Source organism: Amblyomma maculatum, chromosome 2, assembly GCF_055883805.1.
Source record: "Amblyomma maculatum isolate TAMU_Amacu chromosome 2, ASM5588380v1, whole genome shotgun sequence".
Lineage (NCBI taxonomy): Eukaryota > Metazoa > Arthropoda > Arachnida > Ixodida > Ixodidae > Amblyomma > Amblyomma maculatum.
Genome location: NC_139345.1, coordinates 209,360,475 through 209,648,832, shown reverse-complemented (window position 1 = coordinate 209,648,832; position 288,358 = coordinate 209,360,475). Strand labels below are relative to the sequence as shown.

The 288,358-nt window shown below is 46.6% G+C and overlaps 2 protein-coding genes across 2 annotated transcripts in view; one reads left to right on the top strand and one right to left on the bottom strand.

The window, feature by feature from the left end:
- The window catches only part of LOC146201201 (uncharacterized), a 126,284-nt gene extending 21,349 nt beyond the window's left edge, over positions 1–104,935 (top strand). Inside the window, exons 2-3 of the mRNA XM_084593003.1 lie at positions 101,752–101,838; positions 102,781–104,935. Coding sequence (XP_084449129.1) covers positions 101,752–101,838; positions 102,781–104,127 — 1,434 coding nt within the window. The 3' untranslated portion in view covers positions 104,128–104,935. The remainder of the gene's footprint in view (positions 1–101,751; positions 101,839–102,780) is intronic.
- Positions 104,936–155,516: 50,581 nt separating this feature from the next.
- On the bottom strand, positions 155,517–276,442 carry LOC146201200 (uncharacterized). Its single transcript, XM_084592501.1, has 8 exons — positions 276,249–276,442; positions 260,446–260,619; positions 259,774–259,965; positions 217,524–217,800; positions 159,593–159,729; positions 158,881–159,131; positions 158,288–158,506; positions 155,517–155,805 (listed from the first exon to the last, which is right to left on the bottom strand). Exons 1-8 carry the CDS (start codon positions 276,440–276,442, stop codon positions 155,537–155,539), a joined length of 1,713 nt encoding a protein of 570 aa, XP_084448627.1. The 3' UTR covers positions 155,517–155,536.
- Positions 276,443–288,358: the final 11,916 nt, after the last annotated feature.

Below are 288,358 nucleotides of genomic sequence, written 5' to 3'. Positions count from 1 at the left end.
GCAGGAAAATTACGGAAAGTAATAAATTACAGGAACTTATAACACTTAAAGTTTTTGTGTGAGCCCGTCCCGTCTTTCTTCTCTCTCAGCTGTACCTTCTTTTTGGCTGGCTTCCGCTGTGAAAAACTGCCAACTCGCACAGCACGTAGTGACAAGGGATGATTTGCTGTCTTTGAAATGACGTTTCGCAAGCGTAAACTTGACCTAATGCGCATTCGACGGGATGGCAGGCTCTCTCGCATCCGAGGCACGCATTCCCGCCCACTTGCAAACGCTGGCTGAAGGGCGCCCATCTGCTGAAGCACGGGTTCCTCCGCTGCGGTCGCGTTTCGATGGAGGCGAAACACAAAAGGCGCGATGCGATAGCGCATCGAAGAAGACCAGGCAGCCCAGATTATTATGGGGCCCTTCGCTAGGGCATCTCTTTCTCCCTGCATCCTTTCACTCGATCTGTAATTGCTTGCCTCACGGTGCGGCCAAAGAGCCCGCGCCGGAGTTCCTTTCCTGGAAATCAATATTCGGAAAGTGCAATCGTAGTGAAGTTACGGCGGCAACCTTTACGCATTTTAGTGCTCTGCTTTTTATTGGCGCTATGGCTCGTTATATAAGGCAGTTGTGAATGATTGTATTGGAGAAGTGGTGAATGGTGAATGCTTCGTTCAGGCTCGCAATATCAGCCGTGCGGATAATTTAGTGCTGTAAATTATTACGACGAATATCGGTCTTTAACGGGCCCAGTGCAACGTCGGCACACTGCCGCGAGGGACCGCCACCTCTGAAAAGAGGATAAGCATTCCGTCAAAACTTAACGAATTTCCACCAACGGCGTTACAAGAGAGCGTGATAATGTTTAAAGCTCACTCCCGCCCCGTACACTTTTGATCGGGACTGTACGTATGCCGCCGGTTCATATCCTTCTCCCATGCTTGCCTGCTGCTTGATTTCCAGATGAATGCTACCTGTCTCGCTTTGTATCGCCAAGAACAGTTGTGATGCGATATTCGGAAAAACTGACAGCACGTACAGTGGCGAGTATGAATGAAAATGAAAACATTGAATGAAAAGGGGGTTCGGAGATGTCAAAAGTCTCAGAATGACAAGGCATGAATGATTAGGCTACTTCAAAAATATGAAATGTGATAGGTCAATCAAAATTTAAAAAAAAAGTGAAAACTCGCACAAAAGGGGGCTCAAGTGCCAAAATGGCCATAATGAAAAGCCAATTCTTGATGATGCTAATTTCGGGAATTTAGAGCATTTAATTGAATATTTTTTTCATTCATTTCGTGCTGCAGTGAATTTGAGTTATTGGATCGCCACCGAGAGTTTTGAGGGTAGAGCGTCCATTTTCCCTCCCTTTCTTCCTGGACGGTGGCGCAGTGGCTAAGATTCCCGACTACTGTGCTGGAGTACCCGGCTTCTCTCTCGACCGCGAGCGGCTGCGTTTATATGGAGGCGAAACGGGAAGGCGTCCACGTGAATTTCAGTGTCCGTTAAAGACCCCCGAGTGGTCGAAATTTCCGGAGTCCACTACGGCATCTCTCATAGCCGGAGTCGCTTTGGGTTGTGAAATATTACAAGTCGGACCAATCCGAGCAAACCTATTTATGTGCTCTTCTTACCGAGGGAAGGATACTGGCCAATATTATTTTGAAAATAAAGCAAAAAACAAAGACGTAACCATGTTAGCAGCTTATTGGTGGAACTGGTGAGATATCCACTAGAACAGTGTGCAATAAAACATGAGAGATGTGGAATCACACCTAGATTTAAATTTGAACCCACTAAAAAGCCAGGCGAATAGAATAAGTTGTTGGGCTCACCAGCTAGTGCCGGCTTTCGGTACACATTCTTTTAATCAATGTCTTACAATTAAAGACAACTGAATTAACATGCAGCCGTGGCCTCGGTCCATTGCATTACTATTGCACTCAAGTGGTGAAGTATAGTTTTTATGATTGTCTAATATGTACATTAAATGCCTGAAAATATGCTCTCCGCTCAGCCTACTAAGCCTGCGATGATTAACCTTTGTAGGCGCTGAGCAGCCAATGCAACTCGGCTGCTGTACCTAAGGGCACGGATTGAAATTCCGGCCACGCTGGCCGCATTACTTTGGAGGCCATATGTAAAGACGCCCGTGTGATGTGAGATGTAAGCGCGCACGAAAGAAATGTAAGTGGCTAAGGCTGATTGGGCGCCGTTTCCTATAGCTTCCGTTATACCATACATGCTGCATTGCCGCTTTAAATTGCTACAATCATGTTTACTGCTGGTCCCTCCAATAAATGTCACAGCTTGGCATCGTAGTCTTGAAGCGCAACAATCACAACAAAAAGAAACAGAAACAGAGAAAGACGATGATCAATTAACGTTTTATCAGCCTCTCTATCTCGCTGTATTACTTCTACAATTTTAGTAGAGTTTCAGTCGCGCAGTTATCCTGAATTGTGCACTTCTTAGCTCGTTTGTTACAAGCCCTGCTGCAGTATTGTTGTCCCAGAAGCCGCATTCGCCGATTTCGCCGATTATCGGCAGGTAGTAGTTGGCACAGAGCACTGGAAGACAAATTTAACTATAATAAAGCACCTTTTGCTCGCTAGCGGTTTTCAGACAAGCGGCGCAGGAAAGACATTGTCGCTGTCTTCATTGAACTTCCATCATTCACAAGACAGCTCTGCGTTGCGTCAGTGCCGTGTCTTCTTTTTAGAGCTTAGTACATCTCCTGAGGGGCGTAAAGAGTCCCCAAATACTTATAGCGCGCTACACCTGTGATCCCCGATTTCGCCTGTACATGGCTGAATAATATTGTTACGGCGGAGGCTTGACGTCGGAGCACTGCCAGGTGAAGGCAGGGAGCTCAGCTGGTCAACAGCGGCGCGAGAATCTTTCCCCAGCGTGCTTTTCCTTTTATTCTGTTATGTTTTTGCACTTCAGGATTGCTACATTTCTGGACAGTCGAAGCCCCCCCCGTGCGGGGTAGTCACGGCTTCATCCGGCCGACATGGGCGACCTCGATTATAGCGGAGCGACCACCACTTGCTGTGCAAAGCGGAAATTATTTAACGTGAATAACTACCCTCCGATATTAACTTCGCCAGTTTTTTCGGAAGGGCTGGCGAAAACTTCATATCTGAATTAATTGTTTTTCTCAAAAGCAAGGGCTAACCACTGAATAACAGTTTGGTTTCAGGAAAGGGCATTCCCCAGAAAATGCTTTGCCTACTTAAAAAGACATTATCCTGAAAGGTGACAAAAGAAATTAATCACATTGAGAATCTGTGTAAACATCAGTAAAGCTTTGGTCATGTAAATCAGAATGTATTGATAGACAAATTAGAAAAAGATGGTTTTCGTGGTATATGCACCCAATTTATTCGGTCACATTTTTCTTCACGCACACAATTCCTTGACATTAATCCCCAGAAATCACTCATAAGGCATATACATAGCGGTATGCCACAAGGCCGCAATCTGCGTCCAGTACTATTTATTATTTTACATAAATGATTTGGTATTGATAATTTGTCCACATTTGTTATGTACGCTATGATTGTATCATGCTTTTTTATTGAAAAGATTTGAACACAATATTACGACACACAAGTTTGATCTGTTTCGGGCTACAGCAGTGGGCTCAGAAAAAAACTTAGTGTTAAATGATTTCAAAACAAAATGTGCTCTTTTCTTGCGCCAAGTACCCCTGTGGAGTATGATGACAGTATCTCCATTGGTCCTTATGTAATTAATAGAGAAAATCTGTCTAAAACAATTGAAGATTTTCTCTCAACATATGCTTTGTAACCACCATTTGGATCATCTCTGCTCAAAAGCAAGAAAAATAGTAGGCATGCTTGATATAATCGCAAACTTTTCCCTGCCAGTGTTAATAAATTATATATAATTGTTTCATACCTGCTCACTTGTTGTACACTGGTGTGGGAAAACAGTGGCTCTCAAAACATAAACAAATTGATATTGTTACAGGAGAAAGCAGCGCGGGAAATAGGAAATGTTTCACGAATTTTACACACCGAAAGCCATTTCAAGAAAAACATGAAAAAACTTTTCAAGAGTATGCAGCACTGCAGAAGGGAACGAAGCATGAACGCACCTGATTCGTATTTAGTCTGGTAAAGCTAACTTGTCCACCATTGCTTTCATTACCATCTTTTTTATTACAAGATTGTCTTAAGATCATTTTGTAAGGGAGAGGATATTACTGGGTGTCCAGGTGACAGATATACGTATTCAATACAGAATGAGTATTTAGGACAAAAATTTATTTGATACGTGATACGTAATTATGAAAAGAATGATGTATTAAAAATCCAATAGAAACATGATATTACAAAAATTCGTATATATTCCCACTAAGCGATAGTATAGTAAAATATGCCCATTGAATAGTGCAATATATAGGCAAACTAAGGAAGAAGTGAGAATAAATTTTGTTCTTACAGGCAGAAGAATGGCCGGTTAGTCAAAAAATTTCAGTGTCTTTGAAAACATGTTTTCTGAGAGAGAGAGAAGAGAGAGCGAGAGACAGGAGGGAGAGATAAACTAGAGGAAAGGCGAGGAGGTTAACTAAGTGATGCCCAGTAGTCTACCCTACAGGTAAGGAAGGGAGCAAACGAAGAAAATGGAAAGGAAGAGCGGCAGTGAACTCATTCTCTCACGTGTCTATGATCGATACAGAAGGTACACACTTGAAGTCTGTAATAGACGATTCAACCCCCAGTACATTAAAAACGTCAAGTGCGCCGTCATCGGTTTCCTTTGTGATGAATGTTTTGCCAAAGGCCCCAGAATCTGCTTCTCTAAGAAAAAAAGAGTCAAGGCGATGGAGTGCGGCAGCCAGGATGGCACGCTCACGCTCAAACCGAGGGCAGTCACAAAGTATGTGCCCAATCGTTTCGTCACGCATACACTGCTCACACGTTGGGGAGTTTGCCATTGCGATGAGATGGCTTGTAAACGCCATTCCCAGACACAAGCGGCGCAACAGCCTAGCATCACAGCGGGGGAGGCCTAAGGGTATTTGCAGTAGAAGCAATGGGTTAAATTGGTGCAAACGGAATGTCCAGATCCCAGGGCTAGACCAAGACTGTATGGCCACGTTTCGGGGCAAGCAGTCAAAGGCGCCTTGCAGCTTCGGTGCTTGTCAATGGTAATAGGGCCATGTTTTCGGAGAGTGTTCCATTGTTCTATGGTGTCAGAATAAATGATTGATTACGAGCATTCTCCGAGTTGTGTGAACGGTCTGTGCTAAAGGAATTAGGAAAGCGGTGACACCGATTCTAAAGGAGCACTTCACTTAACGGGTTTTCACTGACTAGTGCGAATTTAAAGCATATTTGTGCATGACATGAACACACAAAAGGCTGAGGTGATTCCATAATATTAGCAGTGACCAAATACATAAACTGGGATGTGAATAGCCGTATACCAACCAGTTTTGAATGGTTTCGAAGTCTTGGTGAGGGATTGGTTTTATTTGGAGTATCCTTGCGCAGCACGAGCTCATATTTTGTACGCAATATGCCTGCTCATTGCAAGGGACAAAACAGGTTATGTTCAACATGAAGCCATGAGATCTAGAAACACGAGAACTAACTGCGTAATGTGTTGAACCCGGTTAGGTTTTTCCTTATACCGATACTGAGTTACCTGTGTAGATTACTGTAGAGAAAGGCTATACAGTTTAGGTTGTAGCGAAATTGAATGCTCGAGCGCTTGCGTGAGATGCGCACGAATTTACGTTTCGAAGTATTAAGCTGCTAGAGCCAGACTAAATAGGAATTGTTTATTTGATTATGGTTATCAAGTGGTGTTTTGTGATCACTGCTACATATTATGCAGCCATTGACTCTATAATCGTCTGCAAAGTTGGTGATAGATGTTTAAATCCCGACCGGCAGGTCACTAAGAAGAGAGAGAGAGAAAACAAATTGAACAGAAAGACAGGGAGGTTAACCAGGCGATCCCCAGTATAGCTACCCTACATGTGGGGAGGGGCAAATGGAAAATTAGGAAAAATAACGGAGTGGGAAATGAACTTTGGGAGAACCCGACAATTAGACAAGTCGTTTCAGATGCGTGGTTGGCTGTGGCGGTGAACTGTGAGCAGATAGGCACCAGCAGGTTAAGAAGGAGTCTCAAGCGAGATACGCGGAAGTTTAAACGTGAAACCCGCCTAACGAACGCAATAGAAGGCTTATAAAAATCTAAGTAATGGTAATGGCTTGTAATTAACCAAGCAATTTAACGTGAAAACTGATTGTAAGTTAAAAAAAAAACAAGAAACTTGAAGCCAGGAGTGAGCAGTTAAAGCTAAGGAGCACACCGATGGGTTTTCATCCATCCAGGTTCGGCTACAGTCCGACTGTTTCCCATCCAGGTTCGGCTAGAGTCCGACTGTTTTGCATCATTATGCCTCCGAAAGCTACCTGTATCAGCTGCAACAGAGGCCGGTAGGAGTGAGTGGCGCGGCCAGCGCAGCGCTTGCGTTGTAGCACGGTTGTTGCTCAGCTGGTCCATCAAACCGTTCAAGGTTGAACGATGCTGCTCTTGGGAAACGCGTTTTCCGCAGAGCATTAAAGTGTAGCTATTTTACGCTTTAAAAGCTTCTATCAAGGAGAAAGGCAGACTGGAAAACCGGTGCGACCGCGTCTCTGCGGGAGCCCCTGCAAACGCCAAGGACGCCGGACAGCGGTCAGCGGCGGACGGTCGCTGCCGGCCGTCTCTGGACGATGCGGAAGTGCAGGATGCACTTCGTAATGCTATCCCCCCTTCCCCGATCCTCTTACCCGTCGTGAGCGAAGGAAAACCGTGTCTTTCTCGACTGTTAAGTTGTTACGTGATAGCGGGCCCCGCGTCGCAGAAAAGACGACGTCGACGCCGTCGTGATTGTAACGCAAAAATTAGCAGGAAAAATATAAATAAAAAACGTTTTACAGACCAACCAGAATCGAACTCGGTTACATGCACGTTATTTCGTGTCAAAATTCTGACCCAATGATTCTTGGCACAGCCGTTCAGGGTTGCGCCAAACCATATCGCTTGCCATTTAGCATTCATTCACCGTAGTAAAGTTGGTGGCTATAGTTTGCGATAGCAGTTTCAACTGCGGACATATGCACGTTCAACTGCATGCTGTTAATTTTAAGTCTAGGTGTCCATCGAGAAGTGAAGCACATAGAAAGAAATGGCAGAATGAAAAGGCGGTGTTAAAGGAATTATAGCGTCGACTCGTAAGCGAAGCGTGAGCGTCCCGCTATTTTTTTTTTTCACATATGTGCAATGGTTCAAGTTATTATTTCGCGATAACAGACTCACGAACGATAGTGAATACCTCTATAACTCACAGAAAAAATATTTGCGTAGCGCAGCTCTTGAAACGAGCTGGTGATTTTTTTCGGCTTCTCTCCGCCCTTTGCAAGCCCTGCGGGTCAGTCAGCTGTTGCAGGGACTCCCCAGACCGCTCGATCTCTGGACCAAGACTAACTATTCTTCACCTTGGAACAAGCTCCAAAGAACTAAGTGCTTCATTCATTGGACAACCTTGTGGTCATGGTCTGTTGCGTGGTAATGAGTGATTACTGCGTTACACCCCAGGATGTTCCTTAAAAAGCACTGAGTTGCCTATATTTCGAATAGTGTTATTTTAATCTATGCATTTCCGACGTACTGCTTGTACATGAGTGCACACCTGCGAAAAAAAGAAGATTCTCAGTGCAATTCATCCTCTTGCAATATGAAGAAATAGTACACCACGCTAAATTCTACTATGCTTACACTTCGGAACGGCAGCAGTAACGTATTTGATGCAGGGTAAAGCCGAGGCCATCTAATGAGAAAGGCGTGGTGAATGAAACAGCTTGAATACGTATATTCTTCTAGGGTTTTATTACTTTACAAATCATTAAATACTTTTATGTTAATGGTGACATATAGCTTTTTTAATTTTCTGTTTTTGCATGCGACGTGCCCTAGCTAAATATCCAAAGAATTTGAATAATGTGCAGTGCTGTACGGCCTAATCAACGATTATGCTTACAAAGCTGATGCTCGGTAAAGATTAATCGTCATACGTTTAAACATTGGCATCAAGAATAAATTATCACTGCAGAAGTGGAAGCTCATCTTGAACGACAAGCACTGTAGAGTAGGCATTAACATATTTTCATTGGTTTTGTATTTACTGACCTTAGATCCAAGTTACAAAAAACAAACAACAACAAAAAAAAACAGCGGTAATATCCGTTTGTTTTACGACGACGCCTGAGCAAATACGATTATTTCTTTTTCTGGAGCGCTTCCCCGAATATTCTCTTTGCGTTCAAAAGACATCCTCCTGTTGATCTTGCCATTATCTACGAGGGCGTGTCGTTTAGTACAAAGTTAGTGATTCATTCTGTATGCGTGCACAAGGCAGACGTGAATTCATTGCACCTATCGGCTCTTTTCCGCTCGGCCAAAGATCACAACGCTTTTTCGTCTTTGGGGGTGTTCCTTTGCATCTGCATAGTCACTTCAACGATGAGATCTGGAGCAATGGCATGACATTAAGTAACATCGTAAAGAAACTGCGGCTTTTGGTCCCACCCCGCTCCTCCTGAGAAATCAGTCTTAAGGATGCAGGGACACAGTTAAGGAAGGTAGCGGACGCAAACGTAGGCTGATTTTTATTCGGCAGCACGCACGCATTGCTTCATTTAGGTGCAAAAGAATTCCCTGTTGCAGGTTCGGAAGCCTTACGTAGATAACTGCTGGCCGTGTTGTGCGCTCATATCGTCCGTCGTTATCATGATGACTGCTTTGCAACCACAATGGTTTCGAGTGAGGCGGGAGCAGGAAACTGTGAATACTTCACTAAAGGCAGCATGTAGAAGTGGCATTTTTGCCCGGTTTCGCGTGCTAAACCTCCGGGCTTTTCTTTTTTTTTTTTTGACAAGGCACAATCACGTCCGGCGTATGACTTGCAAGTTTACATCTGGTTACTATCTAGTTGCAGATGAGGAACAAAAAAAAATGGAGGACGCTTAAGCTTCGCATTTAAGAGGGCAATGCAATAGCTTTTAAGCCTCAATGATTTGGAGACGATGGATGGATGTATAAGGCTTTGAATCGGGCGGCGGATCGCCCCATCTGTTGCGGCAGCGCTGAATACGGTCGAAGGAATTTTCCAGTGACCGTCGCATCGCAGGTAAGCAAAGTGAAAATGTCCTTTGCTACTGGCTTAACTATAATTTACATAATTATTTTATTTCTATTGACGAACCTGAGCATTAGGTGCCAGCCATAAGGCAATGCTTACATTAGGTTTACTTTTATTCGTAGAGATGCAATACGGTTCTGTGGCGGAGTTATCTCGTGCTGTCCTCGCACTGAGAAGGAACCGTGTTCGACTCTGCAGGATTCAGAAAAATTTTATTTCCTTGCTTTATTCTATTTTCGCGTCACAACCACAACTTCGGCCCCGGCTTTTCTGCTACACGGGGTCCTTAAAGTGACTATGAAATGCCTAAAACGAGATAAAGCAAATCGGTCGAGAGATAGTTACTCCCTAACAAGCCAATTCATCACAATAATATTTCAGCTAGCGTCATTACTCCGTAGATACCGGCGATTAAAAATAGCGTTTCTCGTCTCCCCTTCACCTCAAGACTACGAGACACCAGAAAAAAACAAAGAAAACAGCTCGGGAACTCTGCCCCGCCCATGAAACGTCATCGGATGACGCTCTGTTCGCAGACTTCCGGTTGTCGCGCCCGTTTTCCCGAGCGACCGAGCGTCGTCAACGCATTCATCGGTCTCTGCCTTTCCCTTCCAGTCTGCGCTTGCATAGCTTTCAACGTTATCCCGTGTCTTAATATTAACAATAAGTGGTTCACAGGAAGGGAAAGGCGCTGTCTCTGTCATACTTGTTTCTGTGGGCATCTGAACCGTGCCGTAAGGGAAAGGAGGAAGGTGGGAGAGAAAGTGGAGAGAGAGAAATAGGAGCCGTAGTGGAGGGCTACGGAGTAATTTCAACCACCTGGGATCTTTAACGTGCGCTGACATCTTGCGTCTTCTTGGGTGCTGGTTCTTACAGTTTCTTGACCTCTCGGAATTGTGTGCGACGGCAGCCCGTACTACCCGGTCGTTCGCGAGTGTATGCCTTCAGGTGTGCATGCCTGCAGGTGTGCAAGCTGCTGTCGACCCCGGCGTCGGCCGTGGAGAAGAACAAATTAGAATGCTCTCCTGGCTAGTACGGCTTTCTAAATGACCCCTTTCTTCTCTCGCAATCCGGTCAGTCTCCCGCGTGTCCAACTTTGCTACCAACGGCCGCCGGTCACCTCGCGGAGTTGATGGGTGGTGGTAAGAACATTTATTGGTTATACAAGGGCCAGGAGGTATATTTGGATCAGCCCATAAGGGACCGGTCCTTACAAGCACTAGGTGGAGGTCACTAGTTTGGGACCCCAGGGGAGGTTGCCGCCGCCCGGGCGCGTCCGAATAAGGCTTGTTGGGCCTGTAATTGGTGGCAGTCGAGCAGGATCGCCTCCCAGTCCTCCCGGGTTGGGTTGGGGATGGGGGGAATAGCCGGGTTGAAAGGGCAGGCCCACACCATGTGATAGATGTCAGAAGACACCGCTCCACAGTTTGGGCAGTTGCCACTAAAGAAGTTGTCAAAATATTTTAGGGCTGCAGGGCAATGCAATGTATTGGTGAAAAGGCGGAGAAGGAGCCACTCATCCGCCTTTTTGAGACCTTTACATGGGCTGGGGTAAAGGCGATGACAATTTTGATAGTACGTCGTGATATCTTTAAAGGTGTAGACTAAATTAAAATTGGGTTCCTTTTTGGATGGGGAGGATAAAACAGCCCGGTGAGAGAGCGCGCGGGCGGCTGTGTATTCTGCCTCGTTTCCTGCCAAATCCTGGTGAGCAGGGGTCTAATAAGGTAAGAGTGTGCGGGGTCCGTACCCCTTAAATAAATTGAGTAGATTTTATAGGCTAGGAAGGGAGTCCAGCCTTGTCTGACGTTCCGACAGTCTCCTCGCGAGTCGGTAATTATGTATTTTGAATCGAAGTGTGAGGCCGCGAGAGCAATCGACACCGTGTGTTGTACTGTGCGCTCTGAAGGTGCGACCGTTAACCGTTTTGCTGTTGTGAATTACAGCGGCCGTGTACCATCCCCGGTGGTGAGGTCCGGAGGCGTCCACGTAGTATACACCTGTTCTGTTGCCATAATGTCGGGCTAGGGCTTACGCATGTGCCAGGCGCCGACCATTATGATCTTTGTGTGTCATATTGGCTGGATGAGATCGCACACAGAAAGCGCGTCTCCACAGTTCTGGGATGTGAAACCTATCTTCCTTGAGAGTGGAGTGTTCGATACGGCGTCAAACAAGAAGGCGATAAACGCGTGTACTGTTTTTTAAGGTGTGCTTCCCGGAGCCCCCGGAAAGTATTCACCACCCCAAGGGCCATAAGACGGCTGTTTGAATTAGTGATGGGGAGGTCCAGGGCACGCTTAATGAATTTGCGAAGGATGACCTCAAGGGCATCCTTCTCTTGTTTACGTAGGTGGAGATAAGGTGTCGAATAGAGAATCCGACTCGTCACGAAGGTGTTTGCCAGCCGTAAGGCATCCTTACTTCGTAACCACTCGTGTTTGTTTGAAACCCGGTGGACCATGCGGCTTACCTGGTCCTCCACCTTACGGAGTTTGGCCAATGTAGTGTCTGACCGTCTGTGTTTGTGGATGTAGAGTCCGAGTACCGGTATCTCGTCAGCTTCGTGTATGGGACCACTGTCTAGAGAAAGAGTGGTTTGAGTTGTAAACTTTGGCGAGCGGCGGAGGTGCACAAATTCCGATTTTTGTGGGGAACACTGAAGACCGCAGCGGCGGGCGTAGTGGTCTACTATCGTCGCCGCTGTTTGCAGGCTGGTTTCAGTGTACCCGATGCTGTCATGCGTCACCGACAGGGTGTTGTCATCGGCATGCAGGGCGTGCTGCACACCAGTAACACCATCGAGCTGTGCGGGCAGGTGCATCATAGCCAGATGCGATGGATGCTGGCAGACGAGCTTGCGAGTTGCATGCGTGCAAGCATGCCGTCGTCGTTTTTAGCCAGAACACGCGCTTTCATGATGGTCAGCGAGAGGCCTCTTTTGTGGTGCATAACGATTGGAATGCACACATCTAAGAACTCTGATGTACACTTATCATCGGCTTGAGCACAAACGGATCATTTCAAGACAGACTAAATTTTAATATCCAACGGATAAGGTGATCTACCCACCCCCTGACACGCAGGTCAGGGGGCGGGTGCCGCTTCCTCAGATGCAGGCTGGGAGGTCTTGGGTCCCAGCAGCCTCTTCAGTCAGTTGGACGAGCAGGAGCTGGAGCTCAGGGTCCGAGCTGCGCAACAGTGTCTCCCAGGTTTCTCTACTGCCTGTATTGTGCATCCCCCTTGGGGAATACGGGCTTTCCCATATTATGTGGTCGAGGGTCCCTCTCGCCCCACAAAGATCCCACTTATCCCTCCTGGCCTTAGGGAACATGTGGTTCGCCATAACCGGGTGCGGATGTGTATAAGTTTGCAGTCGCCTCCACGCGACTGCTTGTCTGCTGTTTAATTTCGGGTCTGGCGGGGTACCAGTCTACGATCCAATCTATATTGCTGCGTGATCTCCTCATATTTTAGCAAGCGCTCTCCGCTCCCTCGGTCATCAAGGGGCCCTGTAGCGGCTCGGCGGTAGTGATCTCGAGCCAGCTTGTGGGCCGCCGCGTTGCCGGGGACGGCTTCGTGCGCAGGAGTCCAAATTATTTGTATTTTCCTATCCAACTTTTTCTGACCTAGGATTCTGGCTGCTAAGGGCGAGATCCTGCCCTTGCTAAAATAGTGTATGGCAGTTTTGCTTTCCCTGATTACAAATTTCGCTTCCGTTCCGACGCAAGTTAACGCGATCGCAGTTTTCTTGGCTATTTCTATGCTCCGCCCGCGCAAAGTGGCAGCTGTAACGGGATTTCTCCGGCCATTGACGACCGCTGCCACCGTGAAACTGCCACCACCTCCTGCCGCGTTTACATAGGCCACCGAAATTTCGCCGAATCTTATTTCTCATGCTTCGACTAGTTGTTTCCTCCTGCAGTCATAATTGGGGAAGAACTGAAGAGCTGCTTGCTTGGCAAATTCTTGCGGTGAAAGACGCAGGGCTATTCGAATACTCTCGGCGTAGTCTTTAACTGAGGGTTTTCGTTCCATTGAATGAAACACACGCCATAGGTGGCGGTTTCCGATCGGAGTACTTATGTGAGAACACCAGTCTGTCCAACGTTTGTGTAGAAGGTGCTTAGAATACCGACGGGTTTTAGCGGTTAGTTTATGAAGTTCTGCTATGGCAATATTATTGGACGGTTGCTGACTGACGTATACGTCCATTTGCTTGCGCCGTGCCCAGAGGTTAAGAAGGTGAAGGTCTGGGTTTGGTTGGTCTTCATTGATGGTTGAAGACACGGTGTGCTGATTTAGAACTTGCATGAAAGTAGAAAGTGCCGAATCAGGAGTTATTGAGATGAGGCGAGCATCTATATGTAGAGTATCCCAAGAAGTAATGTGAATTTTGCGGCTAATTTTACGTAGTGTGCTTGAGGTAAAATTGATTAGAATGGGAGAGTGGTCACTGCCCCAGGTGTCTGGTTCGCTATTCCAGCGAGGATTCCCAGGACCTAGCCACCACGTAAGGTCCGGAGTCGACGCCGGTGCACGCGGGCGGGTACATTTTGTCAAACTGTTGAGAAGTGTAAACGACTGGTCAAAAAATGTGTCGTAAATTTGACGTCCACGCTTAGAGTCTTGTATATAACCCCAGGCTGTGTGCGGTCCATTGAAATCTCTTCCAACAAGTATGGGTACACCTGGGTATGAGGTGCATAGATGTGTGAGCCATCCAAAGTTGAGTACAGTAGATATCGGTCGTGCGTAAAATGATACTAATATAACTGGAGTACGTCGGGGCTTAGTAATAATGGCGGTCACTTCTTGACGGGTATTGCACCAACGGGATAGGTCTATTGGAGAATGAGGAGTGGATGAATGAACATATATTGCCGCTTTACCGGGAGCAAGACCACTGCGGCGGTAGGGTATCGAGGGGCAGTGATATATGCAGTAACCAGATAGAGGTGGAATAGCGTTATGCTCTTGTAAAAGGAAAGCCCATGCATTAAGTTTTCCTTCTTGAATACGGAGCTTCAATTCAGGTAGTTTGTTAGTGAGGCCCCTACAGTTCCATTGCATTATAAGGGAATTATGGTTAGTGGCCATTAGTTTGCAGAACAGATGCTATCATTTCAGGCAGTTTCTGCAGCAGTATAATCAGTGATGTCATTGAAGTTGTAGCTGCAGATTTTTGAGGTTGGGCATAATTTGACTCAAAATGACTGTACTCATTACAGCAATGATGTACATGACGTGTAGGCTCAACAGGCGATTGGTGCGAAAGTTGAAGTAAGATTAACCGACGTTTGCAAAGGTGATCAAGCTGTTGGCAAACTTTGGCAATCTCTTCATCTATGACAGAAATATTGTTAGACATAAGGGAACTAATTGGTGGAAATTCATCTTCTGTTTGACGAAGAGTACGGGAACTGTGCTTCGAAACAGATGCATAAGATGAGCGGATTTGAGAGGGCGGAGGTAAATATGTTGGCGTCAAGTCGGTACCATCCTCCTCTGTGTGGTTTGATAGAGCAGCAAAACGGTTTGAAATCTTGACTGCATCAAAAGTAGGCTTATGTACTACACGACGTTTCTTGCGAGGGCACTTGGGATACGTAATGTCATGATCGTTTGTTTTACAGAACGGACACGTGAAGGAGGGGAGGCCGTCCGCTGATTGTTTTGGTAAAGTGTCCTCGGATGCAGGGCATACTTTTTTGATGTGGCCTTGTCGTAGGCATCGGTAGCAAAACACTGGGGCAGGCCGGAAAGGCTTCGGTTGAACGACCAGCCCGTTGTAGAACAAATGAGTAGGGAGTTCTAAAGGACCCTTCAAAAGTAGAAGAAATGTGCCTCGGTTACCTAGTTGGCGGGCATTTAGCACAGAGTGCGTGTCTGATAAAAGATCCGCCATAACCTCATTTGGAGGTGCCTTAGGATCCAGGTTATAAATGACACATCTTTGCAAGCCAGGTCCAGATGCTAGGTATGCGTGCACAGGTACATATTGAGAGTCACTGATATATATTTTATCAATATGACAAATTTTCTCAGCATCGCCATCGGAGGCTACTTGCACTGTGATTGAATTAGAGGGACGGTGGTAAATAAATTCTCGGTAGCCTGTTGTACCCAGTGCGCGGTCAATAAGCTGTTGCACTGATCTTGAAGAAAATGACGTTATGTCATATTGAAATGTAGGCTTAATATGTACTCGGAAGGAGCAGTCTGCGTCAGGGAGCCCGTATTTCGATGGGGTTCTTGACGAATTATGATCGTCTGAAGAAGGTTTTACCTTCTTTGCAGCTGGTTCTGTTGAATCGGAAAGAGACCGCATAGGAATGGTCACAGGAGTAGGCAAGCTGTTGGAAGCTGAAGTCGGTTGATCCCCTGAAGCTGGACGCGGCGACTTTAGTAGCGATGAAGTAGGTGCTGAGTTGCTTAAGAAACATCCTTGAGGTGGAAGGTTAGGCGAAGCAGTAGAGGTGGTGACAACTGCATGCGATCTTTCCATGTCATAGTTATTGTTCATGTCCGTTGGACAAGTTGAGATAGGCCTGGGCACCTGACGAAGTGAACGTTGGCATTGTGATGGGTGCACTGGAGGGTCGTCTTGAGGCTTTCTGAAGCTCCTGGGATCTTTAGGCAGCGTTAACAGCTGACATTATAGGCGGCGAAGTGAACACAGCTCAAAAAGAAAAAAAAATTGCCAATCGGTAGAGACAGGGCGACGGCCCAATTTCATCTTCATCGTCGTTTTCTTCTAGCCGGTTCTGTACGCCAGGTACACAAAGCCAGCGGCAAGCAAAACAGGTGCCACAAGGCAAAGGTCGAACGGGCGCGCACAATTCTTCTTACTCTTCCTTCTTCCCTCCTCCGTGCTCTGCTAGAGACCAAGTCCATAACAATATAATGCTTGCCGTCTTCCACTGTTGTGGGAGCTCGACTTTTTCCCAACGTTCCTGCATATACTCCGTTAGATACCTAATGGAGTCATCGTCTAGGTTCCTGAGAAGTTTGTTCGTTACCCCTTCAGGGCCGGGTGCCGACTTCGTTTTAAGTCTTACAATCTCCGCCGCTTCTGTGATGCGCTCCAGCACCTCGTTAGGGGCTCCACCATAGTCAGGAAGTGGGGTTCGTGAAGTTTCCCCAACGTACGTCTCAGTTATTTTGGTCATGAAATCATCATCGTTCCCTTCGAACGCGTGCCTCGCTTTTGCCAATCTTATAGCAGATTGCGTCTTCGAGTTGTCGGAGTCCAACAAGTGCCGGAGGAAGTTCCGCGTCTTGGAGAGGTTCATGCTCTCCTCCATTTCGTCACACTTGCTGTCCCAATTTCGTTCCTATAATTTGAAAGTATATAAACCTCTTTTTCTTTATTATGTCGCGCAGTACTTCTTCTAAGGTTGCGGTTCCATTTCCGCTTTTTGAGACGACGCTCCATGCTCTGCTTAGGTTCCCACATATCTAGAAGACGGCTGTCCGCAATCTCGGGACGTTATCCCTTCGAGCAATTTTTTTTGCCTCTCTTTAGCACCGTCGCCCATTCCTCGATGCTTCTGATGTGCTCGAGTTCCTGAGCCCTCCTGATATCTCTAAATTCATCCCGCCCAACGACGGCCGACGCGCGAGTCCGGCGTGTTTTAAGGCTTTCGTTTACTGTGGAGACAATTATGTAGTGGTCGCTACCAAAATTTTGATCCGAATTATGTCGTTCTAGACCATTTACGTTTTTCGAGGATGTCAGGTCTGGAAATGTATCCTTACTGACGCTATTGCCCTCCCGTGTTGGACTCTCGTGGTCCGTGTGCAGAGTGAGCCACAGGTCATGCGTATGCTCCCACAGCTGTCTGCCTTTTGGGCACTGGTGCTGATACCTCCACTCCTGGTGATGTGCATTAAAGTCCCCCACTATCAACAGTGGCTGGTTGCTTGAAAATTTTAGGGCCTTGCAAAGAAGAGCTCTGAGCCTCACCTTCCTTTGCCTGGGTGAGCTGTATGAGTTTAGAATGAATAGACTAGGGTCTTTCTGTTTTCAGGTTAAAACTTTTACAAACACGTTCTCAATCTCTCTTGAGTCTATATCGTGTTCAATGGATGCAATATTTCTTTTTATGAGCGTTGTAACCGATGATTTCTGCCTCCTGCCACTATGAAATGTCTGATAGCCCGACAAGTTTGCGCCCCTCCACCCCCACCCCCGTGTCCTGAAGAGCACTTGCCAATGGAGTGTCATATAATAGCGGTAGGGACCGCGGTGGCGTAGCGGTAGAACATCCGCCTCACATGCAAGAGGACCGGGGTTCAAATCCCGGCGCCGCGCAATTCTCCACCGGATGACAAAAAAAAAATCCGCGTGTCGATGGAATTGCATAAACAGGTTTGGGGTGCGACCTGATGCCGGTGAACACCTCCGGCAACACACTTCCTCACCAGAACAGGCGTTGGCCACTCTGGAACAGTAATTGGCCGTAACCTCCTATGATAAGCTCCATAAAACCCCGGCCCTCAGTCACCAGCGGCTGCGGAACAACTGACCACGGCGGCGGTCAGACCTGTGACGCAGCAGGGGGTGCTAAGAAAGCCTGGCTCCGCTGGACAGGCCGCCATTGGAAACTGACCCTGGCAACGTTTAATGCTAGAACCCTAGCTAGTGAAGCTAGTTTAGCAGTGCTGTTAGAGGAACTAGAGGGCATGAAATGGGATATCATAGGGCTTAGTGAGGTTAGGAGGCCGAATGAGGCATATATTGTACTGAAGGATAGGCATGTACTGTGTTATCGAGGTTTACCAGAGAGGCGACCACTAGGAGTAGGTTTCCTTGTCAATAAGTATATAGCGGGTAATATAGATGAATTCTATAATATTAACGAGAGGGTGGCAGGCATCGCAATTAGGCTTAAGAAACGGTATAAACTGAAGATTGTACAGGCCTATGCACCTACATGTAGTTATGATAACCAGGCAGTTGAAAGCTTCTATGAAGATGTAGAATCTGGAATGCGAAAAGTAAAGACGCAGTATACTGTACTAATGGGCGACTTCAATGCCAAGGTAGGGAAAAAACAGGCAGGAGACAAGGCAGTAGGTGACTATGGCATTGGTTCTAGGAATAGCAGGGGGGAGTTACTAGTTGAGTTTGCAGAGCGCAATAACTTACGAACCATGAATACCTTCTTCAGCAAACGGAAGAACCGGAAATGGACATGGAAAAGTCCTAACGGAGAGACTAAAAATGAAATCAACTTCATAATGTGTTCAACCCCCGCCATTATGCAAGATGTAGAGGTAATCGGGTAAGTGCGATGCAGTGACCACAGGATGGTGAGGTCCCGAATTAGCCTAAATCTGAAGAAGGAACGCAACAGATTAGTAAGAAAGAAACCCATCAAAGAATTAGTGGTGAGGGGGAGGGCAGAAGAGTTCAGGATCTCGCTACAGAATAGGTATTCAGCTCTAACTGAGGATGGCGACATCACCCTAGAGGCAAGGAACAATAATTTCACACATATCATTACTGAGTGCGCGGTAGAAGTAGGCGGTAGGATAGTTAGAGAGGATACCGGTAAGCTGTCTAAGGAGACGAAAGATTTGACAAGAACAATGAAAACAAGACAGGACTCCATGCAGCTACTAGCCATGCACCATGCACCAACCAGCCAAATACATGCACCAAATAGCCTGCAAGAATGTTCTGGCAGATTCCAAAACGCCGTCCGCTGTGGCTTCGATGCCAAATAAACAAGGCCCAGCGACGACCAGGAAACAACCCATGACCTGAGTGCCCTCTGCCGCAGCGCTCACGGGTGGCATCTTTGCGGTAACCTAGCGGCATAAGTGCACTTAACCGGTACGAATTTGTGTACCTTCGCGATGCAGCTGAGGGCATACCTTTTTTGATGCCCGTTACATTTAATTATCAGTACGCCGCCCATATGATCGATGCTGGAAAGACGAGGCGGGGGCAAAGCACGCTGTTGATGCACTGTCGGTCGGTGTAAGAAGGTTGATGCCGCCTATTTTATCGGCTGTTCTTGAGATATGATCTGAAACAGAAATGTGGACCAGCTCGTGCGCTTTTCGAACTCAGGTGCTGACGCGCACTTTCAGTCAAACCGTGAACCAAAACACCAAGCTCAGGGGTTCACGCATGCAGCATTCAAGCAGATGACGTTCGCAGCTACAGGAAGTGTTTCTGTGACGTAGTGCCCGTTGCGGCTGCAGCCAATGGCAGCCTGTCACTCTCTGTAGTTATATGTTCTCACGGCAGAGTAGTTACAAATCTTAGCGCCACGCGAGAACCGAGCAGGCCGGTAATTTAAAAAAACGCAGTTCATAAAAATTAATAATAAATCTCTGCTTTTATTTCAAGGAGTTCGGGGCGAATGCTCAGAAGCATTCGTTCTACAGATTCGAAACGATTATCAGTGGCCTTTCTAGCCATAGTCCCTTTAACGCTATTGTGTTAAAGAGGCGATACAGAGAAGACCTTCTCTAGCGATTTCTTTCTCCCATGAATGCCACGTATCGTTGAATTTGCGCGCACTAGTAGATAGATGAGGCAAGGATGAGCAGGAAGCAAACAAAAGGTATGGCTATTGGTACTACAAATGCGGTTGGGATAGTCAGGTTCGCGTGCCAGAGGACATTCACGCGAATACAATGTGAGACCAGGGATGGGAACAGCACCAGTGAACACCCCCCCCCCCCTTTAATGTCTCTTCTTTCTCTTCTCTCTCAAGTGACATTCACGCTATGTTCTTCGTAACATGCAGCACCAACAAGGACGGCAGTGTGCTTCTTTTACCACACAACTTCCACGAGGCACACTATCTCTCTCGCAGCTTCCCAAGTTTCAATAGATATCATAAACCGTCAAAGTCGAAAATTAAAAAAAGAAGAGATTGTTTCGCAGTATTCGTTACTATACTTCTCTGCAGCGCCCTGCATCGCATTTCATTATGAGTGTGTTGTTCGACAATCGGGTGGCTACCTCGCCTGTTCAGCCGTTCAACGCCACTAGAGAGTGTGGAAAAAAATCTCCAAAACTTGGGCATTGTGTGTCTCTCGGAACCTTTTGTGATGCTGCAGCTTCCGCTCCCCAGTGTATTGTAGGCAAATTTTAATTTTAGTGCGTTTATTTATTTTTGCACAGCTTGGTAATTTGAAGTATTAGACGAGGAGTGAGCATGAAGTAAGGCTGTAATTGTCACGGATGACTTTAAATAGCTGTCTAGTATTGGCGATGATAATTCGTATGGGCGAGCTGGGAATAAACAGGTTCAGGATGGCTGCACTGATATAAATGAGAGGCGGAAGGTTTCATAGAGAAAAAGAGGCGCTAGTAGAGGCCTATCCACTATGACCCGACGACCAAGCTGAGGTAATATTTTTGTCCCACTGGTTGGAAAAATGTAGATGAAAATGATCAATTTAATGCACAACTTCGATAGGATTCGATTTCCTTACTAACCTGGCTTCACGAAGATCATATATAGAAAGTAAACTGTCTAGTTTGGGTCTCCCATGTGCCATGTTAGCAAGACGTTTAACAGCAACTTTCGAATGGCCTCCGATGATTACCAAGGTGGCTTTCCTATGGCTGCCGCTTACATCGTTTTTTTTTTTCTCTTCTTGCAAACATGTCTAGGTATATCGTAGCCTGCCTGCTAAAGAGACAGCACCACTGCCCGGAAGTGCTCGGGCGAACAATAGCTTGCACCGCGGGACATTTCGTTTTTCATGACTGATTCTGGCATATTTGAGCGACCCCGCAGCCACGTCTCTAGAATGCTGGGGACAAATGCAGCCACACGTGGACATAATATATACAGGGAGTTTCAAGGACGTTGACTACATATTTTTTTAAACAGGTTTGATGGCAGCTTCTTGGCACATTTGTACCGGTGCAGCCGGACAACGCAAAGCAGAGGAAACGTTATCTGGGCAACTGGCTACATATAATTTATGACAACTAACTTTTGTAGCAAAAGCTACACTGCGGTAGATTTTCAAGACCTCGGGTGGCCGCACCTACGCAGTGAAGAGCCGTAACTACGGTCTTCTCATAAAACATTTAGCCTGCCATGATATTTCAATTCACGTTACCCCTATGCCATGGTCAGGAGCTGCCAACTCGGGTCGCTCCTTTCATATGGGAGGGTGATATCAGAATCAGCCTGCCAGAACAGTTTGCATTTTCGTTACCCCTACGACACGCAGGCATGTCCATACGGCTTGGATGAAGCTTGAGTTTATATGTGAGCTGGTAGCTTATACGCTCTCACGTCATACCCTTAAAGGATGAGATTGTCTCCAATAATGTAGCACCTTACACTGATAGGGACGATAGGGTAATAATCTAGCAGGCAAAACAAGCTTCCGCCGTTGCTTTCGCAATTTAAATAGGGGTAGCCAGAGCTAAATTCCAGCTAAATGTTTTAATTCCTCTAAAAAAGGAAATCAAGAATTGAATTGAACTATTTAGGTTGGACATGTGGATTAAATTAGAAATTTGTAGGTAACCATTAGTAAAATATATATTCGTTTAATAATTCAAACACGGCATTACACTATGCTCAGAAAGTTTCGCCTGTCACACTACCAAACATGCGTGCTTTCGAAACACCTGTGCTCTGAGCTCCGCTGTTGCCACGTCACCTTCTCCGTACAGCGTGGGGAGCAAGAAGCGCTGGTGGGGAATAGAATTGGCCATTATTTCACGGGACGGTGCTTAGAGGGCGGGGTTTACAAAATCCCGCCCTTTTTTGGGGGCAAGCTAGCCAAATATAGTTGAATCACTGGCTACAGGGCATTCGCATTTTGAAATATCTAGGAACTGGTGTGGTTTTTACTCACGCCGGATGCGATATGGTCTTAGAGAGAGCGGCATATTACGAACGAATTCACAGCACTCATAAGCACATATAAAGCACGTTAAAAAAATACCTATACAGGCGACATGGCGCAGAACAGTGGAATTATTAAAAAAAGTTAGGGCGACGTTCTAGAGTCTTAGCAGAACTGAAATATGTATGACTGCAGAATATTCCTTTCGGGCGCAGTTATGGGGAGAAAGTGCGTTTAAATGCGTTTGTTTGGGCGAAAACTGGTGCTATTGAATGCTCCTGCGTGTGCCTTGTACTCCTCGTGTAAACGGTTCTGACACAGTTTGATAAGTTTCCATTTATTCTTTGCTGCAAGACAGTGATTGCGAAAGACAAGTCGACTAACTTTGTACGACAATAAAAAAGTGTGCGTATATATGCTGTTTCATAAGGATGGATGGTCAATCTTGTCATCTATATTGACCATGAATGAATTTCTGTACATGCTCAAGCTGAAGGAGATCTTTTTTATTAGGCGTGTCACATAACTATAACTGCATATTCAATTCCAGCCCTCACACAATCGTTATGCTGGATGCGTGGTGAGCCACAATTTTCAAAGTTCAGCAGAAGAAACAGCAGAAACAGCAGATTATCGGATAAAAATAAAGACGGCAAGAAAATTTTAAAACATGCATCCCTGCAACAGTGCTCCCTGCTAGACCACCCGCGTACTACTGTGCTGTCGGTGCAGACGGTCACCCGCCGCGACAGAGCCGGCCCAGCTCATTGTCTGCCCACTTGCAGCCCTCCTCCTCCAGAACAATCAGCCACCCCGCGGGGCCCCCCTGGGAAAGGTCGCAGTGGTGGACGCAGCAATTAAGACGCGCAGGTCGCACCGCGGGCGTTAATCTCCGCGAAAAAGCCCGTGATGAGCCTCGGGCAGCCCTGGCTGTTCCCAAGCATTCCGTAGGCAACACAAGTGTGCGAGACGGGAACACCACTACGGTGACGACGGGTGGGAAAGAAGCCTTCTCGGCCGTGGCCTCGCAGTGACGGCGCCGCGCATTTCATGGGGCAGTGCCTTCTCTCTCTGCGGCGCACATTGTTGCTACACTTCCACAAATTCCCTAAGTCGAACAACTCAGGCTTAAAATACGCAGAAATAAAAACTAGAAAGAGCTCATACTCACTCTTTACACCTCTATTTGTTCGGCACTGATGCGACCATGTGCACAGTGAGTGAACCCCGTCCATTACTCGCCAATGATTATGCGCTCAGTTTACAAATGGGCAGCAAATCATCTACATGATCAGAAAGCGCTTTAATATTAATATTTATTAAGACTTAATAATATTTAACAGCAGTGTCAGCCTAAAATCAACATGAACGTAGATTAATGCAATTAAAGAGGACGCAGTCCCGAGTGTGCATATTATACAATCCAAAGTAGCATGAAATAGAAAAAAAAGTCCTTAAAACCTAGTCCTGCTACTCTTCTCACACGGTTTTGAACTGCAGTACACTTTCAGAAGATTTATAGACCGATATTCAAAACAAGACTTAAGTTTTTACGCCACTTAACAAGGGAAGAGGAGGAAAAGGACGTAATAATATAACAAAACGAACAGCGAATTTCTATTTTGGTAAGTAACGGAATAACTGATTTTCATATTGCACTATTTTGTCTTCATGTAAAAATGCCTTACACAATAAATTTGATTCATGTATTGTTCTAGAGGAAAACGTATTTAAAGGAGTCAGTTAGGGGCATCATGGTTCCCTGATCTTTGAGAAAAGTTACTGCTTGAAAGCCGCACTGTTTCAGGGTGGTGCTTCTTCTCAGATTTAAATGAGTTTTGCTCAAAAGTTGAAAGGAATTCAGTCTGGGAACATTTGCATGTTTTGAAGGTGATGGTATGTTAACTTCAGGAAACAGTTAAGTCAGTGAATCCGTAAATTTCTATCCAGACAAGGAACCTATAGTCTCCCTTCTCTCAATTTTGCCATGTCGTGAACTTGGTTTCAGCGTGGCGTTTATATTTCAGTGTCGGATCAACTACTGTGGAATAAGTAGTCAGATTAGCTTTCGTACGGAAACACTTCAGTTTCATTCTCTTGAAGCACATTTTAGAGCACAGCTCTTCGGCGCCCGTTCATGCGTTGCGCGCCGTCACTGTCAGCGTTGTTTCTTGTAACCAGCTCCATAAATAAATTATATATATATATATATATATATATATATAGGGGGAAGTGAGGGTACTCGTTATACTACATGAAGGAGAGAAGCCAACAGTCGGCGAGGCCAAGGAAAGCGTTGGGGATGATACTTTATGTCTTTTTTTTAATGTTTACTTGGATAAGCGTGGCGCTGAGGGGGTGGCGCTGGTGAACACTCTCAAGGTTCGTACACAGACAACATAAATACCCAAGCAAGTAGCAGGGGGGGGACAGCGGCCGATGTAGCTCAGTTGGAAGAGCACCGGACGCGTTATTCGGAGGTCGTGGGTTCGGTTCCCACCATCGGCACGTTGTTTTTTCTTCTACTTTGTGTTTAATTATCTTTCCCCTAAACAGATTACATTACTGATTTCTGTGATTATCCAAGTAAACATTAAAAAAAAGACATAAAGTATCATCCCCACCGCTTTCCTTGGCCTCGCTGACTGTTGGCTTCTTTCCTTCATATATATATATATATATATATATATAAATTCTTTCGCTACCGGGAATCGGACCTCTATCCCTTGGATCCCCAGCCGAGCGCTTTAACGAACTGTCCCACGCCCGGGATTCTTTTTGTGAGGCATGGCATTTATTACACGCAGATATGTACAGAAAGGGCTACGAACACAGACTACAAAGTACTCAGCCGTTGCTGAGCTGCACAACAGAAAACACAACTAAACGGCAGGCAACGATAAACACCGTGTCACCAGCAGAAACCAGTCAGGTTTAAAGTCCTTTTCTTCATAGATGTCCTTCAGTTGCGGCATCATTTCGCTAAAATGGATTCTAGGTGGAACAACAGGTTCAGTGTTGCGATCAAACATTCGTGTCTTCCACAAGCTATGAAGTCCAATAAGGAACATCATGTCATGTCGGTCGTAATCAGACTGTGCAACAGCAAGATACCGCACACTGTACGGAATTAGAACAAAGTCTTTCTTTAGAGTTCTTTGCAGCACGTCCTAAAAGAGAATTGCGTCTTTGCAATTAATGAACCAGTGCTCAATTGTTTCAGGCACATCACACAGGCGGCCATTTACAGAGGATAGAAAAATATTTTTCCTATAGAGCCATGTGTTAACAGGTAGAGCTTTGGTGTGTAATTTAAAGAAAAATGCTTTCGTGCAAGGAGAAATCGACATTTTGGGCAACCTCTTTAGTACATCATGACCCTTAAGACCAAAGAATAAAATAACGATACAATGGTAACTGAAAAAGCACTGTTATCAATTCTTCGTATAGACTCTTGGCGCGGAACAAAATGTAGGTACTCACTCGGGAACTGTACTGACAAAACCGTAACGAAGCATAAACTTCCTCGTGAAATGCGAAACGCACGCCATTGTTCTCGTCTACCGTGAGGTTCATAGTAGCGATGACATTGATGCTGCAATTAGTGATAATGACAACGATGACATTAGCAATGGTAATGAAGGTGCATTTAGTCGATAATGATATTGAGAGCAAACGTGATGCACTGCGTGCACAAGCAACGCTTAGGCTTTCGCATTTATGCTATGTAGATTCCTTAGTTCTCTCGGAAAATCAGTGCACAGCGCTTTAGCGCCCGTTCCTGCATTTCGCGGCGTTGTCGTACCGTTGTCGTACCGTTGTCGTCGTTGTCGTTTGGTGTTAGCCAAAAAAGAATTGGTACCATATAGATACAGCGTCAAGGAAAGATGTGCACGACTTTGTTGGCGCTGTAAAAAGAACTAGTAGTAACTAGTAACGTAATCGTCGGCGTCGCCGTTGTCCCTCGTAACTAGCTCTAGCCAAAACCGAATGATACCATAGGATAGAGCGTCAAGGAAACGTGTGCAAGAGACAAAATGGTTGATGTGGTTTCATTACGTAATTAATTAGAGCCAATAACAATAATAAATGGTTCACAGAAAACGAAAGGCACAATGTCTGTCACACCGGTTAGGTGGACACCTTAACAGTGCCGTAAAGGAATGGAGGACGATGGGAGTGAAAGCGGAAAGAGTGAAAGGGGTGTCTAGTGGGAGTAACGTCGTTCACCTGGTGGTCTTGGCTGGTTGGTTGCACAACTTTTATTTTCATCGGAAATGGGCGTCCTCTTCCCCGCCCCCGGCACGCGTGCCGGGGAAGACGGGGAGTCGTACGCCCGCGGATTAGAGGCTGGCAGCTAGCCCTTGGCTTGTTGCGGCCTCTTCCGCCAGATAGACGGTGTGGTGCTGGATCGCAGGGTCCGGGCTTCGCAGCAGGGTATCCCAGGCTACTCTACATGCAATATTTTGTCCTATCCCTGGACATTGTGAGCCCTCCCAAATTATGTGGTAGAGGGTCCCTCTCGCCCCACAGTGTTTGCAAAGATCATTGTCCCTAAGGTATGGTAGCGCGTGAAACGCCCAGACCAGGCTCAGGAAGGTATTAGTTTGTAGCCGCCTCCACGCGACAGCTTCTCTATTATTTAGGCTAACATCTGGCGGGGGTACCAGTCTAAGTCCCAATTTATAATGGTCGATGATTTCCCCATAATTTTGCAGACGCTCGTCGTATGCCTAGTGTTCGGGGGGCTCGACGGCTACCCGGAATTAGAGAGCTCGGGCTAGCTCGTGAGCCACCTTGTTACCAGGGACGGCAGCGTGAGCAGGTGTCCAAATTAACTAATTTTTCCTATTCAGCGTTCTTTGGGATAGGATTTTGGCCGCCTCCGGCGATATCCTCCCCTTTCCAAAATTTTGAATTGCAGTTTTGCTGTCGGTAATTATGGACTTGGCTTCCGTTCCTGCGCAAGCTAGAGCATTCGCACCTTCCTCAGCAGTCTCTATGTTGCGGCCTCTGATGGCTGCCGCGGATACCGGCGCCCCTCGGCCATCGACTACCGAAGCTACCGCCGCACCTGTTCTGCCACTTGCCGCATCGACCTGGGGGTCTTCAACATGCGCTGACATCGCACAGCACACGGACGCCTCTTAATTTCGCCACCATTGAAATCTAGTTAGAGCCTGTTAAGTGGTGTACAGGAATGGAAAGGCCGACTCACTCGCGGAACAGGAACTAATTGGTATGGGATATGTATGCAAAACAAAAAGTCTGTAATTGTACATACACGTCTTCCTACAATTATTTGCCTCAATCCCTCAAAAGGTGAAGGTGCTGAGGTGCCGTTATCAAATTTGGCGTTAGGAAGGAACTTAATCGTCGGCAAAATTTTTGTTTATCTCTTGAGCACAATTCATTAACATCTATCCCCCACTTTATCTTAGAAAATAGTGACACCTGATTACTAGACCGTTTTATCATGGGCGCTGCCGGATGGATGGATGGATGGAATGGGATGGAATATAGGAGCGCCCCTTTGAAACGGGGTGGTAGCAGTAGCTATCATGCTCGATGGATGGATGGAATGGATGGAATATAGGAGCGTCCCCTTTGAAACGGGGTGGTAGCAGTAGCTATCATGCTCGATGGATGGATGGAATGGATGGAATATAGGAGCGTCCCCTTTGAAACGGGGTGGTAGCAGTAGCTATCATGCTCATTTTTCTCCATATATCTTAATTATTGATTTAGAATGGTTATCTAAACCATCATTCTATTTATTAAAGTTTGCTCCTACATTACTAACATTATGTCACTTCTCTGCTTTTAAGCCACCAATCTTCCAGCCGTTTTTTGCTAGTTTCCACCGCCGGTTTATTCACCCGGCTATTGTTATCTCTAAACTCCAGAGCTTCAGGAACAGTGATTGCGCCTGCATCAACTTCCGGATGGATACCATTGCATTCGAGTATAATATGGTCAATTGTTTCACTGGAGTTTCCACATACAGCACATGCGTCATCTTCATTGTTAAATTTCTTTTTGTAGCTGCGTGTTCTAAGGCACCCTGATCTAGCTTCAAAAAGTAGGGCACTGCCTCTTGAGTTATCGAAGAAATCTTCCTTCCTGATCTGCATTTTCCACTTTCGGTATAGTTCCACACTCAGTTTTTTTTCCATCGAATTTATCCAATTTTTACCTTCTGTGTTTTTCACCTGTTGCTTATTGCTCTTTATTTCTCCGTCCTTGTTACTGGCATACTTACTAGTTAGTTTCCTAGTTCTTTTCCTCCATTGTGAGTCAACGCTTTTTAGGTACAGGTATTTAAATACCTTAGCTGCCCATCTGTTACTGTCCAATTTCCTCAGGCGTTCCTCATATAATATTTTACTCTGAGCTTCCCGTACTTCGAAAGATGTCCAGCCTATATCTCCCTGTACCGCCTCATTTGTAGTTTTGCCGTGGGCACCTAGTGCTAATCGTCCAACGGATCTCTGATTTGTTTCTAATGTCAACTGTACCTCTGATTTTAGGCACAAAACCGCATTTCCTAACGTAAGTCCGGGCCCCATCAGTTCAGTTCAGGCGTTCAGTCGTGTCCGACTCTTCGTGACCCTATGGACCATGTCACGCCACGCTTTCCGGTCTCTCACTATCTTCTTAACATCACATAGCTTCATCTGCAATGCCTCGAGAATGCCATCTAACCATCGCGTTCGCTGCCTACCCCTTCTCCGGCGACCCTCAACCTTTCCCAACATCAAATCTTTCTCCAGCGACTCCTCTCTTCTCATCAGATGACCAAAGTAGCTGAGCTTTAACTTTAGAATTTGACCCTCCAATGAGCAGTCAGGGTTTATGGTCGACAATATCGACTGATTTGATCTTCTGGCAGTCCAAGGAACTCTTAAGAGTCTTCGCCAGCACCACAATTCAAACGCGTCAATTCTTCGGCGGTCAGCCTTTTTCACAGTCCAACTCTCGCATCCATACATCACAACTGGAAAGACCACAGCACGGGTTATACGGATCTTGGTTGGCAGACTAATGTCTCTGCTCTTTACTAGGCGGTCAAGGCTAACCATTGCTCTCTTTCCCAGAAGCAGGCGTCTCCTAATTTCATGGCTGCAGTCTCCTTCCGAGGTAATCTTGGCGCCCAAGAACAGAAAATCTGTCACAGCTTCCACTTCTTGTCCATCGATGCTCCAGGACTTGATAGGGCAAGACGCCATGATCTTCGTCTTTTTAATGTTCAGTTTAAGCCCAAACGTCTCACTCTCTTCTTGTACGCGCATCAGAAGTCTCTTGAGTTCCACTTCACTTTCTGCCATTAAAGTGGTATCATCCGCATATCTAAGGTTGTTGATACGTTTTCCAGCAATCTTCACTCCAGCTGAAGACTCGTCCGGACCGGCCTTCCTCATGATGCACTCTGCATATAGGTTAAATAGGCAGGGCGACAGTATGCAGCCTTGCCTCACCCCTTTCTCAATCGGAAACCATTCAGTAAGACCATGCCCAGTTCTGACTGTGGCCTCTTGCCCTTCATAAAGGTTCCTGAGGAGACAGATGAGGTGAATTGGAACTCCCATCTCTTGGAGAGCTTGCCACAATCTGCTGTGATCTACGCAGTCAAACGCTTTCGCATAATCAATAAAGCAGAAGTAAATGGGTTTCTGGAACTCTCTTGCTTTTTCCATGATCCAGCGGGCCCCATAATTCCTTTCCAAATACCCTCCCAATACCTCATACCTATTGTATCCCCACAATGCCTTATGCTTCATTATCCCGGCATTCCTTCACCCTTTGGCCTTAAGTGATTGCTCATGCTTTCCAATGTATGCCAATCCTTCGTTTACCCATACCCCCAAATATTTATATTCTGCTACTCTAGGTATTTCAAGGCCTTGTATTTTAAGACCCTGATCAGTTGAGCCATTGAAAATCATCAGACCCGACTTAACTGCGCTGAAACTGAAGCCTAGAGCGTCCCCTTCGTCTCCGCAATACTTAACTAGAGTTTGCAATTCGTCCAGACTCTCAGCTAGCAGCACAATATCGTCTGCATACATCAAACCGGGGAGGCGCTGCTCTACCGCCTTTCCACCTAATCTATATGACAGGTTAAAACCTAGATTACTGGCTTGTATCCTCCGTTCCAGGTTTATCATATAAAGCATGAACAGCACCGGTGATAGAGGACAGCCTTGTCTTAATCCTTTGCATACTTTGACATCCTCCGTACTTCTTATCCCTTCCCACGTAATTTCAACTTTGTTATCCCGGTATATTTCCTGTAGGAACTCTATCATCTCATAACCGATATACCTTCTTCTTTTAATATGTTCCACAGGAGCTCCCTGCTTACGTTGTCGTACGCCCCGTTTATGTCCAGGAAGGCCAAATACAAAGGTCTATTTTCCACTCTAGATATTTCGATGCATTGGGTAAGCACGAACAGGCTATCATCTAAGCGCCTACCATTTCTAAAGCCGTTCTGAAGTTCTCCGAGTATCTTGTTACTTTCAACCCATGCTTGCACCTTTAATTTCACCGCCTGCATGGCTAACCTGTACATTACAGATGTTATGGTAATCGGCCTGTAGGATCATTTTGTGTATGGGGCGCCATCTAGCGGCCGAGTTGTGAACAACCGCCATGCTGGTATGTGGGGTCCCATCCGCGGAACAGGCGACAAGTAGCGGAAATCGGCATTTTGGACCTTTCGCGTGCACATTTTTGCTTTTTGAAAGTACCTAGCTGAAAGAAAAATAGGTTTTCAGTAGCAGCGAAGCCATTCGGTCATAAATGACAAAAAATTATGCTCCTGATCAGGTCGGCTGGAGGCTACAAGCCTGACTACAATTAGTGTGTAACTTTTATGTGGCACAGAGAGGCGGCGGCTATCCCCGCGTCCCCACATACCAGACAGGAGTAGCCGCGGAGCGCGTTCCGGTTCGAGGCTATTTTCCTCCTCGCCGCGAAAACGGTCTATACCTAGAGCATGTTATATTTCGCCCATGTATACAACCAAGAAATATATATATATATATATATATATATATATATATATATATATATATATATATATATATATATATATATATATATATATTTGCGTTTTCTCACTCTGATGTGCAAATTTTTGTTCAAATAATTCAGGTTTTCGATTTTGTCTACTTGTAGTTACTAGCATATAACACCGGATCTGCTGTTGGCTTGTTTTACTGCTTTCGACGCAATCGAGTAAATAGAACAACAAGCAAATCCCAAGTCTATACAATGAGAGAGAACTAAGGCTGCAATGAGCTTTTGGCGTAAGATGAAAACAACGTGGGATTTAGCACAGACCACGTAGCGACACATGCCACACCATGCCTCATTTTCGCCGATCACTCGAACTAAAAGAGCTCTGTTGGTACGGCAACTTTTTATGCACGAAACATTTAGATATTTCTAGCAACTGGCATTTATTAAACCCATACTGCTTAAAAGTATCATGCACAGCTTATTCTTTGGGGTAGCATGAGGAAGCTTTCGTCCTAAACGATTTTTATTGCTTCCGATGCTTATTTACATTCTCAATCTACTTTGATAAACACCCTACGAAGTCAAACGCAAGCGCCTTGCACACTGGTCGTCACTCTGAAGTGATGGCGAAAGATGTACTTCAATAACAAATGTCTTATAAATAACTGCAAAGACTGACACTATCGACGACATCTTGGCACGCGGCGAATCTGGTAAGTTAGATGCCGTTGCAAAATCTCGTTGGCAACACTTAAAATTCAAGAATTCTCGTTTCTTACAGCTTTAAATTGTTGTGGATCTTAGATACTGCCGAACACAATATGAAATGATCAGCAAAGATTTTTTTAATCGACTCTAGGTAATTATACTGCTTAAAAAATCAAGCAAAATATTCATTCCACAGCCGCTTCAATTCCTGTCAGGGGATTAAATAGCCCCAGAATGTTCAACGAAGGCTGCGCCTATATCAAACCAATGCCAAGCGATATTCGGAAGCATGAATCCACTTGCAATGACTGAAAGTGCATTACCGGATACTTTGCTCGAACTTTATTCTCGCGATCATTGAAGAAACGTCACAAGAGTGTTTCGGGCCTGTACACCGCTACAGTGACACAGCGCAAAATATCAAGCTCTGTGCTGCACCAGATGTTTTCTTTAAGACAATGTTCTGTAGCTTGAAATTTGTTTTTTCTTTTTCTGTTAAAATAAGCACCACGTCCTACCACGTGAAACGCGATTTCTCCGAATCCCGGCATACACTTTGGTGCTATTTCGCAGTGGCTAATTTCACATCATGACTCTCAGTCGCAATGTGCCATATCCGGTGAACTACATTTAGTAGCCTTTATTGACGCCAACTTTATTTCTGTTGTCCTAAGCTGTCACAGTGCTGGGCTGTAGGTTTGAAGCGGCCGCTTTATACCTTGACGAAACAGGCTTTTCGGTCGTCCCAGAACAGGGCATCTTTCAAATGCTTATCGTGCCTGAGCCGAACTTCCGAGCTTTTGTTCTGGCCTTATCGCACAGCTTTTTGTACTTTTGTAGAGTAGCTTCAGAATGATTGCGTTTGCCACCACTTTGGTTTCAGGTAATTTCTGGTAAATTAATCCGCTTGCTGTAGTAGAAAATAATGTGAGTCGACTACTGCTATTGACACATGAGTAGCACAGCTACTCCGTTTGGCCGATCAATTCGTTCTCCCGCAGTAAATTAATTGACATGAAGGAAAATTATATTTTGGCCTGACAATTTTTTTTTAATTCGATGTTATCAGATGTTCAGAAGCAATCAATTTTTCTCTTTGGGGGTGCTTCTGGGCTTCGCACTCTGTTACACGAGGGGCTCAGACCACTAGCGTAGCCGGCTGTGGCCCATATAATAACCTTTTTAATGCTAGTGCATTAAGATCTGCCCTCCTCTATATTTTCATCATCTCTACGGCACGGAATGACGCGAACCAAGAAGTAAGACAGTCATTGGCGCTTTTTCTTATATGTTCATTTTTCAGACTCTGAAACCGAGGCTTCATACGCCGATGGTTACTGTTTACTATTATGCCAGTATTACTGCAAGCGCATTGGAAGGATCATGATCACTGGATACTCTACCTTTTAACGCGCTCTCTTCCTAATATATGCATGAGTTGCAGTGATTTAGCTAACTGTTTGGAGTATTTGTAATGCAGGAAGAATATTTTGGCAACCTTCCAACTCTATCACTTTGTCGTAAACTGCTTGTACTACTGACTCTAGTTATTTTTCATTTCTGTGCATATTCTTAGAGTGTTCTCGCTTGTATTTCACGTCTTGTTCGTATTTTTCCAGTTGTTTAGATTGTAAAATCTGAATTTCTTTAACTTCCTCGAGACTTTCCATCAGCCCATTGCGCATTTGATGATATGACTAGAGCTCAAAGCCAAAGGTTTAGCGTTGTATTTCCGGGATAACCTCAACAACAATCAAATGCACTCCAACATTATATATCGATCTATGCTACGGGATATAGCAGTAAAAGGATGAACCTGTCATCACTCCCAAAATATTCTCGAGACGTAACAGTCTGTAGCAACAGGACAACAAAGTGTTCGGATGCCTTAATTCTTCAGACATTACCGTAAGCAACAGCAGGTTCGATGTCAACCCAGCATAATTAGGTGCAGCTGTTCATTATCATTGTCTGAGCGCCCGCTACTGCAAACGCGCTCAGGTCAGTTCCAGGTGACAGCTTTCTTGACAGAGGCTTCCTAGATGCCAGCCTAGTGCTGCCTCTAAACTCAATTGCACTGAACTTTAGTACGCTTAAGAACGGGATAGAGGAAGTCGCTACTAGCCCCGCAAGACACACGTGAAAACGGTTAATTGCAATGCCGACAGTATACACAACGTTGATTTTCGACCGCTTTCAGAAAAGGATGCCATGCAGGCCTCATTCGACCAAGAACGGCTCTGCCACCGCGTTGCGGGATCATCGGAAAATGTTGTTTTTCCTAGGACATGAGATGGTTGCTGCTCCACGCGAACGTGGCTTCTACCAGTGGGCTCGCACTGACAGTGAAAATAATAGTGTGGTACCCTGGGAGAATTCGCGTCGAGCAACAGCGCGGATCGCGTTTCACCGTGCCGCGTTACAAAGATGGAGTCTCGGAATGATACGGAAAATTGCGTTTTTAGTGGTCGAAAATGTTCGCGCTATAGAGTCGTCTCGGCCAAAGTTATTTAGATCGAAGCACGATCTCCGGCTTTTTCCTGTTGTAAGCGTGACTGACGGTGTGAACGGCGCCGACTGAAGCGCGTCGGCGGGAGACGCATGTCTTCTGGGTGAACCGGAGGGCATCGAAAGTGAAACGGCGCCACAAGACGATTGGGCGAAACAAACGCTCCTCGTAGAAATTTCACTCACGATGAAATACGAGAAACGACAAGGCCATGCGTGCACGATCTAAGCAATATTGTCATTTGCACCAATTTTAAAGCTTTGTTCCGGTACCGATTTGTACCGATTCAAAGCAAACTGCGATGTCCCGCGTCTCGGAAGCGAGGTAGTGAAAGCTGTATCCGATATTATCGCACCTTTGTTGTCGCATATATGCAGCCAAATGCTCCTAGAAGGCAAGTTTCCAAAGAAATTAAAAAATCCGAGAGTTTGCGTGATACATAAGACAGGAAGCTATAACGATCCTAATAATTATCGCCCAATTTCCGTTCTGCCTGTCTTCGCGAAAAATGCCGAACAAGTTATTAACACCCGCCTAATTTCGTACCGCGCTAAGACCGGAGCTATTGCCAAAGAATAGTTTGGATTCCAGAAGGACAAATCTACAAAAAAAGCTTTACTTCTCATAAAAGACAAAATAATCTATAACATCGAAAACAGAATGTTTACACTTGGGCTAATTTAGACTTTAAAAAGCCTTCGACTCAGTCTGTCACGAAATTTTACTACGCAAACTAGAATTCCAAGTGGTACGAGGCTCAGCCCTCATCTTGAGAGCTGCTTGTCATCCAGATTGCGATTTAGAATGATCAATGACATACCTTCCAGCTACGGCCTTATACGCACTGGTGTGCCACGGCTCAATACTTGGTCCCATTCTATTGCTAGTTCACATAAATGATATTGTTAATATCCCTCGTTGCTCCGAAAGAGTTTTATACGTCGACTACACAAATATTTTATTTACTGACGCCAGTCTACAAGCTACAGAGAGTAAAGCAAATATCTGGTTAGAAAATCTCTCATTATGGCTCCGGGCCAATAGGTCAGAATTAAAAATCACGAAGTCCGAAATATCAAGTCCTGGAGCATCAATGAACAAGAAGTGGAAGCTGTGACAGATTTTCACTTCTTGGGCTCCAAGATTACCTAGGAAGGAGACTGCAGCCATGAAATTAGGAGACGCCTGCTTCTGGAAAAGAGAGCAATGGTTAGCCTTGACCGCCTAGTAAAGAGCAGAGACATTAGTCTGCCAACCAAGGTCCGTATAACACGTGCTATGGTCTTCCAGTTGTGATGTATGGATGCGAGAGTTGGACTGTGAAAAAGGCTGACCGCCGAAGAATTGACGCGTTTGAATTGTGGTGCTGGCGAAGACTCTTGAGAGTTCTTTGGACTGCCAGAAGATCAAATCATTCGATATTGTCGACCATAGTATTGTACTGTACAAGTACAATGCACTGCGTACTAAAAGTACGTCTCTTTCTTTGTGCCAACGATGATTTTTTTTTTCCTCACATCTTGTTTGATGTATTGTACTCCGCCGCCGTCAATGCTGCTCTGTAAGAGGAAGCCAGGACCTCTCAAGCTGTTTATACAGCTTTTTCCCTGGCTGTCCTCGCAACACCAGTTGCGGAAATAAACCTTCAACCTTCATAAACCCTGACTGCTTATTGGAGGGTCAAATTCTAAATTTAAAGCTCAGCTACTTTGGTCATCTGATGAGAAGAGAGGAGTCACTGGAGAAAGATTTGATGTTGGGAAAGGTTGAGGGTCGCCGGAGAAGGGGTAGGCAGCGAACGCGATGGTTAGATGGCATCCTTGAGGCACTGCAGATGAAGTTATGTGATGTTGGGAAGATAGTGAGAGACCGGAGGGCGTGGCGTGACATGGTCCATAGGGTCACGAAGAGTCGGACACGACTGAACGACTGAACTGAACTGAAAAATCACGAAGGCGAATTATGTAATATTCAGAGCTAAAAATAGTCATAGTAGATGAGCCAGCCATACTATACAATGCAAACGTTATACAGCGTGTACAGACAATAAATGTTCTTGGAGTTATATTTAAATGAATACGTGATTTAGGTTGACCATATTAATCAAGCAAGAAAAAAGATTTCGCTATCTGTGGGCCTTCTAAACAAATTTAGGCTTCTATTACCAATGTGGCTAAAAACACAACTTTATTTCAGTCTAATTCAATCGCATCTTCGCTATTGTCTGCTGGGCGATACAACACAGGCTAATTTAAATTCTTTGTTTCTGCTACAGAAAAAGGCCATTAGAGCAAATGCTAACCAAGCTTATTTAGAAAGCACGGACCAATGTTGGAACAGCTTAGGGCTGTTAAACATTTTTCAGTTAAAAACTCTTCGGCTAGCGCTTGAAACGTATAACACCTCAAAATCCATATCCCCTTCGGCATATAGAAATAAGAGCACCAAAAGCAAGAACGAATTATGGGTTTAAAACGATTACATATCAAATGACTTCCCTTTTAAATGAAAACAGAAATATCCATGACATCTTGTACTAATGTAAAAGTAAAAAAATCTACAAGAGAAACGTGATTGCACTGCTGACTTCATGATGCTTTGGTACACCCTGTGATATACTGTGCATTCATATCAGTGAACATGATGCTTTTTTCTTTCTTTCCCTTCATAACTTCCTATATTTCATCATTGCTTCTTTTCAAGAAATCTTAATTTACTGTAACATGCACTGTACAGCTTTTCACTCTTGTATTTTCATCATATTGCTCTACCAGCAGTCGTGGCGTGTGATGGTTTCATGTTGTTGTTGTGGTTGTTTTCTTATTTATTCAGAACGCCTTAGATTCAGGTATCGTTACTTTTTAAATGATTTTTGTTTCATGTGCTTGTGGAAACTGATGTCATGATGACCGCTACGCACATTGTATTTGCTTGTTTTGTATACATGTGCCAAATGCAATTTGGTTCCCCCAGGGAGGAAGGCCTACGTCAGGCGTCGTGCCTTTTGGCCTCTCTCCTGAAGTGTATATAAAAATGCACTTCAAAGAAAAAAAAATAAATAAAAATAAATAAATGAGCGACCATTGTGAATGAGGTTCTCAGGCATGAATAAAAGTGTACTTAATCGTACTTCAAGTAACAGACATTGCTCACCGTATTCTTGAAGGACGCGAAGTAGAGAGAGCAGAGCTTGCGGAAAAATTGAGCAAAGTATTTAAGGAAGCTGTAATGCAAAATGGTCCACCTAAATTCATTAAACATAATATAAATGTAAAATCAAATTCCTAGGCCATTTTCGCAGATCCTGCCGTCAAGTAGTGGTAGTAGTAGTAGTAGTAATAATAATAATAATAATAATAATAATAATAATAATAATAATAATAATAATAATAATAATAATAATAATAATAATAATAATAATAATAATAACATAATAATAATTGGTTCACCGGAAAAGAAAGGCGCAGTATATGTCGCACTTTCTCTGTGAAAACCTGGGCCGCGCCGAAGGGAAAGGAGGAATGTGGGGGTGAAAGGGGAAAGAGAAAAAGGGTGTCGTAGTGGAGGGCTCCGGAGCAATTTCAACCACCTGGAGGTCTTTAACGTGCATTGACATCGCACAGCACACGGGCGCCACTTCATTTCGCCTCCATCGAAACGCAGGTACAGTAGTCGGGCGTCTTACGAATACATGACTGCGGCGGGGCAAGTTTACATATTTTGCCTCTTTAAACAACACCAGAGCTTTTGATATAGATACCATTCAACTTACACTTCAGTTCAGTTCAGTTCAGTCGTTCAGTCGTGTCCGACTCTTCGTGACCCTATGGATCATATCACGCCACACTTTCCGGTCTCTCACTATCTTCCTAACATCACATAACTTCATCTGCAGCGCCTCGAGGATGCTAACCATCGCGTTCGCTGCCTACCCCTTCTCCGGTGACCCTCAACCTTTCCCAACATCAAATCTTTCTCCAGCAACTCCTCTCTTCTCATCAGATGACCAAAGTAGCTGAGCTTTAACTTTAGAGTTTGACCGTCCAATGAGCAGTCAGGGTTTATGGTCGACAATATCGACTGATTTGATCTTCTGGCAGTCCAAGGAACTCTCAAGAGTCTCCGCCAGCACCACAATTCAAACGCGTCAATTCGTCGGCGGTCAGCCTTCGAAGTCCAACTCTCGCTTCCATACATTTATAAAATACGCATTCATACATTTATAAAATAATTATTCCATTGCATAGCCAACCTCGTCGTACAATTTATTACCTGGCGTAACCCACTGATCGATATCCCAAATTAATTCAAGTATGAATGGTTATTGTTGGCCATAAAAAGAGGAGACAAGAATGATATTTCCGTCTACCACCCAATGCCAATCTTACGGGCCTTCTGTAAAGAATTTGATAACACAAAAGACTGTGGAACTTCTGCTTGAAATAGAAACTTATTTTTCCTGCACAGCATTGTTTTATCAATGGCAATTCAACAGGAGCCGCCTTATTAATGCAACAATAAATTATACTAGATGCCGTTGTGAATCGCGAAGTCTGCATTGGAGCCTTCGCAGACTTTTTGAAAGACTTTGGTCATGCTGTTTTATCGCAGCAGCTTCAACTATATATGTGGTGACCCTGGTTGAACACTAAGATTGAGAATTTCACCTCTGATATAGTTTCCAACAAGACAAAGGTGGGTCCCATCTCTATTCACTTCAATGATCCACTGAAATGCGTAAACAATGGCATAAAATTAAATTACTGTACTATTTTCGTGTACCCAAAGACAAAAATAAAGTTTGCAGTATAGTTTTGCCTCTTTAAACAACAGCAGAACTTGTGACAAATAAAATTAAATTTGCACCTAAAATATAATTGATCAATTGCATAGCTCCCACCCTCACCCTTATTCATAACCTTGCGTTATCCACTGATTCATATCGGAAATTAACGTAAGTAGCAAAGGTCATTGCTATTTAAAAAAAAGACAAGAATGACAAATCTCATGTTCCGCAGCTGCTAAAAAATACGAGTGTTCATAGGAAAATAAGCCAAGCAGTGACACTGGTGCAAGCTTCAACTGAATCCTGAATTTTCCATCTGACACGCTAGTCTGGCTGCTGATTAGCATCAAATGAGGAAAGTTTAACAATTTGTGTTCAAGGTCGCATATTAAGGCCACTACTCTTATACTGTTTGTATTGACGAAGTAATATTTCACGATATGTCACGTATGGAGATAATATAGGCCTATTATTTAAGGTCACCTTCTTGGAAGTCCGTCTTCAGATTATCATAGAGGCATTGAACTGTTTAAAACACTAAGAGTGGGCCGAGCCAGTTTAAAACTGTTGGTGTGGTACAAGGTACCGTGTTAGGGCCTCTTCTCGTTATACTGTTTCTTAACGATAAAATGATAATTCACGAAATTAGACCAACATATGTCAGGTATGGAAATGATATAGGCCTATTGTTTAGGGCCACCTTCTTTGAAGTCTGTCTTCCGATTATTAATGAGGCATTAAACTGCCTCAAACTCCAAGAGTGGGCCAGGCCAGTTTAAAACTATGAAGTGCAAACAATATAGAAAACCTAAAGCAGCTAGGTTTAGTGCTAAAAAATACAACTATCCAGAACTTCGACATAGCAATCGGAAACTCTAAACTAGAATGCACGAACATAATAAAAACGTTTTACAGAAGCATATGAGCTAGGATAATCAGGCGGAATCTGCTGTATCTCATTTATCAAAGTGCGTTAGCATTCTTTCTGAATTTCGGTATTTTCTCCCTACCTCAATCAAGTTAAATCTGTGTAACGCTCTTATTTAATGCATTTAAATTACTGTTATTCTGATGCAGGGTGCCACAACGGAAACAAATCTAAGTGATATCTGCATGTTAGAAAGAAGAGAACTTTGTTTGATAGGAAATATTGATTATCATGCCATTGTCAGTTACCTGTTTTCACGTTATAATATCATTTCCGTTAATAACAACTGTGAATACTGTTTAGCGACCAGGTGTAAAAAAGCTCTGCTATGTAGTCAGCGAGGGTTTCTAGACCTAATTGACCTCACGCAACTACTCGCGCTTATGATTTCCAAAATGCAGAAAAATAGTTCATCCCCTTTTTTCGCATCAAATGTTGTAAGCAGATGCACCGTTTTAGTATTCCAAAATTTGTGAATCACCTGCTATTACTAAACATAGATCATTAAAAAAGTACGCAGATAGACATTCGCTCCATATTAACGTCTTAACACTGGTGTTAAATATGTCAATGTAAAGGACGTGAATGTATGCAAGTATGCATATGATGTATTTGTGTAAACGTGTTACCAAAATGTAATTTAGTTTTCTGAACCATGCATTTCTTGCCCTATGCCACGTAAAAGGGGGCCCTCGAGTGATTATTAGTCCCTTTTATCTGGACCTACCCACATTAACCGCTGGCGAAGATAGAAGAGCATGAAAAGGCATGAAACTCATTCCAAGCTTTATTCTTAAAGCGTTAAGATGATTGTGCTTTCTCGCGCCGGAAACACATCGAATAATCTCTAGGCGCTCGATCAGCTGCGTATTATCGGACAAGCCATTTGGGCTGTCGGAGGCACTGCTCCGTGTGCTACATTTGTTTACAAATACAATCGTTCAAACTACACAGCCTGAGCAGTTTTGCGTTCAAGGCAACAGCTTCTCCTGCAGCTTGATAAGAGAAGAACGAATGAGTCATGTGGTTATATTTGCAAAGATGGGGTGAGTGTGTCTGTATTGCTAGATCTTGAGTTTTAAAACACGAGCTTCGAAACCGGACAGCAATTTGACACGGTTTTCTTAAGAGTACTATCACGCTGTTAATGAACCGGTGCCATTCTTAAATGCACCGAGAAAAGGTAAAATATTGTATGATATATATTGACTGAGTTTCATATATGTCTGTGGATGAGGCTGCCGCTCGCCAACACCAAATGGCGGTTTTTCCCACACCCTGTTATCGCGGGCCATTTGAAAACATGTCTCCTTTGAAACGACGTTACCATATTGCAGGTGGTGTTCTGGGGTGCATGCGCGCCATTTCTCCATATTAGTAGACTGAAATTCTTTTAAAAACCATTTCTACCGGCCATAAACTCGGCTGCAAAGCCCGCAAGATAGAGGGTGGCAACTTCTACCATGCAGCTTGTTTCGAAGGACATTGAACTATATTCCATACATGTCATGAATTCCCCCTCATTTGGTCCACAAACCAGTGCGTCGTGGTTTGGTTTCAGAGAATGCTACTGGACACTGAATGCCGCCCATGAAGGCTCCGTATTAACCCGCCATTGTGAGGCTTTTCAACGAGCATTAACATCCCCATGGATTATATATGTCCTACACCAGTACTACACCCTCGTGTTGCGCGCTAGTGGTGCGACCAGGACACGTGAAATACATTTTACTCCGCGAAAAAAGCACGTGCGATTCGTTGCTGGTGTGCGGTGATGCGACTCCACTAAAGCTTTATTTTAAAACAGCGTTAGAACATGGACAGATAGAGACAAACACGTTATTGCAATTTGTGTTTGTCTGATTCTCTATGTCGGCGTTCTGGCGCTGTTTTAAAATAATGTTCAAGAAACTCTGCAGAAGTCATAGCGAAATTGCGCTGAAAAATACGGCACACAAAAGAGAAGGACACGAAGCTCTGGACGAGCGCGCGTCCTGTTTTGTAACGCAATTTTGACATGGCTTCTGAAGACGTTCACCAATTAACCCGACAACAGCTCTTGTTCAAGCAAATTGCCCAATACGCCACTCCACTAAAGGCATTCTTTTGAACTGCATGATGTTTCCGGTTATTAGTTCGTTAAGCGCTTACTTTGTATTATATATAATAAAGCTTTGCTAAAAGTTGATATAATTATAAATCTTATGGTGCGCAGCTGCCAGAAAATAGGAGTGTGCATAACAGAATTTGTAAAGAAATGGCACTCGTACCAACTTCCGAACCATCCTGTATTTTTAGTCTGACACGCTAGCCTGGCTGCTGATTAACCTAAAACGGGATGAGTTTAGGAATTTCTGTAATCAGATGGTTTCCCCAGCATACTTTCTTAGATAACTAGTAACGCCTCCTATCTCTCTGGAATGCTGAACAATACTCTAATGTTTGATTATACATATTCACTGGCAATTTCAGCTACATCTTGTTTGCGCTCCTTCTAGTTTGTTTGATGCTGTTTTTATGCATCTGTTCACTCTTTTCTATATTGCAAGACATACGAATGTCCATCGTCTTGCCGATTCCTACAAGTAAGAGCTACAAGTACACCTTCAAGCTGTTTCATAGATATCAGAGCTCCTTTTTTTGTTTCAGCGGGAAATAAGTTAATTTATTGAGTGATACGTTGATTGACACATTGATTAATCAATTAATCAATGCGTAATGTGTGAATGATTGATTCCGTTAGTCAGGCAAGTGTAGCCCAATTTCAGGTCTACGTCCGAAACTGTTATCTGGTTTCATTTCTACTTGACACAGAAGGTGAATCAGGAACTCTGAATGCAGTTGCACTGTGACAAATTTAGGGGGCGCTACACTTATTAACAGCAGCAAGAAACCACCCAGATAAGAAAACGATGGCGGCCAGGAGTGTCGCCGGTCGATACGTGGATACGCCGGCTGAAGCGGCACAAGTCTGCATGTTCCGCGCCTTCAATTGAGAGGCGGCCACGGGCGTCAGCTCCTCTATTGGCCCGACTGTAAAGAGTCGGCCTTGGCGGGACGCTCTCTCCTCCGTTTGTTGAAGAGCTGCTCCGGCTACGTCGGCGGCAGCGGTCATTAGCTGCGCGCCTTTTTGTCTCGCGCGTCCTCTATATGTGTACGTCCAGGCGACCTTGCTGACGCTTCTTCCTCTCCGCGTTTGTTTCCAGCCCCGGACAAAAACCGAACGGGGAGGCGCGTGTGCACAGTCGAGACCGAAGCATGCGCAAGCGCAAAATGAGCGCCGGAGAACATATTCTATCACGATTACCTCACTCAAAAAAGAGGGGTTTGCAAGGGCTCCGCGGAAGACTTGATTGACCCCATTCCAAGCACGCCGAGAATTCATGTACCTCCTCTTGTGCGGAGACTACACAATTGACCGATTTCGCCATCGCGCCACTGCACACGATGGGGGCGGAGAACCTCCGTGCGGGCGGTGAGGCTAGAAGAGCACATGTCACTGGCAGGATTTCTTAAACGAATGAAGCTCTTTTATGCTTGCATACGAATAAAAGCCTCCTGACATTGGAAAATTTGTTCAAAGGAAAGGAAAGGGATTGTGCGTAAGGGTGTTTTCTCTCGCCTTGGTTGGAAAACGTGATTTTTTTGTGCTATTCAGTTTTGACAGGTAAAACAGGGTTTGTGAATCTTTTCAGTGCTTGCACCAAAGCCAGCGGTCACGACAGTTTCGCCGGCCAATTGTCGTCGCATATCTTATTGCTTTTTATTTTCGCATATGTTCGCACAGAGAAAATTCACCGAGGACTGTACTTCTTTTCACAAAATATCTGCCGCACTGCGAAAAGCAGAGGAGCCCTATCAATTGTTCTCCTAAGTGCCTGTCACCCCTGCGCACTGCAATAGAGAATTGTGCTCCTACTGCTGCACCCAATTTGGGGGGCGAGAGGGGCGTAGCTACGGGCACGATTGCCTATTTGAGTGCGCGCGATCCTGGTTGGACCGGGGTGCCTCTGCCTTTCGCAGTGCTACAAATATCTTGTGAAACGAAGTATAGTACTGCCGGTCTTGTTGTAGGTGGCGGTGATGTTAACGAACACTCTGAATTTGGCGTACAATACTTATCGGATGCCGGTCCGTGTGTGCCATTGAGTAGAATGAAAAATTTCCCTTCACTGACCCAGCAACCTATTGACACAAAAAAACAAAAACACCATCGTCACCACTGTTCTCCGCCACACGTCTCGAATGTTGGAGTACGCATTTCGAGACGTACAGTCCATTGAATAATTCCGCCTCCTAATCGCAATTATTGTATCCCGCTCGTTAAAGAACTGTGAGTGCATTGAACACCGTTATTGCGGGTACTTTACAACTGCAACGTTTACGCACAGACGCGAGGAAAAAATTACGGGCACACTTAAGCTCCGCCGTTTAGGTTATGACGCAATAGCGTTTGACACAAGCGGACAAAGTTTTTAACTTTTTAATTCTTTATTTTCTTTTTTTTTCTCCCCTGCACTGTGGTGCAGTGGTTACGGAGCTCTACCGCTGCGCCCAAGGATGCAGAATCGAATCCTGCCGCGACGACTGCTTTTTGATGGAGGCAAACAGTAAGGCGCCCATGCGCTATGCGATGTCAGTGTACGTTAACGAATCCCTGGCGGTTGAAATTTCTGGAGCCCTCCACTACGGCGTGACTCATAGCGTACGTCGCTTAGGGACGCGAATCCCCACGAAGCAAACCAAATCATTCATCATTTTGATTTTCAAGTTTTTTTTTTTTTATACGCTCATACTTAGAATCAGCAAGCATTGACTTTCCATTCTGATCTATTTGAAGCTATTGAACGCATTTTTTTCTTTTTTGAGTTATTTAAATGAATAAATTGATCAGTTAGACGCTGTAATTTTTTTACTTAGCATGTTCAAGCATTGGCTTTTCATTCATAGCTTTGACATTTTTGAGTCGCCTATTTCCAAATTTTTTTATTTCTTTAATATTAATCGAATAATTCCAATGATTTCCTTAACTCCTCAAAGCCTATCGCACACCAGTCAATTATCAGTCACTAGAGCCACAAATCACCGGGCAACGTGTTTTTTGCGTAGCCCCCGATGACCTGTGTAGGCTTAACACAGTGCACGTTGCCGAGCCATATCGGGACGCAGGCAAACTTCTGCGGTCAAATAATATTTCATTCGTTCCAAAGAAAAAAAGAATAGCGCCCCAGAGACGTTATGTGGGAACTACCAGAAAAGTTGACCTTAGTCATATTCTGAACACTTCACTAGCCAGCCTTGTTTGCATTTGCGGACTGTAATAAATTCCAACCTAGCCTGTTTTTACCACCATTTTTTTGCAAATAACGCCAGTGTCCGCTTCTTCCACAAATAATGGAAGAATTACATGATGCGGGGAGCCGATGGCGGGTACTGCTGGTTGACATACTGCGTGGAAATCACCTCCATTTTGTGCCTTTCGCTTCGTATCGTAACCTATTAGCGTGGCTCCTCAACTAACGACTAAGCCAACGCCCCTAAAGAATAACGGGCAGACTTGGTGGTGGAGAAGTTTTGTTCCGTGCATGTTCGTAGCAGTTTCAGGTCAAAGTATTTGGGAGCAGTTTCGTCGGCACCTCTTGCACGTTTATTAAGACGCGAGTCGAGTGTCAGGAGGCCAAGAATAGCCGACGCTGATTTTTCGTCGCGTCAGCCCCATATGAATTGCATAAAGGGCAACCTAAAATAATTTCTGAGAATGTTTCAGCAGGCACGATCAGAACTACCACAACTGCATGCACACTCTATCAGTTCGCGGTCACTAAATTATTTTCGCTACTTTGCTTTCGCTCCTACCGAGCGGCCCTCCATTCATGCGCGTGAAGTCAGACGGGTCCCGAGCTTTGGGCGCCGCCACAACAGGGCGCTGCAGGTTAGACCAGAAGTTTGCCCAAGGAATTTGAATCAGGTGGCGTCTGAAATAATCTTGTCGTGGGGCCATCAAGCGTGGATGATAAGCTTCAATGACCTTTTCCAAGTCGGAAAAATTACATAATCGTGTCAAAAACACGACAAAATATTATTCACTTCTATCGTAAGGTCGAATTTTGCTCACTTCTTTAGTAGTTCTCAGTTTTTTTTTTGTGTGTGTGGTATATTTTAAAACTCAAAAAATTCTGATACAGAGATTTCTACTGTCACAACAAGTCGCTGATAAAAAATCCACACAGGCATTATGTTTCGAAAAAAAATCTTTCTCTAGATTTTTTTTCGACTATGTTCTTAGTGCAAAACATAAAAACATTGTTACGAATAAGGGGATGCTTTCGAAAAGAGAATGCCCGTGCACGCTTCCTTAGGGGCTGTGTAAATAGATGAGTGTGGGTGAGACCTACACGAGCCTTGCCTCGTCGCTGCTGCACGTGTGCGATATGCTCCGGCAAGCCGGTGATATGATCGCACTGATCAAATGTGACTTGCTCGGAAATAGGTTACAATTAGCAGAACGCAAGCATCCTGGAAATAGAAATGCGGTGATATCTATTTTATTTCATCGGGGCTTTATTATACAAAAAAAAATTGCTAAATTTATATTAAACATATAACTGGAGATTATACGTACCCACGAATGCAACGAAAATGAGCCATATCCAGCTGTTGTGCTGATAAAAAAATCATAATGTTACTGGTCCTTAAACTTAATCAAGTGCACTGAAACAAGAGCTCTGAGACAGCTACGGTATGTACTAAAAACACAAATCAGGCCGTCGTATGTTCGAACCCAGTTTGGCAAAGGCTGAAGTTCCAGGGGTCTCTGCGGCGCGAACATTTTCTGACTTGAACGGTATTGCGAGGGAGGTTTCCCCGTGCTGTTTTCTGTTCACTGCCTTGAGCAGCATTTTTTTTTTTTTTTATATCGCGTGTTGCTTCTTGTTGTCCGTGGACTGGTTTTCTTTGTCGTCTGTACGTTCTGTATCACCCCTCCCGACATAGGCCAAATATTCGGAGTGTACAAATATGCTTAAAGTTAGAGCGTTCGAAAGCGATGCCTTGGGTAGCGCCCACGCCGGCAGCCGTGCGGCCTCAGAGCAACGGTCGCTCCCCTCTCGTCTTGTTGCGTGACGACTGATCTTGAGGGAGCCGCAGGCACGTGGTGCGCATGAACCCCTTGGTCGCCGGACGCACGTTTCCGCGATGCGTGATCTAGGCCTGCAGAATCACACGCCAGGCGACTGCGAATCTGCGTGCGCATTGTTCACGCTCCGCGGGCGAATTTGACGAGGCGCCCGCGTACTTGGGGTGCCCGCTGTCACGCGAGGCGGGGGGCTGGAGCCACAGAGAAATCGCAGGCAGCCGAAGCTGGTCTAGTTATGTATACACACTGCGCACTTCACGGGGCTGAAAGACACTATTGAGTTACCTCATCGTGAGGTGCTCACCTTCGAAATGGTGAATGATCCCTACGGCTTCTGCCAGTGTTGTTGGGAGCCAGTTTGGACAAATTCAACAACGTTGAGATTAGCCCTGATAGCTTTGTCTCTCAGCGTAAGTGTATCCATGAAGAACTTAGCAAATAAAATGAAACGGTGTGGAATGTCAAACAAAACGGTGATTGGGAACAGTAGCCGGCCTAAAATTATTTTGAGCAGCCGGCGCGCGCACGTGAATTGTTCGGCGTTGCCGACGTCTGCTTTCCGATTTTATGAAACTTTCTGGCCTCCACGAAACTTTTTGGTGAAATATTTGCATGCTTTTAGAAACTATTCTTACATAATGCATACGTGCTACCTCAGCGCTGTAGTTTCACTGTGTTGTAAAATGTGGCATTCCACCCTTGTTCCACCCAAACCGATACCTTGCAGTACGGGCTAGTTTTTTTTTTCTCTGGCACGAGTCCTATACTGCGCGGCAGCTGCGTCTGCTGAAAGAAAATACTAAGGGGGAGGCCCAAAATATTGAGTGTTCGCAAAAGCAATGACGAGTGGCTGAGCGAAGGGGCGATTGTCAGAAAGCTTCTCAGCAAGTATTGTCCTCAAAGGGACGGATAATACAGAAACGCAGCCCCCCAAACGCATTGCAAGACAAGCTGCTCAAGCCCATGACAACACATTTATTACACCGTAAATCGTCACTTCTGATACAACCTAAACAAATTTGGTTTTCGCCTCTCATGCGCGGAAACAGAAATCAGTTACCGCATCATGAAATGTAGCCAGGCCAGATGGTACGTGCTTTTTACCTACACATCATTTTCTGCGCCTTCTTGACTGCATCCCATCACCCGGCGCGCTTTTTGCTAAGATCAAAAATAGGATATATATACATTGGTATGTGGTGACAAGCTAAGAGGACAGCCCAACATGGCGATAGGGTGAAGGATGATTTAATGGTTGGCCTAGCGCGAGGCCTTCTCTCGCGCCACTGCCTATCTTCTTCATAACACTTCCCGGGGCCACCGAGCGATCGTCGCTTGAAGTTGATGGTGACGTGACGGTGAGGATGTTCAAGGACAGACAGGAGTGAATGACTTGCTTGCTACCCAGATGTCTGACGGTGAGGATGTTCAAGGACAGACAGGAGTGAATGACTTGCTTGCTACCCAGATGTCTGATGCGTGGCTGGTCCGCCTCCCCTGGAGCTTTTCAACGATCCGTCACCAGAGTCCATGGGACCGATGGCTCGACGTCTCGTCAGGCGGCTTGGGCGGGGGTTGCGTGTTGGTGTCCATCGATTCCTTCGGGTAATTCGGGTCTTTCGGGTCCTTCGTCTCGGTTCTGGTTGGTCTGTCTGTTCTCCTTTTCTTCAGGTCCGGGCTGTGTCTGGGCGGTGGTAGTTGTTCCAGTCAGGCTGGAAGGGCTGGGGCGAAGCTGCTCGGCGATCTCCCAAGGCCCTCGGTCGATGGTCCCGTCTTACAGATGGCGTCGATGCTCCAAGGTGAGGATGGGGATGACGTATGCCGCACCTCCAACCAAAATGTTACGTGGTGACAAGCGAACAGGACTGCACAACGTGGCGATAGGGTGAAGAATGATTTTAATGGTTGGCCTAGAGCGAGGGCTCCTCTCGCACCACTGCCTATCTTCTTCTGCGCAAAAAAAAAAGAAAAAAAAAAAATATATATATATATATATATATATATATATATATATATATATATATATATATATATATATATATATATATATATATATTACAACATGATATATAGCACAAGGTGATCCACGGCACGGCATATCCGTATATATACCGGGTGTCCCAGCTAACTTGAACTAAGGGTTACAAAATAATATATTTGAGGTAGGTCAATGAAACCAATTGCATACAACTGTCAGCCTGTTTAAGCACTACAGGCAATTTTTTGTTTTGCATTTACATAATTAGCTAATTATGTTAATTTCTCCAATTTATTAAATATTGACTTTAGACCAAAAATGTGAATTGGAAAGTTGTAGAGCACCTTCCGAAACCCCCATTCCATTAATTGCGATAAAGAAAGTCTCACGTCTATTTTTTTTTCCGGGCTCAGAAGAAAGCCCGCGAAATACAAATAATACCACGTGACTAGCGCATTTTTGCGCCGCGATTGTGGTGTGGTGACAGAATTCGTTGTACTGAGACGTTCCACGCATGACGTTATCTTGGGTGTTGACATTTTGCGCGAGGGTGGTGCGACTTTAGACTTTAGACTTCTGAACGTTTCAGAAGAGGCTGTTCGACTACCTTCTAGTTTGACAGTTGCGAGATTTGAGATTTATGTTACTCATACCGTTGGAGTTATTTCCGATTGCAGAGGAGCCGCGAAAGACAAGTCTGAATATTGTGCTGAGTTTGAGGGCATGGTAAACAAATCGCTCCCATCTAGTGAACGTCATCAAGGAGCTCTCGCCCAAAGGAAGATGTGCTGCTGCCTGCGATGACGGCGACGTTTCTCCCCGTGAAGTCATCTGAATCTTTCATGGGTAAAGATTCAATAGTCGTCGAGCCAGATGTCTCGAATGGAGCGAAAAAAGAATATTTTGGTTCCCCGCTCCGGTCGCGGAGGCGGAGGATGGTCGCGCATACCTCTGGGCTCTGAACGTTTCAGAAGAGGCTGTTCGACTACCTTCTAGTTTGACAGTTGCGATATTTGAGAATTATGTGACTCATACCGTTGGAATTATTTCCGATTGCAGAGGAGCCGCGAAAGACAAGTCTGAATATTGTGCTGAGTTTGAGGGCATGGTAAACAAATCGCTCCCATCTAGTGAACGTCGTATTCTGCAAGACATTTTGACAACTCTTGCTCAAGTGTTCGACTTTGCCTCAAACGGTTCGGGTAGCCATTTCCCAGCTTCTCGGCTACAGCACAAAATTAACACAGGAAACGCACCCCCTATTCGTCAAAAACTTTACACAGTCTCCCCGGCAGAGCGCATGATAATGCAAGAACAGGTGGACGAAAAGCTGCAGAAAAGAATCATCCGAGAATCGTCTAGTCCGTGGGCCGCACCTGTGATCCTAGTGCGAAAAAAAGACAATTCTTGGCGATTGTGTGTAAACTACCGTCGTTTGAATGCGGTAACAAAGAAAGACGTATACCCGTTAGCTCGCATTGATGACGCTGTCGACTGTCTGCATTCGGCCTCATACTTCTCCTTTGTTAATTTTCGATCTGGCTATTGGCAAACGCCTCTATATACACCCGACCGTGAGAAGGCTGCTTTTGTAACACCAGATGGTTTATACGAATTTAATGTAATGCCCTTTAGATTATGCAACGCTCCCGCGACATTCGAGAGGTTTATGGACAGTATCCTTCGTGGTCACAAATGGGAAATATGCATGTGCTACCTTGATGATGTTATCATTTTTGGAAAGACCTTTCAAGAGCACAATAAAAGGCTCCATAATGTTCTTGAATGCATTGGCAAAGTGGGCCTCATTTTGAATTCGAAGAAGTGCCATTTTAGGGAGCGACAAGCTTTAGTTCTTGGGTTCCTCGTCAACGAGGATGGTATCAGGCCGGATCCACAGAAGATTGCTGCAGTACGCGACTTCGAAACTCCACGCACCCTGAAAAGTCTTCTTTCTTGAGCTTTCTTGGCCTCTCTTATTTTGGTCGCTTCATTGCTGGTTTTGCACAACTTGCCCACCCCCTTACTTCTCTACTGCACACGGGTTTACAATTTGTGTGGACCCCAGAATGCGAATCCTCTTTCAACCTGCTCAAGTCTTCTCTAACTTCAGCACCACTGCTGCGCCACTTCGACCCTTCTGCTGTGACGGAGGTTCACACTGACGCCAGTGGCGTCGGTCTTGGGGCGGTGCTTGTACAGCTGCATAGTGGGGCTGAGCCCGTTGTTGCATATGCCAGCCGTACGGTGACAAAATGTGAACGGAACTACAGAGTTATCGAATTGGAGTGCCTCGCAGTTGTGTTCGCTGTGCACAAGTTCCGACCATACCTAGGACGCTACTTCACAATAATTACTGACCACCATTAGCTATGCTGGCTAATCGGACTTCGCGATCCATCTGGTCGCCCGGCGCGCTGGGCATTGCGCCTACAAGAATACAAATTTGGTCTCGCGTACAAGAGTGGACGACATCACAGTGATGCAGACTGCTTGTCACGGCACCCATTGCCGACTTCCGTTAACGATGAAGGCGGCTTCGACGGGTGTTTTGCCTCAATTGCGTTGACGTTTCCTAGTATGGCGACATTTAGGCGAGAACAACGAAACGACCGGTCACTGCAGCCTCTTATACAAGAGGCAGAAGAAAGAGCCGAGTCAACGCAGTTTACTATCAAAGATGGTGTTTTGTTCAAGAAGAACTACTCAGTTGACGGTGCTGTCCTCCTTTTGGTCGTCCCAAAAAGTCTCCGTGCACAAGGTTTGCATGCCATGCGCGATTATATTACTTCTGGACATCTAGGCTTCTGTCGTACCCTGCACCAAATTCGCTAGCGTTTTTATTGGCCACAAATTTATAAGACCACCAAGCAATACGTTGCGACATGTGAACAATGCCAACGACGTAAGGCACGCACCACCACGATGGCCGGACCTTTACAACCCGTCAAACCACCTACCTCACCTTTCGAAAAGATTGGAATTGACCTGCTCGGTCCATTTCTAAAGACGGTAGAGGGCTGCCGCTGGGTTATCGTCTGCGTTGACTATCTTACCAGATACGCAGAGACCGCTGCTCTCGCTACCGCAAAGGCTGCTGATGTTTCGTCGTTTCTTTTGCATTCCGTTCTTTTTCGTCATGGCGCACCCCGTGTCGTCGAAAAAATGCCCCGACATTGTGGTTCACACTACCGACACTCGACACCGTATCATCCGCTGACCAACAGTTTCACCGAGCGCACCAATCGCTCCTTGACAACCATGCTGTCCATGTACGTCTCGTCTGACCATCGCAACTGGGATGCATTGCTACCGTATGGGACGTACGCTTATAACACTGCAAATCATGAAGTTACCGGCAATTCTCCATTCTATTTACTCTATGCAAGAACTCCCCACGTTTTCCTAGATACCATCTTCCCATTTTCTCCCAACGACGATGCGTCTGTTTCCCAGATATTATGCCGTGCCGAAGAAGCCCGTCGTATAGCCCGCTTACGCACACTGGCTTCTCAAAGCCGCTCGAAAGAACACTACGATCTGCATCATCGTGCAGTTGCTTAATGCCCTGGAGACTACGTCTGGCTTTGGACGCCCATTCGCAAGCGAGGATTATATGAGAAGTTCCTCTGCAAGTACGATGGTTCCTTCGTCGTGTTGGACCAACTGAATGACGTGAATTACGTCATCGCCAAAGTCACGACGGATAACCGCCGATCCCGCAAGACGCAAGTTGTTCACGTGGCTCGTCTGAAGCGCTGCCATATTTGATCTGCCTAATTTTCTCGAGGACGAGAATCGTTTGCCCGTGGGAAATTGTTACGCCGCGTAGCGGCGCAATGAGAAGCAGCAGAAGACTGATCCGGGTTTCTGAGCCGTGTGCGTTCGTCCTTCATACGACTTTCACCTGTATTAAAACCATTTAATCCGTTACAGTATATATATGTATAGCTTAAGCTTCGCTTAAAGAGGAAGAAGACTAAAATGTAAATTAGGAAGTCTAGTTAATTCGCAGAAAAATATCTCGTATCGCATTTTTTCTCAAGCTGTACCATAATCTCATGCCGTGGATCACCTTATCTTTCGACATTTTTTTGTATTCTATCATACCGGCCATCGCAGCAAATTTGGTATCGATTCAAGAAACATTAAATATTTTTTTCAGTCATTCTTGCCGCGCCCTTGACGGGACTCGAATCCCCTCCCCGCAGAAATTTCCGGCATTAATAATACCGAGGTGTTCCGCTAAGCTATTAATATAAAAGTGTACTATGCTGAGGCGTTAATTCGATTTGTCTCTCTGCTGTATTTTAACAGTTTGATGTCGTGTTTTTATCAATCCCCATTTGCAATACCTCCGTGCGTGGAGGTAGGTGAATAGATATATAATAGATAGCAATCAAACCCGTTATGATCCTTGTATCCTGAGTCACACACGCTAACCATGTGCAATGCAGGGACGTTTGCACGGCTAGGTTAAAGCGCGGCTTCGAGTGTAGTAGTAGCCCATGGCTGTGTGTATGCGATAACAGAATCACAAATTGAGAGATTTACCGATTCGCAACATTTGCGCACGTTATCGTAAATCCGCAAGAGGAGCCACAAGCGGCAGCTGTTCACATTGCCGCGTCATACTTTAAACACAAAAATTAACGGTACCCACTTTAAAAAATTAAGACATTTCATTTTCGTCTTAACAACTTAGCGCGATAACCGTCCGCATTTGTCTGCAGGGATGATTTTGTCTTCGAGCGAACCTGACTAAAAATTAATTAAATTACAAAGGTAGAATATTTGAGACGAGCGTTAGTTCTAATTTGCATTAAATGTCCCAATTTAGTAAACAAACGTAGGGATAACGAGGGGCTTGTTACAAAATATATAGAAAGAGAACTACTACTGACAAAAAGGAAAGCATTGTTTTCTTTTTGATTAAATGCGAAGTAATAATCATTCGGTGAGATAACTGGTTGAAAGTATAAGAAAACAACCACGTGCCGGCTGTGCAACCAGACCCATGGATTCTTAATTTGATATTCGGCGTCCGCTATCGATCGAGATACAGCGACTGCCTTTTCAACCTTGCAGTTTGGTAGGTATTTGTTTCGCGTGCAACCTATCCTTGAGGGTGTTCATTAGCGTCACCATCGTCAAATTCCACTGGTGGCTCGCGGTAGTTCCTCTATTTTTATTATTATGTCCATGATTACGCTGCAATTTCATATTGATGAACAAACAAGGAAGAAAAAATCGGTGCAAATTTTCTCGGTGCCAGCGGTTGTTGACTCCCTATGTTAGATGTCATGCTCTATATCCATTCTGCATCAGCTCACCTCGCTATCAAGGTTTCCGTATTGGACGACATAGAATAATTGAGAGCGCCATGGCATCGTGCCTGCAATGCAAGCATGACAACGGGCACACAAGAAAGAGCGCAGCGCACCACTATTGCCAACACTTAGCCGAATGATACTCTCTGCTTGTTTCCAGCGCTGCACATAAGGTGTGACACAGGACGGTAATGAAATCGCGGTTTCAATCATCTACCTATCGAACCGCTATCGAACTTCACACATCTCGATAGTGAGGCGCTTGTATCCGATCTCCCGCGACTTCTTGTATTACGACCAATTATTTAGCTTCCATAGAAGTGGAACCCCTAAAGGTAAATTGTAAAAAATATGAAAAACATGGATGAAGAGTACGGTACATGACCTACAAGAAGTGGGTGATGGAAAGCAGCAGCGGAGAAAATGTCACCATGAATTTGAATCGAGCTAGGGCAGCTGAATTAAGCCATCAACTCCTGAAGCCATTCACGGTAGCGAGCTTGAAAGGACAAAATGCAGTGCCAAATAAACGACACGCGACATTGAAGGATGGCTTTAAGCCAGGTACCCGAAGCGAAAAAAAATTTTCGCTGACATCATAGCGCTCTGAAAGTAGTACAATTCCTAGTTAGGAGAGTTGTGCCAACAGACTCTGAAAGAGTGTTTGCAAAAACGCGTTATGGGGTTCTGGGTGTATTAGGTCGACCACGGATATGTATTGGGCGCAACAAATATATAAGATATATTTTAGGTCGGGTAAAAAGAATGCCTGCATTTGGCGAGTTGAATTGCCTGCGGGAGGTTTACGTCCGCCACAAAGAGATCTTCGTGGTAATGTGGTGAAGAGGGAGAGTAGACGAGAGAATAGTTGAAAGGGAACGGGGAGCAGCAATATTCTAGCGTGGAATGTTCAGCCCTTTGTGTTTTACCACAGACATGACGTCATGGTTGTCCCAAACACCTGTAGAGACGACTAGCATCCTTAAGTTGTTTGGCTAATCGGGGCTGGAAGAAACGGGCAGATCTGCACACCACCTCTGGAATCACACCTCAGGTCACATAGAGAATAAATATGGCCCGGCTGCTTTCATGCCTTTTACTGAGATAATATGAAATAGCACAGAGGTAAGCAAGACAGGATGCACTCCAGAGCTCTCGGCCGTGTTTCTGCTCTCTTTGTGCGTTGGTAATGTAGCTTGGATTTGCTGAAAATGCGATGCAACGGATATGCGACTGAGACGTGGGGGACTCGACCAAAGCCGTGGAAATAAGCCCGTTGGCGGAAATGGGCGCCACTTTGCGCTGAGTTTTGGCGCGTCGCTCGTTTTTGTGCCAGCATCGCGAGAAGGCCGAGACGGAGTGACCAGGAAAATGCAGTCGGTGGAGAAGCTACGGTGGCTGCTTTGAGCTGCACTTCTTGAGACCACCCGGGCACAAGCGAATTCGAGTCGAGAGAAGAGCGTGCGAAATGATATTAGCCAGAACATGGATGTGCCGCGCAGGCCGCGCAGGCCGCGCCGGGCCAGAGTGGAACGGTGCCGCTGCGGCAGCTCCAGCACCGGAAGGGTGTGCAGCGGTACTGGGAGGTGCTGTGAGGTACAACGTCTTAAGCTGATCTAAAAACGTTTTTGCGGAAGTTGCTCTCCTCTCGTGTAGTTTTGTTCTCAAAACTGCATAAAGAACTCTGTGACAGTTGCTATACGAAATCCCACCCGTGTTTTTTCCGACGCGTTTTTCTCAATTCTGGGTTACGACAATGCGTTTCGATCTGTATACGTTATTGCCTAAGAAAACTGATTGAGTGGTTCTATTCTGAAGAGTACAAATGGATTCGCGTTGAGTAGATCCGTCCGATATCTCGTTGCGTATATTCGGTACAATGTGCGACCGCATGCAATGCTCGTAATTTAATATTCTCCAAGATGTTTGCTTGTCTATACGCGAAATTATATATGCATCGCACTGAACGTTTTTTTTTTCTTCGAGCTGGAATACGCTCTCGTCCCGCTCATATCCTTTCCTTCATATCCTACCCCCCCCCCCCCCCCCTCATTTGAAGTTTCTTGAGAACAGAACTCTTGCTGGTTCTGTACTCAGGAAACTTAAAGCCACATACAATATTAACAACGTCAGCCATATTCTCCTTTATTCAATGTGCCCTAATGAATTCTTCCGCTTACTCTCCCTGTTTGTCCTGACGCAACGCATCATACTCTTCAGAAAAAAAAAGTATAATATCGCAGGAGCTCTGACACCTCTCCAATTGCAAAAGGAAACTTTGCTTCTCGACTTTTTTTTTTATCTCTGCCCATCACCCCATATAGAACCGCCTCCAAGAAAAACATGTAAAGCAGAATTTGGAACAGCGGAATCTACAGTTTGGACCTGCCATTCGCAGCAGGCTTTTATTGCTATGACCGGTTATTACTCACTGAAAATATATCGAAGCTATTTTAGATGTACAAACACCCGTGTTTAACTCAGGAGCCAACTAATTGAATTTACTTATTCACATGCCTGTGTCTACGTCTGAATGATATGCAAGAGCACTTAAAATATCTGCGACAATCAGAAGCACGTCCGTTCACATTTTTTGCATCTTAAAGAAAGGAAGAACATGCCTGTGATGGAAATATACCAAGCCGTGTCAGAGAACACGGTGCACTTCATTCATGACGAATCCATCAGCAAATCGTAAAGAACACCACAACGTTGTTTTCTGAGACGCTATGTGCCGCTAACATTAGACTGTTATCGCAGCACTGATGCTACACCTATTCAAAACATAAAAGCCATTCTTGAATGCACATACACCATTACTATGGCAACCAGCTGCGTCGTTCCACAGGTGTGGGCTTGCTGCAGAGAGGATGAGGCGGATGATAGCGGCATCCCAGCAGACACGCGTGCCAGTGTGGAGATGAGGAGAAGGGTAGTTTCCGCACTGCGTATGCGCGCACCACCACGGAAAGCTGATCGTTTGGAGCAGGAAAGCGTCTGCCAGCATCGCATGCGCAGGAGATGAAAGTGGATTCTGCTTAGAACGACGGTGAACTTTGATGCGTTCAACGCAACGCTGGTTGTGTTCGATGCAAAGCTCGGTCGCCCACAGTCAAAGCTTTCGCTCCGCGTTCGATTCAACAGCGTTGAACTCCTCTATTTTTTTTTTACCGCGACATCAGGGCTTCAGTTCAAATGTTGGCCTTCGAGTCAAGTTTAGCCTCCAACGTGCCCATTATTAGCTCCCTTCAGACAGAAAGTACCATGTCTGGCTTCGGGATATCCTGGTAAAGGACACTAAGGACGAGCTCATATTCGCCTCCCGTGTAAACAGATTACCGCGTTCTAACAACACATAATCTACAATGACCCAACAAACCAATATGGAGGGTTTAAAAGCTATGAAGTGCATGCGCGGCTGATCACCAGTCAGTTTTTGCCTGCACGCAGATCCCCGAGGCAAAGCTGCATTCGCATCAGTGGTCACAGGGCTGGGATGCAGCGAGCCCCAAAGGTGTGCCAGAGCACATTGCTGAATGAAATATTCGCTGGTACTAATGCGCTTTTGCTTTAAGACAATGATCGCCATATCCACAAGGAGGCAGGGAAACTATTCTTACTGAGAACAAACGAAGTTGTGTCGAGTCTTTGGATATGCACCGATGCCTGATACGTGTACGCTTCAGAGATTTAAACACTGTTGTAATGCAAAACAGGAGAGGAACAGAGAACGAGGGGAGGCGCACACAGCTCTAACTTTCAACAGCATTACCGTGAAAATGAAAATCTATATATACACTCCACATCTGCCTGATATCACCAGACATAGGTTGCACCATCGAGACCGAAGTTAGGCAAATTGTTCTTTGGAAAGATTGATAGGTGGTGGTCTAACACAGGCACTTCAAAATTTATCTATCTTTTCTGCGGCAATTACTTCCCGCGCGCGCTTATCCTTGTTCTTACCGATTAGGACAGTCTTTTCATAGAAAGATGAACGTCCTTCGCAATTCTGCAATTGTTGCAACACAACCGAGCAATCCATCTTATTCATTTTAGCTCTTTGAACTGTGATTGCGGTCTCGAAAGCGGTCATTTACATACCGCCAATTTGCCCTACATACTGTTTATCACAAGAAATGGGAATCTGGTACACCACACCTCATTTACATTCCACAAAGAGAAATTTGTTTAAGATTCCCCTTTCGTGTGGTGAAAAATGGTAATAAAAAATACATTTTTCTAGCAATACCGTATTTACTCACACATTGGATGATATGTTATATTCTTCTAATCATGGTTTCCAGGACTGGGAAACGGGAAAAAAGATTTCCAAATGCCGGATAGGCTATCGAGTCGGAGATCCGAACCGCCAACGCTAAAGTAAGGCACCCGGCAGAGTTTGTTGCATACCTGACCTCCAGTGGCATCGCGAGACATTCGTCGCTGAAAAGATAGCCCAGCACGAGGCCGGCACTTCGTCCCAATGAACGCGCCAGGAGAGCGCCTTTACGTTATGAAATTCTTTCGATAATGGCGCGACAGATATCCATGAGTCACGACTCGCCGCGCGGATGAGAATGAGGAAAATCTTGTTTTAATGACCTCTGTGCTTATCGTCATTTGAAGAGAATATTTCGCTAGGCTCCTTTGTGAAAGACTAGTTCGACTGATTTCTGAAATTCCTGAAGACAGTTCTTTACGCGGTGGCATCGCTAGTGTCGTTATGAGTTTCTCTAAATACATTTAATGTCTGGTTATCGACTGGCGCCGACCGTGACTAAAATCATTGTTGACTGCAATATTTGAAAGACACGAATATTTATATATATATATATATATATATATATATATATATATATATATATATATATACGGGGCTTTATGGCTCAAACTAACTTTGGCTATGATGCACCCTAACTAAAATACAGGTCCTTCTACGCGCGAGGGAACACGGTACTATATCGGAGCCGTAAACTGAAGCAGTTTTTCAAAGAACCAAATTTTAAGCCATCTGCAACAATTAACGTGATACGCGATAGCGTATGCATCGCGTTCTTGTAGAAAGCCCCCGCTGCCGTAGACGGTGGTCATAAAAAATCCCGAAACTCCTCCGCTCCCCGAGAGAGATATCGCTGTTCCCAGCCGCACACGGGTGCAGCATGACTGAAATAATTAAGTTCACAGGACAAGCGTCTCCGACCGCAAGCATTTCCTTGCCGTCAGGGGAAGAATGTAAATAATGTATGCATTTGAAAGGAAAAAAAGTCGGTTAAGATAGGATAATTCTACAAAAGAGAAGCGACCTGCCGAAGAATCGTCAAAAACACGAAAAGACTGTGCCAGGGTGATGTGCTCGGTGTTATCTGCTCCGACCTTGTCATGCATTTTTATTTCTTCGCGCCATGTGCACGGGCCAAAGCACCCCACATGGCAACCCCCACTAATGCTGCGAGCTGGCAGAAAGCCGCGCTGCACCCACGCGGCGGCGCGCACCGGCGATTCTCCCAAGGGGAGGCGTTCGCGCCGGTAGGCCGAGATGTTCCCCGCCCGGGGGCCGACAGAGCAATAGCGGAAGCTGCGCCTCCACGCGGCTACGTGTGCACAGTCGCCCTCGCTTAGGGAGGGATTCCATCGTGCGTGTGAAAGTCGCTTAGCGGGTGTTTTTCATAGAAGTGCAGATCAATAAATTAAAAAAAAAAAGATTGTCGCCATTCAGGTTCGAATCCAGGTCCTCTGCACGCCAGACGAGCACGCAACACAAGGATGCAGGATCAAATCCTGACCGCGGCGGCCACTTTTCGATGCAGATGTAAGCAAGGTCCCCGTGTGCTGTGCGATGTCAGTGCACGTTAAAGAACCCCAGGTAGTCGAAATTCCCGGAGTCTTCCACTACAGCACCTCTCCTGGCCTGAGTCGCTTTAGGACGCTAAACCCCATAAGCAAAACCAAACCAAACCATTCACGATCTATATTTGCTCGTATGCCAGCAAGTGCAGACGTAGAAGGGCATCGTCGATGGTGCTTGCACTAAACATAAAGAAACGGCAGTTGTTTCAGACACAAACTTTCAGCTGCAGGCTTGTATAAGCTGAAATCTCTAACGAGCGGCTCCGCGCTTTTGCATCATTTCTTCACTAAGCACTTTGCAAACATCGCGGTTCTTCGGTCTTTCTGCGGCATGTAGGTGAGTATATATGCTCTAATATTTCGTGATCACAAGATGAACACTTCCATTGTCTCCGAATTTCAGAAAAAAATAGGTATTCATCAGAAGACCTACCTTGCTTGCCCCACAACAGTACTTCAACGAGATCCTTACTGCTGCTTCAAAAGAGACACATTTGTCCATTATTATATTTTTAAATGAGCATGATACCTATGGAATTCGTGAAACATTTGGCGCTACAAGAACAACCTGCTGAATCGACACTCAAAATGATGGATTTGGCGGCAAGTTCGTCATTACGGAGCCTAATAAGAATACAACAGCCTGAGAGCTGTTGCTTTGAGCTTGAGAAGGTAGGAAATGCTGCTAAACAAAAGATAATCTTCCGCCTCCCATTGAGAGCAAAGTGCCTACGTGCGCACCATTAGGCATCACTCCTAAGCATGCATGAGAGGCAGCCCAACGATATTTTTTTACAACAGATTCCCAGCGAAACGTGACCAAGCTTTTATAATAGATCGAAGCGTTCCAGCCAAATGATATCACCTGGGGCTGCTTGAAGATCACGTGGCTGGCTCTGCAGTATTCGCTAAACCTTCAAAGTTCGATGTTAGGGAATATGTTCTAGTTCGTCTTGAGAAACAGCTAGCTGCAATGTTTGAAGTGATGTAGCACTTTCAAAGATTTATTTATCAGGCTACAAAGAAAGCCCAGAGAAAACGCAAATGCTGCTCGCTCCCAGTGCTCTCGCAAAGAGGAGACAGACGTCAGACAAACACTGCGAGAAGAGGCGGATTTATTTATTTATTTACGCTATACTGCAAGCACTTTGATAGGCCCTAGCAGGAAGGGCAAGGATAGCATTACTATCACATTCGCATAATTATATAGAATTTTACACAGAACAGAATAATTGCCAGCGGCAAATCTAACACCTGGCTTTGTCAACTCTCAAATGACTTCATTTTCACTTTCTTGGCTTTTCTTGGCTCTTACCGGCACAGACCGCAGCCACTTTGGCCAACAGTATCAGCTATCAGCAAACGAAAAGAGGTTTTATTACTTTAAATGCATAGTCTTTCATCAAAGGAGGTCATAAAACCACGCATCTGTGTGTTCGTTTAGACCACAGTCCCTTCATATATATGCTTGCGATTTTGCACTCTCTATTATGGACGTGACCGCAAAACCCCTGTGAACATGCTGCACTTTACGCTACAAAAGACCCCTGCAAAACCACCAAATAGCCCTCCCTCCTTTCGAGCGCAGCGGCGCTCATGTGGTAATGCCTATTCGTAAAATAAGAGATTGGGTTGTAAATAGTACTGAAAGGGAAAATGATGTCTCGCCAGAAGAATCGTCAGAAGAATGCAGCTACACGAAAAAGGAAATTACAAGCTAGAAATTGCAATCGCACATGTCGTAAACTTCGCTAATAATGAAGTCAAATTCTGGTGACACCTAGTTAAACTCCCCTTTATGGATTAGACGCCACAGAGTTACAAATTGCCCTCGGTTGTTCTTGCTGCGGATCAACCCTCACACACTTGCATTTTTACTCGTCTAGTCATTATCATTAGCCACACTACAAAGGCGAAGGCTTCCTGTTATTAACCCGGTTCTGTGCTAGCTACATCCACTCGAGCCCAGTGAACTGCTTCACCTTATTCACCCACCTAAATATCTGCCGCCCCCTGCTGCGCTCTCCTTCCATTGGAATTCAATTTGTTACCCACAGCAACCATCGGTTATCCTCTCTTCGCACTACATTCCCTGCCCATGTCTTCTCCTTGATTCTGACAAGAATGTCGTCAACTCGAGTTCTTTCTCTGACGCACTCTGCGAGTTTCCTATTTCTTAACGTCACAAGTTGTAAGAAGCTGCTTCTTACATCGCGCGTTACACCTACCATTATCCGTTCCGTAGCTCTCTGCGTTGTTGCCAGCTTAAATAAAATCCTTTTTTTGCTAGCCTCCACGTTTCGACCCCATAGGTGAGTACCGGCAAGGTGCAACTGCTATATACTTTCCTCTTGAGCGATGCCAATAAGCTGCTAGTCACAATCTGTGAGCACAAGTCAAATCTTCATCTTAATCGTATCACCTTATTTATTTCTCTGTCATGGTCTGGATCTGCGGTTACAACCTGTCCCAAGTCGTCATGTTCGAATACCACTTCCAGTGCTTCGCTACCTATTGTAAAGTGCTGTTCCTTTCCTAGGCTGTTGAACATTACCTTAGTCTGCTGCATATTGATCGTTAGGCCTACCTTTATGCTTTTCCTGTGTAGACGTCATCAATCATTCTTTGCAATTCATCGCCTGAGTTTCGTCAGGAAATCACAGATTACTATTTTTTTTCTTTATTGCCTGACTTCGGCACAATACACAAAACCCCTTACAGGGCACAATGAGCATTCATTAATACAACAATCAGCCAGGTGGGTTGTGGCGTCGTCATGCTAAAATTCTCTTAGGGTCACTAATGGCTCCAATCTTCCGAGCCACTCGGGAGCTTCAGGAGCAAGTTTCTGAATTTCAATATATCTATTCATGCCTTTCCGAAAATAGATCCGGGCTGGCCGTGCGTCAGGATCGCAATGGTATCCTGCCATTCTCGAGCGCCAAATACAGTGGAGGGCCATTAGCATAATAAGGTCAAATGGCACTCCTTCCTCATTTTCTACTGGTAAGTACCTAATACCATGCGAGTCTAATGGAAATTTCTTTTTTAAAGTCCTTTGTAAAATATCCCAAAAGTAAACCCCTTCCCAACAATGTAGGAAAACCTGGTCTATAGTTTCTGGCTGTTTACAAATTAAGCAATGCGAACCCCAAGGTAAAAATAAATTCTTTCCTTCCAAGAACTTCTTTACTGGCAGTGTTTCCGTGTGTAACTTAAAGAAAAAAGTTTTTGCATTTGACGGCACCTGCATCGCCTTCACCCGCTTAAGAACGTGGTGTCCTGGTCCTCCACTGTATAAGGCCCTGTACATTGGTATGGGAAGAACTACGTTACACAAATCCTTGCACAGCTTCTTCCTGCTAACACAAGATAACGCAGGTCGGCACACGGGGGCTGTGCGACGAAAAACTTGTTCCCTGGAGGGCTCCGAGGAGACAGGGTGCATTGGGTAGCGAAACTCATCTTCAGGTCTTCGGGTTGGACGCCGGAAATAGCGAGCAGGTGGTGGTTGAGGATGGTACTCATAGTGCTGATCATACCCTTACAAAAAAGCTTAATGAGTTTCTGATTAAATGGTAATTACATTCCTCATCATGCACATTAACATTTCTATACATTTTCTTGATGCATTTTTGATGAGTTTCACAAGAAAGTTGGCCACCGTGTTTCTGGTTGGTACCTAATGTGTGCATTTCTTGTGTGCTGTTCATGAGTGTTGACCAATGAGCACTTTTGGATAAAAAGTAAAACCTAAAACGTAGCGAAGCACATCAACTACATTAAAAAAAGCTAAAAAATAAAAAAAAATTAAAACTAAGCAAAAAAAAACTGCACCTCTGACGCGATTCGAACTCGGTACCTCTTACTCCGTAGCTTTCTACGCTAACCACTCGGCCACTAGGGGAGCTGGTAATGTCGGTAACGTATTTGCTTCTTATGTCTGGACTGCATTCATAAGATTGGGACATAATGTTTCGAAGCATGTTTTGAAGTGTACAGGCCATTGCGGCTGCTCTAACAATTACAACTTCTTGACCTTTAGAACTTGCTTCTAATGTTCTAGATACCTATGCGCACTATTTTGTCCACTGCAGTCATTTTAACATGTCGAGTTTGGCATCGCTGGCAAATTTATCAGCGCTGGCTCTTCGGTGGTTGCTACCTTGGGCGTAATTTTCGCTGAACACGGAGCTGTAGCACGAACCTTTAAGGAAAAAAGTGCGACCAAGCTTCAATACCGGCAAGCGCAGCAGCGCCAACACTATTTTACTGGTAACTAAATCTTATTTGTATCTAAACATTTCGGGAAGCGTTGCGATGACTGAGGGCTCGGCTAATCTATACGCAGAGCAAGGAGCTCGAAAGCTTAAGAAACACGCAAAATATCATGCATTATAAAGAAGGCATTGCTTCTCGTGCCCTGGTAGCGCACATGCTCCCAGGACGGTCCAGTTCCGAGTCAACGCACGGCTCGGGTTACGTCCGCGCGTCGTCGTCGGCGCAGGCCGGGGTACCCCTGCTGGTCTCTCCAAAACGGCCTGCTCGCAGGTGCAAGGAGGCATTGGAAATGGAGCGGCCTTGCGTCCGTTAGCTTGGAGGCGGTGTGGCAGTGCGTCGGTTCGCGTACACAACAATATCCTTGCCCGTGACACCCTCAAGCATATTGTCCAACCACAGCACCCATTCGCTTGGCAAGAAGTGATTTGCAATGGCACAAACACCCAAGACGCAGGGTGTAAGCGTGTTTTGAATGAAACAAATGTCCAAAAAGTTGTTTTTGTTTTTACAGTGCATGCTAAACAGAAATGAAAACATAGTAAAGAATATGCATTCGCTTAGTGATGTATAATTTCCCTCATTTGAGAAAGTCAATGTATTTCCACATTAGCTCCTATACAAAAATACTGTTTTGTTTTCCAAGTACAAAACTTCTTGCGTAATCTCAAATGAAAGTCTGTTGCGGATCTCATGTTAAAACACATAAAAATTGTTTCTTAGGCAACATCCTACATATGCTAATCAGAAATGAAAACATAGGGCTCTGAAAGTGTGCAGTTAACAAAAAATAATATATATTCACTTAGTGATGTATACATTTCCTCATTTGAGAAAGTCAATGTATTTCCACATTAGATCCTACCCAAAAATACTGTTGCGTTTTCCAAGCACAAAACTTCATGTGTGATCTCAAAGGAAAGTCTGCTGCGGATATGATGTTAAAACACATCTAATCTTGAATCTCCTTTGAGTGGTTGATGACTCATCAAAAACACATTACGTGGGTAACAGAAATTCAATATCCATTTTTGTAAGGGATAGTGCGATAAGAAGTTAGTCGGACGCGAGTCGTAGTGAGGCGGGTGGCCAGGGCTACCGAACCTTGGCGTCGGGCTGTTGGAGCAAGCGTCCGCGTCTGCCGTATTGATAGTATTCACAAAGGGCATTGAAGGGAGCAAGGAGGGAGGCCCTCAAGAGCCGACAACGTCAGAGGGCAAATAGGATGGAGACCGTACAGGGGGCTCAAACCGCTGCAGTTCCTCACGAACTATTTGCCGGATCGTCGACGACAAGTCCATGAAGTTGTCTTCAATGCTCGCCACAGATGGAACGTTGGCGAGCTGCCCAAATTTTGGCGTTATGCGACGAGTCTTCAATGTCCCGAATGTGCGAACATGCCGAATTACATCACAGACGGCGTTCAGGTCACCTTTGGCAATTAGAAAAATATAAACATCATCTGCGATGCCCTTCAGAAGATGCCCTACTTTATCTTCCTCGGTCATATTAGCGCTTGCAGTTTTGCATAGCTTCAGGACCTCCTCTATGTAAGTTGTGCATGTTTCCCCAGGTAGCTGAGCTGTGTGCGTTAGCGTGTGTTCAGCTCGCTTCCTTCGTGCAAGACAGTCGCCGTAGCACTGCCGCAATTCAGTAACGAAATGGTCGCAGGTGGTAAGAGAGTCTTCGTGGTTTTCGAACCAAACAAGAGCGGTATGGGTTAGGAAGAAAACCACGTTTGCGAGCTTAGCGGCGGCGTCCCATCGATTGTAGCGGCTCACCCGTTGGTAGTGGGTCAACCACTCAACGTCCTCGCATGTCGCTCCCGCGAAAGTCCGAGGCTCCAGATAGTGATGCGAAGAACTGTTCACTGCACCCGCAGGCCGGTCTTCAGCCTGGATCACCGCGTCACCGCTGGCTGCTTGCGGGTCATCGGCCGATTGCATGGCGCTGGTTTGCGGTTCGAGGCCCGCAAGGCGACGACTCCGGCGAGGCTTCAGTTGCGTTGGGGCTGTGCAGAGCGCCAGCAATCGCACACATCACCTCCACCACAATGTTACGCCCATAGCGTCGCGACTGAGACGTTCTAGTCGGTTCAGTACGCTAGGTACACACGGCTAGCGGGAACGACACAAGTGCCACAAGACAAAGGTCGAACGGGCGCGCACACTTCTTCTTCCTCTTCCTTCTTTCTTCCTCCGTGCTCTGAGAACAAGTCCGTAACACTATTCATAAGAAAATCGAACAGACAGGAATCGCACACTTGCGACAACTTCTCTAAAATAACCAAAAATGCGTCCCGATACACTTTCAGTCGAGACAATAAGGTCCGGCAGTGCATTTCCGAGCCTTAATTGGCACACAGTACGCAAAAATGGATCTTTTACATCGCGAACAAAAAGAAATCTGCTGACAATCTGTCGTAGAAATACCGTCCTTCACCCGCCTAAACAAACTGGTCCGGCTACATCGTTCCCATTCTGCTGCCCACACAAAAATGGCAAGTATCCGGTGCAGTCTCTGTACGTTCATCCTTGAACAATGCAACTCTTGCATCACGTACCACAGCTTCGACATAAAAAACATATTGCACACTGTGGCCCTGGCGAAAACTGACAATTGTTGCCCTTTCCACCCCTCCACCTTTTCCCGCATAGCTTGAGTCTGTGCCCTCCAGTACGATTCGCTATCGCGATAACTATCTAGTGGGACTCCTAAGTATTTACTGGTGTTGTCACCCAGGACATGTTTGCGAACTTCTCGGGCGTCGTTAGCCATTCTCCGTGCCAAAGCCCCAGGGACTTTGACCAAATAACTTTACTGCCGGAAACCTTTGTGAATTCTTTTACAGACGACACGGCCTTGATTACCCCTTCGCGATTAACTGCGAATACACCACATCGTCCGCATATGCCAGCAGCTTAAATCACAGATTACAGAGGTATTCTCCTTCCACTACCCTGACCTCTAACTGCGCCCCTTCCAAGTGTCTGAATCCTTCCTCTAAGCAAGCTGTAAATATCACTGGGGAGACCGTGTCCCCTTGCCTGACAGCTTTTGTTATGGGAATTTATTACTTTCTTTATGCAGAACTATGGCTGTCAAATCACTAGTCATTTACGTTGCCCCTCTCACGCATACTCATTAGCAAGCAGTCGTTAGCTGCCGCGTTTTTCTTAAAGACCTCCCCTTTAATTAGGCCATCGCCGTTGCGTCTGGTAGGCCTAGCTGTCCGAATACGGGGGCAGTTGGACGCTCATTTCAAAGGAGCTACCCCAGTTTGTAGCCCCTGCAAACTCGTCCATGTGACGACGATGTCTCTCGCGTCGCAGAACTCGACAACGAATCGGTGCCACGCACCTTCCAACTGCATTCTGATCCAATCATTTCCCTGATTTTCGGCTCACAACGCGGACACCAGGATTTATGGGAAAGGGCGCCTTCCCCGCTACTGTGTTAACAAAAGACGAGTGCTCGCGACAGCGGATAAAGCAAAGAAAGTGAAGCTCGTTGCACCGGGGATCCGTAGCCGGTGAAGGAGACTGCCCCTTCACTTTCAACTACCGATATCGCCAAGCGCAACAGTTGCGTTGCATCGGCGAGGAAAGCCGATCCTTACTTTTCTTTCTGGTTATACGTGCGCCCCACCGTGGTGCTACAGTGGTTAGGGCGCTCGACTACCGTGACCAAAGATTACGGGATCCCGGGGGCCGCTTTTCGATTCAGACGAAAAGCAAGGCGCCCGTGTCAGTGCACGTTAAAGAGCCGGAGCCCTCTACCACGGCGTCCCTCATAGCCTGAGTCGCTTTGGGACGCTCAGCTCCATAAACAATCCAACAAACTTATGCGTGCTGACAGTGAAAATACTAAATTTTGAAGTACAGCGTCACCGAGAATTCTGCCACATTGAGATATCACTAGTTTGAAGTCCCTAGAATAATCGGTTCGATAGATTTTAGTTATGCGCTGAAAAGAGCAGTTGCACTGCGTTCCTCATACCGCCAGTCCAAATAAAAAAAAAATTGTGGACTAGACTGTTACAAAAATAGCGAAAACATAACTCTAACACGCCATATATCGATGAAGTCAGTCGCATTCTCCCGTTTACTACCAGGAGCAAATGACTTTCGGGCCTTCAAATCGGGGGCGGGGGTGCGAGGCGAAATGGCCGTCGCCGTCTCTACGCGCTCAAGCGAGATGATGCTAATGCATGCACGCAATACATATGCGGCTGCAGGGCGAGAAGCAACTGCTCTTCCCCTTTCCTCCCCATCCAGACCTGTTCATTGAGGCCCCCCTGCTTCCACTACTTCCACAATGGAGCTCACTCTTTGAGCCGGCTGCCGCGCGCGGACGGAAAATGGCCCTGCGCGAAGGACCATCAACACGCATAAATAGTGGACGTAACCGCAGTCCGGAAGGGCGCTTTCTATTTCGGAATCTCCATTTCCTGCCCGAGCTTTCCGGAAACGAATGTGCCCAATGTGCGTAGGTCGTCGATCCGGGTGATGCCCGCAACGTGTCACTGCGCTACCGCCCAGGTTTGGATGAAAAATCTTATAGCTTCACATTCCACGGGTTTTTAATCGTTGCTTGGAGGCTTTGTTCATGGATTTAATGATTGGATCTATTGTCTCCTTGCAGAGTTTACCAGTATTTCCGAGGTCTTCAGAACTATCTTGTTCAGGAAGCGTTGTATTCTGGGAACAGTTCTTGGCGTAACAATTCATGCCGCGCAAAATGAGACTGTTTTCTGAGCAACGACTTGAATATTGTAGCTGCCAATACGATTTCGTTGTTTACCGACCACCAGAAAACAATATTACTTGGCTTCTTTGTGTCCTTGAAGAGGATATAAAGTTTTTAGCCTTCCTCTGCAGGAGGAGACTTTGACACCGAGAGGAAGTGTAAAAATTCTGTGCAATGAAGATTCATTGCCTTCAAGACGCGTGCCCAATCAGGCCGCACTCCGAATTTTAGGCGAAGAAAGGAACACCAGCGTCAAGCCACGCAGTGAGGCTTACAAGCCGTTCAAAAAATACCTCGCTTGCTTGAGTCAAGACTACTTTTCGCCATATTTGTACAAGGTTCTACAAATTAGGCTGTACGAGGCTACTTCACTTTGGCAGACTGAATTCCTGCTGAGCTGTTATGGCACAGTCACCGAGAGTGAAATTGGATATCATGCGAGGTTCGTTACAACCTATTGTGTAAAATGTTTGTTACGTAAAATCCAAGCTTCGTATATTTAGAGTTCTATGAGGGTACATTGCCGTGGACCTAACTTGTAACGTCAGTTATTCCTACTTAAACCGTTTCGTTTAGGTAAACTTGATCTCTGCTATTACAAATTTTTATTTTTTATTTATTTCAAATACTGCCGACCAGATATGGTCCTTGCAAGAGCGGCACTATCAAACATTGTAAAAGACATGAAATGGCAGGCATATGCAAATAAAATTAGCAGAAGAAAAAAAAAAACTGGAAACAAACAATAAGACGCCAACAAATAAAGACATGTACCGAAAAGCCAGACCAAAAACTCATGAAATAAAGAGGTGACGTTGCAGCTTTTCATGCGCTATTACCGGGTAAAAAAATATGAGAAGTTAGAGAATTCTATTAGGATACATTTCTGAGGAAAAAATTACTTCTAAATGTGCTAGTGCGGGCGTTTTATAAATAATATGCTTTATTTAATTATTATACTTGTTAAACGCTCCTTATAAAGGAAACTGACCCTAATCGGTTGAAATATTGAACTATACAACTTAATAGTACCACATGTGGGGCTATTAACTGTTATTTCAGCTTCGTAGCGGCAGGCGAGTGCTTCGGGCGCTCGACTACTTAGCTGGACCACCCGAGTTCGGCCGCGGCCGCATTCTTTGGTTAGCTCTTCTGCTGGACACTGTCAGTGCACATTTAAAAACCCCTGGCGGTCCCAGTCCGCCGTTCCCCTCTTTTACGGCGTGCCGCATACCTTAAGCACATTTCGGGCGGTAAATCTTGTAACGAACACAAACCAAACCATTCAACTTAAAAATGTGTTCAATAGTAGTTACTTTTTTTTTCAAGGGCGACATCACTAAATGGAGCATTTACGTCTCGCATTTTGCACTTTGTACCGACCAAATTATTTGTAGTATGGTGGCGATTAACAGCCATATTACAGCGCTGCACTCAGAACAGTAAACAGCGAAGTAACAATGAGAAGAAGAGAAACGTAACGCACCAGCAATGACAACACTCGAGACGGTGATAAAGAATAAAGAAAACAGTTGAAAGTCACACACAAATGGTGTTAGAGCCCAAAGAGTTGAAATGTTCCTGAAGTATATGAGGACTACGTGGCGTCATACAAATATATAATGCGCTCAATGGAACTTGTTTTTTAAATGGTAACGCAGTAAACACAACTTGTCTTTTTTTTTTTTTTTTTACAGAGACTGTGCTGACGCCTAAAGCTTGATAAAAAATGCTGGGTGCATGTAGTCAGCGTGCGCACGGTAATGCTTGGAAAGGAAGACAAGGTCCTGCGATTACTGTCTCAAGGCGGTTGGCCTGTAAGTGCGCAAGGCAACCCTGTAATCTTATCGGGGAGGAGGTTAGGAGACCACACCACACGACGCACAGTATAATTCGTAAATCATTTTGTTACATTCTCGGGGGTGTTTGAAGAATGCCTCAAGTTTGGCATCTTCCCTAGCTGTCATGACGCCTTCAAATGAATGTTATCAAGACATGACCCTGAGCCCACCTTCCGGTTTGAGTTGTTTCTCTAGGATCACTTTGGAGTTTCGCCACTTGGGCGTCGTTTCAGAAGCGTGTCTCTAGTCGAAATGGTGCGACTCGCGTGATCACGCCTTTGGTGTATTCTTTCACTTGTTTATTGTTCCACGAAGTGCCATACTTATCCGAAGAAATTGTACAAATAATATATTTGCTAATTTCTATTACGGGCTTTATTCTACTTTACAGGAATTTTATAGTATGCAAAATCTGCACTGAATTCCCACTAACATAGCTTGTAATTTATAATATATCCATCGTACATTGAGGGAACGTTCCGGTCGCGTGATCAGCTAGGGCGGCTGCTATTTCACGCAAAACCGCCCTCGACCTCCATTTGCCACTTGGCCTGGCAGAAAACGCGGCTTATTTGAATGCAGCGATGCCAGTGAAAATTGGCTTTATGCAGTCATCTGCGAACAACTCTGCCGCATCGTCTACGGGCGGCGGAGATGCGTTGAACGCTTTTCTGATTGCCCAAAACAAACCTTGGACGCTAGGAAACCTCAAAGCAGTGTATACTATATGCCTCAAGCAAACTTCCGTTTTTTTTGTATGTCCGAAAATTTAGTAAGCGGCAGCGGTGTATATTTTTAGTCTTCAAGTGCTTGTCACTGCCATAAATAAATGCTCTCTTCATTTGGTTCCACGTCTGTGCACCTGATATGTTTGAGATTAGCGATCTCTTTCCGTAGCCTACCTAGCACGAACATGTTAATCTCTTTACTTCATTAACCGAGTCAGACTATTAATAATGGTAACATTTATGTCATATATGCAATCGACACATCACAAAGCTCGTGGTGTTGCAGGCAAGAAAGGAACTGCATTGCTGAAAGCATGCAGGGCAATCACTCTGCAGTCTGAGCGAGCCACCGCTGCTGCGCAACCTCGTCAAATGGCGTGCGGAGACGTCGCATACAAAACGAAACACAGTGCTGCCAATGCACTTGTATGGGACAAAATTTAGGACACTCTACCAATCGTACAAAATGTGGGAACGCAGAGGGCTCTGGGTGAGGCGAGCAGCGTATCCTTGGCAGACTGAGTCGTCTACCTGGACGCACAGCCAGGGCAACGACATTTCTCGCAGGCGAAAATCACGATTCAACTCAACGTAGGTCACAATGGCGTTTTCCGCACACTTCGAAGCGATGGGCCACCACTGCTGCTAGCAGCGCCATGGCAGTCCCGAGCTGTACGCTGGAACTTTCAAAATTCACGGATTTCCCCCGAGTTCACCTGTCAGTAAAAACAATAAGCCACACTCCTTATAAGGCGTGTAAGTTTATAATACAAATCGAAACTAAATACGTCAAATAATATGCGTTACCTTTTAACTTATTAGGAAGGAGGGGACGGTAACGCTCGAGAGTGCTCGCCTTCGAGTGTGCATGCACAGATAATAACCGCAGGAAGGGACACGTGCCCGAAACAGGAGGGGCAAGCGACTTTCAACAAGTGTGTAGGAAATAGCGTGTAAGTCACGAGATTGCGATTTTAGCCGTTGCATTGGTGACAAGCAGTGGCGCTGGAGCGTGCGCAATGTTCAGTCTTCAATGTTTGATAGAAGGAAGCGGAACGCGTAGGATGCGCTCGTGTGGCTTTACCTCGTTATTTTATTATCAGTTGTTTTCGCGTTTTCTGCGCTATCTGTGTTCACTGACTGCCGTCGGATGGGACTTTGGTGAGCGCAGAACTCGGGGCATCTTGCATAGCGCAGCAGGTCCACACAATATGCAGTACTACACCCTATCCGAGATCACCAAAGGTTTGTGCTGCAAGCGTAGAACGTTTTTGCTCAAATATATACTATCAAACAAAATGCATCGCTCTCAGCCTCGACAAAAGGGGCTTTTTTCTTTACTTTTGTCATTGATTAGGTATTGTGCACCCTCTGCTATGTTTTTTCCCTTGAATTTCATTGCTTGTTTCATATTAATGCGATAGCGTTTAAGGTCCTGCTCACCAAAAAAGCGGCGTCGGCGTTGTGAGCAAAACATTCCGGCGCTAGCAGCTGCCACGCACTGACTGGGCGTAGGATTGCCCTGACTTTATGTTTGGCAGGAGCTGCCAACTCGGATTCTGTGGAGGGCGATGTCACAATCAGCCTGCCAGGGTCCGTGCATTCACATTACCAGGCACGTTCATACCAGTTTGTTAGAACAGGTCTTTATATGTGGGCTGGTAGCCCCCTCTGTCGAGTCATACCCTTAAAGGCGACGGAACTTAAAAGTGTTCCACATAATTCGCATACTGCATTCTTCATTCTTCCTCTTGCAATATAGTTTCTCCCACTGCGTAACAAATATCTGCTCTGTCACATCGTCTACTTCTCTAGGTGAGCAAGCACTCTGAACCGCTCTTTTTCTTGCCCCGTGCATTTCGGCGATAAATGGTCCTCTCCATCGCTCGCACTTCTATGCAAATTCTTCGGCTGCTTTATTAAAATTCCAATTCATCTCTTGCTTTGAAAGGTGGCCTTCCTTGGTTCACGCGCAGTATCTAAATACGCTGAACCCCTTTGGTTTGCTCCTAAGAGTGAACTCGTTTACGTGCATCTTTCGGACTACTGCTGCCATTGCGTCTCTCGAATTTTCCTCCTTACGCTCTCATTCGCCTAGCAGTGTTCGTTGGCGTTGTCTCTGAATAATAGATCCCACCTCTGGTTCCGCATTTTCCTCTAAATGGCGATATTATTGCACGCGCCTTTTAACACTCACGTGTCATCCACGTGTGCCTTTCTGACAACTCTAATTCTTTTCTCAATCAATTAGTACATCCTCCATCAGCCGAGGTATGACTGTACCTATCCAGGCAGCGCAATCCACAGACCTAATATTGAAGTGTGTCGGCAATGCACTAGTCCCATGTTGGACAGGACACGCACTCATAATACTTGGCCCATGGCTTGCGCTGCCTGGGTAGCTGCGTGCTCAGGTATGCTTCGGCTGGTGTAGGTGGGCACCACTGTTCGCGTGCCAGCGCTCCCACTTCGCCCGCCGCAGCTTCGGCCCCGCAATGGACGTGAGTGGCCGTCTCCGGGCCGGAAGCGTTCCGCCGTGGAGTGACCTTGCTGGCGGCGTGGCGCGCGTCTCGTCATTGAGCAACGCTTCATCTCCTTGCATAATGTCATACTTTGACGCCTTATTAGCGGCTGGCATTGTTTCCGCCCTCCGGATGTCCGGCAGCACGAGAACAGGCGCCTAATGTCGTGTTCACTTCCGGCACACTTTGCGCTCCCTTGCTGATTCATTTCCTTATTCTTGCTTAGGGCCCGTTTTCTAAACCTACAGGAGTTGTGGAGAAGGGTAGTGTCGTACGTAGGTAAAAGGAAAAGGCGGAAAACAGCAGGCTGACAAGAGGTCAGAAATGAAAAAAGGTGTTATATGCTACTTCTATAAATATTATCCTCAACAACACAAATTATCTGTTGAAGGGTAGCGAGCGCTGTACTCACATCCATAATATACGTCGAAAGACCTTTGCGCGATTACCAGTTTCAGTGGACAAAATGCTTCCTTCATGAATGACACGATTCCACACTATGTATGATGCCACTTTGTTTCTCACAAGAAAGGAGCACCTCCGGCGCCGCACACGTGCGCTTGTCCCACCGTGTGCGGTATCCCTCCCCAGCGGTCTTACCCACACAGAGGAGGTTGCGCTACGAAGGATGTGGGTCGGGGTTGCCCTCACACCTGCTGTAATGCTGACATGGCCTCAATATCGATATTTATATCAGCGTCCAGGATATCGTGTCTGCAATTCACAAGATCATGAAGCAGGCACTGAAGCCGACGAGAACTTGGCATCTGGTGGCAGTGGGCCTTTCGCTGAACAACTCGTCTTGTTACATTGCTTGGACTCAAGGGCCCTATTATCGCCCTCTCTTGAACTTTATTAGAACAGCCAAACTTATTTCTTTCATTTAATACCCTTTACATTTTTACCATACTTCATTATGCTCTCAGGCAATAAACAACGTTATAAAAAGAATGCTTCCCACAAGAAAGTGTTCACGGTAACCAAAACGAAACAAAAAAACGTCTACACCCCGCAGGTAACTTAAGTTGCGGGTACTAACGGCCTAACTTTATGAAGTACTTAGGACTCTAACCATCGAAAGTTTGTATCACTTGGTCCCACTTATCGACATGGACAGGCATTCATGTCACGCGGAAGTTACTGGCGCTGTGTCGTCACGTAAAGGCAATAAATCCAATTTGGAGAACAGAAACGCCACCGAAGCCTTCAGATAATTGTTTGCCGACTAAAGCTCGGGTTGGCTAATTTCTTGGAATTTTTAGTGATACATGCCGTATTTGATGCATGCAAGTACTTATTAACAAAGATGTAGGCATGTATTGCATGTATGTAGGTATGTCTATGCACCGACCACTGCTGCTGAAGAAGCTGACGTTGAGAGATTTTATGCGGACCTACAATGCCTTTTAGACCGCACCCCATCATCAGACGTCGTTTTTCTCATAGGAGACTGGAATGCTAAGGTCGGGAGTGAAGAAATATCCGGAATTACAGGCAAGTTAGGTCTTGGTGAGCCAAATGAAGCTGGGCAGAGGCTAGTAGAGTTCTGTCAAGAAAACAACCTGACCATAGCGAATACTCATTTTCAACAGCACAAGAGGCGCCTGTACACATGGATTTCACCGGACGGTCTGTACAGGAATCAGATCGATTATATTATTTGCCAGCAGAGATGGAGAAGCGCTATACAAGCAGTAAAAACAAGGCCTGGGGCCGATTGTGGCACCGATCATCAGCTTCTTGTTGCCAAAATTAAGCTTCGATTGAGGAAAACGCAGAAAACTAGAAGGCCTTTCAGGTATGATCTGGATCAGATTCCGTTAGAATATGCTGTGGAAGTGAAGAATCGATTTCAAGAATTAGATCTAGAAGACAAAGAGCCCGAAGAGATGTGGACTGATGTTCGTGATATAATACAAGAAGTTGCTACTAAGGTAGTTCCAAAGCAAAAGAAATGCAAAAAAGCAAACTGGCTATCTGAAGAGGCTTTGCAAATAGCTGAGGAAAGGAGGATGGCAAAAGGTATGGGGGAAAGAGAAAGATACAAGGTTCTCAATGCGGATTTTCAGAAAATAGCAAGGAGAGATAAGAATGCCTTCCTGAACATATAGTGTCAAGCAGTTGAGGACAACAGCCAATTAAGGAACACAAGAGCTCTGTATAAGACAATCAAATATATCAAGGGAAGCTTCTGTGTTAAGCTGGGCGTGATAAAGGACAAACGAGGCAAGGACCTCACTGAAGCCTCAGAGATAAAGAAGAGGTGGCAGGAATACACAGAAGAACTGTACAAGAAGGACCCGGATGTGCAAACCCAACATAGGACGGTTGTGATTACTGATCTCGAGCCGGGCATCCTGAAGAGTGAAGTTGAATGGGCCTTAGCCAGCCTTGCTAAGAACAAAGCTAGCGGAATTGATGGTATTCCAGCTGAGTTGCTTCAAAACCTCAACCACGACGCTGTTAACACACTGCATACATTCTGTCAAAAGATTTGGACAACCCTGCAGTGGCCACAGGATTGGAGGAGGTCAGTTTATATCCCCATTCCAAAGAAAGGCAGTGCCAAAGATTGTTCCAACTACCGCACGATCGCGCTTATTTCGCATGCTAGCAAGGTGATGTTAAAAATCCTGCAAGGTAGGCTGCAGCAGTATGTGGATCGGGAGCTTCCGGACGTGCAAGCTGGGTTTCGCAAGGGCAGAGGAACTAGAGACCAAATTGCCAACCTTCGCTGGATCATGGAAAAAGCAAGAGAGTTCCAGAAACCCATTTACTTCTGCTTTATTGATTATGCGAAAGCGTTTGACTGCGTAGATCACAGCAGATTGTGGCAAGCTCTCCAAGAGATGGGAGTTCCAATTCACCTCATCTGTCTCCTCAGGAACCTTTATGAAGGGCAAGAGGCCACAGTCAGAACTGGGCATGGTCTTACTGATTGGTTTCCGATTGAGAAAGGGGTGAGGCAAGGCTGCATACTGTCGCCCTGCCTATTTAACCTATATGCAGAGTGCATCATGAGGAAGGCCGGTCTGGACGAGTCTTCAGCTGGAGTGAAGATTGCTGGAAAACGTATCAACAACCTTAGATATGCGGGTGATACCACTTTAATGGCAGAAAGTCAAGTGGAACTCAAGAGACTTCTGATGCGCGTACAAGAAGAGAGTGAGAAGTTTGGGCTTAAACTGAACATTAAAAAGACGAAGATCATGGCGTCTTGCCCTACCAAGTCCTGGAGCATCAATGGACAAGAAGTGGAAGCTGTGACAGATTTTCTGTTCTTGGGCGCCAAGATTACCTCGGAAGGAGACTGCAGCCATGAAATTAGGAGACGCCTGCTTCTGGGAAAAAGAGCAATGGTTAGCCTTGACCGAGTAGTAAAGAGCAGAGACATTAGTCTGCCAACCAAGATCCGTATAACCCGTGCTATGGTCTTTCCAGTTGTGATGTATGGATGCGAGAGTTGGACTGTGAAAAAGGCTGACCGCCGAAGAATTGACGCGTTTGAATTGTGGTGCTGGCGAAGACTCTTAAGAGTTCCTTGGACTGCCAGAAGATCAAATCAGTCGATATTGTTGACCATAAACCCTGACTGCTCATTGGAGGGTCAAATTCTAAAGTTAAAGCTCAGCTACTTTGGTCATCTGATGAGAAGAGAGGAGTCGCTGGAGAAAGATTTGATGTTGGGAAAGGTTGAGGGTCGCCGGAGAAGGCGTAGGCAGCGAACGCGATGGTTAGATGGCATTCTCGAGGCATTGCAGATGAAGCTATGTGATGTTAAGAAGATAGTGAGAGACCGGAAAGCGTGGCGTGACATGGTCCATAGGGTCACGAAGAGTCGGACACGACTGAACGCCTGAACGGAACTGAACGGAAAGGCATGTATTGACAGTCATTATACAGACATGCACTGTCAGTACTGACAGTAGCTATTTACCGAGCATTGTCACTGCATATCTAAACAAAGAAGATAATATCTCGCTAGCCAGTATGGTAACATCCAATCGCGCCATGAATGAAGTTACACCACTCCTATATATACTCTTCCTAAAGCAAGAAGAAAGCAAATGAGGGCATAAACAATTCAATCGATATCAATTGTCAAGTAATGAAAAGCAGCTCGCCAGTGTGTGTCAGTAGGAACGGATGCTCGAGATTATCTTGCCACTATGAAGTAGGAAACCAGAAGATAACTAATGGGCTTGGAATTCAAATAAAGACAGCCGAGTAACCTGTGCAAAGGGAAAGACTTCCACAGTATTGGGAGACTAAATAAAAACGGAGTGTGCAAGGCGACAAACGCGAGTCAATGGTTGCATGCTAATAGCCAAAACAGCAGGTGGAGAAACGTGAACTGTGCATAAGGTTGCCCACCACATGAATAAAGTGGCGAACCAACATAACCTGGTATTCTCCACTCCAAGGTCAAGCTCTGGTCACGGATTCGCTAGGTTGGAAAACCGAGCACATATGGCGAAGTGGTTTGTCAACTTGCATGGGGGCCGTTTACAAGATCCCGCTGTGAAGTCCTACATAGGAAGACCTGGCGCTGTATTAATGACCGGGCAGGAGATCATTTGAGGGCTTCAAGTGGTGGAGCTACAAAGTTGGCAGTACATTGCGCGAACTGCACAGCGTGTGACCCGCGACTAAATGACATTAAGGTCCTGGCAAGAAGCCGTGCTAAAACAGCGCGTGAAATTTTGAAAATTTTTCACACCAGGAAATGTGGAGATAAAGGTGTGACATCAGTAAAGCTGCAGAGATCAAACGTATTGAGCGTATTTTGTAATATATTTTTTGTTATGCCCAGGTCTTTTTCATTATAGATATGCACTGCGCATGTCTCCCTTTCCGCATATATTTGATGATGTCGCTGCAAATGAAGCAGATGAGACAGATGTGAGTTAGCGCGTGTACTGTATAGTTCTTCCTCGAATCTGAGTGTCTTCCTATGCGCTATTCATCATAATCATCAGCCTGACTATAGCCAATGCAGAGCGAAGGCCCCTTCCATATTCGTACAATTAACCCGGTCATGTGCTAGCTGCATCCACTTGACCCCTGCGAGCTTCTTAACCTCATCCGCCCACCTTACTTTCTGCCACCAACTGCTACGCTTTACTTCCTTTGGAATCCAGTTTGTTACTCTAAGCGACCATCGGTTATCCGTTCTTCGCGCTACATGTCCTGCCCATGTCCATATCTTCTTCTTGATTTCTGCTAGAATATCAATGACTTGAGTTATTATTGCGAAAGCAATACTACTCTAGGTTTAGAGCCTTCAGAGCAACGCGGCCGGTAGCCACGTCTTACCCACGTGACGCTGTGATGTCACACCCGACGTGACGCTAGGGTGACAGCTGGCTACCAACTCAAGCGCTCGGCAGGAGCTGCCAACTTGAGTCTCTCCTTTCACATGAGACGGTTATGTCAGAATCAGCTTGCTAGGACCCTGGCATTCACGTTACCCCTATAGGCCACTAAGGAACGTTCATACGGCTTGGTTAAAGCGGGGCTTTATATGTGGGCTGAGGAAGAAGAAAACGAGAAGAACGCTCGATCACCCGCAGCTAATGCTTTCGCTCAGTATTTTGTTCAGCAGCGTTGAACACTTGTAATTTTATTGCGTAAGCAATACTACTCTAGGTTTCGAGCCTTCCGCTTAGCGCGGCTGGTAGCCGCGTCTTACCCACGGGATGCTGTGATGTCGCAGCCCACGTGACTCTAGGCGATGTGGGCTGGCAGGAGTTGCCAACTTGGTTCTCTCATTTCATATGGGACGATTTTGTCAGAATCAGCCTGCTAGTACCCTGGCATTCACTTTCCCCTATGGCCACTAAGGCACGTTCGCACGGCTTGGTTAAAGCGGGGCTTTATATGTGGGCTGAGGAAGAAGAAAAAGAGAAGAAGAAGAAAGCTCGGTAAACAGCAGCTAATGCTTTCACTCAATATTTGGTTCAGCAGCGTTGAACCCTCGCAATTTTTATTTTTTCCCTGACCCATTCTGTACGCCTCCTATCTCTTAACATTACACCTACCATCTTTCGTTCCGTAGCACTCTGCGTTGTCCTCAACCTAATTAGCACCCTCTTCGTACGTCTCCATGCTTCAGCCCCATAGGTGAGTACAGGTAAGATGCCGCTATTGTATGCTTGCCTCTTGAGCGCTACCAGTCAGCTGCTATTCATAATCTGTGAGTGCTTGAAAAATGCCCTCTATCCCAATTTCACTCTCATTGTTATTTTCCTTTCGTGGTCCGGATCTGCAGTTATTACCTGTCCTAAGGAGACGTATTCGCCTATTACTTTCAGTGGTTCGCTACTAAAATTAAATTGCTGCTCATTCCCGAGGCTGTTTAACGTTACCTTATCATTCTGCATATTCATTTTCAAGCCTCCCTTCTACTTTTCCTGCATAGGTCATCAATCAATCTTCGTAGGTCATCCCCTGAGTTACTTAGCAAGGAAATGGCACCAGCAAATCGCAGATTACTGCGGTATTCTATATCTACTCTTATCCTTAACTGCTTCCAGTCCAAGTCTATGAATACTTCTTCTAAGCAAGCTGTGAATAGTACTGGGGAGATCATGCCTCCTTGCCGAACACCTTTCTTTATAGAGATTTTTGTACTTTCTTTATAGAGAACTATCGTCTCTGTGCAGCCACGATATTGCCGCGAACCATTTAAATGTTTGTTTGTTTTTTTTCTTACTTCCGCAGGCATGCGGTCGTATCATTTTGAATCTAGCGTGTGAATCACGTCTGTAATCTTTGTTTTTTAATGCTCGTTTTCTGGAGACGCGTCTTTATTATTCCCATTGTTGAGGCAGATGATTTGAGATGTATTTCGAAGGATTCCAGCCACGCGCTTGTATTTCTAAAATGTTTCCGGTTAAGCTAGTCACTGTCCGCGGTTTTATCTAGATGTTTCTACGCCGCTTTGAAATTGAGCGCTGACTGGTGAAGCGGTCATTCGTAGATCTACGACCACTGAGCACGATTGTTGCTATTGCCGCCGCCGATTGCTTAGTTCTTTTGCGGGAGCAAGTCAGCCCAATAAGAGCTGATTCCCGCGAAGATCAAGTCTCCTCATTTGTTGTCAACCGCAATGTCACCACCACGTCACATCTGGTGGAGCTGCTGATTCCCTGTCAACGTGACCATCACGCCGAAGATGAACCAGCCGGGCCTGCACAGCCTCTCGCTTTCGTGCAGCCGCGTGAGCCCCCTAGCTTCCAAAGACGACCGGATGAGGATGCGGAAGATTGGCTCCAGCTGTTCGAACACGTATAAACGTACAACGCCTGGGATGACGAAACGAAATTCAGGAAAGTGTACTTGCTCTTCAGGGAACCGCCCGAATTTGGTTCGACAATCGCGAGGCCTTTTTGATCGATTGGGCCACTGTCATCATCATCATCATCATCAGCCTGATTATACCCACTGCAGGGCGAAGGCCTCTCCCATATTTCTCCACTTAACACGGTTCTGTGCTAGCTGCATCCACTTGACCCCTGCGAACTTCTTAAACTCATCCGCCCACCTAACTTTCTGCCGCCCACTGCTATGCTTTCCTTCCGTTGGAATCCAGTTTGTTACCCTCAGCGACCATCGGTTATCCTCTCTTCGCACTACATGTCCTGCCCATGTCCATTTCTTCTTCCTAATTTCCACTAGAATGTCGTTAACTCGAGTTATTTCTCTGACCCACTCTGCACGCTTTCTATCTCTTAATGTTACCCCTACCATTTTTGTTCCATAGCCCTCTGGGTTGTCCTCAACTTAATTTAAACTCTCTTGGTTAGCCTCCACGTTTCAGCCCCATAGGTGAGTACAGGCAAGATGCAACTGTTGTATACTTTCCTCTTGAGCGATACCGGTAAGCTGCTAGTCAAAACCTGCGAGTGCTTACCAAATACGCACCATCCCAATCTTATACTTCTTGTGATTTCCCTTTCATGGTCCGGATCTGCGGTTACTACCTGTCCTAAGTAGACATATTCGCCTACTACTTCCAATATTTGCTACTTAATGTAAACTGCTGTTCCTTCCCGAGGCTGTTGAACATTACCTTAGCCTTCTGCATATTGATCTTCAAGCCTACCTTTCTACTTTTCTTGTCTAGGTCATCAATCATTATTCGCAGTTCATCTCCCGAGTTGCTTAGCAAGGCAATGTCATCAGCAAATCGCAGATTACTGAGGTATTCTCCATCTACCCTTATCCCTAACTGCTCCCATTCCAAGTCTCTGAATACTTCCTCTAAACAAGCTGTGAAAGTACTGGGGAGATTGTGTCTCCTTGCCTAACACCTTTCTTTATGGGAATTTTGTTACTTTCTTTATGGAGAACTATGGTTGCTGTGCAGCCACTATATATATCTTCCAGTACTTTCACGTACGGCTCGTCTACCCCCTGATTTCGCAATGCCTGCATCACCGCCGAGGTTTCAACTGAGTCAAATGATCTTTCGTAATCAATGAATGCTATGTATAAGGGCTGGTTATATTCCGAGCATTTTTATATCACCTGATTGATGGCATGGATATGATCGATAGTAGAGTACCGTTTCCGAAACCCTGCTTGATTCTTTGCTTGATTGCAGTCTAAGGTTGTCATGATTCTATTAGCGATTACCTTAGTAACATACCTTATACGTAACAGACAGTAAGCTGATTGGTCTGTAATTTTTAAGGTCCTTAGAGTCCCCTTTCTTATGAATGAGAATAATGTTTGCATTCTTCCATGGTTTCGGTACCGTCGATGACACCAGGCACTGCGTATACAGTGTGGCCAGTTTTTCTAGCACGATATCCCCCCCCCGTCCTTTAGCAAATCTGTAGTTATCTGATCCTCTCCAGCTGATTTCCTCCTTTTCATAGTTTCTAGTCCTTTCTTGACCTCGTCCTTCGTCACTGGTGGAGCGCCTACCTGTTTTTCCCTACCGCCAATCTCATTACGGTCCTGACTACTTTGGCTACTGTAGAGATCTGTATAGAACTCCTCGGCTACTGTGACTATCTGGTCCGTATTAGTGATGACGTTGCCCGCCTTGTCCCTTATCGCATACAACTGGTTTTTGCTTATGCCCAATTTCTTCTTTACCGCTTTAAGGCTTCCCCCGTTCTTTACAGCATGCTCAATTTTCTTCATGTTGTACTTCCTTATATCTACCACCTTACGCTTGTTGATTAGCTTTGATATCTCGGCCAATTCGATCTGGTCTGTTGGATTGGAAGCTTTCATACTCTGGCGTTTCTTAATAAATCTTTCGTCTCCTTAGACAGCTTACCGGTATCCTCTCTAACTATCCTACCGCCTACTTCTACCGCGCACTCGGTAATGATATCTCTGAAATAATTGTTCCTTGCCTCTAGGGTAAAGTCGCTATCCTCAGTTAGAGCTGAATACCTATTCTTTAGCGAGATCCTGAACTGTTCTGCCCTCCCCCTCACCGCTAATTCGTTGATGGATTTCTTTATTACTAATCTGTTGCGTTCCTTCTTCACATTTAGGCTAATTCACGACCTCACCATCCTGTGGTCACTGCATAGAACTTTCCCGATTACCTCTACATCTTGCATAATGGCGGGGGTTGAACACATTATGAAGTCTATTTCGTTTTTAGTCTCTCCGTTAGGACTTTTCCATGTCCATTTCCGGTTCTTTCGTTTGCTGAAGAAGGTATTCATGATTCGTAAGTTATTGCGCTCTGCAAACTCAACTGGTAACTCCCCCCTGCTATTCCTAGAACCAATGCCATAGTCACATACTGCCTTGTCTCCTGCCTGCTTTTTCCCTACCTTGGCACTGAAGCCGCCCATTAGTACAGTATACTGCTTTACTTTTCGCATTGCCGATTCTACATCTTCATAGAAGCTTTCAACTGCCTGGTCATCATAACTACATGTAGGTGCATAGGCCTGTACAACCCTCAGTTTATACCGCTTTTTAAGCCTAATTGCGATGCCTGCAACCCTCTCATTAATGCTATAGAATTCATCTATATTACCCGCTATATACTTATTGACAAGGAATCCTACTCCTAGTTGTCGCCTCTCTGGTAAACCTCGATAACACAGTACATGCCCATCCTTCAGTACAGTATATGCCTCATTCGGCCTCCTAATCTCACTAAGCCCTACGACATCCTATTTCATGCCCGGTAGTTCCTCTGACAACACTGCTAAACTAGCTTCACTAGCTAGGGTTCTAGCATTAAACGTTGCCAGGGTCAGTTTCCAATGGCGGCCTGTCCAGCGGAGTCGGACTAACTGACTAACAACGGACTAACAGGTTTAATATTTCTTTGTATGTTTCATTAAACCTTCACTTGTTAGTCCGAGCGCTTGTCTTGTCTCTTCTTGTTCCTCGTCCCCTGTCGCCGCGCCGGTAAAATATTGTAGAGAGTGCTTTTCGTCAGCATCGACGGTGAGACAAACTCCGTTGGAAAACCACTGCATTATCACTGACGAACACGCCCGGCCTGTTCGTTAAAGCCCCTATCGAGTATCACCGCGAGAACGGCAAGCCATCCGAGAGCAAGTGGATGAAATGCTCCGTGACCTTGTCATCCAGCCATCTAAGCGCCCCTGGCAAGCCCCCGGCGTCCTGGTGAAGAAAGAAGACGGAACAATTTGTTTCTGCGTTCATTACCGCCACTTGGATAGCATAACGAAGAAGGATGTCAACCCACTTCCCCGCATCGAAGACGCACTGCACCGGCTCTGTAACACTAAGCACATCTCGTCTTTGGAGCTGAAGAGCAGGTACTGGCAAATTGAGGTCGATTAAAGAGACCGCGAGAAGACCACGTTCATAATGCTAGACTGCTGTTTCGAGTTCAAGGTAATGCCTTTCGGCCTCTGCTCCGCGCCAGCAAAATTCTAGCGTGTAATAGATACCGTACTGGCTGGATTGAAATGGTAAATTTCTCTTGTATACGTAGACGGAGTTGTTGTCTTCTCTTCGAACTTTGAAGACCATCTGAGAAGGCTTCGAGCCATGCTTAACGCAATCAAGTTGTCAAGTTTAAAGTTGAAAGCCGAGAAGTTTCACTTCGTCTAAGAATAGATGATGTTTATGGATCATATTGTTAGCAAGGAAGGAGCCCACTCCGACCCACAGAAAACAGCTGCGATCGCACAGTTTTCACAGCCAGGTGACAAGAAAGCCCTACGCCGGTTACGAGGACTGTGCGCGTATTACCGACGATTTGATGGAGCTTGCGTCTCCAAGAATTTGACATCACAGTGGTCTACAAGTCTGCTCGCAAGCATTCCGACGCGGCCTGCTTGCCCCGAGCCCCTGTGGATGCGCCCCCACAAGACGACAACGACGCCTTCTTGAGACCTGTAAGCGCAAGCAATTTCGCTCAACAGCAGCGGTTGGACTCCGAGTTTAAAGACCCGGTTAACTACTTAGAAGGGAAGATTGCTTCCCCTCCGGCTGTGTTCAGACGACAGTTGTCGTCCTTCGCGCTGCGCAACAACGTCGTCGTGAAGAAAACCTTCACAACAAGACCACATACCTCCTTGTCGTGTTTAAGGAACTCAGAAAGACAATTTTGCAGGCACGATGAGCCGATCCCAGGGCACCTTGGGTGGCGCGCAGGTTGCATCGAATCCAAGAGAGGTATTACGGGCCGCGGTTACTTGGCGACGTTGCCCATTACGTGACAACGAGCCGTAAGTGCCAGCGATGGAACACGCCCCCGATCGGACCAGCTGGATTACTCAATCCCATAACGCCCTTGACCAACCTTTCAGCAAACTGGGATGGATCAGCCCCTTTCCAACTTCCTGTGCGGGTAACAAATGGATCATCGTTGCCGCTGATTACCGTACCCGCTACGCTGAAGCGAAAGCCTTATCTAATGGTATGGCGGCAGAAGTCGCTAAGTTCTTCGTCGAACGGATTCTCCTGCGACACGGCACCCCCGAAGTACTCCATCACGGATAGGGAAACATCATTTCCGGTAGAGCTCACGCAGACCATCTAGACCAATACTCATACAAGTCACCGACGTACAACAGCGTACCATCCCCAGACGAATGGACTAACGAAGCGCATTAACAAGACTATGGCGGACATGATTTCTATGTACGTCGACTCCGAACACAAGACCTCTGACACCATCCAGCTGTACGTGATCTTCGCGTATAACACGGCCATTCAGGAAACAACCAGTTACTCGGTTTATGCCTGTGTACGGCAGGGAGACAGCGACGACGCTCGACGCGATGCTGCCGCACGAGGAGAACCTGGACGTCGGCGCCTTTTTAAGCGTACAGAGGAAGCTCGACGACTTGCACGGCTGCGCATTAAAGGTCTGGGTATGGACGCCAATTCGCCGTCGCGAACTTAGTGAACATTTATTTCGTCGATACTATGGACCGTACAATATTCTTCGCCGCGTCGAACAACTCGAATATGAAGTCATTCCCGATGGTACGACAGCATCCTAACGGCGAAGCGCACGCCCAGAAATCGTACATGTTGTTCGTCTGAAGCCATATTACGCGCGTTAAAGAATCCGCGGTGTTTACACTTTGAATAGTGTGAGCACTGTGCGGCGCTTCATCCTTCACACGGGTGAACGTGCTGCTTCATCTTCATCTTGCTCTCTCTTGCAGATACCAATCGTCATCGCGGAGTGTGGTTGGCTACAGTGTGCGACCAGGGCTTCAGGTCTCCAATAAAATTTGGAGGACGCTTAAGCTTCGCCTTTAAGAATGGAACACGATAGCGCTATCGCGCCCCGTTCGCACCGTCTACTCATTTACAGTTCGCGCGCGCAAGAGACACCGTAGTGCGCCCGGCACTGGTAGACGCAACCGCTTTTATTACACGTTTCTCAAGCGCGAGCTCATGTTTCGACGCTTCATGCCCTAGCGGTGACGTCATCGCTCCCCCTACCGGCCTCTGCGAGAGAACCTTTTGGCTCCAATTCGCGAGTACAAGCGTTCCTTCGCTTACAATGCGGCTGAGGCGTGCACTGAGAAGGGAGACTCTGCAAACATAGAGCAACTTGCTATTCGCCGCGAGATCGACCTAGAGGTGGCGCCACCATCACACCGGTAGTGTGGATCGGCAGCCGGCGACGCTCGCAGAAACGCACGCCGCGTAGGTCTGCTTCCGAGTTTACGGCGGGTTTGTTGGCGATGAAAACGTGTCTTCTGCAGTATTTCTGCAATATTGCAGAAAAAATCCAAGGATTTCGCCAATGCAGCGGAAGAAGAGCGGACTTAGGAAAACAAAGCACGCAACCACCAGTAGATTTACTTTGCACGTTTCTTGCGCTGTACCGCGCTCACACGCCTAATGTTTGAGCCTGCCTAAAGACAGCTTTGTTTTTCTTATCGACTTTTAAACAGTTTACGCGTGTCTCATGCGAGTGAGACCGGCGAATTTAGTGGCAAGCCGCAGATACAAGGTTCGTTCTCTGACCTGCAGTACTTTAGATTGAATCGAGAAAGCCTAGTTCATTAATCGTACTTGACTCGAGGATTAAGCAGGTTTAAATGTAGCATTGGCAGCGCACTGCATGGCGAGTTGCTTTAGTCTGAGTGCGCATCAACTCTGGCCCAGACAACCACGCACAAGTATTCCCCAAAAATGAGATCACGCCGACACTATATAGGAAACGTCGCCGCACAGGAAAGCTGATTGTTCACGTGTACAGCGCTGAGTGAATTGAATTTGCCGAGATGCTTTTTGCGGCCACTGTCACAGAATGTGATAGCGTATTACTGCATGCGCCACTAACTGCAAATGATTTCCTGAAACCGAGGAAAGTATAAAGGATTTCTGATGTGTGTGATGTTAATATATAACGGTAAATTAGTAGTGTAATTATTTTGTTTTGCAATGCGAATAAGTTTCACCGTGTGAGAGAACTTTTACACACTTGACAGAATTTACAATAATAAGCGATTAATTTTCAGTAACGTTAAAGTGCAAGCTACGAATTACTCGCTGCGAAGACATCGTTATAAACTGCGCATGGGCACTGTCATGTTCTGGGAAGCAATTTTACAGGCTGAAAATTTTTTATCACTAACTATTTAGCAGCGACTAAATCTTATGCGAAGTAAAATATTAGGGTTGCTTCCAAAACAGATGCCGGATATAAAACTATTCCGAAAGAAATGGAGGTCATCTTATCATGCGACTATAAAAATGTATTTATTCCCGAACTAAACACTGATATTTAAGCCCGCATGAAGCTGTTTTGCTCCCCTTGTCAGAAATGACGAGTTTGCTCGGAAGACAGCCCTTGGACGAAAAGGGATTATAATGATTATAACAGGCTACTAGTAAAGTACATTGATCTAGGTGTATTATATAATACATAGGGTAACAATTAGGTGCAGGGAATATGTTTCCCAAACATTCGAGCATTTCTCTAAAGCAAAATGTGCTCACTAAAACTTTTACGGGTGCACAGAAGCCTTCAACAACAAAAAATAAAAAGAAAAGAAATGCAGATTGGCCCGGGTTTAACACATGAGAGTGGCATCGGCTATGACGGATGATTGCAGAGGCTGGTTTTGGTGTCGTTTTTTTTTTTTCATTATTAACAACACATTTACCGCGTGGGATTGTTTATTGTGCAGTCAAATACCACAGCAGAGGAACGCCTTTCGAAACGGTTGTGATTGAATCCCCCGTTCTCGAAATTAGCAGTCGAGCGTCCTTACCCTTTGAGACACCGCGACAGAGGTTTAAAAGCAAAAAAAAAAAAAAAAAAAAAAATTACTCACACAACTCTATCGCGCATACAGACGGCATAGTAGGCATAGAGTGGTCTGTTCGAACTGCATTCTGCTATATGAAGCAGTCTGCGGTGGTATATCTTTTAGTAGCTGCGGTATTCCAAACAGAAACGGGAATATGCGATTTCTGAGCGTTTGCATTAACTTTTATTGACGGCAACGACCTGTTTTGCTTTGACACGGCGGTAACGACAGTACCACTTCGTTTGAGACATTGCATGTCAGAGGATCTCAAGCGCCGAAAAACGCGATGGACGATGTCCTTATCCAAGTATGACATGCTCGATACGGACAAGTATATATATTTTTTTAATGAAGCGTGGGGTTTATAGACTGTTCATAATTATTTTGCAAGAGGCATATAGGTAAGCAAAAGCTCGCAGGAACCGCGAAACAAATAAAAACACTCCTGTACACGCCGCATGCGCGCGCGTAAATCACTGCGGGCTAGCACGCGACGCGAAAACGCATCCACACTGAGTACGTTTCGCCGCTGAGCCGCAAGGTGGCGACTCTGCTCGATCTCGAGGCCAATACTCATTTTTATTTATTCAACCATCCAGGACTTAGAAGCGCTGCCAGCCACCTTGCCGAAACGCGCGGGCCTCAAGTTGCAGTCGTTGTTCGTCGGCAACATCGTTGCCGATCTGAGCCGGCGTGATGAAGATCTTGGAGGCCATGCCCTGTCTATCTTATTTCGTGCGCCACACGCATGATGGCGCTACGTGCATGCCTAGCGAAGAGGAAGTACAGCGGAAAAGTAATTTGCCACTCGTTTAACTGCGTGTTTTGTAGTTCTGTAATTGACATGCTCATAATAATTATTATACGCCACAATACACTTCTCTAAGGGACATTTCTGAGACAACACCGCAATGAATAGACACGCATTTGTCCATTTGAAACCATCTAGCTGGCGTGGCTGAGTGGTTAGCGTGCTCGTCTCACACCCCGGAGGCCGAAGTTCGATAACTCAGGTCGGTGATTTTTCCTACTTGTTTTTATTTATTAATGCTTCTGGGACTTTTCGCTCACGGCCAACGTCGGACGACGCGGGACGGCGGCCGCCGACGACGACACCGACTTTTGTGCGAGCCGGGGCCATTAACGCTCTCGCGTTAAAACCTGATCCGCCAAGCCCGAACTTCGCGTTACCTTAACGTGGTGGGGGTGAGCCTTGTTTTCCCCGCTGCTTCGTCACCTGCATTGGGCCACTCGCCTTTACCGCCCTGGCCGTGCAGAACCCTACCACCATCGACGCCATCATATCGACTTGTCAACGCCTTGACGAACTACAGTCAATACGCCTGCAGCCTGATACCACTTCCTTTGGTTCCACTGTCGACATTGACTACCATGCGCTTATTCGTGGAATAATTCGTGAAGAGGTCTCGCCTCAAGATAATTTGTGCCACCCTGCATCTGAGCCATATCCTTCAAGTGCCGGCCTGCGTAGCATTGTCAAAGAAGAGCTGGCCTCAATGACTTCTCCCCCTCCCCCCCAACACCGGTCGCTCCTACAACCTGTCATGTGCCAACGTACGCCCAAGTCACGTCCTTGCCGCCTGCAGTTGGAGCGCCTACGCCACCGGCGCCTTCCACTGCTTATGTCGCTGCATTGGCACCCTCTGCCGCGGCGCCGCCATACTACCCCACCTGGCGCCCAGCCCGCCCTGTTTGTTATTACTGTGGGTAACGAGGCCAATTTTCCGTGTTTGTCGTCGCAGGCTCCAAAACGAACGCCGCGGCTACGACTCATTTGAAGGAGACTACCCACCTCGCTTCTCCGGCTCTAACCACCGTTCATTCCCTGATGATTCCCGGCGTTCACCACACCCGCCAGAAAGTCCTGCTCCGCCTGGTGGTTACAGGCCTTCAAGAGGCCGTTCTTTTTCGCCTTTTCGCCGCTTAACCTCGCCGCTCCGCCAAGCTTCTCTAACGACCCCCCTCCGATCGGAAAACTGACCACTGCAGTTTTAGGAGGGAACTTTGCACTCTTCTGCCATCCCAAAAAGCCTCCGGAACATCCCTCCAATATTATTTTAGTTTGGGTTTAATGTTTATCTGTTGAGGCTTTGGTTGATACGAGAGCCGCTGTTTCTGTAATACACATTGACTTGTGCTCTCGGTTGCGAAAAGTGAAAATGCCTTAGGATAGACCTGACCTCCGAGGAGCTAATGGTGCAATCATTCGGCCTTCTGCTAAGTGTACGGTGCGAGTTTTTGTTGACGGTGTCCGCCACCATGTACAATTTGCCGTGATGTCACCGTGCGCTCACCCAATTATTTTAGACTGGGATTTTTTGTCTGCCACATCAGCCAGCATTTCGTGTCGTGACAGGGCCATTTACATGAACGAGAGCGATCCGTCTTCTGAACCTCCCGAGCGCCGTCATCGCCTGCTTGCCGCTACTGACTCAGTGTTTCCCCCTGGATGCGAACAACTTGTCACGCTTACGTCTAGTGGCATTGATAACTGGGATGTGCTAATCGTGCCTTCTGATCGCCATCTAACCCGTGGAATTGCGTTACCACCAAAGCTCGTTCGGTTTGAGTACGGCACAGCGCGTGTCGCTGCTTTGAACACTTCCCCCAAGCCCATTGTGCTGACTAAAGGGACATGTTTTCCTTGTGCCCTGGAAATTCACCCGGTGTCCCGCACCGCCCTTACCGCCCCCTCTTCATCACCAGCAGCTTCTTCCGATGTCTCTCTCTGTGTTCTCCTTTACACCCCCAATCCTGACCTTCCTGCGGATCACCGCCAAGCTTTGTAGGAATTACTTCTAAAACACCAAGCCTCTTTTGACGTCACTTCTCTTCTCCTACCTTGGGCCGAACGACTGCAGCACAGCACCGCAATATTACAGAAGGTACTACCATTGTAAGCCGCCGCCCTTACCGTGTTTCCTTATCATAACGTAAAATCATTGAAGATAATATGAATGATATGCTCCGACAAGACATTATTCGGCCCCCAGCTATCCCCTGGTCATCTCCGGTAGTCTTGGTCAAAGAAAAAGGGATGGGTCCGTGCGTTTTTGTGTTGATTACCGCGCACTTACCAAAATCACCTCAAAGATGCTTACCCTGTGCCACAAATTGACGACTCCCTCGACTGTCTTCAGGGCGCCGAATATTTCTCCAATTTGTATTTGCGTTCCGGTTACAGGCAGATTCCGATGCACGAAGCCGATAAAAAAAAAAACGCATTCGCTACTCCCGACGGGCTTTACGAATTCAATGTCATGCCTTTTGGACTTTGTAATGCCCCCGCTACGTTTGAGCGCATGATTGACACTGTTCTTAGAGGACTTAAGTGGAAAACATGCTTGTGCTACCTGGACGACATAGTTATTTTCGCTGCGACTTTTTCTGATCATTTATGCCGACTTGATCAAGTATTAAAGTGCCTGGCATCCGCCGGTGTCCAGCTGAACACAAAAAAGTGTACTTTCGCCAAGAAAGAAATCAAGATCCTGGGCCACTTCGTCAGCCGCGATGGCATTCGACCCGACCCTGACAAGCTTGCTGCAGTTTTGAAATTTGTACGCCCTCAGCGGACTAAGGATATGCGCAGTTTTCTTGGCCTATCTTCATACTTTCTCCGTTTCATTCGCAATTTTGCTACTATTTCTGCACCACTACACCACCTTCTTACCGACCGTGCTACTTTTAATTTGCCCGAAGAATGCGAAAAAGCTTTTAAAACTCTGAAGAATGACCTCACTTTGACCCTGTTCTCGCTCACTTCGACGACACTGCTGCCTCCACTCTCCACACCGATGCAAGTGCCTCGATATCGGCACCGTACTTCTGCAACGTGATACCGCTTCTCGGGAAAAGGTAACTGCGTTTGCCAGTCGAACTCTAACACCAGCGGAACACAACTACACCATCACTTTGCAAGAGTGCCTCGCCGTCGTTTGGGCAGTTCAGTAATTCCGCCCCTACCTCTACGGCCGCCATTTCACGATCATTAGCAATCACCACGCTCTGTGTTGGTTATCAACCCTCAAAAATTTGACTGGATGCCTGGGCCGTTGGATTCTGCGTTTTCAGGAATACACCTTCGATGTCACATACAAATCGGGTCGCAAACATCGAGATGCCGATGCTCTTTCCTGTTGCCCGCTTCCAGAATCACCACCTAGGGCTCCTTCGTGCCTTCCTGCGTGCACACTAGACGCTCCAATGTCGTCCAGAGCTCCAAACATCGGCAGTGCTCCCTCTGCCACTGCTCCAGATTGCAGCATCATTATTTCACACCAGCGAGCAGATCCCTACTGCTGTTCCCTAATCGACTTTCTTACCGGTGCTTTTCACCCTCCTACCGCTAGGATTCGCAGGCAACTCCAAAAGTTCAAACTTGACAACGGCGTGCTCTCCCGTTATATTTATTGTTCTGAAGGCACCCGTTGGGTCCCCGTTATCCCGACAGCGCTTCGCACCCATATCCTGGCAGCCAGGGACTCCGGAATCGGAGGGGGGGGGGGGGGGGGGGGCAGTCGCCCCCCCCCTAACTTTTATTCTAAAGGGGCGGCGCCCCCCCCCCCCCCCCTTCCCACTGCTAGCTGCCACTTTTAGTTATAGCAAGCGAACCAAGAATCTTGGGAAATAGATTGTTTGGCGCACTCGTGACAGCGACAAAATGACTGTGAAATATCTAAAAGAAAAATATAAAACCTTTTTCTCGGACGACGTTTCCGGTCACATTATTCTTGTCTACCTGGGCTTGCTAAGCGATGATATTAGCAATTCTTCAAAACAAGGTCATTACCTTTTGCCCTTGCATTTTTAGTGGAGGTGAAAATTGAGATTGCAAGAATAGGGCACCAGCAAACATAATTTCTTCTCGCAAAGAATCTGAAGGCAAGTTGTTGGGACCATTAAATGACATTTGTTGGCTCCCTGAAGTTTTGTATTCACGTAAACCAACTTTTTCATTGCTTGAACTTGAGTCATGTTGGTAATTTTGAGTGAGTATAGTAATGGGTATTTTGAAAGTAAAAAGTGCGATAACGTTTTAGAAGGCCGTATTTGCGAACAATTCATGGCCTCATTCTGATTTAAGGGTAAAGCATGCTTTCAAATTGCGTAAAACTAAAATTACAGTGTAAATTTGAGGCTAAATTTAATTTAAAAATTAAGATAATAATAACATAACAAAAAAACTAAAGTAAAAATAAAATTAATTACCTGAAACACAACAATTAGTAGCAGACAAAATTTGCCCCCCCCCCTCCCCCACTCGAAAAAAAGTTTCGGAGTCCCTGCTGGCGGCTCTCTACGATGATGCTACAGCCGGTCACTTAGGCTTTCACCAAACTTACCACCACGTGAAAAGCCGTTTCTTCTGGCCAGGCCTAGCCTCAAGCGTGGCAAAATACGTCGCCTCTTGTCTGCCATGCCATGCAGCGCCGCAAACGGCCGACTTCTCCTCCTGCTGGCCTACTACAGCTGCTACCTTGCCCTGCTACTCCTTTCTCCGTTGTTGGCATAGACGTATACGGGCCACTTACATTGTCCGGACGAGGTAATCGGTGGATCGTCACCGCCGTCGACCACCTAACACGCTACGCTGAGACCGCGGCCTTGCCCAATGGCTCAGCACCTGAGGTGGCGACCTCTTTTTGGAATCTCTCGTACTGCGTCATGGGGCCCTTCAAGTGCTTCTCAGTGGCCGTGGTCGGACATTTCTGTCGACGATTGTAGCCGAAGTTCCTGAGGCCTCAACCACACATCAGAAATTGACCTCCAGCTAACACCCGCAGACCAATGGGTTGAGTGAGCGGTTCCACAGCACGCTCTCTGACATGCTGTTTATGTATGTCGACCAGGACCACCGAAACTGGGACGTAATACTTTCTTTTGATACGTTCACCTACAATACGGCTGTACAGCGGACCACAGGTTACACCCCGTTTTTCCTTGTTTATGGCCGTTCTCCCGCTACCCTTCTTGATGCCTCTTTTCTTTTTACACATGCCAGTTCTTCATCCTCTCTTCCTGAACAGTTCATTTCCCGAATGGCCAGATCTCGCCGGCTTGCTCGCATCAACACTGAAGCTAGCCAGGAAGACCGCAATTGCCGCTTTGATGCAACCCACCACCAAGTTTCTTTCCGTCCCGGCGACGAGGTGTTACCTTGGACACCATCACGCACTCCTGACCTTTGTGACAATTCCATGCGTCGCTACATTGGTCCTTACTCAGTTCTTGCAAAAACCTCCCCGGTCAACTATCGCGTCTCCCCTGTTTACCCTCCTCCGGACAGTCGTTACCGTGGCACTGAAGTTGTCCACGTTTCACGCATCAAGCTTTTTATTCGGCGCAATGTTGCGGACTAATTGCGGCCAGGCTGGCCGCTTCAACTGCGTGGGCGAAATAGTGTGAGCACTGTGTGGCGCTTCATCCTTCACACGGGTAAACGTGCCGCTTCATCTTCATCCTGCTCTATCTTGTAGATACCCATCGTCATAGCGGAATGTGATTCGCTACAGTGTGCGACCAGGGCTTCAGGTCCCCATTAATACCTGATCCGCCAAGCCCGACCTTCGCGTTACCTTACAATATTCATGTTTGGTTGCTTTGTTTATTTTAGAACATCGAGGCGATGTTTTTTAAGGAGAGAGTAATGCCGTAAACCATTCAAATGATTATTTGTTCTTTTCTGACCGCTGCAGGCATGTTGTCTTATCATTGTGAATCTAGTGAGCGAATCACTTCTGTACCCTTTGTTTGTTAATGCTCGCTATCAAGAGATGCGGCATTATCATTTCCTTTTTTGCGGCAGATGAATCAAGATGTATCTCGAAGGATTCCAAACACGCGCTTGGATTTATACAATGTTCCTGGTTATGCTAGTCACTGTCTGCGGTTTTACCTAGATGTTTCTATGCCGCTTTTAAGTTGAGCGCTGACGAGTGAAACGGACATTCGTAGATCGACAACCGCTAAGCACGATATTTCTATCGCCGCCGCCGATTGCTTCGTTCTTTTGCAGGCGCACGTCAGCCCAATAAAGAGTTGATTCCCGAGAAGATAAAGTCTCCTCATTTGTTGTCAATCGCATTGTCACCACCACGTGACAATGGATATCCTTCAGCACATTCACGCACGCCTCGGCTATACCCTGAATTTGCAATGCCGGCATGACCGCCGAAGTTTCTAAAGACCAATGGTTTCTCGTAATCAATGAATGCTATGTATAGGGACTAGCTATATTCCGAGCATTTTTCTATCACCTGGTTGATGGTAATGATGGCATGAATACGATTTATTTAGAGTACGTTTTCTGGAAACCTGCTTGGTCTTTTGCTTGGTTGCTGTCTAAGGTTATCCTGATTCTATTAGCGATTAACTTTGTAAATGCATTATACGTAACAGACAGTAAACTGATTGGTCTGTACTTTTTCAAGTCCTTAGGGTCCCTTTTCTTATGAATTAAGGTAATGTTTGCGTTCTTTCATGATTCCGGTACCGTCGATGACACCAGCCATTGCATATAACGGATAACAAGTTTTTCTAGCACAATATTCCCCCGTCCTTCAACAAATCTATAGTTACGTGAACCTCTTCAGCTGCTTTCTCCCTTTTCATAGTTTCTAATGCTTTCTTAACCTCGTCGTTCGTCATTGGCGGAACGCCTGACTGCTTTTCCCTACCGCCAATCTCATTATTGCCGTGACTACCTTGGCCACTGTAGAGATCAGTATAGAACTACTCTGCTACTTATAACATCTTGTCTATATTCGTGATGACTTTGCCCGTCTTGTCCCTTAGCGCATACATCTGTTTTTTGCCTATGCCTAATTTCTTCTTCATCGATTTATAGCTTTCCCGTTCTTTAGAGCATGCCCAAGTTTCTTCCTGTGATACTTCCTTATATCGGCCATTTTGCGCTTATTGATTAGCTTTCACATCTCTGCCAGTTATATCTGGTCTGTTGGATTGGAAGCTTTCATACTTTGGCGTTTCTTAATTAAATATTTCGTCTCCTTAGACAGCTTATCGGTATCCTGCCTAACTACCCTATCGCCTAATTCTACTGCACACTCAGTAATGTTACCTCTTAAATTATTTATTGCTTCTAGGCTAATGTCGTCTTCCCCGGTTAGAGCTGAATATCTATTCTGTAGCCAGATACTGAACGTTTCTGCCCTGCCCCTCACCGCTAATTCTATGATAGACTTCTTTCTTACTGATCTGCTTCGTTCCCTCTTCAGATTTAGACTAATTTGAGACCGTACCATTCTGTGGTCAATGCATCGCACTTTCCCGATTACCTCTACGTCCTGTATAATGGCGGGGTTAGAACACAGCATGAAGTCAAATTTCATTTTTATAGTCTCTCGGTTTGGACTATTCCATGTCCACTTTCGGTTCTTCCGTTTGATGAAGAAGGTATTCTTGATTCTTAAGTTATTGCGCTCTGCAAACTCTCCCCCGTGCTATTCCTAGAGCCAATGCCATAGTCATCCACTGACTTGTCTCCTGCCTACGGTTTCCTTATTTTGGCATTAAAGTCGCCTTTGGCACTTGAACAGGATGCAGTAAACCGGCCGGTTTCACAGGCGGTTTTTTCCGTCTCTGGCAATCATGACATGTTCTCACGTAATGTCGTACTGCGGCCGCAAGGTTTGGCCAGTAATAACGCTTCTTAATTAGTACAGTATACTGTCTTTCCTTTTCACATTGCCAATTCTACATCTTCGTAGAAGCCTTGATCTGCCTGGTCATCATGACTACATGTATGTGCGTAGGCCTGTACAAACTTTAGGAAACCTACTCCTGATTCTCACCTCTTTGCTAAACCTCGATAACACAGTACATGCCCGTGCTTTAGTACCGTATATGCCTCATTCGTCCTCCTAACCTCACTAAGCCATATGACATTCCATTTCATACCCTCTAGTTCCTGTAAGAGCACTGCTAAACTAGCTTCACTAGCTAGGGTTCTAACGTTATACGTTGCCAGGGTCAGTTTCTAATAGCGGCCTGTCCAGCGTAGACAGAAATTCTTAGCACCCGCCGCTGTATCGCAGGTCTGACCGCTGCCGTGGTCAGTTGTTCCGCAGCCGCTGGTGACTAGGAGCCGGGGTTTCATGGAGCTTATCATGAGACGTTGCGGCCAATTACTGCGCCAGGGTTGCAACTCCTGTTGTGGTGAGGGAGCGCGTTGCCGGTGGTGTTCACTGGCATCAGGTCGCGCCCCAAACCTGTTTATGCAATTTCATCGACACGCGGATTTTTTTTTTTTTCTTATCCGGTGGCGAACTTTGCGTTACCGGTCCTCTTGCATGCGCTATTACCTATTACCAGAGCGCTGTTACCTTCGGTCGAGTTAAATTGCACTATCTAGCTGGTCTTTAAGTCTCATTAAACAAATTATTCCCTCAACAGCCTTCCGAAAACCTTGTGCAGCAGTTTCATAAAACTTGAAGACGCGACGCCTCAAGTTAAGCACCTAGCGTATCTGTTACGTCCAAAATAGAATATATTTGCATCATTTCGGAGTTCGTTCACTAAAACAACGTCGAGACATGTACAGTTTTATTCGACAAACTAGGCCTGAGTAGATTGGCAAAAGGCCAGTAACGTTTTACCTATTGAAGCTCCGCCAATCCCCCGTTGGTCAGCCGGATGACATAATGGCGCGTTTGGTAATGTAACAAACAATAATACGAAACAAACTAGGACCCATGAAGATAAAAAGCCGACAAGCGTGTGTCGTTAACCCTGTGACTCATTTTTAAGCTTGTATTGCTTGAAGGAAGCAGGCAGTTTATGAAGTTCTCTCTTCCTGCGCTATATAAGCCAGACAAGGTGGTTAATTCCTGTATTTTTCAGACAAGCACAGTTCTTGCTTCAAAAGGTGGCAAAGTAATATTTCTGCTTCTATGTCGGAGCGGCGGCTGCGATTTGAAATTCGACCACACGCTGATAGTTTTGATCAACTCAAGAAAGTTAAAAAATCTGGACTACTTCTAGAACCTCATTTAAAAGGAAAATCTTGACACTTCAGTCTCTTCTCCGCAGGTTTAGGCTCTTAAGTCAATATTCCTTGTCCTGTTGGCTCCCTGAATTTCCGGCACGATGCTCAAAGAACGCGATATGAGTTCGCTTAATGTTTAACTTTTACCTTTGTTCGTCAGAGTTATTTGAAGTGTACATTGAGTATTGTTTTAAAGTTACCATAATTACACGTGCTGCCTTCCTACTGAACAATGAAATTGTAGACTTGTCACGTCACCCACGAGCAGATATCTGCTACAGTATATTTGAATTTCTGCCAGCGTTTCTAAATGACACGGTAAAAGGAGGCGTAAGCTGGCATCAGATTGTAAGGTAACTGGTCTCCGCACGTGTCCAACTTTTCTTACATTGTCTCGCAGACGCGCGAGTTTTGAAAAACGCATTTCGATGCCACTTACCAAGTAGCCTTGTTAAGCCATTTATGCGTCTCGAGAACAGGCTTCGGCATTCATCGGTTAACCTAGAAAAAAGTGGAAACGGATTCTTGCGACCTTGGCTGGGTTCTCCAAAACGATGGATGCCGAAATGAAGAGGGAGGCTACATCTCGTGTGCAACTCGCCTGCGCACGCCAAGTATGTTACTTTCAGCGGTATTATTTCATTTTGTTGTCAATGCTTACCACGTGACTTTCATGTTTGCAGATATATATATATATATATATATATATATATATATATATATATATATATATATATATATATATATATATATATATATATATATATATATATATATATATATATATATATATTCTGAGAGGTGCAGGCGGGTTTTACAGGAAGGAGGCATATGCACGTGACAGTGGTCACATGTTTAAGGAGTAATTGTAAATTTTCGATAATCATTTTTATCTAATGGCCAATAATTCAAGATTGATGGCCGCCAACATACAAGGTCATTTACCTTAGTAGATTTTCTCCTTAGGCAATTGGTCTGAAAATATATTGAATGTCAAATACTCGCAGCTGACAGACGGATGAGTTGATTTTTCTGTCTTGCCAATAATAAACTAGCGTCGCTGCGCGGTTCACTGTCGCCAGAATCAAGCCGAGTTGTTTTACATTATTAAACACTCAGGCATGGTATGTAGTTAGGCATACGGTGCCTGTATTTGACGTGTAAACTGGCTTTTCATTTTGTTAACTCAACAAACTTTGAAGTGGTACTTTTTATCAGTAATTTATGTCATATTGGCGGTTATGATAGTCCAGTGCAAAATTGCACTTTTAATAAAGAAATGAAAAAGTTCAATACTTAATTTAGTTAATTGTCGAATCATTAAACTCTAAACGTCCGCCTCGCTATAGCACCCTTGCGCACAGATCGCATCGAAGTGTCTCACGTCATTTTAATATACATATCTATCAGTAGTAATAAACATTAGGAGCACGCTTATGCTTAGCTTGAAAAGCAGATGGGGTAATGCTTTAACACCGCATTTTCGTTCCGCGAGGTTTTATTTATTTTTTGTTTCGGTTGGTTTTGGGGACACGATAGACACAGCAAGTATCTCAATTCTCGCCGGACGTTTGCGCTTACAATGAGCGGCATACAGTTGGAGGCGCATGTGTCGTCGTCTCGGAACCCTATCAAAAACCAGCCTCCAACTTCACTTGTAAAGGGGTGCTACGTTGGAGGCGAAATATTATGCCACCACCTTAACTCTACACAAACAGCGACTCATTCACAGTTCTAATACGAAATTACGCGCGTATTTTGTCAAGAACTTTTTTTATATACGCGTTTCGGCGATGCCAAGTGTTTTCGTCTACTTCGACGGAATGACCTGTGTAGACTGTGGCGTAAAATCATCCATTATACACGCGCACTCTAAATTTACGGTCAGTTTCAGTTGGTTGAGTTTTGCGGTAGTGCAAAAGCGTTTACCTGTTCATATAATATAACTGGCCTTCACAGAGAAACATACCTTCGGTGAGAGGTTTTACCCAGCCGTGATCATGGCGTGGTGAAGGAGTCGTCCGTGACATCATTAAAAGAAACAACGAAAAGAGATGGATTTTATTTACGAATAACGTAAGCTTAATGAAGCGATAAAGTGAACAAGGACAAAGTGACGACGTGAGAGCGACTGAAAACAGCGTCTTGTGTTGCTTGCTGTCTTTTGCGTCAAAATGAACTCCTCTGTACCTATTAGATAATACTTCGCCAAAGTTTACTATTACAGAATAGATCGTTTCACTCAACTCTTGAGTTGTTTTACATTGGGGAGCGGAAGGCCAAGTTAAATCTGTGCCTTTCGCACGTTGTCTATTGTATGTCAGCCAGATAATTGGAGTAAACGGTAGTGCAGTCCTAAGTGGCATTCTTTGTTCATAGGCTTTGGAGAACCTTTAATTGTTTCGCGTACAGCCGAGTCGCCGATTGTCGCATATTTTAAAGAAAATACTAAACTTTATTTTGCTACCTCTGCAACTACTCCTTTGGGAGGCACCGCTCGCGGGTAGCATAACTCAAAGGCTTTGTTTTTTCTTCTGTGATGCAGGTGCCACTGATCCTTTCACTGCTGGTGCTCAGGGCTGCATCGATGGCGGAGGAGTCGGCCAACAGCATCTTGCATCGACAGCAAGATGTCGGTGACAGTTTTCTTTTAGGAGGTTTCCCCTCTATTAGATAAACCACATGTGGCTATTGTTTTGATGATGACCACGCGAAAGCTTACAAAAGCTCACGGGCCTTAAAGGAAAAAACAGAACATGTATAACAAATATAAGAGACGGAACATTTTTACACATAGTAAAAAAAGATATAACAAAACTCGACCGTGTGTAGAGAAAAGCTGTGAGATTTATTTGCAAATACAGATGACATAATTCACCATCTATCTAATGGAACAACACGCCATACACCGTTTATAATCCCGAAGAAAGGTTAATCATCTTACCTTTCTACGTCACTGCCTACAAACAAAAATTGAAATGAAGTCACCTAAAGTACCAGACACACACAGGAACACTTACTGGCAGCAATTTTCGCCCGCACTGAAACATTAAAAAGAAGCTTTACCTCCGCAATTGTAGCCCAATGGAATGTTTTATCTTCTCATATTTTTCCGACCAGTAATATTGCAAGAAGACTATAAGGTCACCTCCTCATTTCATGAATTTTCGGTTTTATTTCGCAGTGCCTGTCTTTACTTGATCGCTCCTAATTGTATTCGTGTTTGTATTTTCTTTGCTAACATTATCAGTGCTCGACGGCGTCCCCCCTGCTAGGTCTGCAGTATATGAAAGGAAGCAATGCTTCTACCATGAATATATATTATTATTATTATTATGTTGTTACAGGAATAATTAATAAAACTACGCCTGAGTAACAGTTATTTCTTTCTACAAACATCAATAAAAGAGGCCTGTCTGGAGGATAAGAGCAAAATATGCTTCCGTTTATACCCACCAGATGGTCACTAGAACATGCATGGTTCAGGGAATTTTCTGAGAGACAACGTAATGCATATGATCACGTGTTCTTAACACGAACGGCAGCTTACATGTTTCATTGCTTACACTTGCAGGACCACGGAAACTATGAGTTCGGGTTCAATATCGATGGCCTGTCATGGGACCAGTTCCAGCGAGAATCTGGCGATGCGTTAGGCCGCAAGACGGGTGCCTACGGATTCCGCGACGCCGACGGCCGCCTTCGTCTCGTGGAGTACGTGGCCGACGAGCTCGGCTTTCGGGTCAAGGTGCAGACCAACGAGCCGGGGACCAGAGGCAGCACGATGCCGTCCGCAGTCGTCGACGCCTCCCCCGACGCGTCGGCGCCGTCGGAGAGCACCGCTATGGTGTCTCCACCACCCGCTCGTCTCCTGCGGAGGCTGTCTCCAGCACCACCAATTATTCCACGTACACTCGCCGCGAAACGCACTGCGGAAATCGAGTCTCCGGATAAGGATCAACACCAGGAACAGGCCACTTCCTCGCTTAGACTGCCACCCTCTAAAAGCTTGGCTGAAAAGTTCGAAGTACCGCTGCTACCGACTGGAGCTGTGAAGATGGACGCGTACCCTGCTCTCCGCCAGTACAGCCCCAACATCTACCAGTTGGGCCGACCTGTGTACCTGGGCAACGCTGCGCCTTTTTACCAACAACAGTATCCGCGCCACTCTGGGAACCCTTCAGCTTACGGTCCTCAGTACAGATCCCAGCCCAGGGACAACGGCGTAAGGGGCGCCGCTCTAGTTCCCAAGGAGGTTAACGGCAAGGTTGTCGCTCAGGTAGCCCTCGTTAGAGCGGACGGAACGTTGTCTACCGACGATCCACATCGCGGCACTGGGTACCCACAACTCCTCAGCCACAGGCCTCCCCTTCCTGGATCACGACTATTCTCAGACCAGCGGAATGTGCCCAACATCGGCAACATATTCCCCATTAACACCGTGCACCCGGCAAGCCTCGGCTTTCCTGCGGAACCAGCCCTGTTTTACGGAGGCCCGTACGGCTTTGACGGCCGGCAAGCGCTTGCGCCTCCTGCGCCCCAACAGCTCCCGCCAGGGCTCACCGTCAACTACTTCCTCGCCAACTCGTTACCGCTTAACGGACGGCCGGTGCCAGCAACACCACAGCTCCAACAACCGCTTCTGCCTTCTTCTAGGGCCATCGACGAGGCGTCCCAAAGAGGTGGCCCTGTGCGTATTCCACAGCAAGTGCCTCAACAACCAGTGGCGCCACCTTTGCATCCATCACCGCAAGCCTACTACGGTCAGCGAATCTACCCGCAGGCGCAATCGCGCCAGGGCTCGCACGGGCTACATCGGGACTTTCAGGTTGACCCACGACAGTACGCGTACAGTGGAGAGGAGGGCTACGCGCGTAGACTGCCTCAATTATACACGCCGCCACATGTGCCAGCAGCTTGAAGTGTTCCCCCGCGGCTAGGTCTCGTCCACAGACATGCGCTGGCCTATCAGCATCAGGGGAGCAACGTATCTCAAAGAACAAAGCTATAATAACTGCGCCGTTGCTCTAACAGGGTTGCCTCGATATAGGGCGACGTGCTGCACTTGTCATGCCCACGACTCACACACCTGTTACCATCAAAATCATTATTTACTCGCATGCACCATATCAGCCGTATTGAAGCGCACTCCGCAAACACTTTATCGTTGTTATAAAGATGATTAGAGATGACACGCTTGAGAAACATGTGCGTACTACATTTCTCTCGTGCCCGAAGAGTGTCAAGCCACAAGAAATAACAAAATATGGTTCATTAACTTCCAAGCAAGTGTGCAATATAGGTTTATTGTAGTCCTGCTTGGGAAGAAATAAGACGGACGTGATTAATAAGTTACGAGCCCATCATCGCCCTAACCTGCACGCTGAAGCAAGGGAGGCAAAAAACTCTCCTTAAGTCCAAAGATATACATAACGGCTAGTCGTCGGCGGGTTATTTCCCCAGGAAATAAGCGCGGAAGGGCGCGCCAGTGTGAACCTCGACCGGGGCCTGCATGAACGTTGCTCCTGTTTGGAACTCAAACAGCGTGTTTATCAACTGACTAAGAGCCGGATGAGGCCCTGATGTGTCGGCCTCGGGCCGTGCGCTTTGTGTGGGGCGCTGTGGCAACCTGCTGGTAGCATCATGAATGTATATTACTCTGCGAATATGTGGCCGCAGAACGTCTAAACAAAAACATGCAGGGAGCTTTTTGTTCTGCGCGGCAGTGTCCTGCCCGAGATGTAAATAAAAATACAATTTGCAGTTGTGTTCATGGCTATCATAATTATTTAAAACTTCTGATGCCCATATGCTGGCGCACTTTAAAAAGCGAAATGAAAAAGATGCACATGCGCCAGCATAGAAGCAAACGGAGGAAAACGTTTTTTGAACATGGGAGGCATGGCTATTCTTCCACTAGCAAACATACGAACGCCCGCCAGGTTTTTCGTAAAGGTTTGCTAAAGGCGGCAAGTTGTTCATTCAGTGATGCATTAGTAAGATATTACGATGCCATCCTTCGCAGGTGAGTGACGCATTTCGTTAGAGTTCCCCTCGCGAACGTTATCGCCATTGTGCCACTTGCACCTTATCGCTGGGACTGCTCGACATCGAACTTCTCGCCCTTGACATAGTCAGAAAATTCAGCGTCCAACAGGCAGGCTAGCTTTCATGCTCGCCGTAGTTGTCCCAAGAAGCTGTTAGCAGCCAAAGTCATAAACTGGCTGGGCATATGTCAGATAATGCCGAAAAAAGAGTTTTCAAGATACGAATTCGTTTTTTCGGATGGTAAATGCAGCGCATAACATAAAGTTACCTCCCGAGAGGTATAACTAGCAGGCCTTGCTTAATCGTCAGTGGTAATCATTTAAGATGAAATTACTAAATAAACAACTTGCTTAGATCATTTGGGATTTAGGCGCACTAGCATTTCGGTTTTGGCTTCATACTGTGCGATGTCAGTGCATGTGTTAGATCCCCAGGTGGTCGAAATTATTCAGCAGTCCTCCAATACGGCTCCTATTTCTCTCTACTTTCGCTCCCACCTTCCTACCTTCCCTTACAACGCGGTTGTAAAGGAAAGTGTGACAGATACTGCGCCTTTGCCTTCCTGTAAACCAATTATTATTATTATTATTATTACTACTATATTATTATTATTATTATTATTATTATTATTATTATTATTATTATTATTATTATTATTATTATTATTATTATTATTATTATTATTATTATTATTATTATTATTATTATTATTATTATTATTATTATTATTATTCGCTTCCCGATCAAGGATCGGCTTTCAAAGTGACGCAAGCTTACGACGAAGATATGTGAAGTTAGTCTTATTGCTCTTTATTAATAGAGCGATATGAATTTTCGAGGCCGCTCAACCCTCCTTATGAGATCGCCCTAGCGATGTCTTGTGGATGGTCGAACGGAAGCGATGAAGACGATACCATAATATACACACCAAGAGAAAGTGGTAGTGCAACACTAGGCACTATAATGTTGGGCTGCAGCAATTGCGTCCATGTCAGTACCCACTGGCGATCGATAAAGCGATCTATTTTGGGTCAATCGTGCGTTTCAGTAAGACCACTATTAGCGAAATCTAATATATGTGGTTTTAGCTCCAGCGTGAATAAAAATTTGCCCGACTTAAAGAGATTAAGACACGCGAAAGCCCTGTTTGGTAGCACTTGGCATAGTTTTGCTTGACGGGTCAGCAAAACAGTGCATCACAGCGTTTGACAGAGTGTCAAACGGCTTTAGTACAAGTTGCTTGGCAGGAAAGGAAAGGGGCAGTATCTGTTAAACTTTTTCTGTGCACACCTGTACCGTACCGTAAACGAAGGGAGAAAGGTAGGCGTGATAGCGGAAACAAGAGGTATCGCACGGGAAGGGGGGGGGGGGGATCTTCACGTTCATGCATGGTCAACGACTTCGAAAAGGGACATCGCACAGGAAGCGTCTTTGTTAGCTGGGTTTTTGGGGAAACGGAAGGCGCAATATCTTAAGAGCATTAGCTCTTATTACTTGCCTTTGCCGGTTTCCCGTCAGCTTCTCCGTCGCTCTCCCATTGAATATGGCAGCGACGCCACGTGATTATAGCTACAGCATTGGAAATAATTTCTTAGTGACCCCCTAGAGTCCACCACCTGCTCCATCATTTTTGACGTCATGATTCAACAGCTTTAATCCACAAAAGAATCATGTAGGTTTTAGAGAATGATACTCTACTATTCACCATGCCATCAACCATGTGATAGCCAGGGGATAGAAAAATGCTCAGGATATAACCAGCCCTTATACATAGCATTCATTGATTACGAAAATGCATCTGAGCAGTCGAAGCCGCGGTGGTCATATAGGTATTGCGATATCAGGGTGTAGACGAGCGCATGTGAAAGTACTAGAAGAAATCTATATTGGCTGCACAGCAACCATAGTTCTGCGTAAAAAAAGTAACAAAATTCCTTTAGAGAAAGGTGTTAGGCAAGGAGACATGATCTCGCGAGTACTATTCATAGCTTGCTTAGAGGAAGTATTCAGATACATGGAATGGGAGCAGTTAGGAATAAGGATAATGGAGAAGACCTCAGTAATCTGCGATTTACTGATGACATTGCCTTGCTAAGTAACTCAGGGGATGAACTGCAAAGAATGATTGATGACCTAGACAGGAAAAGTAGAAAGGTAGGCTTGAAGATCAATAGTAGAAGACTAAGGTAATATTCAACAGCCTCGGGAAGGAAAGCAGTTTACGTTAGGTAGCGAAGCACTGGAAGTGGTAAGCGAATATGTCTACTTTGGACAGGTAGTAACCGCACATGCGGACCACGAAAGGGAAATAGCAAGGAGAATAAAATTGGAATAGACGGCATTTGGCAAGCACTCGCAGAATATGATTAGCTGCTTGCCGGTATCGCTCAAGAGGAAACTGTACAATAGTTGTATCTTGTTGCATGCTATAGTTGTAGGCAAAAATCTCAAACATGTCCCACGGAGCGACGCGCTTGAAAAGGTTAGTTTTCGTGAAGCTCTTCATTCTGACATGAGGCAATGAAGAATTGCCGCTGAAAGTTTTTCTCTATATCACTCTCTTTATTTCAAGCAAATTTCGTAGCTCTATACTAGTTTCTTCACACTGCTTCAATGTCGGGCAACACTCAAAAACTTATGTGTGAGATATTCAAAACTTGACCGTCCTGGTTAGCTCACTGAGACTGCCACGAAAAGGTCCCCGGTTCGATTACAGGATTTCTTTAACTACAAAGTTTCTGAGATGTAGCCGAATGGCTACGCCTAGGTGGATGTCAATGAGTAATTACAACCTTTTATTTTTGTTTGTAGTTACTGGTCACAGTACCCGGTCGCACTTCTTCCTCACGCTACTCATGAGGCAAGTAAAGTGTTCGCCCTAAAAGAAAGGAGGCCTCCGTTCCATTCACACCTACTCAAGCAGAGGTGAATTGTGCCCAACTTTTAGACAAGTTCGCGCAATTTCCAGGGGAGCAGGAACTCCCGTCTGAATAAAAATGACAGGAGTTATCACTGGTAAAAGGATTACTGTGAGAAGTCTTGGCAATCTGCAGCTTCAGCTGTACCGGTGGAGCTATCTGGGAGCCACAGTATAAAATGGCGAAATTTAACCTTGGCCTCCGAGGTGGGCACCGGTGCGAAAGCGCGCTTGATGGGGTCGGCTATGGGTTTTTGGTGCCATCTGGCAGCCGCGCGCGTCTAATGGCGTATGCTTTGTCCTTATTTCGGTCTGGTTACAATCACTGAAAGCACCCGCCATGATGGCTTTGTGACTATGGTGCTCAGCTACAGAGCACGAGTTGCAGGATTGGAGGGTTTCAGTGCACACCGATAGTTTTGTTTCAATATGATTCACTACAGTCTCTGTTATTGATAGGCTCCATCACTCTCTGTTGGCTGGCGAAAGACCCGTCGGGGAGACACACGTTGAAGCAGTTACGCCTGGCGGAGCTTGAATTTACCGCGCACAGCCACATGGTTGTGACCTCACGAAACAGCTTAGCCAATCAAAACGACGGCGAAAACAATATGGTGCAATATTTCTTGGTTACTGGTGGTGACTGTATGAATGAGGGCTTTCACATTAATAAGGGTCGTGTTGACAGTGTTAGGCCCTTCATCGTAGAAGTATATCACCAACAATATAGAACCGCTGGTTGTCCTGCCTGAGAATTGTTCCGCAAGATTGCGCTTCGAAGGAAGATTGCGCGAAGAGGTACTACACTCGTTCAGCGAACCTGCCGGCTTCAAACAATATAGATCGTTTGGTATTCAAAAGACGATGTTTTTTTTTTCGTCTCCACATGTGTAGCCCCACCTCTGAAATGCGCAGACAAGGGATAACGGCTTTGGTTAGGAAGTCTTATTCACCTATTACACATGTCCCGCGTGTTGGACTTTCGGCGTGCGACGGTGATTGTCTGGGCGGAGAATAGAGGCGAAGCGATTGCACACGTAAGAATGTATTTATCAGGACGAAAACCATTAAGCACATACGTGAACCCGAAACCGAGCGCTGTAAGGAAGTGGTGTGATTTTAACGTTGTTAACACGAACGGACGTGGGAAAGCATGAATTATCGCTAAACCGCGTGACTGTCGATGTGAATCAGGGGCGACGCCAAGGAGTTGACATTTATAAACAAAGCTCTAATGTCAACCTGGTGGACAAGTCCTGCAGGATTATCCTGGTGGCCAGCTGCAAGCTCTCCTACGCATCTAATTTGCTAGCTAATTCAGGCAGAAAGATATTAGCATTCACTACATTAGTGCGCCCCAAATTGAATTACGCCTCTTTGATTTGGAATCACCATCAAACATACCTAGTAAGAAAATTATAGTCTGTGCAAAATAAAGTCGCTTCTTTCATATCTAAAACTAATTTCGATCAGAAGTGCAACTGAAATAAAAGAAGCCTTCGATTTACCTTTTCTCGAAAGCCGGAAAATGTTGATAAAATCGTGAAAGTCGCCTGCGCTGGTACGGACACGTCCGCTGCGCGAGCGGTGGAACCGTGGCAGCAACTGCCTTCAACTTTAAGGTAGACGGCAAACGCCCAATTAGCCGCCTGAAGATGCGCTGGCTGGACGCTGTGAAACACAACCTGGCCGCCATCGGACACAACACTGGATTATCAGAATCACCCAGGATGGAGGAAGCTGATCAAAGCCGCCGACCCCAAACAGGGATAAGGCGTTGCTGCTGCTGATGATGATGATGAAAAACGGATAATGCTTTCCTCACTGCCCTTTTTCTACATATTATAACATAGCCATTCTTCTTTCGCGTTCTACCATACAATGTCGGCCCATCGCATATTCCCACACATTGACCACCAACTGAAAATGAAACCCATCTTTTCTCGAGGTAATCTTTTCTTTCACCCGCCTCTCCTCCACGCTACCCGAGAATGAAATCTACTCTCTGGCACCATTGCATCTGCCAATGGTTAAGAAACTACTGTAAGCAGTCAAAAAGTCACTTAGAGTTGTAATCTTCAACCTTTTATTTCTTTTTTCTATTCATGTCCAAACACTGCTCTCTGGAAAATTTGAATATTTGTGCAACTTAAGTATTCAACGCACTCTTTGTCGCATTGTTCTTACTGTTGGCCCTCCCCCATGTAATGCCCTTCGGGCCTTTAGGGTATTTCAATAAATAAATAAAATACTGTGTAGTGGCCCTATCGCCATTACCAGTGCTGCGCCGTACACCTCGGCTCGTGACACATGTTGGCGCAGGTTGCGCGGAGCCTCAGTAGAATAAATCATTTGGTTCCCGGCCTGTTCACTTCGGCCGCGTCGCGCTCCATCCCAAGTGTAGGGGAGTAAGCCAACGCTCCCCTGCAATTTGGTGACCCGGACGTGATGGAAGCGGACGACGTGAACAGGCCGGAAACCATCGCCACTGCTTACCGCGACGTCATGTAGACTACAAGATTTTTCGTAATGTTTGATCTTGTGAGGTAATCTTTTCACAGTGAAAAAGTATATATGACAGAAGAAACAATTGGTCTAAATGGTATGAAGTACCCGACTTTCACATTTTTCATTGCATTGAAGTCGAGAATTGTGGGACATCTCATCTTGAGTTTGCTGTGGGATATTTTAAGACATCAGTAGATACATATTGATGGGAATGGTCTGTCAGCATCGGCCGCGTAGAGAAATTTGCTTTCAAAGTTTTTGCTGCGCTCTTAGCGAGTAGTTGAATGTGCCATAATAAACCCATAAGCCTGTGTTTTGAAACTAATTATCAAACGTCTGCGAGGTATTATAACTTACATTGATGAACATATTTTTGTAAATTTCTAAATAGTTTACGCTTTGATTGTGTAATGAAAATAGGTTCTTACACTTTTTTGGCGCTCACGAAGTGTAATTATAACTCATCATAGTGACCAATGGGGTGCGTTTTAAATTACTGTGAGGTAACTGTGGTAAATTTAAGTTACTTTTGTGTTGATGGGTATCAGTCCACGTTTTAGGGAAAAGAACACGCCTGTAGCAGGTCGCTTCTTAGGGGTCTCAAAAACGCGTTGTTGCGGAGTCCTCGTTTAATGTTCGGGAGGACGTCGTGGGTTGCAGGACCAGTTCAAAATATGGCGAGGCCCACGATAGGGCGACAAAATCTGCAAGCTGGCTGACACAAGCAGCGACGCTTGAAACGCAAAGGTTCTAGGCTGCGCTATGCGGTTGTTGTTGGCAGACGTGGCCTATACTCATGGGGATTTGCGAGATGGAGGTGGAAGCTAACAACTTTCACATAGGCGATTGCAAAAGAGATGCACGCAAATTTAGAGCAGTTAAACGATGCAGAAGACATACGTGAAGGATGAAAAGAAAACAATTGTGACGTATAAAATACGGAGTTGGAATAGATTGAGCAAGGGGAGCTTCAAGTTTCAATATCGTAGGTGGTTTGTGGAGTTTAACGTCCCAAAGCGACTCAGGCTATGAGAGACGCCGCAGTGGAGGACTCCATAAATTTCGACCACCTGGGGTTCTTTAACGTGCACTGACATCGCACAGCACACGGGCGCCTTGCTTTTCGCCTCCGTCGAAAAGCAGCTGCCGAGGCCTGGATTTGATCCCGCGTCCTTGGGAAAAGTAGTCGAGCGCCTTAACCACTGCGCCACCCCGGCGGAGCTTTCAATATCGTAGTCGTGAAGGGCCCGCCAAATACTAGTAAGCGCAAATACCGTGGCTCTCGCACCGCAGGACAGCAGAACTATGAGGGACAAGAGGAGCCGTAACTTTCAGAGAAGGATCTGAGTCTTTCTCTGAAGTCCGCACCCCCGGCCAGAGAGCGGAAAACGTTCCATTGATTCAACTTCTCCGCTCAAGTCAAAAAGGCTTGTCGTGAACCACATCTGCATTAACACAAATTTATGCGGATGGTCCGGCATTGAAGAAAAGCAATTTTACCGCAAATTATCTCAATTTACTTCAATGCAAATTAGAAGGGCATCTGAAGTGCGCTGAATATATGCAGTCTTGAGCAAGAAATCAAGTAATGTGTCTGACATATGTCGCAATCTCTTTAAATGGGACATCTTGAAAAAATATATATATAATTAAGGGGGCATAAAATGAATACAAATTAGAAGTCACAATTGCGAATTAATCACTGAGCTAGTTTTAAAAAGCCTCTGAATTACCAAGTGCTTAGGAAAAATTTCGGATTTCTCTCACCGTGCGTGGAAGAAAACAACCTAAGTCTACAAAGTTCGCAAATGTTTTACATTTATTTAGGTGAATGATCAGGAATGCGAACAAAATAGCGGCAAGGTAAAGGCTGCGAATATGTTCTAATCGCCACTTTCATCGCCGCCCTCGAAGGCAAATGTATAGAAATTATTATTTTAACATGAGCAGTAACTAGCAAACCGATTGAATCTTTCTGGAGTTTGCCAAAGCCTTGATGGTGTAGCACACAGTCGACTAATATCTAAGCTTTCTGCACTGAAATTAGATTCCTTAAATTTTTGGATCTGCAACTTTCTTTGAAATCGCCAGCAGTTCACAGTTATTATTTAATCCTCTCCTCTCTCCGATGTTACATCAGGAATGCCGCAAAGAACCATCGTTAGCCCATTACTCTTCTTAATTTGTATTAATGACATGTCAATAAATATCGCATCTTGTACTCGCATATTTGCTGACGACTGCATTATTTATTGATCTGTAAAAAGTACCAATGACCAGCTTTCATTTCAAAGTGACCTCGATCACATTTACGGTTGGTGCAATACCTAGAAAATGACCGTGAAAATTTCCAAACGCAGCAGTCTCCTTTACTCGAAAGTAAAAACATTCTCTCTTTCCCTACAACATAATAATGACATCTTGACTCGGTCTACAGAGTATAAATACTAAGGCGCTCACCTTACACACAATATTTTTCTTGGGCTGAACATATAAACGCCATTTTCGCTAACGCTTCGAGATCGTTAGGCTTCTTTGGCCGCAATATGCAAAGCATTAGCCCTCATATTGTGAGACCGCAGTTAGTGTACGCTTCACCAGCCTGGTAAACCATTCGAAATGCTTGACTGAAAAGTTGGAAGCTATCCGGAACAGGGCTTGTCGTTTCATTTCGAGGAATCATTGTTACCAAACTAAATTAACCCAACTAAAGCTCCAACTTTCACTCCATCTGTTGAAATCTCTTCGAGACAATGTCCTTTTATCTCTGTTTCATAAATATGTCCACGCCACTAATTCACCTCAAGCACATCTACAGCGTCCTACTTATCAGATAGATTACATAATAGCATTAGCTACGCCCGCATTTCGTTGTGGCAGTTTCACTTTTCTTCACTGCCGCGATCCGAGGGTGCTCGGCCTTTGGGAGAAGCTCCGTAAACCCCGATGCGCCCCCCCCCCCTCCCCTCCCCGGTGGGCCCAAACCCAGTTTCGAACCTCGCAGCCTGCCAAGGTGGGTCATGTTTGTCTTGCAAAGGTACTTCCTTTGAGCCTCAGCTGCAGTGCTCCCTTTGAGGCGCAGCCTCATCTGCAGCAGTGACGAAAGCTTCGGTTTCATCACATTTGTTTTCGTACGGGCCTTGAATTAAAGTCTGAGGCTGAGTTGTGAGTCAGCGCTTGTTCTGAAGCTTCCTTTTATTTGGTCTTTTGTCTTCCTGTTTACGCTGTTTTTATTAAGAATGGATGTTTACCAACTCGCCCAACAAAGTATCCTGGTAAGACTTTGGAACGACCTTCCGGACTGCATCGCTCTGTAACGCAATCATTACCTTTCGTGAACAAACACTTCATTGCTAACAGTTGGCAGGCCATTTCTAAACACGCAGTCTCTATATATATTTTTTTGTTTTCAGCTACTTGTGACTATTGCGTTGGTTCTGTTCCAGCCGTCTCCTACTTCTCCCCTAGCGCTGTTTTACTCGATTCTTAAAGGGGCCCACAACCACCTCCCGAGCATTGCTCGTAAACTATCTCTGTCGCTGGGTTTTGCTGCGATACACATCTGAACGTAATAAAACACGTCTACGCGCAGCACAGGTCCCGCAATCCTATTCGAAAGTTGGCGCTCTCTTTCCTTCCACTTTTGCGGTCCCCCTTCTCCTGTGTGCAACGCGTCTACGTACATGCGTTTTCGAATGACTATTGGTCTGCATCCTTGCGACGTCATGCATCCATAAACCTACCACTTATGCCAAAATAATTGTAACACGCTTAACATTTAGTTATCAGGAAAGAAAATTGGAATGTTTTGTAGACAGAAACATTTTTTTGAAAGCTTTTTTCCTTGCACTTCCAGTGTCACGCGGGCACCGCGGTCCTCACGGTAACTATACGGCGCGGTTGCGCGCGGCGACCTCGTTTCAGTTCCCTGCGGGGCGCTTTCCACTTGTGTATGTTCTCGTTTCTTGTGTCTGCCATGCGAAATGGACTTCGAAATCGGCTTACCGGTCTCCAGCATTAGGTCGGTGCTTAAATGCCGTGCCCCAGTGCACCGCGCCGTACGTAGTGCAGAAAAATTTCGGAGGCAACCGCTTCGTTCCCGTGTCCACCAAACCAAAACACGCACCTCGGATCGAGTCAAGGCGACAACATACGCTGGTAAATAATGTGTTTACTAGCCTGAATATAGCGCACAGATAAAAGACGGTTTCACAGGTGCAATGAGTTAGTCATTGTTGTGATGTATCAATACTATGGCGGCTTTTAAAATCCTACCGTCTGAACTGTTGACTTGATTGCATCAAACTCATTTTGTCACGTAGTAAGTTTGTAGCGTATGAACTTTTGTCTTATAGTAAATTAGCTAAGATAAACTGTACCTACCTGGCTCGGCCGTGCGCGTTGCGCGAACCCATGGTATCGTGTGCCGGCATTGGCAGCTTTCGGCCCCTGATACTGGCGCAGATTGCGGGTTCGCATTGTGCGCAGCAGCAACGAATTAAGCACCCTTACCTAAATAATTACTACCAGCAAATAAAAGTTACCGCCATATCAAAGCTCGGTGTGCAGTTTCACCACAAACGACTGAGTGGTTGAGTCGGAGAGATACAAGACGCCGCGGTAAACACGTAAGGATTCGCATGCTGTATCTGCCCCTTGCAAGGTTTCACATGACGTGCAGTGATGAGGAGGCACCGAAGAAACAAAGAAAACAACTTTATTTCGAGAGAAGGCCTACAGCATTTCTCTAGATAAGTGCTAGAGCATATTCCATTATGTCCTGAGGCAGTAAACAATTGACGTTATATAAAAAAAAAACAATTCTCTTCGCGGCGAAGCGCTGTGCTTTCTTAGTCGCTCAGCAGTATAAATTACCGCTAAGAAAACAGTATTATATCGCGCACATAATAATAATCAGCGCAATTACACTGTTGTCTTGTAAACTGTGTACCTTAACGGATGAGGAACAGCGAGCCCGTGAAAAGAGAGATGTGACATAGTCACTTGTGAAGTCGGCTCACTTTAATTACTTCCATTTACTTCCAGCTTGACCTCAAGAAGCTGAACAACTCTGATCGGCATAATTATTCGCAATCTAGCTTTACACACACCCTGAACCCACAATTGCTCTGTCTTTCCTACTTTTTGTTTCAAGCGGCAGCTTTGATGCAATACTTGAAGGGCCTGCGAGCGGTCGCACACCATGTGGAGTTGCCGCGATAAGCAAACAGCAACATGTTTTGTGTGCACGTTTGCTTGGCCGCAGCGAGAAGCGAAACACAGAGACATGGGTACACGACTGCACTCACTACGACAGAAAAAGTCGTATGAAACTGCGCTCCAGCTATTGTTAGTTGCAGCAAACATATTGAAACAATTGTTTTGGCTCCAGCAGCCAATGCTTTGCCTCGCTGATGCCAGTCTGTTGAGCATTTGGGTTAAGTATACTGACAGTTGTACTGTGTAATTAAATAGTCATGATGAAGCCCAAATCTGTGTCTGTGTGCAGCAATTCGTTCTTCTGTTGACGGTCTTTCATAGGCATGAGTCATAAGATGTCGCTCTGAAGCTATGCTTGCAGCTGTGTCTCTGTGTGAAGAGCCCTCAGATCGTTTCTCCGCATCCTGGAGGAGCCTCTAGACGTACGCTGCGTGAAATAGTCATCGTGATTACAACAGTTCACTCAGTTTTTTGTGTAATAATATAAGTAGAACAAAGTTTTAACTTACAAAAAGTATGCTCCATTTTCACTGGAGCGGCACTGAAGTTGTATTTTCTTGATTTTGCCTTTTAACTTTACAGCCGTCCTCTTTTTTTTTTCTGTGCCTGGAGCTTAGAAGAATTTTCTTTGAAGTGAATAACAGCCAGATGTGACCTAAAAAGAAGGTAAATATGGATGAATTTCTCATACTTTGGAAAAATATGTGTTTCTTGTTGCCTACTAACAAAATTATGCCAAGTAGAGGCTACTATCAGGAACCATTATGCATTATATTCACATCCCTGCAGCAGAGATTGCTTCTGTTTTAGCTTCTACATCCAGCGCCTTTATATCAAATTAAGAATGTGATGCAATGATCTTCAAGCAGCAAAATGAATATATGATATGGGCTATACAACTTCATATCGTGGATCACCCATGTTCTCCCTGCTGTCATAATCTAGCGATAATCATTAGTCCACGGGATCAAGTGAACCTTGAGCATTTTTTCAGTTTCAATACATTAGCTTCGGGACATTCGAGACGGTTCTAGAGGGGCCGGAAACTTGCTCTGATAACTTCCACTTCTTTAAAAACTACCTTTGTCTTGGGACTGCACTAAGATGAGGAGCACAAAAGAGAGATGAGGTGTTTTTTCCAGCCAGCCCTACATGCTTGCCCTCAACTTTGTGTCATTGCAGTGTCTCAGCTCATGTCATTTCTGTCTGTATGTATTCCTGGTTCACTGTTCTTTATCTCATCCCATCTGCCTATTCTAATATAACAGCAGTGACTTTCAACGAGGACCCTTGGGTGGCCTGTGCAGTATGTCTATAGCCTCCTATCTCACTTTTTCCATGGAAACGGATTACAGAATGGCTAGTGCTACCATCCTACCAAATATGTTTTTACCATATTATATGAAGCATCCTTGAATGTCCGAAGTGTGCACTGTAGTCTCCTCCAAATGTATGATAACTACCTTTGACAAGGCAGTGTTCCAAGTTTCGAAAAGAAAGACACAAGATAAGTTCAGTTAATTTTACAGCAGTGTATTTGCTATCAGGATGGAAGGATTGTGACAGCTGGCCCATAAGGTGCATTGAGTGCCTACTTTATGCAGAAGTTGAGATTGAGTTACGTGGTGGGCACTTTTTTTTGGCAGATGTCAGTGTCGACTCCTGTGAATCGCAATTGTAGGGTCTCGTTTTACCTGGCCTGATAACATGAGAGCTCCAGATCAAGCACTGCACTAAGGAGACTGAAGTCAAGCCCAACTTCCATAAAAAGAAGGCGCCAAATGCGTCCAGTAACACAGCAGCTTCTCGCTCCTCACATTAAAAAGAAAAAAACAATACTTGAACTCTTTTTTTCTAAACCTCAGCACTACACCATGAGAAAGACTGTTTTGAGGTGCTTGAAATTGGTCACAAAACAATTTTTCAGCCCTCCAGGGCTATTCCACGCTATTCCATAGCACGAACTAAAAGCGATCTGCTTAGTTGCAAGTTCCAATGGGATGCTTAGCAAGTTGAAGGATCAAAAGGAGCAAAAGGAAATGAAGCAAATGAAGCACAAGCATTCATATATGAACTTCTGTTTTTCTTTTTCGCTTTGTGTTCTATTTCCTTTGGCCTCTGTTCCTTTTATAATGACAATATTATGTACAGGGTGATCCACTTCTAGCTATAACACGGTCACTGCTTTCAAAGCAGCATTGCATCGGATGCAGGCGCTTATCGATGCAAAGCGACATATGCAATGTGGAACCCAGAGGTGATGCTTCGCATGGCGTGCCGCCCAGCTTTTTGGAATGGCAGGGTCGAACGCAATCTGCTTTGAAACCAGTGGCCGTGTTATAGCTAGACGTGGATCACCCTGTACATACATTGAAAGCTTCATGCAAGGATTTATTGTTTGCACATGCCATGCAGAGAAGTTGGACTACATAGTCATAATGGAGTGAAACATAATGTCTTAGTCTTCTCTTTCATTCAACAAACCTTACTTGCATCCCACCATCCGAGTATGCAATTGATTTGGGAGCAAACCTGATGACAAAGTTGTGAAAAGATTCGAGAGAAGATGTTCTGGCTTTTAGAGACAGTTGCCTAGTGTAAATCACAAACCGGGCGTTCTTCAGAATGGAGTTCAGGTTCTGGAAAGCACATGAATCTGTTAAAAATATATACATAAAAAATATATATAAATATTTGGCTAATGAGTTGCAGTGTTGGTGTGTGTTCTAGTCAATCGCAGATGCTGATCCTGCTCACAGCTGCTGCATTGGAGCTGAAAACAGTTTTAGCATCATATTCATAAAAAGACCCGAGGTCTTGTACTACTATATTACTGTGAAAAGAAATCTAAGAGATGTTGTCGAGCAAACATGCTGCACTTTGTCTTCTTTAAATTTGTCAGTATAGGACAGTATGGAAAATCCCATTGTATTTGTGTTCCATACTGGCATGTATAACCAAGCTGCCGCAGTATTAAATATCTTGCAGTCTCAGCCCTCACATTTACATTATTTTGTTTCTTCACTTCATTATGGGTTTCTTTCTCGGCTATGTCATATGTGTAGAAAGTTTTTTTCCATGAAGTCCTATTTGCATTACCTATCTCTTAAATTTATCATTGGTTGACAAATGAAACAAATGTGAGCCGTGCACCTTCCAAACAACATCAAAAAGAAAACTTTACGAAAAAAAAAACCTATACAAAACAGATTACCTCTGCTCATCCATTGCCTGTTTGCAAGAAGCTCATGCAGGCATTTGCTGTATGGTCTATCACGGCCATCATGATTATCGCATATGCGGTTCAACAGGTTGCACCACATGCTGATGATCAGGTCACCATCACCCAGGCCCAGGGCAGCAACATAGTAAACATGACTTGTGATTGTGTGGATCTATGGTTCTATTGCTTCACAGCCCTTCGACCTGCTCACAGCTTTCAACTTCTTAAATGCAGTATAGAATAATGTTATTACCATGTGTTCGCCCTAATTATTAAAGCAAGCAACTGCACGCATCTTTAGTAATGTGCCAGGCATCAAAGTAGTGCTGCATGGGCAATATGGTGCTCGTGCAATATGTCCGGATAGCTGGGTGGCAGTCTCTAGTTAGATGAAATTAAAAACTCATTACATAATATTATATGACAGCAAATGTACCTCTTCCCCGATGGTTTGCAACAATGAAACATTTTGTAATTCAATTGTTTGTATTATATAATGATTAATTTGATTCTTTTTATGTATAGACATGCAAGCAGCACTTGCCAAGGGCACTCTTGATGAGGTTGAAAATAATTTATTCTAATAATATGCAGAAATTGACGTCTTTTGTTAAAGACTGCACTGAGATTCTTTAAGTTGAGGCCAGGCCCCATGCTCGCACTATTGGGCACTGCAGCTGACTTCACTTAGTTCATTTTCCGCGAAATTAAAAACCCAATGATATTAACTGTCTTCAAACTGATCTCACTGCGATTGCTACCTTGTGTAAAAAATGGTTATTGCCACTTAATATTAGTAAATGTAAATGCATGCGTGTAACAAGAATTTCTAATGACCCACATGTTTACTATTTGAATAATGTTCCTTTGGAATCAATAAACTCATATAAGTACCTGGGCATAATTATTTCATCTAACCTTACGTGGACAACCCGTATTGAATATGTAATTAACAACGCTAACTGCATGCTTGGTTACTTACGCCGTACCTTTTCCAGAGCTCTATCATCATGAAAGTTATTGCTATATAAAACACTAATACGCCCTAAATTAGAGTATGCATTATCTGTATGGGATCCAGGTTATGAAATACTAATCACCGCTATAGAACTTGTTCAAAATAACTCCGTCCGTTTCATTTATTCTAATTGCAGCCGAACCGAACGTATTACAGACATGAAGTCCGACCTTCAACTTCCATCATTAAGATCACGTCACAAAATATCTCGCATAGTCCTGTTCGACAAGCTCTATCATCATCCTAGCCTGAGTGACGAATTCTTTTTTCAACCTCACTATGTATCCCATCGCATGGACCATCATCATAAAATCGGCCTCGATAGATGTATAATACACACGCTTTCTTACAGTCATATCATACCCCGAACATCGACTGAATTGAACCACCTTCCCGGAGATATTGTTTCCATCAATGATAACTCAAATTTTCGTGCTGCTTTAGCTAATATTGTATACTGACAGGATTTTTGGCACTGCTTCTTATTGTATATAAGTTTTTGTATTTATTGTTGTATTTTAGATATTTTTGAAATTCATATCCTTGTAAACCGTACGATTATGCTTATTTTGTTTTGTTGGTAACCCGCTCCTCTCTTCAATGCCTTTACGGGCCCTGCAGGTATTGTAAATAAATAAATAAATATGAATGGCGCTTGCCAATTTTCGTATCGCAGCTTTGCCTTACCTCTGCTATTCTTACCTGTTCGCATTGTAGAATATGGTAAGTCTGAATGATAACAACGTTGTACGTGCAGTACTTGGCGCTGTAGCCCGGGGAGTCGCAACGCCCATCTCCTGCGAGGTCCACTTCTATTTCATCCAGCTGGCTGACGATCTACACCCGCTGTTCCTGGAAAAGCTGGGACAAAAATAAATGTTCATTTGTAAGCCACTTGTAACATTGCGCCGTACTGTGTCACTCGATCATTGCACCACTGCATGCGCGCGCTGTTTTGTTTTCATTATTATTATTCCGCAAGCTTGCCATAAGGCATATTATAAGAATCCGTGCAGATTATTTTCCGTTAGGAGCCGGAGAAGGCTCCTGCTCTTATTGTTGTCTGTGAGCCATTTGGAGAAGTCCTCTTCCCTTGTTGTGGTTTATCTTCCCCCCCCCCCCCCCCCTTTTTTTTTCCGCAGAAAAAATCTAGTTGCGTATAACTCCTGTCTACGCTCCTGTCAAAACCGACACTTACACCTCCGATCGCCAGCTGATCGCTTAGAGTTAAAGAGGCACAACTTTGAGCGACTAAGCCAGTTCACGCGAGTGATAACGTTTCATTCGTGACCCCCTCCCCCCTTTCCTGCTGAAGGGTAAAGCCTCTTGGCACTTTTTTTTTTCTGTTTCCATCTCTTCATTCCTGACAGTGTCCCTCCTTTCTTCTCTTTCTTCGTTCTTCTATCAACCGCCCACCTCGGTTTTCACGTATTTCTTTCCTGGCCGCATCGGTTGGTGAACTTGGACACGGCTCCATCCGCGCGACATTTCAGGGCGCGCTCTGTACAAACACCACACGGCGTAAAGAAAAAAAAAAGGCTACAGGACGGGAGTCATGCTGCGATAATAATCGGGCACTGAACAGAGTTTGTTTACTTTCTTTCGACGAGCGCGTTTGCCGTTTTCCCGCAGTCAGCTGACGCCGAACCGCGGCTGACAAACTACACCACAGCGCACAACTACGCAGTCCCCATCTCCTCATCCCCCTCCTTTTTTTCTTCTTTAGAATCGATCGTTATCTTTCACGAAGGGGCATCGTATAGTCAAACGCAAGAGGAGCCTAAACACGAAGGTTTCAAGTTTCGGGCAAGGTGCACGAGAGAGTTTCCCTCCGCAACGCCCCAAAGACCGCTTTCTGCGATCTCGATTCTGAATTTCCAGTCTTTCGCTAACATCTCATACCCTTGCTGCAGTACGGATATTATGGACCCCGAGCTCGAAAAGCGACTTCGGCGAATGAGTACCGAGATGGGACTTGACCACCATAAGTACACGCCGTTGAAGAATCCACTGCTGAACCCCGACGACGATAGTATACGGCTTATAAGAGTGCATTGGTGCGTGGGGTCGACTAGCGTAACAGTAAAAAAATATCACAATCCCATCGTAAGCTCGCCACTGTTTTATTTAGAGCAGTGTAATTCACAGTGATCATGACAAATCTTGCTTATGCATGCCACAACGCCGAGCAAGATTGCCTGAGTTGAAAAACAATCCACACTGTACTGTGATAACGCGTCTCAAGCTAATATTATCACAATCTTTTCATTTTACACTTACCGGCAGTGTTGGAACTAACAGCGCTGGTACCGCTCCTTCACGCAGTCGCAGTCTTGTTGGAATCCCCACATCGCGAACCACGTCCGGGTAAAACAAACGTAGATAAACGCTTCATTCATCGATGCTGGCTATCCGATGAGCTGTAGCCACTATTTCCGGAGGTTGGCGCTTTGAGGCACTTTATGCAGAATGTTTTTCCTGCCGTCACTAGCACCATCGCAGCCAGGGACTGCACACTGTAACAACCCCCCGCTCATGTCCCGTCAAAACAACAATTCGGCGCTTCGATAACTGCCTTCGCGAACTCAAGAGAGCGACCAGTCTAGCCCAGAACTGTCCTGCACCCGTCGCGCACACGACGTAACACAAAATCGAAGGTGAGGTCAACGCCAGGGATGTATTCCGTGGCAATAAAACTTCCGAGTTGTGCCGAAGAGCGATGACGATGAAGCAGACGACAAGAGGCCCCCGGCGGCGTGTCGGCAAGCAAGCGCGCCAAAACGGAAGTTGCGGCGTGCGGCGCTAAGCAAAAAAAGTAAAAGCGCAAATGCGTCAGTTGTGACGTGTCAGTGGGCGAGGCCGTGGAGGAGGGCCAGCCTTTGCGCGCGCTAAAAAGTTGAAAGGAGGAGGAAAGCCAAGAAGGCGCAGATATTCAAAATTTGATTGCAAATAACTTTGCTTCCAAATGCCGCATTAACAAAATTCTTGCGGGAAGGTTATCTTACATCAACATTCTTTCACATACTAGGCATAGGGAAACTGTATCGCTATAGCTGTTTTGAACCCCTTTAAGCATGTACCAACCAGCCCGTATTTGCCCTCTTCTGGAATTTCTCCGAATTTTTGTTCCATGAAGCATAGCCGCCTTTTATTTTTTATACTTTCTTGTGAATAACGATTTTTTACTTGTGCTTACTCATTTGTTTTTTTGTTCTGTAGTGCTACACTTTTATTGTGCTTTTGCTCTAACACCAACCTTTGTATTTGCCCTCTTACCCAATCCATCTTTTGAGGCTTGCGAGGTATTTGTAAATAAATAAATAAGAAATTGCCTAGTCAATAAGGAAGAAAGCCTCCCACGAAATTACCAGGCTTTTGTTTCGCTTACGAACTAAAACGAGTATTACTGTCCCAAAGGAAGCCCAGATCAGAGTGCGTGTCATCAACCTAATGCCTTAATTTAATAACGTCAGTTGCACATGTCGATACACTAATTAAAAAAAAAAAAGCACAGGCTGGAAAACAAAATACACATGGTTAACGTCAGGACCCGACTCAAAGGATCAAACCTCTTCACGACAAGAAGTTGGCACCGGAAATTTTGATCTGGGATATGTGCTTGCAGGTAAAGCTGATTGCGGAAGACAAAGTGGAGAAATAAAACTCTCCAATAAACGTTTGAGGCTTGTTAGGAATAATGCTTTAACACGATGCATTCACTTTCTAGTAGCGTTTCACATAAGCCTCAGGGAGATGGAGTGGTCTGTCACGACGCATGCCACAATTTTTCTTTTATGTCTCATCGAAGGATTTCGGGAGATGGCTATAGGGCCCACGGCTTGTCTGACTGAGGAGACTGTCGACATGTGATAAATATTTCTTGCCTGCTCTGAATAAAGGCTTATATCGTTCTCGTGTCAACTGCGCAGAACATTGTCTTTTTTAGGTCCATTACTCTTAATTCAACACTGGATCTAAAGTAGCACCAAGATATTACCGACTTTGCCTGTTGAATTGTGTCGGAACGGGAGGTACCGAGAGGAATACAAGCGGATGGCTGGTGGAAATATCAGCCACTTTTGCTGACATGAGGTTGATTAAGCTAGTCAAACTAGACTTTGAGCGCAACCAAATACGCGCGTGTGACGCTCCACTTATAAACTGAAGGGTGGGTCCTCTATTACTGCAGTAAGAGTGAAATCCGAGCCAATAACTAGCGTTGGAACCACGGTGTAGTTGGAACATTTTATAAAAACATGCAAAGTAGAATAGCAAGCAGCTATCCCAACACGAAATACCTATATGACACACTATTTACTTGTACTATGTCGGGTAGCGAAGTTACCCTGCAACCTGCCTTATCTTCACCCTGTAAAATTAAATTTAGTGTCAGACACTAGTACCCGACTACTCACGTTAGTGATGTCTGAGGCTTCCGGAGAAGATGTCGTGTAGCCCGCTCAGCGTGTCCATGACACAACGACGAACACCAAACTGGTTTCAGCAGTCTGTCGCCTCACCCACCTTTCATCTTCAGGAATATATGCCCTTCCAAAGTATTACATCACCATATAAGGCCTGGGCCTCCACGCTTGCATCTACATGTCTTCTTAACATGACCATGTATGGCCTAAAGATTTCCGCTTGTCACCTCATTCTTTTGTTGCTCTTTTTAACAAAAAGATGGCAGATACCCAAGAACAGGATCGGCAAAGAGTTGGAGGAAGAGAGCCCTTCAGTTGTATATGTACGTGGTCAAAAAGAAAATAATTTGAGCAGTGAGAGAAAATATAACAAAGCAAAAAATGAAGGACTAAATTAAAGAACGCGCACAAAAGCCACTTCGAAAGCGCGGGAACTACATAGTTCGGTCTGTATTGTAGGAAAAGCATTTGTGGGAGCCATCTATAGGACGAAAAAGCACAATATTGTTCGTCTTAATTGCTATAACTCAGCATAATTTGTATTTTTTTAACACGATACTTACCTGATACAAACTTTCAGTTTATATATGGTGCCATCTTGAAGCTGCAACATCAAAAGGTGGAGATTTAACGGTGGCCTCCGAGATCAGCTCTGCTGCAATAGCGCGCTACATCGCGGAGGGCACGGGTTTACCCCTAACTATGGCGCCATGTTGGAGTCACCGCGTCAAACAGCGGAGGTTTAACCCCACTTGGTTATAACGAGCGAACGTACCAGCCGCTGTAGCTCAGCGTTTAGGACGCTCGGCTACAAAGCCCGAGTACCCCGTATTCAAACCCTACCGGATCGAATTCGCGGCTTTTTTTTTTTTTTTTTGGGGGGGGGGGGGCCTACAAAGGTCAAGGCCAGGCATCGGTCAGTCCTGAGCTTCCTCACTCTCCCTGCTGGCTGGCCGGTCAGAACGACTTGCACGTTGGAGCATCATACCGGGCCGAGTTTCAATTCCCCAAGCGCGGCCACGTGATTGTGATCTCACGAGACAGCTTAGCCATTACGAACGACCGCAGAAGCAACATTGGACAAGATTTTGGATTTGCAGCTGTGACCGCATTGTTCTTTTTCCGTAATAACAGAACATATTCTTTCCTCCTTGCCCTCCGCATTTCCACATCTTTTTTTACAGTGACACGTAACCACGAAGATCATTTTTCTTGACGTCTTCAGGAGCAGTACACTCATCATAAGCATCACCATCAGCCGGACTATACACACTTGAGGACAAAGACACCTCTCATATTCCTCTAATTAACCCGTTCCTATGCTAGCTGAGTCCACTTAACCCCACAATCTTCCTAACCTCATCCCCCTACCTAATTTTCTGCCGCCCCTGGTAAGCTTTCCTTCTCTTGGAAACGAATTTGTTACCCTACCTTCGCACTAACGCCCTCACAATTTTTTTTCTGGTTTCCACTAGACTGTCATTAACTCAAGTTATTCCTCTGACCCACTCTGCACGCTTCCTACCTCTTAACGTAACACCTACCATTTTTCGTTCCACAGCACTCCGTGTTGTCCTCAACTTAAGCGAAACCGTTTTCGTTAGCCTAAACGTTTCAGCCCCATAAATAAGTACCAGTATGAGGCCACTGGTACCTACTTTCCTCTTCACCGATACCTGTAAGCTACTAGTCACAATCTGCGTGTACATGGTAAAATTCGCTTTGTCTAGGTCTTATTGTTCTAGTCACTTTCTTGCAGTATGCCGCTGGCGGCATATGTTTTTTTTTTCTGTATTCTAATCACTTATCTTCATAATTACATTATAATTGCACATTGATCAACACACAAAATATTCCAGAGATACACGCCGCCTGGTGGATTCTCCCGACGCTGCGCTAGAGGTCATTGGCCATCCTCATCCGCCAAACTAAATTTCTGCCGGCCTTGCTACGGTTTCCTACCCTTGGAACTAATTTCGTTACCTTAAGCGATCATTGGGTGTCCTCTACACGCACTACATGCCCTGCCCATGCCCATTTCTTGTTATTTCCACTAGAAGCTCACCACTTCTTGTTTTTCTCTGAACCAATAAGCACGCTTCCTATTTCTTAACGTTGCTCGATATCAACCTAGAGGTGGCGCCACCGTCGCTCCAATAATGTGGATTGGCAGCCGACGGCCTTCGCAGAGACGCACACGCCGTACATCTGCTTCCAAGTTTACGGCGGGCTCATCGGCGAAAAAAACGTACCTTCTAGAATGCAGTACCGATTTACTGTTGGGAGGGTTTCAATATTTTAGACAACATTCGTGGATTGGACCAATGCTACGGAAAAGAAGCGTGGATTTTAGGAAAACAAGGCACGCAACCACCGCACTTTTAGATTTAGTGGCGTCATTTTGCATGCTTTTGCAGTGCTCATGGATCTGATATTTTTGCCTAATGACTGCTTAATTTTTCTTATTGCTTTTAAACAGTGTGCGCGTGCATTATACAGGCAAATTTAACGTAAAGCCCACGAAGATGCAAGGTTCTTGCTCTGACCTGCAGCACTTTGGAATAAATCGAGGCACGGCCATGGTTCATTATATCACACTTTACTCAATAATTAAGCAATATAGCACTGATAGCGTACTGCCCGGCGGGTTGCCGTAGCCTGAGCGCACACCAACTCTGGCTAGACAACCAGGCGCAAGTATTCCCCAAAAAAATCATTACGCTGACACTGTACAGGAAGTATCACCACACAATAAAGCCGACTGTACACGTGTAGAGCGCTGAGTGGATTGATATTACTGAGCTCAGAACGAGTCGGATGCTTCTTGCCGCCAATGTCAGAGAATTTGATATAACAGCACTGAGCCAATGACTAAATAATTGCCTGAAACGAAGAAAGGTATGAGGGATTTCTCATGTGTGTGATGTTGATAAATAGAAAATTAGTATAATATAATGCTTTTTACAAAGCCAATAAATTTCACTCTTTAGGAGAATTTTTACACGCTTGAGAAAATTTAGGACTATCCGGGATTAATTTTCAATAACGCTTAAAGTGCAAGCTATGAATCTGTCGCTACGAAAACATCGTAAAAACACTGCGCATGGGCGCTGCCATGTTCTGGCAAGGAATTTTGTAGGATGAAGATGAAGGCAGCAGCGAAGGCAGCTCGAGCAGCTTGATAACGGCAAATTGCTATCGTTCCAGCTTTGGATCAATTTCTGCGACACAGCGGTGGGACTCGCACTATCCCGACATCAGTCATCAAGACTCGACACAAGACGAGTGGAACACTGACCTGACGAAGCAAGCCACTGACGTCACAGCCACCAGGGAAATCAAGCTTTATAAAACCAGGAGCATCACCAGCCTACCTTCACTTGGCAGCAGCGAAGGCAGCTCGAGCAGCTTGATAACGGCAAATTGCTATCGTTCCAGCTTTGGATCAATTTCTGCGACACAGCGGTGGGACTCGCACTATCCCGACATCAGTCATCAAGACTCGACACAAGACGAGTGGAACACTGACCTAACGAAGCAAGCCACTGACGTCACAGCCACCAGGGAAATCAAGCTTTATAAAACCAGGAGCATCACCAGCCTACCTTCACTTGGCAGCAGCGAAGGCAGCTCGAGCAGCTTGATAACGGCAAATTGCTATCGTTCCAGCTTTGGATCAATTTCTGCGACACAGTGGTGGGACTCGCACTATCCCGGCATCAGTCATCAAGACTCGACACAAGACGAGTGGAACACTGACCTGACGAAGCAAGCCACTGACGTCACGGCCACCAGGGAAATCAAGCTTTATAAAACCAGGAGCATCACCAGCCTAACTTCACTTGGCAGCAGCGAAGGCAGCTCGAGCAGCTTGATAACGGCAAATTGCTATCGTTCCAGCTTTGGATCAATTTCTGCGACACAGTGGTGGGACTCGCACTATCACGGCAGCAGTCATAAAGACTCGACACAAGACGAGTGGAACACTGACCTGACGAAGCAAGCCACTGACGTCACGGCCACCAGGGAAATCAAGCTTTATAAAACCAGGAGCATCCCCAGCCTACCTTCACTTGGCAGCAGCGAAGGCAGCTCGAGCAGCTTGATAACGGCAAATTGCTATCGTTCCAGCTTTGGATCAATTTCTGCGACACAGCGGTGGGACTCGCACTATCCCGACATCAGTCATCAAGACTCGACACAAGACGAGTGGAACACTGACCTGACGAAGCAAGCCACTGACGTCACAGTCACCAGGGAAATCAAGCTTTATAAAACCAGGAGCATCACCAGCCTACCTTCACTTGGCAGCAGCGAAGGCAGCTCGAGCAGCTTGATAATGGCAAATTGCTATCGTTCCAGCTTTGGATCAATTTCTGCGACACAGCGGTGGGACTCGCACTATCCCGACATCAGTCATCAAGACTCGACACAAGACGAGTGGAACACTGACCTAACGAAGCAAGCCACTGACGTCACAGCCACCAGGGAAATCAAGCTTTATAAAACCAGGAGCATCACCAGCCTACCTTCACTTGGCAGCAGCGAAGGCAGCTCGAGCAGCTTGATAACGGCAAATTGCTATCGTTCCAGCTTTGGATCAATTTCTGCGACACAGTGGTGGGACTCGCACTATCCCGGCATCAGTCATCAAGACTCGACACAAGACGAGTGGAACACTGACCTGACGAAGCAAGCCACTGACGTCACGGCCACCAGGGAAATCAAGCTTTATAAAACCAGGAGCATCACCAGCCTACCTTCACTTGGCAGCAGCGAAGGCAGCTCGAGTAGCTTGATAACGGCAAATTGCTATCGTTCCAGCTTTGGATCAATTTCTGCGACACAGTGGTGGGACTCGCACTATCACGGCAGCAGTCATCAAGACTCGACACAAGACGAGTGGAACACTGACCTGACGAAGCAAGCCACTGACGTCACGGCCACCAGGGAAATCAAGCTTTATAAAACCAGGAGCATCCCCAGCCTACCTTCACTTGGCAGCAGCGAAGGCAGCTCGAGCAGCTTGATAACGGCAAATTGCTATCGTTCCAGCTTTGGATCAATTTCTGCGACACAGCGGTGGGACTCGCACTATCCCGGCATCAGTCATCAAGACTCGACACAAGACGAGTGGAACACTGACCTGACGAAGCAAGCCACTGATGTCACGGCCACCAGGGAAATCAAGCTTTATAAAACCAGGAGCATCACCAGCCTACCTTCAGTTGGCAGCAGCGAAGGCAGCTCGAGCAGCTTGATAACGGCAAATTGCTATCGTTCCAGCTTTGGATCAATTTCTGCGACACAGCGGTGGGACTCGCACTATCCCGGCATCAGTCATCAAGACTCGACACAAGACGAGTGGAGCACTGACCTGACGAAGCAAGCCATTGACGTCACGGCCACCAGGGAAATCAAGCTTTATAAAAATAGCAGCATCACCAGCCTACCTTCACTTGGCAGCAGCGAAGGCAGCTCTAGAGCTTGATAACGGCAAATTGCTATCGTTCCAGGTTGGCATTTTGTTTTCTTTATCTCTTCTGAAGCAGAGAAAACGTTTGCACTTGCTGCTTTGGCTGCTGCCGCAACTGCTTTACTGTTACCTTATGTCCCCATCTGATAATTGAAATGGGTGATTTCGCTCGGTTTCGTGAAGTTATTAAAAAGTAAATCAACTATTTCAAATTAAAACTGGAACGTGAGCTCAAAAAAGAAATCAGAGAGCTTAAGAAAAGCCAAGATTTCTTTAATGGACAGTTCGAAAGCATTAAAAGCGACAACAGTGAGCTGACCAAAGAAAATGAAGCTTTCAAGCAGAAAAATAAAAAACTGCTAGATGAATGTAACGCCTTGCAAAAACAAGTGCATCAGCATGATCAAAGAATCACTGCTTCTGAACAGTATTCCAGGAAATGCAACGTTGCGATCAAGAGAGTATATCACTCGAATGATGAAAACCTTCCAAACACTGTTCACGAGATAGCGAGCTAATAAGTGAGCCTATAGCTGAAACTGATGTGGAAATTTGTCACCATGTTTCGTGTACCGACCAGAAAGCTGTTCCTAACATTGTCGTGCAATTTAAGAGCCGCGCCTAACGCGATGAAGTGCTCCAGAAAGCTAAGAAAACAAGACTTACGGCGAAGGATTTCGACAATAAGACAAGTGCTCCTATATATATAAACGAGCACCTGTGCCCAGCTGTTAAACTGTTACTTGGCAAGACTATAGCAAGAAAAAAAGAAAAAATGACAGTTCGTCTGGACAAGTGGCAGGAAACTCTTTGCGCGGAAGGAAGAAGTCTCGGTCATCGTACACATTCGCGATGTGTGGGGCGTTGAAAAGATTGCCTAAGTTGAACTTGTAGGCACATAGTCATGCTAAAATGCAGGTGTAAAGATGGCTACATCTTGTCACAGCTTGAATAGTGTTGTGCACACTCATCCTGACATAGACTTCACATGCCTCCACCTAAATATTTGCTCAGCAAGAAACAAAGAGGATGAACTTTCATTTCTGCAAAATGAATTTGAATTTCAATTTGACTCTGTTATGCTTAAAGAGACGTGGTACACCTTCCATGACCAAATTTTCAAGCATGAGAGTTATCAAAGGTTTTTTTTTTTTTAAACGATCAAACAGGAAAAGAGGTGGGCTTGCAATTCTAATGAAAAACGGACTGAACTGTGAGAACGTTCCTGAGCATACTTACATAAATAAGAAAATTGAATGTCGGACGCTGGCATGGCGAAACCACGTGTTCTGTGTTGTGCATCGGCCACCTGATTCAACTGTCAATAGTTTTATTGAGTGCCTTCATAGCCTGCTTACCTATGTCAATGAAAATAGGTCAACTTTAATTCTTGGAAGGGATTTTAATATTTATCTATTAAAGCCTTCATCTACTCAGGCATTGCTTTCATCCGTTGTAGAATAAAATGGTTGCATGATTGTGACAAGCGCGGCGGCGACGCGCATCACAACACACAGCCCGACACTCATCGATTTCTTTGTCAGTAAAAACTGCGAAAGCCATTTGCAATCTGGAGTCATATGCAGTGACATTAGCGACCACTTTCCCAATTACATGCTTGTTGAACATGCGCGTAAAAAGAACGCTGGTGCACCTAGCAATATAATTATGACGCACATTATCACGCAACAGACCCTCGATGCTTTTCGTTTAAGCATTGTCAACAGAAACTGGGATGCCGTTTTTGCTCCTGATACAGCAGATTCTGCGTACGAGTCATTCATTCTTATATTTAGACGAATTTATCACAAACATTTTAAAGAAAAGTGCTATAAATAGTGCGGTAGAAGCCGTAAGCCGTGCATCACCAAAGAAGGCTTCAAAATGATAAAAAAACAAACAAAGCTGTTTCAAAAGTTTATCAAAGTTCGGTCACTCAACAATCAATTCGAGCAATACCGCAACAAGGTGACTGCCTTCATAAGGAGCGAAAAGAAAAAGTACTTGCATGAGAGTTCCAAATGCATGCAATGGCAATGGCGACACATTTTTTCTTACACCCACTGACGAGCAGGAAGTTTGTAGCAATTATGCCTCATTCAAGAATAGCAAAGCACATAATGTTGACGGCATACAAATTACACCAGCCAAATATGTCTTAGACGTAATCGCCCCTGTACTGACGCACATCTATAACCTTGCCTTATCGAAAGGGTGCTTCCCTAAACTGATGCAGCTGTCAAAGGTCATCTTAGTTTTCAAAAATGGAGATAAAATCGACTTGTCTAAATACCGGCCAGTATCTATTCTGCCAATCTTTTTAAAGGCTTAGAAAAAATTATTTTTAAAAGGCTATCAAAGTTTTGCAGCAAATTTACCTTAATATATTTGTCTCAATATGGGTTTCTTCAGGGGAGGTCTACCGAAACAGCTTTATTAGTACAAAAAGAAATCATCCTAGAGGCCTTTGAAAACAAAGAGATGTGCATTGGTGCATTCGTAGACTTCTCAAAAGCCTTCGATCGCCTCAACCATTCAAAGTTACTACTGAAGCTAGAACGGTATGGAGTACGCGGGAAACCACTGCTTCTTTTAGAATCTTGTCTAAAGCATCACTTTCAGTGCGTAGAAATAAAAAATGACGTTTCCTCTTTTCGCTCAATCTCTACAGGAGTCCCACAATGAAGTAGTTTAGGGCCTTTGCTCTTTGTTCTATAAGTGACCAGCCACAATTTATAATTTATGCGGACGGAACTAGTATCTTTTTCAGCGGCTTCAGTATTGAATCTTTAGCCCCCGTAATAAACAGCACACTAGATGAATTGAAACACTGGAGTGAAGCGAACTCTAATTTTAAACACGAAATGAACGAAAGCCGAAATTTTTCATGCGCGAAATCGGGTGATCATGTCAGTTAAGTATAGGTAATTCATGCATCGAACCTGTGGACACTGTTAAAACACTTGGCGTATATTTCAACAAACATATGAGCTGGAACGCCAACGTTAACGTGGTCTTATGTCGCCTTTCAAAACGTTTTGGTATTCTTGCAACACTTCGGTCTTTCCTCCCTCCATCCATAAAACGTATAATATTAAATACGCTGTTTTTACCTGATTTGAATTATTGGCTCTTGGTGTGGGGCGATACAACGAAATCGAATTGAAAAAGCTGTTTATACTTCAAAAGAAAGTTCGCCGACACATAGCAAATGCAGACTATTACGCACACACCAAACAACTATTTATTCGTTTCAATATTTCACCAGTTCATAAACTATACGAGTATTATGTGACAATCAAGTAGAAACAATCTATCCGTAGTGGTCAAGAGAAATTCCTAGAAAGGTCCAGTCTCCAAACAAATGTCCCTACATATCCATTTCGTAATCATTTTCATTGGGGCATTCCTTTCTGCCGCACAGAATACAGACGCTCAATGCTGCGCTTCATTGTTCCGCAGACACTACATAAATTACTAGGTAGAGGAACATGTGAGGAAGAAAGCAGCCTGCGTCACATTCGTAATGATTTGATGGTTTATTCTTTACCCGTTCCACGTCTGTACTGGTCTGTTGGTTTTCTTTTGGCATAATGCATGTGTCTTGTTATTTAATTATCGATTCCATCAAAATTAATTAATTTTGTTTTCCTGATGTAGCATGTCAGTTCGCGAAATCCTTATTGTAGTTTTCTTGTATATTTACATGAACATGCTGTATTATTTTATCTTGTAAGCAACGTAACCTCTCTATTTTAATAGTTCACCTTATGCTGTTCCTACCAAATTAACATCGACGTTGTTATCCAGCATTTTGTGCTGTCCTTGCTTTGTGCTGCCTTGTACAGAGGGGCTCGGACTGCCTTTATGTGAAATCTTTTTCACTTTTTTTTGTCCGGACCTACCCACATCGTTTTCATGTAAATAAAAAAATGGCTTACGTCACTTGACTTATCGCTGTTATTATTGAGCAGTGACTCAGTTTTATGCCACGGGAGATATTCAAAATAGGAGCCCAATATAAAACTGTCCAGAAAGATATAGAGTTCATCTTATCATGCGACTATAACGATGTATTTATTTCCGAAATAAGCGCCGAGAGTTAAGCCCGTATGAAGCTATTTTACTCCCCTTGTAAGAAACAACGAGTTGCTCGTGAGACAGCAGACACACAGATGCAAATATATTTTAATAGGCTACTATTGAAGTACACTAATCTAGGTGTATTATGTAATATAATGTAATCTAGGTGTATTATGTAATAGTGGGCTCGGCGGCACCACGGAAATGGAGCGCCCTGTCTTCACTTCATTACGCAGTTCACCCCACTTTCCTGGTCCTGGCTGCTTTCTGTTCTCGGAGTGCTGTCCACTTGCACACCATCCACTGTCAACGCTTTGCCTGTGCTTCCGTCTGCGCATGCCTTTGCAGGTATGGAACACCACTTGCCAGATCATGCTCCGGGAGCCAAGTGCGAGCCATTGCCTGCAAGCGCGGATACTTGGTTTCCGCCGCAGTATCTACAAAGTACCTGGCCATCATCACTGCTATCTGAGGCAATCGCCGCGCCCTCCCCTGGATTCGGCTATATAAAGCCCGACCAAACCATCGCGGCGCTTAGTGGGCTCAGCGGCACCACGTAAATGGAGCGCCCTAACTGTCTTCACTTCGTTACGCAGGTAATGAATTGCAATAGCCTTTACGCTAAGCGCTCCAGTGACCGATGTCTCTTTGTGCTGCCGGCCCCACGGCGATCATTAACAATATTTTATGAGTGTTCATACATGCTGTTGAAACTACTTCTGCTGGCCGCTGATGTTGAAACGATCCCTGGTCCTGACCCTACTGACAGCTCAACTTAAATACTTGCCGCGCTTACAGCTTTACAATGCGGGCAGTCAACTATACTTAAGCAATTAGGCTCTATCAAGTCAACCCTTGCAGTCCACGAGAAAGCTTTCGCGGACCTAACCACTAGGCTTTCGAAGATTGAGTGTGACTTCCAGTCTATTTCAGATGCAAAGTCTCAGATTTACAACATTCAAAGTGCTACCGCTAATTGCTCAGCTCAGGAATCTGCTCTGACTGCTCGCATTGACGACCTTGAAAACATGTCCCGTCGAAGCAATTTAGTGTTCTATGGGCTCAAAGATGTAAAAAACTAAACTTGAAGTGAATCCGAAAAACTGGTAACAGACCTTTGTCTAGAGCGGCTCAGCATAACCCTTGAAAGTGAGGATATTGAGCGAGCGCATCGTATAGGCACATTCAGAGAAGGAAAACAGCGCCAGATCATAGCAAAATTCTTGCATTTCAAAGACAAAGAACGCATTTTATCTTCAGCCTACAAGCTAAAATCCACCGATTACGCAGTTAGTGAAGATTTCTCTGCTAACACCCGCCTCGCCCGTAAAAGCCTTATTGAATTTGCGAAAGCTAACCACATGTCTTACAAGCTGCGTCAAAATAAACTAATTTCTAATGGTAAAACCTACATCTTTGACCACGCAGCCGGGAATGTTCTGGAACGTAAGTCATAGCAGCTACCAGTTCTCAGGAAACCCAAAAATGATCACCTATCACTTCTTTACACTAACATTCGCAGTACAGTACCCAAACGTGAATCCTTGTGTACTCTTATCAGTTCTTCGTCTAGTAACATCGTTTTACTAACTGAAACATGGTTAAGTTCCTCTATATCGGATTCTGAAATCATGCCTGATTTACCCGAGTTTCATATATTCAGGAAGGACAGACCTGACGCCTGCCGTGGCGGTGGTGTTCTGATCGCTGCCAAACGCTCCCTAAATTATTATTAACATAGTCACCTCGTCGGAAGTGATTTGGGTGTGCTGCCATGCTTCGTCTCCCCGCGTACTCATAGGTGTATGTTATCGACCACCTGATATGGACAGTTCCTTTATAACACTGTTTCATGAAGCGCTTGAGTCGCTTATCTCTTCTTACCCCAACATCCCTATTTTACTCTTCGGCGATTTCAAGTTTTCGTCCATAGATTGGAACGATATGGCCCAACCCCTAATGAAAAGTCACGTATCTAGCGAATTCCTGAACACATGCCTAACTTTCGGCCTGACTCAAATGGTTTCTGAGCCGACCAGCACTACTAATCATTCAGCTAGCATTCTCGACCTTGTGTTGACTGCTCACCCTGAGGAAATCTGCACTCCTTCGTATATTACGGGCCTTAGTGACCACGTTGTAGTTCATACCACTTTCTCTGCCAGCTTTCCCAAAATCCCCAAATAAAAAAAATACAAACACTGTACGACAAAGGTGACTACATTAGCATGAATCGTGACCTTCTTGCATTCTATAACGACTTCGCTTCTACGTATCCCTCACGTTCTATTGAGTCGAACTGGTCTCTCTTCAAATCGGAAATGTTGCGCTTGATAAGACTTTACGTCCCTACCATCAGTATAACAGAACGAACACGCTCGCCTTGGTTTAATACAACATTAAAACGTTTAAATAACAAGAAAAAACGCCTTTTCCGTTCTGCCAAGTTATCTAATACTAAATCTGCATGGGACAAATACCACACCATTGCTAAGCAATACTCCGATCTTACTGCCGAAACTAAACACCAGTTCTTTTCCAACAGCCTCCCTGAAATGTTACGAGCCAACCCAAAGCGCTTCTGGAAAACAATTAACCCTGATAAAAATACTAATATTTCACTATGTGACAGTAGCGGCTCGTCAGTAGGCGTATCTGACGTGTCCCATGTATTAAACTACGCATTCTATTCAGTTTTTACTAACGAAGAGTATCATGATGCTCCCAGCCTCCCACCATTGCCACATCCACCAATGGACAGCATCGCATTCAACCCGCATGGTATTGTTAATATTATTGATTCGCTAAAATGTTCATCATCCTGTGGTATTGATGGAATTACTTCCAAAGTATTGAAAAACACTAAACATGTTTCCAGTCTTATTCTTTCACTCATTTTTCAGCAATCTTTTGATACTGGCCCCGTTCCACTTGACTGGCGAATAGGGAAGGTCATTCCAATCTTCAAAAAAGTTGACCGATCATCGCCAGGTAATTATCGACCCATTTCACTAACCAGCGTATGCTCTAAAATCATGGAGCACATCATATACTCTAAGGTCGCTACATTTCTAACCTCAGTTAACTTCTTCCATCTAAACCAGCATGGATTCCGGAAAGGCCACTCATATGAAACCCAACTAGCTTTGTTCCTGCATGATATTCATTCCAATCTAGACCGCAATATCCCAACTGATGCTTTATTGTTGGACTTTGAGAAAGCATTTGATAAAGTACCCCATTCCCGCCTCTTACTCAAACTGTCCGTTTTAAATCTTCACCCGCTTGTCTTCAACTGGACCCGAAGCTTTTTAACAGACCGCATGCAATTCATTTTCACTAACGGCTTCTCATCTACTTACTCGCATGTTCTTTCAGGAGTACCTCAAGGCACAGTCCTGGGCCAATTACTTTTCTTAATATACATTAACGACTTGCCTTCCACAGTAATGTCTACCATACGCCTTTTCGCGGACGATTGTGTAATATACCGCCCTATAACTAACATCGACGACACTGCTGTCCTTCAAAATGATCTTACTAGCGTACACCAATGGTGCTCAACGTGGCTAATGTCTCTTAACACTACAAAGACAGTACTACTTTCTTTCCATCGTCGCCGAAATTATACTCCGCATGCTTATAAAATTAATGATTCTGCCGTTACTTCCACTAACTCTTTTAAATACCTTGGTATTAACCGCACTAGCGATTTATCATGGACGTACCACGTCAACCACATAATAAATTCATCTAACCGAACAATTGGCTACCTTCGTCGTAATCTACGCATGGCTCCTTCTTCCTTAAAACGGTTAACTTACAAAACACTTGTGCGACCTAAACTTGAATACGCTAGTGCTATCTTTGATCCTCACCAAACTAACCTTATCACAGCTCTTGAATCTGTATAGAACCGTGCTACTCGCTTTATCCTATCAAACTACTCAAGATATTCCAGCATATTTGCATTAAAGCTTCACCTTCACCTTCCTTCTCTCGCTTCCCGTCGCCAAATTTCACGCCTCTGCCTTTATCACACGTTCTTTCATAGTTCACCTCGTGACAGCCAGCTCATCCAACCTGTACGTCGAACATCCCGCACAGGCCATTCTAACAGCGTCATCCCGCATCGTGCCCGCACTACCACATTCCAGAAGTCTTTTTTCGTGTACACAGCTCGCGACTGGAATGACCTTCCCAGCATCCTTGCCCTAATCTCCGACCCTGCTCATTTCAAGACTGCCATCGAAGAAGCCTCATCATCTTTGTAATCACTTCACAAAAACCATTGTTAACCGCCGTTCAAGTGCCCACCCCTCATGTAATGTCCCATCTGGAGACCCTTGAGGTTCTAATAAATAAATAAATTATAGGTGCTGGGAAGATATGTTTCTCAAATGTTTGAGCATTTTTCTGAACAGAAAACTTGCTCACTGCCTCTGTTGCGGATGAGCAGAGGTCATCAGAAGCAAATAAATATAGATAAATGCATATGGGCTTAACATACCAAAGCGACATCGGCTATATGATGAATGCTTTAGCGGTGGGCTTCGGTGTCGTTGACCACCTGAAGTTGTTTAACGTGCAGTCAAATTTCACACCAGAGGAGCCCCTTGTGAAAGGGTCGCGATTCAATTCCCAGTTCTCGAACTCAACAGTCCAGCGCCCTACCACTGAGACACCGCGACAGAGGCTTAACACCAAAAAGAAAAAAAAAAGAAAGCACTCAGACAACTCTATCGTGCATACAGAAGACGTACACAGAGTGGCCTGTTCACACTATATTCCGCTATTGAGCAGCCTGCGGTAACATGCTGCAGTAGCTGTGGTATACCAAACAGAAACGAAAATATATGATTCCTGAGCTTTGCACTTAGTTGTATTTGCGATAGCGACCTGCTTTGCTTTGACACGGCGCCTAACGACAGCGTCGCTTCCTATGAGGCACCGCACGATAAAGAATCTCAAGCTCCGAAGACCGACTGATGATGTCCTTATCCACCATGACATACTCGATATGGACAAGTATTTTTTAATCAAGCGTGGGATAATAGCGTGTTCACATTTCTTTTGCAAAAGGCAGATAGGTAAGCAAAAGCCCACCGAACCGCGAAAACAACAACTACAAAATAACACACTCGTACACGGCGCACGCGCGCAAGTAAATCACTGCTGGCTGGCAGACGATGGGAACACGCACACACACTCAATAGGGTTAACCGTTGTGACTCAAGGTGGCGACTCTGCTCGATCACGAGCTCTATAGGTGAGTACAAATAAGTTTCAACTCTCATTCACTTTACTCTTGAGCGATGCTGGTAAGCTGCTAGTCATAATCTGCGAGTATTTCCAAACATATTTTGCATCCACTTCGAAGAGCAGCTCCGAAATTCTTTGCGGACTCCTGTTCGCTTTTATTAGTTTGAATATCCCCACGTTCCGGTATTAATAAAAAAGAAAGTGAAGTGCTAAAATTGCATACTGCGCTTAACTTACTAAACTATCGCCGCAGCCGATCACGCCTCGCGTAAAACTTCAACACACTCTAGCACAGTGCATTAAAGATCATCGTCATCAAGCTCCAAATGCAAAACACTTTCGGGAAAAACTATTTTCAGGGTCTCTTAGACGTCTCTGAAAAGGTGAACGGCGAAAACCTACCCTTCCGCTTCTGTATTTGCCTCTCATCGCTAAGCATTTTGCAGCGAAAACTGCATTGGCGACGAATGAGGAGTTTAGCACGGTGGAAGACAAAGCCGTTGCCTAGCAACCGCGGCAGCTGACGGACGCCGCGAGCTCGCCGCGCCCTCTGGCATTCAAGAAACAACCAGAAGAAGAAGAAGATGTCTCGTCTTTAATGCAACTACAACGTAGATAGACAACCAACCCGGGATCGTGAGTAGCGCATCTTATTTCTCCTTCTCTATCGTGGGGATAACACTGATAGGCTAGTCAGTGGCGCATTTCAGGCGAGTAGGTACTAAGCATTATACATGATTGAGTTGGACTAGAATAGACTGAACTCGATTGGACTGATTTGGCTTGGACAAGTTTGGATTGGACAGGTTTGGATTGAATTGTACAGGATTGGTTGGATTGTATTTGACTGGAATGAACTGCCCTTAAATGGACTGAATTTGATTAGACTAGATTAGTTTGGATTGAAGTAGATTAGACTGGACTGAATTGGAACACACAGGGTTGGTTGGGATTAGATTGGATTGGAGAGGAGTAGGCAGCCCAGCGCCAGGCACACATGCTTTCGCTACGTATACCCTGGCCTAGCTGAGCTAAGCGACTCCAATTTTTTTACTCCCTTCCACTCAGTTGCGGTCATTCAAGTCGTTGTTTCACATATTTGTCGTTTCATGGTCATTGTGAGTCATGCCTAGTCATTGCCACTCATCGCTAGGCATTTTACTCTTTTCCAATCAGTCAGACGCAGTCATTACAATCCGTAGTTTGGTATATTGGTTATAAATAAGTCATCTTTAGTCATTAATATTCTACATTATTAGTCATTAGTATAGTCATTACCTTTATCGATGTCTATACCTTTTATCCCCTTCATGGATCACTGCCTTGTCGTGGCGGAGGGGCTTGCGAAACTCGATGAAGTCGTGAGCTCTGCTGTGTAGAGCCACCCAAGATAGACAGGTCACGGCAGAGAGTTCTGACAAAATGTGATTCACTGGAGAAGGTAATGGCAACCCACTCCAGTATTTCCTGCCAAGAAAACCCTATGGCCAGTCACAATACAATTATCGATATGGCGCCAGAAGATGAGTCCCCCAGGTTGGAAGGCGTCCCACATGTTACTGGGGATGAACAAAGGGCGATTCCTAGTAGCTCCAGGACGAATGAAGCGGCTGGGCTAAAGCCAAAAGGACGCTCAGTTGTGGATGTGTCGGGAAGCGACCGGAAAGTCCGATGTTGCAAGGATAATATATCGCATAGCAACATGGAATGTAAGATCTATGACGCAAGGTAAACTGGATATCGTCAAGCGAGAAATGGACAGATTGAACATTGATATCTTGGGTATCAGCGAGCTCAAGTGGACCGGAATGGGATAATTTAACTCCGGCGACCATTATGTCTTTTATTGTGGGCACGAATCCAAGAGAAGGAATGGGGTCGCTCTCATAGTAAACAGAAGAATGGGCAAAGCAGTGCTAGGGTACAACCCCAAAAACGACCGAATGATTTCACTTCGGATCCAAGGTCACCCTTTCAACATAACAGTTATCCAAGTCTATGCACCGACCATTGCTGCTGAAGAAGCTGACGTTGAGAGATTTTATGCGGACCTACAATGCCTTTTAGACCGCACCCCATCATCAGACGTCGTTTTTCTCATAGGAGACTGGAATGCTAAGGTCGGGAGGGAAGAAATATCCGGAATTGTAGGCAATTTCGGTCTTGGTGAGCCAAATGAAGCTGGGTAGAGGCTAGTAGAGTTCTGTCAAGAAAACAACCTGACCATAGCGAATACTCATTTTCAACAGCACAAGAGGCGCCTGTACACATGGATTTCACCGGACGGTCTGTACAGGAATCAGATCGATTATATTATTTGCCGGCAGAGATGGAGAAGCGCTATACAAGCAGTAAAAACAAGGCCTGGGGCCGATTGTGGCACCGATCATCAGCTTCTTGTTGCCAAAATTAAGCTTCGATTGAGGAAAACGCAGAAAACGAGAAGGCTTTTCAGGTATGATCTGGATCAGATTAAATTAGAATATGCTGTGGAAGTGAGGAATCGATTTCAAGAATTAGATCTAGAAGACAAAGAGCCCGAAGAGATGTGGACTGATGTTCGTGATATAATACAAGAAGTTGCTACTAAGGTAGTTCCAAAGCAAAAGAAATGCAAAAAAGCAAACTGGTTATCTGAAGAGGCTTTGCAAATAGCTGAGGAAAGGAGGATGGCAAAAGGTATGGGGGAAAGAGAAAGATACAAGGTTCTCAATGCGGATTTTCAGAAAATAGCAAGGAGATATAAGAATGCCTTCCTGAACATACAGTGTCAAGCAGTTGAGGACAACAGCCAATTAAGGAACACAAGAGCTCTGTATAAGACAATCAAAGATATCAAAGGAAGCTTCTGTGCTAAGCTGGGCGTGATTAAGGACAAACGAGGCAAGGACCTCACTGAAGCCTCAGAGATAAAGAAGAGGTGGCAGGAATACACAGAAGAACTGTACAAGAAGGACCCGGATGTGCAAACCCAACATAGGACGGTTGTGATTGCTGATCTCGAGCCGGGCATCCTGAAGAGTGAAGTTGAATGGGCCTTAGCCAGCCTTGCTAAGAACAAAGCTAGCGGAATTGATGGTATTCCAGCTGAGTTGCTTCAAAACCTCAACCACGACGCTGTTAACACACTGCATAAATTATGTCAAAAGATTTGGACAACCCTGCAGTGGCCACAGGATTGGAGGAGGTCAGTTTACATCCCCATTCCAAAGAAAGGCAGTGCCAAAGATTGTTCCAACTACCGCACGATCGCGCTTATTTCGCATGCTAGCAAGGTGATGTTAAAAATCCTGCAAGGTAGGCTGCAGCAGTATGTGGATCGGAAGCTTCCGGACGTGCAAGCTGGGTTTCGCAAGGGCAGAGGAATTAGAGACCAAATTGCCAACCTTCGCTGGATCATGGAAAAAGCAAGAGAGTTCCAGAAACCCATTTACTTCTGCTTTATTGATTTTCGAAAGCGTTTGACTGCGTAGATCACAGAAGATTGTGGCAAGCTCTCCAAGAGATGGGAGTTCCAATTCACCTCATCTGTCTCCTCAGGAACCTTTATGAAGGGCAAGAGGCCACAGTCAGAACTGGGCATGGTCTTACTGATTGGTTTCCGATTGAGAAAGGGGTGAGGCAAGGCTGCATACTGTCGCCCTGCCTATTTAACCTATATGCAGAGTGCATCATGAGGAAGGCCGGTCTGGACGAGTCTTCAGCTGGAGTGAAGATTGCTGGAAAACGTATCAACAACCTTAGATATGCGGATGATACCACTTTAATGGCAGAAAGTGAAGTGGAACTCAAGAGACTTCTGATGCGTGTACAAGAAGGGAGTGAGAAGTTTGGGCTTAAACTGAACATTAAAAAGACGAAGATCATGGCGTCTTGCCCTATCAATTCCTGGAGCATCAATGGACAAGAAGTGGAAGCTGTGACAGATTTTCTGTTCTTGGGCGCCAAGATTACCTCGGAAGGAGACTGCAGCCATGAAATTAGGAGACGCCTGCTTCTGGGAAAGAGAGCAATGGTTAGCCTTGACCGCCTAGTAAAGAGCAGAGACATTAGTCTGCCAACCAAGATCCGTATAACCCGTGCTATGGTCTTTCCAGTTGTGATGTATGGATGCGAGAGTTTGACTGTAAAGAAGGCTGACCGCCGACAAATTGACGCGTTTGAATTGTGGTTCTGGCGCAGTCTCTTGAGAGTTCCTTGCACTGCCAGAAGATCAAATCAGTCGATATTGTCGACCATAAATCCTGTATGCTCAGTGGAGGGTCAAATTCTAAAGTTAAAGCTCAGTGCTTTGCCAACTTGTCTATTTATTCAATTTGTGATAGAAAAGAACACAGCAATATGGACATCCACACTGCTCAAAGGCGAAACAGCATTGTCTGCTAGTTTACAAGGTGCGATCATCTTTATTATATGTTGTGCATATTACTGTGTATCACTGCTGCATTACAACAGTACCCCCCCCCTCTCGTCTACTTGGGGACTACGCATTAAAGCAGACAGGATCTCCCAAGTGTGAAACTGCATGGACTAGTTTCTATCCAGCTTTAAGGGGAACAAAGTGGAAACCAAAAGCACAAAAAGAAGGCGCACAAGAAGCAGTAGTGCTGGCCAATGTTATTCGACGCAGCCCAAAGGCCTGGAGAGTGAATGAAGGGAAATGACAATGGCAGAGAAGGAAATGAACACACTACAGCGCAGGTAGGAACGCATCCACAAAGCTTCACAGGAATTTGTTCATGATCCTGGAAACATCTAAAAAGTAACATTGAAACACAGGAAAAAAAAATAGTAGAATCAGGAATGCATATAGAAACCTACAGGCATCTAGCACGGGACAGGATGACGTATCATGCAGCATGAGCTCTTCAGGTGAACAGAATCTGGGAGGGTGATCTTAACCCAGGGCTATTGAACGAGGCGTAGACTAGACCCTTCCAGTGGCAGTGAAGCGAGGGCGCTGTTACGCATTCAAGAAATAGTAATCCAGCATAACATGATCAATAAAACGGCACAAGAACACGATCACAGGAAAAGAAGGGGGATAGGAAAGCACTCTTTCTTTCCACCTTCTTTTCCTGTGATCATGTCCTTGCACCGCTCCAATGGTCAGTGTGTACCAACTAGCATTACAGCAAGTACTACAAGCATAAAATGGTCAGTACGTGTAGCATCCTAGTGGCATGTTTTCATTACAAGGCAGATGCTGTTTGAGTTACTAAATGGCACATATGGCACCAAGATCCGTATAACCCGTGCTATGGTCTTTCCAGTTGTGATGTATGGATGCGAGAGTTGGACTGTGAAAAAGGCTGACCGCCGAAGAATTGACGTGTTTGAATTGTGGTGCTGGCGAAGACTCTTAAGAGTTCCTTGGACTGCCAGAAGATCAAATCAGTCGATATTGTCAACCATAAACCTGACTGCTCATTGGAGGGTCAAATTCTAAAGTTAAAGCTCAGCTACTTTGGTCATCTGATGAGAAGAGAGGAGTCGCTGGAGAAAGATTTGATGTTGGGAAAGGTTGAGGGTCGCCGGAGAAGGGGTAGGCAACGAACGCGATGGTTAGATGGCATTCTCGAGGCATTGCAGATGAAGCTATGTGATGTTAAGAAGATAGTGAGAGACCGGAAAGCGTGGCGTGACATGGTCCATAGGGTCACGAAGAGTCGGACACGACTGAACGCCTGAACTGAACTGATAACTTTTATTCATTACCTATCACCATCGATCGCTTTCTTTCTTAATCTCCCTCCTCACACGTCCGCTATTTGCGAGTGATACATCAGAGCACAGTTGCGACGCACAGCCCCCGCGGACTGATTTTTGCTCCATAAGCAGAGAAGCTTTCGCCTCAGAAGCAACGACGGCATAGCTCCTGTGCCCGGTCCAAGGAGGCTGATCTGTTCGGATGGTGGTTCGATTCCTGACGGCGAAAATATATTTTTTCTTTAGTGCCATGTCGTGCAAACATGCCTGATTACACGCTCTGTCTACGCTATTCATAAGCCATGGCATCCTTTCTAAATAAAATATTTCCTATGCTTTTCTTGGTGTCAGTGGCTCTTGGCTCTCCTTTGCATCTATATGAAGGTGGAAGCTCCGAAGTTCGCTGAGGACTTGTTTTTACGCTTATTAGCCTCGATGTCCGCATGTGCCATCATTATTGACAAAAAAGTGAAGTGTTAAAATTACTCATAGTGCAAGTAAAACTGAGCAAGGGTCAATGATTCAATCATCATGGAGGAAGGGAAGAAAAAAATGAGGTCCTTGCCCAGTTCCGGCGTGTTGCGCGTCACTCAGCATGTAATCTTTCTAGCGCGGTCATCGAGAACAGCGATATCGTAGAGATACTTTGCGGTAGGGATACTTGGCTGTAGGGAAGCATTTCCTGAAAACTTATTTGGACGCGACTATAAGCAGGCAAACTCCCTTGAGGATTACGAGTGGGAATGGACTCTCATCTCCGTCATAAGCGTTTTCTTGAAAGCAGTGCAATGCGTTGCCATTCCTCGCCAGGTGCTAGCACACTTGTGCTTATAATTTCAATTCACCGCTGAAGGTCGTTTTATTTGCACGGATATTTTATATAACTGTTGTACCTATATAAAGCCATGCAGTAAAAAAACTGCGATGCCAGTGGATAACGGTGGTCAGTATCAGTAGTCCATATCTCTTCTATTTCCAATTGACCCTCTATTGTACCACCTGCTACAATCTTATAATTCGCCTATAATTGTTTCCCTTCGAATTGTTTCCCTTCCCATATGAAGCATTGGCTACCTTGCCTTTGGGTTGTATGCCGTAGCCACTGTGCCTATTCCTATTTCATCTTGCCTTCAGCGTACATAATGCGAACTGGATTTGTACCAGATTCTATCCATGTCTGATGCGTTGTGTTCGCATCCTAGTTAATTGCGAATGCATGTTTAGGGGCCGTGAACCCCGTCAAGCCCAGTTAGAGACTTTTGTTCAAAGTCCTCATCAACTGCAATGTTAATAGAAGAGACATCTGGACGAATTGGTACAGTGACATGATGAATAAACAGCGCTACAGACTAGGACGGAGGTCAAGAACAAACAGGGCGGGCGCTGACACTAGCAACTGAAGTTTATTGAAAAAACACAGTATAAATATCCCAGCCAAGCAGCACCAAACCACACATTAAACAAAAACCAAATAATGATGACACCACACACACACCACGTTAAGAAACCCAACCTCATTATCTTTTAAAGCGATTGACGGTTCACTAACACATTTTTCACCTAACCGCATGATATGCCTGGCCTCAATGATTTCCCGGTTAATCTGTACCGGTTGGGCATACAAAATACCTGTCTGTGTTAAAAAAGGATGGCAGCGATCACACCCCTTACAGTGTACAACCAGATTAGATCCTCTACTAATATCTTATGATCTCTCGTGCACTCGTAACCGAACATTGCTACACCTGCCTGTTTGACCCACATACACTTTATCACAAGATAACGGAATCTTCTATATCACTCCTCCTTTACATGGAACATAGGAAAACTCATGCTTCACCCGACATGGGTTTCTTTCCCGGACTCTTTTCACTGCTTTGTTCTTCACTATGCTAAATATTTTTGAGAGTTTTTTTTTTTGGTGCTGAGAAAACCGCATTGACATCAAACCTTCTGGCTACATTTTTCAAATTGTGGGATAGACAATGCACATATGGCAGGGCCACATATCTTTTTGTATCCCTCTGTCCAGCCCCCTCCTGCTCCCGTGAACCTGCGCACGACTGTTTTACTTTTGTGATAGTTCATCACGTATTCTTAATATGACGTGAACAGGAAATCCTGCATTCGCTAGCCTAGACAGTTGTTCATTAAAGCTAATTCGCATATTTTAAAAGCATGATTTTGACAGGACTGCCCCCAGGCTGGACAGAGCGATGTCATCTTTTACGAGCTTCGAATGTTGTGATCCATAACCTAGCAGCGGCTTTGTACTCCTAGGCGAATACCACCAACAAACATGATAGGCACAAAACTTCAAAGTGAGGTCTAGAAAACGCAGTTCATTTTCTTGTGACATTCGTTCAAATGTAAATCTCAGTCCCAGCCCTTGCTCTTGAAAAACTTTAAAAATATTCGTAGGTGTTGAGCTACTATTGCAACCTTTGTAAAAGACCAGGAAATCATCAACATATCGAGAGATTCTTATCCCCAGCCCTTGCAACATAAGTACGGCTTATTTTCGCACTTGTTGGTTGTTTGACGAGATCGTTTCCCGGGCCTGGCTTAGAGGGAACAGGATACAAGACACGACACAAGCACTTAATGTTGTCACATGCATTGGGGCGTCATGAGAAGGTTGAAGAAGAGAAAAGAGCAAACAGAAGCTGGCGTGCCTTGCGGACTCGCAGTAATGCTGCCGCAGGTTTTGCTCGGCCAGTGCCACTGTCTTTAACCATATTGAATTGTAGGTGGGGTCGGAGGCTTCATCGAAGACCACGGGGATCCCTGTTGTTATTCAGCAAGCTCCACCACATCTGTTGCGTACTCAGTATGTAACGGGGGTGTTTATTTGTAGTCTAGGCACAGCGAGTCCGCAAGGCACGCCAGCTTCTGTTTCCTCTTCTTTTCTCTCCAACTTCTTCTTCCTTCTCATGACGCCCCAACGCACGTGACGTTACGTACTGAATACGTAATAATATCATGCTTTACACCTGTTTATTCTCATCATAAATAAACTTCGGCGCACTTGTTGGGAAACCACAACGAAAGACAATATCCATAAGCTTAACTTCCTACAGAAATTTACACCCTCCGCATAATTTTCAAAAAGCCCTATTTAAGTCACACGAAGATGTACAAGCAACTAAATATCATTAGCCTAGAATATATGTATAATTATAGATTTCTGGGCAATTCAGGTTGTAAGGAGATAAAGAACATACCTTAAAATACTGGCATGGGCAAATCTGAAAAAACACCCTCTTAAGTACCTAATGCGCAGCCCGGAATAATAAAAAGTGTGCAGATACCATGAGAATTATGGAAAGAAAACGTTACAATTTGGACTGCCAACGCTGTTGGATGATTTTGCAAGGGGCATCAATACAGATATGTTGTCTATTCCAATAAAAACCTTGAGAAATAACTATGTACAGAACTGCAATGTCCCCCTCTTTTAAATTTTGGAATAGATTGGCGGATTTACTTTTTACTGTGTTGTCTATTCGGGATTTCTTTAAATCATGTTGCATGCAAGGCTGAACTTTTATATAATTCACCATGTTAATCAAACAATAATAATTAAACTAATAATTTAATTGTGGTGTGAATAATTCCCTTATGCATTCTTATTGTTTGATATTTCGTGTGCTATCCTATCGTGTAGTGCTTTATCCGAGACCCATTTTTAAATGTTTTCCACTGCAGCATGTAGCAGCACATTGCGCTTGAAAATGTGCTGTTGTAGTTTTTTGCCTCACGCGTTGCTTTTGCTTGCCATGTATTGGGGGTACGGGCCTAGTCAAGCCTTCTCCTGGCGTTTTGCTAGTGCCCCAAACATTGCTGTGATGATGAGGAGACATTGTATAGCATTGTATAGTATTAAGTTGCATTGTATTGTAGAGTACAGTAAATTGTATTGTATTAAGAGGTTGAGGCAGGTTCAGGCAAGGCGACAGGAATAGTTTAGCACATTAAAGGGGTCATGACACCAATTTTAGAATGTTTAATAATTGTTATTCCCGATGTGCCCAGCAACTAAAATTCAAAGTTTTAACTATCAGAGCTGCATATATTTTTAAATCTAGCATTTTCTTTTCTTCACAAAGAGCTTGCTGATCTGGCCACCGGCATTGCCGGTGACGAAGTAACTTGACGCTGCGTCGTTTGCTGCATGTACTGTGCACGAGCAGCGTCAACCGCAGTAACGCGAAGCGGATGCGGAGGACCAAACAGCACTCATGCCGCTAATCGAAGTTACCGAAAACTGATTTTCGATTTCTGTTAGCGTTTTTAACCTACACTGTAAAAAATGAGTGTGAAATTACAGGCCTTTTTAAAGAAAATTTCTGTACGTGCAGAGAATATCTGTTCTACTTCCCTGACTGAAATGCGTTCACGAAAAAAAACAGTAATTTTCTGTTTTCCAGCCGAAACCTTGATTGGAAGGCAAACAATTCGCCATACTTTTGCCGTCTGTTCTATTTTCTACTGCAAACTGATTTTTGCTTGAATAGTAGGAGAAGGTAAATTCTGAATAGAAAGCGAAATGGTATGACAACCCCGAAAACGCTGTCCGATGATCAGCTGCGTAAAAATTTCGATTCGAAAGAAGATAACTAGTGGCGCCACACTGAGGTCTGTCATTTTGGTTGGCTCCCTGCTTCAGTGGTATCTGTTACACATTTTTCCACTTGCTCTTTTCGGTGGCTAGACAACGGCTGTTGCGAGGCCAACCTTATGGGTGCCATCGAATATTGCCAGCGCCAAGAGATATTTGTGAGACGTAGTTGACAAGCATTTGCCTTAAAATAGTGCTCACTGAAGAAGTTGGCGCTTAACGCAGTTTTATTGTTGTTACAGGCAGAAAACGTGAAATGAAAGACGAGTATAAAAATATACATTGTTAGGTAGCACTTGCACGAATGTCTGTTCTTTTCTAGAACCAGCTGGCACACAGCGCGCGACGCTCCGAGTAGCAGTCAGCGATGATGATGATCATGGATCTATACAGATGAAAGAGGTGAACGTTCACCCACTGCGCTCACAACATTTGCGTCATTATTTTCACAGCGACAGGAAAAAAAGCAGAAAAAAAAAAGTTCGCATAACAAAATTTTATCAATTTACAAAAATTTTAGATGAGTTGTTAAAAAAAAATTAAAATTACAGAACAATAGAAAACAGAAAACACAACAAAACAGAAAATTTCTGACAAGACAGCTGCCAGAACATTACTGTATTTTTTAACAAAACTGTTTTACAGTGTAAGGAAAAGCGCGGCGCCTGTAGGCGGGATTCAGGAGCACGTCGGTGCCCGGGCACGAAAGCCGCTTGAGATGGCCCGCTCGAACAACGTAGACACTGTACGCTGAAAGACGTCTTAAAAGAAACAAAATGCGGACACAGTGCCGTCCGATGGCGCTTTTGTAAAATATTCGAGTACCACACGATAGCGCAGCAGCGTATATAAGGTGCGGCGCGCGACAATGCACCCATTACCCCGTGCCGCCTTAGAAGCATCGTTTACACTGCTCATTGCCATGCCCAGGTCTGCCTTCAGCCGCATTATGAAAGTAGAAGATATGCTCATGAGGCTTACAGCGCAGGATGACGCACGCTTACAGCAATCGTGCTGCCCGCGAGCGTGGCGGACGACGGCGCTCTGGCCGTCTGCTTCTCCCTATATTCGTCGCTAGACGTGCATCGCTTACCATCGAAGACACAGCGCATGGCACTTTGTAAGTGATCAGCGAGGCGTTTTAGTAAAAGGGCCACTCGATCATGAAACTTCCTCTCAACCCTACTATATTCTAGTGAAGGAAATTATTACTTCCCGCGACGCCTTAACAGCGGAGCTAGCGTACGAGAACACGGGCACTACACCGGCGGAAGACTGCCAGAAAAACTACCACTGTAAGGCAGAATATTTCTCAAAGAGCATTTATTTTTAAATTTTCTTTCCTGGGGCCTAAAATAATTACGACAGAAACAAATTTCATCATGCTTTTCTGGCACAGGTGGAACGGATCTGCGTATCGCTGCCGCGGACGGCTTGCGGAAGGCAGGAAAGGCACAGCCGATGCGGCGGTGTTTACGGCGGTGCGGCCATGGAGGATTGCTGCGATCGCACTGAAGGTGAATGTGTGGGCAACAACTAAATCTCGCTTCACTGCAGTCTGCTTTCAAGAACATGCCGCGCACACTGAATGGGAGTCATGCTGGTCATTAAGAAAGCGGTTGTGGAGGTGGTTGTGGTTTATGGGGTTTAACGTCCCAAAGCGACTCAGGCTATGAGAGACGCAGTAGTGGAGGACTCCGGAAATTTCGACTACCTGGGGTTCTTTAACGTACACTGACATTGCACAGCACATGGGCGCCTTGCTATTCGCCTCCATCGAAAAGCGGCCGCCGAGGCCGGGATTCGATCCCGCATCCTTGGGAACTGTAGTCGAGTGCCTTAACCACTGCGCCACCCTGGCGGGGTGTTTGAGTAAGCGCGAACACAGTAGTGTATCAGCGGCTTATTGGCGTCGGCACAGGAGCAGACAACGCGGAGTCAGATTGTCACGTCAGCAATCGTCTGAACATGGCAGTCGCTTTGCTGGGAAGAGCTTCGTTTTCGCGACTTCAGTCACTCATTTGAAGTAAAGGGGACGCATAGAGCTGTCAAATTTCAGAAATAAAATAATAAAGTCCAGTAATATCTGTCAGAGTACAAAACTGAAATATATTAGATGACCATGGCATGACCCCTTTAAGGGTATCGTTAGCCTTTCCTTGACCATTTCTGAAAAATTCTGGCAACATGCTATGAAATCAGTATGAACATTTCCAGCAAAGTTATTCACTCGGTCGACCAAAGTGTGTTTTAGCAGTATAGAAACTGTAATACAAACAGGTCTTTGGACTGTGCGAGCCCAATTTTTGTTACCAAGTTCAGTTTTGTCATTGATTTTAACTAGCTCATGTGAATGAATGAGTCAATCAATCTCGTCGGATTGCTGCGGCTTTGGTCGTTGTGGCGCAGCGGTATCCATCTCCTCATCCCTGTGCACTGCGTCGTCTTGACGCCGTTCTTCATCGATGCTGGTCAGCAAAGCCGCAGACGGTGAAGTCCTCAGGGGCGATAGCGAAGGAGATAGCCGCCCGGTAGCAGCCCGCGCGGGAAACGAGGATGCACTCGCACTTCTCGCAGGCCATACCGCCATCTGTAACAATTTAAGCACCTTTAGTTGGTGAAACAGCAGGAGGCGACATTTGTGAAAACGCACCAACAGACTTAATTAAAGTTAGCCGTAGGAGAGCGTCCTCGCATTGCAATCAAAACTAGTCATGTTGCGGAAGCGGTCACTAGCTGTCGCGAGCACTTAAAGCATACTGGGGTGTGTTTTGCGCTGCGTATAACGTTGCGCTAGCAAACAATGTGTGCGCCATGACTTGAAGACCGGACGATGGCACGATGACACAAATACACGAACACGATAGCGCATGCACGCCGCTTACACAGTTGTTGGGCTTGAAAACAAGTTTATAGTGGCATTCTAGAAGTATGATTTTGTAGAGATTACGCTTCCTCGGTGACGAGAGCCCGCTGCCGGTGCTGTTGATTTGCGTGTCAGAGATTCTCTGTGGGGTCACTGCCACAGGAACGGGAGGGCAGCCGGGCTGCTGGCTCCTTTCTGACAAAGTGCCGTAAGCCATCATCTTCCCTTGTTGCTCGTTCTGCTTCCTATTCCCAGTAAATCACTCGACTTGGCATTCTAGTATTCTCTTTCAGAACGAGGCCGCGAGTAGGACACGAATGGAGGCCGCCAATGACACTGGCAGAAGCAAGTACGTGCTGTAGTACGGTAGAGAACACGATGGGAAGGCAATTAGAGTTCACTAGGAAACTCGGGCTGGTCTCACTACTTAGGGCATAGTTTGTCAAACTTGTTTACCTCTCGAAACCCTCAGATCCATCAATATGTCCCACAGAACCTCTACCCTTCAAACCATTTTACTTTTCGTCATTCAAATGAAGGCGGAGCCCCGAGTAAAAGGTGTCATTGTACGGCTTGGCAAGGCCACGGGCCCCCGCTGTGGCAGCAGTACAGTAGTCTCGCATGTTGGGCTAAAAGATAACATCACATGTAAATTTATAGACAAGGAAAAAGGCAGGTGAGAAAATTAATCTCTCTGTAGTTGAAAGGGATTAACATAATATAATGAAAATAAGCGGAAATGAGTGCGGAGTAATGCGAGTAAAAGAAGTTTGCAGTGGCTTAACTCAGCTAGGCCCGAAATACGTAGCGAGGGCATCGTCGCCGCCACTTAGCGAGAGTTTCTTCCTCCTCTTTAGGCGGCTCCAAAGCTCGTTTAGCCTTCTTTACTCCCTTCGCACGCTTTCAGGCGGCCTCGCACTACACGACGACATCTGGGTCCGTAGACGCTTCTACGCGTATCCTCCGCAGGTGCCTTTCACAGTACGTGCGCCCGCTATCCGCCTCTTCATCCATTGCGCGTCTATTAGAGACCTTTAGCAGAGCGGGTTCATGTTTCGCTCCGCTCCCAGTCCTCAGCGGAGCGCTAGCGGAACGTCGCGCAAGACAAGAGTTTTAGCGGCGCGTATCTACCGTCCGCGCAAGCGGGGCGTCTCGGTGCGCCTTCTAGTATTCATAATCGGACCTACTAGAAAAATAATAATAAGTAAGCCTCACTTTCTATATTTAAATATATGAATAATGTTCTGTAGTATTTATTATGCACTGTTTTATAATAAATGTGCACTTAGGTTACCAGTTATGACTTTCTGTATGTAAAAAAGTGTCAGTGCGAGTCAAGCCAAGACTCTACCTGACCTTGCTCGCCAGCCTTTGCTTGGAGCTGCTACGCGTCGTTGGCAAACATCTCGTGCGAGTTTGTAGTTCGTCCTGAAAGCCCCCGACACCGTGTTCACGATGCCGAACAGCATTCTTCAGGACCCGCTTCTGCTCTCTCAGCTGAAGTGGTCCGATATCGAAGACTTGTGCCTAGAAGTGCTCGGAGAAAACCGCCGTGACCCTCTTTCCGTGCACGGCCTCCTGAACATCGACACGATGGAAAGTGGCATATTTCGGACGTGTTTCCGATTTGAGAAAAGCGATATACACAGGCTGCAAAGAGCGTTGCTCATTCCAGAGGCTGTGGTCACACCCCAAAGAGTCATAGTGCCTGGGGATGAGGCCCTGTGTATTACCCTGCGTCGCCTCGCGTATCCGAATCGGCTGCTGGACCTCGAGAACTTTTTCTGGCGGCACAGTTCAACAATATCATCGGTGACGAACATTGTTTTGAAACACATCGATGAAACGTTCTTTCACCTTTTGGATGACGTCAATAATCACTCGTGGCTGGATCTCAACACTTTGGAGAAATTCTCGCAAGTAAGTAACATAATCTAGCGACCTCTTATGTTCCTTAAAATTTCCTACATACTCGCACTTCCGTTTTCAGGCTGTTCACGCTAAAGGAGCCCCGCTGAAGAATTTCTGGGGGTTTATTGACGGCACGGCGCGTGCAATATGCCGGCAGTCCAGAGAGCAAAAGTTGTATTTCAGCGGCCACAAGCGCTTTCATGCCCTGAAATACCAGGCCATTATGTGCCCAAATGGCATAATATGCCAGTTGGATGGCTCTTATCCCGGCAGCAAACATGACGCTGGTAAGTACGCAACTAGTAGTAGTAAAACATTGAAAAGTATAGTTGTCTGGACAAGCTAGTCTGCCTGTTCCTGCAGCTTGAAGCCAGATGTCATCTTTGCCTCAATGCACCATTTCTTTTTATACCTTTGCAGGTAACTTCGGGAAGAGCAATGTGTATGCCAAACTGGAAAAACTTGTGCAAGGACACAACTATTGCATATATGGAGATCCAGCATACCCACTGCGACCCCTCCTTCTGAAGCCATATGGTGGTGCCAGCTTAACAGCGCATCAGTGTGCTTTCAATAAGGCCATGAGTGCTGTGAGACAGGCCGTAGAATGGGGCTTTGGGAAAGTAGTTGAAGTTTGTGCTTTCGTTGACTTTAAAAAAAATCAGAAGCTGTTTCTCCAAAATGTGCCACGCATATTTAAGGCAAGTGCTCTGCTGGCTAACTGCCACACATGTCTGTACGGTGCCCAAGTGTCACAGTATTTTGGCCTGGAACCACCATCGCTGGAAGTGTACTTGACTCCCCGCTAGTGTTTCATACGAGCACATACCACTCCTTCATGCTTTGTTTTTAAAGGTGCCATTGCAGCGGGCACTTATCATGGAAACCTACAGCAGGTATCGCATTTGAGTCTGTAATACTTATCCTGTATGCTATTAATATCACCAAGCAGTCAATAAACATTCCTTGATAAAATTAAAAAGCTACCTGATGCAGCTGCATGACAAATGTACACAGTACCAAGTCAACACATTTTTATTGCTCCTATTCAGGAATGCTTCTCTGCAGAGTTAGAATATTTTCCACTCTTTTCAGCCGTTCGAGCAGGTGGTTGTGCTGGTCATTGCGAATTTGATTGTCAGCACGCATCCTTTCCTCCTCCAGAAGGACTTTTCGTTCTTCGAGGGCCAGGCGCTTCTCATCGTGCGCTAGACGTTGCCTAGCTAAAGCCAGTTCTTCATCCCTAATTCGGGATTCATATTTTTCCCGGCGGGCTAGAAGCTCTAGGCCCATGGCTTGTAGCCCTCGAACTCCTGTTTGGAGGGAAACAAAGAAAGTGCCATCTTGCAGTTAATATTGTTTTCACTGCTTTTACCAACTCAACATAAGGACCGTTTAATGTTTTGGAAATCCATAAAACAACTGGACTTGCATTTTTAGGAATGACTATGAATAGAAGAACAGTGAACTAAAACAATGTTAGACCGTACAATCACATCCGCAGGGCAAGCAGAGCCTTTCACCAGCCACAGACTAACACAACACAGATGAAATACTTTTACTTTGCATTGTCTAAATTACGCTTCTGACATCTCCATTCCGCCGTTAAAAGTCTGTGCCAACTCATTTCTCACTGCATTCTTCGTTTCTATGGTCAGTGCGTGGTGATGAAAGGCTTGCTGCGCAGCAGGCATCCTGTGCATGTCTGTGTTCTAGCAGAGTAATTGGTTGCCACTTCGCCCCTTCCACTCTCCAGCTGCACCCCACTTCGAGCACCACAAGTCTCAGTGATGTTAATAGTAATGTCAGTAATAGTGGCATGTACACGCCATCCATAATAGTGCATATTATTCTAAACTCTGCATCATGTCCAAGTACTAGCCTGTAGATGTTTAGTCCTTACTTTGGGTTCTTAGTGTGGTTCATATTTTTCTCGACCCATCATTGCACCCTAACAATGCATTCATCCAAACCTCAATAACTTTGAGCAGGACATACTACTCTGTTTGTGTCTGTGTCCTCGTTTACCATATTACTGACTGTGTGTTACTTCACAACTCGGCTGCAATGACACGATTCTGCAGCAAACAAAATGTCGCACTTAAATGTGCTCAGAAATATGTGGCATAAGGAGATATCTTGGGCCCTCTTTTACTCTTGACTGCCATCAATGAATGATCTGATGAAACACGCCATAGCTGCAGTCACCATTTGCCAACAATGGTGTTGTGAACAAAACTGAAGGAGACAAGTCAAATGCAAAGCCAAAAGGAATAGAAAATTAGTGTACTGAGTGGCAAGCTGTGCTTATCCTTGAAAGAATATGACAGTGAAACAGTGCAACAGCACACACAAAAAAACGAAGTCTGTAAAACTTCAGTCTTTGTCCATGCCCCCCTCCCCCCATAAGACCCTTCCCCACCACTTTACATAAACTTGCCCACCATAGTGTTCTCAGGGAAGTGTCATTTCAGCTACTAAAAGAAATGCAATATTGTTATTTAATCACCACTACGCAAATTAACAGTGAGAGCAAGTATGTGGGCTTGACGTTCATGTTCAACCTACACTGGAATACATACAAAGACTGCATGTGTCCCAGTGTACAGTGAAAGATTAAGCAATAATGTCGACAGTGAAACTCCAGATGTAGAAGGCCTCACTGAAATGACCCTGGTAAGGGCAGTTAAGAATATGGGAAAATGCAGTTGATAAATACTTAACACACTAATGGACAATATTGAAAGCCGGAGATTGCTCCGGTTCCTTGAAGAAAATAAACTGCATGACTTCCTTTAATTTAAGACAGACTCGTTCTATAGCCCATGGCAAGCCTTCGAATAAAAAACAATGCCTTAAATAGGTGATGTTCGTGAACCAACACTGCTCGGCTGGCAGGTTGCAAGGAGATGGGGCTGTCTGGTCTAGAGGAATATATAAGCCTCATTTTATGCCACATGGCAAGCCTTCGAGTAAAAAAAAAAAAGTGCCTTAAATGGGTGATGCTCGAGAACAAACACTGTTCGGCTGGCAGGTTGCAAGGAGATGGGTCTGTCTGGTCTAGAGGCATATAAGTTAGAAGAGCAATAACTCAAATCGCATAACTGCACTGCCTGTGTATACTCAACTGACATTTTTTGGTGAAATGTGAATTTCAAGTGCTGAATATTGTATACTTTGCTTCATTTCTTTGGAAAGTCTCAACTGTACTTAAGAGTCACCAGCTTTCCCAGTCTGTTGAAGGTGTGGCAAACCCTTATTCTCAACCCTGGCAAGCCATGAATTCGACAAATGCTATGAGACTGGCAATGCATATCTTAGAAAACCTTTGAGCGTTACTTTTGACAAGAGATGTACTAGCCAACTAGAATTAAATGTGAACAAGGAAAATAAGTAGCCTTATTGGCCACAGCGAAGAAAATTCCATCAGTGCCCATAACACTTTTGTTGTTCAAGTTATGAAAAATGAATATAATGAGGTGTGCATTACAATTTTTGGCAAATCTGCGGGAGCTGTTTCATGTGCCGTTCTGGATTTTTTAAACTAAAGTAGGTCTACATGGAACAGTATTATACATGCAAGAACTGGCAAAGTGTTAAAATTTTAAGGTGGAAAACATGGGTGTGACACGGTGTCGCACCGTCGAGGTACACCTTCTAAATATACAACGTACAGCTTTCTTAACAGTGAAAAGCTCTTCCCGCATGGGTAATGTATGCAGATATGCTTCAGGGTACTGCCAAAACATACTGCTCACAATCTACTCTAGGTCATTTTGCAGAGCTCTATTTTACCTTTTTTCCCACCTTGAATACACTGCCGCCTTCGTTGAAGCTGCTGCCTTCCATGCGCTGCACTGGCGACAGCACTGTTCTGGACCTCTGGCACCTCGTTCTCATCTGCCGTGGTGTCGTCCTGCTCGTTAAGCTGCGGTGACATTGGGCTCTGTGGGGAATGTGGCGGGCGCAGCTCCGACTCGCACAAGGACACCAGCAGTTGGGAAGCCATTGACCCTACAAGAAAACAACAGTGCGTATGTGTGAATAAAAGAAATGACAAAGCTGCTAAGTGATAGTAAGCTGAGATAGTCAAGAAACAAAAACCTTTCACAGTTTTTTCCAGATGCACAAGTTTGCTGCATAGTCTGCATCACCCGCGTTTCCAGTAGTCAAACGGTGTGCATCACGCAATAATAAACAACTGAAAGCAGCCTACTATCCCCAAGCAAGGTGCTTTCGCCAACTTTGTTAGCCTATCCATGTTCCTCTACTTTGCTTCAAATCGTAAAACTGCGACAAGGCGTCGATTTCTATGCAGGGAAGTACGCCGTCGAGCTCTACACAAGGGTTCGCGTTAGAATATGCGTGAACAAGAACATAACACTTGCCGCTCGTCTGACTGTCTTCAGTCTGGCTGGGCTCCACAACTGCGGACTCCGCCAAAGCCGCGTCCCTAGTTTGCTGCGCCAGCCTCATCTCTGCGGCGGCTGATGTGCGCGCTGTCAGCGCTTTTGGTTTCGGCGCCGATCCATTGCCTTTTCTTGGCAGAGCCTTTGGCGTATGCGCGAACTCGCGCGCCAAATCTGAAATCTCCTGCAGCAGCTGTTCCAGCTCATTATAATCCTCTTCTGTGCCGGACCTGAGAAGGAAATGGGAGAAACACAGGAAGGTCAAATAGCAGTAGTAAAAAGGGCAGTAAGAAAAGGAAAGAGCGCGAAACTGTCGACTGTATGAAACGAAAAAAAAAAAAGGCAGAGACGCCGCCGACTACAAAATGCGACGTTCGGCTCCCAAGACGGCTCACAATCTGTGGTCGGCGTATTGTTTCTACAAATGTATCCCCTCCCCCCGGCCAGACGGGATTCCATCATACTCTCTGCATTATGAACCTGTCGACTACAATCAATGGGACCACTATAACTGCGAGCATGCGACTGACAGGAAGTATAAAGAAAAAAAAACAGGTTAAAGGATGGACGAAAGAACACGTGCGCCGTAGCCACCACATGCGCTGAAGCAACTAGATCGGCTGCGAGAAGGCTAGACAACCAACACACAAGGCTATAAGCGCAAGCAAGTCAAAATAAGCAGATAACTTACTTTCGCAGGTTTGCTCTGTCCTGCTGCCTGTAGTAGCCGATCAGCAAATCCACTCTCTCGCGCACACCGCGGAGAGTTAGCTTGCGCTGAATGGCGACCACCACGTTTTTGAGCACGGTGTGCCATAGGCTCGGATTCTGGAAGGGGTTAAGCGATACCACCTCGCGCAAGAGGTACAGATCTTCGCCGATTCGAAACCTCCGTCGAGGATTTCGAGCCTGAACCGTGCCTTCAGCGGAGGTGGCTGCAGAAGTGACAGAAGTCGTCGCGTCGGCGGCTGCTATGTTTGCGTATGTTCGGCTTCTGTAGCAACGTGGTAGCAACTGGGCTGTAGTTCCAAGATGGGCCTCGGTAGTTCGGCTATGTTCGGCTCAAAGCCGGTCGTTGTTCGGCTTCGGCTTGGCTAGCGCGAGACCAGAAGGCTTTGCGAGGCCCGCTCGTCGCGCCGCTCCGGGCTCCGCTTGGCTCACGCGGGAGCGGGAACGAGGAGACGTTCCACTTGCGCGCTCCCGTCTGAGCGTTTCACGCATGCGCAATAGCGCCTCCGGTAGCTCTCTGAGCGGAGCCGGCGCGAAAACCCGCTCAGCTATAACTCTCTATTTAGAGAGCTCATGCGCCGCGGCATATATTCTCAGCTGCTGTTGATCATGCGGTACGGCGGCACAGCGGAGAGAGCCCGGAGCATGTTGTGCAGTGTGGCTGTATAGCGGAGCGTGACGTCACGCGCGTGCGTGCGCCGCGAAGAGACCGGCGTGGCGGCGGAACGTCTGCGGCTAGGCTCAACCAAATGTCATGGCAGCGGCTGATGCGCAGTTGTGGCTCCGGTTGGACATCCCAAGATGGTCTTCTGCTAGCTTTCGCTATAAATAGTACATTAAACAAATAACGGAAAGCGTTCAATTCAAAGCAAAAAGTACTCGAACAGGTTCCGGCTTTTATATAGCAATGCAAAGAAAAATACCGCTGTGTCCTAGGGTGTTAAAAAGCCGTGGTAGTCTGCTAACGTCTGTTCGTCATACCAAATTCTGAACTTTTTTACGCTCCACTGCTCAATATTTCTTGTGTTGTATAATTAGTGCCATTTTTTCTAGACAGCTAATGTTGAAAGGAAAGATCTGTTGTTCGATACCTCTTGCTTAAGCAGCAGTCGGTAAACTTAGTAATTTGAAATATTTTAAGAGGGAAAATTTCAAGAATCCTTAATAATGTTTTTTTTCTGTAAAACATGTTGCGCCTGAATCGGGCGATATTGCTTGTGCATGAACCTTCCTGGTGTTTCTCTTTGTTGCTGCTTTGTAAGCATTTTTTCTTGCTTTCATAAGTTCGGCGATCAGAGCTTTTATTAAATGCCTGTTTCTCATTCCAAAGATTTGAGCATGCTTTTCTCTCCGCTTGGCTCGGTTGTACGTGCGTCCCACGCCTTCAGTCTAACAAGCGTCTTCACGTGGGCCAGGCCCCCTTTGCACCTTTCGCTGACACTCTGGAGCAGTCTGGCAAGCTGCCAAATTCTCTGGGTAGGCCGCCGTCGCCTTTGACACTCCCATTGTGACCAAACTAAACCAAACGAGCAGGCGGCTCAGAGCATCTTGGCGTGTGCACCCGGGCCTGCGTCCGTCCGCAGAAAGTGTCGCATACATGAATAAGCATTAAAAACTTTTAATGGTCTGACTTGGTCAAATCATTTAACAGGAGCTTTTAGAGTCAGTAAGCAGTCATCCGCAGCTTAGTATATTGCGTAAAAGACTCGCAATCACTTCGGTATAGAGGCTTTCGCCTCACCGCACTTTAGTGGTCCAAAGCGCCGCTCCAATTTTTTTTTTGTATTTAGTTCAGCATGAAATTTCACTCCTGCGTTCATTTTTACCACCAATCAGATAACCTCCGTTTGGATAGTTCTCCCCGTCTAACTTCTGTAGTCTCTTTTTCTCCGCTGTATTTAAACCCTGATCCTTTGAAGACGATGGGGGCGGCTCGCGCCATCTGTTGCGGCAGCGCCGTACCATCGGCCAATGAGCGCCGCATCTCAGGTAAGCAAAGCGGAACGTTCTTTGCTACTCGCTTAACTCTTATTTCCATAATTTTTAGAGCGCAGCACTTTGGCGCCCGTTCCTGCGTTTTGCGTCGTTTTTGTCGGCGCCGCCGGCTTCGTGCTTCGTAACCAGCTCAGCCCACTCTTCCTCCGTGGCGGCGACCGCACGTGTTCGATTGCTGCGCGCTCCACCCCCTTTCTTACGTGGCGGCGACGGTGCTCTCCGGTTGCCGAAGCACCGGCTCGCTATCAGCGGATCACGGTGCGTGCATCCCTAGCCGAAACGCAGACCTACGTTGTCTTGACTCGCTAGCGGCGACAGTGGCATCAGCCAGTCGCTGCTATCTCTTCACCGCGCCACGTTCTTATGGGCCCACGCGCTGCCTCCCGCAACCTCACGATAACTTACTTGCTCTCTTCATTTTTCCGACAGGAAAGCTGACTTCGTGAGAGTCAAGAACTGTCATTGAATTGTTTCTTGAAGGAATATGTGTGAAAAATAAAAACGGTGTCTAATTGTACATACATATCTTGCTCGAAATATTTGCCTCAATTTATCGCAAAAGTGAAAGAGCTGATGAGCTGTGCTCAAATTTCGCATTAAGAAGTAACGTAATTGTCGGCAAATTTTTTGCTAATAATTAGCTGACAGTCATAAGGCAGTGCATGCATTACAGCTTAGAATAACAGCTTGAGGGTGGAGTTGGTGCATAATACCCAGAACTGCGGCAAAACGTAGACAAACACGTAGATAGAACCACAACATGGGTAGATCCACCTTTATTCGGACAGAAGCAACGCGGTTCGGCGGCAGAGTGTTTTTAAGTTAGGAGTATATCCTGTAAACCGGCTCATTTTGCAAAATCGGCCAGCCTCTAATGGTTGCGAATAAGGGAATAAAGACAATCAATTCTGCGCCAGAGATTATTCGAACTTGTCATTTTCTTTACACATGGTTTTCATCCGATTATTTTAGTCATTTTAGTTTCCTCCACCGTTGCATAGGATCATATACAGTGCAGGCCCTGGTCAAGATGTACTTAGAAGTGTTTAAAAAGTGGACATTACTCCTGCAGCCAAAACTTTCTTTTTTCGACAAGGGAAAGAATCTTCGTCCCTTGGGGAGTCCGCTGTGTGTTATTTCAAAAGGATGAAACCATAGAGCATGTTTTCTTGGACTAGAGGAACACAGTTTTCTTCTGGGGCGTCCTCCAAAGGGATCTTAAAAAGGATTTTCCACTTGACCCTCACGGAATTAGGTATCCCTCGATTGGAAACGAGGACGGTATGTCATATGATATTATAATGGCGCTGGAGAAGCAGGATGGACGTGCGTCATTCAAATCTTGGCGCACGGCCAGTTAGAGAATACTTTAAGGAAAGTGTTGTAAGATATCGTGAAATTATAAAACTTGTGGAACCAGCACCTGACTGGCTCCGGCAGATTAAAATTTTGAAATTTTTAAATGAACTTTAACCCTGGTACGTCACGCAAATATGGCTGACGGTTCTTGTGTAAATATTGTGTATTTTGGGTGCAATAAAAAAAAATTCTGCGGCAGAGTGGCTGTATGCTTGCCTCGCACTGCGAAGGAACCGTGTTCGACTCCGCGAGCTTCTGCAAAAATTCTATTGCTTCTTTACTTTCTTCCTAAGGCGGAAACTTGGGCGAGTTGGAAAGCATTTGAACTCATCTTTTCTAGCGCTTCTTTAACACACAAGGGACATTAGATGAAGGAGGAACACATCCGTCCTGTTCTTATGTGTTCCTCCTTCATCTAATGTCCCTTGTGTGTTAAAGAAGCGCTAGAAAAGATGAGTTCAATTTACTTTCTTCCGATCTTCGCGTTACAATCACAATGTCGAAACCGGCTTTTCTGCGACAAGGAGTCCTTATCGCAATCGCATTTAAAAAGTTGTGCAAATAAATGATCGAACAGCGATTGAACTATTTTTGTTTTTGCAACATGGTGTACAGTCAGGACTGCATAGTGATCATTGTTGATTACACACAGCCGTGTTCTGATATAGGCCTGCTACAGCATTTGATAAGCTGAACAAAGAATTACAGGAAAAACCTGCGTTCCAGCCTATTTTAAGTGTGGTGATATCAACCTTTCGGGTAATGATGAGTTTACGTTTCCTTCCTGAGCGCATTGCTGTCACCTATTTTAAAGAGCTGATTGATAGTGCGTTTGGCTTTAATTGCGATCAGTTGGTCAAATATTACTGACGTATTAAAGCAAGCATATGTCCGGTTTAGATCTTGCCTCTTTACATAGCAACGCCTGTGGTACACTTGCCTAACGTGAGCTTAATTAGACGCAGTTATTTAATGTAAATCGCCTCTAAGTTTTCCCCTCTGTTAATATCAGAGAAAAGTTGAAGTCATCATGTGATTTTCCTTTATGTTCAGCGACTATGATCACTTAAATTCGAAACTCGAAGTGGGTATAATTGAACAGCACGGTGCATGCCTGCATTCACGTTTCCGGTCCCTTTATGGCTACAAAGACTAAAGCATCTGATCCACCGCGGTGGCTAACTAGTTAGGAAACTCGACTGCTCATCACGGCACAGCGGCAGAGTTTCTACAGAAACGAAACGCAAAGCGTCCGTCGACTGTGCGATGTCAGTGGAGGTTGAAGAACATCAAAGTGTTGGACTTAGGTTGCCCTCCACTACGGCAACCGTCATAGCCGATGTCGCGTTGGAACGTTGAGGTTTATGAATCAAATGAAGTCTAGGCATCTAATGCTCAGATCACCGGAGCTCGTATGCATTTAAAAAGAGAAGTACATAAGTCTAAAAATAAGAAGCAGCAATGAAAGGGTATGTTATCAGATCATACTGTTTTAGAAGCTATAAAATAAAATACCAAGAGTAATTTTTTTACTCTTTTTGCTTTGATATGCTGGAAAAGAGACTCACGCCTTTGTCCTGCTGCTTCACGCTAAGGCTCGGAGCTTGGGAGAGACCAAAGTACTCCGGACGGAGTAAGGGATCGATGGCACAGTTTTTCACCTGCCGCAACACCGAACACCGTCGACAAGGAAGAAATTCCATCTGCATTTGAAAAGATGTTGCGCAAAAACGGAAAACACCCAGAAAGAGAGACAAGACCCTGGCGCATCCTGTCCTGACTGTTTCTTTCTGAGTGTTTTCCGTATTCGCGCTACATCTTTCAAAGGAACATGCACCATCTAGCCCCGCAGCAAATATTACTGAGCTACATTCCATCTGCATGCCCCACCCCGGTTTGCTCACAATTATTTTTTCATAATGCAGGTGAAAAAGCAATGCGGATAATGTTTTCATTGAATTGACCCATGTCTGGTAGGGCTGCCGTGTCCCCAGGTATGGCATCGTGTTTTGCATGATATGTTTGCGAGAGCTATTGCTGCAGGGAGGGGACATAGTGGCAAACCTGGCACCGAATATAGCGAATAGCTAAACAACTGAAGGAAATAGTCTCAGATGTCAAGGATACAAAGGGAATACACTTGGTCGAAATTGACAGGAAACTTGTGTTACCTCCATCCATCAGCAATTAGCCGCTATGCAATGTGTAATGAATAAACTTGGGAAAAGAATTGCTGATCTTGACAACTGTAGTAGACGTTCCAAACTGATCATATGGCGTACCTGGGGTTGAAGAAGAAACCAGCGAAACTCTTGAAAGCACTGTAAATAAAGAAAAATTGCAGGAAGCACTTCGGAGCGCTAAATTGTGATGAGGCGAAAGACTTGCGCGATGGTCCGAAGCTCTCCACTACGGCACCTCTTTCTCTCTTTTTTCACTCCCACCTTCATCCATTCCCTTAACGCGCATTAAGGTGTCCGCGGAGAACTGTGACAGATACTGCTCCTTTTCATTCCTGCAAAATAATTTGAAACGCCTCTGATTCCTGCTTTACTGCGTCTTCGGCATGCTGTTTGTTGCGACGTTCGAAGAAGAACCAAATGAAAGATGCAGCACGGATGCCTGGAACGGATACCAGGCGCGGGGAGCTTCTTATATTCGTGAACGACGTCAAGACCAGGTGGGACGTAATGAGGACATCACTACTTGTCATGACGTCACCAGGTCATTATGTCATAACCACAGTCATCTCAGCTATAATCGTCATCAACTACCACTAAATATCATTACCGGTCACCATATACCACTAACTAGAGGCGGCATTCACCATGACAACCGCGCTGGCATGACGCTAGGCAAGGAGAACTAAGGTACGTTTCTCTCGTGCCCGGCGCAGCTAAGTCAGGGTGATTGGCAGCTATAGTGGGACAGGACGCCGGAAGCCGTGAGTGTGAGGCATTAAATGCTTTCCCCTTAATAACCCAAAACACCTTAGAACTAAACTCGGTTGTCAATGATTGTATTTACCATTTAGTTCGACCAAGACCCATTAAAACATAGCTGGTTATTCTTAAACACCTCGACAGGACTCTAAACTGCAATACAGAGATGGACTTCAAACTAAAGAATACGGACTTCTTAATAGGAAAAAACTTCTCGCCAAAAATAAGAAAGCAGTGCAAAAAGTTGTGGGAAAAATCAAAACCGCACAATGATAAAAAATTGAAGGTATCACTGGCATTTTACAAGCCTTATATCACTACAACCCTAAAACGCTAGAACCCTAGCTAGTGAAGTTAGTTTAGCAGTGCTGTTAGAGGAACTAGAGGGTATGTAATGGGATGTCATAGGGCTTAGTGAGGTTAGGAGGCTGAATGAGGAATATACTGTACTGAAGGATGGGCATCTACTGTGCTATAGAGGTTTACCGGACAGGCGAGAACTAGGAGTAGGTTTTCTTGTCAATAAGTAAATAGCGGGTAATATAGGTGAATTCTATAGTATTAATGAGAGGGTGGCAGGCATCGCAATTAGTCTTAATGCGCGGTATAAACTGAAGGTTCTACAGGCCTATGCACCCATATGTAGTTATGATGACCAGGCAGGTGAAATCTTCTACGAAGATATAGAATCGGCAATGCGAAAAGTGAACACGTAATATACTGTACTAATGGGCGACTTCAATGCTAAGGTAGGGAAAAAGCAGGCAGGAGACAAGGCAATAGGTGACTATGGCATTGGTTCTAGTAATAGCAGGGGGGAGTTACTACTTGACTTTGCAGAGCGCAAAAACTTAAGAATCATGAATACCTTCTTCAGCAAACGGAAGAACCAGAAATGGACATGGAAAAGTCCTAACGGGGAAGCTAAAAATGAAATTGGCTTCATACTGGGTTCAATACCGCCATTATGCAAAATGTAGAGGTAATCGGGAAAGTGCGATGCAGTTGCCACAGGATGCTGAGGTCCCAAATTAGTCTAAATATGAAGAAGAAACGCAACGGATTAGTAAGAAAGAAGTGCATCAACGAATTAGCGGCGAGGGGGAGGGCAAAAGAGTTGAGGATCTCGCTACAGAATAGATATTCAGCTCTAACCGAGGATGGCGACATCACCCTAGAAGCAATGAGCAATAATTTCAGATACAATTACTGAGTGCACTGTAGAAGTAGGCGCTAGGATAGAGGATACCGGTAAGCTGTCTAAGGAGACGAAATATTTTATTAAGAAACGCCAGAGTGTGGAAGCTTTCAATCCAACAGACCAGAAAGAATTGGCAGAGATATGAAAGCTAATCTATAAGCGCAAAGTAGCCGATATAAGGTAGTATTATAACATGGAGAAAATTGAGCATGCTGTAAAGAACGGGGGAAGCCTTTAAGCGGTGAAGAAAATAGACATAGGTAAAAAACAGATGTATGCGCTAAGGGACAAGGCGGGCAACATCATCACGAATATGGACAAGATAGTCAAAGTAGCCGAGGAGTTCCATACTGATCCCTACAGTAGCCAAACTAATCAGGACCGCAATGAGATTAGCGGCAGGGAAAAGCAGTCAGATGTTCCACCAATTATCAAAGACGAGGTTAAGAAAGCACTAGAAACTATAAAATGGGGGAAGCAGCTGGAGAGTACCTGATAACTATAGGTTTGTTGAAGCACGAGGGGGATATCGTGCTAGAAAAACTGGCCATCCTATATACGTGGTGCCTGGTGTCATCGATGGTACCACAACCATGTAAGAACGCAAATATCATCATTCATAAGAAAGGCGATGCTAAGGACCTTAAAAATACAGACCAATCAACTTACTGTCTGTTACGTATAAGCTATTTACTAAGGTAATCGCTAACAGAATCAGGAAAACCTTAGACTGCAATCAATCAAAGGAACAAGCAGGGTTTCGGATACGGTACTCTACTATTGATCATATCCATACCATCAACCAGGTTATAGAAAAATGTTCGGAATATAACCAGCCCTTATACATAGCATTCATTGATTACGAAAAAGCATTTGACTCAGTAGAAACCTCGGCAGTGATGCAGGCATTGCGAAATCAGGGGGTAGGCGAGCCATACGTGCTGGAAGATATATATAGTGGCTGCACAGCAACCATAGTTCTGCTTAAAGAAATTAAAAAATTCCATAAAGAAAGGTGTCAGGCAAGGAAACACGATCTCCCCAGTGCTATTCAAAGCTTGCTTAGAGGAAGTATTCAGAGACTTGGAATGGGAGCAGTTAAGGCCGGAATACATGCGGCGTTTTTTTCCACGATTTTCGCGCGTCGAAAACTGCCGCGCCTACGCGACGCCCAGCTCGAGATACATGGAACGACGAAGCGGCGCGAGCGCCGCCGCGGATCCCTCGATGCGAAAGAAAATGCATCAGCGAGCGAAAATAACCGCAGAGCGAGGTACGTGAGAGAAGCGACACTCTCCCTTGTGTTAAAATCGCGAAAGTGCTCATTCTAATGCTACTGTGCTAAATGTAGAAAGCGTACATAGGTGCGCAAGGATTTGGCTCGCTCGAATGAACGAAGATACTTCGGAATGGCCGCTCGGATACCAGCGGCACGGTTTTTGTTTTTTATTTTTACAAATTTCACTCCAGGGAGCAAACAAACACACAACGATCCGAGAGTAGGTCGTATACTCACAAAAAAGCGACATTCCGTGCTTGATTAAGCGTTTATTTTTACGATAATGACATTTCTGCGGCCAAACGTAGCCAAACTGCCCCATACCCATACCTCGTCAGCCATGGCGGCCATGTTGACAGCAGCCGCTCAGACAGGAAATGCCAGCTTTCCGCGCTCCTATTGGCTCGCGTTGACAGTAGCTTCCGGTTCGTGAGGACACCGCGTTGCCCGCGCGTCAAATAGCTGGCAGGGCAGATCGGCGGCGGCGCGCGTTTTTTCTGACGCGGGGCGTCGAGTGCGCGCCGTCGGGCGTAAAACGTTCCATGCATTCCTCAATGACGCGGCAAAAACGCTCCATGTATTCCGGCCTTTAGGGATAAGGGTAGATGGAGAATACCTCAGTAATCTGCGATTTCCTGATGACATTGCCTTGCTAAGTAACTCAGGAGATGAACTGCAAAGAATGATTAGGAACCTAGAAAGAAAAAGTAGAAAGGTAGGCTTGAAAATCAATATGCAGAAGACTAAGGTATATAATGTTCAACAGTCTCGGGAAAGAACAGCAGTTTACATTAGGTAGCGAAGCACTGGAAGTAGTAGGCGAATATGTCTACTTAGAACAAATAGTAACCTCAGATCCGGAGCATGAAAAGAAAATAACAACAAGAATAAGATTAGGATGGAGCGCTTTTGGGAAGCACTCGTAGATTATCACTAGCAGCTTACGGGCGCTCACGAGGAAAGTATACAACAGTTGCATTTTACCTCTACTCACCTATGGGGCTAAACGTGGAGGCTAAACAAGAGGGTTTTAAGTTGAGGATAACGCAGAGGGCTATGGAACGAAAAAAGGTAGGGTTAACATTAAGAGATAGGAAGCGTGGAGAACGGGTCAGAGAATTAACTTGTTACTGGCATTGTAGTGGAAATCAAGAAGAAATGGGCATGGGCGGGACATGTAGTGCGAAGAGAGGATAACAGATGGTCGCTTAGGGTAACAAACTGGATTCCAAGGGAAGGAAAGCGTAGCAGGGGGCGGCCGAAAGTTAGGTGGGCGGATGAGGTTAAGAAGTTCGCAGGGGTCAAGTGGATGCAGCTAGCACAGGACCGGGTGAATTGGACGAATATGGGAGAGGCCCTGCAGTGGGCATAGTCACTAGCCTCATGTATGCATGGGATTTTGCTAGAAACGACATAGTTCGATTAGAACAAAAACGATGCTGTGAGCGGATTAGTGACCCGCCGCAGGTTACAATCAAAGATGTAGCAATATTAAATTAAATGCCTGCGTTATCCTTAATAAAATTTTTCAGCTTGAGAACATCATTCTAGAGCCTGAATCCGATATTGTAAGCATCAATGAAACGTGGCTGTTGACAGATGTCTTGAACCATGAAATCATCCCTTCAAACTATTCGTCGACGTCATCAGTGACCCCCCACCGCACTACATGGCGAAGGCCTCTTCCATATTGCTCCAACTAACCCAGTCCTGCGCTAGCTGCATAAACTTGACTTCTGAGAACTTCTCAACCTCTTCCGCCACCTAACTTTCTGCCGCCCCCTGCTACAAATTCCTTCCCTTGGAATCCGGTTTGTTACCCTAAGCGACCATTAGATGTCTTCTCTATGCCCTACATGCCCTGCCCATGCCCATGTCTTCTTAATTTCGATTAGAATGTCATCAACTCGAGCTATTTATCTGACCCACTCTCTCGGCACGCTCCCTGTCTCCTAACAACGTTACAGCCACCATTTTTGTTCCGTAGCTCTCTGTGTTGTCAAATTAAATAACCCTTATCGTTAGCTCCCACGTTTCAGCCCCATAAGTGAGTAAAGGTAAGATGCAACTGTTGGTTATTTTTCTATTGAGCGACACCGGTAAACTGCTATTCATAATCTGCGAGTACTTGCCAAATGCGCTTCATCCCAAACTTCACATTATCAAGGAAGGGGTTACTGCGCTAAAAAATACACGGACAAAAGAAGGAGGTGACAGGACGTGCGCAGTCCTTATTCTCCTAGTTATTTCCCTTTCATGGCCCGAATCTGCGGTTACCTCCTGTCCTAAGTATACATATTGCGCAACAATTTCCAGTGTTTTACTACTTATACTGCTCCTCCTCCAGAAAATCATCCCTACAAACTAATAATCATCATCACCATCATCATTACCAGCCAGATTATGCGCACTATTCCGTAATTCGCAAAATGAAGAGAGATGCACGGCCTCGGTGTAGCATTACGCATTACGCATAAAAGAACGCATTTCTTTTATCATGCAACCAGACGCAGAAAATGCTGAGGCCATATTTTTGGAAGATATTAAGAAATGACGCTCACAGTTTCGTAGGACGTGTTTATCGAAGCCCTTCATCGTGGCCCGAGGGTATAAGCTTTATTGAGGAATTCACATTTTCGTGTGATGAATGCCTTTAACTTACCCGAAATGGATTGCACTAACATCCCATCATTCATCCCATGCATCTCATGCGATAGGCGATTTAATGCTAAACTTCAACCTTCGTCAAACAGTGACATGTCCAAAGCGAACAGACGATACATCAAAAAACATACTTGATCTAATATTTCTCAGTGAAGACTTTCCCATGGACAAGACACAGGATGGCATCATCAAAGCTATCTCTGACTGTGGCATTCCGATTTGCGTTCTATCCCTGAGAATTTCCCTCGTGCCTGCAACTGCTTTAACAACGAAGTTTGACAGAGCTGGCGATGCAACGTCCTTACCTATCTAGAACACGAACTCAAACTCCTTTCCTGCATTTCTTTTCAATACAGATACGGATTTCAAAGGCCTTTGGCTCACGTGTGAATGTCACTGCATATCTCATTTTGTCCACCTAGTAACAAAAAGACCAAAAAAAAAATCCCTTGATATCTCGTGAAGTCATTCACGCAAACGTTGTGTTTAAAGGCTTCGACATAATATTATAGAATTGAGAAGTGTGCCGTTTTAAGCGAGCGGCAATAAGAGTGAGGGGATCGCCGGAGTGATGAAAAGCGTACGTGGCACTGTAAGTCGCTGGAGCGCATCATAATCGCGTGCGCCGCAGAGAAAACATTCGGGGCGTCTGCGGCTCGTGTAGTGCGTTCCTTCTGTTGCATCTCATTGCTTCTTTGTCGTACCATGATTAGTTGTAGATGATCGGTGAAGCAGGAAAGCTGGTGTCTGCAAAGGGCGTAGTACAGTTGAAGCCTGTGTCGTTGTACTTTCACCCCTCCCCTTACTGTACGCCCTATTTTTCCTTCTTTTTTATCTCAGTCATTGTGCGCTCTTTCTACTGTCTTCACCATTCGGAGGAGAATCACGTTAGCCGTACAAGAGAGGAACCCACCCAGCTTTTCAAGTCCGGTTGATGAGCATGATCACTTGGTGGTTGACGAGGGAAGGCTCGAAGGTTTCAAACTTATTTTCAATACCCTTCTTCCAGGTGATCACAAATACGTCACTAGGCACAGGGCATAGTTCTGCGGTTTCATAGCTTAAAGTGCAGTATATCTGGCTCGAAAGTTCAAGCACAAATCAAAATGCAGTACTTTTTCTGCGTATCTCATTTCAAGCAAATTGTGTGCGGCACAAAAACAAATCATCTCAAACTCCGAGCACGGAGGTCTTTGTCAGCCTTCGGAGCTTATCTCGGAAACGCGCTCGAAGAGACAATTTTTGAAGCGAAAATCTTCAACTACGAGGGTAGTAGTGGAGCTTCGCGTAGCCCGTATGTCGTGTGGTTGGTTGGTTGCACAACTTTTATTTCCATCGCAAATGGGCGTCCTCTTCCCCGCCCCCGGCTCGCGTGCCGGGGAAGACGGGGAGTCGTGAGCCCGCGGATTAGAGGCTGGCAGGTAGCCCTTGGCTTGTTGCGGCCTCTTCCGCTAGACGGACGGTCTAGTGCTGGATCGCAGGGTCCGCGCTTCGCAGCAGGGTATTCCAGGCTACTCTAGTTGTAATATATTGTCCTATCCCTGGAGATTGTCATCATCATCATCATCATCAGCCTGATTATACCCACTGCAGGGCGAAGGCCTCTCCCATATTTCTCCACTTAACCCGGTTCTGTGCTAGCTGCATCCACTTCACCCCTGCGAACTTCTTAATCTAATCTGCCCACCTAACTTTCTGCCGCCCCCTGCTACGCTTTCCTTCCCTTGGAATCCAGTTTGTTACCCTCAGCGACCATCGGTTATCCTCTCTTCGCACTACATGTCCTGCCCATGTCCATTTCTTCTTCTTAATTTCTACTAGAATGTCGGTAACTTGAGTTATTTCTCTGACCCACTCTGCACGCTTTCTATCTCTTAATGTTACCCCTACCATTTTTCGTTCCATAGCCCTCTGGGTTGTCCTCAACTTAAGTAGAACTCTCTTGGTTAGCCTCCACGTTTCAGCCCCATAGGTGAGTACAGGCAAGATGCAACTGTTGTATACTTTCCTCTTGAGCGATACCGGTAAGCTGCTAGTCATAATCTGCGAGTGCTTGCCAAATGCGCTCCATCCCAATCTTATTCTTCTTGTTATTTCCTTTTCATGGTCCGGATCTGCGGTTACTACCTGTCCTAAGTAGACATATTCGCCTACTACTTCCAGTATTTCGCTACCTAATGTAAACTGCTGTTCTTTCCCGAGGCTGTTGAACATTACCTTAGTCTTCTGCATATTGATTTTCAAGCCTACCTTTCTACTTTTCCTGTCTAGGTCATCAATCATTATTTGCAGTTCATCCCCCGAGTTGCTTAGCAAGGCAATGTCATCAGCAAATCGCAGATTACTGAGGTATTCTCCGTCTACCCTTATCCCTAACTGCTCCCATTCCAAGTCTCTGAATACTTCCTCTAAACAAGCTGTGAATAGTACTGGGGAGATTGTGTCTCCTTGCCTAACACCTCTCTTTATGGGAATTTTGTTACTTTCTTTATGCAGAACTATGGTTGCTGTGCAGCCGCTATATATATCTTCCAGCACTTTCACGTATGGCTCGTCTACCCCCTGATTTCGCAATGCCTGCATCACCGCCGAGGTTTCAACTGAGTCAAATGCTTTTTCGTAATCAATGAATGCTATGTATAAGGGCTGGTTATATTCCGATTCTGGAGATTGTGGGCACTCCCAAATTATGTGGCCGAGGGTCCCTCTCGCCCCACACTGTTTGCACACATCATTGTCCCTAAGGTCTGGTAGCGTGTGAAACGCCCATACCGGGTTCATGAACGTATTAGTTTCAGCCGCCTCCACGCGACAACTTCTCTATTATTTAGGCTAACATCTGGCGGGGGTAGCAGTCTACGTCCCAATTTATATTGGTCGATGATTTCCCCGCAATTTTGCAGACGCTCGTCGTATGCCCAGTGTTCGGGGGGCTCGACAGCTACCCGGAAGTAGAGAGCTCGGGCTAGCTCGTGAGGCGCCTTGTTACCAGAGACGGCAGCGCGAGTGAGTGTCCATATTAACTGAATTTTACTATTCAGCGTTATTTTGGCCGCTTCCGGCGATATCCTCCCCTTTCCAAAATTTTGAACGGCAGTTTTGCTGTCGCTGATTATGAACTTGGCTTCCATTCCTGCGCAAGCTAGCGCTATCGCAACTTCCTCCGCTGTCTCTATGTTGCGGCCTCTGATGGCTGCCGCGGATACCGGCGCCCCTCGGCCATCGACTACCGAAGCTACGAGAGGAGTCGCACACCTCTTAAGCTTTGCTAAGCGACACCGGTAGAGCTTGGAGAGGGGGGTGTGCAGCTGCCTTGGCTGTGACGTCACGGCGTACTGCACACGTCGTGGCGTCACAGCCATGCTCCGAGAAATTGCTTCGGCGTATGGGCTCTGCCGTAAGCGCCAAATGAAGACTGCCCATGATCTGTGTAGCCTGCCCACGGAGCACCGTCGATTGTGGTCACATGGCTGAGTATAGTACTGCCGGGTAAACCACCGCGTTGCATACATAGGCTCTCGTGAACATGGCTATGTGCCTCGGCCGCCATGGTTCTAGCTTCCTTTCAGCGGCAGCTAGTTTGGGTTGCCACCTGTTCATGACCGCTTTGCCAATGTCTAGATTAATGCCTAGGTATTTGTGAATTGTTTCGGTCCATTCTACTCCAAACAGTTGGCGGGGCTTCCCTCTCCAGTCTTCCAACCAGGCGCCTTGCGATTTTTCTAAATTTAGTTCGGCTCCAGAAAATTGGCAGAAGCAGCTTGCCAATCGAACCACCTCCCCCACTTGTTGCTGGGATGTGCAAATTAAAGCTGCGTCGTCCGCGTATGCAAAGATGCGCAGTTCTTGGCTGCCGAGATTTAGACCCCTGGTGGTTTTAGACGCAAGTACCATGCGACATAGAGGTTCCAGATACAAGGTGAACAGAACAGGCGATATCGGACACCCTTGTCTTACTGATCTATTCCCCTGTATCGGCGCGCCTGGTATACCGTTAAGGACGATTGAAGTACTAATTTCAGTGTAACAAATGTTGAGCCAATCTATTATGTCGTCACCTACTTCGAATTGCTGAAGGAGGGAAAAGGAGAAAGCCCGGTCAACCTGATCAAACGCCTCGATCAAATCGATCTTGAGAACGTCCAAAGGAAGGAGTCCTCGCGGACCGTCCTTATGCGGTGTAAGTTGGTGTTTATGGAGCGCCCATTGAAGCCGCATGTTTGATGCTCTCCCATCACGGTGCTGAGGGCGGTCCCGAGTCGACGAGCGAGAGCTCTAGCCTGAATCGTATAGTCCGTGGAAGGAAGACTGATTGGACTGAAATCAGCTACGTCGGGGGTCGATTCAGGGGAAGGTTTCTTAGAAATAAGGACTAAATTGCTTCGCCGCAATGAAGGAGGGAGAAGTTTTCGTTTCCTTATATCCTCGAAAACCTTAGCTAGTATTGGGCTGAGTTCATTTCTGAAGCATTGGTAAAATTCGGCTATTATGCCGTCCGGTCCGGGTGCTTTGTTCTTAGGGAGTTTTGCAATTACGCGCTCTATTTCGTCAGCAGTCAATGAGGAGTTTGTTGCCTCCCTAATCTCCTGGGGAACTTTGCGCAGTTTGCTCAGGACTTCGAATGGCACGGGATCCAGCGGTTTTCCGGCCTGAAAAACCTTGCGATAGTATTCATAGAAGGCCTGCGCCCCTTCGCCGTGCCCCCGCGCAACGTTATCGCTGTTAATAATCTCCCGAATACTAACCCGCGCTTACTGCTCCCGTTCGAAGGCACAAAATAGTTTTTATGGCTGCGCCTCATACTGCACTCTTTGCTCCCGACTGCTGACGAGTGCGCCCTGTTCCGATCAGAGTTCCTCTTTACTTTCCGAATGTCTCCACAAAATTCTCCCGGCATCTCTTCGTTGGCCTCGACAAGGCCCTGAAGGGGTCTGTGAAGGTGCCGGAATTTAGCTTTGGCGGACGCGGCAATTTTTGTTCCGATCTCTGTGGCAATGGTTTTGACTTTTGTTTTAAACAACTCCCACTCTACAGCATTAACCGAACCAGACCTAGGCCTAGCAATCTCCTCATTTACTTTATCTAGGAACTCGTCGTTTCAAAGGATAGTCGAGTTCATTATCCAGCACCTTTCCACTGTTTTTCCGGTTCGACATGTTCCGGCGCCCAGCACGCACGAGACAAGGTCATGATCAGAGAAACCCAGGAAAAACGGCGTAGCTGCCGACGTGATGGAGCGCCTCTGTGCCGCGCCAGCGGGTGTAGCGCGCAGTCGACCCCGTTCGTTCGAGCGCCACGCCACGTCCACCAGATCAGAATCGCGCAGGGCTTCTCTCAACACCCGCGCCAACGCATCCACACCGCCTCCCCCGCCCTCTATATCACTCGTGCTGAGTACGCAGTTAAAATCACCTCCGCAGTATACGATTCCGGGGACAAGAAGGAAAGGACGGAGAGATCGAAAGAGCTCGGACCGCGCCGCTGTCTCATTTGGGGCGTAGACACACACAAAGCGAGTCAGCTCCTTCCCCACAAAGGCATCAAAGAGATAAAAATGCCCGTCCGCTCCCAGCTGGCAGTCAACAATGGTGACGTTATCTCTTTTTCTAATGAGAAAGGCGGTGCCTCGTGCTCTTGAAGTCGTGATTGTATGGAAACACCAGAATTGGGCTCCAAAGTAACGAACAAAGAATTTAGCATTATCCCCACTTGAAATTTTGGTTCCTTCTAAAAGAGCAACGTCGATGCTGTTTAACTGAGGGATCCATTGTGTGGGGGGGGGGAATCTTACCGCACTGGTGGCATGCGACCCCCGCTACCACCGACCGAAGTTCCCCTCTCCCCCTCGCAAGGGTGACTGGTGGCTGCAAGGGCTTTCCTCATCACGCGGCGGCCTTCTCTCTTCCCCTTTTTGACAATGGGTTCGTCAATGGCATCGGTGGGGTTGGTGTTTGTTCCTTCCGACCTGTCGTCTCTGTTTCTTTCCGCAGTGCGCCTTCCCTCCATTGTCATTCCTTCCGGGGTTCCTCCTTCGGTCGAGAGAGCTGAAGGTTCGTCGACCTCCCTGATCACAGTGACATCTATGGTGGTGGGTTCGTCCAGCGTCTCGGTTGGCTCCACATGCTGCGCGGCGGTGGCTTCCAGGCTCGCGCTGCTGCAGGCCCGGCCATCAGGGAGAGAAGGAGACCCAGCTTCCCCGAGAGTTGAGATCGCTACTTCTTATGGGGAAAAAAATGGAGGCTTCGGCCAATGCACACGCCAAACTTTCACTGTCTGGTGAAGATTCCATGGTCGTCGCATTTTTCCCCGTCCTCTGCGTCCATGAAATCATCCAAAGGTTCCTTCGCAACCCAACGCCTCGTTCTGGATGCATAAGACGGTGCGCAGACTTCCTCGCGGTGTCCGATGGAGCGATAGGCCTGACATCCGGGAGCTTTGCAATGCCTGCGTAGGTGTCCGGTCTGTCGACATCTCAAACAAAGCAGTGCTTTGCCGGGCACGACGATCTGGACCTCGCAGCCGTAGATTGCCACCTGGTGGAGTATCTCATTGATTGAGGTCGGCTCTCGTGGCGCGATCTGAACTATTCGCGTGTTTGAACCGATATGCCCCAGACCCGGGCGTCGCCACTTTTCGTGTCGCACCCCTTTCACGTCACCGAAGCGCTGGAAATAGTCTATTCGCTCCTCGTCAGGGATTTGGGGCGGGATCCAGTGGACTTTCACATCCTTCTCCTGCTGATTCGGATTAATGACCAGACATGACCAGGGTTGCAGGCATCGTAATTAGGCTTAATAAGCGGTATAAACTGAAGGTTGTACAGGCCTATGCACCTACATGTAGTTATGATGACCAGGCAGTTGAAAGCTTCTATGAAGATGTAGAATCGGCAATGCGAAAAGTAAAGACGCAGTATACTGTACTAATGGGCGACTTCAATGCCAAGGTAGGGAAAAAAGAGGCAGGAGACAAGGCAGTAGGTGACTATGGCATTGGTTCTAGGAATAGCAGGGGGGAGTTACTAGTTGAGTTTGCAGAGCGCAATAACTTACGAATCATGAATACCTTCTTTAGCAAACGGAAGAACCGGAAATGGACATGGAAAAGTCCTAACGGAGAGACTAAAAATGAAATCGACTTCATAATGTGTTCAACCCCCGCCATTGTGCAGGATGTAGAGGTAATCGGGAAAGTTCGATGTAGTGACCATAGGATGGTGAGGTCCCGAATTAGCCTAAATCTGAAGAAGGAACGCAATAGATTAGTAAGAAAGAAACCCATCAACGAATTAGCGGTGAGGGGGAGGACAGAAGAGTTCAGAATCTCGCTACAGAATAGGTTTTCAGCTCTAACTGAGGATGGCGACATTACCCTAGAGGCAATGAACAATAATTTCAGAGATATCATTACTGAGTGCGCAGTAGAAGTAGGCGGTAGGATAGTTAAAGAGGGTACCGGTAAGCTGTCTAAGGAGACGAAAGATTTGATTAAGAAACGGCAGAGTATGAAAGCTTCCAATCCAACAGACCAGATCGAATTGGCCGAGATATCAAAGCTAATCAATAAGCGCAAGGTGGCCGATATAAGGAAGTATAACATGGAGAAAATTGAGCATGCTGTAAAGAACGGGGGAAGCCTTAAAGCGGTAAAGAAGAAATTGGGCATAGGCAAAAACCAGATGTATGCGATAAGGGACAAGGCGGGCAACGTCATCACTAATATGGACAAGATAGTCAAAGTAGCCGAGGAGTTCTATACAGATCTCTACAGTAGCCGAAGTAGTCAGGACCGTAGTGAGATTGGCGGTAGGGAAAAACAGTCAGACGTTCCACCAGTGACGAAGGACGAGGTCAAGAAAGCACTAGAAACTATGAAAAGGGGGAAATCAGCTGGAGAGGATCAGATAACTACAGATTTGCTGAAGGACGGGGGGGATATCGTGCTAGAAAAACTGGCCACCCTGTATACGCAGTGCCTGGTGTCATCGACGGTACCGGAAGCATGGAAGAATGCAAACATTATCCTCATTCACAAGAAAGGGGACTCTAAGGACCTTAAAAATTACAGACCAATCAGCTTACTGTCTGTTACGTATAAGGTATTTACTAAGGTAATCGCCAATAGGATCAGGACAACCTTAGACTACAATCAAGCAAAGGATCAAGCAGGGTTTCGGAAACGGTACTCTACTATCGATCATATCCATACCATCAATCAGGTGATAGAAAAATGCTCGGAATATAACCAACCCTTATACATAGCATTCATTGATTACGAAAAAGCATTTGACTCAGTTGAAACCTCGGCGGTGATGCAGGCATTGCGAAATCAGGGGGTAGACGAGACGTACGTGAAAGTGCTGGAAGATATATATAGTGGCTGCACAGCAACCATAGTTCTACATAAAGAAAGCAATAAAATTCCCATAAAGAAAGGTGTTAGGCAAGGAGACACAATCTCCCCAGTACTATTCACAGCTTGTTTAGAGGAAGTATTCAGAGACTTGGAATGGGAGCAGTTAGGGATAAGGGTAGATGGAGAATACCTCAGTAATCTGCGATTTGCTGATGACATTGCCTTGCTAAGCAACTCGGGGGATGAACTGCAAATAATGATTGATGACCTAGACAGAAAAAGTAGAATGGTAGGCTTGAAAATCAATATGCAGAAGACTAAGGTAATGTTCAACAGCCTCGGGAAGGAACAGCAGTTTACATTAGGTAGCGAAATACTGGAAAAAGTAGGCGAATATGTCTACTTAGGACAGGTAGTAACCGCAGATCCAGACCATGAAAAGGAAATATCAAGAAGAATAAGATTGGGATGGAGCGCATTTGGCAAGCACTCGCAGATTATGACTAGCAGCTTACCGGTATCGCTCAAGAGGAAAGTGTACAACAGTTGCATCTTGCCTGTACTCACCTATGGGGCTGAAACGTGGAGGCTAACCAAGAGAGTTCTACTTAAGTTGAGGACAACCCAAAGAGCTATGGAACGAAAAATGGTAGGGGTAACATTAAGAGATAGAAAGCGTGCAGAGTGGGTCAGAGAAATAACTCAAGTTAACGACATTCTAGTGGAAATTAAGAAGAAGAAATGGACATGGGCAGGACATGTAGTGCGAAGAGAGGATAACCGATGGTCGCTGAGGGTAACAAACTGGATTCCAAGGGAAGGAAAGCGTAGCAGGGGGAGGCAGAAAGTTAGGTGGGCGGATGAGATTAAGAAGTTCGCAGGGGTCAAGTGGATGCAGCTAGCACAGAACCGGGTTAAGTGGAGAAATATGGGAGAGGCCTTCGCCCTGCAGTGGGTATAATCAGGCTGATGATGATGATGATGATGATGATTTTAATGGCGTCACGTTCTTTAGGAGAAACCCGGTACGGGCGCTGGCATACCGGTAACGTGGTCTCATCGGTGATGATTCGGTGCTTGGCGACAGGAGTACGACCAACCTTAGAGCCTGTGGCGAAGCAGTCTGCGAAATCGCTCAGAAGAGCCGAGAGAAGATTCCTCTGATCGAGCCTCAAGTCGGGGTTAATTTTAATGGTCTGCAGAGCATGACAAGGTGCGGCCTCCTCTTTAGGGTTCGCTCCGGTGGTGCATAAATGAGGCAAGGCAGTAACATCGTGAAGGACGGCAACAGCCGTGTCCTTGGCGAGATGCCGCATCTCCTTAGCAAAATTTGTCAGGAGGACAGTAGCACAACTGTTTTGGAGTTGTACGAGTCCTCGAGCAACGGCTAATTCCTTCTCGAGTAGTAGCGGAAGGTGCCCATCCGCGATGCCCTTGTAATCGTGGAATAAGTCATGCTTTACAAGAACCAACACACTAGAACGTGCCGGTACCCTCACGTCATCGTCGACTATACGCAAAACGTTCAGACCCGGATCTTCGTTTTCAATGCGCGCCACGGCTCGTTTCGTCGAAAAGGAAACACGCGCTTCTTTCAGGTCAATGACAGCGCCGTTGGTCTGCAGGAAGTCTAGACCAAGGATCAAGTTTTTCGAACACTCAGGAAGCACGATAAATTCTCCGACATACACAAAACCACGGATGCCGACCCGCGCTGTGCACTTGCCTGCAGGTTCGATCAAGTGGCTTCCCGCCGTGCGAATTTTCGGGCCGGACCAATGTGTCAAAACTTTCTTTAATTGTCGGGCGAGACCACGGCTCATTACTGAATAATCGGCACCAGTGTCGAGTAACGCGGTGACATCCACTCCATCAATCGTTACACATAAATCGGAGGTAGTATGCCGGATGCTGTCGCTACCTGACACAAGCGAAATCTCGTCGGGTCGGCCTGACGATGACGGAGGATCTTCACTTTTCCCGACATCAGCGACCCTGCCTCCGAAGGCCGCTGGTTTTAGTTTTCCCGGCTAGGGCTGGGAGAGGAGCGGCGTCGGGAAGAGTGGGGACTTGTCGAACGGTAGCTCGTCGGGGACGTAGACCGACGCTCTTGGTAACCGGACGTGACGGGATACTGTCACGCTGCAAGGTCGCTTGCAATCTCAGTAGGCCGTTCGTCATTCCGAGGGTGGAGTTCCTCCGAGGCGAAACCCCGCATGTTGACGCGGCGGTACGGGCACGCCCGGTAAAGGTGACTGGCTTCCCCGCAGTGATAGCACAGGGGGCGACGGTCCCGGAGCCGCCATACTTGACGGGATCGCTGGTAGATTGGCGGAGGGGAGTAGTGAGGCCCCATGCGGCTCCATGTGAGGCCCTCCATACGAGGACCCTGCGGCTCCATTGCTGGAGCTGCGGCGTTGATACTATAGTCCGGCGGGGGAGCCCTACGTAAGACGGACGCGTAGGTGGGCCTCGCGTCGATCGTCTGGTGGGGAGCGCGCTTCTGGGGAACGTCAGCAACTTGCTGAGCTGCCATACGCACCTCGTCCCGGACGACTTCAGCCAGTGAAGGAAAAGCTGTTGTGTTGCAAGGCATCCGGAGCGCTTGCAGTTCCTCCCGCACGACAGAACGGATGAGATTTCGTAGTGCGTCCATGTCGCTGCCGATATGCACAGGAGGTGCGTCGGACCCAATGATGTTCACGTCACGGTTGTACTGACGGGCTCGGTGTTGCAGCGTTGTCTCCATGGTCGCTGCCTCGCTGAGAAACTCCGCCACAGTGCGCGGTGGACTGCGCACCAGTCCCGCGAAAAGTTCTTGTTTAACGCCCCGTATCAGGTGACGCAGTTTCTTATCTTCAGGCATTTGTGGGTCTGCACGCTTGAAAAGGCGTGTCATGTCCTCAAAGAACATACGCACGCTCTCGTTCGGGCGCTGATTGCGCGAGTGTAGCGCAGCTTCTGCTCGCTCCCGGCGGTCGGCGCTAGGAAAGGTGGCTTTGAAATCACGACAGAAGGCTGCCCAGGATGGGAAGGCAGCCTCATGGTTTTCAAACCATGTCCGTGCAGACTCTTCAAGAGCGAAGTACACGTTGTGGAGCTTGCGCTCATCAGTCCACCCGTTGTAACGAACAACTCGCTCGTAGTTCTCAAGCCAGTCCTCGGCGTCCTCGAACACGTCGCCATGAAAGGAGGGGGGTGTTCGCGGCTGATGACACAGGATGTGGGTGGGAAGCCTGCTCTCAGATGTCATTGCAGCAGGTTCTACGGCCGTCTGAGGATGCGTCGTCCTGGTAGCGGCCGGAAGGGGTCCGAATTCAGGGGGCTCTCCACGTAGGCGGCTGCCGAGGCGTTGATGTACGGGGGTAAGCTCCGTATTGGCAGGTTAATTATGCAGGACTGGATCGATACCTGGCAATTCCTCCACCAGATTTGTAACGTAACGGTACACACAAGGCGCTCTGGCACTCTGACACCGAAGAACACCAACAGCCAGTCAGGGCAGCACGAAAGCGGAGCACCGTTTCGCTTCGTCGTCTTCTCCGAATCGCCTGTTCAAATCTTCGTCGTCTATGAATGGCATGTGTCAATATGTTTTGTCATCGTCTTCAAACGCATGTAATTTTTGCTGCATACATAGATATGCGGTGCACCAACGCTTGTAATACTGCTTGTTTTAGCTTTACCTGGTGCCAGCGGAACAGCGACGTCAATGAATTAACTTATGACCAAGTGTTTTGCATGCGTAAACACTGGAGGAAGCGACTCCCGATGTCGGGATAACCTGTGCATATTTCGATGGATAGCGATATGTTTGATTTATTCTCGAGCGTATTTTATCCTCGCTAACGAAACGCCACCTTCTTTGCTGGCACTTTCGCGTTGAAGGTGGCAGATATTTAGTCGCAGATATGAAGATGCACCACAAGGTCGTACAAGCTGCAGCGACTGTTGCACACACAAAATCAACGCGATGCGCGTATATACTTGCTAGCGCACACGTCCACGGCTTCATATCTTCTAGGTATTTGTGAAACAACGCATACTCCACATATACAGAAGAGTTGTAATGTATAATATATATGGTTTCATGCTTGTTTAGGGCGCAGGCATGTTCCGATGGGGTCAATCTGGTTGAGCTTCACGATCCGCCCTAATTGTGTTGAGAAGCGGAAATACTCTGTCCCGTATCAGTTCCAATCATGATGGGTTTGTCCGGTTTCAGTTAAACCGGGCATGACCTGTCCTGTATATAAGCTCAATACAGGCCTGGTCCGCCCTTTTTCATATACATACGGGACTGGGATGTCCTGTATGAGTTGCATACTAGAAATGGTCTGTCCTGTATTAACTACATAGCGGATCGGACCGTCCGGATTGAGATTCATACCGGACATGACCTGTCCGGTACAAACCTGGTTAAGCTCCATACAGTACTGGTCACACCGGTATGAAATTTATACGGGATAATACAGGACCGATTCAATCCCGTTTGGTGCGATATGGGACTTTTCACTAGGGCTGAAGGGGAGGCGTGGTGCTCACAACGAACTGGCCGAATAGAGGTTGCAAAGCACTGCGGCGAGCCAATTTTGGGAGGAAACATGACAAAGTGCTATGTACAGTCCTAAGCTTGCAGCAAGGGAGGCAAAATTAGCCGTGATGAAGACAGCGGCTGTGGGCTGTGATATACGTACGCAAGGGCCACTTGCGCTGGGCACAAGCTGACATGTCGTTGCCGCCTGATTGAGCCTTTAAAAAGCGGGAGGTGAACAACAAATGCAAAATGAGTAGCCATAGGCTCTGTGACACGAACAGAGATGTTGCGTGGCATGGCGCGTGGTGTTTGAGCTAGGTGGCTGCGGAGCCCACTCATGCGCCATCACGGTGGAGGGTGATTGCAGACGATGAGCAGGACGTTTGGTGCGAGGAATCCAGGTACGTGCTGAAGTCCGGTGCTGCGGCCTAACACGACTCGCATACCAGCACCTGAATGACGGCAAAGTTTGTCACTGGTATTGGGAGCGTAAGTGACAGCACAGGAGGCAGCGCTTCCTGTTTCGTAGACGATGCGTGTGGGAGAGTAGCCGGGCCGGATGAGCTGGACAACAGGGGCAGAGAGCTGGCCGGGGACAGCTTCTGCGTGCCGTGCCCCGAATATGAAGTGTGGACTAGAGCGATGCTGGTGCGGGCGCAGATGCTGGCGGCGGCGAAAGCGGGTCTCTGCGTCGTATAGAGCGGCAGCGGGCAGTATAACTTTCGCCAAAGTACGCCAGGACGGCAGCGCGCAGCTCTTCGTATGGCCGGCAACTCGAGGCCGGGCAGGCGAGTCGGCACAGGAGGTCAAGTGGTAAGATTTCGGAGGGGACTGCGTACTTGAACTGCTGGATGGTGATGCAGTTGTGGTACATCGCAGCCTCCAGTTGAGCGAGCCACCCGCTATACACCCGCTTACGCCTGCAATCCGTAATGTCGGAAGCGGCGGGTCGAAAGCCGGGCCTTGCCAATATGCCATCCTGGGACACCACCGTGGTGAAGGCACAGTTCTCCGGGTCACCACAAATGTGAAGGTCGCCAGGCAAGGACGACAGCGCGGCCACAATTATTTGAGGAGATAGCTGAAGAGGCGGTGGCGGCAACGTCCGGCCGAGGCGAAAGTCCCTAGCGTTCCGAAGCTCTCGTGCCGGCGCTGTTTCCTTCTCTTCGCCGCACGTGCCTGGCGGACGCTTGCCACGCGACTCGCTACAATATCAAGTCGAAATGGGCAACCGCTCATAAAATAACTAAGCTAGCAAATGCTACTTCACACTTTATACAAAACGCAAAACAAATGCAGGGCAACACTACTTTCAGTAGTAAGGTTGAAAGTTGTGCGAGTTGGATCTTAGTCATATTGAAGGTAGCGCAAAAAAACGGGGACCAAGTAGTAGCAGGACAAAAGACGAGCGCTTTTTCGCAACTAATACTTTTATTGAAGTCCATGGAATAAACACCATTCTCACCCTATTGAAAAAACCGTATGAGATATGTATGAGAAACGTGTGACGGCTGATTGATGTATATGATCTGAACGATATATGTACAATAAGGAGGATATTTTTGCACGATCTCATACAAAGGTTGAATTCCGTTTGAGATCATATAACTTGTCTGATATCATCTGTCATACAACATCGTATTTCACCAGTCTCATTTAGCTCTCATACAACTGGCGTTGATGTCATATACCCTGTATGATACTGAACGTCCATCTTATTCGGGATCATTCAGTTGGTGTATGAGGTCGCCAGAATTGCGTGATATCCCATCATTCAAAATCATTCGCCATACCTTGCGTATTACATTATACAAAATCGTTTTTGTAGACAACATGAGAAAAGTGTCACAGTACTTCAGACATAAGGATATATACGTTGATGGGCATAATAAAGGTTGTAAAATGGATCATAAAGAGAAATGAGCAATGTAAAAAATAATGGATTGCTGCACAGCTTTGGACTTGCATCTTTGGTGAACGCAATCAATTCAAATGTTAGCATAAAAGAACACTGCACAATATATAGTTATTGTAATAAAGGAACCACACACTAATGCAATAAAATTAGGACAATTTACTAAAGGAACCATGCAGTGCAAATAGAAGTCAACTTCTTTTAACCCTGCCAAACCATGCCAATAAACAGTGCTTTCATGTGTGTTTATCGGTTTATACGTAGTTAAACCGCGGCTAACTTGTGTCGAGGACAAAAAGAAAAACTCCAGAGCCAAAACGAGTACCACGAGACGTACGTACAGCCTTTGTGAAAAGTGTAGAGCCCAGGGGGTCTGATTCGGAGCCGTGTAGTGGCGCTGATTTAGTATTATTGGAGGTCCTTCCCATTGGAGAGGGTAGGACAAACAAATCTTACCATCAAGAGATTCAGAACACAGGGAATGTGTTACAAGCGGCACGATGTGGCTCAGAAGCAGACCATTTGGGCTCTATACTTTTGACAAAGACTGTGTTTGTTTCCGCGTTTGTTTCCGGCTGAGCGGCTGCTTATAAAATGTATGTTTATGCACGTGTGTCCGTGCGTGTGTATGGACGCGCTGGTGGCAGAACTTCAACGACATTCAAATAGGCAAGGGTGCCGCGAGCGGGCGCTGACGAGGCGACGAGAAGAATGAAACCTGCTTCCGCCGTCGTTTTTGAACGGAACCATACTTCTGCCGCGACTATACGAGCTTCGAAGACCCCACGCAGGCCGTACACCTGCCGAGTACGAAGGAGGTAAGAAAACGAGATAAAGAAAGACCTGGAAAGAGAGGGGTGGGGTGGAGGGGGGGGGGGGGAAGTGCTTGCGAGACGCCGAACGAATCGGTCGTCCATACGATCTTCTGTACAGTTTTCTTCGTTCGTGTAGCCAATTAAACGTGTTGTCAAGTTTCACCGGAGTTCTGTTCTGTAGCCAATACCCCAACGCATAGACGACAACGACAAAAAAGAAACTTGTGTTTTTGCACGGCCATGTGGCACCAAATCCTATTTGTGCGGATCAATCCAATAGCACAATCAGCGCATTCGGAATTGTGAAGTGCCTGATGTGACTTGTGTGCTGGACCTCAATGCCGCTCAACTAAAGAAAATGTGTATTTTCCACCTGCAAACTATCTATTTCAAATAAATTATATCGGGTTAGAAGGAGATTATTGGACTATGAGCAGAGTAATATTTTTAGGTGGAGACCCAGAGCGTGCATCCTACAACCAATGTTTCTGGAAATAGCTGTAGAGGCTCCGATTCCGCGCGCAATCGACACCGTTGTCTACCTTTCTGCAGTCCGAGCAGCGCCACCCTCCTCGGCAGGCACGGCGGGCGCGCGTGATGCAGCGTGAAATAAAATCTCAGTTGCAAGGCTGCCCGACAGCGCGGCGGTCGCATTCACGTTTCGCTCCTTTGTCTCTCATGAGCGTCTGTCAATAGCGGACGCATTTCGCGCCCCTATATAGCTGTTTGTCGCTCATTTTGTATTGTGTTCTGCAAACAAAAATGCAGATCACGAGCGCAGTTTATTTTTTTCGTCAAAGCACATAATCTTGACAGTTATTGAACACAATTTATTTAACCAAAATACGAGCACTGCTTTTGAAATCAGTCCGAGAAATAACTACATTTTTTAGATATTACAGTAAACAAAATTTAGTGACGAAATTTTTCATTTCTGTATTAAGCTGAAGCGTGAAGGAACATGTGAATATGTAGGAAAGATGTGAATCCAGTAATGTGATCAATGTAAGTGTTCAAAATATCTGATCATTGCGTTCGCACAAAGCCTTAAATTTATACACGCGCTTCAAGATGCATTTCTTTTTATCGAGAAATATTCGGCAGGTTACGAATATCTATGCCCATTACCAGGAAAGTTTTTTTTTTTTTTTATGGTAGATCTGAAATAGTTCCGTGCTTAGATGGTCAGTCACCTGGGATGTTTGAGGCGGAATGACCCGACTACAACAATGTAAAAGCAGCTGGAGTACATAAACTCCAGCACAAATTCAGTTGTCAGTGAGAACAAGACGAAACTGATCATAGCACGAATATGCGACATTCACAAAGTAACCTTTTCATTCCCGAGACGGTAGAGGTTACCTCAAGGGAAGTTGTTCGAACAAACGGCCGTGTCACAGTAACGTTTTTTTTTTTTTTCGAACTATGTTACAGTATCCAAAGGCACTTCGCGCCGCGTCGTCTGTTTACCTGGGGCAAGGACCAAATGCTCTGTGCGTGCTTTTTGCACATATGACGTGCAAAATTCAACGCAGGGAGACTCTCGAGGTTACCGTTTTATTTCTTGCCATTCGCACGGAGCCCCCCCCCCCCCCCCCAAAAAAAAAAAAAAAAGAAAAACAGGACAGTACTCGCGCGTGCTGCCAGCATGACAAGTCTCGGCATGTAAATATGGCGCATAACACATACATCGTCATGGCTGAAAAATAAACTTGTTTATCATTCCAACCGCGCTACGCGGTGGAAAGGGAATGAATAAATACTAGTGAGAAGGAGCGGTTCCTTTGAGTGGGAATCGAAAGAGGAAAAAAATATCAGCGTGCTTGTCAACGCCAGACAAGTTTGTTTGCGTTGCCAGAAACTGTAACGCAATTGAGGACAGGGCGAAATCTTCTGGTCATGACAAAATGGAAAACGTTATTCTTTCAAGCTGCTACAGGAGTTCTATATTACTGGCAGATATGTGCATGCCTTCCGTTAGAAGCCCGGCCAGGCACACCAGGTCATTGCAAGAGGGTGGGGAGGGGAGATAGTCAGCATGGGCTCGTACAGCGCGCGGCGCGCCCAGGAGAGATAACCATCTCTGTGCAGGGCTTTACTAAGCTACCGGGGTTCAGTCGGAGAAGCACACATTGGCCACGGCCGGTCTCGAGGGAGAGCACGCTTCTCTTACGGCCTCTCCAATGGGGTCTGTTTCCACCGCCCGCCGCGACTCGTGGGGGTCGCCACCGCCCCACTGCTGCTAAAACCCCTTGATACTTTGAAAGTTTGCCGCCGCCGCGCTACCTCGTCGCCTCCTCCTCGCCCCTTGCGCGCCCCTTCGCTGAAGGCCGGCTCTCCACCCAATTTCCTGAGCGACGATTGGTCTCCTTGCCGTTGCCATTGGAAATCAAAGCGCTTTCGGTGTTTTCCTTGTGTTTTTCTTTTTCCTTCGCGCCATTTTTCTCCTAGGCTCGGCCGGCGAATATTGCACGCTGTGCTTTTATTGCAGCGTGCAAGCTCTATGCCGTACTGTTGCGCGTACAACTGCAGCAAGCGGCCTGAAGATGGTTATGCGGTATTCATGATACCTCAAGGCAAACGTGACGGCTTGCGCAAGAATCAATGGATTCAAAAGATTAGTCGAAAGAACTTTATTCCTAGAAACAACAGGATTGTTTGCGACGTAAACGCCTTTCTCACTCCCCGTAATAACGCGTCACCTGACGCTGCGTTTTCTATTCCTGCTTGCTCCGCAATATTTTTGCAGCATGCTGAATATTTTGCGAGGCTCCATTATTTCACACACTCTCGACTTCTGTACAGTCAGAAATATGGCACTATAATCTGCTTTTTTCTGTCAGTGCCAACTGGAAAAGTACAGTCTCTCGATTGCATTTGTCGTGATTATGGTAGTATCATTGGCCTCTCACTAAAAATCAAAATTGCTTGTAGAGGAGGTAGTCTTTCCAGCTTGTACTTGTAGTGTGCGTCGGTTACTCAGGAGCAATGAATGCTGGCACTGAAAACTCTTTGGCAAGTAAACCCGCGGTATTGCGGGTAATCTGCCCTAGTTAGGTCGTACGGCATTTTTTTTTCAATTCTTGAATGTGTCTTGCCATGCTTCGACGCACGCGTGGGTTAAAAAGTATGCCTTCCTTTTATCAGGGATACGGCCAGTGTGCTGGGAGGTGTTCACATGGTCATACACGCTTCACTTTGACCACGACTACTAGGCGTTGGCCGGTTACCTTCGCTTTGAAAGCTCGAGCTCTAAAACCGCGATTCCGCGTATTCATTTACTGCGAGAGAAGTTTTCCCATCGATGTCAAATCAGCCGGAATCATTGCATCAATTTTCTGTATTTACGAAACATAAACAATCAATAATGATTATAGTTATGATGTAAAATAGGGGAACATTTTGCGAGCAACAATTCTTAGCACTGTAGCATATTGCTCATTTCAGTTGTATGCAAGAAGATTTTTTTTTTTCACCTAGCCTGAGTGATTAACTCATCGCTCTATGTTCTAGCTACATTTCACTGCAGACCGGTTTTAGCCGCCAATATCACATGAACTCGAAAAAAAGAACTGAGGCCCAACGCAGTTCCATCAATTTTCTCTCACCGACCTGTCCTGAAGCAAAGGAAGCCTCATCGTCAGGGACATGAACCTCGCGCTGATAGTAGTCAGTTATTTCTGCGGCTTGCTCCTTTCCGACCTCTATTTGTGAGAAAATAAAGTATAAGAATTAAAAGTCAATGTATAGTTGTCTCGTCAGATATTATGAGGTAATAGAGATATGACTGACAACGTAAGTCAATGAAAGTTGAAGTATATCAATGGGTCATGCGACGGCATCAGATTAAATAGTGATGGTTATGAACAGTGATAGCCAATGATGGTGACTGTTACAGATATTAATAGTAAATGATAGTAATAGGCCCGGATATTGAGGTGATAGTGTTCGTTGCGAATAGTGACAGTTATAATAGGTCACTTGTTGGCATTAGTATATATAGTGATAGATAGGATAGTGATAGTTAATTAATTGGCAGTTATATATGCTTTCTCATTTCCAGACGTTGAAGACTTATGTGCCCCCTGTTTTTTTAATTTGATTGTTGCGTTCAGTGAAATTACGCTCTTTTACATAGCGCATGAGGCCACAGCATGCTTGCCCCCGAACTTCAGTGTGTCGGCAGTAGGACCCACCACTTCTCCCAGTGTACCCTGCTGTCTTTTAACCACACGCGAAGTCAGTGAGTGGCCCCGTACTCATAAAATTATTTAATTCCTCCATCAGCATCATATCAAGACTGCCGTTCCTTGCCCCAAAGCGGCAAGGAACAGCTCAAAGTTTGTTTTTATACAAAATTAACTACTTAACGCAGATTATTGCGGATCGCCAACTAGCACAGTGTCATTACACAAGGCCTAAGCTTTCTAATGGTATACGGTTTGATGCTGCAGCTAAAAGTTAGATTTTAATTGAAATTTACTAATTATCAATTAATTTGGCCCAGTAATTGATCACAATGCATGTACAATTAACCAATAATGCAATCTCATGGTTGATCCCGTGACATATACTATGCTTAGACAGATAGCATGACAGTAGTGAAATAGACTAAGTCCTTCTTTGACCTTCTCTGATCTTGAAGTTCAAAGCACCAGCCTGGATCGTTTTCTGAAGTTTTACAGCGGTGACAGATTTCATGCTCTAAAAAAACGAACACAAAGTCAGAGGCAGTACTAGATTAGGTGCACAAAGTAAAACACCTCATCATGTGACTTAAAAGGTGTCTGCAGCACAGAACTCGCCTGAAAGTTTGTTTATCAGTATTCCCCATTCAAACTGTACTAAGAAGAAACCAATCAATGCATGAACGTTACTTCAGCATTCTCAATGCTTTTCTCGCAATTTTTCAAAAATTTTGTGCACTCCTTGAGCACAGACCTGGCCCAAAAGCTCGCGCTTCGCTAACTGCTGCGGCCGACCGGCGGGCGCCAAGGAGAAAAGGCGTGTCGTGCGCAGCGCTCGCCGGCGCCGCGCGAGGAGAATCAAGGAGAAAAGCGCGGCGCGGAGGAGAGTGTCGCTACTTTAAAAGGATCAAGGGACTTTTACTGCTGCTAAAACCAATCAATAAACTAAACGTAGCGCCTTTTCCTCTCTCCTCCTCCGGCGGCGCCGCTCCTCTCGCATTTCGACCGTGGCTCCACCTACGGGGTGCGCGACTAGCGCTCTCTCCGGAGCAGGCGCTGGTCACGGCCATCTCAATCAGCGTGCGGCGGGCGCGCGCGCCGATCGAGGCGGCCGTGCGCCTGGTCTCACCAGAGCAATTCAGCTTGCATTTTGTCGCAATGTGTTCAGGTTAAAATATTGCTCACTGTTGAAACATAATTACCGAATGTTGACAGGGATTTTCCACGAAAATAGTTTCAGCTGTGAGTGTCTTACACCACATGTACGCGATTTCGGCATTGGTTCAACTCGCCGTCATTACCCTTGGCCAAACTCAGCGGCATGCTTTAAAAATTTGTAACTAGGTAGCGGACAGGAACAATTTAGTAACAGTCTGTGTATGGTTGCTTTGCAGCGTTGACTGGTTTGCGAGCTGCCGGTAAACTTGAGAAGTGTGGCAGCAGTTGTCTTCCATGTATTTTCAACTTCAGCTGCAGATCAGAATTAACTAGGCGGCGGAATCTTCAGTCTGTGTGGTGTCTTTGCACCTTTGACTGACTTGTGAGCTACCGGTAAACTTGAGAAGGGTGGCAGCAGTTATTTTTTTAATATTTTGCGCTGAGACGGTGCCCTATTCAGCTGTCATGGTGTGTCACCATACGTACACGATTTCGGCGTCGGTTTAACTCACCTTCATCTCCTTGAGTCCATCAGCCGTTGATAAAAGTGCGCAACATGCTTGAAAAAATTTAACTAGGCTGCGGAAGCTGCAGTCTGTGTGGTTTCTTTGCAGGTTTGACTGAATTGTAAGCTACCGTTAAACTTGAGAAGCGTGGTAGCAGTTTGTTTTTAATATTTTGCGCTGAAACGGTTCCGCTTTCAACTGTCAGTGTGTGACACCATTCGGACGCGATGTCGGCGTTAGTTGAACTCGCCTTCACCTCCGTGCTTCTATCAGCCGCCGGCCAAAGTGCGCAACATGCTTGAAAAAAAAATTAACTAGCTGGCGGAGGAGAACAATTTAGCAGCAGTCCGCGTGGCAGCAAAACACACGGCGATATGTGCCGCGCGCGTGCCGCCCGCACCGCTGGAAAGGAGGAAGCTGCGCGCCCAGCAAAAACAACAAAAAAAAGCGCACGCTAGCACGTGACGGCACTCGGCCAATGAGAGTTTAGAACGATGAAGGAGAGCGCCGGAGAGGAGGCGGGCGACAAACTTCACATGTTGGCGCTACTTTTAGTTTATAGGGAACCAAAGCTGGAGTTTGCTCCGCGACGCCAGCGCTTGGTTTCCAGCGGAGCGCAGAGGAACTACAAAACCTATGCCACGGCCGGTCTCGAGGGAGAGCGCGTTTCTCTCTTCTCTTACGGCCTCTCCAATGGAGTCTGTTTCCACCGCCCGCCGCGCCTCGGTGGGGTCGCCACTAAAGCCCCTTGATACTTTGAAAGTTACGCCAACGATTGAACTTTGCCGCCGCCGCGCTACCTCCTCGACTCCTCCTCGCCCCTTGCGCGCCCCTTCGCTGAAGGCCGGCTCTCCGCCCGATTTCCTGAGCGACGATTGGTCTCCCTGCCGTTGCCCTTAGAAACCGACGCGCGTCCGGCGTTTTCCTTGTGTTTTCTTTTTCCTTCGCGCCATTTTTCTCGTAGTCTCGGCGAGCGAATATTGCGCGCTGTGCTTTTATTGCAGCGTGCAAGCTCTATGCCGTGCTGTTGTGCGTACAACTGCAGCAAGCGGCCTGAAGATGGTTATGCGGTATTCGTGATATCTCAAGGCAACCGTGACGGCTTGCGCACGAGTCAATGGATTCACAAGATTAGTCGAAAGAAGTTTATTCCTAGAAAGAACATAGTTGTTTGCGACGTAAGGTGCCTTTCTCACTCCCCCGTAATAACGTGTCACCTGACGCTGCGTTTTTTATTCCTGCTGGCTCCTCAATATTTTTGCGGCGGCAACATGTTCACTGTATAAAAATAAGGTTGTCCGCTGCAGCATGCTGAATATTTTGCGAGGCTCCAAGGCTCCATCATTTAACACGCTGCCGACTTCTGTACAGCTAGAAATAGGGCACTATAATCAGCTCTTTGCTGTCAGAGATAACTGGAAAATTGCAGTCTCTCGATTGCATTTGTCGCGATTATGCTAGGATCGCTGGCCTCCTTCACTAAAAATAAAAATTCTGGCTTGTAGAGGAGCTAGCCTTTCCAGCTTGTACCTGTAGTGTGCGTCGGCTACTCGGGAGCAATGAATGCTGGCCCTGAAAAACTCTTTGGCAAGTAAACCCGGTAATCTGCACTAGTTAGGTCGTACGGCATTTTTTTTTCGATTCTAGAATGTGTCTTGCCATGCTTCGACGCACGCGTGGGTTAAAAAGTATGCGTTCGTTTTATCAGGGATACGGCCAATGTACAGGAGGGGCTCACATGATCACACATGCTTCACTTTGACCATGACTACTAGGCGTTGGCCGGTTACCTTCGCTTTGAAAGCTCGAGCTCTAAAACCGCGATTCCGCGTATTCATTTACTGCGAGAAAAGTTTTCCCATCGATGTCAAATCAGCCGGAATCATTGCATCAATTTTCTGTATTTACGAAACTTAAACAATCTTAAACAAACTTAACAAACTTAAACAATGAAAGCGTAGCACGGGGCGGCAGAAAGTTAGGTGGGCGGATGAGATTAAGAAGTTCGCAGGGGTCAAGTGGATGCAGCTAGCACAGAACCGGGTTAAGTGGAGAAATATGGGAGAGGCCTTCGCCCAGCAGTGGTTATAATCAGGCTGATGATGATGATGATGATGATGATGATGATGATGATGATGATGATGATGATGATGATGATGATGATGATGAAACAATCAATAATGATTATAGTTATGATGTAAAAATAGGGGAACATTTTACGAGCAACAACTCTTAGCACTGTAACATATTACTCATTTCAATTGTATGCAAGAAGATTTTTTTTTCACCTAGCCTGAGTGATTGCCTCATCGCTCTATGTTCTAGCTACATTTCACTGAAGACCAGCTTGAGCCGCCAATATTACACGAACTGGAAAAAAAAACAGGCCGAACGCAGTTCAATCAATTTTCTCTCACCGACCTGTCCTGAAGTAAAGGAAGCCTCCTTGACAGAGAATGAACCTCGCACTGATAGCAGTCAGGTATTTCTGTGGCTTGCTCTTTTCCCACCTCCATTTATGAGAAAACAAGAAAGCATAAGAATTAAAAGTCAATGTATAGTTGTCTCGTCAAATATTATGAGATAATAGAGATATGACTGACAAAGTAAGTCAATGAAAATTGAAGTATATCAATGGGTCATGGGACGGCATCAGATTAAATAGTGATGGTTATGAATAGTGATAAGTAATGATGGTGACTGTCACGGATAATAATAGTAAAAGATAGTAATAGGCCCGGATAGTGAGGTGATAGTGTTCGTTGCGGATAGTGACATTTACGATAGGTCACTGGCATTACTAGATATAGTGATAGATAGGATAGCGATAGGTAATGAATTTGAAGTTATATGCTTTCTCATTTCCGCACGTTGAAGACCTATGTGCACCCTGTAATTTTTTTATTTGATTGTTGAGTTCAATGAAATCACGCTCTTTTACATAGCGCATGAGGCCACAGCATGCTTGCCCCAGAACTTCAGTGTGTCGGCAATAAGGCCCGCCATTTCTCTTAGTGTACCCTGCTGTCTTTTAACCGCACGCGAAGTCAGTGAGTGGCCGCATACTCCTAAAATTATTTAATTCCTCCATCAGCATCATATCAGGACTACCGTGGCAAACCTGTTCCTTGCCTCGAAGCGGCAAGGAACCGCTCAAAATTTCGTTTTATACAAAATTAACTAATTAACGCAGATTATCGAGGATCGCTAACTAGCACAGTGCCATTACACTTGGCCTAAGCTTTCCAACGGTATACGGTTCGATGTTGCAGCTAAAATATAGATTTTAATTGCAGTTTACAAAATATCAATTAATTTGGCCCAGTAATTGATCAAAATACATGTACAATTAACCAATAATCCAATCTCATGGTTGATCACGTGACATATACTATGCTTAAAGAGATAGCTTGACAGTAGCGAAATAGACTAAGTCCTGCTTTGACCTTCTCTGATCTTGATGTTCAAAGCACCAGCCTGGATCGTTTTCCGAAGTTTTACCGCGGTGACAGATTTCACGCTCTAAAAAAACAAACACAAAGTCAGAGGCAGTACTAGATTAGGTGCACAGAGTAAAACCTTATCATGTGACTTAAAAAGTGTCTCCAGCGCAGAACTCGCCTGAAAGCTTTGTATATCAGTAATCACAGCTCAAACAGTTCTAAGAAGAAACCAATCAATTCATCAACTTTACTTTCGGCCTTCTCAATGCTTTTCTCGCAATTTTTCAAAAATTTTGTGCACTCCTGGAGCGCTGACCTGGCCCAAAAACTCGCGCTTCACTCACTGCTGCGGCCGGCCGGCGGGCGCCAAGGAGAAAAAGCGTGTCGTGCGCTGCGCTCGCCGCCGCCGCGCGAGGAGAATCGAGGAGGAAAGCGCGGCGCGGAGGAGAGTGTCGCTACTTTCAAATTATCAAGAGATTTTAGTCGCCACCGCCCCACTGCTGCTCCTCCGCTACAGCCGTTCACGCGCAAGGGAAACGCGCGCTCGCTCTTCGCTCCGCCCGCATCGGTTGCAAACGGCAGGTCCTGATATTTCACCCCTTATGGCTGATAGCAAGAAGCCGTAATCAGCGTCTGATATATCGTGTATGAGCAATAAAATAGTCAATAATGCGCGCGCCTTCGTCAGTGCTGTCGCGCACGGTCGAATGAAGTTTCGGGGGCACTTACATCAACACTTTTTGCGCCTAAATTTTTCACAAAACTGTATGTACCATTTTATGCAATGTGCCTTTGAAAGCTGTAAGCAGGTATAACGCGACCTGACGCTAGTCTGCATGGCAAACTGTTCGGTGGATATTCAAAGTATTCTGTCAACCACTGCCGTTTTCGTTTAGAGCAAAACAGGCACTGACGAAAATTCATAGCACGTCTCAGATTCAGAGTAAGGAACAAAAATTTACGCATACAGTTAAAATTTCAGTTGTCTAGTGGAGTGAGCTGTTCTAGCTTCGCTTAAAATAAATCAGTAGGTTGAAAAACAGCACATGTATACGTAGTCTCGCGACTGACGCACGTAGACAGTCGTAGTCAGTTTAATACCAGTAATAAAAAAAAACATTTAATCAAGGAAGTATGGGCATAAACAGATATGCATAATTGAAAAGAGCAGCAATCAATAAAAAAACTATCCTTCAAAGTTAACACATTGCCCTCATTCATCAAAACGGTGCATGCGGCTAGAAAATTAAAGACTCAAAATCTTTTTGGACGGTTTGTGCACATAAAGAGCTGGTCTTTCGTTCCTGTCTGTCACCTTCTTAGCATAATTGACAAGAAGGAGTCTGAGAAATTTCTCACATTTTAAAGAAGCGGACCTTGGCTATTGTCAATGCCTTCCGGGCAACTCAGCAAAGGTGAGTTCTCAAGTGCTGGCTGGATTAAGATTTGAAGGACTTCAAGGACATTTTTGTGTGGTAGGTGCACGACAGCTTTTTCAAAAAACGACACAACCTTCTCCAAGAGGGCTACAAACTCTGGTTTTGGATAATGCAGTCCGTTAGAATCTTGTCCTCGCAGAATAGTGTACATGGGGCTGCTTCTTTCGCTGGTTTCAAGAAGGATAGCACGTCACACCCGAAGTCACTGATTAACTTCACAATGTATCCAGCGACGTAAGCTAAACCAGAATACGTGACAGTGGGTAATGGGATGACAGGGGATACCATCACTTCTTTCAGTTCCTCGGTTACTGATTGCGGTAGAGCTGAAATGATTTCGTCGGTGTCGACACTAGGTGCCTAGGCGCACAATACAGCGCGACATACAACTCCTATAGTCACCTCTGAATAAATAGCAGAGAAAAACTTTTATATCCATTATTGAGGAGTGTCCCTTGAGTAACAGTGGCGAATGTGTAATAAGCAACGCATTCTACCAAAATAATGGGGCAGCGATTGCTCTCTAAGGCAGGCATTACTGCACAGATAGTTACAAGGAAATATTAGTTCAAAAACATACTAGAAAAAGAAAGAAAATATTGCTAGGAATTAGTGCTTGAAATAGATTTCCTGCTTTTTTCATGAAATAATCATGATGTCATGTAAACATTTCATTAAACCAACGTTTATCTGCAAAACTAAAATAATGTTTATAATACAACATAAAACATTTGCTGGTCTATAAATTATAGCAAAATTGGTTTGGTTTGGTTTGTGGGGTTTAACGTCCCAAAGCGACTCAGGCTATGAGAGACGCCGTAGTGGAGGAGTCTGGAAATTTCGACCACCTGGGGTTCTTTAACGTGCACTGACATCGCACAGCACACGGGCGCCTTGCTTTTCGCCTCCATCGAAAAGCGGCCGCCGAGGCAGGGATTTGATCCCGCTTCCTTGGGAACAGTAGTCGAGCGCCGTAACCACTGCGCCACCCCGGCGGGGCTATAGCAAAATTGAATACAAAACTTAAAATCGTTTACTCTGACGTTATACTACTAACACTTTATGCCATGTAAGCATTGTGCAACTTGCATTACATTTTCATAAAATTATTTTAATCTTCGGTGTTACATCGATGGTTTCTCATCTAGCGCTGAAAGACGGTTTTGCCATTGTTGCTGTTATGTTTGCCTTGAAGCTTCGATGTGATCACTGCTCATTCACTTTTTTTATTCATCTTCTTGTACAGGCTTGGGCAAAAAATTCAGATTAAAATGAACAAAAGTAGATACAATGCCGCAATACATGTCATATGCTTGTCGAGTGTTTGCTGAGCGACAGTGCTTTTTAATATAAAGACTCCATTCACGTGTGTAGCACGCTGACAGGACACCGCTGCAGCATCTACCTTCTGTAATCTTTCATTTAGGGGCTGCACTCACCACGAAACCCGCGGGCGACAGCGCGAAACCAGGCAATAGCCACCCGCCGCCACTGAAGCAGATGCGGAGCGAACAGTGAGCAGGTCGCGCCCCTTGCGGCGGCGGAGAGCATGACTCAAGGATAAAAGTTCCCATTGTTCACGCTGCGATTGAGAAGGCCGTAAGAAAGAGCACGCGCTCTCTCCCTCGAGACCGGCCACGCCTAGGGCGCTGCGACGGAGCCGATCGCGGAGGCCACGCCTACGCGCATCCGCACCCGCGCTGCGCGCGGCTGTCTGCGGAGTCTGCGCAGCCGCTCGCTTGGGAGCGCGTGCTACAGGCAGCCGCACGTGCAAGCGGAGCGGGAGAAGGAGAGTGAGGACGAGGGGGGATGGTCGTGCGTCTATGCGCGCAAAGCCGGCGCTCTTTGCCAGTGGTGTTTCTTATTTCGCTTTTTTTTCTGTGCCCCGGCTGACATAGAGGCTGGCGGGAGGCACGCTTTTTATCGGTGCTTTGGAAAGTGAGAAATTATGATTAATTGATCGCCGCGGACATTGTTTTCAAAGAGCGCTTGTTGGCAGGCTCAGACAAAAAAAACATGAACGCGAATTCGGTACTCGAAGGCAGAGGCAAGCGACAGGTATTTTGAAGGACTTGAGGTGGCACCTCTTGATGTCTCTTCCATGTTGTTCAGAGAATAAAGGGTCCAGCCTTCTCGTTGAGAACTGATGCACGTGTACACAGTGACGAGTGCTCCGGGCGCTGGTTGGGGAGCTACCTATCCATTTGTGACTGCTCACTTGAAAGGGGCCTATTCAACTCTTTGGGGACAGACGTTTTAGGCGATGCTGCCGTGCCTGCTTTCGGCGCGTTTAGGACGCGTTCCCTACAAAGGCACAAAGCATGCCGCCTTACCCTTTGGTTCCTGCTGACAGCGGTCAGGGGGAGTTCGCTGTTGTGGCGCTGCCATCCGAAATCAATGACTTATCTACCTTTAACGATGAGAGGTTTCTTAACGACCTGGATCACTGACGAGAAGCCGAGGCATGCCATTTTTTCGGCAGTTTCCTCTCTCCCGCGAGACAAAGGGCGAGGAAATTCCTGAAGACTTTTCATGCAGGCGGGGACATATCTCCAAGTAATCCTTTGTCTTCTTAATTCCACAGCTACGCTGCGCAATCCCTAGTTCAGTTATCTCCTCTAGCGAATGCGCAGTTTTGAGCTCCCGAAGCAGGATCGCGTATGAGGATAGAACGATTAACGTACGTGTTTTCCCTTTATAAGCGCCGAGTGATGGCATTAATGACATATATCTGTTTCTTGAGGCCGACTTAGTTCCGTGATGGCTGCTGCGGCACCGCCAGTTACAAACAGAGGTGCCAGATACGAGCGGTACGGGATACCTAAAAAAACCGACAACCATCGTTTCAACACGAAAGAGAGAACAGACAGAAACGCTTTCACGAGTTTTGCGAAAAAGCGCGCCGTCACTTTTCATTCCAGTTTTTTTTCTTGCCCCCTTTGTTGGAGCGCGACGGCGGCCAGAATGCGGCCGGAGGAGGAGAGAAACAACCGAGCGCGCGCGCGCAAACACGTGCTGGAAAGCAGCGCGGAGCAGACGACAGCATGCTTTTCTATGCGGCGGGGAGCAGACGACGCGGCCGCACTGCGCGTAGGTTTTGAAGGGATCTCCATGGAAGGCGCTGACGCAAAGAGCGACGCAGCGCCCCCTGGCCCAGGTTTTCTCCCCTATGGGGGAGCAGACGACGCGGCCGCACTGCGCGGAGGTTTTGACGGGGTCTCCATGGAGGGCGCTGACGATGGATGGATGGATGGATGGAATATAGGAGCGTCCCCTTTGAAACGGGGTGATAGCAGTAGCTATCATGCTCATTTTTCTCACTATATCTGAATTATTGCTTTAGATTGGTTAACTATACCATGATTCTATTCATTAAAATTTGTTCCTACATTACTAAAATTATGTCACTTCTCTGCTTTTAAGCCACCAATCTTCCAGTCGTTTTTTGCTAGTTTCCACCGCTGGTTTATTCATCCGGCCACTGGTATCTCTAAACCCCAGAGCTTCAGGAACAGTGATTGCGCCTGCATCAACTTCCGCATGGATACCATTACATTCGAGTATAATATGGTCAATTGTTTCACCGGAGTTTCCACATACAGCACAAGCGTCATCTCCATTGTTTAATTTCTTTTTGTAGCTGCGTGTTCTAAGGCACCCTGATCTAGCTCCAAAAAGTAGGGCACTGCCTCTTGAGTTATCAAAGAAATCTTCCTTCCTTATCTGCATTTTCCACTTTCTGTATAATTCCACACCCTGTTTCTTTTCCATCGAATTTATCCAATTTTTACCTTCTGTGTTTTCACCTGTTGCTTATTTCTCTTTATTTCTCCGTCCCTGTTACTAGCATATTTACTAGTTAGTTTCCTAGTTCTTTTCCTCCATTGTGAGTCAACGCTTTTTAGGTACAGGTATTTAAATACTTTAGCTGTCCATCTGTTACTGTCCAATTTCCTCAGGCGTTCCTCATATAATATTTTACTCTGAGCTTCCCGTACTTCGAAAGATGCCCAGCCTATATCTTCCTGTACCGCCTCATTTGTAGTTTTGCCGTGGGCACCTAGTGCTAATCGTCCAACGGATCTCTGATTTGTTCCTAATGTCGACTGTACCTCTGATTTTAGGCACAAAACCGCAAGTCCGGGCACCATAATTCCTTTCCAAATACCCCTCAAAACCTCATACCTATTGTATCCCCACAATGCCTTATCCTTCATTATACCGGCATTCCTTCGCCCTTTGGCCTTAAGTGATTGCTCATGCTTTCCAATGTATGCCAATCCTTCGTTTACCCATACCCCCAGATATTTATATTCCGCTACTCTAGGTATTTCAAGGCCTTGTATTCTAAGACCCTGATCAGTTGAGCCGTTGAAAATCATCAGACCCGACTTAACTGCGCTGAAACTGAAGCCTAGAGCGTCCCCTCCGTCTCCGCAATACTTAACTAGAGTTTGCAATTCTTCCAGACTCTCAGCTAGCAGCACAATATCGTCTGCATACATCAAACCGGGGAGGCGCTGCTCTACCGCCTTTCCACCTGATCTATATGACAGGTTAAAACCTAGGTTACTGTCTTGTATCCTCCGTCTTAGGTTTATCATATATAAAGCATGAACAGCACCGGTGATAGAGGATAGCCTTGTCTTAATCCTTTGCATACTTTGACATCCTCCGTGCTTCTTATCCCTTCCCACGTAATTTCTACTTTGTTATCCCGGTATATTTCCTGTAGGAACTCTATTATCTCATAACCGATACCTTCTTCTTTTAATGTGTTCCACAGTAGTTCCCTGCTTACGTTGTCGTACGCCCCGTTTATGTAGGAAGGCCAAATACAAAGGTCTATTTTCAACTCTAGATATTTCGATGCATTGGGTAAGCACGAACAGTCTATCATCTAAGCGCCTACCATTTCTAAAGCCGTTCTGAAGTTCTCCGAGTATCTTGTTACATTCAACCCATGCTTGCACCTTTAATTTCACCGCCTGCATGGCTAGCCTCTACATAACAGATGTTATGGTAATCGGCCTGTAGGATTTTATGTGCATCCTGTCTCCTTTCTCTTTATAAATCAAATTCATTTTACTGCGCCGCCAGCTGTCCGGAATTTGCTTATTCGTTATGACTGTTTCCAAAGCTTTTAACAACGTTTCCTTACTTTTTGGACCGAGTTCATTAATCAGCTGGATCGGAATTCCATCTATTCCTGTAGATGTGTTTTTAGGAATATTTTTTTCTGCCTTTTTCCAGTTTAGATTGGTCAGTTCTAAGCTGCTTTGTATTCTGCTACCTTGTGTTGCTTCCTGATTTGCGGAGATTACCCTATCCTCGCTCTTAAATGACTCGGCTATAACTGATGTAATGTAGTTCACTGCGTTATCTCCCTTTAGACAATTTCCCTCGGTATCTTGAATCAGATCCTGCTTTCTTTGATTCTTCTTCCCTAGCCAGCTTATGTGGCTCCAGAATTTTCTTGCTCCGCCTCTAGAGGCATCGTGTATATCAGCCATCCAGCGATCGGTGGACTGTCTTATTTTACTTTGGACGAGGGCCTGCATTTGAAGTTTCTTTTGTCGATATGATTCCCATTTTGGTCGATTTCCTCCTGAGATATCTGTGCTTTCTTTGCCATTCGGTGTTCCCTTGAAGCAGCCCGTCGTTGTTCAATAGCTTCCCTGATTTCCTTACTAAACCAGCTCCGAGGCTTCCTCTTTCCATTCCAGCGGTTTGCTACTTTAACCTCCTGAATTTTCCTCCTTATGAGTAGTTCTACCTGTTCATAATCCCAGTCTTCCATGGGGCTTTTTTCTATTGCTTTCTCTATGTCTGCTGCTATCTGCGCTATTTGATCGTCGTTTAATTTTGTGATTACGTTTTGTCTAAGTTCCATTTCTCTTTTCATCAAGGGCCCCACCTGTAGACTAATACGTTTATGATCACTTCCCAGACTGCACTCCCCTTCTTCGTCTATTTCCATTTTTGTGACCTTGCTATAAATTTCCTGCGACATTAAACAATAGTCAATGGTCGTCTGCCTGTTGCGGAATTCCCACGTGATTTGGCCTTCACATTTGTTTCTCTATTAACTATAACTAGATCGTGTCGCTCACAGAAATCTAGCATTACCTTGCCGTTACAATCCGTGTATCCATCCAGAGCGTCGATGTGGCCGTTCATGTCCCCCAGTAGAATAATATTGGCCCCGTTTCCAAACTGGCTTATATCGTCACTGAGACATTCAACAAGATCCCTGTTTTCTTGCCTGCATTGATGTCCTGTTCCTAAATAAACTACCCCTAGCCATGTCCTTATGCCGGCAATTGTTCCTGAAACCCCGATATGTTCTTTACAAGATGATTTAATTCTTTGCCAATTTGTTCCCTGGTGTATGGACTTGGAATGGGAGCAGTTAGGGATAAGGGTAGATGGAGAATACCTTAGTAATCTGCGATTTGCTGATAACATTGCCTTGCTAAGGAACTCGGAAGATGAACTACAAATAATGATTGATGCCCTAGAGAGGAAAATTAGAAAGGTAGGCTTGAAAATCAATATACAGAAGACTAAGGTAATGTTCAACAGTCTCGGGAAGGAACAGCAGTTTACATTAGGTAGCGAAGTACTGGAAGTAGAAGGCGAATATGTCTACTTAGGACAGGTAGTGACCGCAGATCCGGACCATGAAAAGGAAATAACAAATAAGATTGGGATGGAGCGCATTTGGCAAGCACTCGCAGATTATGTCTAGCAGCTTACCGGTATCGCTAAAGAGGAAAGTATACAACAGTTGCATCTTACCTGTACTCACCTATGGCGCTGAAACGTGGAGGCTAACCAAGAGAGTTCTACTTAAGTTGAGGACAACCCAGAGGGCTATGGAACGAAAAATGGTAGGGGTAACATTAAGAGATAGGAAGCGTGCAGAGTGGGTCAGAGGAGTAACTCAAGTTACCGACATTCTAGTGGAAATTAAGAAGAAGAAATGGGCATGGGCAGGACATGTAGTGCGAAGAGAGGATAACCGATGGTCGCTTAGGGTAACAAACTGGATTCCAAGGGAAGGAAAGCGTATCAGGGGGCGGCAGAAAGTTAGGTGGGCGGATGAGATTAGGAAGTTCGCAGGGGTCAAGTGGATGCAGCTAGCACAGAACCGGGTTAAGTGGAGAAATATGGGAGAGGCCTTTGCCTTGCAGTGGGTATAGTCAGGCTGATGATGATGATGATGATGATGATGATGATGATGATGTATCAACATACCTACCCCTCCACCCTTTTTTTCCATTCTCATTCTGTTGCACCCTTCCCGAACGTAGCCTTCTATAAACGGCGGATCTTCTAGATCCCTGAGATGAGTCTCGCAAAGAGCGTACACACCTATTTTGTCATCCTTCAACTGCTGTTCTATCTCTAGCCATTTTGCTTTTTTTCTACCTCCTTGCATGTTTATGTAGCTGATCCTAGTGTTAAATTTCTTTTTTGTACTTTTCTTTCTCCACCTACTCTTTGCCATTTTTGGGGGCTCAGCCTCCATTGTTACATTTTCTTCTGCTTCACTTCTAACTACCTCTGTGCACGGAGTCCTCGCGGACCCCATAAAATGCTACAGCCCTACCTGCCAGGCGCCAGCCGATCTCTGCTCCCACCCTTCTGTTAAAATGAATGCCATCTCGCTGAAAAGCCATACCAAAACCTGCTTTATGTACCTCCCTGTTTACCTCAACCACTTCGAAACGCTTCTCCAGGCTTAACATTCTTATGTCCTGATTAACCGTCACCACGTCCTTTTCCATCTTTCCGTTCAATCCTACCACCTCTGGTACTGTACATACAACTCTTTTTCTGCGTTGTATGCTCTTTATCTGCGTCTGCAACTCTTTATCTGCGTCTGCTGTGCTATCTCCTTGATCTCGTCAACTCCCTTAGCTAAACTTTCCACCACTCCTGCAGCGTCACCATTTAGGACATCGTTTAGCCCCGCGGCTACTATTACCATACTGCGCTTTACGGAATTCTTCAACAGCCTATTTTTACTCTCTTTTAGCACTGCCCTCATTGTTCTCCCTGGGAAGGCTCCAACCAACACTCTCTTATCACCCCTTACACGTTCCAAGATATCTCGCTTGCACCTGTTCATGTTAGAATCTTCGGCGATAAGCACCTGGTCCTTCTCTCTCCCTCTCCCAACTGTTGGCTCCTGCTTTCGGTTATCTGTGTCCTTATCTCTGGGATTTTCATTCTTCCTTACTTCTTCCATTTTTACCGGCGTCTTAGCTGCTTCTAAATAACTCTGACGGTTCGGATCCGCCTGATCTACTTTGCTTATGCCTTCCATGCCAGTGCTCGCCCCAGCCACGTGGCCCGCATTGGAATGTTGGTCCTCGTTGGTTCCAAGCACAACGTCGGCCCCTTCTTTTTCAATTTGAGTAAGCTGTCCAAGCAGTTTCTGATTTTCCGCTCTCAACAAACGTACTTCATTTTCCAAATCATCCACACGAGACACTAAACTGCCCCTTTCTTGATCAAATATATCTAGACGCGCACTCAGTACGCACAGAGCGGCGCGGCGCCCCCTGGCCCAGGTTTTCTCCCCTATTGAGGGGTTTTAACTGCTGCCCCTCCGCTACAGCCGTTCACGCGCAAGGGAAACGCGCGCTCGCTTTTAGCTTCGCTCGCGTCAGTTGCAACCGGCAGGTCCTGACATTTCGCCCCTTATGGTTTATACAGAGGCCGCAATCAGCATCGAACATTTATCGTGTGCGAGGAATAAAATAGTCAACAATCCGCTCGCGCGCGCTCCTTCGTCAGTGCGGCCGTGTACGGTCGAATGAAGCTTCGGGTACACTTAAAAATTTTTTACCCCTACGTTTTGTACAAATATAAATTTACCAGGCTATGCAATGTGCCTTTGAATGTTTTAAGCAGGTGTAGCATGACCTGACGCGTGAGTGCATGGTGAACTGTTGAGTGGAGATTCTGTCAACCGCTACCGTTTTCGTTTAGATCAGAAGAGGTACCGGCAAAAATTCATGGCGCGTCTCAGATTCAGAGTAAAGAACAAAAATTTACTCATATAGTAAAAATTTCACTTGTCGAGTGGAGTGGGCTGTTCTAGCTTCGTTCAAAACATATCACTCGGTTGAAAGACCGAAGATGTATATTCTCGCGACTTCTTTTAATCAATAAAATGGGCATAAACACTTAAGCAGAATCGAAAAGAGCAGCAAACAATAAAAAACTTTTCCTTCAAAGTTACACATTGCACTATATATTCATCAAAATGCGACCTGCGTCTAGAAAATTCAGTCTCAAAATCTTCCTGCACGGCTTGTGCACATAAGGAGTTGGCCTCTCGGTCTTCTCTGTCACTTTCCTGGTATAATTAATTGAGAAGAAGAATTCTGAGAATTTTTTTTTAATATCAAAGAAGCGTACCTAACAACATAGCTGTTGTCAATTCCTTTTGGGCAACTCAGTGTTGAATTCTGAAATGCTGACTGAATCAGGATCTTAAGTACTTCGAGAACATATGTGTGTGGTAGGTGCACGGCAGGTTTTTCGAAAAAAAAAAATGCTTGTCCAATAGGGCAACAAGCTCTGGTTTCGGATAATGCAGTCCACTAGAATATTGTCCTCGTAGAAGAGTGTACTACATGGGGCTGCTTCTTTCGCTAGATTCAAGAAGAATAGCGCGAGCGTCACACCCAAAGTTGATTAACTAAACGATATATCCAGCGACGTAAGGTAACCCGGAATATGTGACAGTGGGAAATGAGATGGTAGGAGATGCCACCACTTCCTTCAGTGCTTTGATTTTGCTCTCAGATGAAACGTCCGTCTCAACAATGTAGTCATGTGCCGCTAGCTGTTACGGCCCACGCATCTAGCATATGTCATTCCCTTTCGCACATGAACCTTACTTTCCCGAAGAGAGCCTCAATGGGTCGCTATATGAGTCTTGAAATGAGTCTTCAGTGAGAGTGTCCTTCTTTAACGCTTTATAAGTTTCTTGCATACTTTCGATATAGCAGGTGAACTCATTTGTAAGTCACTGCATCGAGTATCACCAACATTTATTGGCCTCTTTTTACCACATCGAGCACAAGTGGTGTCATGAAAATCAAACCATTTTGATTGTTTTCATAATAAGCTTAATACCATGTAAAAATTTCATTAAACAATGTTTATTTGCAAAATTAAAATAATGTATATAATACCACAAATTGGCTAATATATGAATTACAATAACCTTTAAAACTCAACCCTACAACGTTTACTTTGACTGTCATATAATACTTTATATCATGCAAGCATTTAGCAATTTACATTACATTTCTATGAAATTATTTTCATCTTCGGTGCTTCATGGATGGTTTCACATCTTGCGCTGAAAGACGGTTTTGCGGTTGCAGACGAGTTGCTGTCATGTTAACCTTGAAGAAGCTTCGATGTGATCACTGCTCATTCAGTTTTTTTTTAGTTCCTATTCTTGTACAGGCTTGGGAAAAATTCGGATTAAAATGGACAAAAGTAGCTACCATGCCGAATGTATGCCATGCTTGTCGAACGTTTACTGAACGACAGTGTTTTTTATATCTGTTCACGTGTGTAGTACGTTGACGACATGCCGCTGCAGCATCTACCTTCTGTGTTTTTTTTTTAATTGCGGGGCTGCACTCACCACGAAACTCGCGAGCGACCGCGCAAAACCAGACAAAAGCCACCCGCCGCCGCTGAGGCAGACGCGGTGCGAACAGTGAGCAGGTCGCGCCCCTTGCGGGGGCGGAGAGCGTAACTCAAGGAGAAACGTTCCCATCGTTCCCGAGGCGATTGAGAAGGCCGTATGAAAGAGCGCGCGCTCTCCCCAGAGACCAGCCGTGCATTGGCAAAAAGGAAAAAAAAAAGACGTTGGAGGGTGGATGGGGAGGCTGTTTATTATTTTAGACCAAGCGCTTGTGGCTGTTGCTGCGCGGCTGCACTGCCTCCTCCATAAGCGTTCCCTTCAGAGCTTGTTGGAGATGCTACAAGACCTGTGACCACTTCTTATGCCTTCCTTTAATTTCTTACTTCGTTCGTTTACTTATACACTGTCTCGTGCATAATTTCGTTCTTTTGCGCCTCTACATTTTACATGTGCTCCGGTTTGTGCTTGCCGCATATTTTGTGAATAGCAGAGCTCTGAAATGTCGCCAACCTACGAACTACATAATCGTTTTGATACGATGTCGCCCATCTACGCAACAAATACGTAGTCGTTATGATAGACCAATACACGAAATGGGTAGATGCAGTGGCCACACCTGAGGCAATGGCAGCTTATGCAGCAAAGGCCTTCATGGACTCGATGGTCTTAAGACATGGCGCACCGGAACGTGTCATCACCGATCGGGAAGCCACTTCACTGCTGAAATGCTGGAAGGACTCTTCCGGCTGACGAGTACCATGCCCGCACCACAGCGTACCATCCACAAACCAACGGCCTTTGCGAGAGATTCAATCGAACAATGGCAGTAATGATCAGCAAGTACGTCTCCGCCCGTCATCGAGATTGGGACCCCTATCTACAGTACGCCATCTTTGTATACAACTCTTCAGTACACAAAACGACTGGATACTCCCTGTTCTTCCTTCTTCACGGCAGATAACCAACCTTGTCCATTGAGGCTGCTCTAGGGCTCATGCAAGACACCAGAAGCAACCTGCGCGACGTCGCTGCGCGCTGGGAAGAGGCCAGAGAACTCGTGCGGAACCGTGAGCTTAAGAGCAAGAAAAACAGCAAGGAACGTTTCGACGCCAGAAGACGAACCCAGAGCTTCGCCCCAGGTGATCTAGTTCACATTCGAATGCCAACCTCAAAACGCGCACGGACTATAAAGTTCTATGAAGCGGACTATAACGGGCCATTTCGAATAGTGAGACGGACAGTTGAGAATGACTGGGAGATATAGTCGAAACGAGGGAAACGGGATATTGTAAAAGTGGAACGGCTTAAACCTTACGTTACTCGAAATTTCACTGAGCATGAAGTTCCGCAAGCAAGCAGCAGTAGCACTGTGCTCAATGATGAGCCCACGGCCAAACCCGTAAAAAAGACCGCGCCGGCAACGAAGATGGAGGCGCCGGCAAGGGCAAGGCCAGCGAATGAGGCTAATAAACACCTACAGCAGAAAAGCAAAGTGAGCAATAGTGACAGTGATTGTGATCGCGAAAAACACGGCCATGGACCGGCGGTAGAAGGAACAGTGACAGCAGAATCAGCGGATGGCCCCAATCGACTACAGCCAAGGAACAGTGCCAGTGATGGTGCTCGTAAAACACACGAACTCGGACCGGCGACGGGAAGTGAAGTGCAAACGCGCGTAGCAAACAGTGCACACGACTGTGACAACTGTGAAAGTGGCGACGAAGAATTCTTCGACGCAGAAGATTTTCCACTACGCGCCAGGACTCCGCCGAAAACAACCTCTAAAAACGCGTGGAACTCTAGACCTCGCAGGCTGCTCGTGAAGCCTCAAAAAGACGACTTTATTTACTACTAATACAGTGCTCTAAAAATAGATGTACACCATGAGTGATATGGTGATATTGCGATGTGACTTTATCCCAGACTGAGCCTGAACGCCCTTGATGTGCATTTTTCTTTGGCATTTTTTTTTTTTTTTGTGATGGAGTGTGAGCGAGGACGCTCAGTTTTTTGTTGTTGTTTTTTTTGATGAGATTGTGATGATGAGAGAATAAAATGAGAGGCTTGCGCTCATGCACGAGAGGTTGAGACACCAGCGACCACGTCCGGTCTCGAGGGAGAGCGCGCTTCTCTTCTTTTACGGCCTCTCCAATGGGGTCTGTTTCCACCTCCCGCGCTGCCTCGGTGGGGTCGTAACCGCCCCACTGCTGCGCCTCTGCTACCGCCGTTCACGCTCAACGGAAACGTGCGTTCCCTCTTCACCCCGCCCGCATCAATTTGCAACCGGCAGTTCCTGACATTTCGCTCCTTATGGTTCATACAATGACGCTGTATTCGGCGTCTAATATTTATCTTGTATGAGGAATAAAATACAGTCAATAATCCACGCGCGCGCGCCTTCGTCACGGAGGCCGCTCACGATCCAATGAAGCTACGGGTGCACTTACCTCAACACTTATTGTTCCTAAATTTTGTATCAAAATAAATGTGCCAGGCGATGCAGGGAGCCTTTGAAAGCTTTAAGTAGGTGTAGGGTGACCTGACGCGAGTGCATGGCAAACTGATGGGTGGAGATTTTGTCAACGGGTGCCGTTTTTGTTCAGAGCAAAAGAGAACCGGCGAAAATTCATGGCACGTCTCAGATTCAGAGTAAGGAGCAAAACTTGCGCATATAGTTAAAGTTTCAGTTGTCTAGTGTAGTTGGCTGTTCTAGCTTCGTTGAAAAAATATCAGTCAGTTGAAAGATCGAAGATGTATATGTAGTCTTGCGACTGACGCACATGTATGATATATATTAGGGTGAGGCTACCAGAAAGTAATGGAAAATAATATGCCTCTGCCCGTGCCACTAGGTATAACGGGCTTGCACATGTATGGCAGACGTAGTCTGTTTAATACATTGATGAACAGTAACCTTTAATCAATGAAATGGGCATAATCAGTTATGCATAATTGAAAATAGCAGCAAACACACACACATTAAAAATGGTCCTTCAAAGTTACACATTGCACTGCATTTCATCAATTTTCAAAATGCGATCTGCGGCTGAAAATTCAGTCTCAAAATCTTCCTGCACGGCTTGTGCACATAAGGAGTTGGCCTCTCGTCCCTGTCTGTCACTTTCTTAGCATAATTAACTGACAAAAAGGATTCTGAGAGGAGGAGAAGGATGAAGAGGGAAGGCGGGGAGGTTTTTTTTTGAAAAAAAGAAGGTTGAGAAATTTTTTAAATATCAAAGAAGCGGACCTTATAACATGGCTATTGTCAATTCCTTGCAGGCAACTCACTGATGAATTCTCAAGTGCTGATTGCATGAGGATCTTAAGTATACTTCGGGCACATTGGTGTGTTTTAGGTGCACAGCAGCTTCTTTTCAAAAAAATAAACTTCTTGTCTAATAGGGCGAAAAGCTCTGGTTTCCGATAATACAGTCCGCTAGAATATTAATCTCGTAGAAGAGTGTGCATTAGGCTGCTTCTTTCGCTAGCTTGAAGAAGAATAGCGCAAGCGTCACACCCGAAGTTGATTAACCTATCGATATATCCAGCGACGTAAGGTAAACCAGAATATGCCAAATTGGGTAATGGGATGGCAGGAGATGCCATCACTTCCTTCAGTCCCTTGGTTACTGATTGCGGCACAGCAGAAATTAGTTTTTTTTTTTTTTTGGCATCGAAGCAAGGTGCCTTGATTTTGCTGTCAGATGAAACTTCCGCCTTGACAATGTAGTCAAGTGCCGCTAGCTGTTACGGCCCTCGCATATCTAGCATGTCGTTCCCTTCCGCGCATTAGCTTTACTTTCTCGAAGAGAGCCTCAATGGGGTCGCTATAGGGCTTGAATACGTTTTCAGTGAGAGCGTCCTTCTTTAACGCTTTAGAAGTTTCTTGCATGCTTTCGATATAGCAGGGGAACTAATTTGTAAGTCAATGCATCGAGTACCACCATCATTATTGGCCTCGTGTTACCACTTCGAGCACAAGTGGTGTTATGAAAATCAAACCATTTTGATTGTTTTCATAATAAGCTTAATACCATGTAAAAATTTCAATAAACAATGTTTATTTGCAAAATTAAAATAATGTTTATAATACCACAAATTGGCTAATATATGAATTACAATAACATTTAATACTCAACCCTACAACGTTTACTTTGACTGTTAAAAATACTTTATATCATGCAAGCATTTTGCAATTTAAATCACATTTTTATGAAATTATTTTCATCTACGGTACTACATCGATGGTTTCGCATCTAGCGCTGAAAGACGGTTTTGCTGTAGCAGACGAGTTGCTGTCATGTTAGCCTTGAAGAAGCTTCGATGTGATCAGTTTGTTCAGTTGTTTTTTTTTATTCCTATTCTTGTACAGGTTTGGGAAAAAATCGTATTAAAATGGACAGAAGCAGCTACCACGCTTGTCGAACATTTGCTGAGCGACAGTGTTTTTTTTATATAAAGATTCCGTTCACGTGTGTAGTACGCTGACGACATGCCGCTGCAGCATCTACCTTCTGTGTTCTTTCATGTCGGAGCTGCACTCACCACGAAATCCGCGAGCGACAGCGCGAAACCAGGCAAAAGCCACCCGCCGCCGCTGAAGCAGACGCGAAGCGAACAGTGAGCAGGTCGCACGCCTTGCGGCGGCGGATAGCGTAACTCAAGTAGAAACGTTCCCATTGTTCCCGCGGCGATTGAGAAGGCCGTAAGCCACCATAGCCGTAAGAAAGAGCGCGCGCTCTTTCTTACGGCCTTCTCAATCGCCGCGGGAACAATGGGAATGTTTCTCCTTGAGTTGCGCTTTCCGCCACCGCAAGGGGCGCGACCTGCTCACTGTTCGCTCCGTGTCTGCTTCAGCGGCGGCGGGTGGCTTTTGCCTGGTATCGCGCTGTCGCTCACGAGTTTCGTGGTTAGTGCAGCCCCGAAATTAAAGAACACAGAACGTAGATGATGCAGCGGCATGTCGTCAACGTACTACACACGTGAACGGATATAAAAAACACTGTCGTTCAGCAAACGTTCGACAAGCATGGCATACATTGCGGCATGGTAGCTACTTTTGTCCATTTTAGTCCTAATTTTTCCCAAGCCTGTACAAGAATAGGAACAAAAAAAAAACTGAATGAGGAGTGATCACATCGAAGCTTCTTCAAGGCTAACACGACAGCAACTCGTATGCTACAGCAAAATCGTCTTTAGCGCTAGATGCGAAACCATTCATGTAACACCGAAGATGAAAACAATTTCATAAACATGTAATGTAAATTGCAAAATGCTTGCATGATATAAAAGATTAGTATAACAGTCAAAGTAAACGTTGCAGGATTGAGTTTTAAATGTTATTACAATTCATATATTTGCCAATGTGTGGTATTATACGCATTATTTTAATTTTGCAAATAAACATTGTTTTAATGAAATTTTTACATGATATTAAGCTTGTTATGAAAGCACTACAAAATAGTTTGATATTCATGACACCACTTGTGCTCGAAGTGGAAAAAAGAGGCCAATAAATGATGAAGGTGATACTCGATGTAATGACTTACAAATGAGTTCACCTGCTATATCGAAAGTATGCAAGAAACATTAAAGCGTTAAAGAAGGACACTCTCTGTCGCTATCAGTCACATCCGTAGTTCCTCAATGCTCTATCTTTGGACTCTTGCTGTTCCTAATCTTTATTATCGACATTACCGCCGATACCAACTGTAAGGTTAGAATCTTTGTGGATGATTACATAATATACAGAGAAGTAAGAAGCCACGGAGATCACGCCGCTCTGTTCATAAAAAAGTGCCGATTGATGTAGTAACTGGCAGATGTCACTTAACGCAAAGAAGTCGTACATCAACGGAAGTAACCAGAAAAAAGAGCCTTCTAATTTTGTGTAAAAATGAATGACCCTCCACTCACGTTTGTAAATGAGCAAGAATACCTAGTTTTCACCCTGACTAAAGATTTTAGATGGGGCGAACACATCAGTAATATTACTTCAACTGCATTGCGCAGGTTATTTTTCCATAGAAGATTCTTTCGCGTTGCTCCCGCACTAACTAAAAATTTAATTCATAAGATCTTTAGTAGGACTGTACCAGTCTAATTTATATTTCACCCACCGAAACAGTTGCAATCTCAGGGATTGAGACGCTATCGCCAAGAGCATAGTTCGTGCAATTAAAACTCCTGTACCAGCTACTTACATAACGGCTCTAACATTGACTTATCAAAGTATTGTTACGCCCTTAGCGTCGCGACGGAGACGTTCTAGTCGGTTCAGTACGCTGGGCACACACGGTTAGCGGGAACGACACAAGTGCCACCAGACAAAGGTCGAACGGGCGCGCACACTTCTTCTTCCTCTTCCTTCTTTCTTCCTCCGTGCTCTGTTTTAGAACAAGTCCGTAACACTTCCCCCGTCGCAGGCGAAGCCCTCCGGGCGAGTCAATCGTCAGCACGAGGATGACAGGGTTTCAGACGCGCGACGTGGGCAAGCTCAGTTCGTGAAGAACGTCGGCCACTTTTTGTAAGGCGAGCAATCCGATAGGTGAGGTCACTAATTGCCTCGAGGATAACATAGGGACCGATATAATGCGCGAGCAGTTTCTGACTTAAGCCACGCTTCCTTAGTGGACGCCAAAGCCAGACCATATCTCCAGGGAGGTAGGTGACGTGGCGATGGTGGTCGTCGTAGCGGGATTTCGAGCGCTTTTGTGAGGCGAGAGTTCTCAGGCGGGCTATCCGGCGGGCTTCTTCAGCCCGGCACAGGATCTCAGCAATCTCAGGTTCGTCATATGTGGAGAACGGGAGGATGGTGTCGAGGATGTGTCGAGGAGACCGGGCATAGAGGAGAAAGAATGGACTGTAACTTGTTGTTTCCTGTTGGGCGGTGTTGTATGCGTATGTTATAAATGGTAGCACAGTGTCCCAGTCCTTGTGGTCGGCGGCGACGTACATTGAAAGCATGTTGGTGAGTGTCCGGTTGGTTCGCTCGGTCAACCCATTTGTTTGCGGATGATACGGGGTTTCTTACCACATAAACGAGACGTAAGAAACCAGCATGCATGCATGCTAACCGAATATTCATGTCACAGTGAAGCATTTAAACATTCTTCATTTCGGCTGGCAACAAGCGAATGGAATCGTCTACATGAATCTATTACTAACATTATTCATTCTCTAATTTTTGTTCTCCCAATTACATGCCATGGTTTGAACAGACATGATTCAATAACGCCTTTCGGTTTCGTTCCTTTTTTTTTTTTCGTTTGCTGGTTCACGCAGTCGACGGCCTGTTATCCTGATGTTTCCCTTCTTGAACTTGTATGTGTTCTTTGTGAGTTGCTTGTGCGCATTTAATAGCAAATCTTCAGTCTTTCTTTGTGCAATATGAACATCTTGGTAAAGTATTCCTGTAGAGAGCTGCTTTGACTCTTTTCATAACCTTTTGTTAGATATTATGAATGTAATACCCACCTGCTAATACCCACCTCAACTAGAGATTGGCAGTATCGCAAATAAATAAATAACAGATAGTGTAAAATAACAGTTTAAATCAATTTCGTTGTTTGCAGAATGCAAGCGAGTTCAATATTAGAGACCGCAAAAAATTTACATTAATGCGCTTTTGAAGAGGTACAGAACAAAAATACAAAAAGTCAAGCAAAGAGATTTTGCTAGTGCACCCAAGTTTAATTTAATTTGAAGCATTGAATCGGTAGTAATTTTTTATGCCCATCAACATAGCCGCGGCCTTTTACAGGTCTGAACATTTTTCCAACTTTCAGTTTTCTCTCCCGCCAATCAACTTCGCCAAATAACAGAGGGCCATCCTATATAAAAGCTCACCTCGATTTCGTGCCGGCCCATCCCGTGCAATAAAGCGGTACAGCCATTCTTTTACGCAATTTATACCGGATGTTTTCTATAAGAAGGCACGCGCCGATCGAGGCATGAACGTCGTCCGAGAAGTATACACTTACAGCGGTGATTACAATTTCCCTACTGGTCCTCATTTGCGAATCTTAGAACGTCAAAAATGAAACCGCACGGACATCCAACGCACGTAGACGCAAAAAACAGAAGGCGAAACGTGCCGAACAGATATGTCGCCCTGTAAGGCATAGCCTTTCACTCTATTTCAAACGTTCCGGCTGTCTTCTTTTTTCTCTTTTGAGGCGTACAAGTGCATGGCAGTTTCGACACAAAACATACTTTGATGTTCAGACGTGTAGCCTTTATACAAATTTTCAAGGCTCTTGCATGAGTTTTATTGAGAAAGCCTACTACCCTAGGTTTCGAGCCTTCATCGTAGCGCGGCCGGTAGCCACGTCTTACCCATGAGACACTGTGACGTCACACCCCACGTGACACAAGGGTGTGGGCTGGCAGGAGCTGCCAACTTGGGTCTCTCGTTTCACATGGGACGGTTATGTCAGAATCAGCCTGCTAGGACCCTGGTATTCACGTTACGCCTATAGGCCACTAAGGCACGTTCATACGGCTTTGTTAAAGCGGGGCTTTATATGTGGGCTGAGGAAGAAAAAGAGAAGTACGCTCGGTCACCCGCAGCTAATACTTTCGCTCAATATTTGGTTCAGCACCGCTGAACCCTTGTAATTTCTTTTTTTCAATCATGGTACTTGTATTTGCGATATCAGACTCTGTCGTCATTCCGTGAATTTTATATCTTACTCTCTTGTAACTTACAAGAACGTTGTTTTCAGCAAGAGTGGCCTTATTTTGTTTAAGAGCTGGTATTGCATCGATGCAAGCGACATTTCCGATTCGGTAGCCTATTAACGTTAACTAGATCACTCGGTGTTGCTAATTCATAGGGAAGGAGTGTCGAGATTTTTAAACACGCCCAATTCGCTACTCGATATCATGTACATTAACAGTAACTGTTTCTTCGGCCAGAACAGTTAATATTATTGGATCCAACCTTGTCGCATTCTCTCCCCTCAGACATGTCTTATATGTCAAAAGTTGTGTCCACTCATTATAACGACACGAACGCTCTGTCGAAGAGGTATACAGATGGACTTGCACGGATCGATCCTTTACTTAGAAGGTGGGGGCCCTAAAGTTCGCATTACAGTGCACGATAAGAACACATATGACCACAAATATGCCAGCCGCCATCCGGCCCCTACATAAAAACAAGCGACTACAGAACCGGTGCTCGCTGCATGACACCAAATGGCCTTAAAAAGCGTATAAAACAGTCACTGAAACATTGTCTATAGAGATCGGTCTTGAGCGTTACTTTGTTCAACTTCGTGGTCGACACACGTAGGAAAAACCAACTGAGACGGCGTTCTTCAGTTCTGTAAGGCGAATTTCGGTCGCGTTACAATTCCTCCTGTTGCGCTCTACACCAGACCTGGCGGTATGAGGCGAAGTGCTACGCACCTGCTGGGGGCCTCCTGTGGCCCACGCATCTCCGGCGAGCGCCTGCTGCTGGCGCTCCAAAATCCTGGCCAGGTTCCGCACCCGCTCCTGCAGCCTGACAACGCGCTCGAAGAGCCTCAGCATGGGCACGTTGCCCCCCTGCGCCTCGAGCAGCGACAGCAGCAGCCTGGACATGGCGGGACTGAGCAGCCTGACGCCGCCGGGCTCGGACTGGCGATGGACCCGCTCTGTGGCTTGGACGATGGGCAGGCTGATCTTGATCCAGCGCGCGAAGGTCCTGCGAGAGGAACAGAAAGGCATACGCCGTGTTTTGCTTTCTGCGCACAGGAAAGTGTTTGCATCCCTACAGTCATGAACAGCATTCAATTGGACGACACACGAAAAGTGAAAAGAATCTTTTTTTTTTCGATCTTTCGCTCCTATTACTTCATACAGTTTAGTTTAATTTACCTTTTGGGATTAACGTCGCATAGCGGATCACGCTTTGAGAGACGCCGTAATGGAAGACTCCGGAAATTCGGATCACCTGGAATTCCTTAACGTGCATCGACAACGCGCTGCGCACGAGCGCCTTGCTTTTCGCCTCCATCGAAAAGCGGCCAGCGCGGCCGGGATTCGATACTGCATCCTTAGACACCGCATTCGAGCACCGTAGCCACTGCACCACCGGGGTGGACTAATTGTTTGATACACGCCTTGCTATAATTAGGCCAAGGAGTGTATCAAACCAAAGCAGAGCATTATTCTTTCTATTTTTATATAAGCCCATGGTCAGCGGGGTCGTACAGCACACGAGATGGCAAGCAGGACGCGTGAATGTGCAGTCCGTGATAGGTCCTTGGAGGCAACTGAACATCTTATGCTAAAGTTAGATGGTATCCATCAGGATACCGATGCAGGCATACTCACTCCCCTTGAAGCGCTAGGGTTTATAAGGGTAACGGTGGTCTGTGAAGGAATCAGCGATGGCAGTAACCAGCGATTGAACATTCGTAGATGAAAAGCAGAAAGTGGCACGGAGTAAAAATATCGGGATAAAGATTTAGGGAACGAAATGACAATTTATTTGATAGACTTGTAGCAAGATTGAAGAAATAAGTAAAAAAAAACAAGCATTGGGGCAACTGACACCTCTGTTTTATATAGGACGCTCTTATATTATAGCCTATCCATTATACGAATCAAAAGTCCTCAAATCACAACAGCTCACCACAGCCACGTCCCAGACAAGTAACTTGGTATGTTTTGAGCTGGGCAAAAAGACCAGACCGAAGCAAGAAACACAAAGCCACATGCATAGACTCTCTCACTCACTCACAGATACGCGCGCAATCACGCGCACACACAGTGCTTACACTTTAGAAGTTTGCCCAGCTCTCTGGCCTGCGTTAGTTCAACCCGGTTTACCCTCTGTTTAGTCAGCGCTCAAAAGACTCAAAGGGATTTATTCTTGAGTTGAACAAACCGCGCTATCTTCCGCGGGTATCCGGGAAGTACCACTCATCCGGATTCTAGGCCTCTGGCTGCAGAGCGATAGAAAGGTAAACCACGTGCTCCGCCTCCTCAAGAATACAAGAAAACCAGATCTCTAAAATGATCCGCCGGTTGGCCAGAAACAGAAAGGGCATGCGAGAAGAAGACATGATCCGTCTGATGCAAGCGCTTGTCATCAGTCGCCTCTCCTATGGACTACCCTACCTTACCCTGCTCCGAAGATTTCTCAACAAAGTCAATGCAATGATATTGTTACGAGGCGGCAAGCCGATGATGAAAGCTAGAGACAGAACATGACCGATGGCGATGGTAGATGACGTTTAATGAATGATGGCGGACCTAGAGCGAGCGCGCCTGCCCACGCCATTGTCCGCTTCTTCTTCTTCGCCCGTAACACTATCCGGGGCCACCGAGCGATCGTCCCGATCGGTGGACGAAGAAGAAGTCAAAGTTGATCAGATTTGTGACATGACGGTGATCTTGTGCGGACCGGTGAAGAAAGAAGAGAAAGAACGTAACGGCTTGCAGCCATGATGAGCAATGAAGCCTGGCCCAGGAAGCTTTCGCTGAACCGGTCGCCAGGATTTGATGGCTGGGTCCTAGGTACGCATCAGACGGCCCAGGCGGGGGCGATGTCTTCACGTGTAGGGTTGTATCGGGTCGGTGGGTTCATCTGGTCGGCGTTTCTGGTCGGTCGAATCCTTCGGTCAAGTATTTCCTGCGCTGTGTCTTGTGATGTGTCCTTCCGCGTGTTCGTGGCGTCTCAGGTTGGTGGGATCTTAAAGTTGGGCTGCTTGTGTTTTTTCGTGTCTTTTGGTCAGGGCGGCGGACTGGGCGGGGGTGGAGAACGGCGATATGGCGATAGGCTGGGGAACAGCCAGGTGATGCGTCGTCGCAGGAACCCGTTGCCGATGGCGCAAGGTGACACAGGGCGCTGAAACTCCGGGCCAGGATGACGAGTGATGATGATGCACCCCGCACCTCCACGAAATGTTACGGGGCGGCAAGCCGATGATGAAAAAAGACAGAACATGACCGATGGCGATGGTAGATGACGTTTAATAAATGATGGCGTACCTAGTGCGAGCGCGCCTGCCCACGCCATTGTCCGCTTCTCCTTCTTCGCCCGTAACAATATGTGCAGCTTACAAGAACGCGTTAGGCCTCCCACCATACACCTCCAACGTCAAAATGGAAGCTCTTGGACTGCGCAACAAGTTTGAAGATATTCAAGAGGCTGTAATCCTGTCCCAGAGAGAACTCCTTCTGTCAACTGAGACAGGCCGGCTCATTCTCGAGCGCGTTGGCTATCCGGCGGACCGACAGGCCATCCAGTCAACGACTAATAATCCTGTTTCATACCGGGAAATAATACATGTCGTCTCGCTCCGAAAGAACATGTGTCCTGTCCCCAACGAAGGCAGAAGAAACGCCAGAGTTAATTACATTTAGCGCGCATTGGAACGCAGTCAGAAAACTGTCTATGTGGATGCCTCTCTAAACGAGCATCCATCGACCGCAGCAGCAGCCGTGATGTTGGTCTCTTCTTAGACAGAGGTCTCCAGCATCTCCATCCCGCACTGTACTGTCACAGACGCGGAAGTTGTGGCGGTCGTGCTGGCCGTTACCTACGGAGACGCGACCTACCGAGAGCTTCACGTAATCATGACTCACAAGCGGCGTGTCAGGCAGAATACCTACGAAATCAGCTCACTTCACAACTAATCCATTGGCTACAAATTCATTGCTCAAACATCAGATCGCTTGGGTCCCATGGGGTTGTAAGGTATAATGATGTCGAGGACAGGCTATCTCGAGGTCACAAACCGAGGGGCCACCATCCCCGATCTCACAACCAGTCTTCCTGTCCCCGCAGCTTAGGGCACGCGACTAAGTATATACGCGAACAACGTCGAATTTACCCCCTTCCAAACAAGGAGCCAGGAAACGCGAGAATGGAGACAGCTCCAGGCCGACGCGCTCCCCAACCTGCATCGCTACACAGATATATGCCCTTGATGTAACGACCGGCCCATCGCCTACCACAACACATGGGGATGCACGGGCCCCAAACCCGCAAACATAAACACACATCATTCGGAGGCGCAGTGGGAGGCCACTCTGCTATGCTCAGTCCTAGTGACCCAGCGTAGACTGGTAACCATAACGTTGGCTGCTAACCCAGGAAGGAGAGGAAGCCCAGGCTGCGGGGGTCTTTAAATGAAGACTCCACTCACTGTCCACTCATTTTTTTTAAATAAAGTTTTCTCTCTCTCTCTGCGGATATCAATCAACAAGACATAACTCAAAATAAATGCAAAAATAAGTATAAAAGCTTTTGTAACAACCTTTGCGCACCGAAATTAAGCTCCCAGAGAAATGGTAACAGACACGCACAGTTTAATTTCCGGCGTTATTCTCAAAACTCTGAGAGCCTGGAAGCTTCGGAGCCAAAGTGTAAATTGCAGCTGTATGCGCACAGTAAGTACAATTCCAGAATTCAACCTCTGGTCTCGAGTATTCCGCCCGTACCGATCACATCCGCTTACCCACTTTTGAGCGCATTTATTCTGTGCACAAACAAAGGTTTCATAACTTGTAACTTCAAGTCATATCCGTAGAAATGGCTCAGAAACTGGTTTCTCCTCGGAACTGGCCAGATGGCACAGAATACACTTCCGTCTAATACAAGTCACGTCTCTTCGTCGTGATCTTACGTTCGGCAAGATCGACTGGAGCTTTATTCGGGTGCGTAAGCCGCAGTTAAACATAAGCTCCACCCCCCATATTCATACCCTGTGCACCCCAGCAACAGCCCCTCGACACCGCCAATATTTGTCACACCTCATCACAACCCATGTACACGCTCATCGCCCGCCTACGCCACATTCGCCATGCAACAGGCTCACATCCTCTACGTATTGGCGGCGATCTAAATTCATAGCAAATCAACTGGGGATACCTGTACACGACACCCAGGGGCAGGCGCCTCTAGACAGAAATACAAGCTCCCCAGCTTCACTGCACACAACTTCCCTTTTCCGACGCGCACTGGTACCAGTGTGTAACTGGACAGCAGTCGCGACTTCACGCTAAGCAATGTCATTCGAAACGTGATATGGTAACGTACCACACAAATCATGGGAAGTGATCACTACCCCATCATGATCACACTTCCTTCTCACGCAAAATCACCCGAAGACATTTAATTGGAATGACCTTCGCATCACGCGGGGGAACCTCCACAACATGCCCATTTAGGACATAGACGGATGGGTTCAGACCCTCCTCAACAATGTATACCTATATACACACACAGCACATAGAGACACCTCCGTACATACATGAAATAGACAGTCGACTGGCACACCTCTGGCAGGCACACAGCAACCTCAAAACTAGGTGGAAGAGACATATGCGGAAACGCCTCGCGGCACTTCAAGCTCAACTCAACTCTCACTCCGAAACTCTTAACCACAAAAATTGGGGCCAGATTTGCAACGGAAGGTCTGGTAAACTTAGCAGCAAAAAATCTTGGCAGCTCCTCCGCAACCTCCTCGACCCTAGTGAATTCAGATTAGCCACACAGCAACATATCACTCGGCTAATTCACAACAGACCACTCACACCCACAGACCTAATCGATCACCTCAAAGCTACTCTTACAGCACCGGATACTAACAATCGCCTCCCAGCATATACAGGTACACATAACCCGGACCTCGACGCAGATATCAAAGAACAGGAAGTTCGCTCCGCCATACAATCCCTGCACACATCCTCGGCACCGGGTGCCGACAAAATCACTAAAACAATTATACTACATCTAGAGGATGTGCCCATCGCACAGACTACAGAATATTTTAATGATTGCTGGCAGACAGGCACACTCCCCCAATCATGGCGGCACGCTAAAATAAATTTCACACCCAAGCCTAACAAACCTGTCTCAATTGCAAACCTTAGATCCATTTCCCTTACCTTTTGCCTCGGTAAACCTTTGGAACACGTAGCACTGAACCGACCTAAAGATCACATGACAGAGCGCAACCTCTATCCACACACCATGATCGGTTTCTGTCCCCACCTAAACTCAGAAAACGCCACGCTGCAAAGTCCTCGACCTCACTATCCCAGCCCACACTAAAGCTATACTCGCCTTAGACCTCTCCAAGGCTTTTGATAACATATACCATACCACCATAGTGACCGCACTTTCCCTGTTAAATATTGGACATAAATGTGTTCTTACATTCGCGCCTTCCTTCCCCCTACACTCTTCAAAGAGTGGGTACCCCGCAAGGCTCTGTACTCATAGAGTTCCTTAAACTAACTAGAGGGAAAGCTGAGGGCGCTGCACTTCAGCCACCATGGGCGCGCTAAGAATCATGGGCCGGTGTGCTACTTGTTGCGGGACAGTCGGTTTTTCTTGGGTACGTGGAGTGGCGTTACTGCAATGTTTTTTTCTTTGTTATCATCATCATCTGAAGGTGCGTACATAGACCGCGAAAGCTATAGTAGCGAAGGAGCAGAAGCAGACGTCGCCAATAAATGGTTTTTGTTTCCCGAAATGCCACTAAAAACTTCCTTAAGTGATTGAACAACCATAAATATTTGTATAACGTTTTTCTGCTTCAAATTTTGCCTATTAAGTGCGAAATATTGGTATTTGTGCTGCTCAAAACTAAGCCAATAGGAGAAAGAGCCATCGCTTATATTGGATAAATCTCACACTGACATGCTGTTTCTCTCTCTTTTTGCAATTTATAGTCACAATATTCAATCTTAGGACATTATTTACTGTAGAACAATGTTTATCTTTGCATTAGTTTTGGCCAAAAGTTGTAGTTCTGCACTCGATAGCTCTCCGGCCCATGATGCTTTGTGCGCCCATGGTGGCTGAACTGGCCCTCTGGAAACTCCATGTAAACTCTCATAGACGGCAGCACAGCTTTCCCTCTAGGTAAGGTAAGAAACTCTATGTCTGTACTATCACATTTCTATCCAACGCCAAGCTCATTCCACTCGCTGCTTCTCTCAACCACATACCGCACCTAAGACACACACTATACGCCGATGATATCAACCTACGGACCACCACGGTAAACGATGGGCAAATAGAAGACACTCTCCAGCAGGCAGCCACCCACGTACAACACTACGCTCGCACTATTGGCCTCACCTGTTCCCCAACAAAATCAGAACTCTTAATTATACGCCCAAAACCTCGCACCCTCCCTACAACATCCATCAACATAACACTGGAGGGCCAGCCTATACAAGAGGTAAACACCATACGCAAACTTGCAAAACACCGCACACAATAGTTTCACTATCAAAAAACTTAAAAGCACAACAACTGCACTGGCACATCTCATCCGACGCGTTTCCACCAAACACTATGGGCTTAAAGAAGATGACATCTGCCCCCTTATCTACGTCTTCTTACTGAGCCGCTTTGTGTATTAGGTTGCATACTTGGAACTGTACCGTAGGGAAATAGACACCGTAGAAGCCCTCCTACGGAAAGCATACAAAACTGCTCTCCATCTTCCCCCTCACACACAAACCTCAAAACTCCTACAACTAGAACTCCACAATACTGTACACGAGCTCGTTGAAGCTCACAGAAAGCTCAATACCTACGGCTCACTAAAACTGCTACAGGTAGACACATGCTTGATAGACTGCGTATCCGAATACCCGCGAACAGCCCCCAGCTTCTACCCCTCCCTAAACTCATATTCCGTATCCTCCTAGTCAAACCCCTTACACGCAACACACACCCCGATTGCCACACCACACGCAGAGCGTCCGCGCACACGCCCTCCACTGCGGTTCCGAGGAGGATGCCGTATGGGTGGACGCAGCTTGCGCGGGTGCGTGCTCTGCAGGAGCGGTTTTTGACAATACGGGGTGCCCACTAATCTCTGTATCCCTCCCACCCGTCTCCACTCCGGAATCAGCAGAAGAGGCTGCAATAGCTACTGTCATTGCCCACACTGAAGTTCGGTACATTCGTTCCGATTCTAAAACAGCGTTGCTAAATTTCGCCGGAGACAGAATCCATGAAACCGCATTACGCATGCTAAAATCGGTTTCTCCTGAACCACCCACCAAGTGAAGCTGATTTGGGCGCCTGTGCACTCGGGAAATTTTGGCAATGAGGCCGCCAATGTCCACACACGAGGACTTATAAACCAGGCTGCGGCGGACTCGGGCCTAGACGACTCGAGAGAGCGCATGAATACCTTCAGTGAGCTGATGTTGGCCTATCGAGTCGAGCGTCAGCTCTACCCTCCACCTCACCCATCTCTTACTATCCACCATCAAATCTTATGGCACCGCCTGCAGAACCTAACCCTTATCACGCTCTAACAATTATCCCGCATGCACCCAGGTGCCTTCACCCCGTTTTGTGCCTTGTGCTTTCATTCCACCGCTACATTAACACATATCCTGATGGAGTGCCCGGATGATCCTTCCGCGCCAGGCTCAGAGCTCTCCACCTGGGAGGAATGGGAGGCCTTACCGCGCGCGACGGACCCACATCGGCAGAAGACCGCCATCACGCGGGCCGCGGATGAGCTGCAGTGACTTGGACTCTCACACATTTAGTCTAGTGAGGCTGTTACTGACCCGGGCTTGCGGCCCGCACCCAGTGGACAAAAAAAGTGTTCTCTCTCTCGCCCCATTTGTGGCAGAAGGCGCCAGGTTTTGGGCGTTCGCTTGGCGCTTCATCAAAGGTTGCTGGGATCGAAAACTGAAAATGCACATTTGCCAGAATAAATTGTTGTAAATTTACAAGTTCTGCTATGAAAGAGCGGAAATGATTATCTCATAATGCACTGCTTCTGCGCTGTCTGCCTTCAAGTGTAGAAAGAGAGAAAATAACCATAGAGGTGGCACGCCTTTGACGCACTCCGAGCAGGCGTTGCAAGCGGCTTTCTAGCAAATGTGCCGTAAGCACATAATGGGTAATTCATGCTGCTTCATAATGCGAAAGCTTTACTAACCCCATAGAGCAAAGTTTTGCCGTCGTCAGCAATTAGACCATCTGACCGCAGCTGTGCCGTTGCCTTGGCAACCTATCACGTGACTCGTCACGCCGAAGCTCCGCAGCCACTGTATCTATAAGAGAGTAAAAGGAGCAGTATTTGTCCCATCTCCCTGGAAACCGGAGGGATGGGTGGCTGCTCTTGGCCCTACGGGGCTGGGACTGGTAGGTCACCGCCGCTTGCTGGCGGAGGATAGCCTGCCACAATATTTGTACCTTTCGTAGGCCGTCATTGCACTCGCCCCGCTTTGGTGGTGGACGACGGCTATTGGGACACGCGTCTTTCTCTGCCTCCTTTTTTTCTTTCTTTTCTATTTTCTCTTCTGCCTTTAGACCCTTTACAGAGCGAGCGCATGGGCGCTGCCATATCTGTGCCGCCATCGCCGGCCTTCGGGCCTTCTGGTTTGACGGCTTTCGGCGCGCTGATACTCGGCTGCACGCTGTGGCGTACCCGCTATCGCTGGGAACAACGAGCTTGTAGACAGCCAAAAAAATTCACGTGAATGCTTATAGTGTGTGTGTAGGTGCTAAAAAATGTAAAATTTACCTACGTATTTCATTTATTGCGTCCTCCTAACTGTCTGCATTGGCTAGAACGTTTCGACAAACCGTCAGCCGTCGACTCGTTTTTCTTTTTTTTTTTTTTACCAATTCTCTCTCTTGCGCTCTTTGTGGAAAACATTGTAAAACTGAATAGATTACAAACTGATTATCCCCTCAAACGTTTTTTAATTTTCTTGCGCAAGGGGCAAACGCATGTTCAGACCGTGCTGGCTGACACGCATTATAAATGTTCACCATTTAACATTGTGCACAATTTATTGCTCAATATGACGCATGTGTAATCCCCAACAATTGAAAAGGTGTACTTTTACCTCCTGTAAACGTCCTGGCTTCAAAAGACTTTTACGCTGCTTGAGGGCCGCTTTAGGCGCTCACTGGCATTCACCTGCGCTCAAACGAAAGTGAGTGGAAACTGCATCGAAATTGAGAACCCACAGTAGGCAGCCCAAGCAAGCGGGCATATAAAAACATCTTCTCATGGTAAATTTCATCCTTGGCCAGTGCATTAGTTTCCTAAAAGCAGCAGTTATTACATATATTGCAGCAGTGCTTATCTAATTAAAGTTTGGATTGACTTGTGGGGTTTAACGTCCCAAAGCGACTCGCTATGAGTGGAGGATGCGGAGATTCCCGCCTTCTGTGGTTTTTTACGTGCACTCAATCGCACAGCACACGGGCGCCTGTGTTTTCGGCTCCATCGAAAAGCAGCCGCCGAGGCCGGGATTCGGTATCGCATGTCTTGGGAACAGTACCTAACTAAAGTAGGCAGAATCACTGACATGCCCAAACTTACTTTTCTTCTCTGCACAATCAATTCTTAAAAATGCATATACATTAATAGCTACATCAAGGTACTTCTTAACGCCCTGCGAAAATAACGCGGCAGCAGTGGTGCAACATGCAACTCTTCAGAAAACGTCAGGGTCGTTCTCGCATTCCTATGGCTACTGCCGGTGCTAAAATGAGCTGATGCGTGAGGTATAGCCTTTCTCTACAACGCACAGGCGCTTTCTTGTCCCAGCATGGAACGTTGAACTCGTTATATACCTGTGAGAAAAACGGTGGCCTAGGCCATGATGTGCCCCTTATGTAGAAAGCATCGTCTGTTCTTACGCCAATAAACAACAGGTTCATTAGCTCTACTTCCTTGCAGAATACTTCGACTATACAGATGACCCCTGCATCAAAGCAGCGGTTTTTAAAAGTCAGCCGGCATTCTTACAAAAGAAGCCCTGCAGCAGTCCGCACTGCGTGCCGATGCGTTCCGAAGGCCAGCAATGACGGTCATACTGGTGGCGCCACCTGTTGGGGAGAGTGGAACTACTCTCTGCAAACGGTCTATACGAGGCAGCGGAGGTGGCTCAGCTACAGAGTCAAAAGCAGCCCGTGCATTTTCTTTTTCTTCTTCCTACAGTCGACCCAACAAACTCGACCACGCTATAATGATATGGACAAAGGTGAGATTCCGAGCAAAAGAGAGATAAAGAGGTGCCGTAGTGGAGGGTTCCGCAATGATTCAGGCCACCTGGGGATCTTTAACGAGCATTGAAATTGCAAAGCACACCGACGCATTTCCGTTCTATCGTGCATCCTGATTCCATTTTAAACCGGAAGCTTTACTACACCATGTATCATCCAATGCAAACCTAAGCGCCCACCTGACCTTCAATGAGCCAGAGATCACAGGGTAGATAGCCTAGCCATGGTACAGCTATATTGTACCACCACTTTTCCTTTGACCTTGACCTTGGACAATGAAGGCAGATAGATCATCACCTGTTCCTTCTAGTTGACGGCATCCTCGACTCCATAGTCTCGGCAATTTAATCACGCAAACCATGTCTACCCATGTCTAACTCTAAGCCTAATAACGCAAAACAAAACGATGCTATCGCTTCCCGTAACTAAGTTTAACAGGGTGAAGCCTCAGCCAATGATTTGATGTCGGGTTAATAACAATCAGCGCAGGTGGAACATTGCATGCATTGCTCAGTTTGCTACGTTTGAAGCAAGGATGCGGATCGAGCAGGGCGCACTCTAGTTGATATACGTGGCTTTATCTCGACATTTTACTGCACTATGCTCTCGCGATTTCCTCACTATTTATGTTCGTTGACTGTCCTCGTTCAAACTTGGGCAAAACTCGGCTATGTAGAATACAGAATTCGGGAGAGAGAGAGATTTTAATGGCACTGATGGCTGCCTGGTGGTGAGCCTAGCATGCTACTCCTGATGAGGAGGGTGAGGAATGAGGGTGACAAAGTGTGGGAGCAGAGGGGAAATGAATGAAAAGAAAAGAATCGGTTTCGCACAATTTCACAAGCACATAATCACACACAGATGAGTTTTAAAGTGTCTCGATCAACCCTGTGTCCTTGAGAAAATTTAATAAGGCCTTTATAGCTCGTACAGCCGACTACCCGTCGCATCAAGGACCCAGGACATGTTTAACGCTCAAGTTTGTGTCAAATTATTACGCAATGTTTTTCGATATGCAGTAAACCTTTGACAGGAGGTAATAAATGTTCGAAACCTTCACACACATCACATGTAGAGCACAGAGGGCTACTGGCAATACCTATTGTACGTAAGAAGTAGTTTGTGTATGACACATTCAAGCGGATTCGGTGTAGACAGCTACGATGGCACCTGTTCAAATTGTGAGGAATTCGAAAGACGCAAGTGGGATCTATTCGTTGCAGAGGTCGGTAATAATGGTTCGGGTCACACCACAGAGAGCGTTGCAATCGTCATGGTTCAGTGGCTACAAGCCTTGCTGCATCTCTACATGAGAATGGAATTAGATTTGCCCTTGAGGAGTCTTCTGGTAGTTCTTTTCCAGCTGCGTTGTCGTAGTCATTGTCCGCGATGCCGCAGTGAGCAGGCAACCACTGTAGCACAATGCGGTGACTCAGATCATAGGCCTCAGTGTGCAGCTCATTTAAGTCAATGTCTAGCTTTTCCTGAATATTCGATTATTTATGCATTTTTAGTGCAGCGCGAAAATCACTAAAGATAACCCATGCTGCAGGGGGTTGTTGTAGAATATATATAATACCTCCTCTCAGAGCTCTTAACTTAGTAGTCATAGCTGAAGTGCGGTGACTAAGTGTTGTCGAGATTTTTGTGTACATTGATGGTATCCACACGTCGATGGAGGAAGAAACAATTGTAACAGAGCCATCAGTATAGATGTGGCACAATTCTAACTGTAGCATCCACAAATGTGCTCAAGCGTTCACCATTTTAAGTGCGGGTCCGGAGATATGGGCTTTTTTTAATCCCAGGTATAGTTGTCCAAATTTGTTATGAAGAAAACCTTCATGGTAGGAAAGATGACGGCACTGCGCGTTGATATTGGCCTCGAGATCGAGCAGAGTCGCCACCTTGCGGCTCAGCGGCGAAACCTACTCAGTGTGGATGCGTTTTCGCGTCGCGTGCCAGCCCGCAGAGATTTAAGCGCGCGCATGCGGCGTGTACAGGAGTGTTTTGTTTGTTTCATGGTTCCTGTGCACTTTTGCTTACCTATATGCCCTTTGCAAAATAAAGATGAATAGTCTATAACCCCACGCTTCATTACAAAAATATATACTTGTCCGTATCGAGCAAGTCATTGCTTGGATAAGCACATCATCCATCGCGGTCTTCGGAGCTTGATATCCTTTGACATGCAATGTCTCAAACGAAGTGGTACTGTCGTTACCGCCGTGTCAAAGCAAAACAGGTCGTTGCCGTCAATAAAAGTTAATGCAAACGCTCAGAAATAGCATAATCCCGTTTCTGTTTGGAATACCGCAGCTACTAAAACATATGCCACCGCAGACTGCTTCATATAGCAGAATGCAGTTTTAACAGACCACTCTATGCTTGCTATGCCGTCTGTATGCACGATAGAGTTGTGTGAGTACTTTTTTTTTTTTTTGCTTTTAAACCTCTGTCGTGGTGTCTCAGTGGTAAGGGCGCTCGACTGCTGATTTCGAGAACGGGGGATTCAATCACAACCTTTTCGATAGGCGTTCCTCTGCTGTGGGATTTGACTGCACAATAAACAATCCCACGTGGAAAATGTGGTGTTAATAATGAAAAAAAAAAAAACGACACGAAAACCAGCCTCTGCAATCATCCGTCATAGCCGATGCCGCTTTCATGCGTTAAACCCGGGCCAATATGCATTTCTTTTCTTTTGTTGTTGAAGGCTTCTGTGCATCCGTAAAAGTTTTAGTGAGCACATTTTGCTTTAGAGAAATGCTCGAATGTTTAGGAAACATATTCCCTGCACCTAATTGTTACCCTAAATATTACATAATACACCTAGATCAATCTACTTTACTGGTAGCCTATTATAATCATTATAATCCCTTTTCGTCCAAGTGCTGTCTTCAGACAAAACTTGTCATTTCTGACAGGGGCAGTAAAACAGCTTCATGCGGGCTTAAATATCAGTGTTTAGTTCGGGAATAAATACATTTTTATAGTCGCATGGTAAGATGACCTCCATTTCTTTCGGAATAGTTTTATATCCGGCATATGTTTTGGAAGCAACCTTAATATTTTACTTCGTATAAGATTTAGTCACTGCTAAATAATTAGTGATAAAGAAATTTTCAGCCTGTAAAATTGCTTCCCAGAACATGACAATGCCCATGCGCTGTTTGTAACAATGTCTTCGCAGCGAGTAATTCGTAGCTTGCACATTAACATTACTACAAATTAATCGCTGATTATTGTAAATTCTGTCAAGTGTGTAAAAATTCTCTCACGGGGAGATATTTATTCGCATAGCAAAACAAAATAATTACACTACTAATTTACCGTTATATATTAACATCACACACATGAGAAATCCCTTATACTTTCTTCGGTTTCAGGAAATCATTTACAGTTAGTGGCGCATGCATTAACACACTATCACATTCTATGACAGTGGCCGCAAAAAGCATCTCGGCAAATTCAATCCACTCAGCGCTGTACACGTGAACAATCAGCTTTCCTGTGTGGTGAGGTTTCCTGTATAGTGTCGGCGTGATCTCATATTTGGGGAATACTTGTGCGTGGTTGTCTGGGCCAGAGTTGATGGGCACTCAGTCTAAAGCAACTCGCCATGCAGTGCGCTGCCAATGCTACATTTAATTTGCTTAATCCTCGAGTCAAGTACGATATAATGAACCAGGCTTTCTCGATTCAATCTAAATCACTGCAGGTCAGAGCACGAACCTTGTATCTGCGTAGGCTTGATACTAAATTCGCCAGTGTCACCCGCATGAGACACGTGCAAACTGTTTAGAAGTCGATAAGGAAAACAAAGCTGTCGTTAGGCAGGCCCAAGCATTAGGCGCGTGAGCGCGGTACAGCGCAAGAAACGTGCAAAGTAAATCTAGAAGACCGGTGGTTGCGTGCTTTGCTTTCCTAAACTCCGCTCTTCTTCTGCTGCATTGCCGAAATTCTTGGATTTTTTTCTGCAATATTGCAGAAATACTGCAGAAGATACGTTTTCATCGCCAACAAACCCGCCGTAAACTCGGAAGCAGATCTACGCAGCTTGCGTTTCTGCGAGCGCCACCGGCTGCCGATCCACACTACCGGAGTGACGGTGGCGCCACCTCTCGGTGGATCTCGCGGCGAATTGCGCAAGCAGTAGATGGAAGAGTGCTGTCATACTTTGCTCTGAAAATGTATGGGTAGGTTCACGTGCAAAGCGCAGCTGGGCACGAAGTAGTTCCTGTGGTATCAGCACGGTTACAGATAGACGTCTGTTCTCCGCCAGAGTACCCACTGTGGAGGGGTTCTTTGGAAGACCAAGGCACCAAAGGAAGGCACCAAAGCAAGACCAAAGCTTAGGCCTGCATGGCTTCAAGTAGTTTGATGCTTGCCTGCAGAATTCGGGGTATCTTGCAGTAGCCCCTCAGCATTCCATTTTTCGAAACACTCAGATCAGGCACGTAGCCAGGATTTTATTTGCAGGGGGTGGGGAGGGGGGGCAATCAAGGACAATTTTCCTTTTTATTATTGAGTGGGAGAGGAAGTAAAGAGTGGGTGTTTAGGAGGGTGCGCAAGGTGTATACAGGGAGGGGGGAAGAGGGGCTTAAAGTATACGTTGAGCCTCGGTGTCGGCACGTGCGAGGGTGCGCTGGCTGAACTCTGCCTGTAGGAAGAAGGAAAAGAAAATGCACGGGCCTGATACTGGCTCTGTAGCTGAGCCATCCTCCACTGCCTCGTGCAGACAGAAGAAAGAAAGTAGAGAATAAACAAGAAAAAAAGAGAGAGAGAAAGACGCGCGCCGCAACAGCCGTCGTCCACCACCTAAGCGGTGGCGGTAGCAATGACGGCCTACAACAGATAAGAATTCGGTGGCTGGCTAGCCCCCGCCGCAAGCAGCTTTGACCAAATGTGGCATTGCAGATGGCAGGGACGCATCCCGCCTCGACCAATCAGAAAGCCGTAAAAGCGGGACACACTTTTTCCATGACAGCATGAGCTATCAAGAGCTTTCGCCTTAATAAATTAATAAACATTGTCTCCACCGGCAATCGAACCTGCATCCCTTGGATCCCCAGCCCAGCGCTTTATGAACTATGCCAATCCCGTGATTTTTTAACGGCGAAAGCCTTTATTGCCTCATCATGGCGAAAGCCTTTATTGCCTCATCATTGTCAGTATACTGACAATGATGAGGCAATAAAGGCTTTCGCAGTTAAAAAATCAGGAGATTGGCATAGTTCATGAACTATGCCAATCTCCTGATTTTTTAACGGCGAAAGCCTTTATTGCCTCATATGCCAATCTCCTGATTTTTTAACGGCGAAAGCCTTTATTGCCTCATCATTGTCAGTATACTGACAATGATGAGGCAATAAAGGCTTTCGCCGTTAAAAAATCAGGAGATTGGCATAGTTCATAAAGCGCTGGGCTGGGGATCCAAGGGATGCAGGTTCGATTGCCGGTGGAGACAATGTTTATTAATTTATTAAGGCGAAAGCTCTTAATGGCTCATGCTGTCATGGAAAAAGTGTCCCGCTTTTACGGCCTTCTGATTGGTCGAGGCGGGATGCAACCTACTGTATACTGTACCATAGTGTATATATTTATTTTATTTTTACCTACCCTTTTCTTTCTCCCTATCACTCACCTCTTTGATTTCCTCTACCTTCTCCTCGCTATCCCTTTATCTCCGCCGTCCCAGTTCAGGTGCTTCAGATATAAGATAGCAGATACCGGGGCTGGCAAACATCTTTTCTTTCCTTTGTACATACAATAAATAACCACTAGAACAACAACAACAGCCTCATCATTGTCGACAGAAGGTTGTCAGCAGCATGGTTCTCAGCAGAAGTGTCACGCTTTCGACAGCGACAGTGAAAAATAAATTAGCCTTGTACCCATCGAGAATGGAACTTCGATCCCTTGGATCCCCAACCGATCGAGCGCTTTATCATTACGCCTGGCCCCGTTTTTTTTATTGCCTTATCTTCACACATTGCATTTCGCGAAAACAAAAATCAACAAAAGTTACACAAACACTATTTACATTGACACACCAAAATTCACGAATACACAACAAAAGCTCTAGTCTCGAAAGCCACTCAGGAGGCTCTGCATAAGCTTTCGTAGCGGATAGGTTTTGGCAATACGGCACGCCCCGTATCGTGAAACGCTATTCACAATTCCCCTTGTCTACCGTGAGGACGATAGCGGGATTCTGCGAGTGACAGATACTGCGGCTTTCCTTTCTGTAAACGAATTATAGAACGCCGGTGAACTTTAGTGCGTTCTGTGAAATACTGGTTGTGTTCGACCAAGGGCGTGCGATATACCCCATCACGACAGGTCAGGTCCCCAAGCGATTCATGCATATACGAAGCCGACCCCGCCGGGTGTCCGATTCAGACGTCCGTGCGGCGCCTTTCCTTTGCCCGTTCCTCAAACGCCGCACCATACAGCAAATATTTTTTTTTAAATACACAGCGCAACAAACATAGGACAAGCGAGTAGACGGGAACAGCGCCGTTCCCGTCTACTCGCTTGTCTTATGTTTGTTGCGCTGTGTATTTTAAAAAAATTATGCACCAACTAGCTCAACTCACAGTTCTTTTACAGCAAATATGTTGTTGTTGTGGCTGTAGGAAGAAGGAAAAGAAAATGCACGGGCCTGCTACTGGCTCTGTAGCTGAGCCACCTCCGCTGCCTCGTGCAGATAGAAGAGAATATAGAGAAGAAAGAAAAGGAAGAGCGAAAGAAAGACGCGCGCCGCAACAACAGCCTTCGTCCACCACCAGCGGTGGCGTTTGCAATGACGGACTACAACAGATAAAAATTCGGTGCCAGGCTAGCCTCCTGCCGCAAGCGGCGGTGACTCACCTTACCAGCCCCATCAGGGGAAGCCCCATACAGCAAATATAAGCAGACAATGATGGTCTATCAGGGGCGTTCGAAATTGATTTAGAGGAGAGAAAAGGCGCAGTACCTGTCACAATTCTCCCAGTACACATGTACCACGCCGTAAAGAAAGGGACAAAGGTGGGAATGAAAGAAGAGAGGGAGGTATAGGTGCCGTAGTGGAAGGCTACGATCCATCGCGAAATAATGACTTTCACCTCATCGCACTTTAGTGGTCCAAAGCGCCCTCTCGAACGTTTGTTTCATTCTGGTAACGCAATGAGAAGGCTGTCAGCATGTGTAACTTTCGAATTCGAGTATGCACGACCCCACCCATGGAGAGAGACAAAAAAGCGCCACCTTCGCCGCGCTGGCTCGCGCTCGCGGCATACCATAGTTGAGTCGCCCGCGTTCACATTACTCAGACGCCACGTGCACATTTTTCTTGTTCGCTTGATGTGAAACACAGTATTCCGCACTGTCGTCTCAAAGCAGTGCCTCCGCGACAACCATTGCGTGCTGCTACCGCGCGGTTTTTGCATCCTTCCAGCAAACATGGCCGAAAGCAACTCGTAGAAGGACAGGAAAGAGACGATGCCTATAGGTCGCTGACTGACAGCTTAAAAAAATTTCAGGGAAGAAGACTCAGTGGGCAATGGCACAATAGGCCTGGCGAACCGACTGCAAGATACAGTAACGAAGGCATAAAGGGCATAAAATAACGGGTGAAGCTATTGCAGGAGCACTGATCACGAACGATGGCTTGAAACTATTCAGACAGGGGATGCGTGCAAGGAAAAACAAGGCAAGGGAAGAAGGCCACATTGTGTCTGTGGACTGGGGGAATGTGATGAGCGCAGGGAAGAGACGTGTCTCAACGTTTCCTTTTAAAGAGTGCAGGGGGCCGGATGGTGGAAATAAACCGATGCAGTAGAGAACAAAACAAGGAGAAATAAACTCACGAGAATGATGCAGCGGTCGGGTGCGATGTCAACAACCTCGGAATAAATCAAACACTGCAAATATCTGAACGCATTCTATAAAAACTTCACAGTGTCACGTGGTGGGGACAAGGCCGATGACACAAATGGAGAGCCTGGGAGTGCAGTGAAGAAACTCCTTATTGGACTGGCTTGAGCCAACAAAAGAACTAAGAGATTCGGCAGCGACGATCGCAACCATCAATCGTTCTCGGCGGTCGTGGAACAAAGAATACCCATTGCACGCGTCAGCGCTCGATATAAAGATTGCGAAGATCGAGATAAAACAACAACCGGCGACTAGCATACGCTGGAACATTGTAGAAACATACACGCATGGTTGGAATCTGCGAGATACACCTCGGTGCATCTTGTGCGACAAAAAAATTGATTAGGCTATATCTCGCGACAAGATATGAACAAACAAAGAATACATGAAACTATTCGTGCACTGGAATCGCAGTGATAAGACCGCATGCCGGTGGCTGTAGAAAAAACAAGAAATAAAGTTTTGAATGAGGACATCCTTCTTCGTTATGCTATTCAAGCGGCTTTAATCAATGCAGAAACACGTGTTCCGTCTTTCTTCACCAGGACGACGGATGCTGCTCAGGGGCTCTGAGATGGATGGATGACGTCATCACGAAGCACATCATCGATTTGCTCTTTTATGGCTTGAAGTTCTAGCGGCGATACTCGATAGGGGCTTTGACGAAGTGGTCGGGCTTGTTCGTCACTGATAGATCGTTGCGTTGCGAATGGACTTTCCCGCACCTTCGACTCTGACGAAAAGCACTCACTATAGCTTTTAAGGAGACTACGAATCTGTTCTTGTCTTCACCGGGGTAATGCTGGGTTGACGTCGAACGTTCGCAGATTTCTTCGGTTGGGTGTATCGTCTCAGGTCTGGTCGGGTAGGGCAAAGACATCTCGAGTGTCCGCTGGTGCGTCGAGGAAGGCGATCGTAGTGCCCCTGTTAAGGTGCCAGTATTCTTCGGTGAAGTTCATCACCAGCACCTTAGCTTGCCCTACCCGGAAATTGGTGATGCATCTTGCGATGCCGAGACCTCGTTCCAAGAGCAACTGGGTGTTTCCATCGACGACGCCTTCGAGGGTTTCGATCTTTGCGATACCCTCTCAGACTACGCGACACTTGATCGGGGCAGCACGGTCAATTCTACGTCCAGGACGTTCACGACGGCAGATTGCGCCAAAGTCGTCGTAGTAGGTATGGCGTTGCCCATCGATAACTTAATTAACCTTGATCGAAGGTCGATGATCGCTAGATGTTCAGTGAAAAAATCCATACCCAGGATAATGTCTCCGGAGCAGTTCTGAAAAACCACGATGCTCGTAGGATAAGTACGTCTATTCACGGTCGCTCTTGCGGTGAATCTCCATGAAGGCGTCATAAGGTTACCACCAGCTGTACGGATTACTAGGGGCCATCCCAAATGGTCGTCACTGTTTTTAGCTGGGCGGCGAATGCTCCACTGATGAAAAAATGGTCAGCTCCGATGTCCACTAAAGCGGTAACCGTGCAACCGTCGACACCAACTTCGAGGTCACTTGTTCGTGTCCTCGTATTGCATGTTGACATCTGTGTTCGATCGCTGCTTCGTCTTGTGCTGAGGTCCCGGCCGGGGCACACCGTTGCACTTCACTGGGCGGCGGTGTCGACGTTGTCGTCATGTGGAGTGGCTCGTCTTCGGCGGTGGAGGATCTGTGTGTTTTCGCCGTGAAGCAACCTGACCTCTAAAGGTTGGCACCTTTAGTTACCCTACGGGCGTTTGGGGACTTTCCTCGCACACTGTCATCGTAGTTGCGGCCTGGGGAAGCAAAGCGGGCCCTGTGCGGTGACGGGGACCTGAACTGACAGCTTGGTGGCATAAACTCCCCACTACGCAGATATTTCTCTATTTCTTGCGGTTGTTCACCGGGGCGGGGTTGTGTGCGTCGGCTGCAAATCCGCGGAGGCCGGTTTGTCGTTACGAGCAGTGGCGTAGAATGTGGCCGGCCTCACCGCAATGGACGCATTATGGCCGTTTGCAGTCCTCCAGGCGTCGCACAACCTTGGTCTTGAGGGTCATTCGTAGACTTGGCCGATGGGGGCCAAGTGGCGGCGTTCGTGTGGAGCTTGCCCGCGTCAAGGGGTGCTTGGAGGGTCTCGTCGCAGTGCAGGACGGCTTAACGCGGCTGCGTAGTTCATCTCAGTGGGCTGTAGCGTCGGAGCCGTCGCCTGAGGAACGCCCAGTGCCTGCTGAACCTATTCTCGGACGACGTCTGCAAGGGTCTCTACTTGACGTTGTTGGGATGATGGAATCAGCCGGCGCAGCTCTTCCCGAATGACCTCACGGATAAGGTCTTGCCAGCTATATTTGCAGGCGAGGCGTCATAGTGGCCTGTGGGATAGACTTGGATTGATCGGTTGTACTGGCGGTCCCTTGTTTCCAAGGTATTTTCTATACTCACTGCTTCCTGGCAGAACTTCGTCAGCGTCTATGGCGGCTGGCGTACTAGACCGGCAAAAAGTTGATCTTTACAACGCGCATCAGGAAGTTGACCTTATTCTCCTCGGCCATGCTGAGATCGACGCGACAAAAGAGACGCTTCATCTCTGCAACGTAAGAGAGGACGCACTCATTTCGAAGTTGAAACCTGGATTAAAGGAGAAACTGCGCTCTTTCTTTCCCAACATCACTTGCAAAGGCCTTTAGAAACTTCGTCTTAAAAATGTCCCAATCATGCAAAGAAGCTTCACGGTTCTAAAACCAGATCAGCGCCGGTCCCTGAAGTGCGAAATACACTTGCCTCAGCTTTACTAAGTCGTCGTAAGCGTTGAACGAGGGCACACGGTCGAAAATATCCAGCCAGTCTGCTGCGTTTTCATCCCGACATCCTTGGAAGCTTAGTGGCTCACGGGTTGGACGAAAACGAGAGTCTGTGCTGGTTCCGTCTTCAGTGGCATGGTAACGCTGACAGGGATTGAGCCCCCCCCCCCCCACCAGATGTCACATGATGGTGACAAGGCCTATGGCACAAATGAAGAGTCTGGGAGTGCACTGAAGAAACTCTTTATTGGAATGAAGCAAAAGAACTAAGAGATTCGACGGCGACGATAGCAACAACCGTGCTCGGTAGTCGTCGAACCAAGAATACCCGTTGCATGCATGAGAGCTTGATTTAAAGGCTGCGAAGAAAGATCGAGATAAATCAGCAACCGGTGATTAGCATATCCTGGAACATTGTAGAAACATGCACGCATGGTTGGAATCTTCGAGATACACCTTGGTGCACCGTGCGTGACAAAAAAAGATAAGGCCATGTATCGCGTCAAAAGAAATGAACATACAAAGAATAAATAATCGACTCGTGCGCTGGAATCGCAGTGATCAGGTCGCATGCCGGCGGCTGTAGACAAACAAGAAATAAAGTTTTGAAAGGTGGACGGCAATAGAAAGGGCACTTCAGAATCTCTAATTAATTAACCGCGCCACGCCGTCCCTGGAGCGCCTTTCCATGGCGACTATCTGGAACACGGGAACTTCCATGAGGCATATGAAGTTTGCTCCTCCTTACTTTACAAAACGCAGAGATAATGCCACCCCTGCAGCAGCACCGTGACTTTAAGAGCATTTAAAAGGCCCGCATCAAAACCAGGTTTAAGTTATTTTGACCTGCGATAGTTGTAAAGACTAATTATTTCAACGATACAAGCTGAACCATGGTATGCGCTAGCAACGTCAAAAAGAGAACGCAAAAGCTTCGGCAGTTAAAATTTCTGGCGGAATGAGAGGTATCAGTTACAGCACTATGCATACGAGTACATACGAACATCGCGAGATCCAGAATTGCAAAACAGCGCAAACGATGGTACACAAGAACGAGAAAGACACGGGACGAGCGTTGACTCTGAACTAAGTTTTAATGCCAACACCTGGCGCTTTTAAAGGAAAGACAGTACATTTACGTCACACTGAAGTCTATAAAACCAAACCCAAAAGACAGAGACACGTACGACACTCAAAGGTCACCAATAAAAGCTATCTCTGTCATTTAGAGTGACGGATGGTTTGCTTATATATTTTGAGTCATGATTGATATGGATGATGATGATAATGATGATGGATATTAATGGCGCAAGGGCGACTCAGGCCAAAGAGCGCCAAACTCAAGGTTAACGGTGTACTCAAGTTTATGTAATGGTATAGTTGTGGTGTTTCATGAAGGGATAAAAAACAGTGGTATATAGGGCCTAAAAATGTATTCGCTCTGTAATATCGCTAAAAAATATGGTGTATAGGGCCTAAAATTCATTTGCGACATATAATGGATATGCAATGTATAAGTAGACGTTTTAAAAGATCTCATCCGTCCTCTCAAGGAGGAGCGGGCTGAGACCAACGTCGATAAGAAATTTCATGTAAAAAGCCTACTTGTGATAAAAATTTAAGCACCTGTTTTAAAGGAAACATTGGGTTGTCGCCAATAAAAATGGATGGGCGTGCAGGTATTTGATGAGTGAACAAGGAGGGAAATGACGTCTTCTTTCTTGTTCCAGTTGTGCACATATTAAAACATGAATGACAGTAAGCCGATCACCACATCTCGAGCAGTGTGGTGCAGGAGAGTTGGTTAAAAGATATGTATGGGTTATGTATGTGTGACCAATTCTCAGCCTGCACAGGGTTACTTCTTTAAATCTGTCTTGTTTTTCTGTGGTGTACCTGCCTATCCTTGGCTTTATTGTGTGTAGTTTAGTTTCTGTTGCTGCGTCCCATTCCTCTTGCCATTGTTGTCGAATCATGTTTTTGATGTGTGGCTTGAGGTCCTGATATCATATGTTATCAATGTCTGTAGTGTATCGAAGGGCAGCTGATGCAGCAAGCCTATCAGCTGCCTCGTTACCTTGTATACAGCGGTGGCCTGCCACCCAACACAGTGTAATTTTAAGTTCTAGTTTATAGGCAGACATAAGGGTGTTATAGAGAGAATTCAATGATTGATATGGAAGGCTTCCATTATTTCCCGCGTTGTCCGATCGCAGTGCTTGTAAGGTATAACTGTTCTTCGCCATAAGGCGGTGAAAATTCCCTTCTTTTTCATTGGTTCACACTTCTTCAGTGGCTTACCAGGTGAGATAGTTCCTTACTACTGTCTAGATTATTTTTGTGTTCGAGCAACATTGTATTTATGCAGCGTTCCGTCTGCCCAATGTACCGGGCTCCGCAGAAGAGGGGAATCCTGTCAACAACTCCTTTGCGACAGGCGACGAACTTGTCCCTGTGCGCGATGCCGCACCCGTTCTTTTTTTGACCGCTCGCTCTGCTTTAGGATTTGCGGACATACCTGTTTAAGCTTGATGGGTGCTGATATGGCTACATTCACATCATACCAGCCTGTCAGATAGGTGATGCGATGCAGGTATGGAAGAACAGTAACTTTTTTGTCCTTTGCCCTCGATGGTCAGGTGTTCGCTGAGTATCATGCTTTTTCACCTACCTCAGCATGCGAGAGCAGGTTTCCGGGACCGTAAACATTGGTTACCCGGCAAGCCTTATCCTGGAGAATTGTAAATGGAAACTATCGCTGATACCGTGTTGGCAGGATTTTGTCAAAGAATTCTGAAGGCAAGAACCTACAATGCCATTTTTAACTATTTTTGAATGACCTGAGTGGGAACGTAGGAGCGCTTTTGTTGATGTAGGGTTATACTTCCAGCCAGGGACCAAATCGTAACCGTACGTCCAAGAATTGCAGCTCGTCGTTGGATGGTGCCTGAAGTGCAAAGTCTAAAGACTTTCAAAATGTCATCCATGCGCGCTGTCAAATCACAACGGTCCGTAAACACCAGGTAGTCGTCCACAAACCTCAAGGTCTTATGGTGCATTCCCGACAGTTCCTTCTCGAGATCCCTATCCACGTACATGAGAAATATTTCGCTGAGGACCGGGGTGACACTGGATCCGATACACACTCCTGCTTTCTGTGAATAAAGTTTGCCCTGCCAGCCCACAACAGTTGAACGTAGGTAAAACCGGAGTAGTTCTAAGAAACTTTCAACTGCCAAACCACCCTTCATGACAAAGTCTAGCTCATCGTTGTCTTCTGTAATACACCTTTTTACACGGTCGAACAGTTTGTCATGCGGTAGGCTGTAATACAAATCCTTGACGTCCACGCTCAAGGCTACACGGCTTCCTGGGTTGCGATCCTTCAGAAGACACAAGCGCAGCCGAATTTGAATCCTTAATGGGTCGTTGAAGTTCTGGGATGGAAGGTGTCGTGGCAAAAAGAGTGACACATCCTGTTGCTACGTGTTCTTCTCTGAGTTGATGGCCCAAAGCGGACTTTGAACCTTGCGTTTTTGCACTGCAAAAGATTTCCAGGTGAAGTTTCTTGCATTTGCGAATCTGCGTGCATAGACGTTCAAGGTCAAGATTGTTAAGAAGGCCAAGGGCTTGATTCTTGATCTCAGCGTCTTTAAGGGGTGACATTTTGAAGTTCTTCAGAACAGCTGCTAACGCTTTTTCTTGGAAGTGCTGTTCAGAAAAGACAACAAAACCGCCTCCTTTATCTGAAATAATCATCCTCAGGTGGTGTGAACACATCCACTTTGCAATGGTAGGTACCGGACTGGGCTTTTTCTTTTTCTCTCTCGTGGAGTCGAGCACGTGCAAACACTATGTAATACATCGGTACCTTTCATTATCATCCACTTTTCTTGCAACTGAACTTGACATTGCAAGTTTTTCCACCCTGCCTAGCCTACGGTCGAAGGCATGCTTGGGTCCGAGCGTGAGAACGTCGGTTATGTCTGGCGGGGCCTGTTCTTTGGAAAAGGTAAAACCTTGCCTTCTTGGGAGTATCTCTTCTTCTTTAGCGGCAGTCGAGGACGCACTGTGTTCCAAAGGAACTCTGTGAGCTTGTCTGACATGGTGCACCAACCACAGATCGATCTCCCTGCTCTTTTCCCGTCCGTGAAACCGCAGACTACCCTCAAGCAATCCTTGAAATGCCGAGCTTGTCGCCAGTACTCAGAGGCCAGGATACGGCACAATCTTCTGTTGTGCCCGGTAGACGGTGGCAAAAACCCACAGGCGGTAAGGGCTTCCTGGGGGGGGGGGAGGGGGCAGCATTCCAAACCTCCCGTGCCATGATGCTTTCCTGGCTTGGCAGACGCAGACGGTGATGAGTGGCGCGATCACTGCCGGGCCGCAGAATTGTAGATTGAAACAAAAAACAGAGCCCATTGCATAAGAAATATAGCTGAGCAGAATGTTCATTTGGCCATGTTGGTAGATGATCGTAATTGTAATTGCAGGGAAAACGTAATTCTCAGAAATCAGGAGTGTGATCAGATTCAGTGTCGCCCCGGTCCTCAGTGAAATATGTCTCATGTACGTGGATAGGGACCTCGATAAGGAACTGCTGGGAAGGCACCATAAGACCACGAGGTCTGTGGACGACTACCTGCTGTTTATGGACCGTTGTGATTTGACAGCGCGCATGGATGACATTTTGAAGGTCTTTAGACTTTGCGGTTCAGGCCTTGTATTCACCTTCGAGGCACCATCCAACGACGAGCTGCAATTCTTGAACGTATAGTTACGATTCGGTCCCGGGCATATTTGCTGGAAGTATAACCTTACATCAACAAAAGCGCTCCTACGTTCCCACTCAGGTCAAGCATTGTAGGTTCTTGCCTTCAGAATTCTTTGACAAAATCCTGCTAACACGGTATCAGCGATAGTTTCCATTCACAACTCTCCAGGATAAGGCTTGCCGGGTAACCAATGTTTACGGTCACGGAAACCTGCTCTCGCTTGCTGAAGGTGGTGAAAAAGCATGATACTCAGCAAACACCTGACCATTGAAGGGAAAGAAGAAAAAAGTTACTGCTCTTCCATACCTGCTTCGCTTCAGCCATGGGCTAAAAAATGTGGCAGGCCGGTACGATGTGAATGTAGCATTATCAGCACCCCTCAAACTTAAACAGGTATGTCCGGCAATCCAAAAGGAGAGGGAGCGGTCAGAAAAAAGGAACGGGTGTGGTATCGCGCACAGGGACAAGTTCGTCGCCTGTCGCAAAGGAGTAGTTTACAGGATTCCCCTCTCCTGCGGAGCCCGGTACATTGGGCAGACGGAACGCTGCATAAATACAAGGTTGCTCGAGCACAAAATAATCTAGACAGCAACAAGGAACTATCTTACGTGGTAAGCCACTGCAAAAAGTGTGAAACAATGAAAAAGAAGAAGGGAATTTGCACCGCCTTATGGCGAAGAATAGATATACTTTACAAGCACTGCGATCAGACAACGCAGGAAATAATGGAAGCCTTCCATATCAGACTCAAAATGTATAAGCAAACTATCAGTCACCCTAAATGACAAAGAGATAGCTTTTATCGGTGACCTTTGAGTGTCGCACTTGTCTCTGCCTTTTGGTTTGGTTTTTTTCGACTTCAGTGTGACGTAGAATATACTGTCTTTCCTTTAAAAGCGCCAAGTGTTGGAATTAAAAAGTTAGTTGAGAGTTAGCGCTCGTCCCGTGTCTTTCTCGTTCTTGTGTACCGTCGTTCGCGCTGTTTTACAATTATGAACGTTTACCAACTTGCCCAAATGAACATTCTGCTTAGCCATAGATCCATTAGTTTCAATTTTTTGTGGATGGACTGTGAAATGTATATAGTTTGAACGGTCCTGTGAGGTCTTTACAACATCAGTATCTTGATATTTCAAATCAATGAAATAATGAGAAAGGCGAAAATTATGAGCCGTTGCTAGCTGAGAGTATCGCTTTCTTTCACGCCCCCAGTTCTGTGTTATTTCTTTTCAAGAATATTGTTTCAGTCTCTTGATTTCCCGCTACCTGCACGTACTGCTGCTTTTCTGTGAGCTCGCGGCACGATTAGCAATCGCTTCCAAGCCTCGACGAACACTTGCGAATAGCTGTAAAGTGATACGGCAGATCTTCTGAAATCCGTGCGAGAATAGGGGGGTCTTAAAAATATGAGACAAGTTTTACTCTGCTAACCAACACATTACGGTGTGAACGCATCCGAAGCTTGACTGTTCATCTACTTTTAAGATTTTATAACCTTAAATTTGGGGTGGGCCACCGAAATTTCTAGTTTTGGCCCCGTCAGGAGGAGGAGAAGGAAAAAAACTTTATTTTTTTTTTAATTTAAGCACTCCCAGGAGGACCTCTTAGTCCAGGAGCCCTTTAGCTGTTCCTTCTAGCTTAGCCCGCTCGATCAGCCGCAACTGATCTGCAGGTTGCGCGGCCAGTCAGTTATGACTCATAACATAGACCGCCCGGTCATGCCCCCTGCCAACTGCCGCCTGCTAGAAGCATACTTGTGACCGTGATGTACATGGTGTTGAAGTTGGCAGGAACGAGGTAGATATAAAGCCCCGCTTCATAACCAAGTCGCACGAACGTTCCTGCATGGCCTAAGAATAGCACCTCAGAAGAAAGCTGGTACTCCGAGTCTGCAGTGTCTTCCGACTCGGTGAGCGGATGGCGATGCACAATTTCATAAACATGGTTAGGCCTAGCGAAGGAGGGCTTTTGCATATAAAAAGGAGGAGCAGCGGAAAAACAAGGCGCAGAGAGGAACGAATAACAGAGCACCTTTGTCACAGGCGCTGTGTTGTTTGCTCTTCTCTTCGTCATGTACTTGCGCTGTTTCCCATTTTTAGCAAGACTAAACCAAATAGCCATCTACAGCATCCTCGTGAGTTTTCGTATTTAACATTCTGGGTGCGGGACACCCCTCAACCCTCGGTATGTGCCTGATTCCGAATAAGGACTCGTTTGGAAAGCATATCCATCAGATACTTTCAGCAGAATCACATTTGAGCCACCGGCAATTGCAACCAATGGTGTAAAGCTGACATTGGGTGAGCTGCTATGCCTAGACAAGATAGCGCTTGTCTTGTCTACGTCTTACCTGTGCTGTGCTGTTCTCCTGCGGGAAAACCAACAGTGTCTCTTCTGTAGGACTTACAACACCGAGGGCGCCTGAGAGAGCACAAGCGACTTTACATAAAATTTGTTTCGGTTTTTTTTCCTAGCTGTTAAACAGACCATTTTCACTCCCCTCTCTGCTGACAGACGTGTGGCCTCACGAATGCACAGCAAAGGGAAACTGCGCCCTTTAAGATTTCCATTAGTGTAGAGGGGCAGAATGATTACCTTGAAGCTTATATCATGCGAAATATCTTGGCGCTAGCACTTGAAGCAGTGGAGCCATTTAACCGCGATAACCGTTAAGCTCCCCCGCACAATACAGCAACGGAGGGGAGGCGCAGGGTGACGTCATAGATGGTACCAATAAATTTCCCGCATAAAAACAACGCTAGTGTAAGCGAAGCCCCAGAATTGCTTGGTGTCATAATAGAAACGAATCTGGGCGAAAACAACGAAAATTAGAAAAATTACCGTCGGTGACATCAATAGAGAGTTTTAGCTTACCGTGAACCGCGATCCGCTACCGTGATCCGCCACCGCGCGTTTCAGTGCGCATGTCCCGACCATCCTTGACGCCGATAGATGGCGCCACATATTGGATGTCGGCACACAGACCTACCGCGTCGGTACCAATCAGCTTGAACGCCCCGCCCACGAGCGGTAGAGAGCGGTGGCGGATCGCGGATCACGGTAAGCTAAATCTCTATATACCGAGGTTCTCCGCAGTCCTTCAGTGCTCTGAGGAGAAGCGCGAGTCTTGATCGTCGATTACGTGATTAGTTTGAATGCTACGCGAAAATAGTTTGCATGCATTGCCAGCAGGTTATATACATTTGAATCTTTGAATCTCGCAGAATCCTCGAAAAGTGATGCAGCTGTCCTTTACGAACAAGCCGTAGAATAGCATTTGCATATCTCGTTTCCGTTGGTATAATGTAATCCACGTTCAACCGTTCATCAACCGCGTAGCAACACGAAGAGTACTGTATCAATGAATTAAAGAAAATACATTAAGCAGTTAAGCAGGGGGAGTGACACAAGAAAGCCACACCAACGCAATACGATATTAGCAGAATCTCTCCAGATGCTGCTAATACAATCCGCGGTCTTTTTTGCAGACCTTATTGTCGGCGGACGAACGCATACAGACCATGTTGTGCCGTTATCCAAAATAGCTGCAATCGGGCTCAACAGTTCAGGCTTCGTATAGTTAGCCTGAAAAAGATTCTGCCAATCGACTGTTATGGAATCAGCAAGAATAATTAATTACCCTAAAAGCAATAAACTTTCTCAGCACCCTGCAAAGCTTTAAATCGCCTATCCACACTCTATAGATTCACCACGATCATTACTTTTTATCATTGTCATTATTTATCCCCTGAAATGCTCAGATGCAACTCGAGGGACAAAGTTACTTCGCGAAGCGTGCTTAAACTTTCCTGAATTCAAAATAAATCAAGTCAACGTGAGCTCAGCGCTATTCGCTGCTCTTCTATATCTGCAAGCCTTTCAAAAGAGAGCATAGCAAAATTTTGACATAGGTTTTTTGCTAAGAAAATAACAAATAAAAATACAAACATTTCTTCATATGTTTTTCAAAAGCTTTGTGGTTGAGAACACCACATTGACTAAATAAAGATTTAGCCTTTCATTCATGTGTACCGTAGTTTAACCACGTGCGTACTTCAAGGACGCCCACAGCTGTAACTAGACCTAAAATGTCGGGCTCCGCGTCAGCGCCCAGCTTTTGTCCATGCGAGTTGCAGCATGTTCTTCTGGCTACAAATGGCTGCAGTCGCTAACCAAAGGAAACATATTGTTGCATGCTTAGTACGTACAGGAAGGTGTATTTACAGAGGGATTGATGGAAGCAGGACCGCGACTACAAACGTCCTTCTGACCTTCATTCTTCTTCCTCTACCGGTCATCCGACGGTCCATCTTCTTCCGTCGATGTGCTATGGTGTTGTGACATTTCTCTCCTCGCAGATGAAGCCCGTAGGGCGAGTTAAATAGATCATCTGGAATGAAACCGCTTGAGGCGGGCGACATGCACAACCTGAGACTGGCGTGATCGTCGACCACTTGCAGTTAGGCGTGCTATAACGTAGTTCAAGTCACTGATGCACTGTAACACAGCAAACGGTCCAGTGTAGTGTGACAGCAGTTTCTGACAACGTCCACGCTTATGTAGAGGTGTCCACAACCACACAGTGTCTCCAGGAACATACGAAACTTGTTGGTATCGCGCGTCGTAGCAGTTCCTAGAACGCTCTTGCATAGATCAAATTCAAACGCGGGCAAGCCTGCGAGCTTCTTCAGCTCTGCAGAGCGTGGTAGCAAGAGAAGGTGCTTCATGTATGAAAAATGGCAGTATGGTGTCGAGGCCACGGCGAGGCGAGCGAGCATAGAGAAGGTAGAAGGGGCTGTATCCTGTTGTCTCATGTTGCGCTATGTTGTATGCATGAGTAGTGAACGGTAGAACGCAATCCCAGTCCTTATGATCTGCAGCGACCTACATAGCCAACATGGTGGTAAGCGTCCGATTAGTGCGTTCTATCAGACCGTTCGTTTGGGGATGATATGGTGCGGAGTGACGAAAACTGCAGGCGCTGAAGCGAAGAAGTTATTCGAAAATGTCCGCTGCGAATTGACGTTCACGGTCACTAATGATGACTGCAGGAGGACCGTGTTGAAGAATGACGAATCGAAGTAAGAAATGAGATACTTCAGACGCAGTAACGGATCGTATCGCGGCTTTCGCACAATAGCGGGTTAAAAATTCTACGCACACAAGAATCCATTGGTTTCCTTTAGAGGACAGTGGAAGAGGTCCAAGAAGGTCAATGCCAACTTGCTCAAATGGGGCTGTTCGATGTGTGACTGGTCGCAGTTTGCCCGGTGGACTTGAAGTCGGCAGCTTAAAACGCTGGCATTGCACACAGCTGCCTACATACTGCTCAATCGTTGAACGCATCTTCGGCCAGTAAAACCGCTGCTGTATGCGGTGGAGTGTTCGGGCCAATCCTAAGGGACAAGACGTGGCGTCATCATGCATCATTTCTAAAACTGTGATGCGTAGGCTTTCCGGAACGACAAAAAGCATGCGTGCTCCCCAAGAGGCGAAGTTCGTACAAAGCACTCCTTCGCGAATGTTAAATGTGTTCTTCATAGGATCGTTGGCAGAATCAAACAGAGAGGTTAATGGTCTTTGCGTTGCTAGGTTCGGAAAACTCGAAGATCGGGGAAGGTTTGCGAAAGTGGAGCCAAATATGCATCGAAGTTGTCTGCGTCGTCATCAGTCGTTTGAAGCGGCAAACGCGAAAGACCATCGGCATCTGAGTGTTTATGCCCACTTTTATGCACCACGGTAAAATTGAACTCTTGTAGGTGTATGGAAAAAGCAAGAGACTTCCAGAAACCCAGCTACTGCTTTATTGATTATGCGAAAGCGTTTGACGGCGTAGATCACAACAGATTGTGGCAAGTTCTCCTAGAGATGGGACTTCCAATTCACCTGATCTGTCTCCTCAGGAACCTGTATGAAAGACAAGAGGCCGCCGTCATAACTGTGCATGGTCCCGTTTAAGAAAGGAGTGGACAAGGCTTTATGAGGTCGCCCTGCCTATTTAACCTATATGCTGAGTCCATTATGAGGAAGGCCGGTCTTCAGCTGGAGTGAAGATTGCTGGAAAACGTATCAACAACCTTAGATATGCGGGTGATACCACTTTAATGGCAGAAAGTGAAGTGGAGCTCAAGAGACTTCTGATGCGCGTACAAGAAGAGAGTGAGAAGTTTGGGCCTAAACTGAACATTAAAAAGACAAAGATCATGGCGTCTTGCCCTATCAAGTTCTGGACCATCAAGGGACAAGAAGTGGAAGCCGTGACAGATTTTCTCTTCTTGGGCTCCAAGATTACCCCAGAAAGTGACTGCAGCCATGAAATTAGGAGACGCCTGCTTTTGAGAAAGAGAGCCATGGCTAGCCTTGACCGCCTAGTAAAGAGCAGAGACATCAGACTGCCAAGCAAGATCGGTTTAACTCGTGATATGGTCTTTCTAGTTGTGATGTAAGGATGCGAGAGTTGTATTGTGAAGAAGGCTGACTGCCGAAGAATTGACGGGCTAGCGGAGACTCTTGAGAGTTCGTTGGACTGCCAGAATATTATATCAGTCGATATTATTGACTATAAGCCCTGACAGCTCATTGGAGGGTCAAGTTTTAAAGTTAAATCTTAGCTACTTTGGTCATCTAATGAGAAGAGAGGAGTCGCTGGAGAAAGCTTTGATGTTGGGAAAGGCTGAGGGTTGCAGGAGAAGGGGTAGGCAGCGAATGCGATGGTTAGATGGCATCCTCGAGCCGCTGCAGATGAAGTTATGTGATTTTAGGAAGATAGTGACAAACCGGAAAGCGTGGCGTGATATGGTCCATAGGATAACGAAGAGACGGACACGGCTGAACGACTGAACTGAACCGAGGTGTAAAGCTCATCGAGCGAGCCGCCCACAGGGGTCACGAAGACTAACCAGCCAGCAAAGTGAATGGTGGTCGGTCACGACGGTGAAAGCATTCCCGTACAGATAGGAGCGGAAGCGCTGTATAGCAACAACAGCGGCGAGACATTCTTGCTCATTAACCGTGCAATTTCTTTCGCACTTACTCAACGGGCGGCTGGCATATGCTATGCCGTGCAGATCATGGCCATGGCGTTGTATAAGTACAGCGCCGATACCGATACCACTTGCGTCAGTGTGTATTTCAATTGGAGCTGATGAGCATAAGCGGCGTAGGATGGGGCCAGAGGTCAAAAGAAATTTGAGATGATGGAAAGCTGTGTCACATTCGCTGGTCCAATTGAATGGTGCCTCTTTATGCAGCAGACACTTGAGTGTGTAAGCGATATCTGCAAACCTTGGTATAAAGCATCGAAAGTACGAGCATAGACATAAAAAACTCTGCAGCTCTTTTACTGATTGGGATACCTTAAAACTCTTGACAGCTTCAATATTTTTTGGATCTGGTCGAACACCTTCTTTGTCAAGTAAGTGACCAAGAACAATTGTTTCACAATCCGCAAAAACTTCTTCGAATTCAGTATACGTCCACCTCGATCCATGCAATCAAGCACGATATCCAGACGAGTGTTGTGCTCATGAAATGTTTTGCCAAAAATTATAACGTCGTCTAAATAACATAAACAAATTTGCCACTTTAGTCCGCGCAGGATTGTATCCATGAACCGCTTGAATGTGGCAGGCGCATGACATAATCCAAAAGGCATAACATTGAATTCATAGAGACCGTCTGGTGTTACGAATGCCGTTTTTTTCTTTATCTGCAGTGTGCATGGGAATTTGTCAGTATTCTGATCTCACGTCAATAGAAGAAAAGTATATAGCTGAGTGCAGTCAGTCTATTGCGTCACCTATGCATGGAAGTGGGACGACATGGTTCTACGTTACTGTATTTAAGCGACGATAGTCAACACAAAACATCCATGTGCCACCTTTCTTTCTAACAAGGATGACTAGAGCTGCCCAAGAACTAGAAGATTCTCGAATAATTCCGCGCTTTAGCACATCTTGAACTGAATCATTGATTACCTTACTTTCAGCTGCTGAGAATCGATAGGACTTCTTGCGTATTGGAGGTGCGGACCCGGTGTTGATCTTGTGATGAATACGACTGGTAGGCAGCGGTGTTGAGTTGTCCTTGGCAAAGTCGAACACTGGCACGTGGTCCAGAAGCAGTTCCTTTAGAATTTGAGGATCGGGTGTTAAAATCGACTTGTTAATCATTGCCTGAACTTCGGTCTCCATAACTGGTTGCACGGGCTGCTCTGTGACAGAGCTGGTTAACGCCGCTACGGAACCTGAGACGCCTCCCTCGAAACGGGCGAGTTTTAGGCCTCGAGGCAACACAGCTGGTTCTTCAGAGTGGTTGACTGTCCACAGCTCAGCGCGGACTCTAGTCACGGGAACGACGCAAAGAGGCACGAGGATATTCTTATTAGAGCAGGTGAGTGTTAATTCTACTACAGCTTCAAACGATTCACATTGAATGCAGGTAGAGAAAACCTGCACGAATGATGCTGACGAAGCTGGCACAATTATGTCTTTTTCCTCCTAAAATGCTCCAAACTCAGGTGCTGAATCATCCACAAGAGCCGAAAGTAGTGAAAAAATTCAAATTAATTTCTTCCGTACGACAGTATAAAGTTGCGCCACACTCTTGCAGAGAATCAATTCCGAGGATCATATCATGCGTTCACCGAGGCAGCACTGCAAATTCGATTCTAAATTTTAGACCACCAATAGCAATATCTGAAGCACACAAACCAGCTGGAACCAAAGGTTCACCACCGACACCGCGGAATAACACTGCACGGTCACCACTAAACACTACTTTCCTACCTAAACGGTTCTAAAACCTCAAACTCATAACATACTGTAGCTCCATTGTCCACAAGAGCCATTGTTCTCACACCATCAATAAAATCTTCCAATTTGTTCTTTAGCACAAACATGGGTAGAGCTATAGACGTCATCGACTCGCCGGCGGCCTCACCTCTATCCATGGAGGAAAGAAAGAACTTAAGGAAGGCCCTGACGTCATTTTTTCGAAGCCGCGACCGGACGCAGCAACGTCTCTCCTCCTCCTTTACCCTCGGCATTTTCTTTCTCCGCGGCACTCACGTACCTAGGGCCCTTAGCAACGCTGTTGCTAGTGGCCCGGGTTTTCATAGCAACAGCGTCGCCGTTGCTAATGGCCCGACTTGACTAACCCTAAATTTTGACGTCACTTCCGCCACACTTTCTCCAATGCATTGGGAATGGCCAGGGCCTCTCCTAAGTTGTTTCCGTCCTCCATGCCTCCATCGGCCACGCCTCCTAGTTTTCCGGAGGCGAAGGGGAAGAACGACGCCATGGGGAAGGTGACCGCCGCTGGCTCTGGGGTGGCGGCGTCACACTGCGATCACATCCTGGTGATGAACTCCGCAAATAAGTCGAATGGTATGTGTCCCAAGCGGACATAGTCGGGGATCACTGCTATTCGGTGTGTAGTCGTTTGTGAATGTTCGCCGGGTGTCGGTAGTCTTGAGCAGGGAAGCGGCGGCGGCAATATTGTTACCGGGAAACGCGCGACCAAAGTGATGTGCTCACTGACAAAGACGACGACCGAGGAACGCGGGCACGACGAAGCGTTGAGAAAGAAAACGACGCAGACAGAGTGGATACTGCACGGCTACTGAAGTCTTAGCGTCGAGTTCAGCCCATCGCAGTTCCGATACATTAAGTACATCCCCGTAACATCTTGGTGGAGGTCGCGGGTTTGACACAATCTGACGCTCGATCTCCGCAGTGGCCGTCACCTTGGAACCGTCACGATGACAACCGACGCGGCTCCATCTACCTCCGCAACTCCAACTGTCGTCGTAGCCTACCCCCGTGACTCTGGCCCATTCTGCGGTACAGATGAGGTCGATGTCGAGAACTGGCTTTCGCTTTATGAGCGTGTTAGCTAGCACAACAGGTGGGACGCCACGCTGATGCTGGCCAATGTCATCTTCTACCTTACTGGCACGCGTGTGGTTCGAAACACATGAAGCTGATATACCATCCTGGGATGTTTGCAAACAAAAACTTCGTGACCTGTTCGGAAAACCGGCTGGCTGTCAACTCGCCGCCAAGAGGGATCTCGCCACACGTGCCCAGACATCTACCGAGCCTTTATTACGTATATACAAGACGTTCTGGCCCTCTGCCGAAAGGTTGATAAAGACATGGCAAAACCTGATAAGGTGAGGCACATCCTCAAAGGCATAGCCGACGATGCCTTCAATCTTCTACTCTGTTGGGGCTGTTCTACTGTTGACACCGTTGTGCAGGTTTGTCGACATTTCGAGCAGGCCAACTACAAACGCATTGCACATCGCTTCAATCGGCTCCCCAACACTGCCCCTAGCTCCACGTGCGAGGGTCTGCCGACGCTAAGGCAACCTTCCAACACTGAAAATGTGACTCGCATCGTGCGTCGTGAACTGGAAGCGCTCGCTCCTGCTGCATCCAACCCGCCCTCCTCGGACGGCAACCTAGTGACGATATCCCTCATTCAAGCCGCCGTTCGTCAAGAGGTTGCCAACTTAAGCATCCCCTATAGCGACACCGTGGAACACCACAGCTCGAGCCCCGTTCCTCCCATGGTCGCCACCGCTACGCCCCGCAACACCTATACGCCATGCTACCGATACCGCAATCCTGATGAGTGGCGCATCCCTGACGACAGGCCGATCTGTTTCACGTGCTCGCGTATTGGCCACATCTCTCGCCACTGCCGCAGCCGCTGGACATCACCACCTCGACGTTTTCCTTACATTGACCGCTACTCCGATTGCGGTCACCGCCGTTTCACGCCTCGTTATGAGTCACCCCGCACCGATACCACTCAGCCTCCTCCTGTGTCCAGTCGCTCTCCTTCCCCGCCAGCCCGCCGTTCCCGTTCACCTCTTCCTAGTCGCAGTTCTTCGCCGTCCTCTGCCGACCGCTTCACGGGAAACTAGCCAATGCAGCTCCCGGAGGTGACGCTGCATTGGTACCCCAGCCTGGAAATCCTCTACTGCCCATTTCTTCGCCCTGTAACCTCCTCTCCCTGTTCGTGGATGGTGTTCCCGTCTCTGCCCTCATTGACACTAGTGCCCAAGTCTCGATCATGAGCTCATCGTTTTGCCGCCGCCTCAAGAAAGTACAGACCCCCGCCGCTTCGCCCACCGTTCGTGTTGCCGATGGCAGTACTGCTGCCGTCACTGGGCTGTGCACTGCCCGAGTCACCCTTGCCGGTCATCACATTCCTGTTTTGTTCACCGTCCTCAACCCGTGCCCTCACAATGTGATCCTCGGCCTTGACGTTTTAACGGCCCACAGTGCCCTTATCGACTGCTCCAGCGGCCTTCTTCGTTGGGACCTACCTGTGTGCTCAGAACATCCTCCATCTACACCCCGCCTTCGCTTAACCGAGTTCGCTCTCCTCCCCCCTGATTCTGCTGTTTACCTACCTCTGTCACCTTTCCCGCCTGTGCCTGACGGTGACTATGTTGCTTGCCCTATCACCGAGGTCTTTCTTGACCGCAACGTCGTTCTTCCTCATCTCATCGTATGCGTTACACAGAACAGCACCTACCTTCCTATCCTGAACTTAAGTCTGTCCCCCCAAGTTCTCCCCGAAAGAATATCCCTTGCTACCTTGTCCCTTCTCACAGACTGCACCATTTGTGCACTCACTCTTGGCCCACATTCAAGCGTCCTTCCAACACCCGTACTCCCCACCACAATTACCGACCCTATTTCCGCAATCATTGCCTCTGACCTCAGCTCCGAACACGCTCAGGACCTGCACAACCTTTTGTTAGCCTTCTCCGACGATTTTGACTTTGCTGCCAGTTCTCTGGGCCAAACATCAGTTGTGACTCACCGCATTGACACCGGCGATGCAAAACCTGTACATCGGAGGCCTTATCGTGTGTCCCTTTCTGAGCGCCAAGTCATCCAGTAGGAGGTCGACAAGAAGTTGGGCAACAATATCATCGAACCTTCGAACAGTCCTTGGGCATCTCCTGTCGTGCTTGTTAGAAAGAAAGACAACAGTTGGCGCTTTTGCGTCGACTATCGACATCTGAACAAGATTACAAGGAAAGATGTTTACCCGCTGCCGCGAATAGACGATGCCTTGGACTGTTTACATGGAGCCCGCTACCTTTCCTCCATCGACCTTCGTAGCGGCTACTGGCAGACGAACAAGACCGCGAGAAGACAGTTTTTGTCACACCCGATAGACTTTACCAATTTAAGGTTATGCCTTTTGGACTTTGCAACGGCCCTGCTACGTTTCCACGAATGATGGACTCCTTACTCCGCGGCTTCAAATGGACGACTTGTCTATGTTACTTGGATGACGTGATTGTCTTCTCACCCTCGTTCGAAAGCCATCTTCGTCGCCTTTCTTCAATCTTGGCACTTTTCCGCCGTGCCGGACTTCAACTGAACTCAAGGAAGTGCAGTTTTGGTCGCCGCGAACTTAAAGTGCTTGGCCATTTGGTGAATGCCACCGGCGTGCAACCCGATCCCGACAAATTTTGCACTGTCAGTGCTTTTCCATCTCCCCGTTCATCCCGTGATGTCCGCAGCTTTATAGGACTGTGCTCTTATTTTTGCCGGTTCGTCCCAAACTTAGCCGCTCTGGCTTGTCCTCCCACCAATCTGCTGAAGAAAGGCGTTCCTTTCTCATGGGGATCAAAGCAGGTTAACGCATTCTCCACCCTCATCGCTGTTCTCACCAATCCTTCTTTGTTGGCCCATTTCAACCCATCTGCCCCAATGGAACTTCGCGCCGACGCCAGTGGCCACGAAATTGGTGCCATTCTTGCACAGTGACAACACGGCCAACACTGCGTGATTGCCTAAACCAGTCGTTTCCTGTCATCAGCGGAACAGAACAATTCTATTACGGAACGGGAGTGTCTGGCTCTCGTTTGGGCCGTTGGAAAATTCAGACCCTACTTGTTTGGCCGACCCTTTACTGTAGTTACCGATCAGCATGCCTTATGTTGGCTCTCTTCTATCAAGGATCCTGCTGGCCGCCTCGGCCGCTGGGCACTCCGCTTGCAGGAGCATACCTTTTCCGTTATATACAAATGTGGTCGGCTCCACCAGGATGCAGACTGTCTGTCCCGTTATCTAGTCGATCCCCCTTTCTCAACTGACCATGGGTCGGACCCCTGTGTCTTCTCTATATCGGAATTTTCCCACATAGCCGACGAACAGCGCTTGGACCCAACCCTCAGTTCTCTTATCGACCGCCTCCGCACACACAGCCGTGACTCTTCCCTCGCCCTGTTGTTCCTTCATTGGAATACGCTATACCGCCGCAACATGCTACCTGATGGCGCTGATCACTTGCTGGGCATTCCCCAACACCTACGCTCTGCCGTTCTCGAACAAATGCACGACGCCCCTACAGCTGGTCATCTTAGCCTCTCACGCACATACGACCGCGTGCGCCGGCGTTTCGTCTGGCCTGGACTCTACCGCTCTGTCCAGCGTTATGTAGCCGCTTGCGACCTCTGTCAACGCCGGAAGAAACCCCCTGTGCTACCACCTGGACACCTGCAGCCGATTGCTATCCCGGCTGAGCCCTTTTCTCGTGTTGGCCTTGACCTCCTAGGGCCCTTCCCAGAGTCCTTGTCAGGAAACAAATGGATCGGTGTGGCCACCGATTATGCCGCGCGGTACGTGATCACTCGCGCCATTCCAACCAGCTGCGCCACAGACGTTGCTGGCTTCCTTTTGTACGACGTCATACTTCACCATGGTGCTCCCCGTCAACTACTTAGCGACCGTGGCCGCTGTTTCCTTTCCCGAGTTGTTGAGGAAATACTTCGTTCTTGCTCCGTCCGGCACAAGTCTACCACTGCATATCACCCTCAGACGAACGGCCTTACAGAGCGTATTAACCGCACACTCACCGACATGCTCGCAATGTACGTATCCGACAGTCATAGCGACTGGGATATTAGTCTGCCATTTGTCACCTTTGCATATAACTCTTCGGGTCATGACACTGCTGGGTACTCTCCATTCTATCTTCTCTTTGGAAGAGGCCCCTTACTGCCCTTCGACACTTTGCTTCCCGCCGCTGGCCCCGTCACAACCTATGCCCGCGATACCATCGCCCGAGCCGACGCTGCTCGCCAGATTGCTTGTCACAATCTCACCATCTCTCAAGAAGCTCAAAAACGCCGCTACGACGCTCACCACCGCGATGTGCACTATCCTCCCGGATCTCTGGTGTTGCTCTGGCTTCCGTGCCGTCGTGTGGGGTTGTGTCAAAAACTTCTGTCCCACTACACAGGTCCTTACCGTGTACTACTCCCAGTGACCGACGTGACCTATGAGATTGCACCGCTCCACCCAAAGTAACCGACTGCTACACCCACTTCCGAAATCGTACATGTCGCCCGCCTCAAGCCATATACTCCCCCTCCACACCGTACGCCTAATACGCACCGGAACGTTGCCTTTTGCCGAGGGGGGTAGTGTTACCGGGAAACGCGGGACCAAAGTGATGTGCTCACTGACAAAGACGACGACCGAGGAACGCGGACACGACGAAGCGTTGAGAAAGAGAACGACGCAGACAGAGTGGATACTGCACGGCTACTGAAGTCTTAGCGTCGAGTTCAGCCCATCGCAGTGCCGTTACATTAACTACATCCCCGTAACAATATCTTGCCAGGTGCCCTGCAATGCCACACCTGTAACACACAGGTCGAGGGCGCCAGCGATCGACATAAGAATTCTGGCTAACAATTGTAGTCGCGGCATTGGTTGTAGCCATGCTATCGCGGCTGACGAACCACGTCTCTAGGGTAGGAGGACATCCTTCCCGTTGGCTGATGGACATAACTTTGGGCAGAGGTGTTACGATCGTCCATATCCGAAGCGCCTCTAGGTTTTACCCACGGGGTGGAAAGGGAGGCGACATCTGCCTGCGGTGCACTACTGTGCCGCAGATATTCTGTATGGCAGATGGTGTCCCTGGACCTGGACAGTTGCTCACGCGCAATTTCCCGCATCATATCAGCCACTGGAAGAGGAGAACATGCTTCAATACTAGCTACAGAGGTTACATTGGCCAGTCTTTCAAATTTTGGGGTGATTAGACGCAGCTTGTGAGCTTCAAATGTTCTGCATAACGTCGGCGGTGATGTTCAGGCTCTCTTTGCTAATCAGGATATTGTAACATCTTCCGTTATTCCTTTTAAGAAGTGGCTGATTATATCTTCTTAGTGCATACTGGAATTCACTAGCTTGCATAGTTAAAAACAGCCTCGATGTATGCAGTGCAAGCTTCTCCGCGTACTTGCGCTCGGTGACGCAATGTCTGCTCGGCACGCTTCTTCTTGACAGATTCGCCTCAAAAGTTTTCTTTATCTCGCCTGTAAAGGTAGCCCATGTATTTAGTGAATCCTCATGATTGTCGAACCAGTTGAAGGCAGTTACAGCAAGGAAGAACACCACATTAGCCATTATAGTAGCCGCGTTCTAGCAATTGTATTTGCTCACCCTTTTGAAGTGTTTGAGCCACTCGTGAACACCTTCCTCAGGTTCTCCAAAAATGTCCGGGGCTCTCGGTAGTGTGATCAGTTGTTCGCCGTCGATGGTCCCAGTTGCTCTGTATTGCCGTCTTCAGTCATGCCCTATAACACCGGTGGAAAGCCAGCGAGTCTACGGCTCCTTCGATGGATGGAACGATCCGTGGTCGATACCCCAAGCACCTCTCACCACAACTGTTACGTGCTTAGTACGCACAGGGGGTTTATTTAGAGAGGGATTAATGGAAGCAGGACCGCGACTACAAACGTCCTTTTGACGCTCGTTCTTCTTCCTCTACCGATCCTCAGACGGTTCATCTTCTTCATCTGTCAATGCGCTATGGTGCGTGGGAAAGCTTGAACAAATAACATAATTCCACACGTCGAAGGGCCGCGCCGCTACATGCTGGTGGCTGCGTCTCGTACATCGGTCCGCGATACTCTGCGTCCCTTCGCCCAACCAACCCAGTTCTGTGATGAATTTAAGACGTTCGAATAATTAAATATATCTAGGACCAAGATGTCTGCTATCTCACTTTGATCGCGACTATTCCCATATATATATGCTACATATACGCCGCTCTATAGAGCTACCCAATGCTGTCGCATTCGCATGCTCATTCCCACTGTGCTGAGCCACAGAGAAGCACGCTCACCAGAGCACGTAAGTGTGATACAGCAGCGCCACCGCTTGACACGAGTGCGCAAACAGCGGCAGCAGGTCAGCGCTCAGCGAAGGCGTTGACGACTGGCTAACACACGCCAAGGCCAGGCTCCACTCGACGGCGTGGTAGACCACGTCCAGGACAAACAGGTGCTTTCGCTCGGGCGCGGCTCCATGGCGGTGCCTGCGAATAGCGATGGCTTTTTGTGTGGATCGGATGAGCTCGCTGTCTGGCACTCAGGTGAGAGGATTTCGGCAAAAAGGCACGTTCTTTCGTTCTTTACGGTACGCTGGAGCTCCATTATTTCATCGACTTTCACTTACTGCAGTCTGAAACCAAACTCAGCCACGAAGAAAACAGGGCAAATAAAGGTACAAGCATTACTGCCACTGATTTCTGCCTTGCGTAATTTTCAAGGGAAACAAAAAATGCAGCTTTGAAAAACATGCGTCACGTCTGTGATAGTTGTTCTACGTGGACTATTGAATGAAGAAACATCCTATCACAAAGTCTTCCCCGTACTTTCACTTCGAAACTCGAACTGCTTTACTGTGCCTAGTGATCCCTTGGCAATATTGCTCATTAGCGACGAAAGCTGTCTTAAGCGGTGGCGGGGAGGCCATACTTCGACGTAATCTCCTGGAGGGCAGACGAAGCTCTCACGTCATAATGCGGAAGTGGAACTGGAAGATGAAGAACTTGGCCAGCGGGGCCCAGGCTGAGTGCGGCTCCCTCACGGTAAAAGTGAGGAACATGAAGAGTGCCTGGGCAGCGTGGAACAGCTCGTCCACGTCCCGCATGAGGAATGTCATCATGAACACCAGGCCAAAACTATCCCTGCAGGGGAAAGGGTCAGTGACACTTCAACCTCGCAAAGTTCGATGTACATGATTCACCAGCGGAATCAAGCTGGAACCCCATTGCAAGAAAGAATTTTCGCTCCACGGTACAGTACAAGCCACCTAGCATTACGTGTCCATTACCAGATTTCTCCGACTATATGAGCTTACCCAGTAAGGATCGTGTCCACTAGGAATCAATTCCATCAGGCAGCAGGCCGTAACTCTAGTCTGTGGTTACTGCATATCATAAGGTTGTTTTCAAAATTGCGACTGCGTATCTTCTTTTAGAGACACGTGGTCCCACGCCCGTTAGTTTAGGGGCCCAGAAGAAGAGGGAGCTGGGTTTGTGGGTTGGATGATGGCGTTAACAGCGCTACTATAGAATGAAGCAAAAAACGTACACAAGACAGGCGCTACTTCCTCTGTCGGCGCTGGCTCCACCATTGTCCATAACAAGCCGAAACGTCCACTCTTCTGAGTTTCATTTTTCTTACAGCCGTTTCGCTTCTGTTGTTATTCGCGCTCTCCGCAACTCTTCCCTGCACCGCCTGCGTAGTGTTGCTTGCTTCAAACTTTGTCAGTGTTGTTCCCATCATGATGCCAGGTATACCTATCGATGACACAATTTGTACAAGCGTTCCTGATGCCTGGTTCATGGCTTCACTGGGGTGGAAGGCATTTAAAAACCGTAAACACTATCGTTCTCACCACCTGCAGGCTGAACATACGTAAGCCACGGTACTCGTCAGTCAAGCTTCAATGAAACGTTAAAATGAGATCATAATCATCGAACGCTGCGAAAGGTTCTTTGGCAGCCCCTATCAGAATCCTTGCAAAGTTATCAGACGTTCGAGGGGGTCTTAAAAAAAATAACAATGTCCTGCCCGCACCATCTGTCGACACAGCGGGGTTAATCCAATTAAAAATAAACAAACTGGTTCATCCAGACAAATTAATTTTATTCATCATCATCAGCCGGGCTATACCCCCTGCAGGGCGAATACCTCTCCCATTTTCTTCCAATTAGCAGGTCCTATGCTAGCTGCATCCAATCAGCCTCTGAGAATTTCTTACTGTCATCCACCCGCTTAATTTTTTGCCACCCCCTGCTACGATCACCTTCTCTAGAAATTCAAGTGGTTACTCTTAGAGACCATTGAATATCCTCTCTTCGAACTACATGTCCTGCCCATGCCCATTTCTTCTTAACTTCGTCTAGAATATGAGTAACTTGAGTTATTTGACCCACTCTACACGCTTCTTATCTCTTGACGTCGCACCTACCATTTTCCGTTCCATGGCCCTCTGCGTTGTCCTCAACGTTAGTAGAACCATTTTCGTTAACCTCCATGTTTCAGCCCCATAGGCCAGAACAGGTAGGATGCAGTTTTCCTGTTGAGTGATACAGGTAAGCTGCTATTCATAATGTTTGATTATCTTCCAAATGCGCTCCACCCCAATCTTATTCTTCTAGTCATTTCTCCTTCGTGGTCCGGATCTGTGGTCACTTCCTGTCCTAAGTAGATATCTTTGCCTACCACTTCGAAATCTTCGCTACCTATTTTAAAGTGCTGTCCTTTTCCCAGGCTGTGCAGCATTACCTTAGCCTTTTGCATATTATTCTTTGGGCCTACTTTTCTGCATCTCCTGTCTAGATCATTTATTATAGGTTGCAGTTGGTCCCCTTAGTTACTTAACAAGGCAATGTCAACAGCGAATCGCAGATTACTTAGATATTCTCCATCGACCCTGATGCCTAACTGCTCCCATTCCATGCATTTCTATACACTCTCTAAGCAAGTCTGTAAATAGCACTGGGGAAATCGTGTCTCTTTGCTTATCCCCTTTCTAATTGGAATTTTTTCACTTCTGAATCAAAACTATGATTGCTGCGTAACCATTATAGACATCTTCCAGCACTTTCACCTATGGCTCATCTACACCCTGATCCCACAATGCCTTCATGAACGCTGAGGTTTCAACCGAATCAAAGGCTTTCTCGCAGTCAATGAATGCCACATTCAGAGCACTTTTCTATCACCTGGTTTATAGTGTGGATATGATTGATGGTAGAGTACCCTTTCCGAAATCCTGCATGATCTTTTGGTTGTTTTACGTCTAAGGTTGTCCTGATCCCATTATCTATTACATTGGTAAATTTTGATTATAAAGTAGTAAATTAAAGGCCGGAGAGCTGCTACGGCGACCGAACGTTGTGAAGTGGTCCCGGGGAAACTCACTGAGAAAAAGGGAATGGTTTGATGGGAGGGGACCTGTCCCACCTCTGAGACAGGTCCCCTATTTCAGGCCGCTTTCGAACCTCACGCCACGTCCCCCAATCCCCCAACCCTAATCAAGATATAGAGGTGGACTTCGCCGTCGTGGACAGCTTTCACCCCTAGTGAAACCACTATGCAAGTGGTCGTGAGTACTAGCTCCGACTCACACTAGTGGAAACTCTTGCCTGCTTTTCGCTCTGACATAGTATGTAAGATGGTACTTCGCCCAGGGTGACCAATCCTGGAATTCTATTTCCGCAAGGCAATGATGCGTGTAGCTGTTCGTGGTGCTAGCTACAAATGTGTACTTTTAGGCAAACAGCCAGAGTAGTTCTGCGATTTTTGCCAGGCTACTAACCGCCTGCGAGGTCGGTTCTTCCACGCCGTTCCGACATTCCTACAAGTAGTGTTTGCTTTCGGAGCAGTACTAAGTGCTTTAACACTCTTCCTTGCCCCTACTACCTTCTGGAACCTTTTCATAGTGGTACTCAGTGCTTTAGCATGCTTCCGTACTAGGCGTTCACGGCGTTCTCGCACACTTTCGGCCGCGTTCGGAACGGAACTAAGCCGCCCAGCCGAGTTCGGAATTGTACTCGGTGCTTTAGTATCTTGTCGATTCTATACTAAATGCTTTAACACCCTACACTCTTCTACTAGTTGCTGGTCTCTTCCAGCGTGGTACTCAGTGCAAAGTCCTTTCCTTGTTAGGCGCTTCTACAACTGCATGCCATCAGTCTGTTCCGAAGTTTCGGTTTTACCAAAAACGAAATTTGGTGACTTGGCCACCGACTTTTTCTCTCTTTCGAGCCTAATGGCGAGCTCCCCAGAGCCAAGCCTATAGTTGAGTTGGGTTGGTGCATTACAAGACACGCGTTTACATGTTCTTTTTGTTGTTTCGCCTCTATCCTGTGACGTCAAAGGCATCTATTCCATGGCGACGAATGAGCCTATCTTTATCCTGTTACTGCCCCTCCCTCCCACCTTTTTCCTTACATATTTACGTTCTTTTGTGCACCTTAATAAAGCTCAGTTTTAGTGAGCCTCGTGTCCTGTTCTCGTCCTTGCGGTATTGTACCGTTCAACTGTAGATTTACCATTGAAATACACAAACTAGCTCGGATAGAGATCATCCTCGATAAACCCCGTAGACTTTCTCTCTTCCTCGCGCGATCTCTGTTTCCGCACGCCTATCGCATTTCTTTCTTTTTGAGAAACTGAAGTCGGCTTCGAACCTCCGTGTAAGACAGCAAAACCTTGCAAATCTGTCTGGCTAGGCCAGGGCTATAGTTCGACCTTTCTTTTTCTTTGTGGGCGTGGGTTTCGCGGACACTCTGAGGTCCGTGGCCCCCCACTTGAGAAATACTGCGCAGATACAGCATCATGTCATACATTGTTGGATACCTTGAAATTGTGTTCATCAAGTCATATTCACACGCTGCATTCTTTATCTTCCCTCTGTGCTGATCGCGAGCGTGTGTCTCCTCGAGGCGAAGAAACTGAAGTTCTGTCGAAGCGGGCCTGCTAGTTTCCTGCCGCACTGTGACTTCTGTTACTCCTGTGTCCCGCGGTGACTTCTGATCAGAGACTTCACACCGTGACATCTGGTGGAGGTGCTGGGTAACGCAACCCATGCTCCGAACACCTCTAACCAGCCGAGACTCCAGCCCTCAAGGATCTCCTACCATCGAGATTACACCTACCCATCAGAGTAGCCGACGGCTACGAGGGCTTGATCCTGAATTCGCGCCTCTACAATTTTATCGTACTGCGAGACCGCCACCATCTTCTCCAGCACCACCTTCGGAGACAACACAACCACCCGTAATGACGCAGGTAGACACCACTGCCCCCTCCTTCGTGTTGCAGCAGCCGCGGGAGGTACCCATCTTCCAAGCCTTTCCCGGCGACGACCCGGAAGACTGGCTAGATAAATTTGATCGAGTAGCCCAGTACAATCGCTGGGGCGACGACCAGAAACTGCAGCATGTATTTTTTTCGCTCGACGGTGCAGCTCGTACATGGTTTGAAAATCATGAGACTACTATCACAACGTGGAGTTCCTTCAAGGACCAGTTCCTGCAAGCTTTCACCACCGTTTTTCGGAAAGGACGCGCAGAGCTGCTCCTACAGACGAGAGTTCAGCTCCCTAACGAGAGCGTCCTCGTTTACTTCGAGGACATGACGAGGCTATTCCGTCGCGCTGATCCAAACATGTCCGAAGAAAAAAACTTCGCTGTCTCATGATGGGAATGAAGGAACAGATCTTCGTTGGATTAGTGCGATCTCCCCCAAGACCATCGGGGAATTTGTATCCGAGGCCACTACCATTGAGAGGGCTCTAGAGATGCGATCTAAGCACTACGAGCGGCCGTCCATCCCTATTGCTGCCGCCATCGCGGACACTGGTAGCACTGACGTGCTCCGTGAGACCTTACGGGCCATCGTACGCGAGGAGCTGCAAAAACTATTTTCGACGGCAGCACCCCCTCAAGTATCCAGCCTTTCTCAGATGGTTCGGGAAGAGGTCAACCAGGCACTCAACCCATCCGAGCCACTCCCGACAGTGCCACCACAGCAGGCCATGACCTACGCCGCAGTCACTCGTCGTGCCTGTCCACCTCCCAGTCAGCATCCACCTCCCTGTCAGCACCAAACAGCCCCTGCATACACTCGTCAAGCACCTCCCGCTCCAATTTCTCAGGTGCGTCCACGCAAAAGCGACGTCTGGCGCACTCGCGATAATCGCCCGCTGTGCTTCCACTGTGGCGAAGCTGGTCACCTGTTCCGCGATTGCTGTTACCGACGAATGGGTCTGCCAGGATTTAGCGCCGACGCGCGAAAGCCGCAGCATGGTGAACGACCCCCTGCCATTGACGCGTACTTGGCTGAATCATCCGGAACGCCCTATGACTACTCGCGGTCGCCTTCACCGCGCCAATACTCCTCGCAGACACGTGGTAATTCCGGCCTGACGCGGGTCCGCTCCCCTAGCCCCCATCGGAAAAACTAGACGCGGCAACCTTTGGAGGGAAGGTTGCTCATCGACGAAATTCTCAAGCTCCTCCACCGCTGCAACCGGATGGCCACTCCGTTTCACGACGACACGACGCGCCCCACAATGATCCGCTGCCTCGGCGCTCCAGTTCTCCGACGACACGAAAGTAGCTAGTACCACACCGCAGCCGTGACCGGACCCCGCGACGTTCCGGCAACACCACAGCCGTAACCGCCGACCTGAACATTTCAGTGGACGGAACCGACGTGACAGCGCTTGTGGATACCGGCGCCGATTATTCTGTGATGAGTGGGCCTTTCGCCGCCACTCTGAAAAAGGTGACTACACCCTGGACAGGCCCACAAATTTGTACCGCCGGAGGCCACTTGATAACGCCGACCGGTACCTGCACTTCTAGGGTAACTGTGCAAGAAGAAACGTACTTAGCAACCTTCGTCGTACTTGTCCACTGTTCCCGCGACGTCATCCTTGGCATGGATTTCTGAGCAGAGAATGGAGCCGTTATCGACCTGCAGACTAAGTCAGTGACCTTATCGACTGAGAACGCAATACACAGTGCTTCAGAGCGACGCACAGCGCTGCACATCCTTGATGATCACGTCACTATTCCGCCCCGTTCCAGCGTGATGACGTCTGTGGCTGCGAATACACTGCGAAACTTTGAAGGTGTCGTGGAGAGTAAACAGATCTTACTTTTCGAACGCAGTCTTGCTGTAGCCAGAGGAGTCGTTCGCCTCGAAGACGGCAAAGCAGACGTCCTACTCACAAATTTTGGTGGTGAGCACCAGCATTTAAGCACTGGGACTGTAGTGGCCCATATTTGCGGTATCACGCATGTTCGGAAAGCCTCTGGACTTGCGACGCTGTCATTGACCGAAATGGAGAGGCCTACCACCAATTTACACTCCGACATTAACCCTGCGCTTTCTCAACTGCAGCATCGCCAAGTGAACCAGCTCCTCCAGCGCTATCGGCCGACCTTCTCCAACTCTTCACGTGTTGGCAGAACCGATCTCGCCAAGCATCGCATTATTACGGATGATACCGTGCCACCTCTCAGACAGTCACATTACCGAGTGTCTCCGACTGAACGCGCCGCTATCACCCGCCAAGTGAAAGAGATGCTTCGCGACGATGTCATCCAGCCCTCGCGGAGTCCATGGGCTGCACCTGTCGTTCTTGTGAAGAAAAAGGATGGTACGCTGAGGTTTTGTGTGGATTACCGCCGGCTAAACAAAGTTACAAGGAAAGACGTCTATCACCTACCACGCATCGACGATGCTCTGGATCGTCTCTGCTCTGCGAAATATTTCTCTTCAATGGACTTGAAATCCGGATAATGGCAAATAGAGGTAGATGAGAGGGACCGCGAGAAAACGGCGTTTATTACTCCGGATAGGCTCTACGAGTTCAAGGCTATGCCATTTGGTCTCTGCTCTGCTCCGGCTACTTTTCAACGGCTTATGGACACCGTACTTGCAGATCTCAAGTGGCAGACATGTCTCGTTTACCTTGACGACGTTGTGGTCTTCGCTCCAACGTTCGAGGAGCACCTTCGGCGCCTAGAAACTGTTTTGCAAGCCATAACATCCTCTGGCCTTACGTTAAAGAACGAGAAATGTCATTTTGATGATACGGAGCTCAAGTTCTTGGGGCACGTCGTAAGCCACGCTGGTGTCCTGCCGGATCCAGAGAAAACGACAGCTATTACCAACTTCCCTCCGCCCAAAGACCAGAAAGCTGTTCGACGATCTCTTGGCTTATGTGCCTACTACCGGCGCTACGTCAAAGATTTCGCTCGACTCGCCGAGCCCCTAACACGTATGACAAAGGCAGAGACGCCTTTCACTTGGGACGCACCACAGGAAGAAGCATTCAAAGAGCTTCAACGCCGCCTACAAACACCTCCCATATTGGCTCACTTCTACGAAAACGCCGACACGGAGCTTCACACCGATGCAAGCAACATAGGCCTGGGCGCTGTTCTAGTTCAAATCCAGGGCGGCCAAGAACGTGTAATCGCTTACGCGCCAGTCGCTGTCTAACTAAAGCGGAATCGAACTATTCCGCAACAGAGAAAGAATGTCTAGCCATTGTGTGGGCGACGTCGAAGTTCCGGCCATACCTTTACGGGAAACCATTCAAGTTAGTAACTGACTACCATGCCCTATGCTGGCTTGCAACCCTAAAGCACCCTTCAACCCGTCTTGTAAGATGGAGTCTACGATTACAGGAATTCGACATAACTGTCACGTACAAATCTGGCCGTCAGCATTCGGACGCAGACTGCCTCTCACGGGCCCCTGTAGATCCCCCCGCAGATGAAATTCCTGATGAGGCCATACTGTTAAATGCCATCAGCACAGAGTGCCTCGCTGAAAGACAATCTGCAGATCCCGAACTTCGTCACATCATGGACTATCTAAACGGTGCATGTACAACCGCTCAGGGAGCTTTCAAGCGTGCTCTGTCATCGTTATGTGTGCGCAATGGTGTCCTCATGAAGAAAAACTTTTCCGCCAGCCAAACGCCGTACCTGATTGTTGTACCTATGTGTCTACGTGATGAAATCTTACAAGCTTGCCCCGATGAACCAACCTCTGGACATTTGGGAGTCACCCGCACGCTTGCAAGGCTCAAGGAAAAGTACTACTGGCCTCGACTTCACTCAGACGTTTCACACTATGTGAAAACGTGTCGCAACTGGAAGCGTCGTAAGGTGCCGCCGACTAAGCCCACCGGACTCTTGAAGCCAATAGACCCGCCGTCGAGGCCTTTCCAGCAGATTGACATGGACATGCTGGGACCATTTGCCCTTTCACACTCCGGTAACCGGTGGGTCATTATTGCCACGGATTACCTTACACGATACGCGGAAACCTCCGCTCTACCCAACGGTACTGCCTTAGATGTTGCAAAGTTTTTCATCAATTGCGTTGTCCTGCGCCATGGCGCACCGGAGATTTTGATTACTGACAGAGGAGCCGCATTTACAGCCTAATTGCTGCAGCAGATTTTAATTCACAGTCATACTGAACACAGGAAGGCAACACCTTACCATCCTCAAACGAACGGCTTGACCGAACGCTTTAACAAAACACTCGCTGACATGCTCTCAATGTACGTCGACGTAGAGCACAAAACGTGGGATGAAGTGCTCCCGTACGTTACCTTTGCATACAATACAGCGGTCCAGGAAACAACGAACATGACACCTTTCCGTCTGATCCATGGCCGCGAAGTGACCACAATGCTTGATGCCATGTTACCACATCTAGACGACGGCAACCAACAACCAGATGTTCATACCTTTCTGCACCTCGCCGAAGAGGCCCGTCCGCTGGCCAGGCTGCGAATTCAGAATCAGCAACGCCGCGATGCCCAACGATACAACCTCCGACACCGTGACGCCCGGTACACAGCTGGAGACCGTGTCTGGGTTTGGTTTCCTGTACGTCGACGAGGCCTCAGCGAGAAACTGCTGTGTCGTTACTTTGGCCCGTACAAAGTGGTAAGCCAAGTTGGGGACCTAAACTATGAGGTTGTTCCTGATGGATTTAAAAAGTCCCGACGCTCCACGCTCCCGGACGTGGTCCACGTGGTCCGCCTGAAACCGTATTACGACCGATAGTGTTGACTCTTTCTGTGCGTGAGCAACTGCCCTTCGTGCAATGGCTTTTTTTATCTCTACCCACACTCCCAGCATAGGGACGATGCTTCTTGTACCCGGGGGGGCAATGACACGCTGCATTCTTTATCTTCCCTCTGTGCTGATCGCGAGCGTGTGTCTCCTCGAGGCGAAGAAACTGAAGTTCTTCTGTCGAAGCGGGCCTGCTAGTTTCCTGCCGCACTGTGACTTCTGTTACTCCTGCGTCCCGCGGTGACTTCTGATCAGAGACTTCACACCGTGACATCTGGTGGAGGTGCTGGGTAACGCAACCCATGCTCCGAACACCTCTAACCAGTCGAGACTCCAGCCCTCAAGGATCTCCTACCATCGAGATTACACCTACCGATCAGAGTAGCCGACGGCTTCGAGGGCTTGATCCTGAATTCGCGCCTCTACAATTTTCTCGTACTGCGAGACCGCCACCATCTTCTCCAGCACCACCTTCGGAGACAACACAACCACCCGTAATGACGCAGGTAGACACCACTGCCCCCTCCTTCGTGTTGCAGCAGCCGCGGGAGGTACCCATCTTCCAAGCCTTTCCCGGCGACGACCCGGAAGACTGGCTAGATAAATTTGATCGAGTAGCCCAGTACAATCGCTGGGGCGACGACCAGAAACTGCAGCATGTATTTTTTTCGCTCGACGGTGCAGCTCGTACATGGTTTGAAAATCATGAGACTACTATCACAACGTGGAGTTCCTTCAAGGACCAGTTCCTGCAAGCTTTCACCACCGTTTTTCGGAAAGGACGCGCAGAGCTGCTCCTACAGACGAGAGTTCAGCTCCCTAACGAGAGCGTCCTCGTTTACTTCGAGGACATGACGAGGCTATTCCGTCGCGCTGATCCAAACATGTCCGAAGAAAAAAAACTTCGCTGTCTCATGATGGGAATGAAGGAACAGATCTTCGTTGGATTAGTGCGATCTCCCCCAAGACCATCGGGGAATTTGTATCCGAGGCCACTACCATTGAGAGGGCTCTAGAGATGCGATCTAAGCACTACGAGCGGCCGTCCATCCCTATTGCTGCCGCCATCGCGGAACTGGTAGCACTGACGTGCTCCGTGAGACCTTACGGGCCATCGTACGCGAGGAGCTGCAAAAACTATTTTCGACGGCAGCACCCCCTCAAGTATCCAGCCTTTCTCAGATGGTTCGGGAAGAGGTCAACCAGGCACTCAACCCACCCGAGCCACTCCCGACAATGCCACCACAGCAGGCCATGACCTACGCCGCAGTCACTCGTCGTGCCTGTCCACCTCCCAGTCAGCATCCACCTCCCTGTCAGCACCAAACAGCCCCTGCATACACTCGTCAAGCACCTCCCGCTCCAATTTCTCAGTGGTCGTCCACGCAAAAGCGACGTCTGGCGCACTCGCGATAATCGCCCGCTGTGCTTCCACTGTGGCGAAGCTGGTCACCTGTTCCGCGATTGCTGTTACCGACGAATGGGTCTGCCGGGATTTAGCGCCGACGCGCGAAAGCCGCAGCATGGTGAACGACCCCCTGCCATTGACGCGTACTTGGCTGAATCATCCGGAACGCCCTATGACTACTCGCGGTCGCCTTCACCGCGCCAATACTCCTCGCAGACACGTGGTAATTCCGGCCTGACGCGGGTCCGCTCCCCTAGCCCCCATCGGAAAAACTAGACGCGGCAACCATTGGAGGGAAGGTTGCTCATCGACGAAATTCTCAAGCTCCTCCACCGCTGCAACCGGATGGCCACTCCGTTTCACGACGACACGACGCGCCCCACAATGATCCGCTGCCTCGGCGCTCCAGTTCTCCGACGACACGAAAGTAGCTAGTACCACACCGCAGCCGTGACCGGACCCCGCGACGTTCCGGCAACACCACAGCCGTAACCGCCGACCTGAACATTTCAGTGGACGGAACCGACGTGACAGCGCTTGTGGATACCGGCGCCGATTATTCTGTGATGAGTGGGCCTTTCGCCGCCACTCTGAAAAAGGTGACTACACCCTGGACAGGCCCACAAATTTGTACCGCCGGAGGCCACTTGATAACGCCGACCGGTACCTGCACTTCTAGGGTAACTGTGCAAGAAGAAACGTACTTAGCAACCTTCGTCGTACTTGTCCACTGTTCCCGCGACGTCATCCTTGGCATGGATTTCTGAGCAGAGAATGGAGCCGTTATCGACCTGCAGACTAAGTCAGTGACCTTATCGACTGAGAACGCAATACACAGTGCTTCAGAGCGACGGACAGCGCTGCACATCCTTGATGATCACGTCACTATTCCGCCCCGTTCCAGCGTGATGACGTCTGTGGCTGCGAATACACTGCGAAACTCTGAAGGTGTCGTGGAGAGTAAACAGATCTTACTTTTCGAACGCAGTCTTGCTGTAGCCAGAGGAGTCGTTCGCCTCGAAGACGGCAAAGCAGACGTCCTACTCACAAATTTTGGTGGTGAGCACCAGCATTTAAGCACTGGGACTGTAGTGGCCCATATTTGCGGTATCACGCATGTTCGGAAAGCCTCTGGACTTGCGACGCTGTCATTGACCGAAATGGAGAGGCCTACCACCAATTTACACTCCGACATTAACCCTGCGCTTTCTCAACTGCAGCATCGCCAAGTGAACCAGCTCCTCCAGCGCTATCGGCCGACCTTCTCCAACTCTTCACGTGTTGGCAGAACCGATCTCGCCAAGCATCGCATTATTACGGATGATACCGTGCCACCTCTCAGACAGTCACATTACCGAGTGTCTCCGACTGAACGCGCCGCTATCACCCGCCAAGTGAAAGAGATGCTTCGCGACGATGTCATCCAGCCCTCGCGGAGTCCATGGGCTGCACCTGTCGTTCTTGTGAAGAAAAAGGATGGTACGCTGAGGTTTTGTGTGGATTACCGCCGGCTAAACAAAGTTACAAGGAAAGACGTCTATCACCTACCACGCATCGACGATGCTCTGGATCGTCTCTGCTCCGCGAAATATTTCTCTTCAATGGACTTGAAATCCGGATAATGGCAAACAGAGGTAGATGAGAGGGACCGCGAGAAAACGGCGTTTATTACTCCGGATGGGCTCTACGAGTTCAAGGCTATGCCCTTTGGTCTCTGCTCTGTTCCGGCTACTTTCCAGCGGCTTATGGACACCGTACTTGCAGATCTCAAGTGGCAGACATGTCTCGTTTACCTTGACGACGTTGTGGTCTTCGCTCCAACGTTCGAGGAGCACCTTCGGCGCCTTGAAACTGTTTTGCAAGCCATAACATCCTCTGGCCTTACGTTAAAAAACGAGAAATGTCATTTTGCTGATACGGAGCTCAAATTCTTGGGGCACGTCGTAAGCCACGCTGGTGTCCTGCCGGATCCAGAGAAAACGACAGCTATTACCAACTTCTCTCCGCCCAAAGACCAGAAAGCTGTGCGACGATCTCTTGGCTTATGTGCCTACTACCGGCGCTACGTCAAAGATTTCGCTCGACTCGCCGAGCCCCTAACACGTCTGACAAAGGCAGAGACGCCTTTCACTTGGGACGCACCACAGGAAGAAGCATTCAAAGAGCTTCAACGCCGCCTACAAACACCTCCCATATTGGCTCACTTCGACGAAAACGCCGACACGGAGCTTCACACCGATGCAAGCAACATAGGCCTGGGCGCTGTTCTAGTTCAAATCCAGGGCGGCCAAGAACGTGTAATCGCTTACGCGCCAGTCGCTGTCTAACTAAAGCGGAATCGAACTATTCCGCAACAGAGAAAGAATGTCTAGCCATTGTGTGGGCGACGTCGATGTTCCGGCCATACCTTTACGGGAAACCATTCAAGTTAGTAACTGACTACCATGCCCTATGCTGGCTTGCAACCCTAAAGGACCCTTCAACCCGTCTTGTAAGATGGAGTCTACGATTACAGGAATTCGACATAACTGTCACGTACAAATCTGGCCGTCAGCATTCGGACGCAGACTGCCTCTCACGGGCCCCTGTAGATCCCCCCGCAGATGAAATTCCTGATGAGGCCATACTGTTAAATGCCATCAGCACAGAGTGCCTCGCTGAAAGACAATCTGCAGATCCCGAACTTCGTCACATCATGGACTATCTAAACGGTGCATGTACAACCGCTCAGGGAGCTTTCAAGCGTGCTCTGTCATCGTTATGTGTGCGCAATGGTGTCCTCATGAAGAAAAACTTTTCCGCCAGCCAAACGCCGTACCTGATTGTTGTACCTATGTGTCTACGTGATGAAATCTTACAAGCTTGCCCCGATGAACCAACCTCTGGACATTTGGGAGTCACCCGCACGCTTGCAAGGCTCAAGGAAAAGTACTACTGGCCTCGACTTCACTCAGACGTTTCACACTATGTGAAAACGTGTCGCAACTGTCAGCGTCGTAAGGTGCCGTCGACTAAGCCCACCGGACTCTTGAAGCCAATAGACCCGCCGTCGAGGCCTTTCCAGCAGATTGACATGGACATGCTGGGACCATTTGCCCTTTCACACTCCGGTAACCGGTGGGTCATTATTGCCACGGATTACCTTACACGATACGCGGAAACCTCCGCTCTACCCAACGGTACTGCCTTAGATGTTGCAAAGTTTTTCATCAATTGCGTTGTCCTGCGCCATGGCGCACCGGAGATTTTGATTACTGACAGAGGAGCCGCTTTTACAGCCGAATTGCTGCAGCAGATTTTAATTCACAGTCATACTGAACGCAGGAAGGCAACACCTTACCATCCTCAAACGAACGGCTTGACCGAACGCTTGAACAAAACACTCGCTGACATGCTCTCAATGTACGTCGACGTAGAGCACAAAACGTGGGATGAAGTGCTCCCGTACGTTACCTTTGCATACAATACAGCGGTCCAGGAAACAACGAACATGACACCTTTCCGTCTGGTCCATGGCCGCGAAGTGACCACAATGCTTGATGCCATGTTACCACATCTAGACGACGGCAACCAACAACCAGATGTTCATACCTTTCTGCACCTCGCCGAAGAGGCCCGTCCGCTGGCCAGGCTGCGAATTCAGAATCAGCAACGCCGCGATGCCCAACGATACAACCTCCGACACCGTGACGCCCGGTACACAGCTGGAGACCGTGTCTGGGTTTGGTTTCCTGTACGTCGACGAGGCCTCAGTGAGAAACTGCTGTGTCGTTACTTTGGCCCGTACAAAGTGGTAAGCCAAGTTGGGGACCTAAACTATGAGGTTGTTCCTGATGGATTTAAAAAGTCCCGACGCTCCACGCTCCCGGACGTGGTCCACGTGGTCCGCCTGAAACCGTATTACGACCGATAGTGTTGACTCTTTCTGTGCGTGAGCAACTGCCCTTCGTGCAATGGCTTTTTTTATCTCTACCCACACTCCCAGCATAGGGACGATGCTTCTTGTACCCGGGGGGGGGGGGCAATGACACGCTGCATTCTTTATCTTCCCTCTGTGCTGATCGCGAGCGTGTGTCTCCTCGAGGCGAAGAAACTGAAGTTCTTCTGTCGAAGCGGGCCTGCTAGTTTCCTGCCGCACTGTGACTTCTGTTACTCCTGTGTCCCGCGGTGACTTCTGATCAGAGACTTCACACCGTGACAATATATCAACAGATGGCGCAGCACACGTGTTTGCGCGTGAGGTCGGCGTCGATTACTCTCGCATTCAGTGTGCACGCACGCAGTGCAGCCCCATCAAGCTTCGGCTGGCATTCTTGCTTTCGGTTTAATTGTTCTTGTGTGTTGCTTTATGGCGCATAAGCATCTAAGGCTACTATGCGCTAAATGCGTGATACGATATGCCGTTCGTGCAGCATTTCTTTTTAATTGGTCAATTCGATAGCACCGTAGATCCTGATATAGTCTCCTATATCAAGATATAGTACTGTATATCCTGATATACCTGCCTCTGATGCGGTGTCAAGGTTTCATCTAAGAACGCTGTTCTGCTCTCCTCGAAGTAACGAAAACCAAGCAGAAGGGAAGTGCTTACAGTAAGCACAGACCTGAAGCAGCTGGTACATACGTTGGGGCATCGCAATGTGAACACAGATTCCCACAGTAAATTATTAGCAATAGAATTTGGGACCTGTGTAATCTGATTTAAGAAAAATAATTTTACAAGGGTATTTGTATTTTCACAGCACTGAATAACGGTGCGCTATTCGCAAAGCGATTATTTACTTCCAGCAATAGTGGATAGAAAATGAACAAAAATACGATCATAATGCATCGTAGTGCGTTCAAAACAGGTGTGTCCGCAAATAGCACATGCCATTGATGCCTGTGTGGCTTGCGTTGTGCATAATGCCGTTGCAATGTTCAAAATGCCGAAAGTACGCGGGTGTACGGGAACAGCCCCTAGTTACTGCGCTTTATGTCTAGTGTTTGTGTACGAGCTTACTCTCTGCGTGGCTCACTTCAGAATAGTAGGCTTATGAGCCCAAGCTGCTGTAATGGCAGATGGATTTTCGATAAAAGCCCTTGATCTTTCGCAGATTGTTAGCAATGATTGCGGCAATATGATATGAGATGCGGCTAAATAAATTATTTACGATGAACTCAAATATCTCAGCGCTTCAGCACTCAAGTCTCAAGCCGGTGAAGAGAGCCACTGGCAGCTCGGAGCCATTCGACAGACTTTGGCTATTTCTACCTTGGCGGCAGCGGAATTCGCACTCACTTGACAAAGAGGACGTTAATGAGGAAGCAGCAGTTTTGGAGAAGAGACGAGATGAGGGTGTTTCGTTCCCTGAGCAATCGCATCCGATGCAGGGCGACGCCGGCGAACTGCTTCAAGACGAATAACGGCTTGCGCGCGTGGAAGAGCTCGTCCACTTCGGACATGAGGCCGATGGCGTCCATCACCGACCCCATGCAGCCCGGCCACCCTCGTGCGGACACGGGGTGGCGCTCTTGTTCCTAAGCGAGCTTCGCTTGCGTTCGTTATCCTCGACCTGGCCGAGAGCGCCAAGTGTGAGCCGAAGAATATCCTCATCTGGACACTGGACCGAGGAAGCCTGCGCCAAGGGCCGCCATCTGTAGCCTGCAAGGCGACTGGCCAGTGCTCGGTCTCAGCAGCTGCTACCATGCACGCTTTCCCGCCCCGCTGCACACCCTGCGAGTCAGTGGCCGCGGGAAATAGCATTAACGCACATGTTGAACTGACTCGAGTCGCACAATACCGAACTCGAGCTTGCCATTGACACACTCGTGGTCGAGTTCGCGACATCGTACACGACGGCGTATGGCTCCGGCTCACCGAGCTTAGGGCAGTGCATGGGCTCGGGCTTACCCGAAAGCCCGGGTCGGGTAAAGAAATGTATAGGCGGGCGCGGGCTGGGCTCGAGCCTGTAAAAAGATGTACAGGGTTGTCCACTTCTAGCTAGAACACGGTCACTGCTTTTAAAGCAACATTGTATCTGACGCAGGCAGATATCGATGCAAAGCGATGCAAGCACACAGAGACACGGATGTGCTGCTTCACATGGCCAGCCACTTTAGATTACTGCGTGGCCGGGTCGGATGCAATGTTGCTTTAAAAGCAGTGACCGTGTTCTAGCTAGAAGTGGACGAGGCTGTACCTGGGCCTGGCTCGGATCTAGCTGCGAATGAAAGGCTAGTTTTACCGAATTGCCACTGGTTGCGTTTTATGTGGTTTCTGATGAATAAAGCGCCAGTTCATGACTATTTCAAGACTGCAAACGTTTTAGTACACAACACTGTGAAACTGAAACTAAAAGCAAACAGTTGGATACTTCTTTTTTTCTAATTTTTGATGAGTTGGCGGAAACAGTTTTTTTCCTTTCGTTAAACATTGGTGAGAAGTGTAGACTGTTATTATGTTCGTTGCTGTCTGGCCCCGCTAAGGTTGGGCTACAGAGGTTCTAAAAGGAAATTCTCTAGTTTGAACCACGGCGAAATTTGACTCATCAAAGGTTTAGTAATAGTGCAAATAATTTTCTCCTTGCTTGTTTCTGCTTGTTTTATTTATTGTCGTAGTTTACGTTACAAGTGCTCTAAAAACATGAATATTTGCGAGTTTGAACAACCAAGGCTTCTCAAACTCCGATTCCATCATACACAGTATATTTCCTCTCGTCGCCACCTGAAGAGAAAATTACAGTTTCCTGAAGCTCATTTGCTTCCTTTCCTCTTTTAAGTAACTCGCATCCTGAAGGCTGAAAGTGTTACACACACTGAGAACAATCTCTTAAGTAACTTGCGTTCTGAAGGCTGAAAGTATTGCAGACACCGAGGGCACAATGTACTTAAGGTGGGCCGGGCGGCAAGACGGCTCTCAGTGGCAAATATTTCATGGGAAAACAATTCTGACCTCTATTCTTTTAAATGGTTTGGTTTGGTTTTGTGGAGTTTAACGTCCCAAATCAACTAAGGCTATGAGAGACGCCGTAGTGGAGGACTCCGGAAATTTCGACCATATGGGGTTCTCTAACGTGCACTGACATCGCACAGCACACGGACGCCACTCCGTTTCGCCTCCATCGAAACGCAACAGCCGAGGTCGGGTTCGAACCCGGGTACACCGGCACAGTAGTCGGGCGTCTTACCACTGCACAACCCCGGCGGGGCATTCTTTTAAATGAAAGTGTTCATGAAATATTATGGATCTAATGGGACACCCCCTACTTATAACCAATAGAGACCTATATTCCACTCACTGCTGCAAATATCCTACTTTTGCATTCAGCTCTGCACGAGACGGGCATGACAGTAAGAGTAAGAGTGCATCCGCAGGCGAAATGAAGAAAATTCTCTTATAATCAATTGACCATAGAACACCTGATAGGCTATCAATTTTACTGAGCGTGAGAAGTAGGTCCTGCGAAGACGACATCATCACAGAAAGATCTCCATATTAAGTACACTTGCACTGTAGCATTTGAAAAACAAAATCAACTGCGCCATAAGAACGCAGAGAACACGAGCAGTTACACTTACTACAGTTAAATTGTTTTTTGAACCGAGTATTGTTAGGTACTGCTGCTTAGTTGTTTATCAATGAAGATGTCTAATAGAATTTTATGAAAATTGATGTTCCTATTCATCGAATGACACAGATGTGCGTCATATCTAATTTTTTGACAATAGGTGACTGCACTAGCAGCTGAAATCAACGAAGTTGTGCTTTTTGATACATTTTGCTAACTCACAGGATACATTTTGTTAACTCACTTTGATAACATTTTGCTAATTCTTTGTCGCGAACGATGCGCCGAGATCTGTCTCGAAGATTCCGATCACTCGCGTATGTTTCTACAACCTTCCAAGGAGTGCTACTAGCAGTTTGCGACATTATCTAGATTGTTCTGAGCAGCCTTTAAATTGAGCCTTGACGAGTGCGACGGGCATCCTTTGCTCGAAGATCGACGAGCACGATTGTTGCTTTCGCTGCCGCCGAGTTGCTTAGTTCTTTTGTGAGCGCAAGTCAGCCCAAAAAAGAATTTGTTCAGTGCAGTCATCGACTCTTCATTTGTGTCATTGACCTTGTCACCACCACGTACCATCTGGTGGAGATGCTGCCTTTGATCCTTCATGCGAAGACCCCAGCCTTCTTCCTGTTACCCTGGAGGGCCAGCCAACAGGCCACCGAACCATCGCCGGCTTCAAAGGCTCCAACCTGAACACAGTCTGCTGCCGGACCCCCTTCTATCTCGGAAGGCATCGACGCTGACAATGACCCAGCCTACAGCACCGGTTGTTTTCGTCCAACCCCGTGAGCCCCCTGCTTCCATGAACGACCGGATGAAGATGCGGGAGACTGGATGGACGTTTTCGACCATGTGGCAGAATTCAGCGGCTGGAACGACGCTGCGAAACTCAGGCAAGTCTACTTTGTCTTTAAGGACATGCCCGAGTTCGGTTCGAAAATCACGAGACTTCTTTCAAGGATAGGGAGATATTCAAAGCACAGGTTCTGATGGCCTTTGCAAGTTCTGTCCGAAAAGAAAGAACTCAGGCCCTCCTCTAATCACGAATTCAACTACCAAATGAGCCCATCCTGGCCTACGTAGAGGAGATGAAACACCGCGCCGACCCTAACATGACCGAAGGTGAGCGAGCGAAATTCTTAATACGAGGCGTTAAAGAGTCGCTTTTTGCAGGGCTTGTCCGGAACCCGCCGAAAACTGTAGAAGAATTTGAAAGTGAAGCATCGACCATCGAGAAGACGTTGGACACCCGGATGCGCCACTACGAGTGACCACTTCAACCAGACTACTCAAGCCACTAGCCCAGCACATCTGCAAACGGAGAGAACTTTCGAGACCTCATCCGTGAGATCGTGCGAGAGGAGCTCCGCCGATTGCTGTCATCATCGCAACAACCCCAGGTGGCGACGCTCGCGGACGTCGTCCGTGAAGAAGTCCAGCAGGCGCTGGGCGTTCCTAAAGCGACGGCTGCGGCACTTCCAGAACAAGAGGCAACAACGATGAACTATGCTGCTGCATTACGTCATCCTGCGCCCTGTCGTGATGCCTTTCCAACCCCCCGCCGCTACTGTCGTGTTCCTGAAAGCCGCCCCTTGGCCCCCGCCCGCCAAGCCTACCAACGAATCCCAAGCCACAGGAAGTGCGACGCCTGGAGGACAGCAAACAACCGGCCATTATGCTTCCACTGCGGTGCAGCCGGCCACATTCTGCGCCACTGCCCGTACCAACGAATCGGTCTCCGCGGATTTGCAGCCGACGCTCCACGACCACGCCCAGGTGAACGACCGCAAGAAATCGACAACTATCTGCGTAGCGGTGAGATTACACCTCCAAGCCGTCGGCTCAGGTCTCCATCGCCGTACAGGTCCCGCTTTGCGTCGCAAGGTCGTAACTACGATGAGAGTGTGCGCTGAAGGTCCCCAAGCCCGCGCAGGAGAAACTAAACAAAGCAACCTTTGGAGGTGAGGTTGCTTCACGGCAAAAACACGAAGATCCTTCATCGCCGACGATGAGTGACGACGACGCAGCCATTAAATCACCGACCCACAAGACGACAGCGTCGACGAGATCATGACCAGACTTCAAGTTGACATCGCCGCACAGCGACGTTACGACCGTGTATCCCGGCCGCAACCTCAGCACAAGACGAAGCAGAGATCGAACACCGAATCCAATCTGCAATACTAGGATGCGAACAAGCGACCTTGAGGTTGCTGTCGACGGACGCATGGTTACCGCCCTAGTGGATACCGGTGCCGACTACTCTGTCATCAGTGGAGCTTTCGCCGCCCAGCTCAAGCAAGTGACGACCACTTGGGACGGCCCGCTAATCCGCACCGCTGGTGGTAACTTTATTACGCCGTCGGGATGATGCACCGCAAGGGTTACAGTAAATGGACGTACCTACCCAACCAGTTTCGTCGTCCTACAGCACTGTTCCCGCGATGTGATTCTGGGCATGGATTTTCTGAACGAACATCGAGCGATCAGCGACCTCCGATCCAAACTCATCAAGCTCTCGACCGACAAATCATACCTGCTACGAGAACGTCGACGCATCACGTCGCTCTCAACGTCCTCGACGGATAATTGACCGTACCGCCCCGATCAAGCGTCATCGTCCCCGTGGTTACAACAGAAGTCGAAATCACGGAAGGGGTTGTCGAAGGAAACACTCAGTTGTTACTGGATAGAGGACTTGGCATCGCAAGAGGCATCGTCCGTTTCTGTCACGGACAAGCTGATGTGCTCCTCACGAACTTCACCGACTAATACCGACCACCTGAACAAGGGCATGACGATTGCTTTATTTGACGAGCTAGTGGACACCCGAGAAGTCTTCGCGCTTCCCAGCCAACTTGAAGACGATGCACACAACCGAGACAAGCAGCCCAATTTCGACATTAATCCTGCGCTCCCCCGAGACAGACAATACCGGATTCGCACTATTCTTGAAAACTACAGGGAGTGCTTTTCTTCAGCGTTGAAGGTATGGCAAACTCTGTTGTCAAAGGATCGCATCATCACGGACGGAAACACTCGACCCGTACGTCAAAGCCCCTACCATGTATCGCCACGAGAATGCCAGGCCATACGCGATCAAGTTCAGGAAATGCTGCGTGATGATGTGATCCAGCCATCCAATAGCCCCTGGGCGGCACCAGTCGTTTTGGTGAAGAAGAAAGACGGCACACTTCGCTTCAGCGTCGATTACCGCCGCTTTAATAGCATAACTAAGAAGGATGTCTACACACTGCCCCGCATCGACAACACATTGGACCGGCTCTGCAGAGAGAGAGAGAGAGAGAAAACTTTATTTCGAAAAGACAAAGAAAAGAGAAAGGAAAAAAAAAATAAAAGGGGGGGCAGTGAGTGGAGTCTTCATTTCAAGACCCCACTGGCCTGGGCTGCCGCTCTTGCCTGAGTTACCAGCCTACGCTGGGTCTCTAGATCATAGCATTGCAGAGTGGCCTCCCACTGCCCCTCCGAATGGTGCATGTTTATGTGTGGAGGTTTGGGGCCTGTGCACCCCCATGTGACGGGGTAGGCGGTGGGCTGGTCGTTGCACCAAGGGCATATGTCTGTGTAGTGTTCTGGGAACATTATGTTGTATTGATGTAGGTTGGGGTAAGTGTCGCTTTGGAGCTGTCTCCATTCCCGCATTTCTTGTGCATTTAGACCCTTGTGTGGAGGAGGATAAATCCTACGTTGTTCCCGTAGGTACTTAAGTCGCGCGCCGTAAGTCGCTGGGATAGTAATGCTGGTTGTAAGATCGGGATTGGTGGCCGCTCGGTTTGTGTGACCTCGAGCTAGCCTATCCGCGACCTCATTACCTTCCAATCCAGAGTGCCCCGGAACCCAAGTGATCTGATGTTTGAGCTGTGAGGTTGTAGCAAATGGGTTAGTTGTGAAGCGAGCTAATTTTTTAGGTATTCTGCCTGCAAGAAGGAGCCGACGCGCCGCTTGTGAGTCGGTGATTACGTGCAGCTCTCGATTGGTCGTGTCTCCGTAGGTAATGGCCAGCACGATCGCCGCCACTTCCGCTTCTGTGATAGTACAGTGCGGGATGGACATGCTGGAGACTTCTGTGTATGAAGAGCTCACCACCACGGCTGCTGCTGCGTTCGATGTATGCTCGTATAGAGCGGCATCCACATAGACAGTCCTTGGACTGCGTTCCACTGCACGCTTAAGATAACTCACTCGGGCGTGTCTTCTTCCTTCGTTGTAGACTGGAGACATGTTCTTTGGGAGCGGGGACACATGTACTCTTGCCCGGTACGGAACAGGAATGTTAGTCGTTCACTATATAGCTTGTACGTCCGAAGGATAGCCAACGCGCTCGAGAATGAGCCGGCCAGTCTCAGTTGACAGAAGGCGTTCCCTTTGGGACAGGAGGACAGCCTCTTGAATTTCTTCAAATGTGTTGCGCAGTCCAAGAGCTTCCAATTTGACGTTGGAGGTGTATAGCGGGAGGCCTAACGCGTTACTGTAAGCTGCACGTATCATTGCGTTTACTTTGTTGAGATCTCTTCGGAACAGGGTGAGGTAAGGTAGTCCATAGGAGAGGCGACTGATGACCAGCGCTGCACCAGACGGATCGTGTCTTCTTCCCGCATGCCTTTTCCGTTTCTGGCCACCCGGCGGATCATTTTAGAGATCTGCTGTGTTGTATTCTTGATGAGGTGGAGCAAGTGGTCTACTTTTCTATCGCTTTGGAGCCAGAGACCCAGGATTCGTATGAGTGGCACTTCCCGGATTGGGACCCCATGCAGGAGGATGCTAAGATTGCCTGGTGATGTATAGTGGTACCCACGTATGCGGATGACTTCAGATTTATCTGGGGAGCATTGGAGCCCGCATCGAAAGGCCTCTGTTCCCACGCAGGTTGCGGCTGCTTGAAGTGTTTCTTCTTTCTGGCTTAGAGAGCCGGTGGTTGTCCAGATCGTAATGTCATCAGCATACAGGGTGTATCCAATGTTCGGAACCCGTTGCAGAGCCCTTGCGAGTCTAATCATGGCGATGTTGAAAAGGAGCGGGGAGATGACCGATCCCTGTGGCGTGCCCTTGTTTGGCATGTCTTGAAGATCCGATCTCATGCCACCCATTCCTATCGTTGCCGTTCTGGTGGACAAAACATTCTTGACGTATCGGAAGGTGCGTTCGCCGCAGTTTAGGTTATTGAGCTCGGATAGGATTGCCTCGTGAGACGCGTTATCAAACGCGCCTTTTTGATCTAGCGCCATAATGAGGTGCTCGCCTCCTCTCGGAATATTAGAAAGTACCTCCTCCTTGAGGAGAAGAAAAGCTTCTTGAGTGGACAGGCCCGATCTGAAGCCGATCATGGAGGGATGGAAGAGGCCGTTGTCTTCTATGTAGGGTTGAAGTCGCGTCTGGATGACTCGCTCATCCAGACGGCTCTGCAATGCAAGGTACTTCTCATCGATGGACCTGAAGAGCGGATATTGGCAAATTGAGGTCGAAGAAAGAGATCGCGAGAAGACCGCATTCATCATACCGGACGGCATTTTCGAGTTCAAGGTGATGCCATTTGGCCTCTGCTCCGCACCAGCGACGTTTCAACGAGTAATGGACACTGTGCTGGCGGGCTTGAAGTGGCAGATTCGTCTGGTATACTTGGATGATGTCGTTGTCTTCTCGTCAAACTTTGAAGACCACCTGAAACGGCTGCAGACAGTGTTGGAAGCCATCAAATCATCGGGACTAACGTTAAAACCGGAGAAGTGCCACTTCGCCTACTAGAAACTGCGGTTTCTAGGTCACATCGTTAGCAAGGATGGTGTTCGGCCAGACCCAAAACAGCTGCAATCTCACAATTTCCGCCACCTGCTGACAAGAAAGCCGTGCGCAGGTTCCTTGGGCTGTGCGCTTATTATCGACGATTTGTCAGAAATTTTTCGCGTATCGCCGAAGCGTAGACGCAGCTTACAAAGGCTGACGTGCCTTTTAAATGGGAAGCGCCGCAAGGAGCAGCCTTCGACAAACTTAAGCGCCGCCTGCAGTCCCCTCCAGTCCTTGGCCACTTTGATAAAAACACCGAGACCGAAATTCACACCGACGCAAGAAGTTTGGGCCTACGAGCCATTCTCGTCCAGAAGAGTGCCGGACTGGAGAAGGTAATCGCCTACGCTAGCAGGTACCTTGCTAAACCCGAAGTCAATTACTCGACGAACGAGAAGGAGCGTCTCGCGATCATCTGGGCCATTTCTAAGTTCCGTTCATACCTGTACGGTCGACCATTCAAGGTGGTAAGCGACCATCACGCGCTCAGCTGGCTGGCTAATTTAAAAGACCCCTTCGGCCGCCTTGCCCAATGGAGCCTAAGACGTCAAGAATTGGACGTTCCAGTAGTCTGTAAGTCGGGCCGCAAGCATTTAGAAGCAGACTGCTTATCCCGCGCTCCCGTCGACGTTCCTCCGAAGGAAGATGACGACGATGCCTTTCTGGGGCCAGTCATCATCATCATCATCAGCCTGACTATACCCACTGCAGGGCGAAGGCCTCTCCCATGTTTCTCCAATTTACCCGGTCCTGTGCTAGCTGCATCCACTTGACCCCTGCGAACTTCCTAACCTCATCCGCCGACCTAACTTTCTGCCGCCCCTGCTACGCTTTCCTTCCCTTGGAATCCAGTTCTTTACCCTAAGCGACAACCGGTTATCCTTTCTTCGCACTACAATTCCTGCCCGTGCCCATCCTTTCTTCTTAATTTCCCCTAGAATGTCAGTAACTTGAGTTATTTCTCTGACCCTCTCTGCCCGCTTCCTATCTCTTAATGTTACCCCTACCATTTTTCGTTTCATAGCCCTCTGAGTTGTCTGGGACCAGTAAGTGCCAGCGGATTTGCACAACAACAGCGGTCAGATCCTCAGCTAAGAGGCCTTGCAGATTACTTGGAAGGCAAGACCGCTTCTCCTCCTGCTGTGTTTAGGCGTCAGTTGTTGTCGTTCGCCTTAAGCAATGACGTCATCGTAAAGAAGAACTTCGCGCCCAACAAGACAGCGCATCTTCTTTTCCTCAGACAGGAAATTCTTCATGCGTTGCACGACGGGCCAACAGCAGGGCACCTCGGTTTTGTGCGCACGTTGCATTGAATCCAGGAGAAGTACTACTGGCCGCGACTGCCTGCCGACGTTGCCCATTACGTAAAAACGTGTCGTGAGTGCCAGCGAAGCAAGACGCCGCCGATCAGGCCAGCTGGGCTACTGAACCCGATACCGCTCCCAACCCTGCCCTTTCAACAAATTAGGATGGATCTTCTCGGCCCCTTTCCATCTTTATCTGCGGGTAACAAGTGAACCATCATGGCCACCGACTCCCTTACCCGATACGCCGAAGCAAAAGCACTGCCTAATGGTACTGCGGCAGAAGTCGCAAAGCTTTTTGTCGAACAAATTCTCTTGCGGAACGGCGCCCCAGAAGTCCTCATCACGGACAGGGGAATGGCATTTACGCAGGGCTGACGCAAGCCATTCTAGAATACAGTCATACAAGTCATCGACGAACTACTGCGTATCATCTCCCGACAATTGGACTTACGACCGTCTCAACAAAACTATTGGGGATATGACTGCAATGTACGTCGACGCCGAGCACAAGACAAGGGACGCTATTATACCCTACATCATCTTCGCTTATAATACCGCCGTCCAGGAGACAACCAGGTCGACCCCGTTCAGCCTTGTGTACGGCAGGGAGCCCACGACGACACTTGACGCAATGCTGCCACACGTAACCGATGAGGATAACCTGGACGTCGCCGCCTACCTTCAACGTGCAGAGGAAGCCCGAAGACTCGCCCAAATGCGCGTTTAAGATCAGCAATGAACCGACCACCGACGTTACAACTTAAGACGACGCGATGCTGAGTACAAGCTGGCAGATCGTCTGGGTTTGGACGCGGATTCACCGCCGCGGACTGAGCGAAAAGCTTTTACGCCGATACTTCGGCCCCTACAAGGTGCTTCGCCGGCTAGGACAATTGAACTACGAGGTCGTTCCCGACGGCGCGGCCGCATCGCATCGGCGCCGAGTGCGTCCAGAAATTGTGCATGTTGTACGCCTTAAGCCATATTATGCGCGCTAAAGGCTATTCATGTTTGCTTTGCAATGTTTATGTAATTCATGTATGTTTATTTTGAAACATCGAGGCGATGTTTTTTAAGGGGGGGGGGCGGGGTAGTAATGCCACGAACTGTTTAAATCTTTATATGTTCCTGTTCGACCGCTGCTGGCATGCGGCCTTATTATTGTTATTCTGGATCACTTATCAATTCTGTATCCCGTGTTTGTTCACGCTTGTTGTCGTGATATGACGCGTTATCATTTTCTCTGTCGCGAAAGATGCGCCGAGATCTGTCTCGAAGATTCCGATCACTCGCGTATGTTTCTACAACGTTCCAGGTTCTGCTACTAGCAGTTTGCGAAGTTATCTAGATTGTTCTGAGCAGCCTTTAAATTGAGCCTTGACGAGTGCGACGGGCATTCTTTGTTCGACGATCGACGAGCACGATTGTTGCTATCGCCGCCGCGAGTTGCTTAGTTCTTTTGCGGGCGCAAGTCAACCCAATAAAGAGTTAATTTCAGTGCAATCACCGGCTCTTCACTTGTGTCATCGACCTTGTCACCACCACGTGACAATATATATATATATATATATATATATATATATATATGAGACGGCAAGGTCGTGACGGCAAGGCCAGCGATGCCTTGTCTAGCGTTTTAATCTGGTGACAAAACCCAGGCGCGTGCCGGAGCCGGCGCCGCGGGACGATGATGATGGTATGTACAAATGAAAGAGGAAGATCATGGCATCTACAAATTAAAGAACATCCACGGAAGGCTCACACAATCTGCCCGGGAGGTCGGAAGCGGCCAGCCTGGCCGCTCCTACCTAACCGATGCATCGCGGCGCACAAACGGTTTCAGGTGAGACACATGAACAATTTCAGTTCCACGGTGGCGTCGATCAGCTGGGGGATCAACAGGCGTCACTTTGTAGTTCACTGGAGAAGTTTGGCTTTTGACCTCATAGGGACCTACGTAGTGGTGTTGGAATTTGTCAATAAGGCCAAGGCTGCGCAATGGTGTTTAAAGCAGTACTTCGTCACCAGGATGAAAAGAGACCACTCGATGTGTAGAATCATAGCGAGTTTTGCGGACTTCCTGGCACGCTGCCGTGTTGAGGCGGGCAAGATGACGGCATCTGGCCACACGAGATAAAAATGGGTAGGTACTGATGTGGAGTAGTCGGGCGTAGAGAAGAAGGAAGCGTCGAGAATTGTAGTGGGAGGACGGCCGTAAACAAGGAAAAATGGTGAGTAACCGGTAGTTCGCTGCACTGCTGTATTATAGGCGAATGTGACGAATGGTAGAATAGTGTCCCAATTTCGATGATCTGGTGTGATGTACATTGATATCATATCCGACAAGGTGCGATGAAATCGCTCAGTCAGACTGTTAGTCTGGGGATGGTAGCTTGAGGTTGTCTTATAAATGGTGGATAAGGCGTGAAGAACTTCGGCAACGACTTTCGATAAGAAGGCTGTACCGCGGTCACTTAGGAGCACCCGAGGAGCGCCATGACGCAATACAATTGATCGCAAAAAGAAATTTGCTACTTCTTCAGCAGAACCAGTCGGTACAGGTGCTGTCTCAGCGTAGCGTGTGAGGTGGTCGACAGCTGTTATAATCCAATGGTTACCCCCATAGGAGAGAGGTAGGGGACCATATAAGTCGATGCCGACTACGTCGAATGGCGTGGTGGGACAAGGAAGAGGTTGTAGAAGGCCAGCGGGCGAAGAAGTCAGCCGTTTGC

Coding starts and splice junctions, on each gene's coding strand:
- LOC146201200 (XM_084592501.1), bottom strand. CDS start 276,442: ATGGGGTCGGTGATGGACGCCATCGGCCTCATGTCCGAAGTGGACGAG. Junction 159,132..159,592: donor GACAGAGCAAACCTGCGAAA/GTAAGTTATCTG, acceptor TTTCCTTCTCAG/GTCCGGCACAGAAGAGGATT. Junction 155,806..158,287: donor TATTCAAGGTGGGAAAAAAG/GTAAAATAGAGC, acceptor CCCTCCAAACAG/GAGTTCGAGGGCTACAAGCC.